The sequence below is a fragment of the Hyaena hyaena genome, unplaced genomic scaffold (assembly GCF_003009895.1).
Source record: "Hyaena hyaena isolate Hyena2069 unplaced genomic scaffold, ASM300989v1 scaffold_38, whole genome shotgun sequence".
NCBI classification, from domain to species: Eukaryota; Metazoa; Chordata; class Mammalia; order Carnivora; family Hyaenidae; genus Hyaena; species Hyaena hyaena.
In genome coordinates this window covers 3607332-3883099 of record NW_024080670.1, presented here as the reverse complement: position 1 = coordinate 3883099, position 275768 = coordinate 3607332, and the positions used below count along the sequence as shown (strand labels likewise).

General features: G+C 52.4%; 11 protein-coding genes, 1 long non-coding RNA gene and 2 other non-coding genes across 35 annotated transcripts; 9 read left to right on the top strand and 5 right to left on the bottom strand.

Annotated features, from left to right (window-relative positions):
* Positions 1-7560: 7560 nt before the first annotated feature.
* On the bottom strand, positions 7561-17755 carry TRUB2 (TruB pseudouridine synthase family member 2). 2 transcript variants are annotated; one of them, XM_039229467.1, is made up of 8 exons: positions 17519-17755; positions 16785-16916; positions 15295-15369; positions 14132-14193; positions 12628-12709; positions 9783-9855; positions 9100-9236; positions 7561-8075 (listed from the first exon to the last, which is right to left on the bottom strand). In XM_039229467.1, the coding sequence occupies exons 1-8, from the start codon at positions 17631-17633 to the stop codon at positions 7771-7773; spliced, it is 981 nt and encodes a 326-aa protein (XP_039085398.1). In that variant the 5' UTR covers positions 17634-17755; the 3' UTR covers positions 7561-7770. The 2 variants fall into 2 exon arrangements, with proteins under 2 accessions (XP_039085398.1, XP_039085400.1); XM_039229469.1 differs by lacking the exon at positions 17519-17755 and adding an exon at positions 17344-17399.
* Positions 17756-17790: 35 nt separating this feature from the next.
* On the top strand, positions 17791-28690 carry COQ4 (coenzyme Q4). 2 transcript variants are annotated; one of them, XM_039229470.1, is made up of 7 exons: positions 17799-18120; positions 18194-18325; positions 19947-20043; positions 20560-20662; positions 25304-25433; positions 26087-26180; positions 26726-28690. In XM_039229470.1, the coding sequence occupies exons 1-7, from the start codon at positions 18051-18053 to the stop codon at positions 26895-26897; spliced, it is 798 nt and encodes a 265-aa protein (XP_039085401.1). In that variant the 5' UTR covers positions 17799-18050; the 3' UTR covers positions 26898-28690. The 2 variants fall into 2 exon arrangements, with proteins under 2 accessions (XP_039085402.1, XP_039085401.1); XM_039229471.1 differs by lacking the exon at positions 26726-28690 and having other exon boundaries at positions 17791-18120; positions 25907-26170.
* Positions 28691-32497: 3807 nt separating this feature from the next.
* Positions 32498-32588, bottom strand: TRNAR-UCU. The gene is given in 2 exon segments: positions 32498-32533; positions 32552-32588. It is a non-coding gene; the product is annotated as a tRNA-Arg (tRNA).
* Positions 32589-33101: 513 nt separating this feature from the next.
* SLC27A4 (solute carrier family 27 member 4) lies at positions 33102-50128 on the top strand. The gene is made up of 13 exons (XM_039229625.1): positions 33102-33244; positions 34547-34713; positions 36250-36644; positions 38313-38471; positions 39546-39615; positions 39717-39808; positions 40623-40732; positions 40944-41153; positions 41497-41623; positions 42254-42388; positions 42566-42730; positions 42824-42970; positions 45985-50128. The coding sequence occupies exons 2-13, from the start codon at positions 34553-34555 to the stop codon at positions 46140-46142; spliced, it is 1929 nt and encodes a 642-aa protein (XP_039085556.1). The 5' UTR covers positions 33102-33244; positions 34547-34552; the 3' UTR covers positions 46143-50128.
* Positions 50129-53100: 2972 nt separating this feature from the next.
* Positions 53101-68842, top strand: URM1 (ubiquitin related modifier 1). Its single transcript, XM_039229674.1, has 5 exons — positions 53101-53160; positions 57337-57407; positions 65605-65686; positions 67009-67057; positions 67384-68842. The coding sequence occupies exons 1-5, from the start codon at positions 53126-53128 to the stop codon at positions 67450-67452; spliced, it is 306 nt and encodes a 101-aa protein (XP_039085605.1). The 5' UTR covers positions 53101-53125; the 3' UTR covers positions 67453-68842.
* Positions 68843-81538: 12696 nt separating this feature from the next.
* Positions 81539-81753, top strand: LOC120230220. Its single transcript, XR_005527947.1, has one exon. It is a non-coding gene; the product is annotated as a small nucleolar RNA U3 (small nucleolar RNA).
* Positions 81754-84290: 2537 nt separating this feature from the next.
* On the top strand, positions 84291-89574 carry LOC120230125 (small nuclear ribonucleoprotein-associated protein B'-like). The gene is made up of 2 exons (XM_039229569.1): positions 84291-84856; positions 89348-89574. The coding sequence occupies exons 1-2, from the start codon at positions 84604-84606 to the stop codon at positions 89572-89574; spliced, it is 480 nt and encodes a 159-aa protein (XP_039085500.1). The 5' UTR covers positions 84291-84603.
* A 469-nt stretch (positions 89575-90043) lies between these two features.
* Positions 90044-100561, top strand: CERCAM (cerebral endothelial cell adhesion molecule). 3 transcript variants are annotated; one of them, XM_039229742.1, is made up of 14 exons: positions 90194-90259; positions 90548-90679; positions 91901-92011; positions 92185-92302; positions 93536-93670; positions 93751-93955; positions 95427-95546; positions 95854-95930; positions 96035-96141; positions 96917-97049; positions 98627-98754; positions 98902-99105; positions 99488-99740; positions 100058-100561. In XM_039229742.1, the coding sequence occupies exons 3-13, from the start codon at positions 91938-91940 to the stop codon at positions 99738-99740; spliced, it is 1554 nt and encodes a 517-aa protein (XP_039085673.1). In that variant the 5' UTR covers positions 90194-90259; positions 90548-90679; positions 91901-91937; the 3' UTR covers positions 100058-100561. The 3 variants fall into 3 exon arrangements, with proteins under 3 accessions (XP_039085672.1, XP_039085673.1, XP_039085674.1); XM_039229743.1 differs by having other exon boundaries at positions 90243-90259; positions 90648-90679; XM_039229741.1 differs by lacking the exon at positions 90548-90679 and having other exon boundaries at positions 90044-90259.
* A 9519-nt stretch (positions 100562-110080) lies between these two features.
* On the top strand, positions 110081-147765 carry ODF2 (outer dense fiber of sperm tails 2). 12 transcript variants are annotated; one of them, XM_039229448.1, is made up of 22 exons: positions 111381-111460; positions 112543-112777; positions 114373-114463; positions 115359-115475; positions 115758-115883; positions 121857-122027; positions 122936-123096; positions 123863-123992; positions 124568-124699; positions 130632-130703; positions 132723-132794; positions 132916-133032; positions 133655-133840; positions 134253-134362; positions 135879-136014; positions 140638-140748; positions 140857-140961; positions 142236-142394; positions 143720-143820; positions 145570-145732; positions 146158-146283; positions 146763-147765. In XM_039229448.1, the coding sequence occupies exons 2-22, from the start codon at positions 112746-112748 to the stop codon at positions 146949-146951; spliced, it is 2607 nt and encodes an 868-aa protein (XP_039085379.1). In that variant the 5' UTR covers positions 111381-111460; positions 112543-112745; the 3' UTR covers positions 146952-147765. The 12 variants fall into 12 exon arrangements, with proteins under 12 accessions (XP_039085380.1, XP_039085386.1, XP_039085376.1 ...); XM_039229447.1 differs by lacking the exon at positions 111381-111460 and adding an exon at positions 112232-112332; XM_039229449.1 differs by lacking the exons at positions 111381-111460; positions 112543-112777 and adding an exon at positions 110081-110777.
* Positions 147766-150187, bottom strand: LOC120230073. Of its 2 annotated transcripts, none has more exons than XR_005527922.1 (3): positions 149923-150187; positions 148750-148868; positions 147766-147903 (listed from the first exon to the last, which is right to left on the bottom strand). It is a non-coding gene; the product is annotated as an uncharacterized LOC120230073 (long non-coding RNA). The 2 variants fall into 2 exon arrangements; XR_005527921.1 differs by having other exon boundaries at positions 150065-150187.
* A 91-nt stretch (positions 150188-150278) lies between these two features.
* GLE1 (GLE1 RNA export mediator) lies at positions 150279-178711 on the top strand. The gene is made up of 16 exons (XM_039229637.1): positions 150279-150440; positions 153361-153582; positions 156219-156329; positions 161085-161233; positions 161474-161534; positions 161746-162000; positions 165607-165835; positions 166403-166515; positions 166677-166746; positions 171025-171167; positions 171266-171456; positions 172894-173023; positions 174839-174943; positions 176111-176193; positions 177298-177361; positions 177500-178711. Exons 1-16 carry the CDS (start codon positions 150342-150344, stop codon positions 177566-177568), a joined length of 2094 nt encoding a protein of 697 aa, XP_039085568.1. The 5' UTR covers positions 150279-150341; the 3' UTR covers positions 177569-178711.
* Positions 157298-157573, bottom strand: LOC120230162 (60S ribosomal protein L37a-like). Its single transcript, XM_039229638.1, has one exon. It carries the CDS (start codon positions 157571-157573, stop codon positions 157298-157300), a length of 276 nt encoding a protein of 91 aa, XP_039085569.1.
* Positions 178712-186705: 7994 nt separating the features above from the next.
* Positions 186706-249710, top strand: SPTAN1 (spectrin alpha, non-erythrocytic 1). Of its 5 annotated transcripts, XM_039229472.1 has the most exons (57): positions 186706-186808; positions 198391-198630; positions 199833-199958; positions 203856-203996; positions 204350-204496; positions 205890-206023; positions 206167-206311; positions 206389-206543; positions 207183-207318; positions 208995-209096; positions 209963-210100; positions 210513-210623; positions 211312-211389; positions 211515-211670; positions 211898-212102; positions 212809-212990; positions 213562-213805; positions 213992-214114; positions 214675-214892; positions 215690-215782; positions 216125-216259; positions 217540-217688; positions 218766-218825; positions 219928-220126; positions 221997-222101; positions 222488-222511; positions 223063-223098; positions 225021-225068; positions 225811-225902; positions 226191-226335; positions 226443-226624; positions 228669-228768; positions 228914-229111; positions 229209-229355; positions 230351-230454; positions 230537-230699; positions 231081-231095; positions 232908-233039; positions 233241-233378; positions 234878-234982; positions 236823-237031; positions 237726-237846; positions 238072-238193; positions 238557-238689; positions 240229-240327; positions 242195-242354; positions 242961-243037; positions 243549-243758; positions 243995-244291; positions 244699-244811; positions 245186-245203; positions 247665-247719; positions 248077-248273; positions 248439-248492; positions 248577-248723; positions 248799-248946; positions 249247-249710. In XM_039229472.1, the coding sequence occupies exons 2-57, from the start codon at positions 198394-198396 to the stop codon at positions 249370-249372; spliced, it is 7434 nt and encodes a 2477-aa protein (XP_039085403.1). In that variant the 5' UTR covers positions 186706-186808; positions 198391-198393; the 3' UTR covers positions 249373-249710. The 5 variants fall into 5 exon arrangements, with proteins under 5 accessions (XP_039085403.1, XP_039085406.1, XP_039085404.1 ...); XM_039229475.1 differs by lacking the exon at positions 218766-218825; XM_039229473.1 differs by lacking the exon at positions 231081-231095.
* Positions 247868-268150, bottom strand: DYNC2I2 (dynein 2 intermediate chain 2). Of its 2 annotated transcripts, XM_039229477.1 has the most exons (10): positions 267965-268150; positions 257027-257275; positions 252994-253103; positions 252352-252509; positions 251670-251779; positions 251049-251216; positions 250671-250903; positions 250236-250393; positions 249803-250037; positions 247868-247981 (listed from the first exon to the last, which is right to left on the bottom strand). In XM_039229477.1, exons 1-10 carry the CDS (start codon positions 268148-268150, stop codon positions 247954-247956), a joined length of 1635 nt encoding a protein of 544 aa, XP_039085408.1. In that variant the 3' UTR covers positions 247868-247953. The 2 variants fall into 2 exon arrangements, with proteins under 2 accessions (XP_039085408.1, XP_039085409.1); XM_039229478.1 differs by lacking the exon at positions 247868-247981 and having other exon boundaries at positions 249708-250037.
* Between the last annotated feature and the right edge of the window lie 7618 nt (positions 268151-275768).

Genomic DNA, 275768 nt, shown 5'->3' with positions numbered 1-275768 from the left:
ATGATCTCACAGTTCATGGGTTCGAGCCTCACGTCGGGCTCTCTGCTGACAGTGAGCTCACAGCCTGGAGCTTGTCTTTGGATTCTGTGTCTCCCTCTCTCTCTGACCCTCCCCTGTTCACACTGTCACTCTCTCTCTCTCTCTCAAAAATAAAACATTAACAAAAATTTAACAAAAAGCAACTAATCATTTGGGTTACTCGTTTATTCAACACACATACATTAAATGCATATACAGGTAAAAGAAAAACTCCTCCTTCCTCTGCTCATGCAATACATCTGACACCAAATGTGTGGGACTTTCTGGACCAAGCAATTCTCGGTGGCCAAGGACTGATGTCCTACAGTTTAACTCAATTCTGATACTCACTGCCTGGAGTTAATACCAAACCCACGAGTTCGGGGCTCAGTCCCACAAGACTGTCCCCAGTCCCGCCGCCCCCACTTGAGCACTAACCACGAGTCACAGGTTGTCAACGGGACTGCAGATCAACTGGCTATCCATTGGGAGTTCCCATGACCCCTTCATCAAGTTTGAACATTTGCCTGAACAGCTCATAGAACTCGGAGAAACATTTACCTACATTGACCAATTTATTGCAAAGGATACGAGACTGCAACAGCCAAATGGAAGAGCCGCACAGGGCGAGGGATGCGGGAAGGGGGCGGAGCTTCCATGCCCTCTCCGGGCGCGCCACCCTCCTGGCACCTAGCCGTGCTCCCCAACACAGAAGCTCTGGGAACCACATCATTTAGGGGTTTTCTGGAGGGAGCTCCCATTCACTAGGCAGCGGTGGTTGAAATGGGGCTTATTACGAATGACAAAAGATGTTCCTTTCACTTTTATTACTTGGGAAATTACAAAGGTTTTAGGTGCTCTGGCCAGGGGATGGGGAGGAAGACTCAAATACGTGTTCCTTAGGATATCTCAGTATCACAACAGGTATTCCATTCCTTTAGCACAGTTACAAAGCACCTACTGTATACCAGGCCTGGGACTAGTTGGGAAGCCAGCAATAGCACCGGCAGAGAGGCGGGGTGGCGTAGTGGTTAGGAGTGCCGCTTCTGAACAACACAGATCTGATCCCGGGCTCTGACTCCCTTGCCGGGTGTCCTTGTCCTTGGCCATGTTATTTGCCCTCTTCATGCTTCAGTTTCCTCCTCTGTAAAAGAGGGGTAGCCGTAGTCCCTAATCCCCAGGCCCGTCTGAGATTAAACGAGATCAGGTATGCTGCCGTTCTTAGCCCAGAGCCTGGCACAAAGGAAGCTCTCTAGAAGCATTTGCTCATCTGGCTCATCTGGTCCCTGCGTGACACAGGCACCATTGTCATCCTTTCTGCATGACAGGAGAGGAAACCAGGACTCACCCACGTGAAGCTACTGGCCCATTTCACATAGAGAAGAAAGGCCAGGGCTGGGATCCAAACCCAGCTGGTCAATCCTACAGCACCCCTTGGACCATTTTAGCTCTCAGCGGGAGCGTTTCGTGTTCCTAAATGAAAAAGAGGTGCATCCTGTTGTGATGAAGTCTGGAGCAAGTACCCTGGTACTTGGTCAAACACAAGCCTAGATGTTGCTGCGACGGCATCAGAAAAATGAAATTAGCATTTAAGTCAGTAGATTTACCAGATTACCCTCTGCAGTGTGGGTGGGCCTTATCCAGTCAGTTGAAGGACGTCAAAGGAAAAACCAAAAACACACAAGTGAGGTTCCCCATGGAAGAGGAAATTCTGTTTCCAGACTGGAGACTCAAGCTGGCAACACCAACTCTCCCCTGGGTCTTCAGTCTGTCTCTCTGCCCTGCAGATTTTGGGCTTATTAGGCTCCACGATCACATGAGGAAATTTCTTCTTCTTCTTTTTTTAATTTTTAAACGTTTATTTATTTTTGAAAGTGAGAGAGACAGAGCACGAGCAGGGGAAGGGCAGAGAGAGGGAGACACAGAATCCGTAGCAGGCTCCAGGCTCTGAGCTATCAGTGCAGAGCCCAATGCGGGGCTTGAACCCATGAGCTGTGAGATCCTGACCTGAGCTGAAGTCAGACACTTAACCGACTGAGCCACCCAGGTGCCCCCACATGAGTAAATTTCTTACGACGAATCTCTCTCTATGTATATATACTTCCTACTGGTTCTGTTTCCCCGAAGAATCTTGACAAACACATATCCTGTCCCAGGAGCCCATGGTGTGGCTCTGGTGAATGAAGTACACAAAGTCCTCATCTCCACGGACTCCTCAGAGAGATACTTTTCTGTTTTCTCCTCTAAGACCAACGACCCAAACTTTGTAAATTCTATTGTTTTTGTTCTGTTTTGTTTTACTTCTGAGAGAGAGAGACACACAGTGTGAGCAGGGGAGGGTCAGAGAGAGAGGGAGATACAGAATCTGAAACAGGCTCCGGGCTCTGAGCTAGCTGTCAGCACAGAGCCCCATGCGGGGCCTGAACCCACGAAGATCATGACCTGAGCCGAAGCTGGGCGCTTAACCGACTGAGTCACCCAGGTGCCCCAAAACTTTGTAAATTCTAGAATGAGATCCAGATATTTCTTTTTTAAAATTTTTATTATTTTTTTAATGTTTATTTTTTGAAAGAGCACAAGCAGGGGAGGGGCAGAGAGAAAGGGAGACACAGAATCCAAAGCAGTCTCCAGGCTCCGAGCTTTCAACACAGAGCCTGACGCGGGGCTTGAATTCACAGACTGTGAGATTATGACCTGAGCCGAAGTCAGACACTTAACCGAATGAGCCCCCCAGGCGCCTCCAGATATACTTCGTATATACAGTGCAATCAAGTAAAAAGTTTAAATTCTTATTTGGCCAAGGGAAGGGGAGATGGTTGGTCAAAGCCCTGGAGAGAGGCCCTGGAAGGGACAGCTAGACTCCCTGACCCTGACTTGCCACCCTCTAGATCCGCCGGGGCCCTAAGCACTCCTGGCCACCCCCGGCTGGCACGGAAGGCTGTGCTCCCTAGTACCCTGACCAAAGTGCTCCTAAGGGAGCACTGACCATCCACGGCATGTTACCTGCCCCAGTCAATCTGCAGCAGATATGAAGGGGAGTACAGGGCCTGCCCTGACCTTGGGGGAGTTTTCTGGTCACATGACAATCGTGCTCTGAGCAGCACTGGGCCAGCCCAGGTGAATGTCTAACCATGTGTTGTGGGTCGAATTGTGTCCCTGCAAATCCACACGTTAAAGTCCGAATCCCCGAGTACCTCAGGATGTGACCATTTCTGAAAACAGGGTCATTGCAGACGTCATTGGTTAAGAGGAAGCCATACTGGGTACTGCAGGGACCTAATGTGACCAGTGTCCTTAGGAAAGCGGGAAATTTGGACACAAGGTATGCTCGCAGGGAGGCGGCCATGTGAACTTGAAAGCAGAGATTTGAGTGATGCTTCTACTGGCCAAGGAATGCCATAGATTGCCAGCAAACCACTGGAAGCCAGGAGAGAAGCTTGGAAGATTCTCCCTTACATCCCGCAGAAAGAGCCAGCCCTGCGGACATCTTGATCTTGGACCCCTAGCCTTCTACGTTCAGCCTACTGTGAGACACTGACTTTCCATCGTTGAAGCAACTTGGCTTATGGTACTTTACTAGAGCAGCCCTGGTAAGGTAGGTAAACCCTACCACTCCTGGCTGTTTGCTACTGTCTCTCTCTCTCTCTTTTTTTTTTAAGTTCACTTATTTGAGAGAGAGAGAGGGGTGGGGAGGGGAAGAGCGAGAGAATCCCAAGCAGGCTCCCCAGTGGCAGTGAGGAGCCCGAACTTGCAAATCATGAGATCATGACCTGAGCCAAAATCAAGAGTTGGACTGCACCCCATGTTGGGTACTCTCTTATTCCTTTTATTTTTTGATGTTTATTTTTGAAAGAGAGAGAGAGAGAGCATGAGCAGGAGAGGGGGAAAGAGAGAGACACAGAATCTGAAGCAGACTCCAGGCTCAGTGCTGTCAGCACAGAGCCCGATGGAGGGCTTGAACCCAGGAATTGTGAGATCATGACCTGAGCCAAAATCAAAGTTGCATACGTAACCGACTGAGCCCCATGTTGCCTACTCTCTTTTTTTTTTTTTTTTAATTTTTTATTTATTTTTAGGAGAGAGAGAGATAGACAGCGTGAACAGGGGAGGGTCAGAGAGAGAGGGAGACAATCTGAAGCAGACTCCAGGCTCAGTGCTGTCAGCACAGAGCCCGATGGAGGGCTTGAACCCAGGAATTGTGAGATCATGACCTGAGCCAAAATCAAAGTTGCATACGTAACCGACTGAGCCCCATGTTGCCTACTCTCTTTTTTTTTTTAATTTTTTATTTATTTTTAGGAGAGAGAGAGATAGACAGCGTGAACAGGGGAGGGTCAGAGAGAGAGGGAGACACAGACTCCGAAACAGGCTCCAGGCTCTGAGCTGGCAGCCAGCACAGAGCCCGATGCGGGGCTCGAACCCACGATCCGCGAGATCATGACCTAAGCGAAAGTTGGACGCCCAACCGACTAAGCCACCCAGGCGCCCCCCCTACTCTCTTCTTAAATGGTCCTCAAATAGCCATCGGTGTGCCTCCTGGTGACCCGAAGAGAACGGTGCTGCCTTGCTGGCTCCTTGGGCAGGGGGCAGGGGGGGCTGTTTTTACAGCTCTGGTATGAGATTCTTTAGGCACTTGCTGAAATGCAGATTTCCTGGCCCCGCTCCAGATCCACTGAGTTTGAATCCAAGGGTTGGGGCTAGAATCTGGATTCTCAAAGATTCTCCCCAGCTGAACTTTGCCAGCAGACTTTTTTTTTTTTTATAACAGTTGTTTACAGAAAAATTGAGATGACGGTAGAGAATTCCCACGTACTCAGCACGGAGTTGGCAATATTATTGTGCTAGTAACACTTTCGTTAGTATATTTGTTACAATTAAAGAACCAATACTGACATGTTACTATTAGATAATGTCCAGAAATTATTTAGATTTCCTTTATTTTTTAAAAATTTTTATAGTTTGTTTATTTTTGAGACAGAGACAGAGTATGAGTTGGGGAGGGGCAGAGAGAGAGGGAGAAAGAATGAAACAGACTCCAGGCTCCGAGCTGTCCGTACAGAACCTGATGTGGGGCTCGAACCCACAAACCGAAAGATCATGACCTGAGCCGAAGTCGGATGCTTAACCGAATGAGCCACCCAGGCGCCCCAGATTTCCTTTATCTTTACCTAAAGTAAAGGATCTTTTTCTGTCCCCGGAGCTCACACTACATCTGACTGTCATGTCTCCTTGGCTCCTCTTGGCTGTGGTGGTTTCCCAGACTTCACTACTTTTGATGACCTTGATAGGTTGGTTTTCTTTAATGTTTACTTATTTTTGAGACAGCACACGTGGGGGGAGGGCAGAGAGACTGGAGGGGGACAGAGGATCCGAAGCAGGCTCTGTGCCGTCAGAGTGGAGCCCGTGCAGGCTCAAACCCGTGCGCCATGAGATAGTGACCTGAAGTCGGCCACCCAACTGAGCCACCCAAGTGCTCTGATGACCTTGATAATTTCAAGGAGTACTAGTCACATATTTCATAGGACGCCTCACTACCAGAATCTGTGCCATGTCCTCAGAAGACTGGAGCCATGGGTTATTGGGATGAAGACTACAGAGGTGAAGAGCCATTTTCATCACCTCCTATCAAGAGGACATAGTGGAAACGGCAACAGCTTTATGACTGTGGCTGTTGACCTTGATCACCTGGCCGACACATTTGTCCAGCTCCCAGCTGATTATTGTGCCAGATAAACAAGAGGTGATGGAGGGAAGGCCTCTGACTCTGTGACAGCTGTTAGGTCACTGTTCTGACGAAAGCAGCCACACAGGTGGATGGCTGGGCGGCTCACTCGCACAGCGCAGGTCTTACCCGTGACATCACCATGATGTCATTTGTCACAACCCCGCAAGGCAGGCGAAATCATTATTCTCATGTTACGAGCAAAGGAGCTGAGCTCTTGAGGCTCCACAGCCAGCAGCCTACAGAGCCCCGCCTGTTCTGAGCCCCGCGCGGCCCCCACGGGAAGGTGAGGGCGCCAAGGTGGCTGGCGTCCCCTCTCCCCAGGTGACAGCAGGGACAGGAGACATGCAGTGTTTCCCCTCGGGGTCCAGACCAGAACAATAGCCAGAGGCCAACTTGCTCCTTCTACCCCAAATGTGAGTGGGAAATATCCACATGGATAGAGGTTAAAAGACAGCCAGACCAAAAAACAGAACAAACAAAAAACAAAAAACAAAAAAACCCTGTCCACATGGGATCGTGTCCAAAGCCTAGAGAAAAATCAAATTGGCAGGAAAAAGTGGCTACAAAAATCAGTTTTTGATAATTTTCCTGAGGGTATTAGAATAGAGTCTTTTTAGATTTGATTTAAGTTTATTTTTTGGGGTGCCTGCGTGGCTCAGCAGGTTAGGCATCTCTTTATCTCAGCTCAGATCATGATCTCATAGTTCATAAGAACGAGCCCCACATTGGGCTCTGTGCTGAAAGTGTGGAACTTGCTTGAGATTCTTACTCCCTCTCTTCCTCTCTCTCTCCCTCAAAATAAATAAGCTTTTTTGAGGGAGAGAGCACAGGAGCGTGAGTAAGTATGCACACATGCGTGCGTGTGGGGGGAGGGGCAGAGAGAGAATCCCAAGCAGCTCTACGCTGTCAGCACGAGCCCAGCGCGGCGCTAGAACTCACAAACCGTGAGATCATGACCTGAGCAGAGATCAAGAGCTGGACGAGCCACCCAGGCGCCCCAATTTTATTTTTTAAATTTATCTCTATATTGTGGGGCTCGAACTCACAACACTGAGATCAAGAGTTGCCTGTTCTACTGATTGAGCCCAGCGCCCCTAGAATAGAGAACCCTGCATACACCTTGTCCACTTACCCGGATGATGGTGACACTTGCTATTTGCTACTATTTACAACGCAGCTGTGACCGTCTATGTACCTACAATGTTCCCCAACCTGTGTAGGAAGGCAGGTTCCTGAAATTACCCACAGAGTCCCAGGGCAGGGGTGTTCTTAGTGCTGACACATAACTAGCAAGTTACTACTACAAGGTTACACAGTTGTGCATTCCTACCGAGAGCACAGATGGCCCATTTTCTCACCTCACCAATACTGGATATTCTCTTTTTCTGGTTTTGAGAGGCAAGGAAACGTCATATCTTTTTCATCTGTAGGTCTTTCATTATTGGTTTCCTGGCCACTTGGACTTCTTTACACACTTACACACACACACACATACACACTTCATGCCATTTGCCCAATTTTCTTGTCATCTTTTTTCTTTCTTATAAGAGCTCTTTATATATTATTGATATTCATTCTTAAACATATTGCAAGTATTTTTATCAGTCTGTCATTTCTTGGGGCGCCTGGATGGCTCAGTCGGTTAAGCGTCCAACTTCAGCTCAGGTCATGATCTCGCAGTTCCTGGGTTCGGGCTCTGTGCGGACAGCTCAGAGCCTGGAGCCCGTTTCAGATGCTGTGTCTCCCTCTCCCTCTGACCCTCCCCTGCTCACGCTGTCTTTCTTTCTCTCAGAAATAAATAAAACATTAAATTAAAAAACGGTCTGTCATTTGTTTATCACCTTTTCCTCTGTAAAGAAGTTTTTCCTTTTCAAGTGTTTCAAGGCTGTGGGTCTTTTTTCTTACAGCTTTGGAGTTTCATGTCACATGTTGAAAAGCTTCCGCCGACTCTTGCGTTCCGCACAGTTATCAGCTGCAGCTCAGCAACGATGCTTATCCTCTCCATCCCCCACCAGTGGCCTGGCCCTTCAGTGCCCAGCATCGTTCTCCAGCCCTGAGGCAGAGCTCGGTCCCCCAGGACCGGCTAGGGTTGGGGAGCACCCCGGCCTCAAGCTCTTCTCCAGCTCCACTGCCACCCGGGGAGCGGCGGCCTGGATGGCGTCCTGGATGCTGTGTAGGTCCCACCGGGTCCTCAGGAGGGCGTCGTCCAGGGTGAAGAAGCCGTCACGCGTGCGCCGCACTTGGGAGCAGACGGCCGTGGTCTTCAGCTCCAGGCCGATCTCGTGCACCAGCTTCCGCAGCTGCTTCTGCGTCTCGTGCATGCACCGCACCTCTGACAGGGGCACACAGACAACAGAGCCCGCGGTTGGGAGCGCAGCCTCTGGTGCCTGCGGCTCTGGATGCACACCCTGTGATACCTCCTGGCTGGGCGACGACCCTAGCGAAATATCTCCTCTCTCCAGGGCTCTGCCATTCCAAGTGTAGCCCAAGGGCCAGCCCCGAAAACTTGTTAGAGATGCAGAATCTTAGGCCCCACCCAAATCTGCAGAGTCAGAAAATCTGCCTTTAAAGAAGACTCCCCCCCACCCCAGAGCTCTCTCTCACTCAAAATGAATAAATAAATCTTAAAAAAGGGGTGGAGGGGCACCTGAGTGGTTCAGTCAATCGAGCCTTGGACCCCTGATTTCTTGATTTCAATTCAGGTCAGGTCATGATCTCACCAGTGAGATGGAGCCATGTGGAGTTGAGCGTGGAGCCTGCTTGAGATTCTCTCTCCCCGCTCTCTATTCCTCCCTGGCTCATGCTCTCTCTCTCAAAAAAAAAAAAAAAAAAAAAAAAAAGACATCCCCCCCCTCCCCAGTGATTTGGGGGCAGGTTAATGTTCCAGAAACGCTGCCCTAAGACTCGGTATGCTCGTCTATGAAATGGGTGGTTGTGAGGAGTCTAAGAGACCATCTACCTAAGGCGCTTAGCCTTAGGACTCCTGGGGGAGTCCTGGTCCGCAGGAAAGGAAAGGAGCCCTGGCTAGTAAGAGAGAGGAGGGAGGGGCTGAGCCGGGAGGCCTGGGGAGCGGAGGGTGCTGTCTCACGGCCCACTGCAACCTGAAACACTGCACCGATCTGGGAACGAGCTGCTAAGTCTAACTTGCTTGTTAAAGTCTGGCTCTAAAGAGCGACCCGGCAGCAGATAGGACAGCATTTGATCTGTGTGCTGTGTGACTGGCCAAGTCCAGCCCAGCGCGGAGAAGGAAGCTGGGCCCTGGCGCCTTAGCCAGCAGAGACCGGGGCTGCCGCGTGCTGGCCCCTGCAAACCCAGGAGCCCCATCTCACTGCTCCAACTTCTGGGGGCAAACCTACCTAAGAGGAATTCCGGAGGCGCAAAATGGAGGCATCGGATGCCAATTATCAGCATCGGGGACTTGTTCATGGGCCGGATCAAGCCTCTCACGGCCATGTCATAGGCCTCTTGGGTCTGTAGGTCAAGGTTGGAGTACCTGGGGATAAGGATGGGACCAGTGTGGGGTGGGGAGCTGGGCAGACTGTTCGCCTCTGGCCCTGCCCCGTCTCGTGAAAGAGCTTTCCTGAAGCTCTTCAGTCGCTTTCCATCTTCCCTGCCCTTCTAGCCACCTTCTTGTGTGTCCCCTCCAATCTCTAAATACAGGCTCCGCCCTCCTCTACACAGACCCTCCCCCAACAGCTTCCAGTCATGCACACGCTGCTGCCTGCTCCCACCCCCTGGTTCTATGTCATATGATGGGGGCTCCTGGTTTTCCTCTCCACCAAATCATATACTCCCACTTAGGCCAGCCAGGGTCTCTTGGTGCCCCCTGGTCTCCCCACGGGCTGGCCTGGCACAAAGAAACACTCCTGCGTGCCGTGGAAGGAAGGGCTGCTTCAAGTCTGCTTTCGGGCTCCAAAAAGATCCATGGAATCTGCCCCAGGGTGGGCGGAGCCTACAGGGAGCCCAGTGGGCACTCCTTGCTCTTCTAGCACCTCCTCCAGGGCCCTTTTCAGGAAAGTGGGGGTTGGGCCCCACTTACATCACCAGGGCCTTCTGATGGGAGCCTTGGATCAGGGCCAGGATTCGGTCCAGCTTCTCTCTGGTCACATGGTCTGGAAAAGTCAGGGGCTGGTCAGCACACAGGTGCCTGCTGAGGATGGGTAAACTCCCTTCCCCCAAACCGGCCCCGTCCTTGGAACCTGGAGGGGGTCCCAGAGCACCCTCTGGTCCCAGGGTTCCCACGTAGAGGGTTGAGAGTCCTTCGAGAACCTTGTGAAAGCCCAGAACCCTCTTCTCACAAAGTTGTACCTGAACTCAGCATTGTGAGGACATTTTCAAGGGGCTCATAGACTCCAAAGTAAAAACAGTTTCTTCTGGGTGCACCTGGGTGGTTCGGTCAGCTAAGCATCCGACTTCAGCTCAGGTCATGATTCATGGTTCAAGAGTTCGAGCCCCGCATTAGGCTCTGTGCTGACAGCTCAGAGCCTGGAGCCTGCCTCAGATTCTGTGTCTCCCTCTTTCTCTTCCCCTCCCCTGCTCGTGTTCACACACTCTCTCTCTCTCTGCCCCTTCCTTGCTTGTGCTCTCTCACTCTCTCTCTCTCTGTGTCTCTCAAAAATAAACATTAAAAAAAAGTTTTTCTGGAAATGAGGCTCAAAGCTATAATGTGATTTATCCAATATTCTAAGCCAGGTCCCCTGAGCCCCAATCTAGGGCTTCTTACGCCAGGGACCCTGGGAGGGAGAAAGCCATCTGTCTAAATGCAGAAACAGATGGCAGAAAGAGGGAGGGGCTCTGCCTGCTGGGCCCACCGAGTGACAAGGGCAGGCAGGTGCTAAGTCCAGGGACGCTCATGAACTGCTAGAGGGCTGATCCTGGTACCCAACTGGATAGGTGCCAACTTCTGACTCCAAAGGCCACAGCTCTGGGCACAGGTGTGGTGACCAGAGGCCTGCCAGCTTGGAAGGGACTAGGCCTCTTATCCCTTCTGTCCGGCTTTATTCACATTGTTGTCTCACCTGAAATGCACCCACCACTGCTTCCTCTCCCTTCATTTACAGCCTAGCTCAAATGCAGCCTCCTCCAAGAAGGCCTCCTGGAGCCTGTCACTTCTTTCTCCTGGCTCCTGCCACTCTGTACTTGGGTCCCTTTACCAGCATTTAATTTGCTTTGTTTTTAACTTTTTTTTTTTTTTCATTTTGATAAAGAGAGAGAGAGAGGGGGGAGTGGGAGAGATGGTGGAAGGGGGGAGACGGGGAGTGGGGGGAGAAAGAAAGAGAGAGAATCTTTAGGAGGTTCCACACTCAGCACAGAGCCTGACACAGGGCTCAATCCCATGATACGGGGATCATGACCTGAGCTGAAATCAAGAGTGGGACACTTGAAAAACAAAAAAAAGAAAGAATGAAAAAGAAAAAAAGGGCGCCTGGGTGGCTCAGATGGATAAGAATCCAACATTGGCTCAGGTCATGATCTCGCAGTCTGTGAGTTCAAGTCCCATGTTCGGCTCTGTGCTGACAGCTGAGCCTGGAGCCTGCTTCGGATTCTGTCTTCCTCTCTCTGCCCCTCCCTTGCTCGTGCGCTCTTTTTCTCAAAAATGAATAAATGTTATAAAAATTTTTTAATCTTCTTTAAGAAATTTACATTAATTTTTTTAAGTTTATTTTTTTGAGAAAGAGAGAGAAAGCACATGCATGAAAACACAGGATCAGAGTGTCCCAGACAGAGCCTGACGGAAGGCTCAATCTCATGAACCATGAGATCATGACCAGAGTGGGACACTTCGCCAACTGAGCCATCCAGGTGCCCTTCTTCTTTAAGAATTTCAGATTAGAGGGCACCTGGGCAGCTCAGGTCATGATCTCATGGTTCACAAGTTAGAGCCCTGCATCAGGCTCTCTGTCAGCACAGAACCTTCTTTGGATCGTCTGTCCCTCCCTCCCCCTCACTCCACTTATGTGCACGCTCTCTCTCTCTCTCAAAAATAAATAAACGTTAAAAAAAAATTTTAGATTAGCACTAACAAACATCTTCCCTCTCTTCCAAATTCTGCCTTCCTACCTCCTCGAGTGTCAAGTTGGTAGTTATCTTTAGATGTGTTTTGTACGCTGACACACACTCACATGTACAAATGTACAGTGTTACTCTGCCACGTTTCTAATCCTCTCCAGGCAATGTGGTGGTGTGTGCTTGCTCTCCCTGCTAGACTGTGAGTTCACTGAGATGAAGACCTCATCTGATTCATCATACATCCCCTCTCCAACCTCACTGCCTGGCACCTGGCTGGGGCTCAAATCTGTTAAATAAGACAATGAAATAGATCTTATGGAAAGTGTCAGAACATAGGGAGGGTAAGAAGGAAAGAAAGAGCTGTCCAGCCATCCATCTATCCATCCCCCATCCAACCAGCCATCCCCCCACCTACTTTTCATCCATGCATCCAACCAACAAGCACCTCCCATGTCCCAGGCTCTGCGCTGTGTAACCCCAGGAGTGGAATGACACAGTCCCTATTCTCACAGGTGACAGTGTAGTGGGAAGAGAGATATTAAATAATTACTAATCATTAGTCGATTATTGTTCTGAGAGTCCACCTAGTTCATCTGGGGGTTAGAGGAACTTCCCCTGGGGAGGTGACATCTATGCCAGGTGGGGAGGTGACATCTAGGCCCCGTGGGGAGGCTAAGGGGGAGCACAGGGCATTTGCTCCTAGCAGACAGAATGATGTGGCCAAAGCCCTGCAACAGCCAGCCTGAACTTAGTGTGTTGGGGTCACCAAAGGAGGCTGCGTGGCCTGCATAGGGGGGTGTGGAATCAAGGGAAAGGAAACACAGAGGCAGCTGCAGCCGCTCCCCCCTCTGCCCCGGGCTCCTGCGGGCTCTCACCATACGTGGACTTCTCCACCAGCCGCCCGTCCTCACAGAAGTCATCTGTGGCTTTGCCCAGGAGGCCGCGCACCGTGTAATCCTGCAGGGATGGGGAGGGGAAGATACGGTCAGTGTCCCTGCTCTCCCTCAGCACTGAGGGAGGCAGTGAGCCCTGCCGCTTAAACCCCCAACCTGCTAGACAGGTCGCAGGTGGGGGGTCCTCAGGTCTCCCCTCTGGGAGCACAGGCACTGAGAAACCCCCCCCCCAGCCACTCCACTGCCCCTCTCGGAAAAGGCACCAGACTATTCTATGACAGCAAGCACCTGCCTGCAAAGGACAGTGACAGCTCTACTGTGACCACCCCGGGCCTGCATGTCTCTCCTCTTCAGCCAAACCTGACAACTTATCCTCTGGGCCCCTCCTAGTGCACCCAGCTGACTTCTCCCCACCCCTCCAAATATGGTCTTTGCAGCTAACTGCCTCTGTGGCAAAGAAATGATGGCAACAGTGACAATAATTTATTGAGCATTTGCCAGTGACTGCTAAGTACGCTGCGTGTAGTTACTAATTTAATCTTCAGAGTAACCTTACAGAGGAGGCACTATTCTCTCGTTAGAATTGAGGAAGTGGGGGCACACAGATATTATGTAATCCACCCAGGGACCCGGAGGTGGCAGAGCTGTTTTGTTTTTCTTAATTTTAATTTTTGTTTATTTACTTATTTTAATATTTTTTATTTATTTTTGAGATAGAGAGAGTGTGAGTAGGGGAGGGACAGAGAGAGAGTGAGAGAGAGAATCCCAAGCAGACTCTGCATTATCAGCTTTACAGCACAAAGCCGGACACGGGCTCCAACTCACAAACCATGAGATCATGACCTGGGCTGAAATCAAGAGTTGGCCACTTAACTGACTAAGCCACCCAGGTGCCCTGAAGCTAGTCTTAAACTGAAGCCAGGCTCCAAAAACTGTGCTCTTACCCACTAAAACTGTAGGCTAACATGGCACCTCTGTCCCCACTCATGGTGCCAGACTCCATGGCCCCAGCCCAGATACAAACTCCCTGATGCCCGGACAGTGACAGTGACTCTTCTCAGTCTTGAAGACGGAATGGAGTGGTGTCATATTGGGCTCTGGTGTCGGGCAGATCCAGGTTCAAATCCCAGCTGTTCCTTATGGGCTGCGTGACCCCTGGGCAAGTGACACCCGCTCTCAGTGCCTTAGTTCTCTCATCTGTTAAGGTGGGCTAACACTAGATCCCCTTTTTTGGGGACGCAGTGAGGCATCTGCAAGGGAGTCCATGGGAGTCCACATGTAGTGCCTGGCACGGAGCAGCCCGCGCGTGGTAATGCCTGCAGTCGTTACTGTTATCCTTAGTCTCCCCCAGCACACGGCCATAAAACAAAGCTTGCTGATGTCTGGGACCTTTCCCCACAGAATCCTCTCGGCTTCAGATTCCCACCAATAACCCCCAGGGAAAGGATCAGAGGTTTCAAAGGAGCTGTCCCCGGCACCCCCATACCTTGGTGAGGTGACCATTGTACATGTCGGTGAGGAGACTGCGTCCGTGTCCCACGGCAAGCACTGAAAGACAGCCAGGCTGACCTCACACCTGCCTCCCCCTCCCCTGGGACCCCCAACCCCCACAGCCACCACCAGAATACTCCCACCTCCCATGCTACTAAAGCCAGCAGAGGGGCAAGGACAGCACACGTGAGCTCCTCTGCGTAGACAGGAAAATACCGATTTCAGGGCCCACTCTGACTGCTGGAGGGGAGCAGCTTAGGATCCTTAGCAAGCTCACCAACGGGATTCTGATCTGTTCCAAAGTAAGAGGCCACTGGCCCAGCCATGCAGACCTGCACTCGAATCTGGGATGGCTCTAAGCATGTCCTTTAACCGACCCGGGCCTCAAGCTCCCCATCAGCCAACTGGGGAGAAAAATGCCATCCGATCCCCGCAGCTGTTATGAAGACTGAGGCAACGCACAGGAAGAAATAAGCACAAAGGAAGGGCCCAAAAGAGGGGCACTGTGGCCACTCCCTGCCTTTTCCTGGCTGTTTCTCCCTCCGGCTGAAGGAGAGAATGACCCTTCATTCACTCCTGGAGAGAGAGCATGAGATCATGTCTGCCTGCTGTGCCCCAGGAAGTTAGATAAGGGGACTGTGACCACTGTGCATGGAGGATGTGGCCACCGCCTGACCCTGGGGGACACAGATGGCTCATGACTCAGGGCTTTGTGTGTCCAGCTCCAGCGACATTCAGACCCTGGCCAGTGGGGCCAGTCACGCGCCTGGCCCACACACAAGTGATGACCATTTTCCCTCCCTGGACCCGGGGCATTTAAAAGCTACATGACCCAGACTGAGTCACCTAAGCTCCTAGAGCCTTGTTTTTGTCATAAATTATAAATTATCTACCTAATAAGGTTGTAGTCTCAAATACATATGCACAAAGGGCTTTGTACCCCATGTTACATACAGGAATCACTTGATAAAGGTGGGCGATCTGTGACCTCTCCCCGTTCCCCCTTCTAGCAGCTGATCAGAGGTGGGGCAGGAATCAGGGGAGGGGGGCAGTGGTGGGAAATGGCTGTCAGGCTGGAAGTAAACTGGGTTCCTGGTAGCTCCCCAGTGCTCCCCTAAGCCTTTATTATTGCATCCCCAGGATCACCACACCACCTACCTAGCACCCCAGACGCCTGGGCATCTAGCCGGTGTCCGACGCCAATCTTCAAGCTGGTGAATGCTGGCCCGCAAACTGGAAAAAAACAAACAAGGTCCTTTTCCTCAATGAATCCAGCTTCTGGGATGACTGTGGCCTGCATGGTGACTTCATTCCTGGAATGTAGCCTCATGGAGCCCAAACCAGGGTGGGCTCTCGGGCTTCCCCACCATGGCCTCTGGGGCCTAGAACCATTTCCTCAGTTCCCTGGGCCCAGAAAAAGGCTTGTTACTCTGCTTATCATCATTCCCCCAGTGAGAGGCTTTGAGTAGACTGCGCATAACCCTGGGACTCAAGTTTCCTTATCAGCTGCTGCAAAAGGAGGCTCCTGACCACTCCAGCAAGAAAATGGACGTGGTAAGTTCCTGAAGTCAGGGTCTGGGTTCCTAATTCTACCCCCAGGGTCCAGAACTCACTAGATGCTCAGGAAACACCTAGTGAAAGAATGAACGACTCATCAAAAACATATACATTAAAACATGTGGTTTTTTGTATCTCAACAACGCCGTTAAAGAAAAAAATATATTGTACGCAGGAAATGAGCAAGAAGCATATACACTTCTACAAATCAAGAGGTATCTAAGGGAAGGATATGGGATGGTTAAGCGCCTACTGAATCTAGGCTATGTTACTTAATGTCAGCATTGACCCTCAGGTTCCTCATTTCAGAAATGAGAAGGGGACCCACCTCACAGGATTGTGGTGAAGATTCTATGAGACGGTATTGGGTAAAAGCTTAACACGGTATCTAGTACAGAGGGGATTCTCAGTACATTGTACTTGCTATTGTTAAACTCTCGAGTCACTAAATGTCACTGTCAAGGGGATCTTAGCGGCTTCTGGACAAGCCCCTCAGTCTTCCTAATCTTGTCTAGTGACATGCAGCTCATAATAAACCCAGTTCCATTCTTGGGCAGCTCTGTTAACTAAAAAAAGTCACTCTTTCCCAAGAGTCCAAAACTGCCTCCTTAGGACTTCTATCTGAGGGTCTCAATTCCCAGCTGGAGTCCCAGAATAGTTAAAAGGGGTCAGCAAACCACAGTCCACAGGCCATATCCTCAAACTTGTTTTTTCAACAGCCCATGAGTTAAATTTCTTTTTTTCCATGGCTCAAAAAAATCAACAGAATAATATTTTGTGACATAGGAAAATTATAGGAAACTCAAACATCACTTTTCATAAGTAAAGTGGCATTGGACAGCCAGGCTCATTGCTTTGCATACTGCCTACAGGCTCTTTTGCACTACAATGGCAGAGGTGAGCCTGCAAAGCCTAAGATATTTACCATCTGGCCCTTTCCAGAAAAACTGGTGAATCCCTGGTCAAGTACACCATCCCCACTGTGGCCCTTCAAGGATCTGGGACAGAAATCTGGGCACTGACTGGGACATGGACTCTGGCGGAGGTTTCCTAGAAAGTGACACCCAGGCCCTGGCCTGAAGGCACCTTACCCAGCGGATGGTTGGCGAGAGCGGGCACACTGGTGGCTGTGAGGGTAAGCGCTTTCTCTTCACTGCCTTCCACGGGGCCCAGGAGGAAACGAACACGCTGTTCGGGGGCAGGAGCCTGCCCAGCATTGAGACCTAAGTACACAAAGGTAAAGAGTATCAGGTCAATTTTCTCTGAACACGTGGGTAAAGTGGGACGAGGAGATGCAGAAGAGAAAGCCCATGATGTAGCAAGCAGCAGCAGTTAAGAAACAGACGAGCTCTGGGGCCCCTGGGTGGCCCAGTCGGTTAAGTGTCTGACTTCGGCTCAGGTCATGATATCATGGTTTGTGAGTTCGAGCCCCGGGACGGGCTCTGTGCTGACCGCGCAGGGCCTGGAGCCTGCTTCGGATTCTGTGTCTCCCTCTCTCTCTGCTCCTGCCCCACTTGTGCTCTGTCTCTATCTCTCAAAAATAAATGTAAAGAAAAAAATTAAAAAGAAAAGAAACAAACGAGTTCAAATTCTGATACTACTACGTATCGACTACTACTTATGACAACTGACATTACTGAATCTGTTTACCCATCTGAACGCGGGGGAAAACGAGGAGTAACGGAGTGTACAGAACAGACGGTTTGGAAAGCGATCGGCCCGGGGAACTGAGTCACGTGACTTTATTTTGCCGGAAGGATGAGAAGCGGAGATGAATTCCCGGGAGAACGGGAGCGGGGTTGTGGGTTCGGTTCGAGGCACTCACCCTTCAGAAGCTGCAGCTCCACGGTGTCCCGCAGGTGCTTCCATGTCAGCCCCGGGGGCTTGTAGACGGCGAAGAGCCCGTGCAGCCGCGCCAGCGCCAGGCGGCGGGACCCCATGCCCCACAGCCCGCGGCACCGGCTAGTGGAAGCGCGGCCCCTCAACGGAAGTGCAGTCCTGTCCCACTCCCAAATATGGTCCTGACCCTGGCCGCCGCCATGTTTCGCAGCCGGAAGTGGTTCGTTTCTTATTGGCCTCGGGGGAAACGCGATGTGGGGAGGGAAGTAGGGTCCGGCGCTAACTCCAGGCAAGCGGGACTGGCTTGGGAAAGCTTTCTGGTAGCGGGGAGAAACGGGGAGAGTTTTGTTCCGGTAAAAATAGGTAGTGGACAGGCCGCCTGGGTCTTCTGATACTTAGCGACAGGGCCCTTTCCTGGCCGTGCTACGAGTCTTCTCTTCCAGAGGCCTTTCAGGAGCGCTCCGCGGCGGGAGAGGTTTCCGGCTTCCGCCGGGCCCTGCTCACGGGTGCCCGCTGCCATGGCGACGCTGCTGCGAGCTGCCCTGCGCCCTCTCCGCCCGCCCCTCGGCCGCCGGGGGCCGGCTGCAGGCAAGTGGCGGAGGCGAGGGGGAGGCCTGGGGCGCCGGGCTTCTCTGACCTCGGCGCTTTTTTTGACCCGTAGACGTGCCGCTCCGAGGCGCGCGCCATGGCGCGGGCCTGCTCTACCCGGAGCACATCCCCACCTCCCCCCTGCAGAAGATGCTGCTGGCCGCGGGCTCCGCCGGAATGGCCCTCTACAACCCGTACCGCCACGGTAAGGCTGCCCGCGCGCGCCCTTGGCTGGAGAGCCTGGGCAGGTGCCCACCTCTCTCTACCCGTCGCCTAGGGGTAACTGGAGAATAAACTAGGCCGGGGTACCCCAGCCTGGCTGCACCCCATCATCACCCGCAAGGTTTACGAAAATGCAGATGCCAGGGTCCCACCCTGATCTCAGTCAGGATCGGCCAACCCTGGGGAAGAGAAGGGAGGGGAAGGGAAGGGAAGGGAGGGGAGGGAAGGGCCTTCGTGTTTAAATAAACTAAGTCCCAGAAGATTCTGTTATCCGGCCACATTGAGAACCTCTCCACTAAATAGATGATCTGTGTGTTATAATAACACGCATCAAATTAGAACATCCCACTACAAATTAAACTTTATGAGGTCAGAGACCATGACTGCCCTACTGCACTGTATCAGCAGATTTTTTAAGTAATCGCTACACCCAACGTGGGACTCGAACGCTAGACCCAGAGATCAAGAATCATACCTCAATGGACTGAGCCAGCCAGGCACCCCTCAGCAGTATTTTATTTTATTTTTTTTATATTTTTATTTATTTCTAGGAGAGAGAGAGAGAGATAGGGTAAGAGGGGAGGGTCAGAGAGAGGGAGACACAGACTGCGAAATAAGCTCCAGGCTCTGAGCTGGCAGTCAGCACAGAGCCCGACGCGGGGCTCGAACCCACTACCGCGAGATCATGACCTAAGCGAAAGTCGGACGCTTAACCGACTAAGCCACCCAGGCGCCCCCTTCAGCAGTATTTTAGATTGTGCCTTGGCATAACAAATGCCCAGTGTTTGCTGGATGTAAACATCTTAGGGTTCTACAGTACTTTTCTCATCCCTCTCAGGATTCTAAGTATTCTGGAAAGTACTATTACTCCTACTAATACAAATGATAATGCTAACTGCTCATGGAATGTTTATTCTGGTTGCTCACTGGGGCGCCCGGGTGGCTCAGTGGGCTGGGCATCTGACTTTGGCTCAGGTCATGATCTCGCAATTTGTGGGTTCAAGCCCCACCTCGGGCTGTGTGCTGACAGCTCAGAGCCTGGAGCCTGCTTCCGATTCTGCATCTCCCTCCCCTGCTCCTGCTCTGTCTCTCAAAAATAAATAAACGTTCTTCTGGTTGCTCACTGCAGTAAGTGTTCTATGTACACGGTGTTGTTGATTTTTCACATTAACCCTGTAAGAGGTATTCTCCACATTTTATAAATTAGGACCCTGAGGGTTGGAAGCAGTTAGCACAAGTTAACCTAAATAGTGAGATTGCAACTGAACCCAGACCTAGCACTCTGATGTCAAAGCTTGCACCTATCAATGGACTCATGATATTCTGTTGTAATAATGGGTGTAAAAGTGATTTGTAAATTCTTTAGAGCACTGTGCTAACCAGAGCCACCTCACCCCATTAGATTAATGACAATGATAGTAACTGTAGATACATGTATTTTGCGCTTACAGTCTGCAAGGTGTTTTGCTAAATGTTTAACATGAATCCTCATACCTAAGAGGCAGATTGTATTTCAGTTTATCATGTAGGAGACAGGCTCGGACCAGGTCTGGTAACTTACCTAAGATCATGTCCTCCATTTGTCCCCATTTCTTTCCTTTTAGACATGGTCGCAGTTCTAGGGGAGACCACAGGACTCCTTGCCCTGAAGGTGCTCAGGGACCAGATGAAGAGGGATCCAGAGGGTGCCCAGATCCTACAGTAGGTCCCAACTCTGCCTGGGGGTTCTCTGGGGATCCTGATCTCTCTGGGGCCACATTGTGTTCCTCTGGGGAGCTCTTCTTGATGCCCTGGCCATGGATGGCTGCACAGGTTGGGCACTACCCAACTCTATGGGCGCCATTCACATAACACACTGTGATGACCTGTGGGTAGTGCAGTGTAGTGGCCTCCGCCCAGTTCCAGCCACAGCCCATTGCCTTCCCTAAGCTCCCATAACAGGCTAGCTCTAACCCCCCACCCCTGCAATACCCGTTGTGAGCACCCTGATCACATCTGAGACCTGCCCCCTAGACTGTGCCCCTATGGGCAGGAATGTGGCCATAGCTTGTCATAGTCTCCTCGGCACTTGCCATTGTCCTGGCCAGACACAGGGGCTGCAGTAGGATTTGTGGCCCCATCTCCCCCTTCACTTCTCACGCTCTTGCTCTCGCTGGACCTCTCACCTCCCTTTACTACTGCCCTTCTAATACCTAACCCCTGCCTTCTGCCTTGCAGGGAGCGTCCGCGGATCTTATTGTCCACCCTTGACCTGGACAAGCTCCGTAGTCTGCCTGAGGGCTCCCTTGGCCAAGAGTATCTCCGTTTCCTGGATGTGAATGTGAGTTTCCAGCTTCTGTGCATTTGGCAATCACCAGGAAGGGCAGAGAAGGGCACGGGAGTGATGTCCTGAGGATGGAGGAGTCCTGAATGGCCGCCATGGGCAGGTGTGCTTTTTGTCCCTTGTGCCAAGGCTTTGTCATTTTCTATGGGACAGCCAAATGGGCCCAGAACTCCAAGGGAGAATACTGGCCAGTGTTTAGTAGCGTCTTACTAGGATAAAACAAAACAGAGCTCTCTTACTGAATGTCAGGTGCCAGGCTCATACCTGGCTTTGCCGAGCCCTCCCGGGTGTGTCTTTTTTTTTTTTTAATATTTTTTATTTATTTCTAGGAGAGAGAGAGAGAGTGAGAGAGACAGTGTGAGCAGGGGAGGGTCAGAGAGAGAGGGAGTCACAGACTGAAACAGGCTCCAGGCTCCGAGCTGGCAGTCAGCACAGAGCCCAACGCGGGACTCCAACCCACGAACCGTGAGATCATGACCTAAGCGAAAGTCGGACGCTTAACCGACTAAGCCACCCAGGCGCCCCCCTCCCAGGTGTGTCTTGTCAGGTATGTCCTATTATTACCCCCTTTAGGAGATGAAGAAACTGAGGCTCAGAGCACGGAAGCAACTTGATTCCATACAGCCAGTATAAGTGGAGGCAGCATTCATGCTTAGATCAGACCCCTTCCTCCCTTCCTCCCTTCCTCCCTTCCTCCCTTCCTCCCTCCCTTCCTTCCTTCCTTCCTTCCTTGATCTTAAGTAAATCTCTTCACCCACTGTGGGGCTTGAACTCCCCACCCCTAGATCAAAAGTCGCATGCTGTACCAACTGAGCCAGCCAGGCACTCCCAGATCATGCTCTCAACTGCTGTACTATGTCCCCCCAGTGATAGAGCGGGTGCTTTCCCTAGGGTATGACAAGTTGTGACACTCTCTGCCCCAGGCAGGGAGGACAGGAGCCAGTGGGGAGAGTCCCGGCTACTGAGGAACCCGTTCATTTGTTCAGCATCTTCTCTGTGCCATCCATGGTTCTAGGTGCTGAGGGTATGCTGATGAACTAAACAGACAAATTCCTGCTCTTGGACTTTGCTAATAGTCTGGTTTCGGGAAGAACACAATAAAGCAAGAGAAGAAAAAATTTCATGTAAAAAATTCAGGTCAAATATTTATTGACTACTTAGAACGTCCAACACTGTTCTCAGTAATTGAGATACAGAGACTGAAACTGGCAAAGAGCCTCCACTCTCGCAGCTGGTGCTATGAGAACAACGGCCAGCACGGAGGACGCGGAGGTGGGGTTGGACGCCCCCATGAGGAGACTCAGAAGAGGAGGAGGAGCAGGGGGCCTGGTGAGCGCAAGGCCCTGTGTATCTAAGGACAGGAAAACTGACCAAGGTGGCCACACAGAGGAGTAGGCGGGGCACCCAGTGGGTGGCAGGTCAGGCTGTGCCAGCCATGGGAAGAAGTCCGTATTTTATAATGGCAACAATGGGAAGACATGGAGGGTTTCAAGTAGGGTAGTAACATGACCCTATTTATTTTTTTTTCCATGTTTATTTTGAGAGAGAGCACGAGAGAGAGGGAGGGAGGGAATCCCAACGTGGGGCTCGATCCCACGAGCCGTGAGGTCACAACCTGAGCCAAAACCAAGAGACTGATGCTCAACCAGCTGAGCCACCTAGGCACCCTATGGCCTGAATTATAAAAGGGCCTTAGGATACAGCTGGGCCACCTTCCCTGTGTCAACCCTTCCTTCCCCAAATCCACAAGTTCCATCAAGGCACCCCTGTTGAGTGGCCCTCCAGGTTGCTCTAGACCTAGGCTTCTGAACCTCGGCACTACGGACTTTGGGGGCCAGTTAATTCTTTGTAGTGGCTGCCCTGTGTGTTCAAGGATGTTTAACAGGATCCCTGGCCTCTACGCATAGATGCCAGCAGCACTTCCATTAAGTTATGACAACCACCAATGTCTCCAGACATTGCAAATATCCCCTGTGGACAGTTGAGAACCTATTACTCTAGAAGATTATCATCCCTGAGAAAACCACCTGCTCCCCATGCTCTCCTGACACTTGCCCCTGCCCCACTTTCTACCGTCTCCTCAGATTTCACCAGGAAGCAAGTTGTTTCATCAATGGAAAACCCACCAGGGTGGCCTCCCCCAAGTGCCACCCAGGGAGGGACCGCCTTTCATCTTGTTGCTGTGGAGGGGATGGGACTGCCAGGCCTCCCTGGGCACCCTGCCCAGGCTCAGCCCTAGTTGTGATAACAGCCCTAGAGATTGACACTTCTAGGGCACTGAAACCAGCAGCCCACAGAATGTGAAGGAATACCTTTGTCCCAGCAGAGATTTATATCAAAGTTCAAGGTGAGGCCACCCTCCCTGAGGCTGACAGTGGTAGGGAGTATGGTCATCTTGTGGTATCAAGATTTTGAGCATGGGCTCTGGAGTTAAGAGTAGCCTAAGTTAGGATCTTAACCTCTCTTCCTATTTATGGCCCTGAGCAAATCATTTGACCTCCCTGAACCTCATAGTACTTATCGGAGGTAAGGGAACCTAATGTTTATCTGCCAGGGCACTTAACATGGCGTATAAATAATGGATGTTGAGGCCACTGGCTTTGGAATCGATAAATATAGTTGTCACCATGATCACCTTCAGCTTCACATGGCATGTGGAAGAAATTAGGAGGGGCACCTCGGTGGCTCATTCGATTAAGTATCGGAGTCCAGCTCAGGTCATGATCTTGCAGTTTGTGAGCTTAGCCCCCACATTGGGCTCACTGCTGTCAGCACAGAGCCCGCTTCAGATCCTGTCCCTCTCTCTGTCCCTCCTCCTCTCGCGCTCTCTCAAAAAGAAGTAAAACATTCAAAAGAAAAGAAGGAGGAGAAGAAATTAGGGCCTGGGACCCAGTGAGATCACAGATGCAGACCACGGCACTCAGCCAGCAGCCCAAAGCTATGAAGACATCAAATCCTTTGCCCTCTGAACAGGCTGAGACCGTGCTTTCAGGACAGGAGCACCTCGCTGTTCCCTTTCTGCATGGGTGCTGCTGAGGACTCGAGAGGCGGTGGGTGGATAAGAAGATAACAGCTGTCATCACTACCTGGGGTCAGAAAATTGCTTGGGGCTGGCTTTTTACTCATGGATTCATGAGACTTTATTCGCCCAGGCCCCCATGATACAACAGTGAGCAAACCAGCCGGCGGCCCTGTGCTGTGAAACACAAGCCGATGGGAGGCTTCAAATGTGCTGGCAGGTACTTCAGTAAAAGCAGAAAGAAACAAGTGGAATTAACCTTAATAGCATCTTACTGTATATTTAACCTAAGGGACCTAAAATACTACGTCTTAGATTTTACATTGTTCTTTTCCTACCAAGTCTCCAAAAGTCAGTGTGTATTTTATGCACACCGTGGCACATTTCAAGGCTTGCTGGCCACATGCAGTAAGTGGCTCCTGTACCTGGAGAGTCCAGGGCTAGAAGACAGGCATGCTCACTGTATGTCACAGTACAAGAAGGTACAGGCCGCTGCAAGAGACCATAACATGGACCTGATCGGTCAAAGGTCACAGACAACGTCCCTGCAGCAGGAACACAAGGCAAGTCATAAAGGAGAGACAGAAATAAATTGCCAAGGTGAAGCCGAGGGTTTGGGGGGTGCAGAGCACCCTAGGCTGGGAGCAGCTTATGTGAAGGATCAGGGCCAAGACACTTGGCTGGCTTGGTCAGAGAAGTGCGGGACTCTTGATCTTGGGGTTGTGAGTTCAAGCCCCATGTTGGGGATAGAGATTACTTGAAAAAATAAAACCTTTAAAAAAAAAAAAAGAAAAAAAGGATCTGGGGTCTTAGAAGCTGGTTTTCCTATTTTATTTCTAATTGTGGTTTAGAAACAAGGTAAGATAACATAAGAGTTGCTATCTCAGGGGTGCCTGGCTGGCTCAGTCGGAAGAACATGTGATTCTTGATCTCAGGGTTGTGAGTTCGAGCCCTATGTTGGGGTAGAGTTTACTTAAAAAAAAAAAAAAAAAAAAAGTTGCCATCTTAACCATTTCTATGTGGAGAGTTCGTGTTAAATATATTCCTGTTGTGAAACCAACCTCCAGCGCTTATACATCTTGTAAAACTGAAACTCCATCTCCTTAACAACTACCACTTCCCCCGACCCCCACGGACCTTCTTTGCCATAAATTCCAACAGGCTAGGACATTATTTGTGAGTTGGGGTAGGTCATGGGGTGTCAGTGCCACTATATCCCCTGCCCACAGACTCTCCTGTCGGCAGGTATGGACAGAAACAGTCCTCAGAGGGGGCGCCTGAGGAGCTCAGTCAGTTAAGTGTCCAATTTCGGCTCAGGTTATGATCTCACAGTTTGTGAGTTTGAGCCCCGCGTTGGGCTCTGTGCTGACAGCTTGGAGCCTGGAGTCTGTTTTGGATTCTGTGTCTCCCTCTCTCTCTCTCTCCCTGGCTCACACTGTCTCTCTCTCAAAAATAAACATACGTTAAAAAAATGTTTCTAAAAAGAAAGAAAAGACACAGTCTTCAGAGATTTTGGTGGATATGAATTTGGTGGGAGTGGCTCACAGTCAGCGAGAGGCTGGCCAGTTAGGCCTTGGGGACAGTTGGGAAGAGATCTAGGGGAGGCTCATGGTTGTCAGAGGGTCTCCCCAGACACCCGAGCACCCACCCGGTTCGTGGACGATGAGGAGCTTGCATACGTGATACAGCGGTACCGGGAGGTACACGACGTGCTCCACACCCTGCTGGGGATGCCCACCAACATGCTGGGTGAGTGCTCCCCCCAGCTGCCCTGAGCATGGCCATGGGGGGTGGGGTGCTGGGTGAGTGCTCCCCCTTAGCTGCCCTGAGCATGGCAATTGGGGGTGGGGTGCTGGGTGAGTGCTCCCCCCAGCTGCCCTCATTGTGGCAATGGGGGGTGGGGTGCTGGGTGAGTGCTCCCCCCAGCTGCCCTGAGTGTGGCGATAGGGGGTGGGCTGGGGGGTTCCAGCCAGTCTGGCCACCTGGGTCTGTCACCCACCAGTTAGCCAGCTCAGCCTTGTTTTCCTGCTTTCCAAACATCTTGGCAGCATGTGTGAGCCACTGCCTGTCCAGGCATCCAGGCTCCCTGCTCTAAAACCCTCTGCAACTCCCTAAGACCTGAGAGGACCCCCCATGGACTTTCTCACCCTGCCTTTTGGAGTCCTCTGCACATGGACCCCAAGCTTCCTTTCCAGTCCTTATCTTCTTCTGCTCTTTCCCAGGCCCTTTACTTCGCCCCAAGCCAGGTGCTCCAAGGCCCAGCAGGGACCAGGAGCAGGCACAGCTAAGCCCAGTAGAGATTAAAGAGGAGCAGATGCTTTGCTGTGCCCTGCCATGAGCACCGTGGCCTCTCCTCCTGCGCCCTTCTCACCTCCCACCCCATTCCTTGCCCTGCCGTCCAGGGGAGATCGTGGTGAAGTGGTTTGAGGCTGTCCAGACCGGCCTACCCATGTGCCTCCTGGGTGCTCTCTTTGGACCAATCCGACTCCGCGCCCAGTAAGTTCTCAAGTGACAAGGGGTACAGGGGAGAGCTCAGAGGAGCCAGGGCTCCAGGAAATGGGACAAGCATGCAGCCTTCCTGCACAGCCCCAGGGTTCTCTGGGAAGCCAGGGTAGAAGGAATGGGGGGAGAAGGTGAAACTGACCTGGCGTAGGATCTCCAGGGCAACGAATGAAGTCTGGGTATTTCACAGGACCCTAGGGTCTCTTGGGCCAGGCCTCAGTGTTGGGTCAGAGCAATGGAGTTGTGGGGGTGGTGGGAGGGTGGGCGGGGGGGAAGGGGTGGCAGATCCAATGTTAGTTTCTGGAGTTAGGTGGCCCCTGATTTAAATCTGGGCTTTGGTGTGTTCAAAATGTGTGGCTTTGGGCACAAGATTTTGCCTTCCTGAGTTTCTGTTTCCTCATGTGCTAATGAGGATAATAACTACCTTCTTGTCCAGGTGTTTGTGAGCATTAACTGAGAAAATGCACATCAGCTTCTGGGCACATAGCGTGCCCGGCCCTGGGGACCTTACGTCTTCTCTTGCCTCTGCTGCCCCACAGGAGCCTGCAGGTGCTGGTTTCGGAGCTGATCCCGTGGGCAGTTCAGAGTGGGCGCAGAGCCCCATGTACCCTCAATCTGTACTACGAGCAGCGCTGGGAGCAGCCCCTGAGGGCTCTGCGGGAGGAGCTGGGCATCACAGAGCCCCCCGTGCTCATCAGAGCCCTGGCCTAGGCCCTGAGCTGCTGCCTACCCTCGACCCCCGCTTCCCCTGGGGACAGAAAACTCTTTTGCCATACCTTTGTTCCTTTGAACACTGAGCCTTGGACATCATTTGTCATAATTTGCTGTAACCACTGCTGAGTGGCTTGAGGACCACGCCAGGAGGGACCCAGGAGCTGCCCAAAGAGAACCACGTGTGAGCGAGAATCAGTCATCCAGGCTGGTGTGGGGCAAGGGTCGGTGTCTGAGGTCCACCGCCCCTGTTCTGGACCACTCCCTGCCAACCGGGGGTTTTTGGGGGGCTAGGCTGGGCACCCTCCAGCAGTGAGGGCGACACCCAGTTGCAAAGGCCTGAAAAGGAGCAGGTGAGTCTCTGCTGTCCGAATAAAGTCCGCCATCAGGCCAGCTGTCCGCCTCTTCCTGCCTTTGCCCAGCTCTGCCCATGGCTCTAGCAGCCTTGGGCCTTCGATCACCAAGGGCGGGCATGCCCTCCAGCCTGAATTTCAGCTACTTGTCCTGTTTCCTTTGGCCTGAAGTCAGACAGACTGAGATTCAAATTCCCAATTCCTCCATCATTTTCCAGAGGAGGGACATAACCCCTCTCTCATTTCATCATCAGTCAAAAGGGAATGAAAACTGCACCCACTTCCTAGGATCACCGTGGGGATTTTGCGAGGTGACGCTCAGAAGAAGAACTCCAGAGAAAGGCCCCCAGGGGGGCAGAAGGCAATTAGCCTCACTGTGATCACAGGTGAGGAGGCAGCTCCGAGGCTGCAGGTTCATTTTGGAGTGGCAGGCAGGCATTTTCCTCAGGCCGGGGCCAAGGCGTGGGGACAGGCAGGATGAAAGCATCGCCCAAAGAGTGAGTGACCCTGTCTTGGTATTTAGAATGAGAAACTGTTTTGGGGAGCCAGCTCCCTATTGTGTGGCCCAGAGATGGGCAAGGAATTGCCTGAAATAACTAGAACACAGGCCACCGGTCTTTCTTGGTTGGGTTTCCTATGCCTCAGTTTCCCTATTAGTAATAAGGGCTACAGTTTATTTACAGCCGTACTCTGTGCCTAAGCAATTGAGATGCATTATTGCACTGATGCCTCCCAATAACCCAAAGAGAAAGGCATACTATTGGTTGCGTTTTACTAATGAGGCAGGAGGAGTGGAGCTGGGTCTGGAACCGGGGACCTCTCCAAAACCTCCCCTCAACGGCCACTCCAGCGCCTCAGCCTTCCTTGTGCTGCCCACGTCCCAGTCCAGGGCTCCCACTGACGGAGCTGGGAGGCTGGAGGCCTACTGTGGAACCAGGGCCTTTTCCAAGAGAAAACACTTGTCCTGAACTCTTTGAATTTCTGCAGAAAGAAGAGGGGATTAGGATGAGCTTTCCATATCTAACCCTTCTTTGCAGCATAGGCCATCTTTCCAGACCTGGCATGTTCCCGTGGCTTCCCAGGGTCCTTCCCCCAGATCAGTACAAGTCAGCAGTAGCCAGGTTAGGGGGAGAAGGGGCCAACTCACAGACAGCCTTCTCTGCCCATCTGGGGAGTTCACCTGCTCAAGCCACCTGGTGCTTGAATGACCCTGGGCCTTTACAGCATTCAAGAGATGGGCACTGGGCATCACAATTAGCTGGGAATGAAGTCTGGTCTCCGGATCTTAGGTCGTGTTTTTGCCACCAACTCAAGATTAGAAAAAAGTTATACACTGGCAATAGATACCACTTACTGAGTTCTTACCACAGCCCGTAAGGCTCTGCCAACTTCTACCTAGAAACTTCACTCTTCATCTCAATAAATTATGTTGACCCTCTGTTTTTTTGCTGTTGTTGTTGTTTGTTTTGTTTTAAAGTTTATTTTGAGAGACAGTGGTAGCAGGGGAGGGGTGGGGGTGGGGGACAAAGAATCTGAAGCAGGCTCTGGGGACAGAGCCCCAACGCAGGGCTCCAGCTCATGAACCATGTGATCATGACCTGAGCTGAAGTCGGACACCTAACTGACAGCCACCCAGCTGCCCCTTCTTCCTATCTTTGGGAATAGCATCCTGTCCCCAGGTCATTACATGGCCAACTACTTGTCATTCCCATTTGTGCTCAAATGTCACCTCAGAGAGGCCTTCCCTGACCACGCATTTGAAGAAATTCCCTCCCCCTGCCACACCATGTCACCCTTTCTTCCCGGCACTTACCACTCTGAAAAGATCTCATTTAAAAAAAAAAAAAAATTTTTTTTTTTTTTAAATTTTGAGAGAGCGGGGGAAAGGGGACAGGATCCAAAGCAGGCTCTGCACTGACAGCAGCAAGCCCCATGCGGGGCTCAAACTCACAAACCGTGAGATCACAGCCTGACCCAAAGTTGGATGCTTAACCCACCAAGCCACCCTGGCACCCCGTATTTGTTCATTTATTTACAAGTTCTTTGTCCCATGAGGGCAGGGACCTTGTCTTTACCTTAACTGCTGGGAACAGTGCGTGGCACACGGTCGGGGCTTGCTGCTTCATAGCGGAAAGCACAGACACTAAGCCCTGTGCACAGAACCCCATGTGCAAGATCACATTTGGTCCCCACAACCACCTCCCTTCACAGTGGAAACCTGAGTGTCCTCAAGTCACATCTGGGCTGTGGTGGAACTTGTTCTGCGATGCACAGGTCTTGAGTCCTCTTCTCATAGCTCAGGGAAAGCTCCCCTTCCCTCTGCCTGATAAAAGCCACACGCAGCTGGTCTCCGAGCCATGTTTGGGGGGACAGGCTCCGAGGACAGACCCGGCCCTGCCACGGACCAGCACTGCACCCTTGCAGCAGTCCTGCCACCCCTTTGAGCCTCTGGAAAATGGGGAGAGTACACACCTCTCTCACATGGGGTCGTTACGCATATGTATTGTTAGCACATAGTAAATATTTAGGAAATGGAAGCTGTCATGTGCCAAGAAGGTCCTTCAAGTCCTCTGAAGTCACCACATGCAAACAACAGCACCCAGCTTCTGCCCTTCTTAAGAACCCTCAATGGCTCTTCACTGCCCCCAGGATAAACTCCTCAGCCCAGCACACACAGGCCTTCCAATCACATTTCCCACCACAAGGTCCTCCCCTGTCCAGGTGTCCTGACGCAAAGCCTGCTGGTCTCCAGCTATTTCACAGATACCTTCTGAGTGCTGGCCAAACGCTGGGGGTCCTGTGATGGAAACCGCTGCATGCCGATCCTCTTGGGAGTTGAGTGGTTATAGCAGCTGAGGGCCTTCAACATGCCCCGCCCTGTGCTGAGAGCTTGACATGCGTCATCTCCTTGAGTCCTTACCACCCCACCCCCCAGGAGGCAGGGACTATGATGACTGTATTCCCATTCTATGAATGAGGACACTGAGGGGGCGGCTGGCTGGCTCAGTCAGTAGAGGGTGGGACTCTTGATCTCGGGGTTGTAAGTTTGAGCCCCATGTTGGGCATAGATGAGGACACTGAGAAGAGGAGATTTGCCCAGTGCCTCCAAGGCAGGGCTGGGAGTGTAACCCACATGTATCTGACTGAAAAGCAAAGAAGACAAGTCATAATAATGTGCGGTAGGTGTTGACAGAAGTACGGTGAGCACTTGGTAAGGGGCAACCTATTTAGCGATCTAATCACCTGCCTGTGTATCCAACTAGATCGTAAGCACCTTGAAGGTAGGCTGTCTTGTTCCCTCTGTGTCGCCTTGCATCTCCCCCTGCAGGCCAGGCCCAGCGTCTGGTGGAGTACTGCTTTGGCTTCACCACTGTGACCAGGCTGCGGGGGTGGGGAGAACAGGGGAGCTGGTCACCATCTTCCAAACTCTCATGTTGCCCACATTGTATATGACCTCAGCAGATGGTGTGCACGTGATCATGTTTATACCCACGGATCCTGGTGTGGATCACATTAGAGCCTGCTAATTCACTCTCGCTGTCATACATTCAACAAACATTTATCAGGCTTCTGTTATTTGCTAAGCCCTCTGGATATAATCAGATATAATCTTCACGTCTAGATTTTACATGAGCTTTGTCATCAGTGAGCTTGTAAACTACAATAATAAATACGTCAAACACAAACCGTGAAATAAGCGTGAGTAGTATGTCCTCACTTTTATATATAATAAGTGGACTCGGGCGCCTGGGTGGCTTAGTCGGTTAAGCATCCGACTTCGGGTCAGGTCATGATTTTAACACTTCATGAGTTCCAGCCCCACATCAGGCTCTGTGTTGACAGCTCAGAGCCTAGAGTCTGGTTCAGATTCTGTGTCTCCCTCTCTCTCTGCCCCTCCCCCACTCATGCTCTGTCTCTCAAAACTAAACATTAAAAAAAAGAACTGGAGGGGTGCCTGACTGGCTCAGTTGAGTAAAGCATGTGATGACTCTTGATCTCAGGGTTGTGGGCTTGAGCCCCACAAACGGTATAGAGATTCCTTAAATTTATTTATTTATTTATTTATTTATTTATTTATTTATTTATTATTTTTTAATTATTATTATTTTGGGGGGGGGAGAGAAAGAGAGAGAGAGAGAGAGAGTGAGCAGGGGAGGGACAGAGAGCAAAGGAGCTAGAGAATCCCAAGCAGGCTTTGCACTGTCAGCACAGAGCCTGACATAGGACTCCATCTCATGAACCTTGAGATCATGACCGAGGTCAAAATCAAGAGTGGGACAGTTGGGACACCTGGGTGGCATTTGACTTTAGCTCAGGTCATGATCTCACAACTCGTGAGTTCAGCCGCGTGTCGGGCTCTATGCTTAACAGCTCAGAGCCTGGAGGCCGCTTCGGATTCTGTGTCTCCCTCTCTCTCTGCCCCTCCCCTGCTTGTGATGTCTCTATCTCTCTCTCAAAAAGAAATACACATTAAAAAATTTTTTTTAAAAAGAGTGAGACACTTAACCGACTGAGACACCAGGTGTCCACCCAAAATAAAATCTTTTTTTAAAGTTTATTTTGAGAGAGAGAGTGTGTGTGCAGGGGAGGGGAAGAGAAAATCCCAAGCAGGCCCTTCACTGTCAGCAAGGAGCCTGAAGTAGGGCTTGATCTCAAGAACTGTGAGATCATGACCTGAGTCGAAACCAATAGTTGAACATAAATAGTTCCAAGTACTTATCAGACCAAAATTTCATTTCCTTTTTCATCCCTATGACTAGACCTTGAAAACTGCCTATCCCTACCTTTAAGGACTTCTTACTGGACTGCGGAATTAGTGGATGTATTTAAGGAAAAGAGGTAATTGTGGAGGCCCAACATGTCTGATTATCAAGGAACCAAATTTTCAGAGATCTCTCAGAGCCACACAGGGCCGGGAAGCTGGGCAATGGCCCAGGATTCAGCAGGTGGCACAACGTACCGGGTCATAGGCTTAGAAGTTAGCTGATTTGTTGCAGGGTCCAGGGCGATCAGAGGTCAAAGTTAGGTACAGGTCCTCAGATTCGTGCTCTTTGTACCACCAGGTGTGCCAAACTGCTTACAAGATACCATGGATGGATAGGATTCCTAGGCAGCAATCCTGACTTTATTTATTGCTGTCCCGGAAGCAGAGGGGCCAGCCTCTGGTCTGCAGATGTTCTGAAACTTGTGAAGGTACTGAAGGCCGTAAAATATCCACATGAAAGTGAGGGAGGAGGGATCAAAATTCGACTCTGGTGGGACTCGAACCCACAACCTTTGAATCACCACACCGGGACCGGCTAGAAGTCCAATGCGCTATCCATTGCGCCACAGAGCCGGTTACTAAATCCTCCCCCCGGCTCACCTCTCAGCCTAAGCCACCCTGTTAGCGTTCTTCTAGGTGTGGCTTTGGCCTCTTCCAAACACTACCAGTGCCTGCGCGCGGACTCTGGATTCTCCGCCCACAGCGCGGGCGGGGATGTTCCCCCCACTTCCGAACCCGCCGGGGACTGGGGGCTCAGGACCCACTCCCAGGGGCGAGGCTCCTCCAGTCCCGGGGGTCTCCGCGGCAGGGCCGGGCAGCGCGCTGCGGACTACAATTCCCAGCGTGCCGCGCGGGGTGCCGCCCGAGGCCGTCGCGCGCGCAGGGTGGGCTGGGCCGGGCGGCGTCGGCGCGTTGGAGCCGCGCGTAGCCGCGGTCCCTGCGGCTCTCCGGCGGTGGGGAAGGCGCGGGAGGCGGTGCTGCGGGACGGCGCAGCCGGTTTGGGGTTGCAAGAGGCGGGCGGGGGAGGAGCGCCGCGGGCGGGCGGGGCCGGGCGGCGGGCGGGCGGGGCTGGCCGGGCGGCCGGGCCATGCAGGGCGCAGAGCCGGCAAAGCTCTGCTGAGACTCGGCTCTGCGCGCCCAGGGGCGGCTGATGCCCCGGCGCTCCCCACTCCGCTTGCCGCAGCCAGGCCGCATCTGCACCGGGCGCCGCGCGGCGGGGCCGACGCTGGGTGAGCAAAGGCCAGGCCAGTGGGTCCCCGGGCGGAGAATGTGCCCGGCTGAGTCGTGGGGAGGTGGCGCCGCCGGCTGGGGTGAGGGACGCGCCCTGCTGTTGTGTCTCCTTGCCGGGCGCTCTGCTGCCCTGGCTCCTTCGGGGCGAAGGCGGTTCGCAGTGACCAGGGACGGGGGCGCGAGGTATCTTTGCATCCCCTTCCCTCCCCGTCCCATCCCCCAGCCTTCCGGGACGGGTTCCCGTTCTCTGCCCTGGCCGGCTCTGGCAGGTCTGAGGACCTTAGAGACCTTGGCATTGGATTTATGAGGGCTGATTCGGTCACCTCCCGGCTTTTGGTTTTCGCGTGGAGAAGAGAGAGATGGTTCGTAAGGGCTCCCTTGTGGCCCAGACCGTGTCCTCATCCTAGCTTGGAGACTCTCAGGCTACATCTCAGCCGTGACCTTCAGCCCCCTCCCCTAGAATCGGAGAACCCTAAAAGAAAACAGAGTCCCATCTGCTTCCTCTTGAGCAAGTCCCCAAAGCGCCAGGGGAAGAGTCCTAATCTCAGTCCAGTCAGCTGTTTCCCTTCCCCTATAGCCCATTCCCTACAGATTCATGGGAATGGCTTGCTGAGTGGGTTTCTGGGGGTGTCTTCAGTACCCTCTTGTGCTCACTCAATCACCTTTACCCTCTAGGCGGTCACCTCTCAGGCATCTCCAGGCTCCAACCTGTTTGCTCTGTCGCCCTCTGTGGGCCAGCAGAAACATGGCACCCTGCGAGTCTGTGGCCAGGCCCCTTCCCAGGGAGCTTGCCCCTTTGGGTGTTGTGGCTTGGCCTGATTATCCAGAGACCCAAGGACTCATCTTTGAGTGTTTGGTTGGGGAGTCAAGCCAGAGACACTTAAGCTAATACCCCCTCCAACCCACTTTGGTTTGAGATCCTGGATGTCAGAAAGGTAGACTCTCCTCTTAGGGCTGGAAGGGCTTCCAAGAGCAATTGTAATTTACAATAGCACAGAGGAGGAGACTAAGGCCTAAAATAGGAAAGGAACTTAACCCCAGGTCACTGGAAGAGTCATAAGAGGAGATGGGACTAAGAGGCTAGTCCCATACCCTCTGCTTCTCAGCCATGGAACTACTCATCTCCAGTCCCATGCTTCTAGCCTGCTTCAAGACAGCCGTGGAAAGGGACCCCATCCTCAGCTACCTACTCAGTATGGCGAAGCCTCACTACAGGTTGACCCTTAGGATCGTAGTAGCTGCTTGGGCCAGGAGGTAGGGAACGTAGACATTTGGCTCCACTGACTGATCTGTGCCCACAGGCCACAATGCTGCTCGGGGCGTCTCTGGTGGGGGTGTTGCTATTCTCCAAGCTGGTGCTGAAACTGCCTTGGACCCAAGTGGGATTCTCCCTGCTCTTCCTCTACCTGGGATCTGGAGGCTGGCGCTTTGTGCGAATCTTCATCAAGACCATAAGGCGTGATGTCTTGTGAGTATTTGGTCCAGCCCATCTTGGGGTATCCCATAACACGCTGGGCTTCTAACTCCCCAGATCTCTCCAGACCAGACCAGGGCACCTGGGCCCCAGGAGAGGAGCCTCTGCTCTACCTCCTCCCCCCAACAGTAGTACCTGGTATCTCCATCTTCCAAGATGAAAGTCTTCTTCTGGGGCACCTCCCTAACTTGATGCTGTTTAGCCTAGGGCAGACTTAGGGGCCCAGGACATGCGCTGAACACCAGGTATGTTGAGAAGATGTCTACGAGTCCTGAGGACATGCTTTAATTAAGTGAGATGATAAAGAGGAACCTTGTGGGTGGGGAGGACCCTGTCTTCAGGTTGGCATGAGTCTAAGAGGGCACAGAGTTCAGAGCAGGGCCCTGAATCAGATGCGTGGAAGAACCTGCTCCCCAAAGAAAGTTAGGCATGGTCTACAGGGCTGTCCTGCACGAGAAACACCTGCTGCTCCCTGCTCTGTGCCAGGCATCGGGCTGGCTCGGGGGCCCAGGGAGGGACCACACAGACCTAGTCCCGGGCCTGGCTCAGACTGGTCAGGGAAATAAGAAGGCGATACAGTAAAGCCCTAAACTCTCAGGGTTGTGCGGGCAAAGACCCTGGCCGTCTTGCTCACAGAGGTGTCCCAGTGCTTGGCACTGTGACCCGCAGTCAGAACGGGCAGCTCAGTTGTCCGAATTGATTGCAAAAGGAGGTATTGAGTGGCCACTGCAGGAGGGGTGGTAGTGGAGAGGTGTGGGAGAATGGAGAAGGGAGAGATGGCTTCAGGCGTGGGCCTTGAGGAATCAGAGAAGGCCTGGAGGACAAAGAGCTGTAGTTGAAAGGCACCTCCAGGCGACGGGAGCAGGGGATTTCAGCCGGAGGGCAGAGCAGGCATAGAAGAGTGGAGCTCTAGTGACACAGTCGGTTAGCGGTTAGCACATGGCACTTCTACGACAGAACAGGCATGGAAGTCAGGGAGCTGGGAGGGTTTGGGGGTCCGAGGTGACAAGGGCAGGGCAGGAAAAGGGGATATTGCCAAGTGATTCCGCATCACTCAGTGAAGCTCTGTGACAGGTACTGAGCGGGACCCGGGGTACAAGGCGGTAAGCAGGATGGAGCCCCTGCTGGCCTCACAGGGAGGGAGACCAAACAAATCACACACTTATCCTTTATTTACTGTGACAGTGGTCTGGAGAGGTGCAGTACAGCACTGTGGGAGGTCCCAGATGAGTTGGGACTTTGACTTGGGGAACCAGAGTCTTGGAAGACTCTGGCAGAACACTAGCCGTGGTGTTGCAGAGCCTCGCTTTCCCCCTTGTACTGAGGAGGAAGTAATCACCCCGGGTCCCTGGTGTTTTCTCGAGGCATCAGTGGGCTGGTGCCTCAATGGTGCCCAGCACACAGGTGCTGGGAAAGGGGAGTGATCGGGCTCAGGAGCCTCAGGCCTAGGAGACAGCAGCCTGGGCCAGGGTGTCAGGAACCCTGCGCCCAACCCCCGCAGTCACGGCTCCCTTGCTTGCTCCCACCTAGCGGCGGCATGGTGCTCCTGAAGGTGAAGGCAAAAGTCCGGCGGTACCTGCGGGAGCGGCGGACAGTGCCTGTTCTGTTTGCCTCCACGGTACAGCGCCACCCTGACAAGACAGCCTTGATCTTTGAGGGCACAGACACCCACTGGAGCTTCCGCCAGCTGGACGACTACTCAAGCAGCGTGGCCAACTTCCTACAGGCTCAGGGCCTGGCCTCAGGCGACGTGGCTGCCCTCTTCATGGAGAACCGTAATGAGTTTGTGGGCCTGTGGCTGGGCATGGCCAAGCTGGGTGTGGAGGCAGCCCTCATCAACACCAACCTGCGGCGGGACGCCCTGCGCCACTGTCTGACCACTTCCCAGGCCAGGGTCCTCATCTTTGGCAGTGAGATGGCCCCAGGTGAGCCCCTGGGGTGGGAGATTAGGCAGGCAGTTCCCCGGGCTCTTGCACAGACCACAGCCCCCTTCTGGGCCTGAGGGAGGCTTTGTGGCTCAGAGAGAGGCTAAGGGCACAAGCCCTGGTGTCCGATGGCCTGGCCTCTGCCACAGGTAAGCTGGAGATCCCAAGTAGGAGACTAGAAATGTCTGTGTTTCCGTTTTCTCACTGTCCTACCTGCCACATACTGTTTTCAAGACGATATTTCGCCTGAAGCACTAACAAAGTGGCTGATGCTAGGTGAGCCCTCAGGTATGATGGTAGCCATTCTTATGAATAATTAGGCCTCATTTGCCTCATCTGTAAAATGGAAACTTTTTTCTACTTTGTGCTGTCCAGCGGAGATTGTGTTTTATTTGCTGCCGCACTGAGCACTGACCAAAGCTGAGCTTGGTGCTTTAGGGGCGCCTGGGTGGCTCAGTCTATTGAGCGTCCCACTTCAGCTCAGGTCATGATCTCACAGTTCATGAGTTTGAGCCCCATATCGGGCTCTGTGCTGACAAATCAGAGTGTGGAGCCTGTTTTAGATTCTGTGTCTTCCTTTCTCCCTCTCCCTACTTGTGCTCTGTCTCTCTCTGTATCTCTCAAATATAAATAAACGTTAAAATTTTTTTAAATTTAAATATTTGTTCATTTATGAGAGACAGAGTGTGAGCAGAGAGAGAGGGAAACAGAATTCGAAGCAGGGTCCAGGCACTGAGCTGTCAGCACAGAGCCTGACGCAGGGCTTGAACCCATGAACTGCAAGATCATGACCTGAGCCGAAGTCGGACACTTAACCAACTGAGCCACCCAGACGCCACATAAATACACGTTAAACAATTTTTTTAATAAGCACTTCTAATCTTCACAAAGTCTGGTGAGGTAGAAACAAACGGCCATCTCGGCCTTACAGATGAGGAGACAGAGGTTCAGAGTGATGTGTAGACCTCCTCTAAGGTCACACAGAGGCAAGATTTTATCTTGGGCTTGACCACAGCGTCCCTTGTCCTACATTGCTGTCGTGTGGGATGATGGCCAGGGAAAGTGACTGAAATGCAGAAAGGGAGAGAGGAAGGATGCAGCAGGGAGAGGGGAAGGGGCTGGACAAATCTAAAGGGAGGCTGTGGAAAGTGGGGCTGAGGGGGCTGGGACTGGCCTGCACCTGGTGCCATGAGTACCTGGACCGCAGTAGTGCCCGGGGGAGCCTGAGAGAAGGTTCCCACCCTCTGAGCCCCCGTGCTTCCCTTCTAGCCGGCCCCCCACGGATGAGCGTGGCACAGTGCGTAAAGGCATAGGCCTTGGTGTGTGGTAGAGCAGGTCATTCTAGCCATGAGCAGGTCATTCTAGCCATGAGCAGGCCCTGCCATTCTTGGAGCCTGGTCTCCTCGTCTACATAGTGGGCTGCCGTTGGTACCGGGGCTCTGTGAGCAGGAGAGCACACGGAAGGGGCCCGCTATGTTCTTCCCCAGCAGCTAGGGAGCTGTCGCTCTCGTCAGTGTCTTCCTCATGACGAGGCTCTGGTGCTTCACCCATCCCGTTCCCCACACACAGCTGGTCTTCCCTGATGACACGCCAGCCTTGACACAAGCAGAGGTCCTGAGGACGTGGGGTTCCTGGCCTGCCCGCTGATCAGCCTTGTCTTCTCCGCAGCCATCTATGAAATCCATGCCAGCCTGGACCCCTCGCTCAGCCTCTTCTGCTCTGGCCCCTGGGAGCCCAGCACAGTGCCCGCCGGCACAGAGCACCTGGACCCCCTGTTGGAAGATGCCCCCAAGCACCTGCCCAGTCGCCCTGACAAGGGCTTCACAGGTGAGTCCCCTCCCCCACAGAGGGGTTCTCAGAGGGCCCAGGACAGAGTGCTGACATCAGGGCCGGGGCCTGGGCTCTCCTGCAAACTTGCTGTGTGACCCAGAGTCATATCACAGTGACTCTTTCTATCTGGGAAGATGGGCACAGTGACCATGGGGTCACTCTGAAGGTTGGACATGCTGATGATGCCAGGCACGGTGCCAAGGACTCAGGAGCTCACAACCCGATTCTTGGACTTGTTGAACAAGCCTTCATTGGTGCCCAAAACATGCAGGATCACATGGAGCCCAGGGAACTGCTGGGTCTGAGTCTGGCTGGGGTTGGGCCAGGGGCAGACGCTCTCAGTATTCACCTAGCCCCTGTTTGGTGCCGGCCCCTGTCGGCCTGCGATCGCTCCCTGCACTAGGCTGTCCTGCCGTCCCAGCCCCTCCTCCAGGCAGCCTTCTGGCCCTGCAGCCTCTCCTCTGTGCTCCCCGCAGCTTGCTGCACCACCCAGCGGGCAAGAGCTGGTGCCGAGTACTGGCCGCAGCCCCACCGCTGCCCTTGTGGCCGTGAGCTGCCCTCAGGGCCTCAGTCTCCACAGCTGTGAAATTGGGGGTGGTGATGGGACCTCTTTGACAGAGTGGCTTTGAGATTGAAAAAGAGAACTTTTTAAAAGCTAGGGTGTTACAGGAAGTGCCCAGTAACCGGTCATTGTTGTCACTGTGGTCATTTTATCTCTGTCATGTGTGGATTCTGTCTCCCACTGCTCTTGTAAGCTCCTTGAGGACAGGGTCAGCCTGGTGTCCCCCATGGCGTCCAGCCAAGGGCTAACATCAGCCGGGATCCAAGGGCGTGAGATGGTGGACACATAATGTGCAGCTGTCCCACAGCGTTCCTGACCTAGAACCTCCAGCCTGGTGGGGCTGAGCCTCTGCAGGAACTAATGTGCCAGCCCCTGACCTGGGTTCAGGGTGGGATAAAGAAGTGGTCTGTGGTACGGAAGCTCCCTGGGCTCCGTCCTTCCCGCAGGTAATGCCTCCCCGGCCCTGTGCTGTCCCTCCTCACAGCTGCTTGCGTGTCTGTTCTCTTTAGATAAGCTCTTCTACATCTACACGTCAGGCACCACAGGGCTGCCCAAAGCCGCCATCGTGGTGCATAGCAGGTAAGTGGCCGGTGCCGGGGCCAGGACTGTGGGATGGTGGGCCCCGGGGCCTCTCCTTCTCCTTCCCAGGGCCCGCTGAGCGCTCCGTCTGGGCCCTCCAGGTATTACCGCATGGCCGCCCTGGTCTACTATGGATTCCGAATGCGACCCGACGACATCGTCTACGACTGCCTGCCCCTCTACCACTCAGCAGGTTGTACGGGGCCCTTCCACTCGGCCTCTGGCACCCCAGGCCTCAAGAGCCTTTGCCCCCTTAGCAGGCAGCATCATGTGGTAGTAACACATGAGCTTCAGAGTCAAATCTGGGTTGGAATTCAGATGTGGCCATGGACGGGACCTCTGAATGAAGACAGCCACGTGCGCCTCACAGCATGTGCGTCCGCGTGCCGCAGGGCACCTGGGCTAATCTGACCAGTTCATTTTCATGGGTGCACACAGCCTTGCGGCTTGGTCTTAGGAGCTTAAGGGAAGGCAGGGATGGAATAAATATAGTTCCTGCCCTCAAGGTGCTTAGAGTCAGGTGTGTATTTAAAGCAGGATGAAAGATGGGAACTCAACCTGACTTTAATACGAGAAATGACATGGTGAGTGCGGAGACAGGCAGGGAGCAGGAGCTCGGCTCAAGAAAAGAGCCCAGTGATGGCCAGGAAGGCTTCCTGGAGGAGGTGCATTCAAGTCAGGCAGACGTGAGGTGCAGAAGCCAGGCGGGCTAGCTTCTCCCCCCTCTGGCTGAATGGCAGCATTACAGGTACAGGAGCAGGAGCTTGGGGCCAGCTCCAGAGGCCCCAGGGGACAGTCTAAGGCGTACGCACTTGATCCCACACTGGGGAGGTACTGGGAAGCCATGGAAGACTAGGGGAGAGGTATGATTAATTAGTGCTGGAGGAACAGGACAGGAAAGAGGGACTGGAGGAAGGACCTTTGAGGAGACGGGCTGGACGAGAGGAGGCTCTGGAGGGAGGGGTCTCCTGGCCCCTGACCTCCATGGCCCATCCCTTCGCCTTCAGGAAACATTGTGGGAATCGGGCAGTGCCTGCTCCATGGTGTGACGGTGGTGATCCGGAAGAAGTTCTCAGCCTCCCGGTTCTGGGACGATTGCATTAAGTACAACTGCACAGTGAGTGAGAAGGGCAGGTGGTGAGCCGTCCCTGTCCCCTTGTGACCCACCAGCCCCATTCAGGGACGTCAGTCTCACAGCTAAGGCCAGTTGTTCACAATGGGGCAACATTCCCATTGTTCGGATGGGGAGACTGAGGCCCAGGGCCCGTGGGGTTGGGAGGTGAAGTGAGAGCAGCCACAGGCCAGCCTCACGCCAGTTCCGCCCACAGATTGTGCAGTACATTGGCGAGCTGTGCCGGTACCTCCTGAATCAGCCACCCCGGGAGGCGGAGCACCAGCACCAGGTGCGCATGGCCCTCGGCAACGGCCTCCGCCAGTCCATCTGGACCGACTTCTCTAGCCGCTTCCACATCCCCCAGGTGGCCGAGTTCTACGGGGCCACCGAGTGTAACTGCAGTTTGGGCAACTTCGACAGCCAGGTGGGCAGCGGGGCAGTGGAGGGAAGGCGGGGCCCAGCACAGACTGTGGGTGCCGCCAGAGTCTCCACTCTCTGGTTAGGGCAGGCAGGGTCCAGCGTGGAGTGTGGGCGCTGGAGCCTCCGCTGTCTGATTAGGGTGGGCAGGGTCCAGCGCGGAGCGCAGTTGCCGGAGCCCCCGCTGTCTGGTTAGGGCGGGCGGGGTCCGGCGTGGAGTGTGGGCGCCGGAGCCTCTGCTGTCTGGTTACGGCAAGGCAGTCACGGGAGTGTGGGGGCCAGGCCCCCCAATACTGCCTAGTCTCAGGCCTGTGGCAGGAGAGCCCAGGCCCAAGTCTTGGCCTTTGCAGGTGGGGGCCTGTGGCTTCAACAGCCGCATCCTGTCTTTTGTGTACCCCATCCGGCTGGTACGAGTCAAGGAGGACACCATGGAGCTGATTCGGGGGCCCGATGGCCTCTGCCTTCCCTGCCAGCCAGGTCTGCCCCGGGGTTGGAAGTGTGGGTGGGGCAGGGGAGGTTGGCGGGGGAGATGGGACTGGGCTGGGCCAGCGGGGAGCCCTTGTTCTGACCAGTGGCTGTCACTCAGCTCTTCCCTTATGGCCACGAGTCATCTTCCCTCGTCCATCTGTCCCTCCATCCCTTATCCCCTCCACCCATCAGTCAGTTGACTCCCTGTTGTGTGGAGGACCCCGGGATTGATCCTGGCTCAGCCCCGTAGCTCTGTGTCCGAGTCCCCTCACCTGCCCGTGAGGCTGATGGCAGCGCTGCCTCCTGGGGCTGCGCCAGGGCCACCTGTGGTAAAGAACGGAGGGCTCTCTGAACAGGGCCGGGGGCCCAAGGGGTGCTGGCTCCGGTCAGGCTGTCCACATGGTGCTTGTCCACCCTTTTGTGTCGCTCATCCTGCCACCTCACAGGCGCTGCTCAGACATTGCTGAGCACCCACGTGGGGCAGACCCGCCAGGAAGCGCTCCCTGCCCGCAGGGCTCCCGCGCCGAGCAGGGCAGCGTTTCTGTGGGGAAGCAGTGTGAACGGAAGTCAGATCTAGGGCTCGTTTGGGGGTGAGGAACTGGGGGAGGAGGCCTAGCCCTGCCCCTGCCCTGCCCCCAGGTGAGCCAGGCCAGCTAGTGGGCCGCATCATCCAGCGGGACCCCCTGCGGCGCTTCGACGGCTACCTCAACCAGGGTGCCAACAACAAGATCGCCAAGGACGTCTTCCAAAAGGGGGACCAGGCCTACCTCACCGGTGGGTGGGCACCAGCCCCTTTGGGGGGGGGCGGGGTGGAGAGAAATGAAGGGACCCTCCCCACCTGCAGAGAACACCTCCCCCCGGACGCCCCAGTCCCAGCCCTCCCAGTCCAGCAGGTCCTGGGGTCCGGTGAGGCCGGCCGGCCCCAGCCCTGCCTCACGCGGCGCCCCCTAGGTGACGTGCTGGTGATGGACGAGCTGGGCTACCTGTACTTCCGAGACCGCACGGGAGACACGTTCCGCTGGAAGGGCGAGAACGTGTCCACCACCGAGGTGGAGGGCACGCTCAGCCGCCTCCTGGACATGGCCGACGTGGCAGTGTACGGTGTCGAGGTGCCAGGTATCTGTGCGGTGGTGGGAGCTGCCATGTGTGGGTGGGAGGCACCCCTAGGGGGCACGGCCAGCCCCTCACGGTCCGTGCTGCCGCCCCCAGGAACCGAGGGCCGGGCTGGAATGGCTGCCGTGGCCCACCCTGCTGGCAGCTGTGACCTGGAGCACTTTGCACAGCTCCTGGAGAAGGAGCTGCCCCTGTACGCCCGCCCCATCTTCCTGCGCTTCCTGCCTGAGCTGCACAAAACGGGTATGTCCCCTCCCCCGCTCCAGCTGATGCGTCCCAGGCCTGTGCCTGAACCTTCTTGGTTCCTTTTGGAAAGACCTGGGTAGCTGTCATTTGACCTTTACCCACAGCATTGCTGTGTCATTGGTAAACAGACCTCCCTCTGTGCAAGTGAGGACTGAGCCTTCAGAGAGAGGAGGTTCATACGTCCGTTAGCGGAACAAACATTTACCAAGTACCTATTGTGTGCCTGTCAGGCTCTGTGCTAGGCCTCGGGGATATAGGTAACAAATTCTGATGGGACCTTTGCCTTCTTTTTTTTTTTTTTTTTAATTTTTTTTTTATGTTTTATTTATTTCTAGGAGAGAGAGAGACAGCGTGAGCAGGGGAGGGTCAGAGAGAGAGGGAGTCACAGACCGAAAGAGGCTCCAGGCTCTGAGCTGGCAGTCAGCACAGAGCCCGACGCGGGGCTCAAACCCACAACCGCGAGATCACGACCCAAGCGAAAGTCGGACGCCCAACCGACTAAGCCACCCAGGCGCCCCGGGACCTTTGCCTTCTTGAAGCCTCTTCACCAGTAGGGGAGGCAGCACAGGACAAGGGATTCCCAATGTAAAGAATAGACTACATGGGGCATCTGGGTGGCTCAGTCTTAAGCTTCTGACTTTGGCTCAAGTCATGATCTCACAGTTTGTGGGTTCGAACCCCACGTCGGGCTCTGTGCTGACAGCTCAGAGTCTGGAGCCTGCTTTGGATCCTGTGTCTCCCTCTCTCTTTGCCCCTCCCCCGCTTGCATTCTGTCTCCCTCTTTCTCAAAAATAAACTAACATAAAAAAAAAGAAAAAAAGAATACAGGTCAAACTGACAGAAAAACAAATTAATGAGGGTGGGGTGCCTGGGAGGCTCCCCTGAGGAAGTGACGTTTGAGCTGAGGCCTGTATGAAAGGGCAGGGTTTGTGGGGTGGGAGGCCTACTGGTCAAGTCCTGAGAAAGGAGGCCACTTGGGCATGAGCAGAAGGAATGGAGGCCCCTAAACCTGGAGCCGGGGGAGGGGTGCGGGCAGCAGTGTCAGGTAGGGCAGAGAGAGAGGTCAGTGGGGACCAGAAGACTCTGTGGGCTGGGGAGGGGCCTGGACTATGTCCAGGCACTAGGGAGCCACAGAAGTGTTTGAGTAGAGCAGTGACCTGCATCAGGTGCATGTTCCACAGTCTTCGGGATGCCACGAGGAACGCAGGAGAGGGCTGGAGTGGGGAGATGAGTGAGGTGCTATCGCTGTTGTCCAGGTGAGAGGTGAGTGGTGGGCCCACAGTCACATAGCAGGGCAGTGCCAGCCTTCTCTCTGTTGGACCAGTGATGGGTCCCCTGATGGGCAGGGAGTCTGGGGTTCTGGCCCAGGCCTGCCCCCTGCTCACCTTAGTACTTGTTTCCTGTCCGGACTCTCCCCCTGCCCAGCCTCTCACTGGCTGCTCAGCCTCAGGCCACCTCCCATACGCGCATCAGGTCACCCCTGCCTTGCTGGAAGGCCCTCCCTGACCGGTGTGGCTCCTTCCAGGTAGGCCCCTGGGAGCACCCGAAGCAGTGGGTGACTGAGGCTGAGAGCTCCTGACGTTTGGGTGGCAGCTGACTTCTCTCTGCAGGAGAGGCAGGGAAGCTGTCAGACCTCAGGTTCCAGAGGCTTTGCTACAGGACAAACACCCCAAAACTTTGTGGGGCTTAAAACAGCCATGTTTTTGCTCTCAGTGGCAGGTCAGCAATTTGGGGTCAAGTTCAGCTGAGCGGTTCTTCTGCTGGCCCCGCCTGGGGTGGAAAAGCTGCCATCACTTGTGACTCAGCTGGTGCTGGAGGGGCTAGGACGGTGTCCTGGCTCACCTGTCTGGCCCCTGGCCAGTTGGTTCAGCAATGCCAGCCCACAGAACTGTGTGTGAGGATGATGATGTTCTGTATGTGTGCTGACCAGCACCGCAGCCACTGGCCCTGCATAGCTACCGGCACTTTTTAAAATGGGGCCGGTATGACGGAGGAACTGACTTTCACATTTTGTTTATCAAACGTGCATGATCTCCTATGGCCAGTGGCTATTCTATTGGATAGTGCCAGTCCGGGGACTTTCCTGGGATGCTTCCCCTCTGTTCTGCATGGCTTCTTGGCCTTCAGAGGCCACACAGGTGTCTGGCACTGCCAGGAGGGAGGGAGTGGAAGCTGCAAAGCTCCTTGAGGCCTAGACTCTCAGGACTCCAACGTTCTGTTGGTCAGAGCAAGTCACAAGGCCAGTTTGATTCAGGTGGGGGGTGAGAATGACTCCAGCTCTTGCTGGGAGACGTGGCCAAGCCACAAAGTGGCAGCGGAGTGTGCGTCCAGGGAGGGAAGAAATCTAGCCGGTCAGGCAATTTGTCATACCTGGGTTCACATCCCAGCTCCAGTGCCAATCAGCTGTGTGATGTTGGCCCGGGGGCTTGCCTCACTGCGCCAGTCTCCCTGTCCTGCAGGGTGGGTGCCACTGACCGAGAGACAGGGAATTCATGTGACACAGTGCTGAGAAAGCATTGCTGCCTGTTGAAACGATTTCAGAGATATTAAAAGCTGAAAATAACCTTCACTGTAGAATCCATAGAAGACAGTTGAGCACCTTCCTCCGGGGGTGATGTACAGATTAAATTAGATCACGCCCTTCCCTGGGACGTGCTCAAAGCCCAGAAGGCCTGAGCTCTGGTCCTCACTCTGCTGTCACTCAGTGTGTGTGGCCTTAGATGTATAGTTTCCTTTCTTTGGTTGTCAGTTTGCCCATCTGCAAAAAGAAGGCGGGTAACGCGGCCCCCACCCCCCACCTTTTGCCAGGGCAGCTCTGAGAAGCAATATATAATGTAATTAACTGGAGCCACCTTTGCAGACTGTAAAGGGCCATGCCCTCCTGTGCTCTAGGCCGCTTTCACATGTTCTCTCCTGCCCTCCTTCTCTGCTCCTCTTCAGCTTTGGGGGGCAGGTTCCCGGGGCTCAGGCCCTGCCCTGCCCGCTCTGATCCATCTTCGTTGCTCCCTCAGGGACCTTCAAGTTGCAGAAGACAGAGCTGCGGAAGGAAGGCTTTGACCCATCAGTTGTGAGAGACCCACTGTTCTACCTGGATGGCCGGAAGGGCCGCTACGTCCCGCTGGACCAAGAGTCCTACACCCGCATCCAGGCAGGCGAGGAGAAGCTGTGATTTGCCCCTGAGTCCCTCTAAGGGCCAGCGGGTGCTAGATCCAGAGCCCCAGCTCCCACCCCAGAGGGGGGTCGTGGGCGATGCCAGACCAAAGCAAGCAGGGCCCAGCACCTCCACCCAAGGTGCTGACCCCCTCCCCCTCAAAACTGCCAAGTGACTCGCTGCCACCTCCCCCTGGCCCCCAGGAGGGCTTTCTGTGAAAGCCTCATGTCCACGTTATGTCTTCGAGGCCAGGCGGGGCCTCTGGGCCCCAGGCTGAGATGGACTGGGCCCCTCAGGAGGATGTCTTGGGTCAGGGCAGGGGCAGGTGGAGGGCCACCAAGCACTCCCCAGAAAGCAGGGAGCTTGTAAATGGGACCAGGGCAGAAGCCTCCAGACTCAGGAAGCCAGCAGAGTGGGCAGGGGCTGTGGTGGCTGTTGGTCAGGTGGCCAAAGGGGACCCTGGCCCTGGAGCTGTTCCGGTGTCACTCAGCACTGCCTGCACCTCAGGGAGGATAGAGGGACCACCCCGACCCGCAGCAGGCAGCCTGGACTGAGCCCCCTCCCCCCATCCTCCTCTCCCTGGTGGCTGCCTGGCTGGCCCTCAGGTGGGACCTTTCTATCTGTAGGTCTGTCTATGTCACTTTCTCCATCTCAGTTCTGGGCTGGCTATAAAAGGAGGAGGGGTGGGGTGGGGGGGTCGCTCAGTGGCCAATAAACTGCCTTGACTTCCCCTAGCCTGTGTGCATGCCGCCTGAGCTCACCACCCCCCCACCCTGCTCAGGCCCCACCTCCTGCCCATGGCCCACTCACTTACTCCGACTTGGGGGTATAGAGGGTAAGATGTCTTCAGTGAGTCGGTAAGGTATTTAATAGTGTGAGCTTTAAAGTCCAGACGAGCTGTGTCACTTCTGAGTTTGTGGCCTAGGGCAAGTGACTCAGTCTCATCTGTGAAAGGGGAGTAATCAGGAGGATTCGGAGAACAAAGGTACCCATTTTGAGGAAAAGGCTGTTCAGAGCCTTTGAAGGAGAAAACCCTAACCCAGGGCAGGACTCCATCTCTGGACTCTAGCCAGTGCTGTTCCCCTTGCCTGGGGTGCCTTTCTCCAGGGGGTCGGTGGCTGCACAAGCCAGAGCGGGGCTGCCTGACCAGCTTGGGCAGAGCCCAGGAGGGCTTCCTGGAGCGGTGTTAGCAGAGCTGCAGCGTCAGCCATGCTGGTGGAGAGCCGGCTGTCTCCTAGGCCCCATCGCTGGAGTCACACCCAGGCTGGAAACGAGTGGCCCATTGGGAAAGAGGTCCAACCCATCCCACGGCAGTGGGCAGTGTGTGCCCCTGGGGCTTTATCTTCACTGTTTGACCCCCACCACTGTCTGTCATTTGCTGAGGTTACAACAGCAGTGGAGACGGGACGCTGGAACGCAAACCCAAGCCCCTCTTGCTTCCTGCTGCCCCACCCGCCTCCCCGTGCAGAAGGCAATGGGGAAAACCAAAGGAACTTCCATTCCTCCCATGCCTGTGGAGCCAACTGTGGGCCCGCCCTAGGCTTGCAGCTGACAGCCAGGGTGGAGGCGGGCCAGGATGAGGTCCGGGGTGCCTCCTAGGGAGTGACCTTGAAAGAGGAATCTGATGCTGCTCAGGGGAAAGTAGGGGGCAGAGCTGGAGTTAGGGCCCTTGGAGAATGGTGCTGAGGGGGCTTAGGGAGCGGGTGGTAGGCATGGCTGCAGTGTCCTGTTGTGGCCAGCAGAGGGCATGCAGAGCTCAGAGCTAAGTCCTTCTTGGCCCTTAGCCTACAAAAGGGGAAAGGAGGGGCTGGGAGTCCCCACCTCATCACCAGGCAGGTACCCAGCCCAGAGCACACTCCGTGACTGGTCTTTGAGGGCCCAGGGTCAGACTGCCATGGCTGGTCCTGGCTGACAGCTTTGTGTCTAACCCTTAGCAGTGAGTGCTTTCCAATGGGATAGCACTGCCACCAACCCAGCCAGGAGCCCCTATTCCTTCCTGGAGATTGAATGCAGTCACCAAATGGCAGTATGGAATGGTGGTTAACAGCTCCAGCTCGAACAGGCAGGTGCTCAAGTCCATTTTGCAGGCTAAGCCTCTGATTCTTCTGCAAATAGAGATTTAGGGTAGTTGTGAAAATGCATTGTGCCTGGAGGTCTCTTATCTCCGGGTCTGGTGCCGATATCTGCTCGGTACATAGCAGTTACAGGGTAAAAAAGGAAAAAAGATGTAAGTCAGGTGTCAAGACCCCAGACTAGGCCTGAGTTTACGACTTCCACACTGCTCCCCCCACCCTCTCCCCCGGGGAAGGGCCTAGGGAGCTCTCCCATCTGCCTCTGGTCATCTTTGACCATGGTCACGGGAGTCCCCATGCATGCAGTAGCTTCTCGATATGTGCTTGTGAATTTAACGATAGCTACTGTTTATTGGGCATTTCCTGATGTTTATATGCTGTTTCACGGTTTACAAAGTACTGTGTTAAGTTCATCTGTGGAGCAGGTTCTAAAGGCCTCCTCAGGGCAGGGGGCAGAAGCAGTGAACGGTGAGCAAGACAAACCTGGGTGCCCACTGTTGGAGAGAGGGAGCTGGCGAGGTAGACGGTGGGTAGTTAGCTGCACCGAACCCAGCATGCTGGCCAGGTAGGCAATCACGTTTCATGGTCAGAGAGGCTTTGCAAGGAAGAGTTCTCCAAGACGTGGAGGAAGAAGAGTATCCCAGACAGAAGTAGCAGCAAAATGTAGAGGCCTGCAGGGCGGATCTCGGAAAGTGGGGAGGCTGCAGGGGAGTGTGGGTCCGCCGTGGAGTAGGGTTGAAGCAAAGTATGAAAAATGAGTCCTTTGTGAGCACTCTTACTTGCACACTTCCAGATGGTGGGGGCTCTGCCAGTAGGTCCCTTATCCCTCCTTGGGTCACACCCACTTCCCTCGACTTGCTAATGGCCACCACGTATGGATCCCGTCCCTTGCCAGGCACTTTGCAACGCGCTTTGTGTGCATCGGTTTGTTAAACCGGTAAGGAAAAGCAGCTACTATTTTTATCCCCATTCCGCAGATGAGGAATATGAGGCTCAGGGAGGCAAAGTCTCGCCAAAGCCCAGTGAGCCTGTGAATGGCAGCGCTGGGAGGCCAAGCCCCTTCCTGGAGCCTCAGTGTTCCCATCTGCGACAATGCGGGGCGGGGGGGAGGCTGGAAGGAGCCGGCCCCAAGCATCCCCGGAGGTCCTACCGCCCTCAGGACAGGCAAGTGGCCGACTAGGCCAGTGCTTGGAGTATCACTTTCAATTCCTGGGAAGGAGGTTAAATACCTCCGAGGGGCCCATTGAGGCGGTGGCGGCAAGGCAGGGGGTGACCAAGTGACTTTCAAAGGGGCCTGAATGCGTGGCCGACCCCTCCCCCCAAGGAGGGGGCCCTGCTTCCTCCCAGCCTAATGATATTCAGGGCTCAGCCCTCGTCTTTGGCGGCAGTTTAACCCGAGCCGGGGCGGATTTCTTTCTCACTGATCTCAGCTTGACACCCAATTAGCACAAGAATGGGAGGAGGAAGCCTGCGAGAGGCGCCTCCCAGCCTCCCGGGGCGCAAGAGGGGAGCCGGCTGGAGACAAAGGGCAGCAGGCAGGGGGGCACCCGCGCCCTCGCCTCCCCCGCAGACCCCTCCTTTGTCTCCCTAGGAGCTTCTGAGGAGACGGAGGCCGAGCCCGGGCTGGCCGGCCTGCTGGAGGAGACAGGGGATGGGGCCCAGGCCCCTCTTCTGCGTGGATCCCAGGGAAGGGCATGTGGGTGAGCCTGACCCAATGGGAGGCAGTGAGGCTCAGTGATGCTGAAGGCGCTACGACCTGGGGTTGAGGCCTGACACTTAGGAGCCCTGGGCAAACCACTGGTTCTGAGCCTCAGTTTTTCTCATTTGAGAAATGGGGATAATGGTAGTCTCGGAGCAGTAAATCAGGTAGTGTGCATGTAAAGCACCTGGCAGGTGCAAAGTGGGTATTCAATAAATACTTTTTTTAAAATACATTTTTAAAGTTTATTTATTTAGAGAGAGAGAGACAGAGAGAGATCCCAATCAGACTCTGTCCTGTCAACACAGTGCCCAAGTTGGGGCTTTAACTCACAAACCATGAGATCATGATCTGAACCAAAATCAAGAGTCAAGTCGCTCAACCAACTGAGCCACCCAGTCGCCCCACAATAAATGCTCTTTGAATGAATATGTTAAACTAATATTGTTACGAATTAAGAGATTGAGTGGGGTAGGCTTGGGATCAGGAGAAGGAAGGACTTTCTGAGACCCAGGCACTCACAGAACGGGCTGACTTACCCAGAAGTGAGCTCCCAAGCTCTGGGACTATGTAAGAAGCTAGAAGCACCCCTGTTTGTTGAGATTTGGGAAGATGCCTCCTCTGGCCTTCCTAGGTGCCATCTCCCTCCCACCATTCCTTTGAATTTGGGCTTGTGTGACTTCTAGGAAGCCTTCTGATCCCAGGGCTGGATTAGGGGGTGCCAGTTCCCACAGGTCCCCATCTTCCCCCATTTGTAACACTGATCACACCGTGTGGTCCATTTTTACATCTGTCTCTTTCAACAGCCCCGGGAGGGCAGGGACTCGTTGGTTTTGTTCACTGTCGTGTTTCCAGCACCAGCACTGGGCCTGGCACTTAAAAGGTGCTCAGTGAATGTTTGTCAGATGGATGAAGCCCTTCAAATGCTCCCTAGCTCTCATATTCCAGCCCCAAGAAGTGGCAGTTCCAGGGGGTGGGTAGTGAGAGGATACTCAATTCTTAGAGGTGAGCTGAGTTCAGAGGCTCCAGGGCTCTGAACACCTTCTAGGAAGGCCCTTATCTTGTTGGCAAAGAAAGCCACTAAATGACTTTGAGCAGGGGAGCGAAAGGTGTTCACTTACTCACTCAACAAGCACTTACCAAACCCCTACAATTACAAAGCTCCTTACTGCAAACTAAGGATCAAAGATGAACTCAGGCAAGATTTCTGCCCTCGCAGAGTTGGGTCTAGTGAAAAGAATCTTAGAATATTTTTCCTGAAAGGAACTTAGATCATTTGGTCCCCAACCTTCTTCACAGACTGGGGAAAGTGAGTGCCAGAGAGGGAAAGTGATCAACCCACACAGCAGGTGAATATGGGGCCTTTCCATTTACCACGGGATTCCTTTGTGCTGAGGACCAGGCTGTTCTGACTTGTCTTCGCTTTGCCAGTGCCCTGGAACAGTGTCTAATACATTGGAATGGCTCTGGGCTATCCATGGAGTCAAACTACACAGAAGGCAAGGCCACAGTAAGGGAGGTGGGAGGCAGGCAGGCAAAGAAGCAGGTTCAGGTGAGGCAGGCAGGCAAAGAAGCAGGTTCAGGTGCCGGAGGGGTGGGGTGGGGGGGGTGGAAGATTTGGGGGTTGTAAAATCAGCTTTACAAGGAGAGGAATCCAAATTGATGATTTTTGGCTTTTTTAAGATTTTAAGTAATCTCTACACCCAACATGGGGCTTGAGCTCACAACCCCGAGATCAAGAGTCCCTTGCTCTACCGACTGAGCCAGCCAGGCACCCCTCAAATTGGTGACTATCTGGATATGGGACAGAATTAAGAACAATGTCTGAAGTTTCCTGCTTGAGTGTTTCAGTGTGTGGCAGTGGTATCCTTGAGATGGGAAACACAGGGCAGGGCCTGTCAGGGGGTGTTACTATCCCCATTTTACAGCTGGGGAAACAGAGGCACAAAGATGATATGGGACTTATGCACAGAAAGAGCTAGGAAGTGTTAGGAACTGGATACAAAGCTGGCAGTTGAACTCCTAGCTCTTAACCATTACATCATTCCACCACTGACCTTCAGGCTACCCCACCATACGCTACCAATGCTAAATTCGATTTGGAAGTGTGGCGGTTTAGACACCCCAGGACATCTACTTTACTCCATTTCTCCCCTGGCCTTTTGCAACAGGCTCTAGTGGTCTCCCATCTTCTTCCCTGTTCAAACCACTCACACTCCAGGAAGTAAGGATATTTTACAACACAGTTTTAATGCCGCCCCCTCCTCAAACCTTTCAAAAGCCTCGCACTGCACTTAAAAGAGAGACTGAAATTCTTACCTGGCTCCCAAGATGTGATTTGGCCCCTACCCCCTTTCTAGACTCGTCTCTTACCAGGCCCTCTGCTCCCCAACTTCCACCTTCCTCTCTTGGTGCTTCAGCATGGTCTCCCACTCAGAGCCTTTGTATCTTCTGTTCTCCTCATTGGAATGCTTCCAGAGGTTTCTCTCCACCCTCACATCCACCTACTTTACTCAGCTTTATTGCTCAGCTCATGTCCAGTCGGTTTTCTTTTTGAAGTTCCTATAACTTCAGATCACTTCTTTCGGTTAGAGACTTTGTATTTATTAGTATGATTGATCTGCTTCTCTGATTAGTTTCTCCCACTACTCTGTGAGTGCCCTAAAAGCAGGAACTCTGCCCATCCCGTTCACCACTGCACCTATAGCACTGACCGAGATGCCTGGTACACGAAGGACAGGCAGTAAATGTCTGCTGAATGAGTAAAGCCCAAATCGATAACCAACGGGGTGTCTGCATAGCTACTCGATAGCTCGGGAGAGATTTCTGGGCTGGAAATAAAGATTTGTAGTCACTTATAATTCGAGTCAAGACGAATGGACGGGCTCACCCAAGCGGTGTGCGAGCTTAAGAGAGACTTGTACCTTTTGCAAGATAGAACAGTAACGTGGCTCACAGGTACTGCGCAAAGATGCCCGGGCTCCTCGCCTAGCCGTGGCTCGCACAAGCAGCTCCCCACTCAGCTTCCGGAACCCGGTCCGTGAAAGACCGAGGAGACCCAAGTCAAGGGCGCCTAACAGAGCCGCGACCTCCCGCTCAGCTCCCGGCCCTCCTCCAATAGCTGCGGAGGATGACTCTCTGGGCACCGCCTCTTCCGCCCGTGGCGACCGGAAGTGGGGCGGGAGCGCCGGAAGCTGAAGAGAATTTCCTGTGAGCTCGGCTTCCTCAACATGGCAGCGCCCTTGTCAGTGGAGGTGGAGTTCGGGTGAGTCACAGAGCTGGGGCACTGTGGGGATGGATTGAAGTCGTCGGGCCCGGAACTCCCCTCCCTCTGCTTTGGGCCCTGTCGCGACCGAATCGCTGAGGCTCCTGGCGCCTTCCCAGAGCTACGCCACCTGCCTCCAAGAATCTGAGAGGCTCGGTCTCCCTTGGCGACGAGACCGTATGTCCGGGAATAGAGGCGCAAGCCCGGGCGTGGAGGTGTCCCCTGGGCACTCCTCAGTGCCTCGGGCCCTGCCGGACTCGAAAGGCATGACGTTAGCAGGGGGCCTTCTTACCTTCTTTGCTAATCTCGTTTTGGACCACGCCCGTGTGTCTGGCGTCTGAGCTCCTAGAACCGAAAAGGACTACCTTTCACCCCCCCCCCCTCCCAGATTTCATCCTTCGGGCAGCAGTTTCCGCTTACACGGTTCCTGGAGCCTTATTTCTCATGGGATGTGTGGCCAAGACGGCCCTCCTTCTCTTTCCCAAGATATGGGGGTGGTAAACAGACCTGAACCCCTGTCAGGTCCCTCAGTAAAGTGGCTGATTGCTTTCTGCAGATCTTGAGCCAGGCGAAGATACGGGGATAAATAAATAGCACAGTGGAGGAGAGTAAGTGGACAGCGCAGTTATACACAAGACGCGAGGAGCAGGATTGGGACACACACACCAATAGCTGAAGAACCACAGATCAGGGAGGAAGTCTCCTCAAGCCGCTATCTTCCATCCCCTACAAACAAGTTTGTCGTGTGATTTCAGAGCCGAGAGAAACTGCAGAGCTTGGAGAGAAGGCAAAGGAACTGAGACCCAAGAGATGGGTGGTATAAGTTTGAGTTACATGGAAAAAGTTGGGACTAGATGTGTGTGCGCGCGTGTGCACACGCGGGCGGGTATGTGTGAAGATAAACAAGCCAAGGCTTATGTGAAAGGAAAGATCTGAAATGGTAATCTAAAACCTCTACTCACAAATGCCTTTCCTTCCACTGGATGCCCCCAGTTTCTTTCATGTTTTCCCTTCACTGGATAGTCCATTCAGTAGTCATTATTGAGTGCCTATCATGTGCCAGGCAGTGAGCCAGGCACTGGGGATACAAAGATAAATAGAACTCTGTCCATGCCCTCCAGTGCTCAGTGTTTCTGTCCCTCAGAAGGGGGTAGTCTCATGAATGTTAACTGCATTTTAATTGACAATATTGTCTGGCCCCATGGGTCCAATTAGAACTAGGCTGGTGTGGCCTCCTGTTTTGCTTCACCGACCCTTGGCTCGGCTCTGCCTCCTACCCTGGCTCTCCCGTAGCTTGGAGGTTCTAAGAGTTTCCCTGCTGCTTTGACAGGCCCCAGCAGAGCTGAAAAGGGAGAAGCTGCAGACTACCGGTGGTAAGGTTTATCTGCAGACAGCTCACCTCTCATTCTTACCGAGTCAGACATGGTATTTGTTCATCAGAAATGTCTTCTGTCTGCCAGGCACTGTGCTGGCAGCAGCGGGGAAGTCGTGTACGGAAGGTACGGTCCTTGCCTCCGAGAACTTACACTCTAGCCTAATTATCCCTCTTCTAGCCTAAACGTCCCTAGACTCAGCCTCCCTTACCCGCAAGCGCAAGAGTGAGCCCCACAACATTTCTCCCCCGATCGACCCATCTTCTGATACCTCCGCTCACCACCACAGTGTCCCCTGAGAATTGTAGCTTCTCAGTAAGCAAGAATATCTAAGATGTATTTTAAACCCAGATCCCGTCTCTCTTTGTGTCAGTGCATGTTTTTGTCCCCGGCTTTTCCTTCATTTTCTCCATTTCTCCGCGGACTGCCTTCACCCTTCGCTGTGAACCCGAGCAGATTTGCAGAGAAACCCTGCCCACCATCCTATCCCTTTCGTTCCTGAGTGCCACTGCGATCCTTGAAGTGTGTGGTTAGCCCCTGACCAGATGTGGTCCTATCGGTCCAGCCAGCTTTGGGAGACTCTCCAGAAGGACCTCTCGTACCTTTCGTCTTGCCAGGAGCCAGGTCTGCCATCCTTTGTCTCGCTACCTGAACTGTCCTTAGCGGAGCATTTTCTCAGGTCACACAAAATCCAAAGTATGCGGTAGAGACGTGCTTCATGTCCCTGAGGTCCAGATGTGAGGTTCCCTCTCCTTTTCCTCTTTTCCTTCCCCCTGAGACAGGTAGGTGTTGGCAAAGAGAGGCAGTGCCATTGAGGCCAGAGAAGAAGGAGAAATGGGCATTTTCATCCACTCAGCAAATGCTTCTTGAGTGCCTGCTGTGTGCCAGGCCCTGTTTTAGGCAGAGCTTGCATTCCAGCAAGCAGAGGGAAAGAAACAAAACTAAAAATATATGAGATGAGCAGAGAGAGAAGCTAGAAAAAGTGAGGGCAGTCTGAGGAGCGTATATACCAGCCACTGGTACCAAGAAACACTCCGGTCACAAATCGGGGAGTGAAGGGAAGATGAAGTGTGTTCAGATGTAATTCCTTAACCGAGTCTGAACAGCAAACCCTGGGGGACATAAGAAGGTCTGGCTTTGGTTCTCTTCTGGGGTCAAAACAGGCCTCTTGCCCACTTCCCGAAATGTCTGCAGAGGCCGGGCGTTCACCTCACACCCCTCCAGATGTGCTGGCAGCACAAATGCCAGCCCCTCCCTTGGGGGCCAGTGAACCCAGTGGTGACAGGTCACCCTGAGCCAGGCTGCTTCTCCCTTTATCCGCTTGCAAAGGGAAAAAACAGCCTTGGCCTCTGAGCCTGGCACCACCAGGTTTGGCCACTCTTGGTTGTTTGCCTGGGTCCCAGTGCCCCCAGTTCCCACCCCTCTTCTCTGACCCCCAATTCCTGAGCCCCTTGCCTGTCACCCTCCCCCACCCCAGCTGCTGCATGTGCCAGCCCCCACCCAGAAGAGAACGAGGCTCTTGGAAGGGGATAAATGGAGGCTCTGTGCAGGCTTGCAGCTGAAATGGCCCTGCGCGCGGCCACAGATGGGCCTCCTCTCCCCCTCCACATTTCTGCATCAACAAAGCGTGACCTTGTTTGGATGACAGTCGCCCCATGTTTCCCCCATGACAATGCTTGCCTTGCCTTTGCCTCCCAGTGGACCGTCTCAGGACATCTCTGTTCTCTGAAATTGGGAAAGGGTGGGGTAGTGGGAAGTGTCACATCCATCAAAAGTCTGTTAAGGCTTCTCAGTTATGATCCACGTGAAGTCTGAGATGGGAATCAGGAGACCCAGAGGAAGCAGCACCGTGAGGCACTGAAAGAGCCCTGGTGTCCGCATCATAAGCCCTGGCTTCTGGACTTGGCTCCGAGCGTCTCTGCTGTCCCAGCCTTCCCTTGGCCAGGGGCTGGCATATAGAAGTGAGCCAAGATCTGCCCTCAGGGGGCTTCCTGACCTTTGGGGAGTCTTGTTTTCTTCCTGCCAAGGCTGCTGGAGCGGAGCAAAAACCAGTTGGAATTCAAATCCCACTTCGACCACTGCCCCTGTGACCTTGGACAAGTCACTTAACCTCTCCCGGCCTCAGTCCGCTTCTTCATCGGATACAACTAGCAATGTCTTCCTCCCTTCCTCCTTACCTGGGTTGCCCTGAGGATGAAATGAGATGGAGAATATTCTTGTAAATGGCAAAGTTATTGCTAAGCCCAGTGAAGTCTCAATTTCCAGCGCTATGGTGAGCTCACCAGGCCCAGCGGTGAGGGGCACAAGCAGGGGCACTTCAGACCCTCCCCTGGCCCAAGGAAACCCCTCAGCACACAGTCCCCACCAGGCCTGATGCTGGCTTCTCGGCGCTTCTGTAGATGGAAGGATTGAGGCTTGAGAAAGATTGAGAACGTGAAGTCATGTGCCCAAGGTCTGGGCATCAGGCAGAGGTGGAGCATGGCCTCCATCTGGGGACAACAGCTCCAAAGCTTGTTCTCTGCTCCTGTATGCTAAGCTGCCTCTTGAGAAAGCAGAGGAGTAAAAGCGAGAGTCTGCAAATTCGGGTACTTGATTATTGGTAGAGGAGTAAAAGCGAGAGTCTGCAAATTCGGGTACTTGATTATTGGTAGAAATTATCTGCATCCCACTTCACCACGTTAGGAAGTCACATTTGAGACTCCGTCACAGACTTGCACTTCTAATGCCAGCCCCTCGGTGTTCAGTCTCCACTAGGTATTTGTAGGGGCTCACCTGGCTCTCTCTTTCTGACCCCCCTTTGCAGAGGTGGCGCGGAGCTCCTGTTCGATGGCATAAAGAAGCATCAGGTCACTTTGCCTGGACAGGAGGAACCCTGTGAGTATGAGCTTTCCGAGCCCCTCTCTGGGGGCCATTGAGCAGGAGTCTACAGGGGTCACTCAGCCCTGTTCAAGGGGGAATGGTTAGGGTGGGAGGGAGGAGAGGGAGGAGGAGGCATCACCAGAGTACCCTTCCCCGATCCTCTGGGATGAGCCAGCTTTGTAGGGGGGAGGGAGCGTAGCTTAGTCCTTACAGGTGCAGGTTCTAGATTCAGACAGACTCAAGTTTGAATCTCCTTAGAGCCTTAGGCCAGGGACCTCACCTCTCTGAGCTTTAGTGTTCTTACGTGTGAGGTAGGGACGGAAATCCCTATGTGCTGAAAGCTGTAGCGGGCATCACTGTTGTTACCGGATGGCAGCAGAGAGGTGTCCTCCTCAAGGGGGTCGCCTTCCTCAAGAATAGAGTGGTGTGGACGGGCTCATGTGGTGAGAGGACTTAGAGGAGAAGCAAGTATCCAGCCATAAAGGAGGTGGGATGGGGGAGGTTGACTAAGGGGGAGACAGTGGGTTGTTTTGGGGGGGGGTGTTTCATTGTCCATTTAAGTACTTGTTCCTCTTCCTTTAACAAATGTACGCTGAGCATCTCCTGTGTGGAGGACTATGTGCCAGGCACTGGGGAGACCCATGAAGAAGAGCCGGTCCCTGCCTTCACACGGGGTGGCGGGGGGGGTGAAGAGGTAACTTACGGGAGTCCAGCTGGGTAAATACCGGCGTCGCTTAGAGGCAGGGGCCCGGGTATCGCAACGCCAAAGGGGCTCGGCAGCCCTAGCAGTGGATCCTCGCCAGAGCAGAGCGCGCAGGAACGGGGAGCCATCTCCACCTATGGCTGAGATGGTTCTGGTGGGGAGGGGAAATCGGTCCTATGAGGAGGCAGGGGGATGAGGGTCACGTAAGCGGGCAGTCGAGAAATGGTCATGAGGTTTGACAGGGTTCCTCTGGAACTGGGCACACGCATCTGCCAGGAATCAGACAATTCCCCAAATTCACTGTCTGCCAAGCCTGTCTCTGACCTCTGACCCTCCCGTGGGCTGGAGAGCAGTGGCACAGGGTGGATCTGTGTGCCATGTTCAGAGGCCGGGGGACACTCACCAAAGTACAGGACACTGCCGTCCTTGAGCTGGGAGCGGGCACGAGGCCGGGGTTAAATGTCAGGATTGGGGGACCGTGTGCATCCCTGGTGGGGGAGGGCCAGGGAGGATAAAGGTGACTGTTTCTTAGTTTGACAGATGGCCACACAGCCTTGGGAGGGAACAAGGGGCTCTCGGAAGAAGCCTCTCAATGACTCTGCCTCAAAGACCTGGCCAGGAAGGTAGTGAAGTCTCATGAGTTAGGATTCGTTTCCCCTGCACTTGCGTGGCAGGCCTAGTGATTCCAGTCCCCTTCATTCCCCCACTGGCTGAGTGTTTGCCGTGCGCCAGAGATGGAAGGAAGCGCGCCGCGGTTGGTTGGCATATCTGGTTTTGAGGGCCTCCTTTGTATCAGGCACTGTGCAAGCTGCTGGGTGTTTGGTGCAGAACAGGTGCAATGTTCGCCCTCAGTGGAGTGCAGTGGAGGTGGAGGCAGGGAACAGACCGGGAAGCACCTGCTGTAAACCATCCAGGTGGCGGGCATTGGCGTGAGCAGGACACGCAGGCGCTTGGAACACACGCGGGTGGTAAGGGCGGGCCTCTGAAGAGGTGACCTTGAGGCGAAGACCTGAAGGGTAGAAAGAAGCCGGCCTCATAAGTTGGCAGGGAGAGCAGAGGTGCAGGGGACCATTCCCAGCAGAGGGGTAGCTCTTGTGAGGGCCTCCTGGTAAAAGCCCCCCAGGGTGGTCCAGGAACTGAAGAAAGGCCAGTGTGATGAGGGGCACAGGCTGAGTTTGGTGTGGCAGACCCCACCCCTGTTGGTTGTGCAAATAACTGTCATAGATTCCTGGGCGGTAGCTGCTGTTACCATTCCCGTTTTTAAAGGCTGGAAACCCAAAGTCAGAGACATCAGGGGTCCTGGTCTACACCGCACAGTTATTTAAGAGGCAGAGCTGGGATTTAGAACCAGATTTCAGGGTCTCCAAAGTCCTTGCGCGGTGCCACTAACTCCCTGAGTCATGTGACATCTCCCACCTGCAGTGTATTTTCTGGTTTTGACACTTTCTGTCTGTTCATTCGTTCATCCGTGCCTTCAGCAGCTTCTTCTGATTTGTGTAACGACCACAGCAGATACCATATTTTAAGAAAACCAGATCTCAGAGACAGAAAGAGAGTGACCTGTCCAGAGTTCCAGAAATAGGGAGGCTGGGCTCAGACCCAGATGTTTGATCTCTCCTCCTCCGTTTACTGCTTTTGGGGCAGAGGGGGCCTGTTCTCCCCTCCCTGGGATGGCAGAAAAGGAAGCAGGGGACAGAAGCTGACATGGGCCCTTTACTCAGTCTTTGAGCCCTTGGCAGTGGAACTCCACCCTGGTTCCCATTTTTGCCCTGCTGCGCCCAGAGGCGTAGGTCACACCGCAGCCGCGGAGCTGGCCGGCAGCTGCCAGGCATTACGCTGGCACACAGGAGCCCAGCGGGTGCCGCCAGCAGAGTCTCGCTCTTCCCCCAAGCCCGTGCCCAGCACTGTCGACTGGCAGCCTTCCCAGCCCGGGGGCTGCAACTTGGCCAAGCAGGTCTTGGAGGCTCCAGCAGAGAAAATAGCAACCATAAGATTATGGATTGTGACAAGTCTCACAGACAAGGCGACTCCGGAGCCCTGGGTCCTGGGCCAGGGGAGAGCTTCCAGCCCAGCCAACTTGGGGAAAGAGGATGGGCAAGGCCACAGGGGGTGAGCCTGCAGGAGGAGCCCTGGCATTCGGCGTTTGCAGATCACTTAGTTCCGCGGGCCTCTTTTTTCCCCATCTGTGAAACGGGAGGTTGGGTTAGATTTAGTCTTTATGGAGCTGCCTATCCATTGGACATCCACAGTTTGGGGAAGTTGCTTCCAGATCTGAGCACACAGTTCTGGGAATCAGGACGTGTTGGTGAGAAGTTAGGCGCATAGAGAGGTCATCCTAACAGCTGTCTCGCTGGAGCAGTCCTTCTTGATTGGTGGAGGTTGGTAGCGCCGTCAGTGTTGGTTGGGCATTGTGGCCGCTGGAGGCTGGCTTTTATACATCAAGGGTCCCTTTGGTGCAAGGCCCCCAGCCCGTGGTTGGTCAGTGGCCTGGAACAAACCCAAAACGTCAGGGGAGACACGCATTCCTCGTGTGGGTCTTACCTGCCCTGGCCCTCAGGAGGCATACTAGGCCTCACCTTTCCCTGCCCTTCTTCCTGTGCCCTGCCTTTGTATTACAGGGTGGCCCGGCCAGGGAGCTGGAGGGAGCTCCCGGGCGCTTTAAACTGCTTAGCATGCATTTCACAGCCTCTCTGGGGCCAGCTGTTCCTTTCTCTGCTCTGGGGCCTGTTTGCTGATCCCCTCCCCACCGCCCTCCTCTCCCTCAACCCCTCCCAGTCCCTGTGCAAAATTGCTTTTGAAAAGATCCACTTTCTGCTTAATTAAACAATGAGGAGTGTCCCCTGCACATCTGTAAACCTCCTTCTGAGGCCAGTTTAGCCCACAAACTGCTCCATTCTTACCCCCATTCACTTGTAAATAGACCCTCTGATGTTCCCTCTACCCTCTCTTCTCCTTTACTCCCCCCATCCCTGCTCTTTCTTCTTCCTTTTCAACTAAGGCCTGGGGTGGGCTCCCAGAAGAGCCTGGAGCCTGGTGGACTTGGTGGGAACTGGAGCGGTTTAACCTTATGGAGGAAAAGACTTAGGGGGTCTGGCTCTCCCAGAGCTGAGTGGTGTGCAGAAGAGGGGCCACTTTTGTTGGTGTGGTCCCTGTGGACCAACCAGGCTCATTGGGTGGGAGTGTCAGGAAGATAGATTTCTGGTTGGGGGCAAGGTTCTCCCTGGAGGTGATCAGAGAGAGGCTGGATGCACGGGTCTGTTGCAGGCGGGTTCATTAGCAGACAAGACCTTGGAGTTGTTCTCTTTCAGCCCAGGAAGCTAGGATGGACCCCAGTGGGCGGGCCCTGCCACAGTGGCTGGTCAGTGTCCCCAGACAAGGACAAGTCTACTGGGGTGAGCGATCCTGCTGGAAGTTTTCGTAGGTGCTGTCTAAGAGGGGCGTGCGTGGCGCCCCTTTGCCAGCAGCCTGCAGGAAAGGGGTCTGGCAGCCAAGGAGATAAGGAGCCGCGAGTCACTGTGCCCAAAGGACATTGTCCTGTGCGGTTGACACTCCACAGGGCCTGCTGTGGCTCTCTTTATGCCTGAACCCTCACGGCAACGCTTTGGGGTTTGGACTGCTGTCCCCATGTGTCAGAGGCTGACACTGAAACCGGTGCCTTCCCAGGGCATGTAGCAGCAGCTCAGGGCCCCCAGCTCCAGAACCCGCACTCGTAACCACTCTGCCGCAGAGCCGCAGCCCCCAGTACTGCTGTTCTCCAGATGGGCGGCCAGGCTCCCTCACGCCTTGTGTCAGGTGCCCATCCGGCACCGGCACTCTGGCCTCCCCAGCCTCAGAATGGGATTCCTTCCACCTGGGCTGTTCTGGGAGCATCTTAGGGGCCTGAACATCTAAAATGGAGGGAAGGGAACACCTGGCTGGCTCAGTCAGCAGAGCATGTGACTCTTGATCTTGGGGGTTGTGAGTTCAAGCCCCATGGTGTGTACAGAATTTACTTAAAAAACTGATTTTTATTATGTGGAAACTAATTTGACAATAAACTATTTGTAAAAAAAAAAAACAAAAACTGATTTTTAAAAATAATAAAGTGGAGGGAAGGCCAGTGTCTGGGGTCCCCTCACTACTCCCTACGCTCCCCCACCATTCCCCCATTTCCTCTCCAGCTTCTGATGGCCGTGGATCCCACAGAAAAGCCCAGCCAGTCCTGGCATCATCTGTACTCCACCCCCGGCCACATCTCCAGGTCGCCAGGGGCCCAGAGCATGTAGAAGCTCAGGACACTGGGAGAGAGCAGAGGGTATGGGTTTTCTTCTGGATCACAGAACAGTTACAGCACTGACGTGCCAGGAACTTTCTATGGATCGTCTCATTCCGTCCTCATGACCACTGTGTGAGGCGCTCTTACCTTCCCATTTCCCAAAGGAAGCTGCGGCTTAGAGAATCCTACAGCCAAGGTCATAGGACCAGGGAATAATGGGCCTAACCTCAGAACTAGGACTGTGTGTTCTCAACCTCTTCTCCCTCCATAGTCACCCACACGTTCAGCAAATATCTCAGGTGGGATCTGTGTGTGAGATTCCGTGCTTTACGCTGTGGCCACGCCAGGTCCTCAGAACACACTCTAGTTCCAAGTGGTTATGCCGTGAATTTGAGCTGAATTTTGATAATGTGCGTAGCCAAAGAAATAGGGAGCACCAGCCCAGGCAGTGTGGGCTCTGTACCCACAGGGCACATTGGGGTACAACGAGGAAGAAGAGGCCTCTTCTGGAGAAGACCTGTCCCAAGGTCCCTGCGTGGTCTGGCCCCTGGCTGCTGCTTTGGCCTCATCTGGTGATCTCCTTGCCTTCTCTGTTCTATTACTTTGAACTTGCCAATGTCATCCTGCCTTAGGTCTTCATGTATATTCTTTTTCCAGCCTCGGATCCTTCTCTATCCTGCCCTCCTCATTCTTCAGGCCTCAGCATCAACATGAACGTCCTGAGAAAAGTTTTCCTGCACTTACACAAAAGAGATAGCATTTATCACAACTAATGAATAAGTCTTCCCCGCTGGCCTGTTAGCTCCATGAGGATAGGCTCTGTGTCCTTGCTCACCACCGCCTTCCTAGCACCTGGCACATAGTAGTTGCTCAATAAATATTTGTCTTACGAATCCCAGGAGGGAAAACCACCCTCAGTGGGAGCGGGAAGGCAGGAGGACATAGAGGAGGAAGGTGGACGGGAGATTCCCCAGAGCCACCAGTCCCTGACTCTGCTTAACCCTTCCTCCTCCCCTGGGCGCCTTTGGAAGCCGACCATCTGGCTTGGAGATTATTTGCATATTGTCTGGGCCTCAGCAAGCCTAGCAAGATGTCCCTGGGGGTGTGTTTCAGGCCAGGCCGAGTGGCCCTTGCAGGCCTCCTTGTGCCGTGAGTTCCACCTCTCCCCACCCCCAAATCCAGGCATGGGGGAACAATACGGCAGCCTCACCATGGAAACAGGCTATCAAGAATGTGGGCAGGCCTGGGGGGGGGGGTGCACAGAAGAGGGAGGGAGTGACCTCAGCAACAAGGAGCATCATGATAAATGAGCCCGTACCGACAGCGGACTCACCCCCCAGTCCACCCCTCTGGGACTCCATGATGGTGCCATCACTTAGATGACCCCGACATGACCACTAGTCCTCTCCCCCCCCCCCCCCCCCCCCCCCCCCCCCCCCCCCCCCCCCCCCCCCCCCCCCCCGACCAGCCTATCCAGGGCGGAGCAGAAGCCCCTCTCCTATTGGAGGGAACCCGGGCCGTTACCCAACGGGGTCCTGGTTCTGTACCAGCCAGCCCGGGCCGCGGAGGTGCAGCTGGTGGCCCTCAGGCCAGGCACTGCCCAGTGCCTCTCAGCTCCTCCACGCACACAGGCACAGCCCCGCCTGCCATGGCCGGCTGATGGATGTGTCAGACCCCGGCGGCTGTATCGAGCGGCAGCAAGATGTATGGGCTGGCGGCCCACCAGACAGTGCCAAGATGGAGGCCAAGGGGAAACCTCTGAAACCAGGCCTCAGGGAGAAACCCAGCCAAGAGTCCAAACGGACCGCAGCTAGTTGGAGGCTACGCTCCCCATCCCCTATCTGTTCCAGGGACCAGGGGGACTCGAATCTGCTTTGTTTAAAGGCAGGACTTGAAATTGAAAGGGCGGCAGCCTCAGACATTGGACACTTTGCCCATGGCCCTGTGCTCTGCTGGCGTACGATCCAGGGAAGTTGGCATGGAGCAGAGTGAGTGGGTCCATCCAGGGTGTCGCCTGCCTGCCTCTGAGAAGGGTGGCATGCAGGTCCGGAAGAATGCCTTAAAGCGCTGTCCAAGGCTGATGCCATGGTCGGGACACGCTGCTGGGCCTAGATGGGGCAGAACTGAGCTTCTCCTTGTCCAAGTAGACTTTCCCTCACCTGTGCGCCGGGGCTGTCATTCTAGGCAGAGAAACCAAGGCACTGCCTGCCTAGGCCCTTCTCCAGCTTTACCCCTGAGCTTTGTCTCAGGCATGGGTCCAGGACAGCAGACCCTTCTGAGAGTCTAAGTCAGGGATAGGGGTGGCTAGCTCCAGGCCCCGCCGATTTCCCAGAGACTAGTTGTCTCCCCAGGACTTTCAGTCATCAAATGGCCTCCGGGAGAGAAGGAACTCCTGCAGCCTTAGGAGACTGTCTACTGGAGGCGTGGATAGTTGGGAGCCATAGGCTTTGAGGACTTTATAGAGCCAGATTTCCATGTGCCATGGCCTGGGACCCTGATTCTAGGAAAGGAGAGGTGACCCCGGGGACAGGTGGCTCTGAGCCTCCACATGATGTGCAAAGAGCTTGGTGGCTGTCCCAGAACTACAGAGTGGCACCACCCAGTGTCCAGCTGGGCAGGAGAGGCCCTTTCAATCCTGAATCTCTTTCCTCTTCAGCATGGTCGTCCCTGGCCTGGGGGGCTCCGTGAAGGTGGGGGTAGTGGGACAGTGATTTGTCAGCGTCTCTGGCGGGTGAAGGATCCTTCTCTCCCTCTGCCAGAGGAAATTAACTGATGTTATCGGCTCAGCAATTGTTTTTCTTCCCTCACAAAGGGAAATATATGCAGACCCCTCCACGAGCAAAGCTGCATCCCCCCCTTTGGGAACTGGCTGGAGAAAGAAGGGTGGAGGGGGCCCTTCGAGGCCCTCTCAGAAGCCTATCTGTGGCAGCTTGGGACCACTTCCCGGCACTTGTGGTGGGGGTCTGTCTCCCAGCCCTTGCACACGCGACAGTCCCTCCGGCTGTCTGTCTTGAGGCCCCATCACCCCTTTAAGCGTTGAGCAGAGCCACTTTCTCTGAAGACCTCTCCGGCAGGGCACCAACCTCCTAACCCATTTCCTCACCTTGAGAATCCACAGGTTCTGGGGCCATGAAAGCCTGGTCTAAAAGAGGCCCCCAGAATCTCATGTCCACTTCTTTCTGATCCAGGCAAGGCTCTGGGGGCCAGAAATTACTGGGGTTTGGCAATAGTTTGTTCTGTGCCTTCCTTTCCAGGGGACATCCGGAGCCTCCTTGTCTGGATCAAGAAGAACTTACTAAAAGAGCGGCCAGAGTTGTTCATCCAGGGAGACAGCGTGTGAGTCCCTTCCTCCTCCTTCCCCAAGGAGGGCAGGCGGCGGTGCTGGGGGGGAGCAGAGGTTTGAGCCCCTGTTCTTGGGTTCAGCTGCAGCCTTCTCGGGGTCCTCCTCCCTTTATCCTCCCTCCATCTCTGGGCCTCAGCTCTTCTCTCTGTACAGAAAGTACTGAGAAAAAGATGCTGCCCAAAGTCCCTTTCTTCCCCTGACAATTTGGGACTGTCGCCCCGTAGAACTTTCTGTGATGATGCAAACGCTGTGTATCTGTGCCATCCAGTAGAGTAGCTGCTAAGCACATGAGTCTTTTGAGCCCTGGGAATGTGAATAGTGGCTCGTAGACAGGTGCATCGGAGCGCACAGGTCTGGAATTCCAGGGAGTCACTGTGCGCGTGTGTACACACATGTGGATGCACACGCGTGCACACGCACACAAGCATGCACGCACATTTGTGCTCACTAGGGACACCCCTACCCTAGCCCAAAGCTTCTATTCCTGTCCCAGGCCTAGCCAGGCCTCCTGGGAAAGGAGCCACGTGCCAGGAAGTCACTGTGCTTCTATAAGAAGGCCAGCCTAGGGTGTAAAAGAGGTGGGCAAGGCGCTTGTGGGACTCGGTCCTCTCCGTGAAGCGGAGGTCACCAGCAGGCCCTGGGGGGGTAAGGCTGCCATTCAGCCCCTGGCTCTCGTCACCGTCACCGTCCAGCAGTCATGGAAGCTGCCCCCAAGGACAGTCGCACTCCTTGGGCTGCTGCCTGCAGGGGCCGGACTGGTACCTGTGCAGACGTCAGCCTGCCCTGCTTTACACCAGACAGGGCCGCCCGTGGGCTTGTGGCTGCTGGAGGCCGCTGGCAGCCCCGCCTGAGTCCGAGGAGCCGAGATAGTCTCCTCTCCGGGACGGGCATGCGGGAGGCCGGGGAGATGAGGTGAGACCCCTGGAAAAATACGCTGCTACCAGTGTCACCACGATAGGCACACCTCGTCCCGTCTCCTCTGGCACAGACCCAGGAGGACGGCTGTGTGATTCATGCCATTTTCACATGAGGACACTGATGCCCAGAGACACAGATGAGTTGCCTGCGGTCTGGGAGGTGGTGCTGGAATTTGCACCTGTGTCTTCCACGTCATCCCAAAGGCTGTGACTGTCTGGCCTGGTTTCCCGTGGGCTCACAGTGTCCCCTCCTCCTCCTGGCTGATCCTTGATCAGAACCTCAGGAGAAAACTCTCCCACCGCACCGTCCTCCAGCCCAGGTGTCTCAGCCTCCTTACCCCTGCTGCCAACTGCCTCCTGCCCTTCACCGCCTGCTCCTCACCCCCTCTCTCCCACAGGCGGCCAGGAATTCTGGTGCTGGTTAACGATGCCGACTGGGAACTGCTGGTCAGTACCTTGGGGGGTATCCCTCCCCTCCCCGCATCCCTAGCCTCGGGCCCAGAGCAGGTGGCTGCCTAGTCCTCTGTCCCGCTTGGCCTCCAAACTGAGGCCACTCAAGTCTCCCGCCCCAGGAAGGAAGGAACGGGTAGCTGGGGGAAATGGTGTGCTATCCTCCGTCCCGGAGATGTGCAAATTAACATACAGGGCGCCTGTTTTTCTGGTGGATTTTATCCTTCTCTCCCAAAGCAGCCAGGCCCCTCCCTCCCTCCTGACAGCTGAGGAGAAGCTGGAAAAAGGCCCCTGACCATCTCCTCCTTTCTCTCCTGGACCAGGGCGAGCTGGACTACCAGCTGCAGGACCAGGACAGCATCCTCTTCATATCCACGCTGCACGGCGGCTGAGGGCCCCGCACTGTGCCCGGGCTCCCTTGGGGTGGGGAGCAAAGAACAGTCAGGCATCCCCTGGGGCCCTGCTTCCTGTCCCCCTGTCCCCCTTGGCCGCTTTCTTCCCTGCTCTGTCCCCCGAGCTCCCTCCAGGCAGGGAAAAGAGGCCAGGTGCTAAAAATGAGCCTTTCTCAGGCACGTGAGTGGGGGTGGGCAGGCTCAGCCCTGCCTCCCTCCCCAGCAGCCGAGGTGGGGGAGGGTGCCCCTCTGGTTTGTCACAACAGGAGGGGGCTGCGCGGCCAGGTGACCCTGCTGCCTCCCACTTCTTGTGTCTCAGTCGAAACACTGAGTGGCCACTGACGTGCTCTAACTCCCGGGCTGTAGCATCTTCGTGGAGAAGATGAACGGACCCAAAGAGCTTACAGGAGGCCCCTCCCTTCTCGAAGATGGGAGGAGTCTCCGCCTCAGTTTCCCCATCTAGACAGCAGAGGGCCCTGGCTGTCCCCCACTGATATCATTATGGAACCCCAGCTGGGGTCCCCTATTCAGTGCTGACTCTCCCCTCCCAGCAGCTGCTCTTCCAACCACACCCCTCCTCCTGCTCCCCCAGCCCCAGCCCTTGACCCTGGCTGGCCTTCCCCCGCACACACAGGCCACCAGATGGGCTCCTGAGACCCTCCCCCAGCAAAAGGCTGCCTGCAGCTCATTCTGGAGAGAGAGAGTAGGCAAAAGCTTGGACTGGCAGACAGAGGCCTGAGCAGTCAGAGTGCCTCAGTTTCCTCCTCAATAGCAATTGAGTATTTATAGTGTCTGAAAGCAGACTTGATACTTGATGGCACAAATGTAGACTTCATCTCTTTTCCCACCTCCTGCAGGAAGCAGGATGGGGGCAGGCAGCACCTGGTAGGCAGGATGGGTTGCCCCTCCTCCCTCCATCCCTTCTGGAAGTCTTGGGGCCTCAGTGCCTGCAACAGCTGGCCTTGGGCAAATAAAAGACTAGGTTGTTTACTAGCTTTGCCTGGAGCTTCATCCTTAGAAACCAGTGGCACCCCACATCCCCCCCGGCCGTGGTCCCTGGTCCAGTCTGTGCCCCAGCCGAGGGCTTTCAGAGCTGCCCTTCACCCAAACAGAGGGCAGGGGTAGAAACCCAGACTACACAGACCGTCTGGGAGGGGGTGATCCGACAGGGCCGTCTGGAGAGGGGGACGGCAGAGCCAGTCTGTGCTGACCAATCTGGGTCCCAGGACACTTCTCTACTTTGTCTGTCTGAGGCTAGGCTTTGTCCCACCAGCTGCAGCCAGCGGCCCCAAACCCAGAATGGGGGTGGCATATGAGACTGCTGAATGTCCCTTCCCATGACCTGGAGGAAAAGCTTGGCTGGAGGGAAACCTCAAAAAAAAAAAAAAAATTAGGGCATTAACATCCTCCCACCCAAAACACTGCTTTCCATTAAATGTCGATGATTTAAGGTGGAATTTCTCTCGTTCTTTGGAGATGAAAGTGCCAAGTGGTTGTCTCAGCTGCATTGGGGATAGAGGGGATGTGTGTGCACATCATTCCCAAGGTCTAGGGGACACACAACCCCTGGCTTCTGGGCTTCTTTCCAGTGCTCTGGGGGTAGAGACCTGGGTATGTGTAGGTGAGGCCAGCCATGTTGGAGTTATGAGTAGGAGCTGCTCTGAGTGCGAATTAAGGCCAATCTTGGGGTCCAAGTGCTGTTTAGAAAGGCCGTATGACCAACCTGCACGAGGTGCCGAGGTCAGGGTCTCCATGTTGAGGAACAGAGCAAGGGATTTGAAATGGCCCCCTACAGTCTCAATGATTCCTGTAACCTGGAGGCCCCTCCCGGCCTCTGGCCCCACTGGAATGGCCCATTGTCCCACCTGGGATTCCAAGTCCTGGAGACTGGACTGTAGTGTTCCTTTCCTGCCTGCCCCGGGAAGAGGGAGTATATTCAGGGTATCCCTTCTGCCAGGGCACCCCAGTTAATGCTGAGGAGTAGGGCGGGAGGATGCGCTGAGAAAACCAGGTTCCTTGTGGGGAGGGATGACAGCGCCACCGCCGAAACTGGCCCAAAAGCTCCCCCAGCATTTCGGGTCATTTTCAGTCCCCATTGGGGCAGGGGTCAGAACAGGTGACCTGGGCTCAGCCCCAGCAACACCCAAGTGCTCCCCCCTCCCCACAACTCCTGACCCCCACTTGTGAGGAAATAAATAAGTAAACCCCACTATCTCTGAAGATTTGTCTTTAATGAAAAGGATTCGTTTGTCCAAGTTCTGTTTCCAAAGCCGAGGCGATTGCCCGGCTGGAGCGCATCATTCCCGACTGCTTCTCCGACTCCTGACTCCTGCCGCGGCTAGAGGAGGCTCAGCCCATCGGTCCATCTGGAGGGGCTGGCGGGAGGGGTCGGTTTATTTGGGATTTAGGGGTCGGTTTAGGCGTTTTTGTTTGGGGGGTATTGGTGGGGGCTAGGTTAAAACCAATTCAAAACGAATTAGCGAGAGCGTTCCGCCGGCATCTTCTTTCGCCCCCGACTTGCTGCGGCTCGGGCTGAGGGCGGACTCCCTGGACCACATCCGTGCCCCGCCGCGGCGTGCCAGCTTCGTTCCCGGCCGAAATTTGAAAAAGGGGGAAACGACGCGATCGACTGGAGGCCCCCGTCAGCCAGGACTCTGGTCACCCGCAGAGGAGGAGGAGAAGGACGACGACGACGACGAGGATGAGGATGGCGGCGCTGGTGGCAGGGACCGGCGTCCCTCCTTTGCGCGCCCGGCCGGGGCCGCGATCCTCGCGCTGGGGCCAGCCAGCCGCCTCCCCGAGGGGTCTCGCCCGCGCCGAGCTCCGTCCCTGCGGCTCCTGCCCCTGTTGCGCCCGGAGCTCAGCCACAGATGTCCAGCCACAATTCTCGGTTGGGCGCAGACTCGTACAAGAATTGCGTTTGGACAATCAGTGGCGAAGCCCCCGAGTTCGGGGCCCTGGTCTCCTGCGTGCGGGGTTCCTCTTGGCTCCTTAAAAGCGCCGGACCAGATCTCCGGAGCTGCGCGTCCCACCACCTCGCAGACGCTCAGCGGGAACGGCCCATCCCGCGGTAAGGTGGACGAGCAAGCACGCGGATCCCGACCCTGCGTGGGGATCCCCATCGCCCCTGGCGTGTGTCTCCTTCGATCGCGGCCCGGGGTCCCTAGAGTAGCCCGCGTAGGGTCTCAGCGCCGCCCTGAGTCGGGGGGGAATCTCCTCTGTCAGGCCCGGGGAACCCCAACTCCCCTCTCCCCGCCCCCCAGCCTGGGCTCCCCCGGCTCGCCGGGAATCCAGAAAGCAGGGGCCCGAGGCCGGGTCGCGTTTCCAAGCCCGGGGTGCGGGCTGCTGGACTCGTGGGGTCCCCGCCCCCGCCCAGCCCCGCGCACGCACCGGCTCGGGCGCTCTCCGCTTCCCTGTGGCTGAGTCGCGGCCGGGGCGCCGGCGCTGGCGGTGGCGGCGGTGGCCGGGGCGGCGGGGAGCGCTGGAATGCGCCGCCGGGTCACCTGCAGGGCCCGGGGAGCCGGACTGGGAGCCGGCGGGCTGGCGAGGCGCAGGGCTGAACCCGAGCGGGCGCCTCTGGCGGCTCGGGGCCGGGGCGGGCTTTTAGTGGGCCGCTCCAACAATACGGGCCTGGCGCGGAGAAAGGGGCTCGGCTGCAATTGGTACTGGATTTGAATAACGCCACGGGGCCATCAATGGTCATTGTGTCGGCGGGTAATGAATCTCCGCTGTCTCTCGGGCTGGCCAGGCAGCTGCAACCTGCGCTCAGGCAGCTCTTAAAGACATAGCGTGCCCCTCCCCGGGGGCGCCCCCCTCCTCTGCACCGGCCGGACCCCTCGCCCTCCCGCCCCCACTCTGTGTCCTCGACTCCCAGTGCCCCGCCTGCTCCCTCGGCTGAACCCTTTGCCCATCGCCTCCTCCCTCGTCCTGGGCCAGGCACCCGCATCTCGGGGCTGCACTCCCATGGACCTGACTCAGACACCCTGGCCTTGGCCGAGCTCCCCAGGAGTGCCTAGGGGACCCCAGAGGCTTTTCAGGCCCAACCCTGGCTCCCTCCTGGCAGCTAAACCTGAGGCCTCTGGAGCCCTCCTTAAGCCGCTGCCCCAGGGACTTCTAGCTGGAGGGTGAGGGGGAACAGTCTGGAGGTCAGAGGGTCACCCCCTTAAAAGGCTCTGCTGAAGGATAAGGGAGGAGGGCATGCAGTCCCAGCCCCCAGGCTGAAGATGCCACCTCCAGAGACCACACCCCCACCAGGGATCTGCCCTCTCCCCAGACCAAGGACAAGGGCTTGATTCCCAGGATACCTCCTGCAGACCTGGATACCTCAGCTCTGGCAGGGGGGGCGGGGGGGAGCAGGGGGAGGGCGAGAGGGGCGTGGATACTATTAATGCTTGTCTTGTCATGTCCCGTCACTGGAGAGCCCACCGGTTCAGGAGGGCTAGGACTCTGTCTAGGTCTGATGTGCCCCCCACCCCCAGCCCAGCCAGGTCTGGTGCAGAGAAGGTTCTTAGTCGGCTGGGGAAATACGTACCAGTTTCTCACCCGAAGAGCTCAGCCTGTCTTTCCCAGAGAATCTCACATCCTGGTGGGGAGTGTGTGGCCATTCCACCCACACATCCTGCCCTCCTCTATCCACCCCAGCATTACGTTCCCCAGACACCCAGAGGACCCCTGTCTACGCCCCCAAATCGTCTCCTTTCCCCCAGTCTGTGGGCCACTTCGCCCCATGCCCCCACTGGATGGTGATTTTCAGTTTGTCTGTTCTCACTGGGACAAGGAGTGGGTCCTACTAATCTTCATGCCTCTGGAGCCTCGTACAGTGCCCCCCCCCATCATTGGATGTCCATTAATATCCATCAGTCGGTTAAACATGAATCGCATAAACTTCCTGGAGTTTCTTACAAAAGTTGAAAAAAAAATATGGCTTCGGGGAGTAGCACTTGAAGTCAGGGTTTCATAGAGAGGGAGCACTGCTGCCCAGCTCCCGGCAATGAGATCTGCTAATAACAATAATAATGGCCACAACAAATGCTTTTCGTGCCACACACTAAACACCTTTAACGTAGTAGTAGCCTGTGGACTCCTCACAACAACCTGGAAAGTAGGTACTGCTAGCAGCCCCACTTCACAGATGGAGAAACTGAGAGTGGCGGCGGCAAAGTCCCTAGCACCTCGCTGGCAGGTGACGGAGCCACAGCAGGAACCCAGGGCTGCGGAGCTCGGTGCAGAGCCGCTTCCAGCCTTGACTCTGCAGAGATCCCGAGGGGACTGACGGACATGCACACGCAAAGTGCCGAGACCCAGGAGACCACCTGTGTCTTATAAATCCAGTTCGGGCCCCGGCCCAGCCTGGCAGAACATAACCTTGACGGAGCTGGCCAGAGAGGTCTCTGCTCCAGCGGAGAGCTCCCAGGCCTGGTCGGAAAGCCACAGTGGACAATCTAATCAGCATTTTCCACCTCCGGGTATGTCAGAGCTATTTAAAGCCTTCCGTCCTGGGCAGAGAAGGGGCAGTTGGCGTCATCCTCAGGGAAACTGAGGAGTCAAGAAGGGTCTTATCGCCAGCCATTGAAAAGATATTTCTGGAATGCCTACTGTGTGCTGGTCGGGGATTCAGCAGCGGCTGGCAGTGTCCCCAAAGGCAGACCAGCAGGGGAGGAGACCCTAGGCCCCGGGGAGTGGGGAGTTCGATGAAGGCGACAGGCCGCTGAGGCGAGCACTGTTCCAGGCAGAGGGAAGGGCATGGCCAAGGCTAACAAGCGAGAAAGAACTGGGAGAGTGGGAAGGGGAGAAGGCCAGCGTGGCTGGAGCGCGGAGAGAAAGAGGAAGTGCCCCATAAAGCGGGGTTGACCCTGCGGGCCCTGTAGGACATTGGGAGGATTTGTGATTTTATCCTAAACACAGTGGGGATCCTGGAAGGTCTGACAAGTTCAGATTTACATTTTTAAAGGTTTGCTGGGGCTGTTGTGTAGAGAATGGGGGTGGGGCGGGCGATGGGGCAAGCAGATTGGCTGGAGACCCATTGAGCTACTACTGCCGGTTAGCAGGTGGCAGCTGGTGGTGGCCTGGGATTAGGGATGGCAGAGCTGGGTCCCAAACCGTGTTCTTGACAGGCAGGTGACCTCAGGCAGGTCACCTGGCGATGAATACCATTTAGTGAGTATCTGAAGTGTGCTCTGTGCCTGAGGCTGGTGGGAGGGCAAAGAGAAGGATGAACCATCTGCCCGTTGCCTCTTGAGAAGTATCCATCCAGAGGCATCAACACTTGATCTCGGCTCAATTCATTATCTTATGGTTCTTGAGATCGAGCCCCACATGGAACTCCATGCAATCAGCACAGAGCCTACTTGGGACTCTCTCTGTCTCTGCCTCTCCCCTACTTGCACTTGCTCGCTCTTGCTCTCTCTTTCTCTAAAAAAAAAAAAAAAAAAAAAAAAGTATCCAGCCGGTGGAAAGGGGACAGACACACAAATAGCCAGCCACCCCCCACCCCCCGTGAAAGGAGCAGGGCCACAGGAAAACTCTTTAACTGAAGTATTAGCAAAGTCCTTGGAGATTGTAGAAGACGAAGGATTCATTCCAACAGGGAGAATGTGAGATCTGCAAGAGGCAGCATTATCTTGGGCAAGTGAATTACAATAGACTGAACTCGAGTTATCGCCTTTGTGAAATGGGGCCATTATGCCTGTCCAGCCTCTCTAGAGAGGGCTGTCGTGTTGGGAGGATCCAAACACCCCTTACATTTTCCTGCAGTGAGATTTTATCACTGCCAGGGCACCTGGGTGGCTCAGTGAGTTGAGCTTCTGACTCTTGATTTCGGCTCACGTCATGATCTCAAGGTTTGTGAGACTGAGCTCCCGCATCTGCTTGGGATTCTCCCTCTTCCTGCTCCTCCCTGGCTTGTGTGCACACACATTTTCTCTCTCTCAAAATAAATAAACTTCTCTCTCTCTTCCTGCTCCTCCCTGGCTCGCGTGCACACACATATTCTCTCTCTCAAAATAAATAAACTTCTCTCTCTTTTCCTGCTCCTCCCTGGCTCGCGTGCACACACATATTCTCTCTCTCAAAATAAATAAACTTTTTTTAAAAAAACCCACATTTTATCATTCCCTTCTAACACACACACGCACATGCACTCGCGTTCACACACACACACACACACACACACACACACACACACAGATATATGTTGGGCTTATACATGCATTCAACTGCTCCTAACCTCCGCTCTGCCTTCTCCCTTACTAAGAGGAGCACTTAGAAGGAGGTGACAAAGTTGTCCACACTGCCAAGTATGCATGGCCTATGTCCCAGGACTATCATTTCACCGAACACTGTGCCCAGCACAAAGGACATGCTCAGTAAATGTCTATTGAATGAATGACGGAATGAATGCTTTATTGGAGTAATGATTAAATGAATAGGTGGACTGACAGAGGGATAAAAAAAAAAAAAACAGATGTAGGGACACTTGGCTGAGAGATGGAATGAGTAGATTGCCTGAGTGTACGAATGTAGCCAATCGGCTGAGGATCTAGATGCAGAGCAGGAGACGCTGCTGTGGGTGGGCTCACTGAAGGAGGGCCACCAGAGGATGCGTGCTGCAGCGTGGACTGTGCGTTTCAGGAGCAGGGCCAGGCCCTGGAGCGTGGCAGACACGCGCCTAAGGGGGCAGCTGTGGCGACAGGGCAGTCAGGCGGCACCTCTGTGCAGAGTATTTCCAACCCTGGAGTCCTGTCCCCAAAGGCTGCTATCTACCCTGGTTTCAGGGTGGGCCCGGGATCGAGGAAGGAGCCCTGCCACTGCTCAGCGTGCCTCCCCAGGCCAGGCCCTGCGTGTACAGAGAGTTCTGGAAGAGCAGCCAGTGTTCCGGCACGGTGCTAGCCAAGCGGCCTGCCTGCATAAATGAACTGACAACCTGACGTTTACCCGTCCTCAGAAGATAACAAAGCCAGGCCACCGTCCCCACCCAGAGGGGACCCTGAGAACCTCTCTGCTTTGCATGGCGTGTTTCGGTTTATAGAAGATGATGCTCCTGGCTGGCTAGTCGGTAGATCATCCAACTCTTGATCTCAGGGTCATGAGTTCAAGCCCCACATTGGGCGTAGAGCTTACTTTAAAAGAGAGAGAGAGAGGCAGAGAGAGAGAGAGAGATGTCCTCTCCAGGAGATGACAGGGCAGAGAAGTGTTCCAAATGAAAGCCACTTGTCTCCATCACACATACCGCTCTGAAATCCTCTTCCTTGACCGGCTGTCTTATTTGTCCACTAGGATGTGAGCCCTATCCAGGGATCATGTCCTGTTCATTGCTATATCCCCGTCACCTAGAACAATGCCAGAGTCTTAGAAGGTGCTAGATTTTATTAAATGCCTGGGTAAAGGGATAAACAGGTGGGTACATGGATTGTTGTAATCCAGTTAATAGCCATCATATATATAGATATGATATATATATGTATACATATATATGTAGATACGTATTTTTTAAAGTTTATTTATTTATCCTGAGAGAGAGAAACGGAGAATCCCAAGCAGCTCAGTGCTGTCAATACAGAGCCCAACGTGGGGCTCGATCTCACAGACTACGAGATCATGACCTGAGCCAAAACCAAGAGTTGGATGCTTAACCAAATGAGCTACCCAGGTGCCTCCTTTTTAAATTTCTTTTTTAAGTTTATTTATTTATTTTGAGAGAGAGACAGAGAAAACACAAGTGCAAGCGGGGGAGGGGCAGAGAGAGAGGGGGAGAGAATCCCAAGCAGGCTCAGCACTGTCAGTATGGAGCCCAATGTGGGCCTTGAATGGTAAGATCATGACCTGAGCTGAAATCCAGAGTCGGATGCTTAACCCGACCGATTGAGCCACCCAGGCATCCCAAGAGCCATCATATATTAAGCACTGGTGCTGGCCTAAACACTTTTCATTATCACTACAGCTTTGAGAAGAATGCCATCACTTGGCCCCCATTTTACAAATCAGGAACCTGAGGCCCAGAGACAGGAAGCTACTTCCCCCAGGTACAGAGCTACTGAGTGACAGAGCCAGGATTTAGACCCAAGTCTGTAATCGCAAAGCCCACGTTGTTAACCATGCCACCATGATACCTGATACTCTGTTACCCCAGTACCCGGTGAGGATGGAGCCACTTGGAAGTTAAGAGTTAAGACTGAGACATATTATCTGATTCCATTTAAATTTTTGTTAATGTTTATTTATTTTAGAGAGAGAGAGAGACAGAGAGCGAGCAAGGGAGGGACAGAGAGACAGGGAGACAGAATCCGAAACAGGCTCCAGGCTCTGAGCTGTCAGCACAGAGCCCCGCTGTGGGGCTCAAACCCACGAACTGCGAGATCATGACCTGAGCTGAGGTCGGACACTTAACCGACTGAGCCACTCAGGCGCCCCTGATTTCATTTACAGAAAAATCCAGAGTAGGCAAATCTATAGAGACAGAAAGCAGACTAGTGGATGCCTAGGACTGGCAGGAGGGGAATTGAGAGAGAATGGGGAGAGAAGGCTAATGGCCACAGGGGTTCTTTTGGGGTGATGAAATGTTCAAAATGGATTGTAGTGATGACCACGCTGTGAGCACACTAAAATCCATTAAATTGTATATTTCATTTTTAAATTTTTTTAAAGTTTACTTTGAGAGAGCGAGAGAAAGGGAGAGAACCAGTGGGGGAGGGGCAAAGAGAGAAGAGAACAGAGGATCCGAAGCAGGCTCTGGGCTGACAGCTGAGAGCCCAATATGGGGCTCAAACAAACCGAGCCATGAGATCATGACCTGAGCCAATGTCGGATGCTTAACTGACTGAGCCTCACAGGCGCCCCTTCACTGTCCATTGTAAATGGGCGATTGCATGGTGTGTGAATTACATCTCAGAAAAGCTGCAGAGGAGAGAGGGATGGGGGAAGGGCAAAATGGGTGAAGGGACGTGGAAGGTACGGGCTTCCAGTTATGAATGAGTAAGTCACAGGAATCCGAGGCACAACATAGGGAATATAGCTGATGACAGTGTAATAGCGCAGTTGTATGGTGACAGAGGGTGGCCGTGCTTGTGGTGGTGCAGTAACTATAGAGATCTTGAATCCCTGTGTTGTACACCTGAAACTAATGTCACAATGTGTAACTGCACTCGGATAAAAAAAACTTTTTTCAGCAAAAAGACTTGCAGGAGGCGCCTGGCTGTCTCAGTCGGTAGAACATGCAACTCTTCGTCTTGGGGTCATGAGTTCAAGCCCCATGCTGGGGCTTAGAAAAATAAAATAAAGGGGCTCCTGGGTGACTCAGCCGGTTAAGCATCTGACTCTTGATTTCAGCTAAGGTCATGATCTCAGGGTTCATGAGTCAGAGCCCTGCATCAGGATCTGGGCTGACAGTGTGGAGCTTGTCTGGGATTCTCTCTCTCTCTCTCTCTCTCTTTCATTGCCCCTCCCCCACTTGCACTCTCTCTCTCAAAATAAATACACATAAGCTTTTTAAAAATGTGTAATTTAGGGGCACCCGGGTGGCTGAGTCGGTTGAGCATCAAGGTCAGATGCTCAGGTCATGATCTCGCAGTTCGTGGGTTCAAGCCCCATGTCAGGCTCTGAGCTGTCAGCAGAGACAGCAGGAGCCTGCTTTGGATTCTGTGTCTCCCTCTCTCTCTGCCCCTGTCCCGCTCATGCTCTGTCTCTGTCTCTCAAAAATAAATAAAATGTTTAAAAAATTTTTTTAAATGTGTAACTAAAAAAATAATAATAAATTAGTTAAAAAAGAGTTGGGGCTGAAGTTCTCACCTGCCATTTACCTAAAAGTGCTTGGCAAGTCACTACCTGTCTCTGAGTGTCAGTTTCCTAACCAGTAAAAATGGGAAAAATAAATGTCTCTTTGTGTTGATGTGAGCATTAAATGAGATAGTAATACATGTTGGTATCCCCATTTTATCGAGGAGGAAACTCAGGCCCAGAGAAGGAAAGTGATTTGGCCTCAATGTAGAGCTGGTGGGTGACAGGTGAGGGCTCGCCTGGGCCCCTTGGCATGATTCTTTTACCATTTATGTGGACAGGATCCGCCTCTCTGCACCCACCCACCCCCATCACTGCCACCACCCCCTTCCACCCTCCACTTTCTCTGGGGCTCTGAGTCTCCCCACTGCCCAAGCCCAGAGCGCACCAAGGTAGTGAGGTCCCCCCAGAGCACAGGACGCCCTCTCCCCAGCCCCCACCCTGCTCCCCTCCTGGGGCCATGATGCTGTCTTGCTTTTGCTTGTAATAAAGAAAATATCTCAGCTACCCTTCCACAGTTGCTTGGCAACCCCAAAGGGGGGTGGGGGGAGCCAAGGGGAGGAGGGAAGGGGGAGGACTCTGGAGCCAATCTGGAGACAAAGAGTAGGATTTCGGTGACATGGAGCCCGTTTTAGTGCTAACCTGGCCGGCCGGGAGGTGGGCGGGGGTGGGGGCTTCCTCCCACCCCAGCGGCTCACACCAATAAATATGCATTAGGGAAGTGGGCAGAGTTTTTCCCACAGACCTGAAAGGCCACAGCTGACCTTTCTACCCTCTTTATGTACCAACGTGACAGTCAGAGAGAGCAAAGAGCAAGACCCCCTGAGATGCCTCCCCCGTGGCCTTCTGACTTGGGGAAACTTTTCACCCTCCTCCTTCCCCTGGCCCCAGACCAGGTCACAGCCTGGCAAGGGTTTCAGGTGGGAGTCTGGAGCTCCCAGCCTCAGGGTCGGCCTCAGGGCTTAAGGGTCTTGGTGGCACGGAGCTGGGCCTGAGGCTCTGGCTCAGCCTGTAAAGGCTCTTCCTGCCTCCTGGGCCAGTCCCCCTTAGCTCCCAGGATTGTGCCGCTCCCGCCCCACCTCTGCCTGAGGCCTCCTCCATTGGGAGCCCTGTTCTTCTACCAGTCCCTTCCATAGTGCTCTGTTCCTCTTCTCCTTTGGGGTGGGCCCTCTCTTCCCCATCTTCCCTACTTCTGCAGTGCCCCCCTTCGAAAACTAGGAAGCTGTCGTTTCCCTGAAGTGAAGACGGTATTTGGGGGGTGCAAAGGAAGGAGGGTGGGGGTGGTAATCTCTCTCCCTGGTGTCCAGGCTTGCTGGCTGCTGGCCTTGGGTGGAGAAAGTCTGCTCTGAATGGAGTCAGTGTAGAGACAGGAAAAGCAAACACCTCAGCCTGGGCCCTGCTGGCCTGTTTGGGGGGGGGGGAGGGTTGGGGATAGGATGGGGCAGGGGCCTGGGTTCATCTCAGCCTCTCCGGATCAGCCCTCCCCTGCTCCTGAGAGCCCATGGCTTCCTGGACCCCTGGCGCACAGCATCCAGAAAGGAAGTGGGTTAGGGGGCTGTGGACAAGCCCTCTACGAGACACCTTCATCTGAATCTTTCCCTGCCCCACTGCCCAGCCCCCAGCCAGTGCCCTTCCTGTCCGGCAGAAGCCAGGAAAATCTGTGCTGGGGCAGGGCGGGCTGGCACCTGAAGGCCTGCTTGACCAGCCCTTCGCAGCAGCAGGAACTGGGTGGGGAAGGCACCTTGTGCCAGAGACGGCCCCAGCAGCGCCATCTGCCTCCGGGGCCGAGGGGACCCCAAGATGCTCTGCCCAGGTGAGTTCTCCTCTGGCTCCATAGCCAGAACGGGAGTGAGGGGGAGGCTGGGACCATCCCCCACCCCCCCGGGGAATCTGTGACATTTTCCGCTAGGCTGTCTCACCCTCTGTGTGTGATGCGTGTGTCACTGGTACTTGGGTGAGGGGAGCTGCGGGGAAGGATGGTCGAAGAGGCTGGAGGCGAAATCTGAAGATGAGGAGAGAGAGGAGGGGCTGGAGACGGGGGAGGAGGGCTCTGGCCTCCAAGCCAGCCTTTTGATTAGACTTACGGAATCACAGAGGCTCCAGTGATGGTCTCCTTTGAATACTTTGGATTCTAAAAGACTCTGGAACGAGCTCAGAGAGGGGCAGCAACTCAGCCTGGGTGACACAGGTTGGCAGAGCTGGAACTCAAGCCTACCAGGCTCCCTTACCACACCGAGGACAGTGCTGGTGGTACCCCAGATGCCGCGCTTGGCCACCTCTCCTTTGTTTTCCAAGTACAGTTTGGTCCCTCTGGATTTCAGGGGTGGAGAGGGGCAGACTGTGGACAGCACCTGCCAGGGCCTCCTTCCCTTCCTGTCCTCTCCCAGGCTGGGCACCGTGCCCAGGGCTGGGCCACCCCTGCCACAGTCTCCTCTGACCGCCCCTGGGATGCCATGGTTGATCTCTTTGCCTTAGGGATCCGGAGAACAGGTCCCCTTTGCTCGAAGTGTCTAACCACAGTCCCTCGTGCTGTAATCAAAATCCAACCACTCCCTGGAAAGCAAGGTCAACGGCTGACTGACTGCCACAGGGCCCTAGCAGTGCCCACCTTGAGGTGCCCTGGCTATGGGACTTGGCTGCCGGGATCTTGCCGGATAGACACGGGCAGCCCTCACTGAGTCAGGCGCTGTTCTAAGGCCTTCTATGTACCTCACTGAATGGTCACCACTCTCCTACAAGGTGAGTTCGCTTTTACAGGTTGGAAAACTGAGGACAGAATGTTGAAGTCACCTGTCCATGAACACGCTACCAGGAAACATCAGAGTGGGGATTCGAACCCATAACCTGGCTTTGGAGCCAGGGGCCCTTAAATGTTCTATCCTGCTCCTAATTCCTAGGAGGTCTCCACTAGAGGTCATTTCGTCCAGTCCCCTGCATCTGGGTGTCTGCCCAGGCCATCCTCTGTTCACAGACAAGAATCAATCTCGTTTTTTAAAAGCACCTGCTCCAAGGGTGGGGTTCCCCCTGGGGGCAATCAGACATTTATTTATTCATAGCCTTCTGGCCGGGGAGGAGAGGCCCTCCCACCCAGAACTCCCCGGGGACCAGCTGCCTCATTGCCTCTCTTCTTCCCACTGCAGTGTAATCAGAAGAGAGCCAGCCCTGCCCGGGGTCTCAGCTCCACAGACTCCAAGCTGGGTGGCCCTGGACAAGTGCCTCGGCCTCTCTGAGCATCAGCTCTCCGCCGTAAGCCAGAGTTAATGATGCACCTGTTTTGTGAGGTTGCTGAGGATCAAGCGCTCAAAGAGGATTAGAAATGCTGTTTTCAGGGGTCATTTCTATCCTCTGCCCCTGACAATTGCAGTTTCTCTGAATGTCTAGAACCCCAGAACACAAGACAGGCAGGAGGCAGCCTTCCCTCCTCAATGGGAAACCAGCCTTTGGTGTTGCTTCCGCATCTGCCACTTGCCATTGATAATTGTCTTTCTCTTCCTTTGGGAGAGCAGGAGAGAGGGGATGGCACTGAGTGGTCTCTGTCATTAAAAAAAAATAATAATAAAAGATGAGATCCCGGAGAGGGGTTAGCGATCACAGCGCCTGGCGCCGACTGCGAAATGCCCAGAATGAAGGGGTGAACACTTCATTCTCGCCACTGTCATCATGGAAATCCATCTGCTCCCAGATCAGAGCCTCATGCTTCGGGCCTTAGAGTTTAGCCTCCTCGTTACAGAGGGGGAAACTGAGGCGCAGAGCGGGGAAGGACTTGCTGAGGGTAACCTGGCAAATTGGTGGCAGAGCAAGAAGCAGCTCGCAGGCCCCTCGATCCACAGTGGAATCCCCATCACTTCTCCTTCGCTCCCTCCCCAGCTCAAGCCCTCCTCCGGGGAGCCCGGGGGTCCAGCGCCCTGGCACCCAGTCCGGCCCAGGCAGAGCCCCGCAGAGAAGTAGCAGTGCTTAGAGGAGTAGGCACAGAAGCCCGGCGCGTTCTCAGCCCTGGCTCTTTGTCTGCTGCTTTGTGATGGTAAGTGCTCCCCCTAAATCAGTTCTGTGACACTGTTATTGTTGCCCAGGGCGCAAAGAGTCTAAACTTTTCCCCTGAGGTCAAGAATGTGGCCGGTCCCCAAGCCGCCAGGAGCAGGGGCCTGGGTGGCTGGGGGTGGGGCTGGGGCCTCACCCCGAGCTGGGGCGAGATGTGGAGGGGAGGGGGTCAGTAGGAACAAAACGCTTTGAAATGCCTCCTCTCCATCACTGCCAACATTGTCCGCTGCCCGCGGGGGGCCTGGCACCGCCTCGCCGGGGCTCCGGCCCCCAGCCCTGGCCAGGCCCGGCCCGGCATCTGAAAATGGACAGAAGGTTATTGTCCCTCCTCGCGGTCCTTTGTCTGCCCCAGTTCCAGATGTCTAGGCTGGGACCAGGGAGCTGACCCATGGTGGGCAGGGGGAGAGGACAAAGGGAGCGAGCACGGGTCACTGCATCCTGAGGGGTCGTTCCCAGACCCTGAGATCCCACCCAGCCGTGGCCCAGTCACCTTCTGGGCCGTCTCAGCTCCGGGATTGTCCCCGTCCCCTTGTCCCTTCTCCCCCTCCCACCAGACCAGGTTCGGGCCACAGGAGGGAAGGCCACGGGGGTGCAGGAGTTAAGAGCGGGAGGCCCACAGCTCGACCCCAGTAATTGGGATCTTGGGCAAGTTGCGTCTCTCTGGCAGACCTGGGTTCAGAGCCTTCTTATGTGCCAGCTCCCTGCTGGGTGCGGGGGTGCACGGTGCTAGGTGGGCCACTCAGATCCTTCCAGATCCTTCCAGATCGTGTTAGTAGTCACAACAGTAAGGGGTGATATTTCCCACCCCTCTCCGTGTTGGGTGCTGGGCTAACCACCTCACCTACATTATCACCGTCCTTTGCACAACAAAATCAAAGACTCAGAGTATTGTTCTTACATCCATTTTGCAGCTTTGGACAGTTGATATTGAGATGTAAAGTCACTTGCCCAAAGCCAGGCTGCCAGGAACAGCAAAGCCGGGATTCTAGCCCAGGCTGACCCGCAGCCACCCAGAGGAATGATCTGCTAATGAATACTTGGAAGGTATTGAGCACAGAGCCTGGCATGGCTCCGGGAGCCGGCGTTGACGCCACCCGTTAGTGACCCCATTTCACAGATGGCGCTACCTGTTAATGATCCCATTTCACAGATGGCTCTACCAGATACTCAGACCACCAGGAAAAGAAAGTGGGGGTGGGGGTGGGGGCGGGCAAGGCGCTCAGGGAAACTTCAACAGCAACAGCGCCAGGGCTGGGGAGAGAGGGGAGGCAGCCCAGTTTCAAACTTCAATTCCGCTTGGGCGTGGGCAAGCAACTTAGACTTGCCATGCCTCAGTTTCCTCATCTGTAAACTGAAAACATTCCTGACTTCACAGGACTGTGGTGAGAATTAAATTTGATAGGGGCGCCTGGGTGGCTTAGTCGGTTAAGCGACCGACTTTCGCTTAGGTCATGATCTTGCGGTTCGTGGGTTCGAGCCCCGCATCGGGCTCTGTGCTGACTGCCAGCTCAGAGCCTGGAGCCTGTTTTAGAGTCTGTCTCCCTCTCTCGCTGACCCTCCCCTGCTCACGCTGTCTCTCTCTCTCTCTTAGAAATAAATAAAACATTAAACAAAAAAATTTTTTTAAAGAAAATTAAATTAGATAATGCATTTAAAGCACTTAACATAGGGCCTGGCACATAGCAGTTAACGATAGCTATTATTATTATTACTACTACTATTATTGTTGTGAATGGGGCTAACCTTTGTCCCTTTGAAACTTCCCCTTACCTGAGGTCACCTGAGGACAAGGCTCCGTTGAGGGGAGGGGATGTCAGGTTAGCAGCTGTTGAGGGGTGGGGAAAGCAACGCTTGGTCTTCTGGGGGGTCTCTGGAAGTCTGGCACAGGCTACTCCCACGGGGTGGGGGCTGGGGTCGCGGACGCAGAAAGGAGCTGGCTGGGCCCAGAGGAGTTAACAGCTCCCAGGCCCTGGCCCAGCGGGGCTGCCACGCTGCAGCCCCAGCCACAGCAATGATTTTCGCGGAGGAGCCAGGGCTCCTTCCTGATGGGCAAAACAGCTGGCTGCCCGGGGAAAACAGCTGGCCTCGCCCCAGCTTCCTGAGGACGGAGGCAGAGCCTCAGAGGAGGATAGCTCCCCATCTGGGGTCCTGGGAGAGGAGGGCATGGCCAAGAGGGAGAGGGTGGTTCTCCGGAGTGGGTGTGGGCGTTGGGTGGGACCCCTGGAGAGGAGAGGGTGTGGGCAGACTCCTGGAGCAGAGGCCAAGGTATGCTAGGTCTATGTAGAATGGGCAGAGTGACTCCAGCTGGGCAAGGGGGTCTCGGGCTCCCCTCAAAGAGGAAAGATGAGGGCCAGGGGAGCCAATGGGGGTCGAGCCTGCACTCAGCTCAGCCCTGGGTCTTCTTGGAATGGGGCTTGGAACCGGAGCCAGGAAGGAGCACAGGTGGGTCTCCTGGACTCCTATCTACCGAGCTGCACCCAGGACCAGAAGCAGGGCAGGAGCCCCTCCTCTGGCCAGGATGCTGGGCTCCCTTGGCCGCAAAGCAGGACAGGGGCCCAGAGAGCCCCCAACCCAGGAGACGTGAAGCTGGCAGCTGGTAAGAGCTCCATCCAAGCAGCCTCTCTGCCATGGGCCCCTGTTCCCAGCTTGCTTGGCTGCCAGGCTATGATGATGCCCAACTTTGGGGCTCTGTCTGGGATCTGGGGTTCCTCCTGGCTGCCCCCACCCAATGGCAGGGAAGAAGCACCTGAGACCTCACATGAGGTTGGGCAGGGTAGGCAGAGGGTTAACGTGGGTATAACCAGAGTCCACTGGATCAGAGCCACCTGCCTGGGCTTCTGACCCCCAAGGCCACAGGCCAGACACCCCTAGTTTCTTTCTGACCAAGGGGGCTTCTCTAACCCACCTTCCTAACCTGCGGGAAGAGGGGGCTGGCCCCTGCCTTGGGTGTGCCAGCCCCTCTCCCAGATGAAGGCCATCCTGCAAGGCCTTTGCCAGCGGATAGGCCTTGAAGCAGAGGCTCCCAGCAGGGAAGAAGGCGCAGGGGAGGGGGGCAATTCTTCTGAGGTCTCTAGCTCCCAAAGCCAGACTGAAGCCTAAGGCGCTGGCGCCACCACCCGGCTATGCCCGGAACCACAGTGTCTGAGGGATGGGCGTGAAGACTGGGAGTCCAGGTGGGGTCGGCATAGCCCAGAGCCCAGTTAGGTGTCGGCCCCAGGGTGGTCTGAACCGATTCAGCCAGAAGGGCCCAAACCGTCCTTTTTCCCCAGGCATATAGTCTACACGGCCCCGGGAATGAGGCCATAGGCCCCATAGAAGCGCAGCTTCAAAGTTGAGCCTGCATGGAGACTGCCTGGCAGTCTTGTGGGTTTAACCTCCGCTCGCACAGTTTCTGACTCAACAGGTGTGGGGAGGGGCCGGAATTTGCATTTCTAACAATTTCCAAGTGAGGGTGATGCCGGCTGGTCCAGGGACTATGCTCCGACAACCACTGCTTCAGCATTTCCGTGACTCTGGCCCACTATTACCTCTATGGAGTATGTCCTATTATTATATTTGGGGGCAAAAAAAATTAGTGGAGGTGGAAGTACAGGTGCATGATCAGCCCATCTCAGTCGGTGACCCATCATTTTGCTACTGAGAGCCCACCCTGGGTCCGGCCAGCCCTGCTCTAGGGCTGGGGATAAAATGGTAAAGGAGGTAGAAGGGTCCCTGCCTCAGAACTCACAGCCAGGAGGGCCTGGCATGTGACCTTCCCACCTGGGAGTCTAAAAGGCAGCTCAAAATAAGGTCCAGACAGACCTCGAGTCACACTCCACCAGCTTCATCTCGGGTCTTCCCCGTTCAGTAACTAGCCTGCCAGCCAGTCTGGCTGCAACCCTCAGGTCACCCAGATCCCTCGCTCTGTCTCCCACATGTAATCCCACAAGGCTGGGGGCTCGGCCACCACACTGTGTCTGCACTCTGCCCACTGTCTTCTCTCCCTGAATGCCAGCTCCTGCTTCCATCCTCGCCCCCGTGGCCCACCCTCCGCGTGGCAGCCAGAGGATCTTTGGTTACTTCTCGGCTTACCCTCTCCAGTGTCTTCCTTTTTTTTTTTTTTTTTTTTTTTTTTTTTTTTTTTTTTTTTTTTTTTTTTTTTTTTTTTTTTTTTTTTAATTTTTAATGTTTATTTATTTTTGAGAGAGAGCGTGCGTGTGAGCAGGGGAGCGTCAGAGAGAGAGAGGGAGACACAGAATCCGAAGCAGGCTCCAGGCTCTGAGCTGGCTGTCAGCACAGAGCCATACGCGGGGCTCGAACCCGCGAACCGTGAGATCATGACCTGAGCTGAAGTCGGATGCTTAACCGACTGAGCCATCCAGGCGCCCCATCCCTCTGGTTTTATTTTGTTCATAGCATTACTGTCCTTTGAAAATACCTATTAGTTTATTAGTTTGTTTCCTGTCTGTGCCCTCAACCAGGATGTGAGCGCCCTAGAAGCAGAGATTGTCTTATGTGCCCCAAAACCTATACTTCTACCTGCACATAGTATGCGCTCCATAAATACTTGCTGAATGAATGGGATTACTTAGGATGCCATGTCGGGGTAAGTGCCCCAGACATGACACGGGGAACGCTTTCCAGAGGAAGTTAGTTTAGGCTGAGACGGGAGGGCCCATAGGAGTATAGGCAGGGGTGGGGGGAGGGTGCGGCGGGGGAAGGATGTGGGACAGTCCTAAAGCCTGGAGTATTCAGGAAAGCTGTAGATAGTCCAAATTGGCTGGAGCAGGCGATTAGGGGAGAGGAGAGGTCAGAGGAGTTAGAGACGTGCCACACAGGCCATGCAGGGTCTCACTGCTCCGTGAGGGGTTTGAGCCCTATACTGTGGGCAATGCGCAGTCCCTGAAGCGTGTTAACCCCGGAAATTTAGAAAGAGTGGCTGAGGGCGGAATGGTTTCTAGGCAGACAGTGTAGGGGGGCAGGTCCCTGGGAGATGCTGTGGGCCAGGTGAGCAGGACTGGTGCCCAGCGCGCAGGGCGGGGGGGGGGGTTGGGCCGGGGAGCAGCGGTGCGGAAGAAAAGAGGTGGCCAAGTGCCGGGGACGTTGAGGTGGTGGTCCTGCCAGGATGAGGTGATGGAGGAGGTTGAAAGAGGGACACCTCTGTCATCAGTGACACCCAGCTCTCCAGCTTGAGGGGACCAGGTGGCAGAGGAGGTACCATTCTCTAGATTGAGGAGGTCGCTGGAGGGGGAGCAGGTTGGGGGGAAAGGGTGGGGTTCTGTTGTGAGTGGATGGAATCTTGGGGCACCTGCCTGGCTCAGTAGGCAGAGCATGTGACTCTTGATCTCAGGGTCGTAAGGTTGAGCCCCACCCCTGGGTGTAGAGTTTAACTTAAAACACACACACACACACACACACACATGGAATCTGGGTCCAAATGGGTAGTGGAGACACAGGTCGGTTTTCCAGAAAGACAGAGTGGCCTGCATGGTCAGCTGCTAAAGAGAACCCTCTTCTTGGTTGAGGAGATAATATCCTTTGTGGGGAGTGGCCGGCAGGACTCTGGTCTTGGCAGGAGCAGTTTGGCTGAACGGAGATGAGGAAGGAAGCCTTGGAGCAAAGCACAGATCCTAGTTCAAGAGGTTTAGAGGGAGAGAGAGAGGGAGAGAGAGAGAGAGAGAAGGCTGCAGCTGGGGGCCGGCAAACAGCTTGGAGTGTTCCTATTTTAAACTGGGGGAGATTCAAGTCAGAGGAAGCACCCGGAAGAGAGGGGGGGCTGATGATTCCAGGAAGCACAAGGGCATTTGGAGCTTAGGGGCCGTTCCATCCTGCGGAGGGGGCGTCCCTCCCGCGGTGCCAGGCGGTGAGAGCTGAGGCAGGCTTGGGGGCAGGGGACAGTTTGGAGGCTGGAAATGAGAGCTCCCAGGGGAGGGCTTCTCTTTTTCTCCAAAAAGTAGCCGGGAGAGCCTCGCTGGAGCAGAGGCTGTGAAGTGCCACTGAGGAGAGGGGACAGGGGCACAGGGGAAACGGACCGTTGGGCCTGGTCACAGTGCAGAGGGGAGTGGAGGTCCTGTCTGCAGTAGCCCCAACATGCCAAAAAGCAAGATGGTTGGAGGGGTTTTTCCCAGGCAGGGGTGAGGGGAAACCCACAAGCAAGCGAGGCTGTGACAGCTGGATCACTGGATGGACTGCGGAGAGAGGAAGGGGACAATGGGAGGGGTCAGTGCATTCAGAGGGGGAGGAGGAGGAGGAGTTGAGGCCAGAGAGGAATTTGGAAACCCCTGTGACCAATAGGATGGGCAGAGGCTCTGGGAGGGCTCCAGGATGGGAGAGGTGGGGCACGCTGCTTCTCTTGAGAAAGCGAACCCCCATTCTGGCGCTGGGAGTGCCTTCTGGCCAGAGGCTACCATGCGAGGGAAGGGACTCTTCCACGGGGCCTCAGACCTTTCATTACAGGGCCACTAGCCCCCTAGAAGATTTGACTGGGGGTCTGGTGGAAGCTTCGGATCGGGGCTGCAGACCTGGCCTCCTGGGTTCATGCCCCCACAGACTGCCCCATCTTCAGGCAAGTCCATCCCTTGCTGATCCCCCCCCCTCCCCCAGCAGAGAGTGCGTAGGGGCTTAGCCCTCTTCCCTGACCCTGGGAGGAGGCCGAAGTGAGACCCAAAGGGGCCATAGGAAAGTAGGCCTTCACGGTGAGTGGGAGGTGAATGGAAGGGGAGCTTGGCTGCTTCTCCAGTCCTGTCTTTCAGCCCCGGCAGCTCTTCCTGCGGCCAGGCTCCATGCCGAGAGAAGCCTGGAGTGTGTTCAGTGCCTCAAGGAATCCTTGCAAACCCACCCAGAGGAGGTCCAGAGGCTCAGGGAAAGTGATACTGAGCTGGAACCCACCGCTGGTGCCTTTGGGCCCCTCCCTTTCCTGCCCTCTCCTAAGAGAAGCTGGAGCCCCCTTCCCATCTCAGCGGGGGCCTCAGGAACCCCCCTCCCCCGGCTCTGCCCCAGGGGAGGCTATATATACCTCCTGCTTTGTACCTGGCTGGGTTACGGTGCGGGCTCTGTGGTGCCCCCTAGGTCTACACTCAGCCTGAGAGTGGGCTTTGCTCTCTTCAAGGGCCGGAGCAGCGCCGGCGCTGGCGGCGGAGGCGAGGACGACGCCGCGTGCAAGACGCCGCGCTCAGGACGCAGCTGGATGGCGCGCCCGGGTCCCGGGGACCCCAGCCCCCCGCCCCGCCCCCCAAGCCGGAGTCGCCGCGCAGGTCTGAGAAGTTCCGCGTGGGCCCGCCAGAGGGCGTCCGGGGGTGGGGCGGAGGAGGGGCGGGAACCGGGGAGCCCGGCTAGGGCCACTGCCGGTCGGTCCCGCCCCGCGGGGCTGCGACTAGGTTTCCGAGGGTCGCATGGGTGGCCAGGGAATCCGGACTCAGGGGCGTCGGACGCTCAGTGGAGCCGGGATTCCGGGGGCTGAACGCTCCGGGCTTCGGAGTGGAGCGTTCTCGGGCACCGGGGCGGCTCGGATGCCGTCCCCCGGGACCCTCCCCTCTGCTCCCTTCCCCCCGCCGGCGCCCAGCCGGGAGGGCGCTGCTCCTGGGTCGCGCGTGGGGCGGGTCTCCGGGCCCTGGCCCTTCGCTGCCCCTGGCGGAGGAGAGGACACTTGAGAATCGGCGCGTAGCGGGTGGGAGGGGGAGCCCACTCTTTGGGGGTACGCCCCCCTTCTCCGGCCGCCTCGGCCCCGCCCCGCCCCCACGCCCCGCCCCGGCCCGGCCGCCCCGCCCACTCCCCTCGGCCGGGCCAGAGCCCCCGCGGCCGCCGCCGCCGCCAGAGCGCCCGCCATGCGCGCCGCCCCCGCCGCCCCGCTGCTCCAGCTGCTGCTCCTGCTGGGGCCGAGGCCGCCGGCTGCGGGAGTCGCGGAGCCTCCACTGCCCGCCGTGGTCCTCACCATCCTGGCCCGCAATGCCGAGCACTCACTGCCCCACTACCTGGGCGCGCTGGAGCGGCTGGACTACCCGCGGGCCAGACTGGCCCTCTGGTGAGAGAGACCGGCGGGCATTGGCACCCTCTGGGCGTGAACCCCCGGGTCCCACGGACAGCTTCCACCCCAGATGGGCCCGTCTGCTCCGTCCAGACACCACCCAGACAGGCCCCTCCCCTGGCCGACAGGCCCTCCGCAGTCCTGAGCCCCGGGACGGAACCCCCTATCCCCTTGGCCCTGCGGAGTGACCTCTAAGGACTTAGGGTGACCCCGGAACACTCACCCCGGCCCCTACTCCTCCAGTGGGGACCTCCTCTGGGTTTAAGTTGGGTTCTCTCGCCCTAGCTTCAGAGCCCAAACTCCAGCCCCCTGAGCCCTGTGATTGGCTTGACCTGGAGTGGAGCAGACAGGAACAGCTGGCCTTCCCTGGGTCCCCACGTGGCAGAGATCAGCGGGACCGGGGATCCTGGGGAGCAGGTGAGGGGGCTGGCAGTCTGGCTCCCCGCTGCTCTGCAGAGGGGTCAGACCTGATCCTTCCCTGGGCTGGCTCCAGCCTCTCCGTGGAGGGCGTGGGTCTTGCCATCCGAGGGCAGAGCCCCTTCTCTAGAATCTCTCCCCCAGGCGTCCCCACAGGGTACTGGGATCAGAGGCCACAGTCTGTGGAAGCCAGAACAGGGAGGAGTCGCCAGCTGAGGTTGGGGATAAACTGAGAGAAATGACAAACTGCCCCCCAGGACACACCAAAGTTGGGCTTGGGGTGGAGCCGTGGCCTGGGGAGGCCGCCCACAATTACCACAGTTTGGGAGTTAGTCAGTTCCCACCCCGCCAAGACATGACACGAAGCTAGTCCTCACTTCTGGGGATCTGGCTTAAAGGGGCAGGATCACCTAAAACCTTGGCTCGTGGCTTAGCCGTCGGTGCCCTCCTCTGTCTCCAGACTCTCTCCCGCAGAGGTTATGCTCCGTGGTGACGGAGCTCGGTCCCGTCAGCCCTTCTCAGGGGTGTTTGAGTAGCGCTTGGTCCTCGTTACAGCTTTCGGGCAGGGGAGAGAGCAGCCCTTCTGTCCCGCCCTGAGAGGGGAAGGGACTGACCTGCGGTCTCCCGGCACGGAAGGAAGGTATCAGGGACATGTGGCCGGTGTGTTCCTCAAAACTGAGGTACTTTGCCTTTCAAATGCATTTGTGTCCTGTTGTCGCAGCCTGTGAGCCAGGCAGGACAGCTTATAGTTGTTACAGACGGGGAAAGTGAAGCCCAGGGACGGATGGGACTTGCCTGAGGCCACACAGTGGGTCACAGGCCTGTGACTGGGACCTGGCTGCTTGCCTTACTCTAAAAAATTTTTTTTAATGTTTTATTTATTTCTGAGAGAGAGAGAGAGAGAGAGACAGTGTGAGCAGGGGAGGGGCAGAGAGAGAGGGAGACACAGAATCTGAAGTAGGCTCCAGGCTCCGAGCTGTCAGCACAGAGCCCGACGCTGGGCTCGAACCCATGAACCGTGAGATCGTGACCTGAGCTGAAGTCAGAGGCTTATCCGACTGAGCCACCCAGGCGCCCCTTGCCTTGCTCTGTAGCACACCTCCTTCCCCCGTAGCACCCAAGAGTCTAGCCTCACAGATGTCGGTGCTCCAGGGGTCAAGGTTGCCTTGGGGTTTGGCTCTTCTGTGGCTGTGCCCCCTCACCCTGCTTCTGTGTCCCCAGGTGTGCCACAGACCACAACACGGACAACACCACAGGGATGCTGCAGGAGTGGCTGGCCGCCGTGGGTGACGACTATGCGGCCGTGGTCTGGAGGCCTGAGGGGGAGCCCAGGTGGTGATCTGGGGGGAAAGGTGCTTGGGAAGATGGGCAATGGCTGTAACCTAGAGAGGAAAAGGGACGGCCCCAAGGACAGCCTCCAGGCCAGGGCTCTGTCCACTGCTCTGCAGAGAGGAGGGCCACACGCACCTGCCCCATGGGACCATCTCATCTCTTTACCCTCTCAGGTCCTACCCAGATGAAGAGGGTCCCAAGCACTGGACCAAAGAAAGGCACCAGTTTCTGATGGAGTTGAAACAGGAAGCCCTGACCTTTGCCAGGGACTGGGGGGCTGACTACATCCTGGTAAGAAAGCCTGGCCAGGATGGAGTTTCCCGCAGGCGGTGGTATCTGCCCCTGATAGAAATCTTGCTGTGACATGACAGCATGTAGGCCAGATCCTTTAGCTAGCAACCTGGCTCAGAACCCAGACCAGATATTGAGCTTGGATCCCCGTGTTTGAGTTCACACTAGCTACTAAGTCTGGATCCCTGAGACAGATTGCAGGGTATATACTGAGCCTAGATCCCTAGGCCAGAGCCCAGAGTATAAACTGAGCCTGGTTCCCTGGACTAGAACTCAGAGTAGGTCTTTGGTTCTATTCCCTAAGTCAGACCTAAAATAAAGTTCTCATTGGGGGTGTGGGGAGCTCAGTCGGTTAAGCTTCCATCTTCGGCTCAGGTCATGATCTCACTGCTCATGTGTTCTAGCCCCACATCAGGTTCTGTGCTGACAGCTCAGAGCCTGGAGCCTGCTTCAGATTCTATGTTTCCCTCTCTCTCTGTCCCCCCACCCCCACTCGTGCTCTTTCTCACTCAAAAATATAATTTTAAAAATTTATTAGGGGCACCTGGGTGGCTCAGTCAGTTGAGCGTCCGACTTCAGCTCAGGTCATGATCTCATGGTTCGTGGGTTCGAGCCCCACGTTGGGCTCTGTGCTGACAGCTAGCTAGGAGCCTGGAGCCTGCTTCGGATTCTGTGTCTCCCTCTCTCTCTGACCCTCCCCTGCTCACACACTCTCTCTCTCTCAGAAAAAAAAAAATTAAAAATTAAAAATGTATTGATTTATTTTGGAGAGAGAGATAGTGTGAGTGGGTGAGGGGCAGATAGAGAGGGAGAGCAAGAATCCCAAGCAGGCTCCATGCCGCCAGCACAGAGCCTGATGTGAGGCTTGAACCCATAAAACCGTGAGATCGTGACCTGAGCCAAAACAAAGAGTCCGATGCGTAACCGACTGGGCCACCCGGGAGCCCCCATCTCTCTCAAAAATATAAATAAACATTAAAAATGTTAAAATAAGGTTCTTAGATCAGCAACTCAGGTTTAATCTCTGGGCCCAATCCATGAGCCAGTGCTCCAGACTAGATCCTTGGTCCAGACACAGACCTACTGGTTTATAGGTTAGAACTTTCTAACGGAACCCACTGGACCCCAGGAGACACGCGGGGTCGTTGGCAATCTAGAGACTGCCCCTCTCAGTGAATCCCTGGGGGTACAGCCTAGATAAGGCTGGGACCTGAGACGGCCGCCTCCCCAAAGTTCGCAGATACAGACAACATTCTGACCAACAACCAGACGCTGAGACTTCTGATAGAGCAGGGGCTGCCCGTGGTGGCCCCAATGCTGGACTCGCAGACCTACTACTCCAATTTCTGGTGTGGGATCACCCCCCAGGTAAGGCTGGGGATGAAGGCCTTGGGGTCTGTGGGCCACAGCGGGGCTCCATCACAGCTCAGAGCAACCCCTTTCCCCAGGGCTACTACCGCCGAACAGCCGACTACTTCCCCACCAAGAACCGCCAGCGCCGGGGCTGCTTCCGTGTCCCCATGGTCCATTCCACCTTCCTGGTGTCCTTGCAGGCCGAGGGGGCGGCCCAACTCGCCTTCTACCCCCCTCACCCCAACTATACCTGGCCCTTCGACGATATCATCGTCTTCGCCCATGCCTGCCAGGAAGCTGGTGAGGACCCGTTCTCCGTGAGCATTCCTGGAAGCCTCTAGGCCTTTGCACACGCTGTTCCCTCTGCTTTGCACACCCTCCTCCAGTCTCCAGTTCGTCCTGTTAAACTCTTGTTTGTCCAGGTCGTAGCCTTTCTTGAGCCTGTTGTCCCAGTAGGCTAGATGTCCTTCTTCTGGCTTCCCAACGTGCCACTTTCACGTATTCTTTCATTAGGCAGATGTTTGTGGAGCACCCACCATGTGCCAGGCACTGGGGAGACAGTGGTGAGTAAACTCAGGCAGTCTCTGCCCTCTTGGAACCTCCGGTCCAGTCGGCCCAAGGATCTCACAGACTAATGTTCAATCACAGCCATGACAGAAGGAATGTGTCCTGATTCTAGGTGCTCAGGAAGCTTAGACCAGAATAGATCTGGTCAGGGAAGGCTTCCTGGAAAGTATGAACTTTGAGGCTGAGATCTAAGGTATGGGAAAGCATCAACAAGAGCAAGAAAGAGCATTTCAGGCAATGGGACCAGCAAGTGCAAAGGCCCTGTGGTAGCAGGGAACGTAAGAAGGCAGGTGACAGGAGCCGAATAAGTGAGGGAGACACAGTACGGGTGGAGGCACTAAAGGTAGGCAGGGGCCAGCCTATATGGACCTGACCTGCAAGCCTCTGGTCTTTAACCTGAAAACACTGGGCAGCCATCAGAGGATCAAGTGATTGATTTCACACACTGAAAAGAACACTCTGGTGTTGGCGTTATTTTTAAGTTGGAAATTACTGGAGAGTGTTTGGGCGGAGCTGGGCTAAATCCAGTCCTGAGGAAGAGTCAGAAAGGAGGGTGAGACAGAGACACCAGCGTTGGAAAGAGAATCTTGAGAAGAGACTAATTCAGGGAGAATGAGAAGTGGCCATCTAATCCAGAAATGCCGCGTGTGAGCAAGGGGTGTGCAAAGAGTTTCCAGAGGGGAAAGTGTGGTAGCTGGCTTTTTCGTGCAAGAGGTGTTGGCGGAGTCTGCTGCAGACAGGCCAGCCAAGAGATCTTACCAAGTGCAAAAGGTGAGCGAAAGAAAAACAGAGCCATGGAGAATCGATGGGAAGAAGCCGAAGTGTTCAGTTTTCAAGGCCACCACTGCTTCGAGGGACAACCGCTTGAAAGAATTTTGTGAATCGGGTTTCGTCGGTATCATCCAGGCACCCAGCTACTGAGTCCCTGCTCTGGACCAGGCTCTGTGCTCCCTGCTGGGCATGGGATTGCTTCTCCCTCCCCGTGATGCTCACCACCAACGCCCAGCACCCGGCCGGTGCCCTAGACACATCTGTGGAATGAACAAACCATCTCAGCAGAAAGGCCCCTTAGATACTGTTTGAGTAAAGCCCTTTCTCCCTCCAGCCCCATGGTTGGGACACTGAGTCCCCGAGGGGACACGTGCTTTGGGGTCTGAGGGCCCTGCCCCCCCCACTCCAGCACCCACTCGGCCTCTCTCCACAGGAGTCGCGGTCCATGTGTGCAACGAGCACCGTTACGGGTACATGAACGTGCCCGTGAAATCCCACCAGGGGCTAGAGGACGAGAGAGTCAACTTCATCCACCTGATCTCGGAGGCGCTAGGTGAGGGCCGGGAGGCGGGGCCCTAGCCTGCTGCCGCTGCTCCCCGCTGCCCCCTGCGCCCCTTCTCCCAGGCCCTGAGCCTGGCCGGGCAGTGGGCTCGGGGTCGCAGCCTTACCTCTAACTCATTCCTTGTCTCTGGGCAAGTCCTTTCCCCCGCTGGGCCTCAGCGTCCCCATCTCTACAATGTGATCCCCCAGGGCTCTTTTTGCTGGGTGTTCTGCCGAGGGGGCAAAAATGAGGTGGGGGCGGGGCTGAGACTCCAGGGTCCCTGCTGGCTCTTCACGACTGGGGGTGCTTTCCTCTGCAGTGGACGGGCCCCCTATGTGGGCCTCCGCTCACGTGTCCCGGCCACCAAAGAGACCCAGCAAGATGGGGTTTGGTGAGGTAGGTTCCCTCAGCCCACAGGATGGGGGTGAGGAGGCGGGTGGGCCCGCCCCTCCCTCTGCACCCACGCCCGACCCTGCACCCACCTTCCCTGCCTCCTCCAGGTGTTTGTCATCAGCCTGGCCCGCCGGCCCGACCGCCGTGAACGCATGCTCAGCTCGCTCTGGGAGATGGAAATATCTGGGCGGGTGGTGGATGCTGTGGACGGCCGGTGAGGCTCCCTGGGGTGGGGCCCTGGGCGGCGGAGGGCGGGGGTGGTCCTTCGGAGCTCCCTAGGAATGGCAAGAGCAGACAAATGGATGGAGGGAGTTTGCTGTTCCAGGAGGTACTCAAACAGGGCCTGAGTAATTGCGTCTTGGAGAATCCAAATAGGACAGGATGACTTCCTTCAGCCTACGGAGGCAGGAGAGTGAGTGGTTAAGGCCCAGAATCTGGAGCCCCCGGGCTTGCGCTCCAGCTCTGCCGCGTGCCAGCTGGGCGATCTCTGGCTCATGACCGCCACCCCTCAGCCCTGCCGTGTGAATGGCAGACAATTGTGTCTCCCTCTTAGGATTTACAAGGGCTCAGCGAGGATTTAGCGCAGGGCCTGACACATAGTAAGTACTCCAGATATTATCATCAGGCTTATTTTTTTCCAAGGGTCCATGATGGGTGGGGGTGGGAGCGGGCCTGTCATGTTGCCCTGGGAAACCAGAGGTCACGTGGCTGCACTCGCCCACTGCTGTTTGCCACTCATGCCCCCCGCCCTTCAGACGCTGGGATGTCCCATCTTTTCCCTGGGCTTCTGCCCAAGAGGCCGATACTGTGTTCCCCCCATTGATTCTGGGGAACATCCGCTGATAGCTTCAGGCCCCATGAAGCGGTCACAAGGCTGACACCTCCTTCAAACTAAACTCCAGTGTGACTGCCCCCCACAGGCACAGGCCAGCGCCCCTGGATGGGTCCCTGGCAGGCACCCCTCACCCCATGACCCTCATTTCCCTCAGGACACTCAACGGCAGTATCATGAGGAGCCTCGGCGTGGACCTGCTCCCCAGCTACCAGGACCCCTACTCGGGTCGCACGCTGACCAAGGGCGAGGTGGGCTGCTTCCTCAGCCACTACTCCATCTGGGAGGAGGTGAGGAACCCCCTTTGGCCCACACCCCCACAGGCAGAGCGGGGCCACCCTATTCACTGCTCTGTGCTCAGCCTTCAAGGGACCTATGGGTGAATGAATATATTAAAAAAGACCTGGCCAGCAGCTTTTTTGTTTTTATATATATATTTTTTTAATTAATTTATTTTTAATTTTTTAGTGTTTTTTATTTATTTCTGAGAGAGAGAGAGAGACAGTGTGAGTGGGGGAGGGTCAGAGAGAGAGGGAGACACAGACTCTGAAACAGGCTCCAGGCTCTGAGCTGTCAGCACAGAGCCTGACGTGGGGCTCGAACCCATGAACTGTGAGATCATGACCTGAGCCGAAGTCAGACGCTTAACTGACAGAGCCACCCAGGCACCCCAAGACCTGGCCTGTAGCTTTAAACTGTGTTCATCCCTGTGCCTTATTCATTCTGTAGCCTCTGTTGAGCACGTACTCTGTGCTAGGAGATCTTCTGCTCTGAGAATATAGAGACAAACCAATAAAAGGCCCTTCTGGTTCTCTCGGGGCTCCGGGACCAGAGGAGGGCACAGAAACCAAGCTTGCCATGGAGGGTAGATGTACAGGCTTGTCCTAGAGTGTGGACTGGCCTGGATTCCTGGCCTGGTGGGTCAAGTGGCATTGAAGGGCAGTGAGAAGAGCGTTCTGGGCAGAAGTAAACAGTAGAGCAAAGGCCCTGAGGCAGGAAGAACTGTATGTTCAGAAGTGGGAAGAAGAAAGGCCTGGGACTTGGCCAGGAGGCCTCGGCTTAGGGCTGCGGGTATGGGTGCGGGTGAGAGGTTGCTGCCTGGTCCCTGAGGAGGGACGAGGGGCCTGGCCCTGCAAGGGGCAGGCGCGCCCTCCAGGCACCACCCAGGCCGGCTTCTTGTTTTTATTTTCTACCGCAGCCAAAATATATGCATGTGAGCTCATAGTTCTCTTTGTTTCCTACTGTCTCTGAACAGACTGAAGGATGAATTCCATTTCACCGTTTACTGTGCCGATTTCATTTTTTTTTCATGTTTCCAGAAAGAAAAAGTACTTTTTCTTAGGGATCGTGGGGTCTAGGGTCTTCCTTTGGGGAAGTTCAGAAGGCCCAGTGAGGAGCTGAGCCTGGAGTCCAATAGATGCAGGTTCAGGTCCCGGTTCTGCTGTAGGCTGTGTGCTTGGACAAGTGCTCATACCTTCCCGTGTCTCCGTCTCCTTATTACAGTACAGGGACATCGTGCGTCCTGCCTCTTGAGGGTCCCCGGATGAGCAGTAGTTCGTGGCCCCCGGGCTATGGCAGCGCTCTGTGAATACAGCAGAGGTTACCATGGCCATCACGATTCTACTTGGCGAGCTAGACCTGGGGGGGAGGGGGCCTGGAGGGCCTTGAATGCCAGAGCCAGATGTTGGGATTTCAGTCCCCAGGCGGTGGGAGCCCCAGCGGGCTTTGGAGCAGCTGAGTGACCTGGCCAGGGCTGAGCCTTTGGCATATAACCGAGGCCAGAAAGAGTCTGTCACAGGCAGGGAAGGGGACAGCCTGAATCTAAAGAGCCATCCCCTGTGTTGTGTCCCCTTCCCCCGCACCACAGGTGGTTGCCAGGGGCCTGGCCCAGGTCCTAGTGTTTGAGGACGATGTGCGCTTTGAGAGCAACTTCAGGGGGCGACTGGAGCGGCTGATGGAGGAGGTGGAGGCAGAGGAACTGCCGTGGGACCTGATGTAGGCAGCCTGCGCCTCCAGGGGCCGGGAAGAGGGGCGGCCTCGGGGGCTCTGCGAGAGCCTGGCCTGTGGGGTGCGATTGGGGAAGGGGTCCTCTGACACCCTAGGACCCACAGTGACTCCCGGGACCCTCGATGTCACCCATAGCTACCTGGGCCGGAAGCAGGTGAACCCGGAGGAAGAGGCAGCCGTGGAGGGGGTGCCGCACCTGGTGGTGGCCGGCTACTCCTACTGGACGCTGGCGTATGTCTTGAGCCTGGCGGGTGCTCGCAAGCTGCTGGCCTCCCAGCCCCTGCGCCGAATGCTGCCCGTGGACGAGTTCCTACCCATCATGTTTGACCAGCACCCCAAGTGAGTCGGGGGGGGGGGGCAGGCAGGGCAGGGTCCTCTCCTCCCGGGAGCCCCCGTCTGCAAGTCTTAAGTCCCCCTGCTGGGCAGCTGGGGAGACGGGGGCTGGTGAGGCTGAGTCACTTCTTCGAGGCCACCATGGAGTAGCCCAGCCTCGCTCTGGAGTCAGACCAACCTAGGTGTAAACTCTGTGCTGCCCATGTGGTTTATAGTCAAGCCACTTCCCTGCGCCGAGCCTCGGTTTCCCCCGTCTGGGAAATGGAGATGATAGAAACCCTGCTTCTCTGAGTTGGTCGTGAGGTCTTGAGGGGGGAGGGCAGTGAGGTGCTTCGGGCAGGTGAGGTGCCCGGCGCCAGGCCTCCTGAGCCTTCCCCCCGCCCCACAGTGAGCAGTACAAGGCGCACTTCTGGCCGCGGGACCTGCGCGCCTTCTCTGCGCGGCCCCTGCTCGCTGCCCCCACCCACTACGCAGGGGACGCGGAGTGGCTCAGCGACACGGAGACATCCTCGCCCTGGGACGACGACAGCGGCCGCATCGTCAGCTGGAGTGGCTCTCACAAGACCCTGCGTGGCCCCCGCGTGGACCTGGCCGGCAGCAGCGGGCACAGCCTCCACCCCCGCCCCCGGGATGAGCTCTAGGTGAGGGCGGGGCTGGGAAGCGCCTCCTGCGGGCGGCGGCGGGGGCGGGGCGCGCGCCTCCGAGTTCTCTCCCCTCCTGGGCTGAGTGTGTCTGGGTCTCTGTTTCCCCTTCTCAGCCTGCCTCCCCCCTCCCTCACAAGGGCTCTGCCCCCGCCTCTGTGTGTCTGTGGCTCCCTGCTTTTCTCTGTCCACCTCCAGCTTTCTCTCTCGGCCTATCTGTCTCTCAGACCTCCTCTGTGTCTTTTCCTGCCTCTGCCTCTGGATATGCCACTCCAGTTCCCTCTCTTTCTCTCTCCTCGCCTCTTCTGTCCCACCAGGTCCAGGCCATGACTCCGGAGGAGCTCAGGAGGAGGCCGACCTGGAGATCGCTGGCAGGGGCCGCCACCAGGACCCACAGACCCCACAGAGACCCGACTGTCACCTGAGGCGTGGCCGCTCTGCCCTCTGGCCCCACCTTACATGGGGAGAAACCACTCAGATGGGACCCCCTTCCCTGAAGGTCACATGGCCAAAGGGCAGGGCTCCCAGGCCCTGTCACCCTCCTGACTCAGGGCCCTGGGGGGAGGGAAGAAGGGGGGCTCACCAGCCTTCAGTTCCAAGCTGGGCAGACACCAGGAGCCCTGCCCTCCCTGCAGACCCGCTGCTGGGGCCCCTCTGCCATCTTCTACCTCCACCTCAGCCCCTTTCCCGCTCTCGACACCTGGGTCTCACCTGCCTGGGCCCGCCCTCTCCCCTAGCCAGTGGGAAGTACATAGTAGCTTCCCTCAGCACATAGTAGGCCCTCAATAAAAGCCAGCTGATATTTGCACTTTATATATTTATCTCCTGGATGAGCCTCTTTGTGTGTCACAGAGGTCTGGGAGGGAAGGGTTCCCAGTTTGTGGATAAGCAGTTGGAGAAACAGAGAGGGGATGGCAGCCTGGAGGAGGCGTCAGGCTGACCGGGCACGGCCATCTCCTTGCTAGGTGATCTTGCGTGGATACCATCCCTCTCTGGGTCTCAGTCGCCTGGTGGTGAAATGGACATGGAAGAGAAGGGTCATGGCTGGGTGGGTACAGAATGGCCTGGTCTGGCCCACAGTGAATGCTCACCCACTGGGACCATCATGTGCATCACTAGCCTCACCCTGATGGTCAGGGGGCACCCAGACCTGGTCCCCTTGAATCTTCACTTGTGCAACCCCGACCGGCCCACCTACAGGTGGAGATCCGGGACTCCCCTCTGGCCCTAACCAGTGTGGCCGCCAGAGGGCGAAAGTAAGCAAGAACATGGACCCTGTGGGCCAGGGTCGCCCTCTGCTGGTGCGGGGCCAGCAATGGGGAAAGGAGCCTGGGGCACTTGGAATCACCCCCTTGTGCTGCTGGGCTGCCCACAGCAGCTCCGCCTCTTCTGCCCTTCTGCTTGGGGACCGCTGGCCTTCCTCCCTCTCCACCCGCCCTCCATAGGGTCAGCCTTCTGGACCCAGCAACTGTCCCCAGCAACTGTCCCCAGCTGGAGGGGGTCGAGCAGTGGCTCCTTGCCTTGGCCATGGCTGCCTTGGCCTCCACCAGTACAAGACTGTGGCACTGGCATGCCTAGGCCTCCTTCTTCAGGGGAGCCTCTCTCCCCTGGCAGCTCCTTGACTTGGTTGTGGAAGCACCAGCGTCCTGGCAGAGTCGGACAGGCACCCCCTGAGCCCAGGCTATTCCTTGGTCCTCCCCTGGGGATGAGGTCCAGCTGGCCTGGCTCTGGTCCCAGGACCTGGCATGTCTGTGAGAAGGACTTTGGATTAAAGCTATAGGATTGGTGCTTTGTTTGTTCCAAGAGTGAAAGGCATTGATTTCAGATGGCTATGACCTTGAGCAAGTCACTTTTCCCCTCCAGGCTTCAGGTGTCCCCTTCGCTCATTAAAACAATTATTTGTAGAGCCCCTCTTATGGGCCAGGTTTAGGCATTAGGGATACATCAGTGAATAAAAGTAACCAAAAAATCTCGGACCTGGTGCAGCTGACATTCTAGGAGGGAGGTAGACAAAACTAAACGAGTAAATATTAGAGAGTGGCAGGTGCTATAGAGCAAAACGAGAAAGGAGACATCAAGTATGGTCTGAGAACACACACACACACACACACACACACACACACACACACACACACACACACCCCTTGCCCCTCCCTCGCTGGTTACCTGGGAAGCTTGTTAAGATGCAGATTACTGACTTCTCCCCCTCCCTGTTTCCCCCACCGGTTCCGTCTGATTCTGTTGGCTGTGGGTGAGGCTTGACTTTCTGAACAAAACCATCCCAGGTGATTCTGAGCAGCTGACAGCTCTGGGAACTCCCGCTAAATTGACACACAGTAAAATTGATGCTGATGAGGGGCGCCTGCGTGATTCAGTCGGTTAAGCGTCTGACTTCAGCTCCGGTCATGATCTCAAGGGCTTGTGGGCTTAAGCCCTGCGTTGGACTCCCCACTGGCAGCGCTTAGCCTTCTTGGGATTTTCTCCGTCTCTCTCCCCCTCCTGTCCCCTCTCTCAAAAATAAATAAATAGGGGCACCTGGGTGGCTCAGTTGGTTAAGTGTCCAACTTTGGCTCAGGTCATGATCTCATGGTTCGTGGGTTCGAGCCCCGCGTCGGGCTCTGTGCTGACAGCCAGCTCAGAGCCTGGTGCCTGCTTCAGATTCTGTGTCTCCCTCTCTCTCTGCCCCTCCCCCACTCATACTCTGTCTCTGTCTCTCAAAAATGAATGAATGTTAAAAAACATTTTTTAAATTTTTTTTTTTTAATTTATTTCTAGGAGATAGAGAGAGACAGCGTGAGCAGGGGAGGGTCAGAGAGAGAGGGAGTCACAGACTGAAACAGGCTCCAGGCTCTGAGCTGGCAGTCAGCACAGAGCCCGACGCGGGGCTCGAACCCACGAACCGTGAGATCATGACCTAAGCGAAAGTCGGACGCTTAACCGACTAAGCCACCCAGGCGCCCCTAAAAAACATTTTTTAATAAATAAACTTTAAAAAAGTTGACTTTGATCTTTTACAAATGTAAGCAGTCCTGTCACCACCATGACAATGGAGATGTGGAATATATACATCTCCCCACTAATTCCCCCGTCTGGTCAGTACCCTCCTCCCTACTCCAGCCCCTGGAAACCACGGGTTTGATTCCTATCTCTATGTTTGTGCCTTTTCATCGTTTGGGTGGAATCATACATTATGCGGCCTCGTGTGTCTGCTTTTAACCAGTATAAACATTTTATTTGGAAGTTTCATATGAAACTGAGCTTTAATGCCTTCGCTAATAAGTTACATTATGGTCTTTCTTTCTTTCTTTCTTTCTTTCTTTCTTTCTTTCTTTCTTTCTTTCTTCCAACGTCTATTTATTTTTGAGAGAGAGGGTGCAAGCTGGGCAGGAGCCAGGAGCGAGCAGAGGATCCAAAGCAGGCTCCTCACTGTCAGCGCAGAGCCCAACTTGGGGCTTGAACCCACGAACCAAGAGACCATGACCTGAGTGGAAGTCAGACGCTTAACCGGCTGAGCCACCCAGGGGCTCCTACATAATGGTTCCTAATTCCAACATATTATGAAGCATGTGTTATGAAATTCTCATCAAGGCTTCCAAATACCTCCCAATACCCTTTGCATTACTCAGATGCTGTATGAATATTTTGGTTTTCTCTGTGCGCCCCACTGTGAAATGTTGGGAAGTTTTGCCCTGAGGCATACCTGCTGCTTGGAGGAGGCAGGAGAGAGGGAGAAAGCAGGAATGAGGGCCAGGGGGCAGGAACCGGTTCTGCTCCCTCCTGGTGGACTGCTTCTAAACTGCTCTGCCCCACCCCCCAAGGTTGGTACAATTGTTTGCAAACCAAGAGACAAGAGGCTTTCCTGTGAGTAAATGGCAGTTAGCCTTGGAGCATTGGCTGTTTGCCAACTGTTTTGCCTGTTCAAGATTAATCTCTCCTTTCTGGTTTCTCAGCTGAATTGTAGGTGTTGGGGAAGAGCCCTCCCTGATGGTGGCAGTCTCTGCAAACCTCAGTGTGCTCCCGCTGGCCATGGCATGGGCCCCTGCGGTGGGGGGTGGGGGTGGGGTGGGGTGGCTAGAAAATTGGGTTGAGTTATGCCTGCCCTTTCTAGCCCTATGACTTTGGACAAATGTAATGAGCTTTCTCTGGCCTCAGTTTTCAGCTCTGTAAAATGGGGTGAACACTGGTGTCGAGCTCACCGGATGTCGTGAGGCTTGATTAGCTCACGCAGGTGAGGGCCCTCCCTCCCTGGCACAGAGGGAATGGTGCGCTGATGGTTGCTGGCTTCACGGTAACCGTCCAGGCGGGATGGGCTTAGGAGGTCTGCCTGGGTCAGAAGAGAGTCAGAGCGGGGGAGGGGGGGTGTCTCTGGAAACAGATCATCTAACTTCCAGTTTCACCTTTGCCACTTGAGCCAGGTCCCTCTCCTCACTTTAAAAGCCTTCAGTTTCCTCCTCTGTAAAATGAAGAGGCATGACTAGATTTGCCCTCCAAGCTTGATGGTCTGAAAAGTGGTTCTCAAACTTTAAAGTAAACCTGAGTCACCCGCAGAACTTGTTAAAACACAGGTTGCTGAGCCGCATCCCGAGAATTTCTGATTCCCTATGTCCAGGGTGGGGTCCAAGATTTGCGTCTCTACCAAGTTCCGTGGTGGTGTTGACGCTGTTGGCGTGGGGACCACACTTCGAGAACCACTCGTTTAGGCAGCTGCAGAATCAATACGCTCAGTGAGGCCAGAGGCCCTCCAACCTCCCAGGGGCAGGGCCAGTGAGGTCCAGGCCAAAGGGTCTAAGAGGAGTCAAGCCTTGATAAGGCCTAGGAGAATTTTCTCTTCTGGCTCCACCCATAACTTGAAAGGAAAATCCAGGCCCACTGGGGAGAACAGATTCCTTCTCCCCAGGGCAGGGCTATGGCAGTTGCATCAGGGCCCTGGAGGAGACTCTCCTGGATGGAAAGAACTGATAATTAGGCCCTTGGGAGAATGGAGAGACAGGAGCCTAAGCCAGGGGTGGCGGGGCGGGGGGGGGGGGTTACACTCAGGGGCGCTCCTCCGCTGTGAGCTGCTGCCAGGGCTGGGGCTCAGTGCTGGGGCTGACACCTAGCTCCCTGACCTGTGGTTGTTTCTAACTAACAACAACAACAACAACAACAACAAAAAAGCCCACATTCGTTGTTGAAATTTGAAAAATAGAACAAGGAAAATCAATTGGGAGTGTTAACATTTTGAGATAGTGTCTACTGGTTTAAAACCAAAAAAGATAGGGGCGCCTGGGTGGCTCAGTCGGTTGGGTGTCTGACTTTGGCTCAGGTCATGATCTCATTGTTGGTGAGTTAGAGCCCCGCATCTGGCTCTGCGCTGACAGGTGGAAGCTTGGAGGCTGCTTCGGATTCTGTGTCTTCGTCTCTCTCTGCCCCTCCCCGGCTCATGAGCTATCTCTCTCTGTCTCAAAAATAAATAAACATTAAAAAAAAAAAAAAGATGTTTTAAGTAGCCACTCAGTGCAGAGACTGATGCAGGACTCGAACCCACGAATCATGAAATCATGACCTGAGCAGCGACCAAGAGTAGGTCTCTTAACCAACTGAGCCACCCAGGTGCCCCTGCTCTCCCTATTTTTATTTATTTATTTATTTTTTTGAGGAACCTCCATACTGTTTTCCACAGTGCCTGCACCAATTTACATTTCCATCAACAGTGCGAGAGGGTCCCTTTTTCTCCACTTCATCAACACTTGGGTATTTTTTTTTATACTATTCATTCTGACAGGTGTAGGATGATATCTCATTGCAGGTTTTTTTTTTCTGTGTTTTTCTTTACATTTATTTTGAGAGAGAAAGAGACAGAGAGAGAGAGAGAGAGAGAGAGAGAGAGAGAGAATCCCATGCAGGCTCTGTGGTGTTAGTGTGGAGCTCTACACAGGAGTTTGATCTCATGAATTAAACTGTGAGACCATGACCTGAGCCAAAATCAAGAATCCGATACTGAACCAACTAAGCCACCCAGGTGCCCCTCTCACTGTGGTTTGTATTTGCATTTTCCCACGAGGAGTGATATTGAACATCTTTTCATGTGTGATGGCTATGTATATGCCTTCTTTGGGAAAAATGTCTGTTAAGGTCCTCTGCCCATTTTTTCAGTGGATTATTTGGGGGCTTTTGGTGTGGAGTTGTATAGGTTCTTTATCTATTTTGGATATTAACCTCTCACCGGATATATCATTCACAAATATCTTCTCCCGTTCGGAGTTTGTCTTTTTGTTTCGTGGATGGTTTCTTTTACTGTGAAAGCTTTTTATTTTGGGGTAGTTCCAAGAGTCTTATTTTTGCTTTTGTTTCCCTAGCCTGAGAAAAAATGTTACTAAAGCTGATGTCAAAGAAATGACTGCCCGCATTTTCTTCTGACTACTGTCTGTTTGTAAATGCGGTGTACCACACATCTTTGCACTACCTTCCAGGGAGAAATACTACGCACAGAGTGTGCACTAGGCAAATGCATACTGCCTGCTACTAATTGGCTCCCCCCCAAAACCCCACAAAACTTCCTGGTCCATGTGGGGCCCTCTTTTTGCCTGAGCTATAGACAAGCCTCAGGGGACACCTCTTTCTCTTTTCCCTGAGTCTCTCACCCCTTTGGAAAGGTAAGGAAGGGTCAGTCCATAGAGGATCACACAGAGGAAAAGAAGGGCTGAAAGAGAATTCTCTTTAAGGTCTAAATCCTTGCATACTTTTTTTTTTTTTTTTCCTGAGAGACAGTGTGAGCAGGGGAGGGTCAGAGAGAGAGGGAGACACGGAGTCTGAAGCAGGCTCCAGGCTCCAAGCTCTCAGCACAGAGCCCGATGCGGGGCTTGAACCCACGAACCGCAAGATCATGACCTGAGTCGAAGTCCAGTGCTTAACCAACTGAGCCACCCAGGCGTTCCACATACCTTCTTGATTATTATGATATAGTACATTCCTAGGGCAGCCTGGCTGGCTCAGTATGTAAAACATGTGACTTTTAACCTAGGGGTTGTGAGCCTCACAATAGGTATGGAGATTACTTAAAAATAAAATCTTTAAATAAAAAAATAGAAGGGCGCCTGGGTGGCTCAGTCGGTTGAGCGTCTGTCTTTGGCTCAGGTCATGATCTCGCTCACGGGTTTGAGCCCTGTGTCAGGCTCTGTGCTGACAGCTAGCTCAGAGCCTGGAGCCTGCTTCAGATTCTGTGTCTCCCTCTCTCTCTGTCCCTTCTCTGCTCATGCTCCATCTCTCTCTCTCTCTCAAAATATTAAAAATTTTTAAAAAATGTTTTAATATAAATAAATACATATACATGTATGTCAAAGAGGATGTTAGTGTTTAAGGCTTTTAAAATATAATGGCTAGGTGTTCTGTCAAAGATTACATCAATTTTAATCATACTTGCAAAGTATGAGATGCTTGCTTTCCAACGTCCTCATCAGTGCTGAGTATTGCCCTTTATCTTATGTTTTATTTAAATAATCTTTATTTCTTAAAAAAATTTTTTTTCATTTATTTATTTTTGAGAGAGCGAGACCAGGAGGGGTGGGGGGCAGAGAGAGAGGGAAACACAGAATCCAAAGCAGGCTCCAGGCTCTGAGCTATCAGCACAGAGCCTGACGTGCGGCTCGAACCCACAAACCGTGAGATCGTGACCTGAGCCAAAGTCGGACGCTCAACCGACTGAGCCACCCAGGTGCCCCTAAATAATTTCTTTCTTTCTTTCTCTCTTTCTCTCTTTCTTTCTCTCTCTCTCTTTCTCTCTCTCTCTTTCTTTCTTTCTTTCTTTCTTTCAATTTACATCCAAGTTAGTTAGCATCTAGTGCAATAATGATTCCAGTAGAATCCAGTGTTTCATCCCCTATGTATAACACCCAGTGCTCATCAAGTGCCCTCCTAATGCCATTTACCCATTTAACCCACTCCCCCACCCACAGCCCTTCCAGCAACCCTCAGTCTGTTCTCTGTATTTAAGATATGTTTTGTTCCTCTCCCTGTTTTTACATCATTTTTAGTTCCCTTCCCTTATGTTCATTTGTTTTGCATCTTAAATTCCTCAGATGAGTGAAGTCATATGATAATTTCGTTTAGCATAATACCGTCCACATAGTTCCATCCACGTAGCTGCAAATGGCAAAATTTCATTCTTTTTGATAGCCGAGTAATACTCCATTATATATATATCCCACATCTTCTTTATCCATCCATCGATGGACATGTGAGCTCTTTCCATACTTTGGCTATTGCTGATAGCGCTTTTATTTATTTTTGTTTTGTTTTTTTGTTTTTTAAATTTATTTGTGAGAGCGAGAAAGAGACAGCGTGAGCAGGGGAGGGTCAGAGAGAGAGGGAGACACAGAATCCGAAGCAGGCTCCAGGCTCTGAGCTGGCTGTCAGCACAGAGCCCAACGCGGGGCTCGAACCCATGAACCATGAGATCATGCCCTGAGCCGAAGTCGGCGCTTAACCAACTGAGCCACCCAGGTGCCCCGCTGATAGCGCTTTTATAAACATTGGGGTGCATATGCTCCTTCGAAACAGCACACCTGTATCCCTTGGATAAATACCTAGTAGCACAATTGGGGATTTAGGGTAGTTCTATTTTTAACTTTTCAAGGAACCTCCATATTGTCTTCCAGAGTGGCTGCACCAGGTTGCCTCCCGCCAGCAGTGCAAAAGAGATCCTCTTTCTCTGCATCATCGGCAACATCTGTTGTTGCCTGGGTTAATTTTAGCCATTATGCCTGGTGTGAGGTGGTATCTCATTGTGGTTTTGATTTGTATTTCCCTGATGATGAGTGATGCTGAGCATTTTTTCATGTGTCTGTTGGCCATCTGGGTGGATGTCTTCTTTTGAAAAGCATCTATTCATGTCTTTTGCCCATTTCTTCACTGCATTATTTGTTTTTTGAGTTAAATTTATTTTTTCAGAGAGGGAGTGTGAGTGGGGGAGGGGCTGTGGGGGGGCAGAAGATCCAAAGCGGGCTCTGCACGGAGAGCAGCATGCCCCATGAGAGATCACCTGAGCCGAAGTCAGACGCTCAATGGACTGAGGCACCCAGGAGCCCCTGGGTATTGCCCTTTAATTTTTAAAAATGTTTTTATTTATTTCTGAGAGACAGAGAGACAGCGTGAGCAGGGAAGGGTCAGAGAGAGAGGGAGACACAGAGTCTGAAGCAGGCTCCAGGCTCCAAGCTGTCAGCACAGAGCCCGACGCGGGGCTTGAACCCACAAACCGCAAGATCATGACCTGAGTTGAAGTCCAACGCTCAACTGACTGAGCCACCCAGGTGCCCCTGGGTATTGCCGTTTAAAAAAAAGCAGTCAGGGCGGGGGGTGCCTGTGTGGCTCAGTTAAGCAACCGGCTCAGGTCATGATCTCGTGGTTTGTAAATTAGAAGCCTGGGTTGGGTGCAGTGCAGAGCCTGCTTGAGATTCTCTCTCTCCCTTTCTCGCTGCCCCTCCCCTGCTCCTTCTCTCTCTCTCCTCTCTCAATAAACAAACAAACTTAAAAAAAAATAAAAATAAAAAAAAGGTGGTCAATACTGGCCAGGCTCAAAGTGGCTTGTACTCAGAAAACATGGTTCAGGGCACCTGTGTAGCTCATCGGTTAAGCGTTGGACTTCGGCTCAGGTCATGATCTCCTGGCTCTTGGGTTTGTGCCCCATGTCTGGCTCCATGCTGACAGCTCAGAGCCTGGAGCTTGCTTTAGATTCTGTGTGTGTGTGTCTCTCTCTCTGCCCCTGCCCCACTCATGCTCTGTCTCTGTCTCTCAAAAATGAATAAACATTAAAAAAAATTAAATATGCTCCTTTTCTTCTCCATCCCACATCTTCCACACACTACAGGTGGTTCTGTACCTGTCTTTGGTCTCTCTTCTGCCACCCCCCCCCAACCTTCTGAGAAGCTTTTCCTCTTCCTCCTTCCTGTTACTCAGTGCTATGTGTGTGTGCACGCGCAAGCGCGCTTGCACGTGCGGTGACCTCTTGATTCTGTCCATTCTCAGATTTTCCATCACAAAAGCCCCAAAGAACTACACTGGTTGGGAAGGGCCCTCTTCAGATGGTGAAGAGGAAGAAAATCATGGCAAAATCCTTCAGTGAGTGGAGAGCGGAAAGCTTTAACCATGTCAGCTGGTCATGTCTGAGAGGTTGGCTGTGTGCTCCTTGAAGACTCGGTAGGGTGTGTTGGTTTAGGTAGGGGCGTTGAACTGGACTTAGCACACAGCAAGGACCTAATAAATATTGGTTCAGCGAATGTGGGAGCACTGAGAAATGATCAACAATTCTGTGCTGGGGGTAGCAAGAGACATTTTACTAAGATCTTTGATCTAGGCCCGGCAGCAAGAAGTTTACCTTGAGCAGCAAGAAGGACATCACTTCCTCTGAAGGGAAGAACTAAAAGATGGTGAGGACGTGGTGGGGAGGGGGTAAAATGGGGGCAGGTAGGGAGAAGGTAATTCTACTTGATGGCTTTATTTTTCTCCATGAAAAAGGAGACTTGGGAGTATGAGATGGGAGAGGCAAAGGTTTGGAAAAGCCACTTGGGAAGAGGAAAGGGATCTAGAGACAAATGGAAGAATTCTGGGCGGGGATGAGGGCTCAGCTGAAGGTGGAGGCCATGTGTAAGTTTCAGCCTTGCAGAACCTCAGGTGGTTGAATGATAGGTTATAGGGGACCCATCATTTATTCAACAGGTAGAAGATGAATGGACGTGGAGGGCTCCCTAACACCGGGGAGCGAATATGGTGGCCATTAGCCGATGAAAGCGAAGCCAGGAAAGCCGGTACAATGTGGAGAGCAGGGAGCTATTTCCGATTTCACGTGGGCCAGTTGCGTGACCCCGAGGGTGCATGGCTGAGGTGCAAGGGAAAGTCATGGACATGAGGATGTCAAGTGACCGAGGCCAGGTTGGCGTGAGGATGTTAAAGTCTCCCACAATCCAGGGCGGCACGGCGAGCCACGTGACAGCCCCCCTTGATTGGTCCACAGTGAAGCATAGTCGAGAAGATGGCGGCCCAGCGAGAACCTCATCGTGATAGGTGTGTACACACAGCAGCACCCAGGGTGCAGGAGGGCGGTGAGGAGCGAGGGGAACGCGGCCTGTTCCTCTGGTCTGGACAAGGGAAGAGGGGGAGCTGTGGGAAGGGGCGAGAGTCAGAATATGGGTCTTGTGCACCAACAGTGGAGTCCTGACGGGCGGGGCTGGATTTCAGAGGCTGCGCGTGGCTCCGGCCGCTAACTTGTTCTGTGTCCCCCAGTTGAAGCCCAGTTTCCTAACACGTTTCAAAGGGCCCGGAGTAGAGTTTTAGCGCTCCTTCCAGTTGGGGACCTCGAGCTTGGACCGCGACCGGGTAAAAATGGCGGAGGGTCAGCCAGGCCTTGAACGGCGGGGCAAGCCGGGGCAAGGCCCTCTAGTGGCGTCTCGCGTCTCCACGGCGACGGGGCGCATGGCCCGGACGTGGGCGGGGCTTCGTGTGGGGCGGGGCATCTCTGTGACGCCAGGGGCTGGGCCTAAATGGCGAAACCCGAGAGGCTCCCGGGGGGGTTTGAACTGGCCAATGGGCGAGCTGCCGACCGGGTGTCGGAAAAGGAGGCGGAAGCGGGGAGGAGTCGCCGCGGGAGCTGGACTGCATCCGCCGCGGCGTCTCCATGGCACGGCCCTGGCCTCCGACTTCAACGACTTCATAAGGAGGCGTTTCTGGGCGCAGCCGTGTCGCTCCTGGTGAGATGCCGCCGGCAGGCGGGACCCCGGGCGCTTCGGGGCGCCCCGCCGCCGGGCTGGGTCCCCGAGGGAGGGATGGTCCCTGCCGCTCTCCCTCCCCTTCGGCCGCCCCTGCTTCCAGCCCTCTGGCAGGCTCGTCCCGCTCCAGTCAGAATGTGGCCCCTGCCCCGCCCCCCCCTCCCCTGGCGCGGGCCCTCTTCTCCTCGCGCTAACGGGCGGGCCGGCAGCCTCCCACCTGGCCTGGCCTCCGGCAGGACTCTACTGCCACCTCTGCCTTCCCCGGCAGGGCCTCGCCCTTCTCTCTATGGGCAGAAACTGGTCCCCTCCTGCCCGCCGTCGGAGACTGGCCCCCCGCCCCCTGCCCGCCGGTGGGCGTCGCCCCGGCCGCCTCTCCTTCCCGGCCGGCTTCGGTTCGTCAGTTATTTGTCCGCGCTTCGTAGGCAGCGCTGTTCCCGGAGGGCCGTCCCCCGGCCGCCCGACCCTGCGGGAGCGGGACCACCAGTCCAGGGGGCCTCACCGGGGGTCCCGTCCCGCCCCCGGCACCACCCGGCGTCTGACCGGCTCTAACTCGGATACTAAGTCCCAGCGGCCGCTGGCTGTTGCGCCCGGGAGGATTTTGCTTTCGCCGTCGGGGGTACCCGCTTGCGGCGCGAACGCCCCTTTCCCGTGCGGCTGCCGCCCCTCCCGCCTTCAAATACTATTGGTTCTCTCTGGGTTTCTATTCTGTCGGGAACGCCCCCTTCTCCTAGGAGACAGTTGCTCTGGCCCCGCCCGGAATATTCCTCCAGCTCCCTTCGTGGGTTCCGGCCCTTTGGGGCCCTCTTGGGGACCTAGCCGGTCCCTCGCTCCACGCACGCCAGCCAACACCTCAGGTTTTCCCTCTACTGGGCACCCACTTCTCCTGGGTGGGGCCTGGGCGTGGTGGTCCTTGCCCTCGAAGTCCCGCCCCCTGTCCCTCCCTGGGGAGGGGAACTCCCCCCGCCCCGCCCCCCCCGCCCCCTGCGCCCTCTACCCACCTGCCAGCCGTCCATCCACTGCCCCGCAGGTCGCTCAGCCTCTCCTATCTCCCCCCACTTTGGCAGGACAGTTGCTGTGCGACTTGGACAGTAGAGGAGCGCCTCCCAAGTTTTCATCCAACTGCCACCCCCAAAGCTTCCACCCTCCTCCCCTCAGAGAGGACGTTTGATGCCGGGCCCCTGAGATTCTCATTGACAAGCCCCTCTGGGTCCCCCTGAGCAGAGCCTGCTGACCCAATTGCCCACCTTTGCGGCTTTGATGCCTAGCCATGTCTGCCTCATCCTCAGGCGGCTCCCCCAGGTACTGCCAACACGGGGGGCGCCTCGGCGGAAGGGCAGGGAAAGGTGGTCAGGGGCCCGCAGGCCAGGCTCACCGGAGGCTTCTCTTTTCAGCCTCCCTGTTCTGCGTGTTGAAAGTCTGGTTCATGACCTTGAGAAATCATTTCTAAAGGGGAGGAGGGGAAAAGTACACGCAGGCCATCCCAGCTCTGGCTCCCCTTGCCCTCCCTCCCCAGGTGCCCTATTTCCCCGGTGGCAAACAGGGTCACCATTGTTGTCTTCATGGAGCACTAGGCGTGCCTGTTCCTTTTGAAAGGAGGCTGCATGCAAATAAATCACAATGATGTGGGAGGTGGCAGTTAGCAAGGTGCCGCTGCAGTCCAGGTGATTAGATGTCAAGCCTGATGAGGGAGAGAGATTTCCTAAATCTCTTGGCTTTTGAGTGAGGAGGGGGGAAAAACAAACAAACCCGTCTATTCACTCAGATTTGGTATTCCTTGCCCAAATGATGATGAGGACGCAATAAATATTTTTTTCTTTTTCATCAAGGTGTAATATACGTACAGCAAGATGCATGCTAAAGTGCTCCAGAATTTTTTATGTTGCATCTTTAGGTTACATTATTTTCCCAGAAGTATTTGTGGGGAGGGTGAAGCCGTATTTTGGGGCTGCCAGGAGGTAGTAGTGGGTTGGATCAACTGAATTTTCCAAGTCCCCTTCTGTCGGGGCATTCTTGGATGCTCCGCTACCAAATATTGGAGATTAAACTTGTGTTGTATTTGCAAATCTGGTGATGGGGTTGTTTACATATAAGCATGATGAATTGCATGTATATTATTAAAAAAAAATCTCCAAAACAAAACTAACCCTGCTCCTCAAGACTTTAAAGGGTAGAAAGAGGTATATTTGGGGAAAGAGTAACTTTTCATCATCTTGTTTGTGTTAATTTCATGAAATTTGAGTTATAGGGACTTTGTTCCTGAGCCTACTGTTTTGTTGTTGTGGTGGTGGTGGTGGTTTTAGAGAGAGAGGGAGCTCTCAAGCAGGGTAGAGGGGTATAGGGAGAGAGAGAGAGAAAGAATCTTAAGCAGGCTTCACGTTTAGCTTGGAGCCTGAAGCGGGTTCCATCTCAGGACCCTGGGATCTTGACCTGAGCTGGAATAAAGAGTTGGCTGGCTGGCGGACTGAGCCTCCCATACACTCCCCTGCTGCTCTTTTTATGACGGTCATTCGCGGAGCATTTCTCCAGGGCCACCTCTGCTCTGGGCATAGCCCTGGGCGCTTTCACCCTTGGCCAGACCAGTACCTTGCCTGTGGCTCCCGCGCTGCCTGCTCTTTGCCACTTGACAGCCAGCATGACAGCTGGGCTTTTCAGCCAAAGGTCACAATACGTGTGATGCGATGGCAAGTTACCAGGTCAGCCCTGTGAATGCCCATCACTCCCTGTTTCCATCCCACTGCTGGGCACACCATGCGTGCTCGGTGCTCATGAAAAGGGGGCCAAGTGATTCCAGACTGGTTCTCCGAGCCCTAAGCTTGTGTGTGATTTCGGGAGATCTAAGAACTAGAAGAGCCATATTTTTCCGCTTACAGTCTGGTTCTTGTGCCTGGGTGCAGGTTTCCATCGTGTGGGAAGAACGGAGTTACAAGTCTCACGCAGAAAAAGGTTTTGAGGACACCCTGTGGCGCACCCAGTGTAACTGTGACGGTAGGTGACGTGCCCACGGAGCAGCCCTCGGATCTGCGGCCCCGCCTCCAACGCTTCTGCGCCCCTTTTCCAGGACCTGCCTTTCCCTGCTGGCGCCGCTGTGGCCCATCGCTCTGCTAGGTGCTCTGGCGCCTGGCCTGCTCGCTGATGGGGATGGTTTTTGTTCTTCGGCTGCTGGGTGTGAGGAGGTTGCCTTAACCCGACCCTTCCGAGGTCCAAAAAGTCTCGAGAACAACTTTTCCAAAAAAAAAAAAAAAAAGAGTAGAAGGAACGAGAAAAGCAGGGGGAAGGGCTAGTTGCTGGGGGTGGGGGGCGGGCGGGGGCTGTGCAGCTGGGGGGGGGGTCTGCCCTGCTCCTCTTTTCCTCGGAGTCTATGCAACCTTCTCAGCTCAGCACTTCCTCTCGCTTTCTGTGGCCGTCCTCTCTCTCCTGCCTACTGCCTGATTCGCTCTGTGCTCGCTCCATTCCGCGTGGCCCCCCGCGCTCATCTGCACGCCCAGTTCAGATTAGGGCGCAGGAGGAGGTCCCTGCTGTCCCACTGGGCTCCGCTAAGTCCCAGGGAACGTGTGCATTCCAGCAGGCTTAGATGGAGATGCAGCCCTGGGGAGCCCGGGGCTGGCTTTGGGCTCTTCTGTGGGACGGGCGGGCCTTACAGACCCGTCTCTTGAGCAGACCTAGGTCTCCGCAGCGGTCTGCGGCTGGCATCTCTGCAGGAGCCTGCAGGAATAGCATTGCTGCCTTGGGTCCCGCCCGCATGCTAGTAGTTGGTAGCTGTCCCGCTCGCTTGGTGGCTAGGCTTTCCCAGTGGCCCCCAGAGGCCGTGAGCTCTGTTTTTTATGCCAGTTTACTCGTCCACAGATCAACCTTTTTTGTGTTGTCCTCCCCCGCCTGCCAGAAGCGAACCATGAAGGACCGCTCTTCAACTCCCCCCTTACATGTCCACGTGGATGAGAACACTCCTGTCCACGTCCACATAAAAAAACTCCCGAAACCGCCAGCAGCCAGCAGCCAGGTAGGAGCGTGCCGGGCGGGCGAGGCCAAGGCCGCGGATCTGGGGGAGTCACCTCCCGGCCCGGCCTCCTCGTGCTTCGAACTCCAAAGGTTCCCGAGGCAAATGCACTTGCTCTCAGAGGTCAGCTGCCTGGTTAGAAGGTAGGCAGCCCTGTCATCCAGAAGCGGCAGCTGTGGCCTTAGTCAGAAGAGGCTCCCCTGTGGAGCTGGAAGTGGATGCCACCAGTGTGACGCCACGGCCAGCTGTGTGGGGAAGTGACCCTGGGTTTGTCCCTTTCCACAGAAATCTCATAAGCGCGGAATGAAAGGGGACACCGTGAATGTGCGGCGGAGTGTCCGGGTGAAAACCAAGGTACCTTGGATGCCCCCTGGAAAATCATCCGCCCGGCATGTGGGATGCAAGTGGGAGGTAGGCTCATTCTCGTTCAGGCTTTCCTTCTCGGACTGGTCAGGTTCTAGCAGGCCTCAAACTCGGTAGGATTCAGGGTTGGCGGTAGCTCTTAGAGAGGGCCCAGTTGGCCCAGAGAGGCCCCGAGCGCCTTCCGCACCCCTGCAAGCACGGGACGTTCTCGGGTCCTTACAAGCCTGCGGTGTGGTAGGTCGTGTTCTCCCAATGTACAGATGAGGAAACTGAGGTTCAGAGAGACGAAGCCCCAGAGAAAGCGGCAGAGCCGGAGCTGGGGCCCAGGGGTGTCTCATGCTAGATGGTGTGCCCTTGGCCTCTCTGGTTTGCACGTGTGGAGCCACACGTCTTTTCCCGTGTGACTGCGATAGTATCTGAGGCGTAATTTAGAGAGACCTGTGCCAGAAACGTGCCCGTCTAAGAAAGCAGCGCCTCTTCTGAGGCGGTCCCCACAAGAGCTCATGCGTGTACTCCACGGGTGTCCTCCAGCCCGCTTCTGGAGCCATCTCCTGGTTAACCGGTGCCTTCCGTATTAGTTGTGAAGGTGCCAAGAGAATTACAGTCCTTTTTGTAGCCATGCCGCAACATGTTTTGCATGTCCGTCCGTCCATCCACCCATCCATCCATCCATCTGCACAGTGATTCTCGCGGCCTAACTTTTATTGAGACTTGGGCCAGACGCTGTCGGGCACTGTGGGGACAGCCTCCGGCTGGCAGGCTCAACCTCCTTAGGCTTACATTCTAGTCAGTTGCGACAAGAAACCTCAGTGACGAGGAGACAAGACCTTTTGGCTGCATTTTACGCAAAGATCTCATTATTGGGGCAAAAGTAAAAAGGACCTGAGGCTGCTTCCAGATGATGGCTGACCCATTTGGAAACAGTCTTTTGCTGATAGTTTATTACTTTTTTTTGATAGTTTATTACTTTTAAAATTAGAAATAAAAAGTAAAAGGAATTACTCTGAAGTCCTACTTCATGGGGTTGACTGCCTGATTTATCAGTTTTCCCGAAGAGACAAAGGGAGAATGGGGTATTCTAGGGAATAAATGAAAAGTGTTCTGACTTGACTTGTGTGTGTGTGTGTGTGCGCACGCGTGTGCGCATAAGAAAGATTGGAATTAGTGGTGCCTGGGTGGCTCATTTGGTTAAGCGTCCAACTCTTGGTTTCTGTGAGCCCCACACATTGGGCTTTGTGCTGACAGCACCGAGGCTGCTTTGGATTCTGTCTCCTTCTCTCTCTGCCCCTCCCCCACTAGCGCTCGTGCACTCTCTCTATCTCAAAAATAAACATCAAAAAAAAAAAATACATGAATACACTTAAAAACTTTAAATGCCTTTATTTTATTTTATTTTTAAATGTTTGTTTATTTTGAGAGAGAGAGCACATGAGCAGGGAGGGGCAGAGAGAGAGGGAGACAGAATCTGAAGCAGGCTCCAGGCTCTGAGCTGTCAGCACAGAGCCTGATGCAGTGCTCAGACCCGTGAGCGAGATTGTGACCTGAGCCAAAGTCGGATGCTCGACCGACTGAGCCACCCAGCCACCCTAAAAACTTTAAATGCCTTTAAAAAAGAAAAGGGAAAGAAAGTTTGGGATTAAAATGCGGTCTTCCATTTTTTTGCTACATGTACCTGACTAATCAGTTAGTTGTAAATGAAAAACAACTGTTTTGAAAACAAACATGAGCTCTCATTTTTGTTGAATGGCGTATACTGTAGTTGAAAAACTTACTGACCTCTCTCCTGTTGGCAAGTGTAGGAGAAATCAGCAAACTTTTTTTATACTGTTTGGAGAGGATTGGTGAAATCATTTAACAGTTCTGGAGCATTTATGAAAACATTGATGCTATAGTTTTGTAAAATTAAAATTTTTTTAAATTTCTTTTTATTTTTAAGTAATCTCTACGCTTAGTGTGGGGCTTGAACTCACAAACTCAAGATCAAGAGTTGCATAGTCCAAACACCCTAGGGATGCTATAGTTTTATACCTAGGAATTGATGCTATAGTTTTTTTTTGTTTGTTTTTGTTTTTTAAGTTTATTTCTTTTGAGAGAGAGTGAGAGAGAAAAAGAGAGAGCAAGCAGGGGAGGGGCAGAGAGAGACAATCCCAAGCAGGCTCCCTGTCAGCATGGAAGCCCAATGCAGGGCTTGATCTCCTGAACCTCAAGATCATGACCTGAGCTGGAATCAAGAGTTGGCCGCTTAACTGACTGAGCCAGTGCACATGAGTACAGGGATCATGTATAAAGATGTTTGTAAGAGAGAAAAATTGGAAGCTACCTAAATGTCTGTCAGGAGGGTATTGGTTAAATTATGATATATGCATGCAGTGGAATAGCATAGAACTGTTACCGTGATGGAGGTAGATATTTATATGTGATCATGAAGCATGGAGCCGCACAGCAAGTAGGGTTTGGCCCTATTTGTACAAACAAGGGCATCTGTGGGGCACCTGGCTGACTCAGTAGTCAGAGCATGACTTTTTTTTTTTTTAATGTTTATATATTTTTGAGAGAGCGAGAGACAGGGTGTGCGGGGGAGGAGCAGAGAGAGGGTGGGAGACACAGAATCTGAAGCAGGCTCCAGGCTCTGAGCTGTCAGCACAGAGTCTGACGTGTGACTCAAAATCACACACTATGAGATCATGACTTGAGCCGAGGTCGCTTAACCAACTGAGCCACCCAGGCACCCCTCTTTTTTTTTTTTTTTTAAAGTTGAATTATTTTGAAAGAGAGAGAGATAGACAGAATACCTGCTGTCCACATGGAGCCCAATGCAGGGCTCCATCTTACGAACCTCAAGATCATGACCTGAGCCGAGATCAAGAGTCAGACCCTTAACCTACTGAGCCACCCAGGCGCCCCAGAGCATGTGACCATGTGACTCTTGATCTTGGAGTCATGAGTTTGAGCCCCATGTTGGGCGTAGAGCTTCCTTTAAACGAATGAGAAAAAAAAAAAGGACATCTGTATTGGTGTGTATATATGTGTGTTTGTATATGCATAATATTTTCTGGAAAGATATATAAAAAGTAGTAAGCAGTTGGAGGGCCCTTAATGGTTTATTTTTTATTGTCTGCTTGAAACTCAATATAACAAGCATACTATATTTTATAATTAAAAGTGGTTTTTAAAAAACGGAGAAGACTTGGTAGTTTTTGAAATATACATTAAAGATCTGCCACTATGGAAATTGACTTCCCTACTGACCTAGGTTGCTAGAAGCTACGGCCCCCTCTGGAGAGCTCAATGACTGCTTTCAGTCCTGGGGCCATGGACTCCTAGAAATAGAGCTCAGAGAGGTGACTTGTCTCTCAAATAATAGCTGTATTTGATGATGTCCCCTCAAGCCAGTGCCTTTCTCCTTCCCAGTGGTGCTCAGTTTCTGGGAAGACCCAACCTGACCTTTCCATTATGGGCAAGGGAGAAAGATTCTATGATGAGGAAACGCGGGGTGAGCTGGACATGGACCCCAGAACACATGCTGTGTACCTGTGGGGATTCTTGTTTGATTTTTTTTTTTAATGTTTATCTATTTTGAGAGACAAGAAAGAGAGAGAGAGAGAGCAGGGAGAGGGACAGAGGGAGATTGAAGAGAGAGAGAATCCCAAGCAGGATTCGTACTATCAGTGCAGAGCCCAATGTGGGGCTCTATCTCACTAACTGTCCAATGTGGGGCTCTATCTCACGAACAGTGAGATCATGACCTGAGCTGAAATGAAGAGTCCGTCACTTAACCCACTGAGCCACCCAGGCGCCCCTCTTGTTTGATTTAAAATTTTTTAAAAAATTTTTATTTAAAAAGTTTTTCTTTAATGTTTTATTTATTTCTGAGAGAGAGAGACAGCGTGAGCAGGGGAGGGTCAGAGAGAGAGGGAGACAGAGAATCTGAAGACAGGCTCCAGGCTCTGAGCTGTCAGCACAGAGCCTGACACGGGGTTCAAACCCGTGGACCATTAGATCATGACCTGAGCCAAAGTCGGACACTCAACCGACTTATCCACCCAGGTGCCCTGACTGCCCTGGGACTCCTGGGTGGAAAGAAGCTTTCTGATCTTTTCTTAGAAAGAGACTCCTTGTTTTGTTTTTTGTAACGGTATCGTATTTTACTTATTGTATTCTTTTTGGACACATTTTGACTATATTTGCAATTGTACCTTATTGTTTTTTAAAGCAGTATTCATTGTGGGTATATTTGTACCATGATGTATTTAACCAATACTGTCTTGTCATACATTTATCTTTATCTTTGCTATCCTTGCCTTGATATTAAATATTGATTCATATTCTTAGATATTCTTTTATTTTTTTTAACATTTATTTTTGAGAGAGAGAGAGGAGAGAGAGAGACAGTATGTGAGCAGGGGAGGGGCAGTGAGGGAGGGAGACACAGAATCTGAAGCAGGCGCCAGGTTCTGAACGGTCAGCACAGAGCCTGATGCAGGGCTCGAACCCGTGAACCATGAGGTCATGACCTGAGCTGAAGTCAGACGTTTAACCGATTTAGCCCCAGATTCTTACATATTCTTAATAAGTCCCTAGAAATAAGTGACTGGGACAGAGGACACATGCATTTTAAAAATTGTACCCTGTAAGTCCTACTTGTTTGGCATGAGAGTTATACTTTTTTAATTTTTAAATGTTTATTTTATTTTTGAAAGAGTGAGAGAGAGTGTGTGCATGGGGGGAGGGGATGGCAAGAGAGAGGGAGAGAAAGAATCCCAAGCAGGCTCTGCGCTGACATGGGGCTCAGTCTCATGAACCACAAGATCATGACCCGAGCCAAAATCCAGAGTCAGACACTTAACCAACTGAGTGCCCCGGCGCCCCGAGTTATAGTCGTATTGAATACTTTTATTCCTGAGAGTCACCCTCTTCCCTTGGAATCTGGTACAGAGGTTGGCCACTTGGGCTTAAAAGGAACAGAACTGTACAAATAATGAGAAATAGCAAGTGCTTAATGCACCAGAATAAACCTAGAGACTGAGAGAGTCAAGTTCAACATATCAAAAACCCATGGAAACCCTGGTTCCCAGATCATAATAGCTTTCTTTCTGGAGTCTTACATGCAAAGGCTCATACAGCTTTACGTAATCATTTTGGAGGGGGTACATGCATTTTGTTTAAAAAATATGTTTTGATGCTGATGTATTTAAATATTTCCAGACATCATACCATTCTACCCCTAAAGCATTCAGCATGCATTTCTAATAATATGTTTCTATGTAACCGAAATAACAACAATTAGTCCTAAAAGCTGTATTTCTTCTTTTCATATATCTGGTCCACACTCACATTTAACCACTTGTCCCCAAAGTACCTTTTATAATAAGCAGATGTGGGTTACTTGCAACGGCCCACTGTTATGCATTCGTATTCATTTAAATTTTTTTTTTTAATGTTTTATTTATTTCTAGGAGAGAGAGAGAGAGACAGCGTGAGCAGGGGAGGGTCAGAGAGAGAGGGAGTCACAGACTGAAACAGGCTCCAGGCTCTGAGCTGGCAGTTAGCACAGAGCCCGACGCGGGGCTCGAACCCACGAACCGCGAGATCATGACCTAAGCGAAAGTCGGACGCTTAACCGACTAAGCCACCCAGGCGCCCCACATTCGTATTCATTTAAAAGGCTTTTGACTTAGTTCACTTCTGCCCTCAGTAAATGAAATCATTCACCGCCCCCAACTTCTGCCAGCTTTGAGTATTGTGACTATTTATGTCAGCTTGTTCTGTCCTTTATTTTAAACTTGACATCGTAACACAGGCTTATTTTTTGGGTCGAATAATCTTTAGAAACGTCACGTAAACGGGTAGGTGACGTTCCATTAAGAAGAAGCCGCGGTTGTTCTCTCCTTCCCGGGGTCCCCGTGGTCGGCCCTCGGCGTTTTAGCCCTTCCTGCTTCCGCAGGACAAGCAGGTGGTGCTCGAACTGACGGTTGTGGCTTTGCCTTATGAGTTCACGTGTCTCTCCCTCCTCTGCATCAGAATCCTCCTCATTGCCTGGAGATCACGCCACCATCTTCAGAAAAGCTGGTCTCGGTGATGCGGTTAAGTGACCTCTCTACAGAAGATGACGACTCGGGTCACTGTAAAATGAACCGTTATGATAAGAAGATTGACAGTCTAATGAACGCGGTTGGTTGTCTCAAGTCTGAGGTGAGGAAGGTAGGGAGTGGAAGAGCTATTGGCCTGAGGACGTGAGGTACCCCGCAGGCCGGGTCCTGGTGGCCCACATCTTTCCTCGGTCCCCTCCCGGCAGGCTGCCCAGGGCTTTAGATGCCCCTGAGGAGGCAGCCGGGGCAACCTGGGATCCCTCTCCACTTACCCCAGGCCTGGCCCTGACCCCGCCTGGTGCTTCGTATGGCTGCCCTGGTTGGATCTGTCACCGCAGTAAATGAAGCTGGTGGTGGTATTTGTCCCTGTTTTGGAGACGAAGTGACGGGGACACCGGGACCTGTTTCCCAGTTGACACAAAAGTTTTAAAAAAGAACAAAGCCCCAAAAGAGGTGAAGGAAGTTTGTCCTCAGTTGGTGGGCCATGCCCTTAATTGGGAACAACCTGGAAGTCCACGGCCCTGGCCCGGGAGGGTGGCGGGAGCTGGCGTGAAAGTCTGGGTCTTGAGTGCTGACGTGGCCCGTGTCTTGCTGACATGGCCTGCCTTTAATCCGCCACCCTGTCCCTGGGGCCCGTAGGCCCTCCTGGAGAAGCTGGGGCTGGCTGCCCGGCAACAGCCCTGTCCCCACAGCGGGCAGTGCGCGGGCCTTCTTGTGACACCTCTCCTGCGGTGTGCCCACCGAACCACGGTTTGTATCCCGGCCCTGTCCCCAGCCAGCCAGGCACTTGGGCCCTCTGCACCCGGTTTTCTCAGTCCCGAGGAAACGAGATGAACAGCGTCCGCCCAGAGTCTGTGTGATGATTAACTGAGATTGCAGCCAACAGGACCTAAGCACGTCTGTGCCTGTCAATCGGAGGCGCCCTTATCTGGCCCAAAGCGATGGGCCTGGCGACGAGCCTCGGAGGAACCGTCCCCTCAGTGGCCCCTGCCTGCGTGCCCCCCTGCACAGGTCAAGATGCAGAAAGGTGAGCGCCAGATGGCCAAAAGATTCCTAGAGGAGCGGAAGGAGGAGCTGGAGGAGGTGGCCCATGAGCTGGCCGAGACCGAGCACGAGAACACCGTGCTGAGGCACAACATCGAGCGCATCAAGGAGGAGAAGGACTTCACCGTGTAAGGCGGCCCGGCCCCAGAGCGCGTTCCCCCCGCCGCCGCCCCCCCCCCGGGTCCCAGCACCCCCGGGCTTATGGCCGTCTGCCAGTCACATGGCCAGCTACCAGAAGGTGCCCGTGATTCACGCTGGGAGGGAAGACGAGAACCCCTCACAGAGTGCAGTGGGGGCAGGGAAGCCTTTCTGGAAAAAGCGACGTTTAAGGAGCGTCCTGCGGGGTGGTTAGGGGAGGCGGCCAGTAGGTGCTGGGAACAAAGGATGCTGGATCTGGTGTGAAAGCCCCCAGGGAGGCGTTTGCAACCCAGAAATGGAATGCAGGCCTGAAGGAGCAGGGGAGAGGGCAGGGGGCGCCATGGAGGTTGGCGGAGGCCGCTCTTAGCGGTCGTTTGGAGGAGTGTGCCCTGAGCAGCCACGGAAGGGTGTTCAAAGCAGGGAGTGGTGTGCGGCCAGGCTTGGCTCCGCTGTGAAGAGTGGATGGGGAGGCTCAGAAGCGGATCTGAAGGTGGCGGTTTGAAGGCTGTGGCAAGGGCCAGGGCCAGAGGTGACGCTAATGACTAAGAAGCCAGCAGGGCCGCGGTTGCCATCACATCACCTGAGGTGGAGGCCCTGCTGTGGCGCCCAGGTGGCCGCCCGGGAGCCATCCCTCCCCCTCCCCCACTGTCCCCTGACCGGAGATGAGGCTCGCAGGGCATTGTGAGGCGAGCCTCAGAGCTCTGGGTGGGCCGTGGCCTGGGAGGGCTCATAGAGCCCTATTCTCTCTGGCCCCAGGCTTCAGAAGAAACACCTCCAGCAGGAGAAAGAGTGCCTCATGTCCAAGCTGGTAGAGGCTGAAATGGATGGGGCTGCTGCCGCCAAGCAAGTCATGGCCTTGAAGGACACCATCGGGAAGCTGAAGACAGTAGGTGGTGGGACTGGGCCCAGAGAGGGGCAAGCTGCAAGCTGGGGAGGGGTCTTTACGCAGTCATCAGGCCCACTTTGTGACATCCCTGGGCCAGGGGAGAGCACGCTTGACGCCTCAGCCCCCACCCCCACTCTCACTTCTGGGGCCTGATCCTCGAGGATGACCTCTGGTGGCCAGGGTTTCTGAGTTGACCTCATCATGGGTCTCCTGGGATCACAGTGAGTCAAGGCCTAAGTCTGATTCCTGCAAGTTTCAGCCACAGTTTGATTCCTGCGAGTATCGGCCACCAGGTGTCGTCCTCCTCTTCCTCCACTTCTTCCAGGAAGCCTGCCTTAACTGCACTTGCCCACGCTGGGCGCCCCAGCCCTTGTCCCTCGGTCGCTCTCAGCTCCTGCCCCATCCTTCCAGGTCCACCTCCTCTGGGAAGCCTGCCCTTGACCACTCTGGCCCCGTACACAGCCCTGGGCTGCTTACCTGGGCTTCCTGGCTCCAGCGCCTCTTTAAAGGGGCCTGGCTCTACCACGTGCCCCCTCCTCCCCCTGTACCGTGTAACACTGCTTGCTGTCTTCCAGGAGAAACAAATGACCTGCACGGACATTAACACCCTGACGAGGCAGAAGGAACTTCTCCTGCAGAAGCTAAGCACATTTGAGGAGACCAACCGCACCCTCCGAGACCTGCTGAGGGAACAGCACTGCAAAGAGGTGAGCTGGGACTCGGCCACGTCCCGCGGCACCAAGGGCCCATCTGCTGCGAGCCTCCATGGCCCCCTCCGCCGTTCCTCATCGGGGAATAGAATGAACTAGCAGTGCCGGGCCCGAGGGGGCCGTGGGAGGATCTGACAGGATGTTCACGGGATGCGCTGGGCACCCCTGGTAGACGGGCGCTGCCTTAGTTGTCGAAGCTGGACCTGGTGGCGCAGGAAGGGACCCGAGGAGCCCGGGATGAGCTCGGCCCCTGGGTGAAGGGAGGATGGCTAATGGCTGGCACCAACCGTTGGGCTGCGCTTTTCTTAAAAGGTGGTCTCTGGAAGATATTCTGTATTAGCAGATGATTCTGGAAAGACTGACGGCCCAAACAGCCATCTTCCTGTTTGGTTCACATCAGAGACCATAGTGTCTTTTGTTTTGTTTTGTTTTATGTTATGTTTGCATTGTGAACTTCTTGTTTTTATTTAAAAGAATTAGTATTCGGGGCGCCTGGATGGCTCAGTCGGTTAAGTGTCCGACTTCGGCTCGGGTCGTGATCTCACGGTTCGTGGGTTCGAGCCCCACATCAGGCTCTGTGCTGACAGCCAGCTCAGAGTCTGGAGCCTGTTTCAGAATCTGTGTCTCCCTCTTTCTCTGACTCTCCCCTGCTAATGCTCTGTCTCTCTCAAAAATAAATAAATGTTAAAAAAAAAAAAAGAATTAGTATTTAATTCATTATTTAGTTTTTAAATTTTTATTTAATTAAAAAAAATTTTTAATGTTTCATTTATTTCTGAGAGAGAGAGAGAGAGAGGCAGCATGAGCAGGGGAGGGGCAGAGAGAGAGGGAGACACAGAATCTGAAGCAGGCTCTAGGCTCTGAGCTGTCAGCACAGGGCCTGACGTGGGGCTTGCACTCACAAAGCATGAGATCATGACCTGAGCTGAAGTTGGACGCTTAGCCGACTGAGCCACCCAGGCGCCCCTAAATTTTTTAATTAAAAAAGTTTTTAATGTTTTTTTTTTAATATTTTTTATTTATTTCTAGGAGAGAGAGAGAGACAGCGTGAGCAGGGGAAGGTCAGAGAGAGAGGGAGTCACAGACTCTGAAACAGGCTCCAGCCTCCGAGCTGGCAGTCAGCACAGAGCCCGACGCGGGGCTCGAACCCACGAACCGCGAGATCATGACCTAAGCGAAAGTCGGACACTTAACCGACTAAGCCACCCAGGCGCCCCAAATTTTTTAATGTTTATTTTATTTTTGAGAGAGAGACGGCGTGAAAGTGGGGGAGGGGCAGGGAGCGAGAGACAGAGCAGAGACAGAGACAGAAAGAGACTGACCCAGAATCTGAAACAGGCTCCACGCTCTGAGCTGTCAGCACAGAGCCTGATGTGGGGCTTGAACTCATGAACTACAAGATTATGACTTGATCTGAAGTTAGATCATGAGTTGATGCTTAACTGACTGAGGCACCCAGGTGGCCCTATTTATTTGTTTTGAAGGTAGGCTCCACACTCAATGTGTGGCTTGATCTCACAACCCGAAGATCAAGAGTATAGTGCTCTACTGATTGAGCCAGCCAGGTGCCCCACCCCCCAGCTAGTATGTAAAATAAGGAATAGAAGTGGTATGTTTATAGACCAGCCTTCCAAACAAAATCTTGTCCATGTAGTTAAATGTCTCCTTTGGTGATAAGCTTATCAGAGGGATCCTTTAGCTCCAATCAGATAGTTTGCATCACTTACGTATGCATCACTTAGTATACTATTGTTTAGCCTGTTTTCAAACCTTATGGAAATGATAGCGTTCCACATGTATTCTTTTGAGTTTGTTTTTTCACTCAAATTAAAAAAAAATTTTTTTAATGTTTACTTACATATTTATGAGGGAGAGAGAGAGAGACAGCGCGTGCCTGTGTGCAAGAGAATGGGGGAGAGGCAGAGAGAGAGGGAGAGAGAATCCTAAGCAGGTTCTGTACTGTCAGCACAGAGCCTAAATCGGGGCTCCATCTCACAAACTGTGAGATCATGACCTGAGCCGAAATCAAGAGTCAGACGTTTAACCTACTGACCTATTCAGGCTCCCCGTTACTCAATAGTTTTATAAGATCCATCCAATTTTCTCCTGAGACCTAAGGTAGTTAACTTTCACTGCTATATTCCATTTTATGACTAATCCACAACTTATCCTTTCTTCTGTTGATGGACACTATTTTCAGTTGTTTCCTATTAAACAAGCCCTCAGGGCGCCTGGGTGGCTCAGTCGGTTAAGCCTCAGATTTCGGCTCAGGTCATGATCTCACAGTCTGTGGGTTCGATACTGGTGTCGGGCTCTGTGCTGACAGCTCAGAGCCTGCAGCCTGCTTCAGATTCAGTGTCTCCCTTTCTGCACCTCCCCCGTTCGCTCTCTGTCTCTCAAAATAAAATAAAGACATAAAAAAAATAATTTATTTTGGGCATTCATGTACACTATCCTGGTGTATTTGAGAGTTTCTAGACTATATTTCTATCAATTTATTAGTCATAGCTAAATTATTCTCTTAAAATGGTTAATACCTATTTAACGTCTGGCTCAGTATACTTGGCTGGGGAATTCTTTCTTAACTGCTATTTTTTTTTTTTAAGTTTATTTTGAGAGAGAGAGAGAAAGAGAGAGGGGGAGGGAGGGACAGAGGGAGGGAGAGACAGAATCCCAAGCAGGCTCTGTGCTGTCAGCGCAGAGTCTGACACGGGGCTTAAACTCACAAACCGTGAGATCATGACCTGAGCTGAGGTCAAGAGTTGGAGGCTTAACCAAAAGAGCCACCTGGGTGGGCACTTTTTAACCTCTCTGGGCCTCAGTTTTCCCACCTGTGAAGTGGGACTAGCATCTTCCATGTGGTATCATGTGAGGACATAGATGAGGGACTGGCATGTTGCCTGGCGCATGATAGCTGTGTGGTAAGTGTTAGGTGCTGCTGCTGTTTGTCCTGGGACTGGGGCCCCCAGAAAACCCTCTTTCTTCCCAGTATTTCTCCTTTGGGACTCCTTAGCTTCTACTGTCCTGGAATTCTAGAATCTCCCATTGGAGATGAAGGGTCAGCTAACCTGGGCTCCCACCCACGGCAGCTACTCTCCTTTGAGTCCCAGGCTCTCCTCTCCCCCTGCCCACGTGGCTCTTGGGCCGGCCCTCCCACCTCGGTGCTTCCTATGCTCCGTGGATGAGAGTTTCCTCTGGCCGTGGGGCCAGTTGGCTTAGGGCCCAGCTCTGCCGTTTGCAGCTGCGTGATCTCGTGCCGCTCACCTCACTTCTCCCAGCTCGGTCTCCTCCTCTCGAAAATGGGGGCGGTCATAGGTCGCGGCTCCTTCGAATGCGGGATTCGGTGAGATTGCGTTTTCGCTTGGGTAGCGCCCCCCGGAGGCTCGGAGGACACGGCGTAAAGGGCAGTGCGAGCAGCTCCACGCCTTAGCTTCCATCCCGTGTTCTTTGCCTCCTCCCGTTGCCCGAGAAACCGTGACGCCGGCCTCTCCGCTCCCAGGCCTGCCGTGGCTTGTGACTGGGACCTGTGAGCCGGAGAGGAGAAGGGAAGGCGAGCCGAGCCCGCTTCTAGGGAAGAATTGAGCCGGTTCACAGCCACGGCCTGTTTGGGAAGATGGGCAAGGGCGTGAGCGTGCAGGTGGGGAGGAGGGAGCTCAGGGGCTGATAAACATATGAGTAACGGGGAAATGCAAGCTAAAGCAGCAGCTGGAAAGACTGGCCGCTGCCCAGAGCCCTCCTCCTGCCCGTGGCCATGCAAACCCGCGCAGGCATTTTGTAGGTCATTTCAGCTGCCGCAGATCACAGACCTTCAGGCTCAGGCACTTTGTACACGCCTGGCCCAGCACAGCACTTCGGTACAGTGCTGGCATTTCTGTGACCTGGGAACACCTTCCTTGCCCAGAGGCCGTGCAAGGGCAAAGGTTAAAAATACAATGGTCTGTTAGAGAAAGAAGGCCGATTAGATGCTGCTGAGGGGATGGGGGTGGGCGGGGAACGAGACTGTTTTAACAGGTCTTTCCGTTGGGATGATGGAAATGTTCCGGAACTAGGGAGTTGTGGTAGTTGCACAATATTTGAAGGTACTATATACGCCACTGGATTCTACACTTAACAGTGGTTAAGGGGCGCCTGGGTGGCTTAGTCAGGCATCTGACTTTGGCTCAGGGCACGATCACACGGTTTGTGAGTTCAAGCCCCACATTGGGCTCTGTGCTGACAGCTCGGAGCCTGGAGCCTGCCTGCTTCAGATTCTATGTCTCCGTCTCTCTCTGCTCCTCTCCTGCTCACACTCTGTCTCTTTTCTCTCTCTCTCTCTCTCAAAAATAAATAAATGTTAAAAAAAAAATGAAAAGGGTGCCTGGGTGGCTCAGTCGATTAAGTGTCTGACTTTGGCTCAGGTCATGATCTCACAGTTTGTGAGTTCAAGCCCTGCTTCGGGCTCTGTGCTGACAGCTCAGAGCCTGGCGCCTGCTTCGGATTCTGTGTCTCCCTCTCTCTCAGCCCTTCCCCCACTCATGCTCTGTCTCTGTCTCAAAAATAAATAAACATTTTTAAAAAATGGTTAAAATGGCACGGTTTATGTTAGCAATGTGTTACCACAGTTTAAGAAATTAATAATGGAGTGTGCCACAAACCATTGAATTGTGCATTTTATTTTACTTATTTATTTTTAAATGTTTGGTTTATTTACTTTTGAGAGAGAGAGAGAGAGAGCAAGCAAGCGCGCTCAGGTAGGAGAGGGACAGAGGGAGAGAGAGACCCAGAATCCAAAACAGGCTCCAGGCCCTGAGCTGTCAGCACAGAGCCCGACGTGGGGCTTGAACCCACAAACCACGAGATCATGACCTAAGTCGGAAGTTTAACTGATTGAGCCACCAGATGCAACTGAATTGTGCAGTTTATTTTATTTTATTTTTTTTAATGTTTTTTATTTATTTCTAGGAGAGAGAGAGAGACAGCGTGAGCAGGGAAGGGTCAGAGAGAGAGGGAGTCACAGACTGAAACAGGCTCCAGGCCCTGAGCTGGCAGTCAGCACAGAGCCTGACGCGGGGCTCGAACCCACGAACCGCGAGATCATGACCTAAGCGAAAGTCGGACGCTTAACCGACTAAGCCACCCAGGCACCCCTGAATTGTGCATTTTAAATGGGTGGCTTGAATGGTATCTGAATTTTTATCTCAAAAAAGCTGTTGGGTTTTTTCTTTTTTTAAAGATTTTTTTTTTTTTATTTTTAAGTAATCTCTACACCCAACATGGGGCTCAAATTCACAACCCTGAGATCGAGAGTCGCACACTCCACCCACTGAGCCAGCCAGGTGCTCCTCAAGCTCTTTATAAAAAATCAAGTTGTTGGGGCGCCTGGGTGGCTTAGTCGGTTAAGCGTCCGACTTTCGCTTAGGTCATGATCTCGCGGTTCGTGGGTTCGAGCCCCACGTCGGGCTCTGTGCTGACTGCCAGCTCAGAGCCTGGAGCCAATTTCAGAGTCTGTTTCTCTCTCTCTCTCTGACCCTCCCCTGCTCACGCTGTCTCTCTCTCCTAGAAATAAATACAAAATATTAAAAAAAAAATCAAGTTGTAGCATAAAAATACAATATGCTATCATTTTGGTCAAATCACTTATAAACCCCATCGCATCCCTACCCCCCTAAAGATAATATTTCTCTAGATGTAGTGATATATAAGTGCATAGAGAAAAGATTGGCAGGACACTCATCAAACTAATAATAACAATGGGGTGGGGTTTGGAGGTGGATGAGGGGGACTTTAGCTTTACTCGTATTCACGGATTATTTTATAATGAGATTACAATCTATTTATGGCTCCTATAATTGGAAAGTAGTAGTTTTGGCAAAAAGGAAAGAATTCATAGGATGTAGACATCTGGGTTCATTGCTTAACGACCTGGTTCTCCCTGTGTTTTCCCTTAAAGGATTCCGAAAGGCTCATGGAGCAACAAGGAGCCCTACTTAAAAGGCTGGCGGAGGCAGACTCAGAAAAAGCGGTAACACAGCGCCCCCTGGCGGCTCTGGTGGGGTTTAGGCGACGGTGCGCAGAGGGGCTGGAGCGACCCCAGCAGCCCGTCTCCAACATTTCTTTGGGTCTTAGTTTCCTGATCTATAAAATGGGCTAATGTCCCCTTACCCTGCCTGCCCCATGGGGCTTGTCTAGTTGATCAGTCGGGAGCTCGAACCACCAAGCTGAACACCCAACCTGAGGGATGTGGCTCCTGCTGTTGGATTTTCTGACTATCAGTCTTGTTACTTAAATTTCCTGATTTGCATTAAAATCCATCAAAAGGTAGACTTTTTGACTCAACAGTTTCAGTTCTGGGAATCTCTCCCAAGGCAGCACGCTCCAAAGTCTGGTCCCTGGAACCCTAAGTTCCTCGACGATGTTAATGGGCGCCAGGAACAAAGCAGGGGAGTGATCTGCGGCCAGATGAGCTGGGAGACTACTGGCTGGCCTGCACAAAAAATGCACCATGTTAACTCCCCAGAGCTTCTGGAGTAGTTGAGCCATTAGCGCCCACACGAGTCTCCCAAGGGAGAGGGAAGATGGAGACCACCTTACCCCCGGCGTGGCGCTTGGCCCTCGCTGCCTCTCTGAATGTGACCTGGGGGATTCAGCATGAAGAGGGTAACGCCTGAATCTGCATATCCAGCTTGAGAGCCTGGGAATCAAATGATGATCCATCCGTAAATTGAAACTTTTAAGTTGCTGTTTCAAAAGATGTAGAAGATTTAATACCTTTATGGTAAAGGTGGGACTGTGGGTTCTGGAACAAAATAAGCAGAAGACTTCTTTTTTTTTTTTTTTTTATGTTTTTATTTATTTCTGAGAGAGAGAGACAGCGTGAGCAGGGGAGGGGCAGAGAGAGAGGGAGACACAGAATCCGAAACAGGCTCCAGGCTCTGAGCTAGCTGGCAGCACAGAACCCGACGCGGGGCTCAAACCCACGAACAGTGAGATCGCGACCTGATCTGAAGTTGGACACTTAACCAACTGAGCCACCCAGGCACCCCCACAACTAATATTATTTAATTTAATTTAATTTAATTTAATATTTTTGAGAGAGCGGGAACACGGGGGGACAGAGAGAAAGGGAGAGAAAGAATGCCTGGCATGGAGCCCCATATGGGGCTCAAACTCATGAACTGTAGATCACGATCTGAGCCGAAATCACGAGTCAGACGCTTAACCAACTGAGCCATCCAGGCGCCCCTATCTTTATTTTATCTTGCAAGATCAATGCGTGTGTGTGTGTGTGTGTGTGTGTGTGTGTGTTTTTTTTATGTTTTTATTTATTTCTGAGAGAGAGAGACAGCGTGAGCAGGGGAGGGGCAGAGAGAGAGGGAGACACAGAATCTGAAACAGGCTCCAGGCTCTGAGCTAGCTGTCAGAACAGAGCCTGATGCAGGGCTCAAACCCACGAACCGCGAGATCATGACCTGAGCCGAAGTTGGATGCTTAACTGACTGAGCCCCTCAGGTGCCCCTGCAGAAGACTTCTTAATATCTTTTAACAGTGGTTTTCTTTGCCCGGGGGATTATGGGGATTCTAATTTAGCATTTTTTTGTTTTTCATTGTTTCCCACGACTAATTATTAATATTATTATTAAAATATTTTTTAACATTTTTAATCATTTTTGAGAAACAGAGAGAGACAGAGCACTAGCGGGGTAAGGGCAGAAAGAGAGGGAGACACAGAATCCGAAGCAGGCTCCAGGCTCTGAGCTAGCTGGCAGCACAGAGCCCGACGCGGGGCTCAAACCCACGAACCGTGTGATCGTGACCTGAGCCGAAGTTGGATGCTTAACCGACTGAGCCCCCCAAGCGCCCCCATATTTGTTGTCTTAAATGTTCAGTACAGATATTGGGTGCTTCCTGCCAGGGTCTCTGTGACTTGGGCTGGTGTGTTTGGGATCTTGGGCTTCCAGGCACTCGGAGGAGTGGCTGTCCCCCCCGGGCCCGACTCCCTCACTCTTCCCAGGGAACTCATGATAGTGTGTGTTCTCTCCAGCGCCTGCTGTTACTGCTGCAAGACAAAGACAAGGAGGTAGAAGAGCTTCTCCAAGAAATACAATGTGAGAAGGTACCATCCCTGACAGTTGCTCCTCCGTATGGGCCCGTAGAGTTTAGTGGGGAGACTGTGCTCTGGAATCAGGGACCTGGGTTCAAATGCTGACTCTGCCACTTTCTCCATCTCTCCCAAGGCTCAAGCGAAGACAGCATCTGAACTTTCTAAATCCATGGAGTCTATGCGGGGGCATTTGCAGGCACAGCTCCGGTGCAAAGAGGCAGAGAACAGTCGCCTGTGCATGCAGATCAAGGTACCTGCTGGCCCCACAGGTGGGAAAGGAGGGGCGGGGGCATGGCAGTCTCGGCGTGGCGAGCCCTACTCAGGAAGGCTTTGCCTCAGTGGTGTATGGGGCACTTGCTGCCCAAGCACTCCTGCTTCAGAGAGACTCTGGGACGGTGGCATGCGCAGTGGACCCGGAGGCCTCAGGTGCCCTTTGCAGGAGTGACCGGGTTTGGTGCCATGACCCTGAGCCGGTCACTTAATCTCTTAGGCCCTCGGGTCTTATAACTACCCCTGGGGAAGGAATAGTCTCAATTGCTGCTTGCCCATGTGAGCTCGGGACCGTCTGAGGTCATAGCTCTGCTGAGTGACTGAGAGAATCTTCTGATCACCGCGCTGGGAGCTGAAGGAAGAATTCAGAAGGAAGAATGTTAATGTGCTAACATTAAGAGCCAGTGGGTTCAGTGATTCAGAGAAGCGCCGCGGGGAGCTGGGAACGGGCCCCCCTCCCTGGCCCTAAGGCCCCACCCAGTTGGTGACCCATTTTCTCTCTCCCTCCCTCATCCCCTCTCTTCTCTGCCCTCCCTCTCTGCCTCTCTTGTCTCTGTTCGCCACCCCCCCTCCTCCACCCCTCCCTGACCCTACCTTCCCAGAACCTGGAGCGCAGTGGGAACCAGCACAAGGCAGAAGTGGAAGCCATCATGGAGCAGCTGAAGGAATTAAAGCAAAAGGGAGACCGGGACAAAGAAACCTTAAAGAAGGCCATCCGAGCCCAGAAGGAACGAGCTGAGAAGAGTGAGGAATATGCCGAGCAGCTGCACGTGCAACTTGCTGACAAGGTGGCGGGCCGGGGTGGCCCTGAGGGCGGCCGAGGTGGCAGGTGGGTGGCGGGGGTGCTGAGGGACGGTGACGGCAGAAGGGTGAATGAAATGGGGGCCCAGGGGACAGTAGGTGAGTCAGTGGGTAAAAGGATGACAGCAGGGTGGCTGGAGAAACGACTGATTAGGGGGGACAGTTTAGCCAAGTCAGTATCGTGGGTGGGAATTTCGATGGCTGAGGAAGGACCCGCGAGCAGGGCACATGCGATTGCTAGACCTCGAGGAGCTACCTCTGGGCTCGCATAGTCCCCCTGGGCGCTCTCTGCAAAGGGACTGCAGGGCTGAAGAGTCGTCCAGGGTGAGCCCAGCCCCCAGCTGCCTCGGCTTCGGCGCTGACCCCAGGCTGACGGGCCCTGTTGTCCCACGTCCCCAGGATCTTTATGTCGCTGAAGCTTTATCCACTCTGGAATCATGGAGGAGCCGCTACAATCAAGTTGTGAAAGATAAGGGAGACCTCGAGCTCGAAATTATCGTCCTGAATGAGTACGTGTGTTTAGGCGACAGCGCGTGGGCTGATGGAGGGAAGCGGTGGGCAGGCAGCCTGAGTGGGGGGTGGGGGTAGCGTCTCCAGTCAGGGGCCGCGCTGGGCTGAGGTGTGGCGGCGCCAGCGGGGGCTGTGGAGGCTTCTCTGCTCACAGAGGGCCAGTAAGCCTGTGCCGGTCCCTGGGCCGAGCTGGGTCCCGGTGTGCACAGCATGGGAACCGGGCACACAAACACTGGCACCTTCATTCCTGTTCTGGGGGGGATGGAGCAGCAGTGGACCCACATGTCTTCTCTCTGTTGTCTGCCCAGCACTCGGAAGGTCAGAGGAGGAGGCCAAAATGGCGTAAAGTTGCAGGGCATCGAGCTCACACCTTTCTCACCTCTAGGCACCAGTGACCGTTCAAACATTCTCAGTGTCACCCGTATTCTTGTGTTTGTTCATTTGAAAAATATTTCTTGAGCGTCTACTCACTATCTACAGATAATGAAGGCAGAAGGACACATGATACAGATAAGAGGGATTGGGGAAGAGGTGCCCTGAGAAAGGAAGTCTGAACTGTTTTTTTTTTTATGTTTTTATTTATTTTTGAAAGAGAGAGAGAGAGCGCATGCGCAAGGATGGGAGGGGCAGAGAAAGAGGGAGACACAGAATCCAAAGCAGAATCCGAGCTGTCAGCACAGAGCTTGATGCGGGGCTTGAGCTCAGGAACAGTGAGATCATGACCTGAGCTGCCGTTGGACACTTAACCAACTGAGCCACCCAGGTGTCCCTGAACTGGGTGTTGAAGGCTGAGGAGGAGTTTGCCGGGTAAAACAACGGGATATGTTTGCTCGGGCCCAGTCTGTGCTTCGCAAACATTTGCCGAATGAACTGTAATTGATCGTTACTGAGAGCACACACCGTGTAAAGGTTCTGTATTGGATCTGTGAGGCCTGGGTCCTCCGTTACTGGATTCTAGCCCTGCTGAGTGACGGAGGGGGAGGGAGGGAAGGCAGGGGCAGGTGGCTTCTCTCCCGTCGTGCCGTGTACATTCACTGCAGCCCCCACCTGTGCTGGGTGAGTGTTCACACCTCTGAACAAGGAAGAGTAATGTCTGGGAGTGTCCTTGACCACCCAGCCTCGGAGTTCTGTCCTAACTTCAAGACCTACTGGACTAAGAGATCCAGGGGATGCCATGGAGAGCGGGGAAGAGAGACCCCATCTCTGGGTCTTGTCTTCTGGGAATGTCTTGGCCTCACGGGAGGATCAGAACGCAGAAGGCCTTTGGAGGGGGTGGGATGGGAGACCCTTCTGAAGGCTGTTAGAAGAGGAGGGGTGCGTGGGAAGGCCACAGCGGCGGCGCCGGGGCAGAGCAGGGGAGCTGCTTTCTGGGGTGGAGCCTGGGGAGCGGCCAGGGCACCGAGAGATGGGACAGGCTGGGGAGGAACAGTGGGCCCCCCTCCACACCAAGCCCTGGGCTCCTCAGAACCCTTGCACTTGCTTCCCTTTGTCTGCTTTCACTCTGCGACCTCCCAGCCGGGTGACAGATCTCGTAAACCAGCAACAAACGTTGGAAGAGAAGATGCGGGAAGACCGGGACAGCCTGGTGGAGAGATTGCACCGGCAGACTGCCGAGTATTCCGCGTTCAAGCTAGAGAACGAGAGGCTGAAGGTCTGTGAGGAGAGCAGGCCGGCACCATGGGTGGGGGGCAGCGGGGTCGATGGTGGGGCGCTCCCGACGGGGCCCCGAAGATGACTCCGGGAGGGGTGTTTTCAGGGGGTCTGGAGGCCGGAGCGTGATTAGAAGGGCGTGCGTCAGAGTCAGGCCAGGATTCAGGTCCTGACCGTCTCTTGCTAGTGCAGCCCCTGGGTTAGACGGTTCGTCCTTGGTCACTGAGGTGACCTTAGCGGGAGGAAAGGATGGCCTGGTGAGAACGTGGCAACGCATGTGAGACGCTTAACACGCCCACTCAGCCATCGGAGGTGGGCACGGACTCCGGGGGCGCTGCTGGTCCCTTCATGTGCCTCCATTCTCCCTTTAACCTCCTGATAATAGGGTGGTTGTCTCTGCTTTATAGAATAAGGAAGCAGGCTTAGAGAGCGGTCAGGTGCGTTGCCAAGATTGTGCCCTTGGAAGTGTTGGAGTTAGGGTTTGAAGCGGATTCTTTGGCTGAGCTTCGGCTCTTAACCACTTGCTGTGCACCCAGCATGGCAGGGACGAGACGCACCTGAACCAAAGTTCATGTTTCAGACCCAGGTTGTATCTCATTAATTGATCTGGGCAATGACATCTGGGTTTGTTTGTTTATTTTCTAAAGTATTTTATTTTGGGTGCACCTGGGTGGCTTAGTCGGTTAAGCGTCCGACTTTCGCTTAGGTCACGATCTCGCGGTTCGTGGGTTCGAGCCCCGCGTTGGGCTCTGTGCTGACTGCCAGCTCAGAGCCTGGAGCCTATTTCGGAGTCTGTATCTCCCTCTCTCTCTGACCCTCCCCTGCTCACGCTCTCTCTCTCTCTCTCTCTCTCTCTCTCCTAGAAATAAACAAAAATATTAAAAAAAAATAAAGTATTTTATTTTTATGTAATTTCTTTCAATTTTTAAAAATTTTATTTATTTAGAGAGAGACAAAGACAGAGTGATCGGGGAAGGGTCAGAGAGAGAGGAAGAGGAGAGAGAATCCCAGGCAAGCTCTGTACCTTCAGCGCAGAGCCCGATATGGGGCTCGAACTCCCAAAACCTGAGATCATAACCTGAGCCCAAACTGAGAGTCAGATACTTAACTGACCAAGCCACCCAGGCGCCGTGTATTTTTATGTAATTTCTACACCCAACCTGGGGCTCAAACTCACAACCCCGAGATCAAGAGTTACATACTTTACCGATTGAGCCAGCCAGTTACCCCTAGATTAATTTTTTTTCTTTTTACTGGTTTATTTGTTAAGATTGATTTTAGGGAAATATGACATATGGCAAGGTACACACATTCTAGAATTTTCATTAAGAACATTTTTGTGCATCACCCCCCTTGATCCAAACCTTACTAGCACCCCAGGGACGTCACCCGCTTATAAGCCTCCCTGCAAAGGTGACTGTTATCCTGATTTTCACCACAGATTATCTAGCTTGGTTTTGAATTTTGTGCCTGGCTTTCATACAGCATTATGGTTGCAAACAGTCCGTGCCATGTGGCAGGTCTCGTTCTTGATGCCATCCGGTCTGCTGTCGGCCACACCACGCTATATTTATCCATTCTACTGTCAGTGGGTGTCTTTGTGTACCTTTGGGTGCACCTATTTGGTGTATTTTATTATTTTTTTTTAATATTCATTTTTTAAAAAATGTTTTATTTATTTCTAGGAGAGAGAGAGAGAGAGACAGCATGAGCAGGGGAGGGTCAGAGAGAGAGGGAGTCACAGACTCTGAAACAGGCTCCAGGCTCTGAGTTGGCAGTCAGCACAGAGCCCGACACGGGGCTCGAACCCACGAACCGCGAGATCATGACCTAAGCGAAAGTCGGACGCTTAACCGACTAAGCCACCCAGGTGCCCCAATGTTTATTCATTTTTGAGAGAGACAGAGCACGAGCAGGGGAGGGGCAGAGAGAGAGACACACACACAGAATCCGAAGCAGACTCCAGGCTCTGAGCTGTCACCTCCAAGCCTGATGTGGGGCTCGAACCACAATGGGGAGATCATGACCTGACCCAGGCGCCCCTGGTGTATTTTTATAAATTCTGTACCTTGAGGTAGAATTGCCAGGTCATCAGATGGGGAGCATAGATTCAGCTTTGGTAGCTGTCACCACAGAATAAGGTAGTTGTACGAATTTACCCTCCCGTCAGGGATGTGTGAAAGGTACGAGTCGCTCCTTGACTCCTCGGGGACACTTGGCACTGACAGCCTTTCCCCCTGGAGCCACTCTGGGGGAGAGGCGGCCCCGCATTTGCTGTGGTGCGGTTGCTGGGGAACGAAAGGCAGCCTCCGAGCCTACCAAGTGGTTAGGGATCGGTTCCAGCATGTGGGTCTGTGGAGCATGACACAGTGCGGCCATTCAAAATAATGTTTGTAGGAGTCCGTTGTCTTAGACATTATGATTACAGAGTTCACAGTGAGCGTTTAACACAGCACACACACATGTAATGCGGAAGTTGGGTTCTTTATTCACTGTTGATAGGTATTTTTCCCGTTTTTTCCCCCAATACTAAGACATTCAAACCTATATCACACCCATTCTTCTGCAGCTTGCTTTTCTCATTCAGCCATAATACTTACTTCATGGATATCTTTTTAGGTCAGGTTTGGGTTTTTGTTTTTTTTGTTTTTTTTTTTACGTTTATCTGTTTCAGTGACTGCATATTGTTATTGTATGGAGATACCACTTTTTCTTTTGTTCCGTCTACTAAGGTGAACACTTAGGTTGTAGGAGGACACTTGTTGACTTGAGAAGTAGGTCTAACATCACTGTTACTTGAAAAAGCATGTTGCAAAGCAATAAGTACAATATCATCTCATTCTTGCTGGACGAAAAAGGTATCTAACTCAGCTACTGACAGAAGGCCAGAAACCAAGGCAATCCTCGGTGCAATCATCATGCATCATGAGTAGTTTTCCCTGGTCTTGTCTCCATTGTCAATAACAGTTATGTATTGCTTTTGTAATAAGAACATGAAAATACAGAGGTTGTTTACTTGCATCTACACTTGACCCTTGAACTGTGTGGTTCTGCTTATATGCGGATTTTTGTGGATAAAGATAGCTTAGTACTATAAATGTATTTTCTTTTCCTTATGATTTTTCCCAACATTTTCTTTGCTCTAGCTCACTTTATGGTAAGAGTACAGTATCTAATACATGTAGCGATCGAAATAGGTATTGATCGACTTTTTATTATTGGTAAGTCTTCCGGTCAATAGTAGGTTACTAGAAATAGTTAAGTTTGGGGGGAAGTAAAACTTTTTTTTTTTTTTACAAATAGTTTATTGTCAAGTTGGTTTCCATATAACACCCAGTGCTCATCCCCACAAGTGCCCTCCTCCATGCCCATCTCCCCCTTCACCCCCACCCATTAGTCCTCAGTTTGTTCTCAGCATTCAAGAGTCTCTCATGGTTTGCCTCTCTCCCTCTCCCCCACTATTTCCCCCCTTCTCCCCCATGGTCCTCCGTTAAGTTCCTCCTAATCCTCCTATACGTGCAAACATATGGTATTTGTGTTCTCTGCCTGACTTATTTCACTCAGCATAACACTCTCAAGGTCCATCCATGTTGCTACACATGGCCAGATTTCATTCTTTCTCATTGCCATGGAGTATTCCATCATATAGATAAACCACATCTTCTTGATCCATTTGTCCATTGATGGACACTTAGGCTCTTTTCATGTTTTGGCTATTGTTGAGAGTGCTGCCATGAACATTGGGGTACATGTGCTTCTATGCATCAGCACTCCTATATCCCTTGGGTAAATTCCTAGTAGTGCTATTGCTGGGTCATAGGGGAGTTCTATTGTTAATTTTTTGAGGAACCTCCACGCTGTTTTCCAGAGGGGCTGTACCAGTTTACATTCCCATCAATAGTGTAGGAGGGTGGGGGGGCGAGTCAAAATTTATACATACATATATATTTTTTAATTTTTAAAAAAAATTTTAAAAAATGTTTTATTTATTTCTTAGAGAGAGAGAGAGAGCGTGAGAAGGGGAGAGGGTCAGAGAGAGAGGTAGACACAGAGTGAAGCAGGCTCCAGGCTCTGAGCTGTCAGCACAGAGCCCGACGCAGGGCTCAAACCCACAAACCATGAGATCATGACCTGAGCCGAAGTCAGACATTTAACCAACTGAGCCACGCAGGCGCCCCTATTTTAATTTTTTTATAGTTTATTTATTTTTTGAGACAGAGAGCATGAGCAGGGCAGGGGCAGAGAGGGAGGGAGACACAGAATCTGAAACAGGCTTCAGGCTCTGAGCTGGCAGCACAGAACCCGATGCGGGGCTCAAACCCACGAACCATGAGTTCGTGACCTGAGCCCAAGTTGGACGCTTAACCGACTGAGCCACCCAGGCGCCCCATAAAGTTATATGTATATTTTTGATTGTGTGGGAGGTTGGTGCCCCTTGGCCTCCCATTGTTTCAAGGGTCAAGTTCTTTATTTTACTTGAGTTGCCCAGGCGCCTAGACTTGGGGGGGTGGTGAGGAGGCGGGGCTTCCCCTGGTTGGCCACTTGCAGTGGGGAGGGGTGAGGGTGGGATGGCTATCCGCTCCGGGAACCTTCCTGTGGGTTACTCACTAGCCACCCCTTCTAGGCTAGTTTCGCCCCGATGGAAGACAAGCTCAATCAGGCGCACCTCGAGGTGCAGCAGCTGAAGGCGTCGGTTAAAAACTACGAAGGGATGATTGACAACTATAAGAGTCAGGTAGGCGGCCTGTCACCAGGTGGACCAGGAGGCCTCTCCCAGGAAGGGAGGTTGGGTGGGAAGGGTGTTTTTCGCTGAAACTCCGCCCAATGCTTTGGCGGCCCCTAGGTGATGAAGACCAGACTGGAGGCTGATGAAGTGGCTGCCCAGCTGGAACGCTGTGACAAAGAGAACAAGATCCTTAAAGATGAGATGAACAAAGAGATCGAAGCGGTACTGCTCCACTTCCTTGCTCTCTTCCCCTACCCGGTCCAGTCCCCCTGGGCCTGTGAGCCTCTTTGATTTGGACCAGGAAATTAACGAGTTTCCCGGTTGCTGGGCTGGTCCACACTACCGTGTATGTGCCTTCTTGCGCGCATGCTCGCTCGCTCTCTCTCTTTCTCTCTCTCTCTCTCGCTGCTGCTTTATCCCTTCTCCTCCTGGTTTTCTTATTTCCTTAAATTAATCTCCCTTGCTTAGAGCAAATCCAAGCAGATTCAGATGCTAAGATCTGCGAGGTCTCGGCCGTGCTGGTTTCGTTTCTGCACCAACTCAAAGATGTGCCTTCCCTCCCTCCTAAAGAGCCTTATTCTTGCAGAGGCAGCTTGGGTGTCTAGAGACAAAGGGATCATCATATTAACTTTATTAACTCATATTAACTTTAGAGATGGGCTGCATCCAGGCCCAGCCACTAACCTGTTGTATAGCCTTGGGCGCATCCCTGCCCCATTTGGTCGTCAGCCTCCTTGCTATTACAGGGATGGACTCAGTCAGAGTTTGGACCTTCTCCTCTGACCTGTAGCGTTGGGATTGCCTTCCTAGGGGCTTTGGAGTTAGACTGGACCTTAATCCTGGCTCTACCAGTTTCTTTCCTTCTTTCTTCCTTCCTTCCTTTCTTTCTATTTATTTGGGGGGAGGGACAGAAAGCGAGGGAGAGAGAGACCGAGTCCCAAGCAAGCTCTGCACTGTCAGTGCGCACTGTTAGCCCATAGCCCGATGTGGGGCTCAAACTCACAAAGTATGAGACCATGACCTGACGGAAAATCAAGGCGCTTAACCAACCAATTGAGCCACCCAGGCAGCCCTGTCTCTATCAGTTTCTACCTGAGCAGTCTCAGGGAAATGACTTTGCTCCTTTGATCCTTAGAGGCCTTCCACTGGGACAATAGCATCTACCTGATAGGTGGTTGTATGAATTCACTGAGTAATTCAGAGAGCCCTCAGCATAGTAACTAGGTCCTGGTATTTGCTCTGTGATTGCCATTGTTATTCAGTGATGAAAGGAGTGGCTGGCTCAGGGGGCACATCAGGGTCCAACTCAGAAACCAGCCAGAATGCTGCCAGTGGCCTGTGGGGAGGGCAGGCCACATTCCTGCTTGTGATTCTCACAGGATCCTCCTCTGGGGACCCGCAGGTGGCCCTGCCCTAATTCCAAAGGACTCTGCCTATCCCACCAGCAGCGGGGGTGGGGGCCCTTCCCAACGGTGGGCTTTTCTCTCCCACTGCAGGCCCGTAGGCAGTTTCAGTCCCAGCTGGCTGACCTGCAGCAGCTGCCTGACATCCTCAAGATCACAGAGGCTAAGCTGGCCGAGTGCCAAGACCAGCTGCAGGGCTATGAGAGGAAGAACATCGACCTCACAGCCATCATATCAGACCTGCGCAGCCGGGTAAGGGACTGGCAGAAAGGGTCCCACGAACTGGCCCGAGCAGGGGCCCGCTTACCGAGATGAGCTGCACGCCCCCCCCAAGGGAGGACCGCTTCCTTTTTCTTGGCTGCCGCTTTCTGAAAGGAGTGAGCTATCATCAGTGCTGTGAAATAAAAGTCTGGTGTGCCAAATGCCTTGTGTTTGCACAAAGTGATTGTAGTCATAGGAGCCGTCACTCTCCTGTGCTGCCCCGCCCCCTGGTGCTCCGAGTCTCCGCCTGCCTCTGCTGTTCCGAGCTCTGCTGCAGTGCTGGGCCGCACCCCCAGGGGGAGACACCGAGCCAGGGGGTGTTCTTTTCTCCCAACTTTCTCTTGCTCCAGCTGCCTTTCCCTCCTCTTACCAGATCCATTGCCTGAGGTTCTGTCCAGAAAGAGGGCTCCTTTCCTCCCAGAAGCAGTCTGCCTCTGGGTTACTCGAATCCTGCCTGTGGTCTAAGAAATCACATGCCTCTTGTTTGCAGCGGGACCTTGGGCGGGGCCCTTCCACTCTCTGAACCTCTTTCCTTCTAATAATAAAAGTAGCTATCATTTTTCGAGCACAGACTTTGTGCTCCCTTATTCTCCCCCGAAATTCTCCCAGGAATGTCGTGAGGTTTAGATATTCTTTTTCTCTGCTTTCTAGAAAGCAGCCCAAGGCATAGAGGCATAAATTTCCTGAGGTCCCAGAGCCGAGAGCTGGTGAACAGGGTTTGGAACTCAGCCAGTTACACTTGGTTCCCAAGCCCGTGTTCTCAGTCCTCTTAAATTGCCCACCTGCTCTTAGACCTGAGTGTTCTTGGGGCCTTGTGAGCCTGATAGCCTGAAGCTTCTGCATACGGCAGCCAATCCTCTGGATAACTTCTCAAACTTGCCAGCCTGAAAGACTTGATAGGCTTCCTGTTGCCTTGCCCATATCCATCCCCATTTAAAGGGAGAATGAAGGCAGCAGTGCCGACAGTGTAGTTGGTAAAGCTCCGTGGCATGTCGTGTGGGCCAGTTTAGCCCACCATCTGCTTCTGCCTTCTCATGTCTGCCCTGGATCCCACTGAGTGGCCTCTCCTGATCAAGAAAGTATCGCCGTGGTTCTTCGGGATCAAAGCTGGCTTCTCTACGTGCGGGAAGGCCTTCACGGGAGTTGGGCCTAACCTGTCCCTACTCTCCTCTCTCGTCCAGGTTGTGCGTTGAGACTTGGATGCCTGCTGAGGGCAGCGCGCCTCCCTCCTGGGTGTGGATGACAGGTCCTAGGGGGAAGGGAGGGCCGCGCCGGGAAGTTCCTTCATAAACCAGTCTGTGTTCCTGTCATTTTAGATCGAACATCAGGGGGACAAGCTGGAGATGGCAAGAGAGAAACATCAGGCTTCCCAGAAGGAAAATAAACAGCTGAGTCTGAAGGTGGATGAACTGGAGAGGTTAGAGGCACTTGGTCCCATCTCTGTCCTCTTCCTAGGACCTGAGACTTTCAGCCACTTAGCTGCTTTGGGCTTGGTGTGCAGAAGTGTTTGAGGGACTCAAGGCCCTAGAAGGTACTGGGCAGACCTCAGAGGAAAAGCTGCTTGCACTGCAGTGGTAAGCATTGTGGGAGAGAGGAAGATGGTCTTTTGACTGGGGGATGCTCTGGAACAGTGTGATCAAGTCCAGACCACCCACAGGCTCCACCTACCAAAACTGCACGCTTAACCGGAGCAAACCACCAGGACCAATATGAGGCGGTGAGGGGGCATTCTGCTCCTCATTTCTGATCAGCCTTCCCCAAGACCTTTCTTTTTTCTTTTTTAAAAATTTTTAATGTTTATTTATTTTTAGAGAGAAAGAAATAGCATGTGTGGGGGAGGGGCAGAGAGAGAGGGAGACACAGGACCCCAAGCAGGCTCCAGGCTCCGAAGTTGTCAGCACAGAGAGCCCTACACGGGGCTCGAACTCACAAACTGAGATCAAGACCCGAACTGAAGTTGGTCGCTCAACCAACTGAGCCCCCCACGTGCCCCGTCCCCAAGACCTTTCTGATCTGATTCTTCTCTTTTACCTATGGACTCTTGGAGGCAGTCAGGTGAAGAGTATAGCTTTTGGAGTCAGAAGCCTTGGCCTTGGGTCCCGGCTTGGCCACTATCCTGCACTGTGATCTTGAGCAAGTCATTGAACTCTTTTGAACCTCTGTTTGCTCACCTTGAGAAAGGGATCAAGGTAGGGATAAAATCTAGCTCACGAGGTTATTGTAAGTCTTCCAGGAGATAATCCTCAAAGGCCTGAGTGTATTATCTGGCATCGAAAGACGCACCATATAGTTAGTGTATATTAGTTGCTATTATCCTAATTTTGAATGTGAGGAAACCGAGCATGGAGAGAGGCTGAGTGACTCGCCCAAGGTGACACAGCTGGTATCTGGCATCTGGCAAAGCTGCGGCATAGCCCCCCCCCCCCTTTACCCCCGATTGTCTTCCTCGAGCTCTTAGCATCTGTAAAATGAGGGCTGGAGCCTTAGTTCTGAGATGAAAGGCCTTTGGCCCTGGGACGCTCTGACTGCCCACGTGGCTCATGCAGTGGGAACTTGGGCTGGACTCCGGGCTCTACCTCTGCTCTGGTCCGCTGGCCTCCAATGTGCAGCTAGACTCAGTAGGACTTACAGCACTTTCAACTGGAAGGTAGAACATTCTGGAATTGCAGTTGGGACCACATGTGCACATCAGGAGTCACTGCAACCCCACAGTGGGTCACACAAGCGGTAGAGGGGGTACCCGCTGAAGTCCTTTTGCTGAGGGGGCAGCAGTGAGCACAAATTGAGGGCTGGGGTTATGGTGACAGACCTGCTGGCTGGGCTGACCTTGGGCCAATGACTTCAGCTCTTGGTGCCTCAGTTTCTTCATCTGTAAAGTGGGAATAGTGGTGGCGCCCACCTTCCTTGGCTGCAAGGTGCTGTGTGATGTGTGCTAACAGGCACACTCCGTCTATGCTTGCCCGCCCACTCTCCACACTGTCCTGAGCTGCCCGGGCTGCTCAGCTCACCTTGCCGATCAACAAATTTCTTTGGTTTATTTCTGTGGTTCCTTGGAGCCTCTTGGTATGATGAGAACCCTGGTCCAGGGGTGGCTGGCAGCCTCCTGGCGGGGTGGAGCAGGACAGATCGGAGTATGGGCAGGATCTGATTAAGTGCTTTCACCTAGGAAACTGGAGGCGACCAGCGCCCAGAATATCGAGTTCCTACAGGTGATTGCCAAGAGGGAGGAAGCAATCCACCAGGCCCAGCTGCGGCTAGAGGAGAAAACGCGGGAATGTGGGTCCTTGGCCAGGCAGTTGGAGAGCGCCATTGAAGATGCTAGGAGGCAGGTCAGTCTTGATTCCATTACTAGCTAGCTCTGTGACCTTGGGCCAAATCACCTGACCTCTCTGAGCCTATTTCCCCATCTAAAAAAAATGGGGACACAGTCATGGCACCTGCCTCACGAATTTGTCGTAAGGATCAAAGGAGCAATTACTGTAAAGGCTTTGGCACTTGATTCATGACCGCTCATTCAATTGCTGCCTGTGTGGGACTCAGCCAGGTTGACCACCACTTAGGTGATGACTCGGGGTGTGGGGGGGAAAGGCAGGTTCAGTGGGCTGCGGAAGTCCCTGTGCTCAGCTCCTGCCACAAGGCACCAGAGAAGCCTCCGCAGTGATGTGTGAACCAGAGCGGCAGTGGCCCAGCCTTCTCGATGCCAGGAGCCCCCCATGTCATGTAAGCCAGCCCCACCTCCGTGCCTTCTGGGCAGGTGGAACAGACCAAGGAGCATGCAGTCTCCAAGGAGCGAGCGGCCCAGAACAAAATCCTGGACCTTGAGACGCAGCTGAGCAGGACCAAAACTGAGCTCAGCCAGCTGCGGAGGAGCCGAGACGATGTGAGTCGGGTGGGGGGGGGGGGGGGGGGGGGGGGGGGGGGGGGGGGGGGGAGGGGGGAGTGGGGGGGGTGCAGAGAGAAGGGAGCAGATAGAGATTTTAGCTTCCTGGGGCTGGCGGGGCAAGGCATTTCATGGTGGTTTTTAGGACTATGACATGGTTTGATTTCTCTCAAATCACTTTCCAACCCCTTAAGGCTATCCCAGGCAGATTCCCTCCCTCCTTTTTTTTAATGAGCAGCTTTGTTAAGATACCATTTACATACCATAAAATTCACTCCTTTCGACTACACAATTCAGTGTGTTTTAGTGTATTCACAGAAGTGTGCAATTACCACCACACCCTAAGTTTAGAACATTCTCAGAAAGAAACCCCATGCCCATTGTCCTGCCCCCAGCCCCTGGCAACCCCTGGTCAAGTCTCTAGGGAGCTCTCCTGGACGTGTCGTGAACTTGACTCCCATCCTTGGACCTCCTCTTAGGCTGACCGTCGCTACCAGAGCCGGCTGCAGGACCTCAGAGATCGCCTGGAGCAGTCGGAGAGCACCAATCGCAGCATGCAGAACTACGTCCAGTTCCTCAAGTCGTCCTATGCCAACGTGTTTGGGGACAGTCCCTACACTACCTTCCTCACCAGCTCTCCCATCCGCTCCCGATCTCCTCCTACCTAAGGCCGCCGGTCTTGGGCCACGAGCCCGGATTGCTGCCACGGGAACCGCAGAGTGGCCAAGCCATAGCTGGAAGGCCTGTTGCTTTCCTCTCGCTTCCACTGACGAAGCGCGTTCAGGATCTTGTCTTAGCTACTGGTTCCAGAAAAGTCCCTGAAGCACTGGGGGGTGAAGACAGGAACCACTTAGTTTTCTCTCCTCTCTGATAGAGTCTCCTGATGGAAATGTTGAATTAGCTTGACAGGCCTTAAATCTACTGATCCTAGGGCACCAGATTTTAATTCACCATGACTTTGCTCCTTCCTTTCCTGAGCAAATGTCCAGACTGGACTTTTTCTTCCGGTCCCCTCACAGCCCTCCTCTTCTGAGGACTCTCTCTCTTGGGCTTGCCTGAGGCGAACGAGCAGGAGCTTAGCCAGAGGTCCTCACCACGCCTCCTGGGCTGTGAGCACACTCGCTATTTAAAGGGCACAGTGTTTTCCCCAAGGCCCTCCTCGCATGCCTGGTGGAAACCTCACGCCCAAGTTTCCTTGGGGCCACTCGCCCCTGAGCACTTCACAACAGACACCGCAGGGCTTGTGTCCAGTGGCCTTTTAAAAGTAGAATCCCCATCCCATTGGTTTGCGTTTCTGTTTGCCAGACTTGTATCTATGGAATGCATTTATTCTGGAAATAATGTGTGTTGTGTTTTACAGAAAGCTTTTCTAGTCAATATTTAAGGCTCCACGATTTCCTTTACCCACCCCATCCCTTTTCTAAAAATGAACTAAGGGCGATGCTGCAGGAGAGCCAGTAAATAAATACTTGGTACATGAGACAGGAGGCAAGGCTTCTCATTTCATTTTGGCCCAGGTCGGTTCTTTCTTCCCTGTGCACCTTCTTCACATCATAATCCTGCGAGATGAGTGGAGGAAACACACTTTGTGTCTGTGGGGGGTGGGGGGTGGGGGGCGCACTTCAGGAATGGATAGGATAGATGAAGATAAGAGAGGTATATATTACTATTTTAAAAATGATAGTTGGGTTCCTTTTTTTAAAGATCTTTAAATTTAAAGATTTTATTTTTAAGTAATCTCTACACCCGACGTGGGGCTCAAACTTACAACCCCAAGATCAAGAGCTGCATGCTCCTAACTACTGAACCATACAGGCGCCCGTGTTAGTTGGTTTCTGAATGGTAAGATTATGGGCTATTTTTGTGCTCTTCGCATTTTCCTATATTTAAAAGAAAGAACAGGGGCGCCTGGGTGGCTTAGTCGGTTAAGCGTCCGACTTTCGCTTGGATCATGATCTTGCGGTTCGTGGGTTCGAGCCCCGCGTCGGGCTCTGTGCTGACTGCCAGCTCAGAGCCTGGAGCCTGTTTAGTCTGTGACTCCCTCTCTCTCTGACCCTCCCCTGCTCACGCTGTCTCTCTCTCTCCTAGAAATAAATAAAACATTAAAAAAAAAAAAAAAACAACACATTCTTCAGAGAGGTGAACAAATGGGGTACTGTGCTGAACCCTAACCTTTCTGTTTCAGCTCGTATTTGCCTTCTGGGTGATGCAGTCTTGTTCTCTCCGTCTACTCTAAGTCAAGGACGAAACTCCAGAGAATTCCCCTATGTCCTCAAAAGCAATGGACCTCACACAGGCGTCTAGCGTCAGGAAACCTCCTTCCTCCCTTAAATTCTGGGAACATTTGTAGTTTCCAGCTTTTAATTTTGCCGAGGGAGAGATCACTGCAATAACAAGCATCAGCTACCACTGCCACAAAACCAAGGCTGTTTTCACAGCTTTCATGATAAATGGACTTGAACTTACAATGTATGAAAGACCTTCTCGGTGCAGCTGGGTGGCTCAGTCAAAGGTCTGACTTGGGCTCAGGTCATGATCTTCCGAGTTGTAGGTTCGAGCCCCACATGGGGCTGGCTGCTGTCAGCCTGTCAGGGCAGAGCCTAGTTCAGATCCTCTGTCCCCCTCACTCTGCCCCTTCCCCCTCACTCTGCCCCTTCCCCACTTGCACTACCCCCCCGCCCAAAAAAAAAAAGAAAGTCCTTCCCAGGAAAGGGCAGGTGGCAAACTTACACCAGTGTGGCACATATCTGTATAACTCATTTGTATTTTTGCCAAACTAATGAAAACTTCCTTCGTGCAGGGCACTGCTATTTACATCGCTGGTGGGAAACACCTCTGTTGGAGTCTATGCTGGACTCTCAACAATGCTGTATTTTTCTTTGTAAGGTTATTTTTTTTTTTTTAGAGGTCTGGGGGAGAGGGGCAGAGGGAGGGGGAGAGAGAATCCCAAGCAGGCTCCACACCATGGAGCCCAACACAAGACTCAATCCCACAACCCTGGGATCATGACCTGAGCTGAAATCAAAAACCAGATACTCAACCAACCGAGCCACACAGGCACCCCCGTGTAAAGTATTTTATTACAAACAGTCCCGAGAGTTTGTAAAAAAAATAAAAATAAAAAATTACTTAAAACTCCAGAGTGTTCTATCTCAGATCCCATAAAATTCATCCTTTTAAAGTGTATAATTCAGTCCCTTTCAGTATACTCACAAAATTGTGCAGCCATAAACTTTATCCAGTTCCAGAACATTTTCATCAACCCAAAATGAAGCCCATGGACGTTAGTAGCCACTCCCCCACTCCCCCTCCCCACAGCCCCTGACGGCCACTAACCACCAGGAGACTACAGTCTCTAAAGATATGTTATTCTGGACATTTAACAAAAATGAAACCCTACAATATTGTGGCCAGCGCTTTCAGGGTAATATTTTCCGAGATATATCCATGTAGTAGCATGCATCTGTATTCTATTTTATGGCCAAATAATATTCCCTTGTATGAACACACCCTATCTTATTTACTCAATTAGTTGGTGGACATCTGTGTTTCTACTTTTTAGCTATTATGAGTAATGCTGCTAGAACATTCTAGTTTTCTCGCGGATGCATATTTCATTACTCTTAGGTATATACATACTTAGAAGTAGAATTGCTGGGTCAGTGGTAATGCTAGCCTTTCGAAGAACTGCCAGACTACCCGGGAGCTGCCCCATTTTAGAGGCCCCCCTCCCCATCCCCCAGCAGTGGTCCAATTTCTCCACATCCTCGTCAACACATACTGGGCTTTCTGAAATCCGGGTACTCCAGCCTTCAAAGGTTCCGGTTCTCGGATCCCAGCAAGAGAGCTTCAGGGACCAAATCCTGACGGCGCAAGCGCGCTGACGAGCAGGCCCGGGGCCGGAGGCGGGGCCATGCAGCGGTTAGGGGCGGGGGTTGCCCTGCGTGACTGCGTGCGCGCCCCGGAACCGGAAGCCAGGGCCCGCTTCCGGGCGGCTGATTCGAGGACTTGTTTTGTCACAAGCCGAGCCTCTCTGAAGAGCGCTCTTAGAGCGGGCCATGCCGTCCGAGGGTCGCTGCTGGGAGACCCTGCAGGCGCTGCGCAGTTCCGAGAAAGGTCGCCTCTGCTACCACCGCGACTGGCTGCTGCGGGGCGAGGTGAGGGGGGGGCCCGGAGTTGGGCGGTGCCCTTCCGGCTGCTCGTCAAGGTACCTGCTGTTGCCTAGCCTCCGGCTCGGCGTGCGCGGTGAACTCGTGCGTTCTTTCCAACAGCGCGCATTAGTTTCTTGATTCTTGTGTGTGCATCACCCCGTCCCAGAGTTACTGCCCTCTCCTGCCTATTCTGGCCTTTCAGGGAGCTCCCATAGTCTTAAAGGTGCTCTACTCTCTAAAGGCTTCGTCGCTGCCCCCACCGCCAGCCGTGTTGTCTAAGCAACCCATTCAGTGTCAGTTGACTTACTGCACGTCTCTTGTGCTGCGAGGTCCAGATTTAGTGGTGAACGATGAATATGGCCCAGCCTGTTGAAAAGACCAAAATCTTAGATGACGTTGGGTGGACTTGGAAAGTTGGATGGGGGCGTGGTCACTATTGAGGTTTTGCAAAGCCGTATACTAGACCACAGGAAGGCGGGGGTGTAGACAGGTTAAGGCCGAGACAGTACCATGCTGGTAATTAACTACAGGTAGTATGCTGTCCTGTCTCTTTAGACTTACATGGGAAACCGTTCTAAAAGCATTTCCCTGTCTTTTCTGTTTCTGACAGTTTTAGGGAATACACACCTTACATTCTGTAGGATGAACCCTAGCATGGGTCTGTCTGACGTAGACTCACCTTATGCATTTTTGGCAGGGATCCCATAGAAGTGATGCTGTGTTCTCAGTCATATACCTCAACCTCCCCCAACACTGGCGATGCTAACCTTGATCACTTGGTCGCATTGTCATCTGCCAGATAGCTGCACTTAATATTCACTATTTTTCCTTTAGAGGCCGATTAGTATCTTGTGGGGAGGTAATCCAGGATCACATCAATATCCTTTTCCTTGTCAAACCTCCACCGTTGGCATTCATTATTTCTGCCCGAATCAGTCTCCCTTGTGAGGGACCCGAATGGCATTTCCTTAATGTCAGCCGTTCCTTCTGTGTTTGCGAGTTGGCATTGTCCTGTAAGGAAGAGCTTTCTTTTCTCCCCTGTTCAATTATTGGTATCATTATTTACTCATGGGTTACTGTTTTGTGAGTTGTAATCTATTACTTGTAACCTTGCGTGTGAATATTTGCATTCTGTGGGAAGTGTGTCTTCAGGGTAAGCTCTGAGAATTGAGATTGTTGGGTCAAGGATAAACAGATGTCTCCCCACCCCCCCAACAGATGTATCAGATTGCCTCCAGGCAGCAATGCCTGATCTCGCCTTTTTGCCCACTGCTTTATCAACAGAATGTATTATTATACTTTTAATTTTTGCTTTTCAAATAGGTGAGAATGAGATCTCAGGATGGTTTTGCAATGCCTTTCTCTTTTTATTGAGATTGAACTTTTTTTTTTCATATATTTGAGAGCCAATTTTATAGCATTTTATTTTATTTTTTTTAAGTAGGCTTCCAATGTGGGGCTCGAACTCATGACCCTAATGTCAAGAGTTGCACACTCTACCAGCTGAGCCAGCCAGGTGCCCCTCGAGCCAATCTTATATCTATGTGAATTGACAGCTTATGTCTTTTGCTATTTGTAGTTTTCTTTTTTTTTTCCTTTTTTTAATTTAAAAAAATTTCTAATGTTTATTTTTGAGAGAGAGAAAGCACGTGTGCAAGTGGGGGAGTGGCAGAGATAGAGGGAGACACAGAATCCGAAGGAGACTCCAGGCTCCCAGCTGTGAGCACAGAGCCCAATATGGGGCTTGAACTCACAAACCTCGAGATCATGACCTGAGCTGAAGTCAGACGATTAACCCACTGAGCCACCCAGGTGCCCCGCTACTTGTGTTTTTCTTTTGGAGTGTTTTTCCCCCCAGATTTTACAAGTTCTTTATGTATCAAGGATAACAATAGCCCTTTATCTGTGACTTATATTGCATATATTTTTTTCTAGTTTGTCAGTTGAAATTTTTTCTGTTTATGGTGGTTTTTTTTCTTTTGATTTTTTATTTTAAGTAGCCTCCACGCCCAACGTGGGGCTTGAACTCATGACTCTGAGATCAGGAGTCGCATGCTCTATGGACTGAGCCAGCCAGGCACCCCTGTTTATGGTTTTTTGGGTATGGTAGTTTTATTTTTTTACATTTGAATCTTTAGCCCTGGAATATATTTTGGTGTAAGGAATGAGAAAAAAAGGCATGGTCTCAACGTTAATTATGTTTGAAAATAAATTTCATTACTTCATAAAGTGTGCATATAACCTGTTTGCTTCTGTGCCCGTACTCTTCTCCATAGGTTGAATGTCTGTTTATTGCACGTTTATTGGATGTGTGCCTGCGATCTAGATCAGTATTTCTCAGCTGCGGCATTACTGGTATTTGGGGCTGGGCTGGACTTCTGTGTCATGAGGGGCTGCTGGTGCTTTCCTGCGTTGTAGGATGTTTAATAGCATTCCTGGCTTCCACCCACTAGATGCCAATAGCACCCTCCCAGTTGGGACAACAGAAAGTGTTTCCAGGGGCACCTGGGTGGCTCAGTCGGTTAAGCAGCTTTCTCCAGCTCAGGTCATGATCTCACAGTGTGTGAGTTTGAGCTCTGTGTTGGGCTCTTTGCTAAGAGTTCAGAGCCTGGAGCCTGCTTCAGATTCTGTGTCTCCTTCTCTCTCTGCCCCTTCCCCACTCGCTCTCTGTCTCTCTCTTTCTTGCTTAAAAATAAATAACAAAAAAATTTTTTTTTAAAGGATAGGAATCAGGGTCAGTACCAAGAAACTACTTTCTCTTCATCTCTAATTGTTAATACAGTTAGTTTAGGTCTTTGATTGTATGTATGTATTTATTTAGGCCTTAGATTTTCAGTGAGGCAGGTAGTGGCTTATAAGGACAAAATTATTTTTGATTGCTTAGATCAGTTAACATGCAAGTGGGGCTTCACCCTCTTCTCTCTAGGATGTTTTAGAAGAATGTATGTCTGTTCCCAAGCTGTCTACGTACTCCGGATGGGTGGTAGACCATGTCTTACCTCACATGCAAGAGAATCCATCATCCTCTGAGACTTCAGAATCCTCTAGATCCGCTTCAGACCTTGGACAACCTTCATGTGTTCCCAAATCTCCCGTCAGAACCCCCGCCTTCTCACCAGCTTCTTCAGCAACACCAGAGGGAGCCGAGGTAAGGTTTTCGATTAGCTTCAGCATGGAGGCCCCGGTGGCTGAGAAGTTGAAGTGGTTAAGGGGCCCCTGACTGGCTCATGTGGGAGGGCATGTGATTCTTGCTCTCTGAGTTGTGAGTTCAGGCCCCATATCAGGCTTAGAGATTACTCAAAAATAAAAATCTTGGGGCATCTGGGTGGCTCAGTTGGTTAATCATCTAACTCTTGATTTCAGCTCAGATCATGATCTTGGGATTGTGAGGTTGAGCCCTACGTTCAATGCTGCACTGATGGCATAGACCCTGCTTGTGATTCTTTCTCTCCCTCTCTCTGCCCCTCCCCTGCACACACTCTCTCTCAAAATAAATTTAAAAAATAAAAAACATAAATAAAAATCTTAAAAATAAAAAACAAGTTTAAGTGTGGAACATTGTCATACAACAGTGACCTGACCCTGGGGAAAATAATGGTGGCTCCTTCTTGTAGCTGTTTTAATGATGCCCTTTACTACAGCACAGTGTTCCCTTTATGAAGAGCAGAGAGGGGTTCCCCTCTATTCTTAGTAACAATAATAGTAATGAATTTCATGAGCAGTTGGACTGTTTGTTTTTTTTTTTAGGAACATCGCATGCATTTAACTAATAAGGTCTCCCTTTCTGTGTTGGCTGTTGGAGGCTTACAGCAAAGTTTATACTTGCTTTCTAGATGTATGTATCTTATCGTTGGTTCTGTAATTTATTAAAAAAAAAAAAAAGGCAAAAGCTTTTCTTGACTCTTATTTTGTCCCAGCCTTTGCTTGTTTCTCTTCCTTAAAAACAGTTAAGTTGTTACTGGTGCTGTTCTGTTCCTTCTTTCTCTTTTTTGGGACATGGTGAGTAATACTTCCAGAAGTAGTTAGTCTGTATACGAATATAAAGGAACCTACTGTATGATTCCATCCCTTTAACATTCTTGAAAAAAGAGCATTTATAGAGAGCACATTAGGGGTGTGAGGGCAGGTGTGGCATAGGAAGCCTGTGGTGGGGCAGGTCTGTACCGTGATTATGACGGCAGTTAGGCAGATCTACGTGTGAGATAAACTTGCACGGAACGATATGCATACACAAAACAATTCCTGCACAGCCGGCGAGATCTGAAGAAGCTCTGCGGCCTGTACCACCATCAGTTTACTGTTTTTGCTATTTTACTGTACTTGATGGCTCTTACTATTGGGGGCGATTGAGTGAAGAGTGCATCAGCCTCTCTACCTGTTTTCGCAACTTCTGTAGAATTAGAATGATTTTAATTATTTTTTATAGAGGTAAAAACCAATTTTTTAAAAATTTCTGTAAGTGCTTCCCAGTTCCGGTTCTGCAAACACTGTGACATGCGCACAGGCATCTTTCCCTCCGGAGGGCTCAGTCTCTTCATCTGTAAATCTGGTACTGGTCCAGATTGCTAATGTCCTCTCCAGGTAGAGAATTCCAACATTCTTGAGGTTTGGGTTTTTTGTTGTTGTTTGTTTTTTGTTTAATTTTTTAAATGTTTGTTTATTTTTGAGAGAGAGAGCGCGCGCGCACCCGCGCACATGAGTGGGGGAGGGGCAGAGAGACTAGGAGACACAGAATCCAGAGCAGGCTCCAGGCTCTGAGCTGTCAGCGCAGAGCCCAGTGTGGGGCTCGAACTCACAAACCATGAGATCGTGGCCTGAGCTGAGGTCGGATGCTTAACCGTCTGACTGACCCAGGCACCCCTCATACTTGAGGTTTAAATAAACTTTTAGATGGCTTTATATAATGAATTATTGTGTCATTTAGGAATTTTGGTTTTTAACAGAAACCCAGTTTAAACTAGCTTAAGCCCAACAAGAGGAAAAGGAATTAACTAATTAGCTCACATAACCAGGAAGTCTGTAAATGCATTTAGAATCGGTTAGATCCAGGCAGTATACTTTCTGCTTCTTTCTGCTTTACATTCTTTGTGACTTGATCCAGTGACCCAAACACAGGGCTCTGTCTGTATTCTCTCAATTCTGCTTAACTCTTCTTTCTTGGTTCCATTCTTCATATAGACTTTGTATGGCAAGATGGCCATTAGTAACCGTAGACACACATTTTCTTAGTTTAGCATCCTGAGAAGTAGAAGTCCTTCCCAGATAACTCCATCCGAAAAGTCTAGAATTGGGAATCTGGCCTAGCTTGGGACATAAACCTCATTCCTGAAGTAGACATTAGGTCACAGAGGCATAGAGTACTTTGATCAGTAGGCCGGTCACATGATTACCCCTGAGGAAGGAAGGTGGAAGAATTGGGGATATGGGTTGGGATGGCTCCATTCAAACCGCCTCAGCACAAATTGACTCCTTGTGGAGTCAATGGGGAAAAATTTGCTGGGCAGAACAAAACAAGGAAGCCAAAAAACCGACTAAAACAAACTAGGCAAAGAAATAAGTCATTTATTGGTTTGTATATTACATAACTTAAGTTATTCCCTTTACAAAGGAAAACGATGAGAACAAGATCAATATCACGAAAAGCACGCTGGTTCTAACCTACTTTGTTCTGTTGTTGTTCTTATGGGTTGCTGTTTATAGGTAGGGATGTGGTTTTCATCTAGAAGGGATAGCATTGACTTTACCATCCTAAGTGCTTAATTTTTCTGTTTTCTGTCTGTCCAGGCCAAACACGAGTCCCAGCACGCAGAACCTATGGCTCTTCAGTCCTCGCGGGGGGTCAGAGTGGAAGGCTGCATCCGGATGTATGAGCTGGTGCACAGAATGAGAGGAACAGTAAGTGACGCATGGAGTAGGGCAGGCTTGGCCGAAGGCAGCCGCATTTAAATGCAGTTCTTTAGGCATTATGGATGACCGCCTTGTGCCAATCATTGTGCCCCACGGACTAGTAGCTCCTGATTCACTTGGGAAGAGAGTGTAACGTGGCATTTAAGAGTGAGCTCTCTGGAGCACGTGGGTGGCTTAGTTAAGCATCCAATGTCAGCTCAGGTGAGGATCTCACAGTTTGTGGGTTTGAGCCCCACGTTGGGCTCTGAGCTGTCAGCACAGAGCCTGGAGTCTGCTTCAGATTCTGTGTCTCCCTCTCTCTCTCTCTTTGCCCCTTCCCTCTGCATTCTGTCTTTGTCTCTCAAAAATGAATAAACATTAAAAAAAAAAAAGAAAGAAAAAAAAAAAGAAAGTGAATGAGCTCTCTGAAGGAAGATGGGGTTCACATCCTAGCTCTTCCATTTTGCAAATGACTTTGAGACAATTCCTTAGGCTCTCCTGGCTTCCATTTACTTCTCCAGAATTTGAAGATGATCTGGGGTGGTCAGATAAGGTTATACTGAGAAGATGGATCTTAACAGCCTCTTGAAGAAAGACTAACTGTTTTAATAATTTATTTGACTTTATTATTTTTTTTTTCATGCTTTTCCAATAAAAATTAGAAGGATTTTAGGGGCGCCTAGGTGGCTCAGTTGGTTAAGCGTCTAACTCTTAATTTCAGTTTGGGTCATGATCTCACGTTCATGAGTTCAAGCCCGGCACTGAACTCTGTCTCTTTCTCCCTCTCCCCTACGCTCTTGCTTTTAAAAAAAAAAAAAAAAAAAAAAGATTTTAATTCCCAGGTCTTTTGAGAAAGCAAAATTAATGCAACACAAATCAGAATGTCTAATTAATAAATTTAGCGACAAACCAAAGTAATTTTGTTACGAAAATGAACCCCTTTATTATAGGCTAGCAGTGTTTCAGTGGTGGAGCTTCTACTGGTCTTTCACCTCCTTCAGTCTGATGGCAGACTCTACTGTGATGGCAGAAGTGGCCGTGTGGCTCCAGGCATCCTTGGCTGCCGTTCTCACGCAGGCACCGCGATGCCAGATCCCCGCAGCTTGTCTTCTCATCTTGGTTTTGCCACAGGAGGAGCACGTGGACTTGGCCTGCTGGCCTGTCTCAGTCTTCTTCACCATTTTCCTGAGAGAGGCACAGTAATGGGTCCCGTGTTTACGGAGGATTCCAACCATCTTGGTGCCTTTAGCCATGTTGCCTACGCCTGCTCCCAGGGAACTGACTTTATGATTTTGTAATTAGAAAACCAGTGCGTGGTTTTGTAAAAATTTCCACAGATCGTGTGAGTTCATAAAGTGAATGTCTCCTTCTAGCATCTACCCTCATTCAGTCATTCGTTGAGTCAACAAATAGTTACTGAGCACTTATGTGCTTATTGAGCACTTAGATGCTATTCTGGGTCTAGATAAAACAGGGAGCGATGTGGACACGAATTCGGGCCTTCCCAGAGCTTGTGTACCGGTGAGGAGCCTTCGACGTAAACGAGAGAAATAAGTAAGATGTAGGGAGAAGACTGCTGTCCCCGTGAGGGAAAGGGGATGGTTGCTTCCCCCTGGGTGCTGCTGTGCGGACGGGGAGGACCGCTCAGGTCCTGGTCCGAGGAGGCCTTTTCAGCTGAAGACGACAATGTCCTTCATCTTCGGGAAGCTTTTCCCCTTTGATTAATTTCTCTTCCTCTCCGTTGCCTTTTTTCTCTCAATTTGCGAACTTTTATTGGCTATTGGATCTTCCAGGTTAATTTCCTATTTCTCTTATCCTTTCTCTCATTTTTGTTTTGTCTTTTTCTGTTTTCCAAAAGGTTTAATTTTTATCCTTCCTTTGTTCATTGAAAAATATGTATATACCTATTTTTTTTAATTATGTGTTTAATTTTCACGGGCTTTTCCTTCTTCTCCACTTGTCCTTTTTTCAGAGCATTTCATTCTCATTTCATATCGTATTGTTCCTTTTTCAGAGCATTTCATTTTCATTTCATATCGTACTGAAGTTCTTTTTCAGATTTAATTGTGTTCTTTGAAATAATCTGTTTTCTCTAGATTCATTATTCTAGGGTATAGAATTTTCTCAAATATCTAATGACCGTTATTTACCAGTGGTTGGACCAGGGCTTCCAGGTGTCTTGTCAGGAACAGCATTATTATGATTTTGGACTTCTGAAGTGTCAGAATTCCTAGGGTATATGTTCTGGTATACCAGCCTCCACACTAGCTGACCCAGTTATCTCTGGGTAACTTACTCATTTTCTCATAGGAAAGAGCGCTGTTTTTTGGCTGGGAGTGTGCATGAGCTGCTGTAGTAAATTGCCCTTAGACTGTGGCTCGCAGCACTACTGACCTCTCATCACTGTCCTTCATGCTTCTGGAGGTCGACCCGTTCAACTAGGTGGTTCTCACTTGGGGTCTCTGATTGCAGTGACTGGGCCTGGAGTTCTTTCGGAGGCTCCCTCACTGACCCGTGTCGCCGTTGAAGTTGGTCATTAGCAGGAGCATCTGTCCTCTCCGTGTGGCTGGGCTTCCTCGTAGCATGGAGGCCGGGTTCCAATAGCGAGCATCGCAAGACCTACTGGCCGAGCTGCACGGCCTGTCCCAGTGCAGTCTCAGAAATCGTGTAATGTTACTACCCTTCCCCACATACTCTTAGTCAAGGCGGTCATGAGGGCTGGCTCCGGTCGAAGTGGAGGAGATGGGAGGGTGTCAGAGAATGTGCAGCAGTCTCTTTCACGTGCTCTCTCTCTCTCTTTTTTAAGTTTATTTATTTAGTTAGAGAGAAAGAGAGCATGCAAGCAGGGGGAAGGGAGAGAGAGAGAAAATCCCAAACAGACTCTACCCTGTCAGCATGGAGCCTGATGTGGGGCTCAAACGTACTGTCAGATCATGACCTGAGCTGAGATCAAGAGTCAGATGCTTAATTGATTGAGCCACCCAGGTGCCCATGTGCAGATCTCTTTTTTAACCATTACACAGTACACAACAGTAAAAACAAATCAAGTACAGAATGGACAAAAGACAGAGATACTTTATACCAAAGGTACAAAGAAGCACATGAAAAGAGGTTTTCAGTTTATCTTGTAGGAGAGTGCCACTTGGGGAGGGACAGAGAGAGAAGGGGACAGAGGATCCGAAGTGGGCTATGTGCTGACAGCAGACAGCTCGATGCACAACTCATGAACCAGGAGATCATGACCTGAGCCAAAGTCAGACACTTAATTGACTGAGCCACCCAGGCACCCCAAAAACATGTTTTTAAAAAATCATTACAGGGGTGCCTGGGTGGCTCAGTCAGTTAGGCGTCTGACTTTGGCTCATGATTTCACGGTTCGTGGGTTCGAGCCCTGCGTCGGGCTCTGTGCTGACAGCTAGCTCAGAGCCTGGAGCCTGCTTTGGATTGTGTGTCTTCCTCTCTTTCTGACCTTCCCCTGCTCATACTGTCTCTCAGAAATAAATAAAACATTAAAAAAAATTTTTTTTTAAATCATTACAACATCCAAGCCTGGCTACTGACTCTTCTCATGATTTGGGGGGTGGTGGAGAATTGATTGTTTTGTCCACAAACATTCAGCTGATCTTTCTGTTTTCAGCCCCATGAACCCCACCTGATTCAGACCTGGCATTGCCCAGTCCTCTTTGAGGTTCTGGTAGCTTGGTTCTCTCTCTCAGAGATGTAGTCCACTTGTGAGTGCGTGTGTGCATGCGCTCTCACGTTTGCCCAGCTCTGCTGTCAGTCCACACTCCTTCACAGAAACTTTGTCTTCCAGAAGCATGGCCCAGATTTTTCCCTGCTGACAATCCCATGTGCTCTCTGCTCTTGGGTCCTTTTTCCCGTCCCAACTCCTATAACTCCACAACGTCCAACTTCAACAGAGTCTCAGAGGAGAGGTTATAGATGCTGTGTTCACTTTGCCTTCTTCCACTGGAAGCTTTAAAATAGAATAATATAACATCTTAACAATATATTTTGCCATGTCTTCCTGCCAGTATATGTAGCATCTCGTCCTCTGTAGAGGCTGCGGAGTGGTCTCTTAGTCTTACCTACCGTGATAGGTGCAGTCAATCCCCACTTAATGTAAATTGTTGTAAATTTACTGCCATCATCAGCAGGGCTGCAGTGAGCATCCTCGTTCATACATCTTTGCACACGCATGCGAATATTTCCTCGGGACAAATTCCTAAAATTAAACCAGTGTCAAAGGATATATATACCCTTTAAATTTTGGTAGTTAAAATGTCACATCTCCCTTAAAAACCAGATGAAAATACTCCCGAGAATAATAAATGAATACCTCGTACCCTTAGGAATCTAGGAAGGAGACTTTCCTAAGTGGAGGTGGGGGAGAAAATGTAGGCAGAAATGATAAGGTGAGAAAAGGAGTAGTTAGGACTGTGCATACCGTGTTTATGGAGAATTTCTGTTGATTACTCTGAAATCAGAGTACACAGGAAGGAGGCTCTTGGACATTACGTTGGCAAATACCTGTCCTGTCCCAGCTAATACTGGAGTGATGAATCACAGGGGGCAAATTGGAAGAGCTTTCCAAAACAGCTGAGTTTAAACATCCACTCAGAGGGCAGGGGCGACTTGAGCATAGTTTCTGAGAACTAGATAGCTGGTTCCATGCCCGGGAGTGTCTCTGATGGAATCAGGACAGACGGGAGGCTGTCCGTCGGTGCCGATGGAGCTGCAGAGAGCGGGGCTGATTCTTTCCAGGAGGGCCTGAGGCAGTGGCAAGAGGAACAGGAGAGGAAGGTGCGAGCCCTCTCTGAGATGGCCTCTGAACAACTGAAGCGCTTTGATGAACGGAAGGAACTGAAACATCATAAAGAATTCCAGGACTTACGGGAAGTGATGGAGAAGAGGTGAGCGGGAATGTCGGGCTGCTCAGCTGGCCCTCTTTCCCAGCATGAAACCCCAAGGGAAGCAGTTGGACTTCTTCCTAAATAACGAAATAAAATAGCCAGTGAAGCTCATAGTCTAGAACAATGACCAGCCTTGGAGAGGTGACCAGTGTATCACAAGGAGAGAGGGAGGCTTTTGGGAGAGGTGACGTAAGACCGATTCACAAAGCCTCCCTGACCATTCTGCCGTTTTTCCTGCAGCTCCAGAGAAGCCCTGGGCCACCAAGAGAAGCTGAAAGCTGAGCATCGGCACAGAGCCAAGGTCAGAGCCTTGGAGAATTCCTGTGGATGTGTCCACATCTGGCTCTTACCTGGGTCCTCCCTTCCTGTGACTCACCTTGGGCTGTCCTTTAACTGCTGGGGGTGGGGGGCTGTCAGTAAAATATGTAGCCCACTTAGGGTTTGGGGGATGTAGAATCAGAAGGCCCAGGGCACCTCGGAGAGAGGTAGCCGGACCCCCCCCCCCCCAGTAGATTCTCAACCTGAAGCTGCGGGAGGCCGAGCAGCAGCGCCTGAAGCAGGCGGAGCAGGAGCGGCTGCGGAGGGAAGAGGGCCAGCTCCGCCTGCGGGGCCTCTACGGGCTGCAGGAGGAGGTGCTGCACCTCAACCAGCAGCTGGACGCCTCTGAGCAGCACAAGGACGCGCTCAAGGAGGACCTGTCCGCCTTCCGGACCCGCGGCAACCAGCTGTGCGGCCTCGTCTCGGGGATCATTCGGGCCACTTCCGAGGTGAGCAAGCTTCCAGGAACCTGGTCTTCTGGCTTGGAAATGGAGAACCTTAAATGCAAGTTTTCTGACTTAAAAGTAGTGCCTGAAAAAAAAATGCTTATTGTAGAAAATAGCAAGATCATTTGTTAGAGATGATACTCACTGTTGGCATTTTCTCTGTCTTCCCCGACAAAGAGTGTGCGTGTGGGGGGGTTTCCCCACCCCAGACTGGACTCTTACACATCCAGAGACTTTTATCTTTGGTTAAACAAATAATTGTTTATTCTGATTGCAAAATACTTTAGTTCATTCGGTAATATTCTGTTGAACACCTGGTGTGCTATGGTAAAAAATTAAAACCTTACAGCAATGTATAATATAGCTCTTTTCCAGTTAACGTTGTATTTTGAACATATAATTACTGTAATCACTAAAAATATTCTGATGTTTTTTGTTTTTTAAAAAAAAATTTTTAATTTTTTTTTTTATTTATTTCTAGGAGAGAGAAAGAGAGACAGCGTGAGCAGGGGAGGGTCAGAGAGAGAGGGAGTCACAGACTCTGAAACAGGCTCCAGGCTCTGAGCTGGCTGTCAGCACAGAGCCTGACGCGGGGGTTGAACCCACGAACCACGAGATCATGACCTAAGCGAAAGTTGGACGCTTAACCGACTAAGCCACCCAGGCGCCCCTGTTTTTTGTTTTTTTAAAGAATTTTTTAAAAATGTTTATTTACTTTTGAGCGAGAAAGAGGAGGAGGAGCAGAGAGAGAAGGAGACACAGAATCTGAAGCAGGCTCCAGGCTCCGAGCTGTCAGCACAGAGCCCGACCTGGGGCTTGAACCCACAAACCATGAAATCATGACCTGACCCAAAGTCAGACCCTTAACTGACTGAGCTGCCCAGGTGCCTGATGTTTTAATTAAAGCAGTGTTACCGCGACACATGGCAGATATTCAGTATCTGATGAACACGTGGAATTGGATACTTCCCACGTATAATAAAACCAAAAATGGTTAAAAAGACATGCCTAATGTTGAACATTTAGGTTTCTGTGTTTTCACTACCATACCATAGCACTTTAGTAATATTCTATGTACATCTTATTTGTATTTCTTTCAGATAAATTTTTAGAAAAGGAATTACTTTGGCAAATAATTTTAAGGGTCTTGATTCTTACCCAAAAGTTGTACCAATTCATAGTTCTATGAATTTTATGTTCTTACCCTTAGTTCTTGTTTCTTCTCAAGTTTTTGCTTTAAAAAAATCAGGAGAGGGTCTCAGCTGGCTAAGTGTCCGACTCTTGATTTTGGCTCAGGTCATGATCTCACAGTTCATGTTGGGTGTAGAGATTACTTAAAAGCTTTAGCAATAAATGAAGGGGCGCCTGGCTGGCTCACTCAGTGGAGCATCTAACTCTTGATCCCGGGGTTGTGGGTTTGAGCCCCACATTGAGCATGGAGCCTGCTGACCTACCTACCTGCATACGTAGATGTATACGTTAATTAATTAATAATTTAATAAATGGGGAGGCCTCGTTGATTTAACAGACAAAACTACAAAAGACGTTTGTAGGACGATATACAAAATGATGCAGCACTTCTCTATTCGTCTTACAAGTCTGGTAATCCTATTCTAACGAAATAGCACACTGAAAGACATGGGGACGTCACTCTGGTTTATATGCATTCTCATTTATGAGCAGAAGTTCTAAAGAAAAGATAAGTAAGGACGCCTGGATGGCTTATTGGTAATAGTGTCCGACTTCAGCTCAGATCATGATCTCGCAGTTCATGGGTTCAAGCCCTGCGTTGGGCTCTGTGCTGACTAACTCAGAGCCTGGGGCCTGCTTCGGATTCTCTCTCTCTCTCTCTCTCTCTCTCTCTCTCTCTCTCTCTCTCTCTCTCTGTCTCTGCCCCTCCTCCGCTTATGCTCTGTCTCTCTCTCTCTCTCTCTCTCAAAAATAAATAATAAACATTAAAAACTTTTTTTAAATTTTTTAATAAATAAATAAAAGGTAAGTAAATCGAATTCATCAGTGACTCAAAAGAATAATGCACTATAACCAAAGAGGTATTATTATAAGGATAATGAAAAGCTGGCTCAATTGTTATGAAATCTTTTCATGAAATTAATTTCACTAATAGGTTAATGGAGCAAAGTCATATGTTTATCTTATTAGATGTTGTAAAAGTATATGCTGAAATTCTATATACTTTCCTATTAAAAAAATAGCAAATTAAAAATTAAAATGTATTCCTGGGCTCAGTTGGTTGAGCGTCTGACTCTTGGTTTTGGCTTAGGTCATGATCTCATAATTTCATGAGTTCGAGCCCCGTGTCACACTCTGCGCTAGCAGCACAGAGCCTATTTAGAATTCTCCCCCCACTGCCCCTTCCCTACATGTGCTGTCTCTCTCAAAATAAATAAATAAACTTTAAAAAAATATGTTCCTCATGAACATGATAGATTATGTATCCATTTAAGACTACATTTTAGGGGTGCCTGGGTGGCTCAGCCAGTTGAATGTCTGTTGATACTGGCTCAGGTCATGATCTTGGGCTCCTTGCTAAGTGTGGAGTCTGCTTGAGATTCTCTCTCTCTCTCTCTCTCTCTCTCTCTCTCTCTCTCTCTCTGCTCTCTGTCCCTCTTCCCTGCTCACGCAGTGCTCCCCACTCCAACAACATTTTAAAAAAAATGGAAAACTGGGGGCGCCTGGGTGGCTTAGTCGGTTAAGTGTCCGACTTTCGCTTAGGTCATGATCTCGCAGTTCGTGGGTTTGAGCCCCGCGTCGGGCTCTGCTAACTGCCAGCTCAGAGCCTGGAGCCTGTTTCAGTCTGTGACTCCCTCTCTCTCTGACCCTCCCCTGCTCACACTGTCTCTCTCTCTCTCTCTCCTAGAAATAAATTAAAAAAAAAGGAAAACTGGACTACATTTTAGATATGCCATTAAAATTGGGAAAGAAATAAAAATATGCCATGTTGGTACAATAGTAACAGTCTTGACTGTTAACGGAAGTTTTAAGCAATACAAATAATATAATAAAACAAAGGAGAAATACTTAACTGAGAAAATGTAATTTGATAACAATATGATTGTCTACCTAGAAGGCCTAGAGTAAAAAGTTCAGAACTATTAAATTTTTTTTTTAATGTGTATTTATTTTTGAAACTCAGAGTGTGAGGGAGGGAGGGTCAGAGAGAGAGGGAGACACAGGATCTGAAGCAGGCTTCAGGCTCTGAGCTGTCAGCATAGAGCCCGACCTGGGGCTTAAACTCATGAATCACGAGAACGTGACCTGAGCCGAAGTCAAACGCTTAACCAACTGGGACACCCAGGAACTCCAACATGGTATCTATCTAGACCATTGTCACAGCCTTTAAAGAATTATCCCAGCCATTGTTGGTGAGAACATGGAAAAATCCATACGCAGGTGTCAGACGTCTGTGGACGTGACGGTTAATCAGCATTACCTTTATGAGAACAGGAAAGCAGTAGGTTTTGGCATGGTGAACGTGGGTGCTCCATTGGTGCACCAGTTCCGATTTAGAGATGTATTGTGTGAACTGTGATTCGGCTTCGCGGGTATCTAGGGGATAGATGCTAAGCTCTGCCTCTGTCACCCTGACAGAACGGCTTCCCCACAGCAGAGGACCAGGCTGTGGCTGAGAGAGCCCTGCAGGAAATGCGTGACCTCCTTACAAGCTTGCAGCAGGAGATCGCCAGGGCCTGTGAGGACAAGCGGAGGCAGGAGGAGGAGGCCCAGGTAAAGCGGCAAGAGTCACACATGCAGCAGGGGCCAGAGGTCCCCGGAGAGACCCCAGCTCCCAGCCAGGGCACAGGAGGGAAACAGAATGAAGGTGGGTGTTGGTGTGGATACAGTCCTTTAGCCCAGAGTGTTAAAGGGGACAAGGACGTGTTTGAATATCGTGTTAAGCTTCAAGACAATTTACCGGAACTGTTGCATAATGCAAAACTCTGTACTTTCACTGAAGGGCATTCACTTTGGTTGATGCAGAGCTTGACTTCAGACTCTAGCACCTGCCATGAAGACTTGACATTCTGTGTAATTGTAGTAGATATATTATCCTAGGTTTTGCTGCTCTGCTTTATTAAAATAAATCTTACACAATATTTGCTCATTTAATACATAAGAACCCGTCGAGCATAACGGTTGAGAATGCTGGCTTTAGAGCCAGATCTGTGGGAATGTGGTTTTTCTACTTCGTGCCACTGTGACTTTGGCAAATTAACCTTTCTCTGCCTATTTCCTTATCTAGAAAGCGAAGATGATAATGATATCTATTTCATAGGGTTCTTGTGACAATGAAAGCCGTTACTACCTGTATCAGCTGATTAGAACAGTGCCTGGCTCACGTGAAGTGTTCAGTGAGTGCTGTCACGGGAGCCTCTCTTTCCTTCCTCAGACCTCCAGGTAAAGGTACAAGACAGTACAATGCGCTGGTACCAGCAGCTGCAAGATATTTCCAGTCAGTGTGTGTTGGCCTTTGAGGAGCTGACCAACAGCAAAGACAGTCAGGTACGGGGGGCTGTGAGTCGCAAAATCTCTGGGCCCGGGAGCGCTCTGAATGGCCCCGTGTCCCAGAGGAATGTTGCTAGTGCATCACCTTTCCTAATCCTGCCCGCATCTACGCAGCTCTTCCAAACACCATTTGCCCCCTCGCTGTTCTCTCCTGGCAGGCCAAAAAGATAAAGATGGACCTCCAGAAGGCTGCCACCATCCCAGTGAGCCAGATCTCTACCATTGCAGGTTGGTCAGAGCAGTTCAGAACATGGCCCTTCGCTTCCTTTTGTTATTTTCTTTTTTTTTTTAATGTTTTATTTATTTCTGAGAGAGAGAGACAGCGTGAACAGGGGAGGGTCAGAGAGAGAGGGAGAGACAGAATCTGAAATAGGCTCCAGGCTCTGAGCTGTCAGCACAGAGCCTGATGCGGGGCTCGAACCCACGAACTGTGAGATCATGACCTGAGCTGAAGTCGGACACTTAACTGACTGAGCCACCCAGGTACCCCCGCTTTTGTTATTTTCTAAGACTCCAAATCTACTCTTCTGTAAGGTTCCTGTAGACAGAGTCTGTTCAAACAAATGATGTTGGATCAGGCACGTATAAATTATGTCTTCCTCTCCTTTGTTTACTCTTCAACACGTGGAAGACAGTCATTACGTGTTTGTTGACTTGTTTTATAAATAAGCTGTATATGTTACCAGTAAATTATTGAGGAAGGCTCTTACGTGAAGTTGAAAGTTACTGCTGAAGGAGCTCCTGGGTGACTCAGTCATTTGGCTTCTGGCTCTTGATTTCAGCTCACATCATGATCTCACAGTTTGGGAGTTGATCCCCACATCGGGCTGTCTGCTGTCAGCATAGAGCCTGCTTCAGATCCTTTTCTCCTCTCTGACCCTCCCCTGCTTGCACTCTCACTCTGTCAAGTAAAATAAACGTTAAAAAATATATCAAGAATCTGTATTTAGAAAAAAAAATAGAAAGTTACTGCTGAAAACATCACTCAGGGAACATAGGATGTGACATGCATTTTTTCCTTTTGTTCTACAATGTAAGCCATTAGCTTGTCTAAGCTTGAGACTGGTCTTAATCCTTTTGTTTTGTCTTTATTTTTGAGAGAGAGGAGAGAGAGAGAGAGGCAGGGCATGAGCAGGGAATGGGCAGAGAGAGGGGGGGACGCAGAATCCAAAGCAGCCTCCAGGCTCTGAGCTGTCAGCACAGAGCCTGACAGGATTCAAACTCACAAGCTGTGAGATCATGACCTGAGCCAAAGTCAGATGCTTAACTGACTGAGCCACCCAGGTGCCCCTAAACCTGCCTTAATACTTTGGAACATCTTCCTTTTCTCTCCAGAGACTGAGCTTTAGAGAGTGAGAACCAGACAGGGAAAGTCCCTTTTTTCTCTTCATTCTGAAACAGAGGTTCATTTTTGTAGACCTCGAGATGTGGAAGCCTCCAAGTTACAGGCCGTGCTTCCCGGTGCCTGGGGGGTGTGAACAGCTGAAAGGCTGCTCTGACTTAGCCTGGGTCCTGCTTGCCCTGGTTCACTTGTGGCCTGGAAAGCGTAGAGAAGTTGTAGTTCCTGCCCACGAGAGGCCCTGTGACAGAACTTACGGATCACCCTGCTGTTTGCAGTTTTCTATGGATCAGGGCAGGTATAAATAAATAACCACATATCACCTTCTTGGCTTTAAAGTGCCATTTCCTAGGGGCGCCTGTGGGGCTCAGTCGGTTAAGCGTCCAACTTCGGCTCAGGTCATGATCTCACAGTTTGTGGGTTCGAGCCCTGCATTGGGCTCTGTGTTGACAGCTCAGAGCCTGGAGCCTGCTTCAGATTCCGTGTCTCCCTCTCTCTCTGACCCTCCCCTGCTCATGCGCTCTCGCTCTCTCTCTCGCTCGCTCGCTCGCTCTCTCTCAGAAATGAAACATTAAAAAAAATAAAGTGCCATTTCCTTTGCTGACAACAGGGGTGAGGTTGACCTGACAGCCACCCCTTCACTGCTCTCCTTAGGCTTGTCCCCAGTCCTACCCCCTCAGCCGACCACAGATAGCGTTGCTTCCTCCTTTAGCAGGAAAATCCACCGGGTGGGATCCTCGGGTGCCAGCCTTTTCCATGCGCACATGCATATACACGTGCCACTTTGTCCGCGTCTGTGTGTGGAGGGAGGTTGGGTGCTTCCCTTTCTGCCTCCGCCTTTGTTCCCACCCTTCCACCCCCTTCAAGACCTGCCTTATCGCTCATCACCTAATCTCCTGTTTTTTGCCAAATTATTCCTTTTTACAGGCTCATTTTCCTTTAAATATGCTTAAGTTACTCATATGCTAAAGTATGTTTCCTTTGGTTCAAGATCTATGTCTTTTCTAGCCTCCTCACGTTTCTGTTTGGTACAGGTGATGATTCCCTTCTTTACAAACTCTGTTCCTTTGGCTTCTGTGGCAACATGAATTCCCAGGTTCTCCTGCCACCTCTTTCTCCTTTGTGGGTTCCTCAGTCTCCTGTCCCCACCCTAATCCCTAACTGGGGGTGCTTCCCGGGAGTCCGATTTCACCCTGGGTTCCCAGTCTACTTACCCTCGGGGCTGCAGATGTGGCCTCCATGCAAGGGGCTCCCCGGTGTCTCTCACGTGCGCTCTTTCCACAGAGCTTCAGAGTCCCCCGCTCTTGCTCCTGGGGGCCATCTGCCCGTGTTTGTCTCCTACCCCACGTTCAGGGTGTGCAGACATCAACTCCCCGTCTTCCTTTATGCCCGCTCTCCCCCTGTTTGCTCTCAGGAACCAGTAGCCCCGCTGACAGCTCCGGCACCGTGGCTGGAACCCGGGGAGTCTCCCTGTGGCTGCTCCCTCTGTTCCATTCTCCGCATATGATTAAGCCTCTAGTTGGGCTGCTCTTCACTTTTCTGCATATTTCTTGACTGTGTTCCCTTTGTCTGCACCATCACTGTGAGTCTTTGAAGAGCCAGATGTAGACTTGCTCTAGATTTCGTGCTCAGTACATGCTGAATGATTGGAAAAGAAATGATCTCATTCCTGCCTCTTTCTTTGTTTTGTTTTTTTTTTAATTTTTTTTTTATTTATTTCTAGGAGAGAGAGAGAGACAGCGTGAGCAGGGGAGGGTCAGAGAGAGAGGGAGTCACAGACTGAAACAGGCTCCAGGCTCTGAGCTGGCAGTCAGCACAGAGCCCGATGCGGGGCTTGAACCCACGAACCGCGAGATCATGACCTGAGCGAAAGTCGGACGCCCAACCGACTAAGCCACCCAGGCGCCCCGATTCCTTCCTCTTTAAAGGCAGTGGTTAGATCTGGAGCAGAATTTAATCTCTTTGGTGCTGGTGTGGCATATGGGACGTAGGAGGCCATGCCAGGCCTAGGGTTGGGGGTGGAGAGACATGAAGGAAGGAAGTGTTAGGGAATTTGGCCAGTGGGGTCCTTTGAAACCATCTGTAAAGTAGTACTGAAGTATGACTTAGCGGAAGTGGGTGCTACTATTTTGACAGCTCAGTAAGTTTTGAGTAATGGAGACCAATTCAGATTTGCATAGGCCAAAAAAAGAAAAAAGTTTTAATCTGAAGATAAAGGGGTGTTTCTCAGAATCTACTGGCAGGAATGGGAAGTTAGAAACCTTCAGACTCTTTTCTTTCATCTTTCTCCTGTATCTCTCATCTTCTTAGGTGGACCACTGTTCTTTGGTCCACTTGGCGGTTTAGTTCCCCGGTGTTCATGAGCGTGTGTGTTGCGGGACAAGCCACCTCTAGGATGTGACTCTGTGAGCTGGCCGATTGGTTCAGCTGGTCTACCCCTAATCAAACTGTAGCCAGTGTGGGCATGGGGCTCACAATGTCTGGAATACAAATATAGCCATCAGGAGCCTGCTTCTGTGCATCTCAGGATGGAGGGCAGGTCCCAGAGTGGGGAGTCATCACTGAGAGCTGGGAAGATCCTTTATTTTTTATTTTTAAAATTTTTTTATGTCTTTATTTTGTTTTGAGAGAGAGAGACAGGAGTGAGCAGGGGAGGATCAGAGAGGGAAAAACAGAATCCAAAGCAGGCTCCAGGCTCCAAGCTGTCAGCACAGAGCCCGACATGGGGCTCAAACCCACAGACTGTGAGATCATGACCTGAGCCAAAGTCAGGTGCTTAACTGACTGAGCCCCTCAGGCGCCCCTGGGAAGATCCTTTAGAACGGTTTTCCTAAAGGTGCAGATGACGACTTGAGGGACGCCAGCGATAGCCCACAGGGCCTGTAGCCACTCAACAGCTCTTTCCATCCTGTTTGTCTCTGCTATGTTGATTTCAGAATTTGTTCGTCTCCAACTAAGGAATTCCTTTGAAATAGTACCAGGTCTTCTGTACTCCCGCATCCCAGACAACATTCATCTGCTTGTCAGCTCTTTTTCTGCAATAGTATTTTGACTTTAGACTCTGACCTTGTGTGAGGCCACACGGCTGGGTTTTTGTGGAGCCTTGCTTATTGCAATGATGAGAAGCAGAGTGCATCTTCTAACTGACCAAATCTCCTCTTACCCAGGCTCCAAGTTGAAGGAGATCTTTGACAAGATCCACAGCCTGCTCTCCGGAAAACCCGTTCAGTCTGGCGGGCGCTCCGTGTCCGTCACACTCAACCCACAGGGCCTGGATTTTGTCCAGTATAAGCTGGCAGAGAAGTTTGTGGTGAGAAGCCTTGTGACCAGAGGTAGGGGGAGAGGCTGGTGTGCCGCCTTTAGGTGCCTCTCCAGAGTAACCCAGTGGTCCTGTCTCTGCTCCCACAGAAACAAGGAGAGGAGGAGGTGGCCTCTCACCACGAAGCGGCGTTCCCCATTGCAGTTGTGGCATCCGGGATCTGGGAGCTCCACCCCAGAGTGGGTGACCTCATTCTTGCTCATCTCCACAGGAAGTGCCCCTACTCTGTTCCCTTCTACCCAGCTTTCAAGGAGGGAATGGCTTTGGAAGACTACCAGAGGTGAGGTGGTTTTTCACCCTCCCTATAGGCTGAATAAAGTACAGAGAGAACAGGGGTTCACTCTCCCTCCCTCCCTTCACAGCTCCTCATACATACCTCAAACATTCTGTCAGGGAATCCAGTGTCTCATGTAGACCGGCTGCTTTGGGAATTTGTGGATTCAGCTGCAGTAATCAGTATAGTTTAGGGAAAAGAATATTGGATCTAGAATTGAGGGGTGGTGGGGGGATTGTCTTAGAATTTTGCCCTGCTTAGTCATTTAATAGATTTGCAAAATGGGTTTATCATGTCACCTCTTTGATCATCACATTCCTTATTTGCAAATGAGGGTAGTGACATCCGTTAATCCTGTGAGTTTGGGGCTCCTGGCCGGCTCTTTCAGTAGAGCACGCAAGTCTTGATCTCGGGGTTGTGAGCTCGAGCCCCACGTTGGTGCAGAGATTGCTTAAAAATAAAACATTAAAAAAAATTCTGAGTTTACTTTGCAAGGCTTATGGGATGCACAGATGTGATCGTGGATGTGTGTGCTTTGTAAACAAAGTATTCTATAGAGGTAATGATGTCTAATTATGTAGGAAGGATAATGCTAAAAATGGGCACCTGGCTGGTTCAGTGGGTAGAGCACACAACTCTTGATCTCGGGGTTGTGATTTCCATCCCCACACTGGGCCTAGAGCTTACTTAAAAAAAATAGTAATAAGGGGCACCTAGGTGGCTCAGTTGGTTAAGTGTCCAACTTTTTTTTTTTTGAGAGAGAGAGTGTGAGCAGGGAAAGGGCAGAGAGAGAGAGAAACAGAATCCGAAGCAGGCTTCAGTCTCTGAGCTGTCAGCACAGAGCCCGATGTGGGGCTTGAACCCATGAGTTGTGAGATCGTGACCTGAGCCGAAGTCGAATGCTTAACTCACTGAGCCACCCAGGCGCCCCAAGTGTCTGACTCAATTTTGGCTCAGGTCAGAGCGCCTGGGTCACTCAGTCGGTTAAGCGTCCTACTACAGCTCAGGTCATGATCTCACGGTTTGTGAGTTCAAGCCCCGCATCAGGTTCTGTGCTGACAACTCAGAGCCTGGAGCCTGCTTCAGATTCTATCTCTTTCTCTCTCTGTCCCTCCCCCACTTGTGGTCTGTCTCTCTCTCTCTCTCAAAAAAAATAAACATTAAAAGTAAATTTTTAAAAAAATTTTCGGCTCAGGTCATGATCTTATAGTTTGTGGGGTTGATTCCCATGTCAGGCTTTGCTCTGACAGCATGTAGGCTGGTTGGGATTCTCTCTCCCCCTCTCTCTGTGCCTACCCCCTTAAAATAAATAAATACTTAAAATAGCAATAATAATAATAGTGCTCAATGTAGTAGTACTAGATTGTTCCTTTTAGCCATAAAAAATAAGTGATTTGTCACCCTCACTTGGCCTTGTACCCTGAATTTTCTCTTCCCACGCAGGATGCTCGGCTACCAAGTGAAGGACTCCAAAGTGGAGCAGCAGGACAACTTTCTGAAGCGCATGTCTGGGATGATCCGCCTCTACGCCGCCATCATCCAGCTCCGGTGGCCGCATGGAGGCCGGCAGCAGGTAGTAGAAAAGAGACTTGCTCTCAGGAGAGAGGTCAGATTGTGTTCGTGTGTTCTGTCCACGGGGACTATTGCCCTTCTTGCCGAGCAGGCAGTCTAGCTACAGGGTGATGTATTGCCGCCCCTCCGTAGGTATGTTCTGGAGAAGTGGATGTTGATTATTAGGAAACTTTTGGACTTTTAGAACCTTTTGTTCAATGATTGGCTCGGCTGCGGCTTTAAAGAACTGAGTTTATAAGAGGGTCTGTGAGAGGAGAGTCTGTTGTAAACCAGTCATTAAATGTAAACCAGTTAGGAGATTCTGTTAGAGTGAGCCTAAATGACACAGTGTTGGGGCACAGGTGTGGCTCGGTTGGTTGAATGTCTGACTCTTGATTTCAGCTCAGGTTATGATCCCAGTGTTGTAAAATCAAGCCCCATGTTTAGCTTCACACTCAGTGCGGAGCCTGCTTAAGATTCTCTCTCTCCCCCTCTGCCCCTCTCTCCCACCTGTGCTGTCTCTCAAAATAAAAATGACACAGTGTCATTTTACTATTTATTTATTTCTAAGTAATCTCTAGACCCAACATAGGGCTTGAACTCACAACCCAGAGATCAGGAGTCACTCACTCTGAGGTGTCTGGGTGGTTCAGTCAGTTAAACCTTCAACTTCAGCTCAGGTCGTGGTTTCATGGTTCATCAGTTTGACCCTGCATCGGGCTCTGTGCTGATAGCTTGGAGCCTGCTTCAGATTATGTGTCTCCCTCTCTCTCTGCCCCCACCTTCTCCCCCCACTCAGGCTCCGTTTCTCTCTCAAAAATTAATAAACGTTTTTGGTTTGTTGTTTTTTTTTTTTTTTTTTAGTTTTTATTTATTTTAAGTAATCTTTAAAAAAAAATTTTATTTTAGCGTTTTTTATTTATTTCTGAGAGAGATAGAGAGACAGAGCCTGAGCAGGGGAGGGTCAGAGAGAGAGGAAGACACAGAATCTGAAGCAGGCGTCAGGCTCTGAGCTTGCTGTCAGCACAGAGCCCAATGCGGGGCTCGAACCCACGAACCGTGAGATCATGGCCTGAGCGGAAGTCGGACGCTTAACCGACTGAGCCACCCAGGTGCCCCTATTTTAAGTAATCTTTACATCCAGCGTGGGGCTCAGACTCAACAACCCTGAAATCAAGAGTCACATGCTCTACCAACTGAGCCAGCTAGGCCCCCCCAAAATAAATAAACATTAAAAAAAAAAAATCACTCGCTCTACCAACTGAGCCAGCCAGACACCCCATTACTGTCATTTTAGACCTGGTTGGTGCCTCACATCACAGATGAGCAGATGGAGTCCCAGCGAGCTATAGTGACACAGAGTCGGTGACAAAGCCATGGCTGGGGTACAGGGCTTTGACTTACCAGCCTGGTCCTTTTCTCAAAGGTTACAGATTAGAGATGGAGAAGTTAATGTACTTAGAGACCTAAAGAGAAGGGAACGCATGTTGATTGAATCCAAGTTTTTATCATGTGCCTGCTATGTCCCACGTTCTGTGCTAAAGGTCCCAAGAATAATAAAATGCTTGTACGGTTAACTGTTGGCCAGTGGAATTCCTGAAACCAGAGGTGCCAGATGTAGAGTAAAGGGGTCCCCTAGAGAATGTGTGGGTTCCAGTGTGTTGGGACATTTGAAAATAGAATTTGTTCGGCTTGTGCTATGTCTGCCCTGCGGCATGTGCTGGACTGAGATGATGTGGGAGTTTGCGTCACTTAGAAATGGCTGGATGATAACCTTGGGAGCTCAGGTCTCCGGATACAATGAGAGTAAATCATGACCAAGTGTCTTCCCTTCCAGGTTCACCCTCACGGCTTAAATCATGGCTGGCGCTGGTTGGCACAAATCTTAAATATGGAGCCCCTGTCAGATGTGACAGCCACCCTCCTCTTTGACTTCTTGGAGGCAAGTAATGCAGTTGTCACACAAGAGGGGGACAGTGGTTGAAGCAGCCTTGCGCCACTGCGTGGCGTGAATCGGGAAGCCATGTAGAAACAGGCTATTGGTGACCAGCACTGGGATCCAGTCTTACACATTTTTCCCGAGTGCTAAAGACAAACCTGGCTTTTGGGTTTTCTTCCCACTGTGCTTGCCTTCTCTGTGTGGTTGTGTTCCTGCTGTAAAGGAAAAACTGTACATCCCAGCACCAGCAAAAAGGGATGCTTGCTTTAGGGATAGAGAAGTGACTCTCAAAACCAAGGGTAGGATGTACAGTTGACTCTCGTGTGGGCCCGGAACTAGGAACCAGAATGTTCCCAGGTACCAGGAGTCCCTCTGGGGCCACATGGTCTTCTAGTGCTCTTCCTGTAGGCTGCCTCGTTCTTGTTCCTTAGGCCCGTTTTCTCTACATCTCTGTGCAGTGGAGAAGATGGCCATCCTGGGCTGTAGTTCTCTGCCTCAGTGCTGTCACAGTATAGTGGCACTGGCGTCCCACCTTTGCGATCCCTCATTCCCAGGAGAGCAAACATGATCAGCCAGCTTGGGCCATGTATCTCCCTCATCCACAAGGTTCTGTGCAGTCCAGTCGGCCTAGGAGGGACCACCGCTGTAGAGTGAGGGTAAGGGTTTCTGTGGACAGGGACGTTTCTTACAGCACATAGGGCTTAGGGCACATACCATAACGGATGTGGGCCATCGGGCCTGTAGTGCCAAATGCCTCCAGTCTCCCTGGAGCTTCGGAAGTCACAGGACATGAGCAGAGACACGAATAAATTCGAGCACGTGGTGGTGCCCTGCATACTAAGGTTGGGAGGAATGCCAAACCTTTGGAAAGGTTCCCACTCAATAGAATTGAAGAAGAAGAATTAAGTTAGACTTACGTTGTCTGATTTACAAAAAAACCTGGTTTCTTGGCAGTCTGATTTCATGGAGGTAGTGTCTCATATGGAGAAATGCTTCAGAAGAAGGTTGGGTCTTTCTTTTTGTTCCCTTGCTCAGCTAGCTAAGTGGCATCGTGACTGAAATTCTTGGTAGGAGGGAAAGGCAAAGGGCTGCTGTGCTTTATGGGGTCTTTGGGTGTCTTGCCTGTGAATTTGTGTTCTCTGCTCTGACGGTGCCTGTCTGTCCCTGGAGGTGTGTGGGAATGCCCTCATGAAGCAGTACCAGGTACAGTTCTGGAAGATGATCCTTCTCATCAAAGAGGACTACTTCCCCAGGTATGTGACCCGTTGAACAGACACCATGGATTCAGTGAGTAAAACACATGGCGTCAGATGCCCTTGAATACCGTGACATGCTGGGTTTGACTCAGTTAAAAGTAGTTGTGTTGAGGGGCGTCTGGGTGGCTCAGTCGGTTGAGCGTCCGACTTCGGCTCAGGTCATAATCTCACGGTTCGTGGGTTCGAGCCCCACGTCGGGCTCTGTGCTGACAGCTCAGAGCCTGGAGCCTGTTTCGGACTCTGTGTCTCCCTCTCTCTCTGACCCTCTCCTGCTCATTCTCTCTCTCTCTCTCTCTCTCTCTCTCTCTCAGAAATAAATAAAACATTTTAAAAAATTTAAAAAAAAAAGTAGTTGTGTTGGGGCACCCAGGTGGCTCAGTCAGTTGAGCATCAGACTTCGGCTCAAGTCATGATCTCACAGCTCAGCTCATGATCTCACAGCTCAGCTCATGAGTTTATGAGTCCCTCATCGGGTTTTGTGCTGACAGCTCAGAGACTGGGGCCTGCTTTGGATTCTGTGTCTCCCTCTCTGCCCTTTCCCTTCTCGCACTCTGTCATTCAAATAAGTGCTTTTGAACTCTAGTGAGAGTCTTATAGACATTATTGGCTAAATGAAAAAATGAATTAGGAAGATCCTGGATTCAGACACCTGACGTGTCTATAACCCTGTCTGCCAACTCCCCCCAGCTAAGCCGGATGGTGATTACATGCAGTCGTAAATTAAACCCAAAGAGTCAAGCTCCCTTAATAAATCAGGTGGAGAAACTGATCTGTCAGCCAGTTTGCTTGACTCTGTCATGGAGTCCGCCCCTGGGTGCCCCTCTTCCTCTCAACACTGGCATTTCGGGTGGGGAGAGGCCTTGGCAGCGCCCATCCTGCCTGCTCACAGAGTGTCCCCTCCTTTATCCCCTCTTGCAAAGAAGGCCAAGACCATTTGGAAGAATGACCGCATCCTTGGTCCAAAAGACCTCTGCGCAAGTCACTCGATCTCCCCCTTCTCCCCCTTCTCCCCCTTCCCGTAGGTCGGCAGTGCCCCTAACTCCTCTCTAAAAGAGACGGGGGAATCACAGCTCTGACTTGCATATTGTCCTCTTTCTGCAGGATCGAAGCCATCACAAGCTCAGGACAGATGGGTTCCTTCATACGCCTCAAGCAGTTCTTAGAGGTAAGATGTCCTTAGACATGTCTCGAGCTGTCGTTGACCTTGGAGGCATCTGTGTCTGACAGAGGTGCTTCCAGCTGGTAAATGTTGGGAGGTGCGTTACCAGAAAATCATTGTTTTCTCCCATCTTTCCCTGGCCAGAAATGTTTGCAGCGCAAGGAGATTCCTGTCCCCAAGGGCTTTCTGACCTCCTCCTTCTGGCGCTCCTGAAGGCCCCCAAGTGGCCACCATCTCCGTTCTGTTGCAGAGAGACTGTAATAAAGCACCTGAAAGCAGCTGTATTTGGGAGAAGTCATGTCAGATTTAGAAATCTACCAGCCTGTGCTTTTATATATTTATATCCGTGACTAGGAAAGGGGACTGTTCAGGGGTCCCAGAATCTAGTATATGTGCTGCCAAGGTGAGCACCAGGGGTCCCAGAATCTAGAAGGTCTCTTATAGGCTGGATGGTCCTTAAGGGATCCGCACGGCAGAGTAAGTGGAATCAGCTTTTCTCATGTCTACAGATGTGATGAGAAGAGGTGTTTCGTTCTTGGTCTCATTCTTCATTTCCTTTGTCTCTTTCAGTACCTTAACCGTTTCCCTCTGAGCTGAAGTGAGCCCCTCACTCCCACTCCCCTGCCCTGCCGCCCCGGCCCAGAGTATGGGTTAATAGTTGAGGCCCAAATCCTTACATGCAAGTCTGGGCTATGGTGGTTTTGCTTTTTCAGCTTATGGACTAATTATAAATTCAGAGGAAATGCCAGATGCAGATGGGATTAAGCCCCCAATTGTATCAGAAATAGCTTAGCATCCGGGATTAGGACTGTTAATATATGTGATATTGAACAGGGAGTACTGTTTGCCCTTTTAATTTGGTGTTTGTCCCTGAAGGACTAGGAATGCATGAACCAGAGTAGGTGCGGTGGGGCGGAGGGGGGGGGGGGTGTTTGTTTGTTTCTGAATTTGAATTAAGTTGGGCTGAGATGGGCTCGCAACATTATACAAGAGCTGAGCCTCTACAGGCAGTGATTCAGAGGTTAAATGAAGGTGTTCGGGAGGAATTGAGAACTGCTTTATAATTGTTTACATGCCCTGAATGAAGAATGATGACAGATTTGCCTGACTAAAGCCACAACAGAAACTCAGAGCCCAGCTGTTCAGATAAGAATTGAGGTTTGCTTTACGAAGGACTCACCATCTTGCAGTGCAGAGGCAGGGATCTACCCCTCTGTACCACATGCTGTGTGCGGGGATGTGTTTTGGCGGGTGGGGGTATTCCCCGGTACTCCTGAGTGGCCTGAAGCAACACATTCTATGAATTGTTGACTATGGTGCCAAAGAGTAAGTAATAAAGCTTGATTTTAAAACACCCATTGCTGGTGTCTGGTTGGTTGATGTGACCCATTTCCTCTTCTTTGAGCTGTGTACGTTGTGGCTGTGTGTATGGTCATACACAGGCCTACCTATAGAATGGCACACGTTTCTCCCTCTTTCGTCTTCTTGACCTTCACCGTGGGAACATTTTTGGGTCTCCTGTCATTCCTTTTCTGGAATTATGTACCAATAACTGACGTCGTTTTATCTAGCAGAAATGGAAAAGTATTGAAGTCTTTTCGTGTGGATACAACAGAATGAATTCTGGGGAAGGTGTCAGGGGACTTGGTGCAATTCCCTTTTAGGTTTTGTGGCCTTGGGTGGGTCATTCATCTCCTCTGAACCTCAGGTTCTCCCCCCACCCCCCACCCTTCGAAAACACAATGTGTGGTTTAGTCATGAGATGGGCAGCTCTCAGGGCTCTGTAGCTTCCCAGCCAGTGCGTCAGGGCGTGGATCTTAGCCCCACCCCCAAGGCCCCCAAGGACATTGCTGTTCTCACGTCCCCTCTTACCTGCGCTTTACAGATGGCCTTATCTTCTGTGTATCACGACAGGAGACAGGTCAGGGAGCACTGACCTAGTGTTGTGTGGCCAGGGCCTGGTCCTATAGTCAGGATCAACATAGGGAGGCTTTGTGCACTTTTTAAAAAGGCATCCCTTCCTTTAAGATGCTACTGCCATCTGCTGGAATAGAACCGTGAATCCGTGGTAGCCCAGGGTGCAGGGGTTCCAGAGAGTCTGCAGCTCACATTCTGCATGGCTTTAAGTGGAGCCTAAGGGAACCCCGTGATCCTCTCTGCCACAGCATTTTTGCTGTGGGTGATATATGTTGCAGTCCTAGGTACGATCTTATATGGGAAAGTTTCTCCAAAAGCAAAAAGTGAAAAATCACTGGACAAAATGAGGGCTGTCCCACTTCGAAAAAAAAATTTGTTTTAGTATTTTATTTATTTCTGAGACAGAGACAGCATGAGCAGGGGAGGGTCAGAGAGAGAGGGAGACACAGAATCCAAAACAGGCTCCAGGCTTTGAGCTAGCTGCCAGCACAGAGCCCAAAATGGGGCTTGAACCCACGAACCATGAGATCATGACCTGAGCTGAACTCGACCGCCTAACCAACTGAACTGAACCACCCAGGTGCCCTAAAAAAAATTTTTTTTAATGTTTGTTTATTTTTGAGAGAAAGTGCCAGTCGGGGAGGGGCAGAGAGAGCGAGGGAGACCAAGAATCCATCCGAAGCAGGCTCCAGGCTCCCAGCTGTCAGCACAGAGCTGGACACGGGGCCCAAACCCATGAACTATGAGATCCTGACCTGAGCTGAAGGGACATTTAACCAACTGAGCCACCCAGATGCCCCTGTTCCACTTTGAATCTACCAGTCCACAGAAAACACCTCTCCTAATATTTGAATGCTCTCTCTCCAGACATGTTTAACAGTCTTGCACATGTCACTCGATGCTTGGAATTCCTGATCGGTTCTCGATGGTAAACCAAGAAAGGAGAGCATTGGGGAAGCCAGGTTTTTGATACTCACTGATAGTGTTGCCTTCAGAGATACTGATTGCCAGCTGATAGATGCAACCCCTGGTGGCCAGTAGCATCAGATTCCTTTGAGTGGAATACTAAGGCCTGCATCCAGTTTTTAAATTCAAGTACTCACTTGCCTGCTCGCTTACTTTGAAGCCTGACCTCATTTCTCAGGCTGACTGCCCATGTTTTTGTTGTATCATTGTCCTATATCTTTTTAAAACAAATTTGACGATGAGTTGAAATTCCAACAGGAGAGAACCCCTGCATATCCCTTGAATAAAAGAATGGAATTGTTCTGGAGAGTTCCTTCCCCTACTCCAGGCTCTGAGCTGTCAACACAGAGCCCGACACAGGGCTTGAACTCGTGAATTGGCCAGATCATGACCTGAGCCAAGTCAGACGCTTAACCGACTGAGCTACCCAGGCACCCCTAAACTCCGTTTTTTGTTTTTTTATTTTAAAAATATTTTTTTAATGTTTTATTTATTTCTGAGAGAGAGAGAGAGAGAGGCAGCGTGAGCAGAGGAGGGTCGGAGAGAGAGAGAGATAAAGAATCTGAAGCAGGCTCCAGGCTTTGAGCTGTCAGCACAGAGCCTGATGCGGGGCTCGAACCCATGAACTGTGAGATCATGACCTGAGCCAAAGTCGGACACTTAACCGACTGAGCCACCCAGGCACCCCTAGACTCCATTTAAAAAAAAAAAATTACATTTATACAGAAGATGTATTGAAGAAACATTTTTCTTTTAGCTTCTTCAGGATGCTTGCACTAAATACAGTACATGACTGAGTTGGAACGTGTAACAAAAAAAAAATCTTTGTGTGTTTGTCTTATAAAGGACATTGGGACAATTGGCCAAACTTAAATAAGGTCTTACATTTTGAAATGTTTATTTTTTAAGAGAGAGAGAGAGAGAGAAAGAAGGATCAGGGGAGGGGCAGAGGATCCAAAGCAGTGTCCGTGCTGACAGCAGACAGCCCGATGCTGGGCTCAAACTCATGAACCGTGAGATCATGACCTGAGCTGAAGTTGGACACTTAACTAACTGAGCCACCCAGGTGCCCAAAACTTGAATAAGGTCTATGAGTTAGGTAAAAATGTTATGTCAAGATCAATTTCCTGATTTTGATCACTGTGCTGTGGTCATGAAAATGAATATCCTTGGGGCACCTGGGTGGCTTAGTCTGTGTCCGGCTTCAGCTCAGGTTGTGATCTCCGGGTTCGTTAGTTCAAGCCCCACATGACTCTCTGCTGTCAGTGCAGAGCCCGCTTTGGATCCTCCCCCCTCCTCTCTCTGCCCCTCCCCCACTCTGTCTCTCTGTCTCTCAAAAATAAACATTTTAAAAACATAAATATCCTGGGGCGCCTGGGTGGCTCAGTCAGTTAAGCATCCGACTTCAACTCAGGTCATGATCTCACGGTTCGTGAGTTTGAGCCCCATGTCAGGCTCTGTGCCGACAGCTAGCTCGGAGCCTGGAGCCAGCTTCAGATTCTGTATCTCCCTCTCTCTCTGACCCTCCCCTGCTCACGCTCTCTTCTCTCTCTCTCTCTCTCAGAAATAAATAAAAAAAATTAAAAGTTTTCTAAAAAAAAAAAACCATGGGGTGCCTGGGTGGCTCAGTCGGTTAAGCGTCCGACTTCAGCCCAGGTCATGATCTCACAGTTCGTGCGTTCGAGCCCCGCGTCGGGCTCTGTGCTGACAGCTAGCTCAGAGCCTGGAGCCTGCTTCAGATCCTGTGTCTCCCTCTCTCTCTGACCCTCCCCTGCTCATGCTGTCTCTCTCTCAGAAATAAATAAAACCTTTAAAAAAAAAACACATAAATATCCCTGTTCTTAAGAAATACTCAAGAAGTATTTGGGAGTAAGTAAATATGTCTGCAACTTATTCTCAAATGATTCAGAGAGACAATATGTATCTACCAAGTAGGTAAGTATATCCATACATAGAATAATAAAGCAAATGTTTTCAAATGTTAACAAATGGAGGAATCTATGTGAAAGGTATATGGGATTTCTTTTTATTCATGTAACTTTTCTGTAAACTTGGAATTATTTCAAAAGTAAAAGATAATCAGGGCTCCTGGGTGGCTCAGTCAGTTAAGGATCCAACTCTTGATTTCAGCTCAGGTCATGATCTCATGGTCCTGAGTTCTAGCCCTGAGTCAATCTGTGCATCCAGGAGCCAGCTTGGGATTCTTGCTCCCTTTCACTCTGCCCCTCCCCGACTCATGCTCAATAGCACATGCACTCTCTCTCTCTCAAAATAAATAAAATTTAAATTTTTTGAAAAGATAAAAGATGATCCTTTCCCCTACTCCCCTCCAAACTCCAAACAAACAAAAATCTTGGGTACAGTTTTGATGAAGTGACAAAGTCAAGCTCTAGAACAAACAATCCTGAGAACAAGGCTGTGGTGGTGAAGATTACCTCGAAGCCATCAGCTTATGAACAGGATGGAAAGTTGAACAGATTTTGCAAAATGGTTCCTACTTAAAGTGAAATAGGTGACTTGGTAAAATTTTTTAATTTATATTTAAGAAAGAGAGAGAGAGAGCTTGAGTGAGGGAGGGGCAGGGAGATGGAGACAGAATCTGAAGCAGGCTCCAGGCTCCAAACGGCCAGCACAGCTGGCTTGAACCCACAAGTAGCAGGATCATGACCTGAGCTGAAGTCAGACGCTCAACCAGTTGAGCCATCTAGGTGCCCCTCTTTTTTTGTTTAGGTTTATTTTAAGTAGTCTCTGCACCCAGTGTGGTGCTTGAACTCAAAACCCTGAGAGCAAGAGTCGCACACTCTGAGCCAGCCAGGAATCCCTGCTTTGTTTATTAATTATGGTAAAATATACAGTGCTCAAAAATTACCATTTCAGCCATTTCTTTTTTTTATTTAAAAATTTTTAATGTTTTTATTTCTGAGAGAGAGAGAGAGAGGGAGACACAGAATCTGAGGCAGGCTCCAGGCTCTGAGCTGTCAGCACAGAGCCCGACACGGGGCTTGAACCCACGGAATGTGAGATCATGACCTGAGCTGAAGTTGGACGCTTAACCCACTGAGCCACCCAGGTGCCCCAGCACATTGTTGTATGACTGTCACAGTGGTTCACGTCCAGAACTTTTTCTTCTTGCAAAACTGAAACCCTGTACCCATTAAACACTCATTCCCCCATCCTCTCCCCCCTGCCCCTGGGAACCCCTGCTCCACTTTCTGTCTCTATAAATTTGACTATTCTAGGGGCCTCAACTAAGTGGAATGGTGCAGAATTCATCCTTTTGTGTCTGGTTTATTTCACTTAGCATAATGTCCTCAGGGTTCATCCACTCACTGTGTTCGTTGCCAGCTCTGACGCGGCAAAATGTCACCTGGGAAGTACAGACCTGTTGCCACTGTAATTCTCAGAATTCCTTTATGGGGAGGAAAAATAGTGGAAGTGCTTGGCGCTTGCTGACTGCCTTGCAGGTGGAGGGGGAGGGAAGCTGGGAGGGAGAGATGGAGACCGGGAGAGGGCGATTCTCCAGGGAGACTGGGCGAGTAATTTTCCATGGCTGGAACAAGGAAAAACATCATCACATTTTGTGTATTTCCAATCAGTTGACCTCTTGAACTTGAAAAGGTATTTGGACTACCTGGATGTCTAAGCGTAGGGTGCATATCAAACTTTCAGAAAACTGGAGGAATAGAAAAAGGAGCTCCGGAATCCAGTCCCCACCCTCTGCTGATCAGGAGGTCACTGAGAACATGGAGCTGATTGCCATACTGTCCGGTGTTTTTGCTTTGTTTTTGTTTTCCCTGAATGAGTTTCTCTCCAAAAACAAAGAGGGCCATTATCTGCTGTGTCATCTCCCTCTCCCTACACCTAATAGAGTGTTTAGGCATCCGGTGAAATTGGTGGGAGGTGAGGTAGGCAGACAACAGAACACATGAAGAATGGCTTTTGCAGTGTCTCATTTCCAGTGCCAAGTGCAGATCGGGGTGGGTAAGTGAGTGGGATGCGTAGAGGGCCAGAGATCATGGGTTTTGGCCATGTCTCAGATCAGACAAAGGATCAACGAGTAAGATTTTAGTTTCTGTGCCAATACCAAAGCTCTCAAATCTGTTTTGCAACTGGTAAAAGCAGCAAAACCCCCATTTCACCAGGAGGCTGGAGTGATTTAAAAGAAAAAGCCTCCCTTTTTATAGCCCCTGCCCACGGCCTTGAGATCCATTCCTTGCTGGAGCGGGTCTTAGACATTTTGGAGAGCTATGATTGTGTAAGCCATTTTGTACCCAGAGCTGAATATGTGATTAAACATTTTGCTGCTACCCCTGGAGAAGAGGCTGTCGACGCCATCAACTGTTCCAGAAACGCACACCCCGGGGAGGAGTTACCCAGTCCTGTTTTCTCTATATAGAAGATTGCAGGAAATGCCTCTTAGCTCCTATGTTTTTCCTCCAGATTCTGCAAAGTTGCTCCTGGGGTGTGGCCACTCCTTTTCTTTTCTCTCTACTCCGATGGGATGAGAGAACAGGAGAATTTTTCCTATCATCGCCACAGCCAGGGTGGCTTAGAAACCAGACTCTGGATCCCAGGCACAGGGGAAGAAAGACCAAACTGCAGAGGACCAGGAAGCGGAGGGCTGGGCCTGGGCCCGGGCCCAAGTTCTGGTGCAATGCCCAGTGCTTTTGTATTTCCTTGAAGAGGAGGGCTGCTTGGTAACCAGGAGGCTGAGGCCTTGAACTGGAGGGCTCCTGGTCTGCCTGACTGCACAGGAATGATCTGGGTGTTACTCCCAAAGGCTGCAGGAGTGGGGGTGGGGAAAGGGCTTGCCATAGAGGGCTTTGGGCTACACTACAGACAGAGTTGAGCCAGGCCCTTGAACAGCTAAGGCTGTAAGGAGCAGAAATGCCAGAAATCCTCTTGGTTTTCTTTTTATAGCAGCTCGGCATCCACCATCGCAGTGCCCCCCTTTCCTAGGAAAAAGGCAACAGAGCATACTGTTTAAGAGAAGGTTCTGGGGTGCCTGGGTGGCTCAGTCAGTTAAGCGTCTGACTTCGGCTCAGATCATGATCTCACAGTTCATGAGTTCGACACCCCCTTCCCATTGGGCTCTGTGCAGACAGGTCACAGCCTGGAGCCTGCTTCAGATTGTGTCTCCTTCTCTCTCTGTCCCCCCCCCCCCCAGTGCTCTGTCTCTCTATATCTCAGAAATGAACAAACATTAAAAAATTTAAAAAAGAGAAGGTTCTGACTGTGTGGATCCAAATCCTAGCTTTTCTTCTTCTTAGATGCCTAACCTAGGGCAAGAGACCTTCCCTTCTGTGCCAGAGTGCTCACTCATGAAATGGAGACATGATACCTACCTCATAAAGTTATTGCACAGATTAAAGAAAAAAAAAGTAACATGAAATGCTTAGCATAGCTCCTGGTATATAAGGAAAGTTCAACTAATTGTGGCCGGAAGAACTTTAATGTCTTACTTACAAAATAGGACGAACCAGGCACCTGGTTGGCCCAGTTGGTTAAGTGTCAGACTTCAGCACAGGTCATGATCTCCTGGTTTGTGGGCTCCTGCCCCGCATCAGGGTCTGTGCTGACAGCTCAGAGCCTGGAGCCTGCTTCAAATTCTGTGTGTGTGTGTGTGTGTGTGTGTGTCTCTGCCCTTCCCCCACTTGCACTCTGTCTCCTTTTTTTCTCAAAATAAACATTAAAAATGTTTTTAAAAATGATGTCTCCAAATTCCAAATGACACGCTTCATCTGCAAATTAGTCTTTATTTTTTAGGATTCGATTTGGCCTTTTCTTACCACCTCCTCAAACCTGGAGCCTCAAATTATCCTCGGTTTCTAGACCCCAGCCCCAGAATAGGCTGACTTGGGTCTCAGCCTCAGTCTTCTAGGGAAAGAGGCAAGAGAAAGGAAGTCCTGTGGCTGACCTCGCCCTTTGGGACTGGGCGTTTTTCGGACCCGGGCGCGCAGCATCCCTGGCCAGCCTGCAGCGAGCGCTTCTGCCCCGCCCTTCGCTGCAGTCCTGGAAGGGCTCCCATGGGCGGAGGGGCGGGGTGGGGCGCCGAAGATTCTCTGCAGGGCGGGGAGGGGCAGGATTGGAGGATCCGAGGTGCGGGGAGGGCGGGGCGGATGCAGCATCTCGGCCCGCCGGGGCGGAGGCAGTGACTCCACTGCACCACTGGCCCCCACCCCTGGCGCGCGCCCTCCCTTCCCATCCTCCGGCCGCGGTCCCCCGACTCGGCTCTTCCCCCGCAGCGGCGCTTCGGCTCTTTCCGGGAGCGCTCGGCCCTTTCCGCCGCGCGATCGGGAAGCGAGCCGGCGGGAGCTCCGCCCCCATAGCTCGGATGGCGCTCGCCCCCGCCCCTCGCGCCGCGCCCCGGCGCTTCCCCCGCGCTCCCGCCCGCCCGTCGCCGGAACGCGCGTGGCCGCCTATAAAAGAAGCGAGGCGCGCGCGTCGCCGCCACTACCCGCTGCGGAGCGAACGGCGAGGCGGGAGGCCGCGGAGGCGCGTCGGTCCCTCAGCAACCCCCCCAACCCCCCCCAGCCCGGAGCACCTACTGCCCTCACCCCCCTGGAGCCGGTGAGAGGGGGAGCAGGGGAGCTCGGGGAGGGAGCGGGGCCTGAGGGCCGCAGACCCCTGGGTGGGGAGCCGGGCAGCCCCTGGGGTGGTGGGGCGGGGCCAGCTCGCGGACAGGTGAGCCCGGCCGGCCTCGCAGCTCCCTCCGGCGGGCGGGGACCGGTCTGGCCGGCCACGACCCGCCTGTGGCGCGTGGGCTGCGGAGGAGCCGCCCGGCCGAGCCTGGGCGCCGGCCGCTGGAATGTCATTGACTGGGCTGAGGGGGGGCGAGGCCACCGGGTTCGTCCCGCTCCCCCACCCCCAAGCCTGGTGGCGGCTCCGCCCTGCCCCATCCGGCTGCGGCAGGTGGGGCGGGGGCTCCTGGCAGGATGGTCCCCATCCCCCTCCCTGCAGAGCGCTTCCCCCAGCGCCCCCAGTTCCTTTCGTGGGTGGGGAGCGACTTCAGCTCCTTTTCCTGAGTCCCCACGGCAGTGCCGACCCAACCCTTGACGGAAGAGCCAAGAGCATAGAGGAAAGGGCTGTTTGACCTCAATTTCATCCTGTATGGCCATTCTTGGCCTTCTCTCTAGACGCAGAAAGGTCTGAGACTGCCCATCTCCTGTTCCTTCAATAAACATTTCTCCCCCACCCAGTTGTGATTTGCTTGTAAAAGGTAGATTCGGCGCTTTCTTTGTGTGAGACTCAAATCCAATAACTTAATAGCTTTCGAGTTCTTTCTCCCTGCCCCACCCGACGCCAGGTCTTTGGATTTGAGGACCTTATATTATTTGTCAAAATTCCGCAGCCACGCCAGTATTGAATGATAGAGCAGCCTTTTGTTTGAAAGCTAGCCCTGCGAATTGGATAAGATGCTTCCTAAAGAAAATTGCCTTTCAGAGCTCTTTGATGTATTGGGATAAAATATTTTAAATAAGGTGCTTGTTCAGGTTAAGGGTTGCATATGTTTTAAATTAAAAACCTCAAGAGCCCAGAAAGCTGGATCGAGATGATTTAATTGCCACAACACCTTGTCAGACCTCTTTTATATAATAGATTCTAAAATACGTAGGCTCTTTGTTCTGCCTTCATCTTGGTATTTTAGAAAAACTTAACCATCATGGCTGGTAGGGAAGAGTAGAAAAGAGACTATCTGAAGTATTTTAATAACGTGTTGAGAAATTGCGGAGTCATAGCAATTGGACCTAAGTAAAACAGACTGGATCAAAGATGGAAGCGGGAGGGGGGGTGACTTGCAGCCAGAAACAGAAAATCTTAGGAAGAGCAGTGGGAAAACTCAGGTGCGTGAAGCTATGGAGTCAGGGTTCCAACTCCTTAAACTAGTCATTTTCCCTTTTGTTGCCGCTAAGGTCTTAGGTTTTCAAAGGTCAAATTGAAGTCAAAGTTTAAAAATGTGCCGTTGGGAAAAAAAAATGTGCTGCAGTAAGGGCCTCTGCAGGAAATTAACAATAAGCCTTTTTTAGTAACTGGGCCAATAATTACTCAAAGGGACCCTCAAAGTGTGTTAGCTGTTACCTAGGGACCTCCATGGAAGGATGAGCCTCGGAAGGAGGATTTGCCCTGTACTGGACAGGTGTGAGGCAGTTCTTAGAGTAATCCACCAGCCGAGTAACATTCTCGAATATGCTTTTGGTCTTGGCAGCGTGTTTCGTAGTGATCTAACAATTGGAGAAATCTGATCTGTCCCAGGCTCTACTATGAGCTTGTCAAATAATCTGATGAACAGGGTTAGGTCGGGGGAGCTGGTTTTTAAGTCTGTCTTTTGGTTCCCTGGGTTAGAATTTGCTCTGCTCTGCCTCACCTGCCTTCATCTCAAAGGGAGGGGCCAACCAACAGACCCTGGGCGGTGGGTGTCAGGAGCGGTCCACAGTCCTGGCATTGCTGAACCTGCACGAAGGATAGTAGGCACAAAGCCGGCCTGGTAATCCATCCTCCGTGGGCTATGCAAGGACTCTGCTAACTATGCGGTCCGGGCTGCTGCAGCTGTGGTCAGAGTAGGTCGAAGAATGCAAGGGCCCTGATGGCAAGTGCTGACTCTGGGAATGCAGAGGAGGAGCTCAGAGCCCTTGATCGCCGGGGGCTGAGGAGGCAGGCTGGCAGAGCTGTGCTGGTTACCTCCCTCCTACCTTTTTTGCATATCCCTCTCCTATGGGTCTTGAACAGGAAGTAAGTGTCTTGGGAATATACCAGTAAACTAGGGCCAAGTCAGATCTCTGTAGGTGGAGTTCTTTCTCGTCTCTGAGGTCCTGCAATCATGCTATTTTATTACTGAAATGGGATTTAGGAATCCGCCAGTCCTGGGAGTGTCAATTTATTGGACTGTGGGATCTGGGGAGGCCTAGCTACTGTGTCAGAAAGCATAGTCAGTATTATTACTTTATTTGGAAAGTGGGGAAACTGAGACCCAGAAGGGGTGTGGCTTGGCCAAGGCAGCACATCCTGATAAACAGGGACCGCTGAGACCCCATTTTAGATCCCCGGTGGGATTCGGAAGCTCTCCAGAACGAGAAAGGCGCTGGGAAAACAGTGGGAATTTGGGGTGTACTTGTCTTCGTATATTCCTAATGGTCTGTTTTCTCCATTTTTGAAATTACTTTGTTCGGTTTGCCCTTAGAAGCTTGTTATCTTGCTCTTCCCCCTCCCTCTTCAGACTCCACATTCCTCCATCATGTTGTCATCGTTTCGTAAGCGCAGAGTCCAGGTACTTGACCAGCATGCAGCAAACGTGTTGCTTTTTCGGTTTTGCCTGGCTTGCAGTGGAGACACATTTGTGTCGAAAGAAAGTGAATGATCCAAAGAGAGGGGAAAAAAACCCTGCCTGCATGACCTTTCTGTTAAGCGAATTGGTTAGGGCTTGGGTTTTTTTCCTTCTTTTTTTTTTTCTTTTTTCTTTTCAGAAGTCTTAGCCAGTTGATTCTGAAATTTCCAAAGCCTTCTGTTTTTGACCTTCCTCTCTTTCAGGCATGAACATATTAATTTCTTCTCACCCGAGTGGTGTTTGCATGTAGCGTTTGCTGATTTTTTTTTTTCTTATTGGTGGTTACTTGGTTCTTAAGAACCAAGGGACTAAACAGATTGTCTTAGATATTTGGGGTAAAAAATAATCTGAAAACGTGTAGTGAAAGTAGTATCTTTAAATTGGACAAGTATCGTAAACTTGGGTTTGTTTCCTGTTCCCATTGACTTATTTTTTTTCTGTCGCAGGCCTTGTAATGAAATGGAACTTGCATTTTCTTGGCCGAAAAAAAAACAAAACCAAGCCATCTAAAAAGCTCACTATATGTGTCTTATTTGTGTATAGTCTTTGAGTGTTTGCTAAATTGGACCTTTTTCAAAAAGAAAAATGCTTTAAACTCCTGTCTTGATAACCCCAAAGGAGAAATCAAAACTTGGCAAATTTCTAGTGATTATGGGTGATAAATCCAAGGCAAGCCCTTTTATAAATCAGACCGGTGAATTGCTGAAACGAGGTTTATAAAAATGGGCCATGTTGCAACCTTTCCCTGTTTCCAATGTCTGTAATAATATTTTGCATTTAAATACCTCTCATCTGAATTTTACAGGTTAAGAGGTAAGTAACAGCGAGATAGTATTGGGGAAGGATTCAGAAGTAAGTTTTCTTAACGTCGCTCTGCATTTCTGGATTTTGATGCAGTGCCGTGTGAATCTTTTGCCTTCTGAAAGCTAAGTCCCTGCTCACCTCTGCAGAAACGTGCTAATGAGTTGAAATGAATTAATCAGTCTGAAGGGTGACATGCCGGTCCGCAATCCTGACTTGAATGTGGCTTAAGCAGAAATATTTGTTGTTTTTATTCATGGTTAAAACTCTTAATTTGTGTATCATTTCTCTCTCTGCTTACTATCAGACCTGCCTAAAATCTGCAGCTCAGCTGGTTTTGAGTTCATTTGCTGGATCTGAAAATCACTGGATACAAAACGTTAATGGGTGCTAGACAGGTCTCCGGGTCTCCGGTGGGCTGCTCTCCGGAGAAGTCCTTCCACACCTGTGGCTGTGACTCTCCTGCTTTGCCCACGTTAACATTTGGTAACAGGGTGGCTTTCCAAGCCGTGGAAGACACCTGCAGACACCTGCATTGTCGGTTCTGCACCTTTGAGCTCTGACTAAGCAACAAAAGTCATTCTGATGAATGGTTTTTCTGACCTTCCGCTTTGGGCGGTGTTTATGAATTTTCCCACAGAGCCAAATGACCTGTTCATCCCCCAAGTGCCTTTCCTTGCAAAACAGTGTATCTGGTGAAATTGGAGTTTATCGTGGAGTTTTCCAAATGCCTCCTACATCCAGCTCGTTGGGTGGCAGTCCCGGGGCTTCGTCTTAAATGGTGACTCATCTTCACGATGAGTTTATTCTCTTGTGGGGGATCCACAGAGAAATCATCAGTTCTTCCCCTCTCCCAAGAGCCGTGTGACGGCGACCCTAAACTATTTGCTGCAGGTGCAAGGTTCGCAGAGCCGGAAGCCCTTGCCCTTTGGCCTGAGAACATTTCTGTCTGCAGTGATTCTCCCCTCCTGCCTTCCGCATCCTCCAGAGGCAGATCCCCTCGTACAGTGGGGCGTACAGCTTCTGTAGATGAGGTCAAGGCATTTACAAATTCCCTCAATACCAAGAACTGCCTCAGACAGCTGTCTCTTGGCATTTGCAAGAAGACAGGGTTGTTAATTAGTGTCTCTTTTGTGGGAATCCATTTTCAGTTGATGATACATGTAAATTTGTGTCAGATAGGAGGCGTCACTCTCAGGCGTGTTCTATCTTTGGATTAAACTAGAACTTTCTACCCAAGATTCATATCTTTAGACACCCCCCCCGCCCCCTTTTTTTCTTCCCAGAGATCTGGCAGTATTGTAAGAATGCTGACAAGTTCTTTTTATTTATTACAATAGAGGACATAGTTGTAATTCCTGTTTTGTCCCCTGAGATCAATTCAGGTCTCTTGCTGAATGATGCAGCTAACATTCTGACTGCTGCATTGCAGCATTTAAAAATAGCCCGCATCTTCAGGCTTCTCAGAATATTTACAAAAATACGACCTTTTTCTTTGGTTATCTTCAGTGGGAAGCTGTCCTTGAGCATACAGAGAGTACATTTAGCACTTCATTTCCCCTCCTTGATGCTCCATGGACAGAGACCTGATTGGCAAAATCAGAGTTAATAGGCTGCTTTGAGATAAACAGTCCAGTGCAGTCTTAGGGAGTTGGTTCTTTTGTGGGTTTTTAGGCAGTGAATGGAATAGATAGATAGGTTAGTGTGGTTACAGATTGTTTTTCTAAGGGCACATTTCCCAAAGTCTTCCTTTCCAGCTCTCAAAAGGCGTTAATCCCATTATGGCCGAGAACGGCCTGGAACGTTCTCTGTGGAGTCTGCCTTATCAGTCAGCGGCATATTTCAGGGCAGGGCTGGGGTTCCTGCAGCACTGCCTCAGTCCTGGAGGGAATGTTGTGCGCACGGCCAGGGCCCCAAGGAATTCGATTAACCGTCTCACATAGTTTTGGGCAAGAGGTTGTCATATCTACCAGTGGCAGTAGTTCTTGGTAATGGGAACGTTTTCCCCGTGTTCAGTATAATCAATGGAGATGACCCTTTTAGGAGCAAAGAAACTGGACCTTCTGTAGATAAACGAGAGACCACTCCCTCTCGGGCTAAGGGGTGGGGAACTCTCATTAACTCATGGTCTCAGGCTCCCGTAACGATGCAAATGAGGATCCTGACCGCTGCCCACAGCATTGGGAGAGCCTTGATGACCTTCAGATGCCCAGCTCCCCAGGGACAGCCAGTGGTGGCTTGGCAGAGCTCCCACCTACTGACGTCAGCTGATCTGCAGGAAAGAAAAGTCCATTATTGCCTGACCAAAGCACTTGGTATAGAATTGACTTGTTCTACTTCACTGGGGTGACAAAGAGGGCCATTTAGGTTGGTTAATTTCAGCAGGGCCTCCCTGGACTGTCTCCTGGATTGGTAGGGTCAAATCAGCGAGCCAGACCAAGCAGGGCAACCTGCCTAGGTGGAACCCTTGCAGCGTTGGGTTGGGGATTCTTTTCTTCATCATAAAGGGCTCCTCCCCAGTGTGACTTCTTAGAAATTTCCACAGCAGCTAAAGGATTTTAGAAATGCCGTGAATGCTGTGTGTGAAGGGGCAGGATGCACATGCCATAGGCAGTAATCCGAAGACTTAGGCATCTTGCAGGAACTCATGTACCATGGTGGTTTTATAGTAACTGCACCTTCCTTGGCAGATTTCTTTGCAAGAAAATTCTGTGAGCGAGCAAATTAGACACAAATTCCTGCTGTTTATCCATCTTAAACTGTCCCGAGGAGTAAAAACAAAGGAAATCTATAACTTCTTAATCCTAATTGTTTGCTGAGTTAAGAAGATTAAGTCTCACATAAACAACACCAATTTTTTTTAAAGTTTTTAAAATAGAGAATTGAGGTTTTTATTTATTTTTTAACTGTTTATTTTTGAGAAAAAGAAAGAGGGTGTGAGTGGGGAAGGGGCAGAGAGCAAGGAAGACAGAACATCCCAGGTGGGCTCTACCCTGACACCAGGGAGCCTGATTCGGGACTTGAACCCACGCACCATGAATTCATGACCTGAGTCGAAGTCAGTCGCTCAACTGACTGAGCCACCCAGGCGCGCCCCGAGTTTTTATTTAAGTAATCTCTACAGCCAATGTGGGTCTCAAACTCAAGACCCCGAGATCAGGAGCCCCATGCTCTCTCAACTGAGCCAGGCACCCAGTTTTTATTTTTCGAATAATTTATTCTCCGCTCCCTTTCTTCCCTCCAAAGTGGTGATAGAAAAGATAAGAGAGAGTGAAAGGAATTAATAACCAAACAGCCATGAATAAAGATTATGCCGGCTCTAGCCATGCGCCGAGTGTCTGGTGCTGCATAGGAGTCTGGGAACCGGAGGACCCATCCCAGCCGGAATGGGCTTTGTGACTTGATTATTAGATGACCTGTATCTCCTGCCTACTTGATAATGAAGTGACCTTGGGGCGCCTGGGTGGCTCAGTTGGTTAAGCATCCGACTTTAGCTCAGGTCATGATCTCATGGTGCGTGGGTTCAAGTCCCGAATCAAACTCAGGTTCAAGCCCCACATTGAGCTCTTTGCTGACAGCTCAGAGCCTGGAGCCTGCTGTGGATTCTGTGTCTCCCTCTCTCTCTGACGCTCCCCTGCTCACGCTGCCCCCCCCTCTCTCTCTCAGAAATAAATAAAACATTTAAAAAAAAAATTTTTTTTTTTTTAAATAATGAAGTGACCGCAGTTTCCCTGTTTCTAAGTTCAGAATGTTATTGGCTCTAATGTGTGCCCAGTTTTGTGGTCAAAGTGAGAGGAAGATAAGGTCTTTTTTTTTTCTTCCTCAGTATGTGTATTTGAGGGAGAGAGTGCAGGTGCACGTGGGGCGTGGGGGGGGATTCCAAGCAGGCTGCGCTGACAGGGCAGAGCCTGACACGGAGCTCCATCTCGAGAACTGTGAGAGCGTGACCTGAGCCTAGAGCAAGAGCCACCCAGGTGCCCCGATAAGGTCTTTTTTATGTAGTCCCTTAGGAACTCTAAATTTCCTACAGAACTTACAAAAATGGCAGGGGGAAAGCCATATGAGGCGGAATGTGAGGGTGCTCTGGGAGGAGCATGGAGGCAGTGAGGACTTCTGATTGAGGACTTCAGAGAAGACAGGGTCATTGCTTTAGACTTGGGAGAGCTTTGTATGGTATTAAATGGCAGAGCTGGGAGTGGGAGAGGACGTTCCTGCCAAAGGCGACCTTCTGAGCTGTCACTTGGGGTTGGTCAGGCAGTTTGATAGGAGATGAGGCTGGAGCCGGCAGTGCAGGTAAGTGAGTTTTAGTAAAGGTAGCTGAGGACGGTAGTGAATCTTGTCAAGATCCCTGCCAGAAATACGCCTTCTCCCCAGAGACTGAGATTCTTTTTTTTTTAATATTTTATTTAGTTTTGGGGAGAGCACAGTTGGGGGGAGGGGTAAAGAGAGTGGGACAGAGATCTGAAGCAAGCTCTGCGCTCACAGCAGAGAGCCTGACATGGGGCTTGAACTCATGAACCGTGAGCTCATGACATGAGCCAAAGTTGGACGCTAACCCACAGACCCACCCAGAAGCCCCTAAAGAGGCTGAGATTCTTAAGGCAGCAGTGTGAACCTGAACTGCCTTGCCATAATGAAGTATTGTCACAAACTCCACTAAGAGCAGCTGTGTAATTTTTTACTGCTACCCTCAGGTTTTGGTTTTAAGGATTGAAAATACTTTTCTCAGACACAGTTATCTCGATAATAGAATTGCCGCCTTTTTTTTTAAAATACTATTTATTTCAAGAGAGAGTGCGGGAGAGGGGCAGAGAGAGAGGGAGAGAATCCCAAGTGGGCTCCACGTTGTCCTTGCAGAGCCTGATGCGGGGTTCGATCTCACGAACCGTGAAATCATCACCTAAGCTGAAATCAAGAGTCGGACACTCAACCAACTGAGCCACCCAGGTGCTCCCCCAGCCATTTTTTAATGTTTATTTTGAGGGCGAGAGAGTGCGGGGGAGGGGCAGTGAGGGAGAGAGAACAGAACCGCCTTCTCGAGCTCTGTTTCAGCAAGGGCTCACCCTGCCAGAGTGAAGACACCAGCTCCTTCCTCACAGTGGCCTGCCATGTGCCATGTGCTCAGTCCAGGATTAGAAACGCCCGTTTGTTCAGTAGGTTGACACCTACTTGTGGGCCTTCATTCTTCCTTCGCAGTTGTCACAGTCCTGCTTTTATCTGGGTGGAATTCCTGCTTGACAATATGGAAAATGTCACTCGGGTGGGTCACTGAATACGGATGAACTCCGAGCCCCTGCGCAGCAGACACAGCGCTCAGCATCTACTCGGTCATTTGTCGGCAAACATTTCTTGACGACCTGTGTGCGCCCGAAGTCGGAGATCCGGAGACGAGGTTGCTCAGTCTCCTTGTACCGCGGGAAGCATACGCAAGTGCTTTGGAAATCTGCAGAAAGTGTGATTACATCTGAGAAGAGGGAAGGGGGGGAGCATTGAGTACAGTTTGGTGAGGAGGCAAGATCGTACAGCTTACTCATTTCAGCTGGGTGTTGAGATATAAATAGGAGTTATCTGGGCAGAGCAGACACAGAACATTCTATACAAAGGCAGCTTGGGAATAGCTAAGAGCCTTTTAGAGAGAATCCTGTATTTGGAGGAGAAAGAATACTTCAGTATGCCCAGGGGGCAGGGGACATGGGTGAGAGATGGTATCAACCAGTTAGGTGTTTTGGGGGCCAGATCAGAAGGTCCTGCTAAAGAAGTGGATTTTTTCCTCTCTCAGAAGGGAGCCATAAAAGGTTTTAGAGCATGGGAGTGACGTGGCACAGAATAAGTTTCCCTTTTTAGTAAAATAAGACTTTGAAGGGAAACCAAAATACAGCCAAAATAACTGGTCGGTACGTGGAGACTAATTTGGAAGGGACGGTGACAACTAGAGTCCCCTCCTGTTCTCTCCATTAGGAAGATGGTGTCTTCATAGAAAGGTAGTCCTCCGAGTTGACCAGGTGCAGACGGTGCTTTCTCGCCGCTCTTGAAGCTGTTTTAATTCCTGAGTTGGAAACTTTGACCTCACCTGCGTCTCCCCAGTGCCGTTTCACCTCCCTGGATGGCGGGGCCGCTGTCACCTGTCCTGTTAGCCCGGCCAGGTGAACAGGAAGGGCTCTCAGGTGTCTCCCAGGCGACAGACACAGTTTTTATCCCGTGTCTAAATTATGGGACAATAGCCGGAGATGCTAGAAAGTTTATCTGGTCTGCTTTTTTACCAAACGAACCTTCTGGTAGAATGTAATTTTACTTTTAGAAGGGTCCTGAGAATGCCTCATTTTTACCTGCCACTTTTAGTCATTGTAGGAAACTGAGGCATAGGAAAGTGACTCCTGCAAGGTCACGTGGCACTGACACATTTAGAAGCTCTGGGTCTGTACTTCTTTCCCTCTGTGGTCCGTCGGTTGGAGGAGATCAGGCTTACTCCCTGATGAGCGTGGGTAGCATAGTCTGGGTTTTGCCCATAAATAGATCAGATTTTCTTTGACATGAAAATTTGGTGAAAGTGTCCAGAAATCTGGGGATTTACAGTTGGGGCCGATTGAGAGCTGCGGGGAGCGCTGCCTCCATCAGCCTGCAGTTGTGGGGAACTCGAAGCGGATGCTGAACTTGCGCAGTGTCCTGGCCACAGTAGGAGGGGGGTGTAGAGCTCGGTACGCCTTTGCACCTTCTTGTTCTAAATTCCTCTGTTTTTTAGTATTACATCAGATTCAGATCGAGACACACGACTACCTGTTTAATAATTGCTACTAATTTTTTTTATGTAGACAAAGCACCCATTACTTTAAACTGTATTGAACACAAGCATTGTGACCAAAGTCTACATTTGTTTTAAATTGTAGTGTAGTTAACGTACCATTTATATTAGTTTCAGGTGTACCACTCCCCACCCCTGTTGTTTTTAAGATGCACCGCGAGTTTGTTTTGTGTACATTCACAGGTAACGCAACCTCTTCCCTGCTCAGGCACTCCGGCAGCCCGAGGAAGAGCTGTAGTACCTGAGAAATCAGGGGCTCTGACTAGGTAAATTCTATTGGTTATTGACATTAAGGATTCAGTTACTTTGTAACCATCCCCTTTTCTTCATTGAATGATAGGCTGGGACCTGGAGAGAGAGAGAAAAGCTGATTTAAGTAATAGTAAAGTCCTTCCATCTGGTCTCTGCATTCCATCCAGTGGAGATGAGAAGGACTTTACTATTACTTAAATCAGCTTTTCTCTTTTGAATGGCTTTTTCAGTAATTCTTTTTTTTTTTTTTACATTTGTTTATGTATTTTGAGAGAGAGAGAGAGGGAGAGAACGAGCAGCGGAGGGGCAAAGAGAGAGAGAGAATCCCAAGTAGCCTCTGCACGTTTAGAGCCCAAGAGGGGGCTCGAACCCACAAACAGTGAGATCAGTGACCTGAGCTGAAATCAAGAGTCGGATGCTTAACTGAGCCACCCAGGTGCCCCAATAATTCCGTTTTTTTAAGGTTTATTTAATTATTTTGAGAGAGAGAGGGAGAAGGCCCTAAGGAAGCCCCGCACTGCCAGTGCAGAGCCCAGTGTGGGGCCCGAACTCACAAACCGTGAGATCATGACCTAAGCTGAAATCAAGAGTCAGATGCTGAACCGAGGTGTCCCTCGGTTCAGATGCCACCCAGGTGTCCCTCAGTATATCCTTTGTGTATCGATTTGGTATTTCCTTTGGATTCTCAAAGCCTTCGTAGAATTGCTGGTAAACTCTTAGTTCTCACGCTTGAATCTTTTTGCTGGGTTTCACTGTGGTGTTGGTTGGGGGGGGACCCATGTAGGCAGGTGTTGCAGGCGAGTAGATGACCAAGTTTTACAAAGGAATAGAATCTGGGCTCACTGTTCGATCCTGAGGACGGACGACTTTCTTTCATTTGGCTGCCTGGGCTGTCTGAGAATTCTTGCCTTCGGAGAGGCTGAGTCCATTAAATCCCCTCTGGTCTTGTGCTTATTTCGGGGCATTCTGTCTTTTCAGAAAATGGACCCAAGTGGGGTCAAAGTGCTGGAAACAGCAGAGGACATCCAGGAGCGGCGGCAGCAGGTCCTAGACAGATACCACCGCTTCAAGGAACTCTCAACCCTTAGACGCCAGAAGCTCGAAGATTCCTATCGATTCCAGTTTTTCCAGAGAGATGCTGAGGAGCTGGAGAAATGGATTCAGGAGAAACTTCAGATTGCGTCCGATGAGAATTATAAAGACCCAACCAACCTGCAGGTGCGTCCCCTCTCCCTGAGGTTCCTTCCAGAATTCAAGAGCTCCAGTGTTTTTGCCCCCAGATCACACAAAGTCATTGAATTATGACCTTGGGAGATTGGACAGCAAGAAGGATGTAGATCAGACACAAGTCAGGACTGACTCGCTGTTCTGAAAACCCCTTGGGGTAGCTGTTAATCCGTACGCGCTCAGGGCGCGTGTGGAAGCTGGAAGGGAGTTCTCTTTTCTGGATGCCTCGAGCTGATGGTTCACAGACCACTGCCTTGCAGCCGTCGGTGACCCTTCACCATTTTTCGGGGAGAGTCTGGGTTGACCTCTTGGAATGTGTGTTTTCAAGAAAGGCACACTAGCAGTGCAGCTGGTGGCAATTCATAGTTAGGTGTCTCTTTAAGCACCTCACTGGTAAGTCTTAATCAGAAACAAACCTTTGAAATCATTGGGTTGGAACTTAAATTTTATGTTATAAATCATGCCTCAGTGAAGTTTTTTTGTTTTTTTTTTTAAGGACAAAGCCTTTCTTCTCTTTGATTTTAGTGATTTTATTTATTTGTTATCAAGTGGAGAGCATGGTTCCCTTACTTTACTAGAGTCGTGTAAGAAAAGCATCCTATCATGAGTGAAGGCAGATGGATTATTATTCAAGGGCAGATTGTATGTGCTAAGAAAATTGTCGATACGGCTCTGTATTTCTAAATTTAATTTTTTTTTGTTTATGAGAGAGAGAGAGACGGAGCATAAGTGAGGGAGAGGCATAGAGAGAGGGGGCGGGGAGACACAGGCCCCAGGCCCCGAGCTGTCAGCACAGAGCCTGATGCAGGCCTTGAACCCACAAACCATGAGATCATGACCTGAGCCGAAGTTGGATGCTCAGTCAGATACTGAGCCACCCAGGCACCCTGGCTGTGTATTTCTAGAGGGGATTGGATGTCCACACAAAGACTAATTTCCTGGTAGACCATAAAATTAGACACTGCAAAGTTGGTGGTTTTTAGTGGCCAGACTCCCAGAAAGCCAGGATAGATAAGGTCAGAAGACTTGAGTAATGGAGCAGGTGAGGGGATGGGGGGGAATGCTGAGGGTCTGTAATTAGAGAAAGTAGGATTCAGGAGGGAGAGCAATCAGGGGGCCGGGGATGGTGGTGGGGGGCAGATGGTGAGTGCTGTGTGGTAGCAGCTGCGGCTCACTTCATGGTCCCCCAACAGGGCAAGCTGCAGAAGCACCAGGCCTTCGAAGCTGAAGTGCAGGCCAACTCAGGAGCCATTGTTAAGCTGGATGAGACTGGAAACCTGATGATCTCAGAAGGGCATTTTGCATCTGAAACCATAAGGGTGAGTGGGAGTAGTGCCTGGTACCGTGGCCATCTGGTGCTGGTAAGGTTGGCTGTCTGGTTGGTGGAAGAATGGATGAAATGCCAATTAGGGTTTCTAAAAAAGACTTTTCTAGCTTTTTAAAAGAATTTGTGAAGTCTCTGAAAGGAGTTACCCAAGTCTTGCCTTTGTAATACGATGATTCAGTATGAATACAAACAAGTATGTGTCTTCTCAGTGGGGAATTAATACTCTTTTGTAGAACAAATTAGAATGCAATTATACTTTCAAGAAGATTACATAAATTGAACTTGAATTTACAGGTGGTAAATAGACGGGAAATTGGTGAATTTGTGGATCAGGACACAAAGATCAATAGGATTAATCACAGACATCATAAAGTTCTCTGTTGGCAAAACTCAACGTCTGGATCTTGGTTTGCTGAGACCCAGTGAGCAAGCGAGTTCAAGGTCCGGCAAGCAGAGGCTTGTGGCACCTGTTGGTGGCCACGGTGATAGAGCCATCTTTGAAGGAGGTGTCCTCACGTTCTTTGATTTGACTCGTTTGGTGCCTGTTCACTGGAGCTGGGGCAACAGTTGATCTTTCCCTGCACTCCCATTTTCAGCATTAAAGGGAAAGCAGACCTCTTGAGGATAAAGTGTGCGCGCTTAGTTCCTCATAACCAGATGCTCTTATCTGCTCCCGACTTACGTCATACCTGTCTGTGTGTCTTGTTCTTTGTCATCCTGAGTCATGTTCCACTGAGGGACTGGCCTTTTCAGTCCTTACCAGTCAAGGCAGTTGTGAAGATTTCGATGAAAGCTACATTCATAAGCCGCATCCAGAAATGTCACGTCCTTTGCTGTTTTCCTGACCCCCTTGTAGAGCTTCCGTTCCCTTAGCATCTGGTCTAGTGGTTCTGCAACAATAAATACTTGTTGTCTCTCGTTTGCACGAATGAACTCTGCAGCCTCATATTGAAGACTTGCAGTTAGCTTATTATTGATAATTAACCATTACTAGTAATGACTGTAAGTAGGAAATAAGAGTAAATTCTAAATGCCATATGACCAACTGTTTAATCACATTCAGCCCATTCAGGTAATGTAGTCTGTGTTTCTGCAGTTAAGAACAAGTGTCTTTCTGCTCATTTTCCCACTGTTTTGTACACGGTCCTACAGTAAACGAAGCAGCATGCCTTACTAATTCCTGGATAGAGGCTTTTCCCGGAGTGCATGGCTTTTTTCTGTAGCGGTATAACCAGGCTACAGATAGGGAATAGGAGAAGTAGATCAAGTGTTCGACTTTCTAGTAGTTAATCTGGAGAGGAGGCCACCCAATGCTCACTTCACTCTGCTCTGTTAGTAAATAGCCTCCTCCCTGTTTGGAGGTCTTATTAAAGCAACATTTAAAAGTACTATTAGCTGCTGTTTGTCGCATAACTGTTAATGCACACTTTGACATGGGACTTGACACATGTATCTCTGATCTTGACACTCCCTAGGCAGCCCTTATCCCCACAGAATGGAAGGGAAGAAACTGAAGCTCAGAGGATAACTTCTCCAAACCCCACAGCTAAGAGGCGACAGAATTGGGGTTCCAATCTATGCCTTTCTTTGCTGACAACTATTTGCCTTATTTCTCCAAGCTGTATTTCATTCCTGTCCGCTTTCTCTGCCAGCTGCTTCTCAAAGATCTGCTGTTTGCTCGTGCCCCCATTGAGAAAGCCACCTGAGTCAGAACCAGGGTTTCATCTCCACCCTGTCAGCTTTCATTGTGTTTCCCGAGTGCACCTGCCTGCCCGCCCCTCCTGCTCTCCAGCCGCAGTGCGCTTGGGCAGCTGGGCTCCAGCCTGCGGTGTGTACGAGGTCAGAGGCACCTGGAGCAGGAGGGCCGTTCCAGCCCTGGAGTGGGCCCTGCCCTAGTTCTTTAACTGAGCGCGTGAATATGAAATCTGTGGGAGACTGACCATTGACTTAGGGGGTGAGGTTTTTTGAGGAGCCTTCGGTGGTCTTGTTTTTAATTTGAGCACAGGGCTTTCATTTAATCTTTACTGTCTCGTTCCCAGTTCCCACGGTGATCCCGGCTTGGTGCTTCATCTGGCTACATAAGTCAGTAATCACGTTTGGCAGGCAGGCTGACGTGGGGGCGGGGGGTGGATTGTGAGGATTGTTCTATGTCCTGGATAACCTGTCTGTCCTATGTCCTGGATAACCTGTCTGTCGCCGGTTTAGACTTTCACACCGTACCGGACGGCGTGGCGCCCCATAGTCACCGCCACCCACATCGGGTCCCACATCCGAGTAGGTGGAGTGTTGAGTTGCTGCTGCTTGCCTGTTCCTTCCCCTCTGCCCTGGAATGCCTTTCACTTCCGTCTCGTTGGCGGGGCTCCTTTGTAACCTTCGGTGGTGGAAGTGAATTGTGTGAGCGTTTCTTTCCCCTGCTGTTTTCTCTTTTCACATGAAACCCACAGCCGTGTTTCTAAGACAGTCCACCCATGTTGGCTGCCCCTTGGCTTTCAAGTTTTAGCTGGCTGGGATGGGCATCTCAACAATGGGTGGATCGCAGACTTCCATGCCGTGAGTGTCCAGACCTTGTGGTTTGTTTTCTGCGTGTCTGCCAGTGTTAACACGGGAACTCCCAGTATCTTGGGGTAGGCCTAGTCAATACGTTGAGATTGGATTCGATACCGGAAAGCATCACTGAAGCTTGAACTGATGATCAATCCCCCCTGCCCCCGGAGTTCTTGACAGGTCCTGTTTAGGACTGTGTGTGAGAACCCAAAGATGCTGGGCAGTGAATATGTTTGGGCCTGTGGCTGCCACCTGGGTGAGGTTTGAAATGAACCTAACCTGAGTCGTACCACAAACTATCTTTTCATAGAAGTGCCAAAACCTTTTCTGCCAAGAATCCTTTTCAATTGCTGATTATGTTTCAGGACCCCTCCCCCACCTTTTTTTTTTTTTTGAGAGATAGCAAGTGCATGCATGTGCACAGAGGGGGCGGGGCAGAGAAAGAATCCCAAGCAGGCTCTGCTCTGTCAGTGCAGAGCCCGATGCGGGGCTCGAAACCACAAACTATGATATTGTGACCTGAGCCAAGATCAAGAGTCGGACGCTTAACCAACTAAACCGCCCAGGCACCCCCTCCCCATCTTTTCTAATTTATGTGAAGGTGTTCCTATTTATTTGTGCCTCATCATTGTTTCTTTGCATTCATGATGCCCATATAGGACCTTTTGTTTCATTTTTTCCCCTCTACCTCCACAGATTCATAGTAACCCTTAAGCGATTTCTGCTGTTCCCATGTTAATTCCTCATCTCTTCTTCCCCAGTTTTCCGACCCAGGAATCTCACTTAATGATTTGATTGTTAATCAAATAGTAACTAATTGTTATTTATGCATTTGTATAGCTTATATAATAGTTGATGATAATGATTAACAATTCCCTGAAGTAAACTAGAATAAATCCACCTGTGATAGGTCAGCTATTTTGTTAAGACCTACCGAACCACTGTAAAGTGGATGCTGTTTCCTATTCTCACACTTAGGTTTCCTCTTCGTTTGGGGGTTATATTTGGGTGGGGGGAGGTTATCTTTAAAAAGACGTGTTCCGGGGCGCCTGGGTGGCTTAGTCGGTTAAGCGTCCGACTTTCACTTAGGTCATGATCTCGCGGTTCGTGGGTTCGAGCCCCGCGTCGGGCTCTGTGCTGACTGCCAGCTCAGAGCCTGGAGCCTGTTTCAGTCTGTGACTCCCTCTCTCTCTGACCCTCCCCTGCTCGCGCTGTCTCTCTCTCTCTCTCTCCTAGAAATAAATAAAAAAAAATTTTAAAAAAAGACGTGTTCCAGCCTCTGGTTTGTGGGGTTTCTAACGTGCGGGACGGTCGTGATCTCCGGGGCTGATCTTTTTACCCGCAGACTCGTTTGATGGAGCTGCACCGCCAGTGGGAACTGCTCTTGGAGAAGATGCGGGAGAAGGGGGTGAAACTGCTGCAGGCGCAGAAGCTGGTGCAGTATTTGCGGGAGTGCGAGGATGTGATGGATTGGATCAATGACAAGGTACGTTTCCGGGAGGAGGGTTTGCTGAGTCATTAGCGAGAGCACGGGAAGAGCATCTGCGTGCCCAGCCGAGGGCCAGTGTGAGCAGCAGAAGGCGCTTGGTCGTGTGGGTGCTGCAGCCCCGGCTGCTCAGCAGCGCGCCCTTCTGTAACTCTGAAACCTGGAGTCAGCCGATGTGCCCTGAGCTCAACCTTTTAACTAAGAGAGGAGCTCAGATCACAGAGGACACGGAACACTGCAGCCACGAAAGCTAACATGGCCCATCCTGGTGGGCCTTGCTCGTGACAAGTGTTTGGGAGCCATGGTCACCGAGTGTTGGTTGGTGACTGAGACTCTCTTGGGTTCCTGGGCAGGAAGCAATTGTGACTTCCGAGGAGCTAGGCCAGGACCTGGAGCACGTGGAGGTTTTACAGAAGAAATTTGAAGAGTTTCAAACAGATATGGCTGCCCACGAAGAAAGAGTTAATGAAGTGAACCAGTTTGCTGCCAAACTCATTCAGGTAGGTGGCAGAACGCTACGTTCCTCTTCCCACATCATGATATGAGCTTTCTGGTGTTTCCAGAAGAAACTTTTGGTGATCAGTTCCCTGAGTCCTGTGTGAGCGCAGATTGGGAAGCATGTCTCGGAGTTTTGTTTTGATAAGGGAGCAGTGCTGATTACTCCTGAGTTAGAAACTGCATTCTGACTTGCGGCCATGGGCAGGAAGGGCCACGTTCGTTTGATCTGTGTCCTCCACCCACTTTTGGGTAGGGCTCAGTGGTGCTTTTACGGGGCTGCTGAGGCTGGATTCCGGGACTCTCAGGTGAGGGTGTGGTGGTGAGTCCTTCTTAGAGTTGGCAGGCATCCACTGACGCCTGCCTGCTCTTCCCTTTCCTTTTTGATTTGAAGCTTCCCAGGGCTCTCTTGGGAGCCTGGGGAACCTTGTAATGAATAGGCTTTCTGCTGGCTGTTCTGAGCCATCGAGAGGTGACAGTGCAGCCTTTCCCCTTTGCCTCTGTGCGCATTCCTATGAGCTGCTGCTCTCTAGCTCCGGCTTCTACTATAGGGATCAGAGTGCACACATAGTATTTACGGCTTGATGTACATCCCTCTGACTTACATTGCTGCATTAACCAATAAAAGTGGAAATCTCTCCTTGGCAGTCTCTCCAGAGACTTCAAGTATTAGGAACTGGACTTTCCGCTTTCAGGGAAATTTGATTTGGGGGCATATCAATCTTAAATTTATGGATCCGCTTCAGGGCTGGTACTTGTTGCCTTTCTGGCCAGTGATGAAAGAAGAGCCAGCATTCCTCAGAAATGCCTCATCCTTCCACAGCGAGAGATGTGCTCTGCCCTCCCTCCTCCCCCAGAATCTTGGGGCCTCCCAGGGTCATGCTGACAAGAGCAGTCAGGCCAAGCCTAAGATCTCGCAGATGGATCCCAGAATGCTTCATTTATTACTTCACATTTTTGTCAAAACAAAAACCAAAATGTGGTTTGTGGGGAAGAGTACTTTTAAAGACGTAGCTCCAATCTGAAGCCAGGAACACACCGCGAAGACCGTGTGTACGGGCAGGAATGCTCAATAGGCTCACGAGTGTCCGAGGCGACAGATTTTCCAGCACCCGGGGCAGATGTAGTGCACAGAGTTGCAGCTGAAGTGTGTGTTAACATGAAGGTTTTGGTGCTGGTGCCCGGAACCACTTTATGGACTGACCACACTACTCCAGGGGGAGTAATGGCTCTCCCCTTTTTATGCAAGAGGAAACGGAAGCTAGTTTTGAACAAGCTTTACTCCATTTCACGTGTAAAACCAGTGTTGGTTCAGGAGGATGAAGGTTTGCTGAAGCAGGCACTAGTCAGGAGCCCGGGGCTCAGGACCCAGGCCGGTCTGTGCTCTCCCTCGTGTAGGAGCAGCACCCCGAGGAGGAGGCCATCAAGACCAAGCAGGATGAAGTCAACGCGGCCTGGCAGCGGCTGAAGGGACTGGCCCTTCAGAGACAGGGGAAGCTCTTTGGGGCAGCTGAGGTTCAGCGCTTTAACAGGTAACGAGCCACGGAGGGCTGCTGGGTGTGGGGGTCCTGGTGGATATGTGGCATGTGCCACGTGGGTGCTGGAGCTGCCCGGGGTGGCGCTTCCAGCCCTAGACAGTCCCCATGAGTGGTTGCACTGGTGTCTCCTTCCACAGGGATGTGGACGAGACCATCAGCTGGATCAAGGAAAAGGAGCAGTTAATGGCCTCTGACGATTTTGGCCGAGACCTGGCAAGCGTTCAGGCTCTGCTGCGGAAGCACGAGGGTCTGGAGAGAGACCTTGCTGCTTTGGAGGACAAGGTAGGTTTTGAAAGCAGCCCGTTCCATAGAGAAGTTAGCAAGGGGCCGGAGCACAGTCTGATGGGGGCTGTTTCCAGGTCAAAGCCCTGTGTGCTGAGGCCGACCGCCTGCAGCAGTCCCACCCTCTGAGCGCCGCGCAGATTCACGTGAAGCGAGAGGAGCTCATTGCCAACTGGGAGCAGATCCGGACCCTGGCGGCTGAGAGACATGCCCGCCTCAATGACTCCTACAGGTAGGAAAAAGCTCCCCGTGGCTCAGCGAGCCATGCGGTTGGAACTCTCTTAGAGAAGAGGGCAGGTGCGGTTAGGGTCACTTCTGTCTGCTAAGAGCGAGCTGCTGTACGGCTGCCAGGCTCCTGTACGGAGAAAATGCCAGTGACTTTCCTACCTGTATTATGATTGGAGACTTGTAACTCTGTAGTGTGTGTGTGTCTGTGTGCACACGCATACACACACACGTAGTATTTACAACTTTATGAATACTCTTCCCAGCTTCTATCGCTGCATTACAACCGATAGAAGTGGAAATCTCTCCTTAGGAATTGGAGCGCCAGTGAAATATACCTTTGAGTAAATCAAGGATTGGGAAGTGAAAGAATGCTAAATACCAGAGCTCAAACTTGGGAATGCCAAGGAGGATGGAAGTAAGGGACCAGAATGGGGAATTACAGTGATGGACAGAACCCAGGTTTTAAAGGATTGTTTTCAGCCTTCTCTCACTTTCCTGTATAGTCCTCAATATCGCAGGAGAGTTTGCATGCTTTGTTAGACCTCTGAGGACATAGAGTCCGAGGCTTTAGGGAGGCATTTTCCATCCTGGGCTCTCCACTGGGAACACGGAACATCTAATGGCCCCTCTTGGTTTTCCTTAGGCTTCAGCGCTTCCTTGCTGACTTCCGCGACCTCACCAGCTGGGTGACTGAGATGAAAGCCCTCATCAATGCAGATGAGCTCGCCAATGACGTGGCCGGGGCTGAAGCCCTGCTGGACAGACATCAAGAGCACAAGGTAGCGTCTCCAACATCTTCCAGAAGGGAAGACAAAACGGTAGCTTGTCCTATATCAGTAGATCACTCTCACTTAGAGGGGCTGAAACTTTGTTCACAGCTGGCTCCCACCATAGGATTATTGTTAATTTTGCCTTTGGAAACTGGCTCTGCCTGCTTCTCACACATGGTGAAGCGGGTTAAATGTCGGGAGATTAACAATGGTCCGTAAAAGTAAAGAGCTGCACCCTGGCAAGGGAGAGTGCTGCTAGTTTGCACAACAGTCAAAGACAGTCTTAAACTGTGTCTCCGTTTAAATGCTGAGTTTCATACTTGGTGTAAGTTTCTTACTCTGGTTTTTCCCCAAGTATATTTCACAGAAAACTAGTTTCATGAGATTTTAATAGGCTTTTCCTTAAAAGGAAAGGTTTCTGGAGCACCTGGGAGGCTCAGTCGGTTAAATGTCTTGACTCTCGGTTTCGGCTCAGGTCATGATCTTGAGGTTTGTGAGATGAAGCCCTGTGTCGGGCTCAGTGCTGACAGCATGGAGCCTCCTTGGGATTCTCCCTCTCCCTCTCTGTCTTAAAACAAATAAACATTAAAAAGAAAAAAAGAAAATAGGGCACCTGGGTGGCTTAGTTGGTCGGGCATCCGACTTCGGCTCCAACTTTGAACCGATCTCATGGTTCGTGGGTTCGAGCCCTGAGTCAGGCTCTGTTCTGACAGCTCAGAGCCTGGAGCCTGTCTTCACATTCTGTGTCTCCCTCTCTCTCTGACCTTCCCCTGCTCACTTGGTCTCTGTCTCTAAAGAATAAATTAAAAACATTTTAAAAAATTTAAAATAAAAAAGGTTTCTATGGCTAAGTAATTTAGGAAAACACTGTGAAACAGGATTTTTGAAAGGCTAGTATAACTCTAGCCTTCTGAGAGCTTTTTAATTTGGTAGATGTAAAAAACAAAAAATCGGTATAGAAACATCAAATATGTCCCTCTGTACTAGCAACAGTTACAAACATGATTTTCTCAAAATGTTGCTTATATCAGAAAGTATGAAGTACTTGAGAATTCATGGAGCAAAAGTGGTCTGAGACATTTGTGGAGAAAGCTGTTCGGTTTCTTTGAAAGACTAAAGGAGGAAAGTCTATGGTGGAATGCCATACCTCGTACATGGATGGAATCACCTTGTGTAAAGGTGGAAAAATTCTCCCCAAGATCTGTACGTTCCATGCAGTTCCACATAGGCCAGCAGGTCTTTGTTTCTGGAATAAGACAAGCTGATTCCAAAATTGACATGGAAGAAAAATAATTCAAAAACAGCTGAGAGCATTTTGAGGAACAGAGTGGGACCAGGGGAGGCACTCGCCCTGCCGGGTGCTGTAAAATTGTAAACCCGCACATCCATCACAGCGAGGGCAGAGAGATCCGGTGGAGCAGAAGATAGGGCCAGACCCTTAATTGTGTGGGAACATGACAGGCTTGAACAGAGGTAGCCTGAAAAGCCAGTGGCAAAGAGGCTTCTGAGTAAATGGTGCCCTCGTGGTTGGTAACCCAGACCAGTGTTAGGGAGCCTAGCCTCATCGTTGACCTTGCTCCGTGGTGGAGATGGGGTATTCTGATTTGTAAGGATTGTTTAAAATCCAAGCACTCTGTTTTCTTTTATAAGTTGCCAGGCATAAATTGTGCCTTTTTGCCCTATAGGGTGAAATTGATGCTCATGAGGACAGCTTTAAATCTGCAGATGAGTCTGGACAGGCCCTGCTCGCTGCTGGGCATTATGCCTCTGATGAAGTGAGGGAGAAGGTAAGAGAGGAGCGGTTCTTTGGGAGTCTCTAAAAATTGGTGTCTGTCCAGGAGTCTCCAGGCTGCGTTCACGGTGGTTCGTGAGAAAGCTTACGTGGAGCCTGTGCCAGAAAGTTCAAGGGCAATTTCTTGAGAGGCTGGGAAAGAAGACATATACGTAGTACTGGTGATTGATCAGAGAAAGTCCCGTTTATGAGGGATGTTTGTGTCACGTTTCCTACCTAAAGGGGACCTGGCAGGGAGCTGAGCCCTGTGTTAGTCAGTTGGAGCTAAGAGGATACAGATGTTTTTCAAATTCTATGTAGGAGCGAATGTGAGTTCCAAGTCTCACCACATCTAAGCATGAAGACGCCTGAGGAGCCTCAGATAATGATGTTTTAATATTGTGTAGACTAAGAAGAGACCTTTCAGAGATATACTTCGTTAACTTTGGAGCCTAAAAGTTAGCTCCAGGGCGTTCCTGAATTGATCACGTTTTATGGAAGACACACCGAGTTGACCTTTCTCAGCTGAGCCCTTACTCCGTTTGTACTGCCTGCCTTTAGACAGATGCCCTTTCTCCTCTGCCTAACGTTTACCTACCATTCTGACCTTGAGTCATCCGTGAAAACGTGGCAGTGTATGTATTCTCGATCAACTCGACCTCCTCCTACGTAGCCTAACCGTACAAGCGGCTGAGGGTTTGTGTGGTTTCCCGTGGCTCGGCTGACACACGCGAATGCAGTTCGTCCCCTTTTGCAAACCCGAGGCAAGTCCCGAAGATTAGCATGAGGCTTAGAGATTCCAGGGCAGCCTGTCTGTGGGCCCGGTGCCGGGACGGCAGGACCCACCCGGCCTCGCGGCCTCCCTGGCCCCTCTCCCCGCAGCTGAGCGTCCTGGCGGAGGAGCGGGCCGCCCTGCTGGAGCTGTGGGAGCTGCGGCGGCAGCAGTACGAGCAGTGCATGGACCTGCAGCTCTTCTACCGCGACACGGAGCAGGTGGACAACTGGATGAGCAAGCAGGAGGTACCGCGTCTCTCCCGGCGGCCGCGCGCTTCCCTGGGGGGCTGGCTCGTGCCCGTGTTGCCTTTGCGGGTCAGGTGACAGGGCCTGCCGATGGTCCGCTGCTGGGGGGGACTGGCCCTTGGGACCGGCCCCGGGTTTGGACAGGAGTCTGCTGCTGTGGGATCGTCTTTCGCTGAAGAAGAGATTTTGTTTTTGTTTTTGGTGTGGGACTCAGCACTTCACGTTATTGTGGAATTCATTTTAAGCGAATCGAAAAGGATGTCACGCTTTCCGAAAGAGATCTAAGAAGTTTAATGGGTGTAGAATCTCCTTGCTTCCTTTTCGTATTTTGGCCAGCATACCCTTCGCTTCCCGGCCTTAGTTGATGAAAGGGCAGGGTGTCGCTCTGAGCGCTTCTGTTGTCTTTCGCAAGGCATTCCTGTTGAATGAAGACCTGGGAGACTCCTTGGACAGTGTGGAGGCGCTCCTCAAGAAGCACGAGGACTTCGAGAAATCCCTCAGCGCCCAGGAGGAAAAGATTACAGTAAGACTCCTTCTCATTCCTTCCCGTGGTCCGTAGAGTCAGCCCGGCTTCCATTCTTCTCCAGGGTTTCCATGCAGATGCGATAGAGGCTCTGTGTGAAGGGCGCTCCTGCGGGGGCTTCAGATCTCACAGCAGCGGCTCACCATCTGGTGGGAGGCCTGCCTCAGCCCATGGGCTGAGGTTTTTCCCTGCTGCGTAAACCTCCATGTTGAGATTTACCTTTCACTAGAAGTACTTGGAGTTCAGGGTGCCCAGCTGGCTCAGTCAGCGGAGTGTGCATCTCTTCATCTCAGGGTTGTGAGTTCAAACCCCACATGGGGCGTAGAGATTACATAAAAATACAATCTTTAAAAAAATAAGTAAGTGGTTGGAGCTCACCTAAGAGGTATTTTTCCTCTGAAAACAGGCTACTAACCTGTTGTGACCCCCGTCTGATCACATCACATGTGTCCTGACATCAGCTGCAGTGAACATCTCCCGAACTTAAGAGAGCTGGCGTAATGTTGTGTGTGACTAATAACGTCAAGCAGAAACCCGGAAGTTGAGGGGTAGATGTTGTCACGGCAAACCTTAGACCTGTGTTACGGTTGAGAGCATTTTGTGACCTGTTCAGTAGTGACTTCGCTCCTGAGACCGAGCTGTGCAGTCGCATGCTTGCCGGTCAAGAGCCCTTACTCTTTCCTCGCAGGCACTGGATGAATTTGCAACCAAGCTGATTCAGAACAACCACTACGCGATGGAGGACGTGGCCACGCGCCGAGATGCGGTACATTCCGTTCTGCCCGTGCCTTCCTCGCTGTCCCCGCCCTCCTGTCCGTGTGACCCCCCGGAGCTGGAAGAAGTCTCTGGGGAGCAGGAGCAGGAGATTCACGAGGCCCCTTTGTCTTCCAGCTGCTGAGCCGCCGCAACGCCCTGCACGAGAGAGCCATGTGTCGCCGGGCCCAGCTGGCGGACTCCTTCCACTTGCAGCAGTTTTTCCGCGACTCTGATGAGCTCAAGAGCTGGGTCAATGAGAAGATGAAAACCGCCACAGATGAAGCTTATAAAGTAAGTTCTGCCAGCGTTGCTGTGTAGCATTTGGCTAGGAAGCTAATCGCAGCTCTCACAGATAAGTTATAGCTAAAGAAAGAAATAGGGAATTCCAAAACTCACACGATTTAATGTAAGCTTACTGTTCTCTGCCCCCTGCCAATAAAGAGAAGTACGAAGGTAATACAGAGTAGTTTGACATACTTGAGTTCAAGGTGCAACCCCCTTCTTCCTTTTATTGGCAGGACCCATCCAACCTACAAGGAAAAGTACAGAAGCACCAGGCTTTTGAGGCTGAACTCTCCGCCAACCAGAGCCGCATTGATGCCCTGGAGAAAGCGGGTCAAAAGCTGATTGACGTCAACCACTATGCCAAGGATGAAGTAGCAGCTCGTATGAATGAGGTCATCAGTTTGTGGAAGAAATTGCTGGAAGCTACTGAACTGAAAGGTAAGAGGACTCTCCCCAGATAGTGTGAGGGATGCCAGGGAGTTAGGTGTCCCTTCCTGGGGAAGGGTTGTAGGGACACACGCCACGCAGGTTGGATGACCCAGGCAGCCTCGGGCTGCGGGCTCCTCTCCTGCGCAGGCGTTCCGTGCCTTGCGCTCCTGATGCTCTGTTAACGTGGTGAGTGTGGCTGACGTGCTGGGTAGTGGGGGCGCCTGAGAGAGAAGGGAGTGATGTGGTCACTCGCCCTTGACTGAACCGGTCCTCGTCGCCAAACATCAGAGTTCAGCTGAGAACCAAGGGCTTTCAGTAATTCTCAAGTGCTCTCTCTCATGGGGGTTAGAAGGCTTTGGAAGGACGTCCAGGGGCACCTGGGCGGCCCACTCAGTTAAGCGTTTCAGCTCAGGTAGTGATCTCACGGATCTTGGGATTCTCTCTCCCACCCCACGCCCCCGTTTCTCTCTGCACTTCTCCAGTGCACGCGCGAGCACAGCGCATTCTTCTCTTTCTCTCAAAGTAAATAAACATTTAAAATTTATAAATAAAGGACATCCAAGTCCGCATTTTGTTTTTCTCCTGTGGGGGAGGGGGTGAAGCAGTGACCGGAGCCCTGACCCTTAGTTCTTCGCTGAGCACCGTTGCTGATGAGCAGCACCGGCAGGGGGACGGTAGTGGACAGGTGGGAAGTCACATTTGCTCCTGTGATCAGGGATAAAGCTTCGTGAGGCCAACCAGCAGCAACAGTTCAACCGCAACGTCGAGGACATTGAGCTGTGGCTGTACGAGGTAGAAGGTCATCTGGCTTCAGACGACTATGGCAAAGACCTTACCAACGTCCAGAACCTCCAGAAGAAGCATGCCCTGCTGGAGGCCGACGTGGCCGCTCACCAGGTAGTGTGACCTGGGGCTGTTGTTTGGGCCTGTCGTGGAGAAGGGCAGTCGATTTCCAGGCCGTTCTTTTTCTGAGGGATAAAAGGTGTTGATTTTCTTAGGCGACCCTGTGTGTTCCCAAGTCAAACTCCTCCCTCAGAGCTTCCTGGGAGCCCAAGATGAGGGAGAGAGAAGGCAGAAGAATTACTCTCCAGGCTGGGCAGACAACTGTGGTGGTTTTTCTTCATACATGACCGAACCACAGTTGAAGTTAAGAGTCAGACCAGTGTGGGGCACCTGGGTGGCTTAGTAGGTTAAGCATCCGACTTTCGCTTAGGTCATGATCTCGTGGTTCGTGGGTTCGAGCCCCACATCGGGCTCTGTGCTGACTGCCAGCTCGGATCCTGGAGCCTATTTCAGAGTCTGTGTCTCCCTCTCTCTCTCTGACCCTCCCCTGCTCACTCTCTCTCTCTCTCTCTCTCTCTCTCCTAGAAATAAAAAAAAATATTAAAAAAAAAAAAAAGAGTCAGACCAGAGCATAGTCGCTGGTGCTGGTCCAAGCTTTCACGGCCCTGTCCCTTTCTGTTCCCAGGATCGAATTGATGGCATCACCATTCAGGCCCGCCAATTCCAGGACGCTGGCCATTTTGATGCTGAAAATATCAAAAAGAAGCAGGAAGCCCTCGTGGCTCGCTACGAGGCCCTCAAAGAACCCATGGTTGCCCGAAAGCAGAAGCTGGCGGATTCTCTCCGTTTGCAGCAACTCTTCCGTGATGTTGAGGACGAGGAGACATGGATTCGGGAGAAAGAACCCATTGCCGCGTCCACCAACAGAGGTCAGTCTGTCTCCATCAGATAAGGTACAAGTTTGAGAAAGGGCTCTACCCTTACAGCATAAAGGAGGTGCATGTCAAAACAAGGAAGGTCAAGTTTGACTTGGAACCCCAGTGGAATCTTAAGAGCGACAGGGCTAACTTTTCTCTTGGTGGCTTAGATGACCAGGAAGCGGTCTCTGCTTTCAGGCAAAGATTTGATTGGAGTCCAAAATCTGCTGAAGAAACACCAAGCCCTCCAAGCAGAAATTGCTGGGCATGAACCCCGCATTAAGGCAGTTACACAGAAGGGGAACGCCATGGTGGAGGAAGGTGAGTGGGTAGCACCCAGGAAGTGGCTTTGCTTTTGGTCTTCTTTTGTTCCGTGGTTGAGTGCGTGGACTTGAGCCAGACTGGGCTGTGGGATTGAGTACCATCCTCAGTCTCTCCTCACTGTACGACCTTGACTAGACCTTGCCCTCTCGGCCTAAAGGTCTTTCCTGTGAGATGCGGGTCTTGACACCTGCTCCTGACATAGTTGTGAGGAGCGAGTGAGATCACATAGGACAGAACGCTGAACAGCCTGACATGTGTCTCAGTGACTGAGGACAGTAGGGGACACTGTTACTATGTCCTTATGGTCAGATCACTGGCACCAGCTTGGGATCCCCGCTTTGTAGCGTCCAGGTAGAGATCGTGGCTTGAGGATGCAAAAGTTGAACAAATTACTTAGAAGGGTGGGACCCAACTCTCTCCTAAAACTGGGGGTTATGAAGGGACCTGGCTTATCACAGTGGTGCAGCAGGGGTGCCGTGGGCACACGGAGGACCTTTTTCTCCAACGACATGTCCGTGTCCTTTGCATGGGCTTCCTTTCTTCTGCCTGCCTTCCAGGCCATTTTGCTGCAGAAGATGTGAAGGCCAAGCTCAATGAACTGAATCAGAAGTGGGAGTCACTCAAGTCCAAGGCCTCCCAGCGGCGGCAGGACCTGGAAGACTCCCTACAGGCCCAGCAGTACTTTGCCGACGCCAACGAGGCTGAGTCCTGGATGCGAGAGAAGGAGCCCATCGTGGGCAGCACTGACTACGGGAAGGACGAGGACTCAGCTGAGGTGACCACGTGTGGGGGCACGTGCTGGGACTCGGGCTGGCACCGTGGGGAAGGTGCAGTGTCTGCGCTGTTGGCTTTTCAGTGTGTTTTAGAGTATTTTGTCCTTTCCATTATGGAAATTTGCCAAAAGGAGAGAGAAGCCCTCCCGTCCCTACCTCCCACCTCAAGCATTTTGCCGTTCTTGTGTGTCTGACTCTGCATGTGCGTGTGCACACATACATACACAAGCGTATTTTTTTGCCAGTAACGGGTGTTTTGAGTGAAACTCTTAGGTTTATTCATAAAGGTCTAGGTGTAGCCCCTGCACCTGCCTCTTTTGCCAGTCTTCACAAAACCCAGAAGAGTAGAGTGGTGACGTGCGCTATATAGGATTCTCCAGGAAGATGGGGGTGGGGAGAGCTGAAGAGCCTTGGGCAGGGTGGTGGTGGCGGATGCTCAGCTGTCACGTGTGGCGAGGGAGAGGAGCATCCTCAAGGCAGGCTCGATTTGTTGGTAATGTTTATTTGTTAAGGTGAGGAGGGGGTCACCAGGTGTGCCCCACTGTGCTTTATCGCCCTTGTATTTTTCCAGCACCGCACGGTCACACGGGGGCGAGAGAAAAGATAATACCACAAGTCCCAATTTCTATTTCCTCCAAATACGATGTTTTGTAGAAATGGGGAAAGTATGGAGCAAGAGGTGGTCAGATCGCCATGTAACTGAACCAGCTATCCGGGCAGGATGGTGGGTCGGTGAGGCAGCATGGACAGGGTGCCCTGGTCCCTTGCACATGGTCACAGTGTGTGATTCTGGTTTCAGGCTCTACTGAAGAAACACGAAGCTTTGATGTCGGATCTCAGCGCCTATGGCAGCAGCATTCAGGCTCTGCGGGACCAGGCTCAGTCATGCCGGGTGAGCCAGGCTTTTGTGTCTGCAGCATAGAGGTTGCCTGGGGGCAGGGGGTAGGGGGCTGCATGGGAAATTGAAGGGCCTGGGTACTTCTGGCAGGTGTGCCAGTCGTAAGCCACATTCTTGTGACCTCACTGCTAAGTCCTGTGACACAGAGATGTGTAAACAGTTTAAAATGAGTAAAGATTCCCAACAGCTTAAGTTCTGGGGTCAGGTGATACTGGTAGCTTCAGAGAAGAACTCTCAAATATGTATGTGGTCCATAGGAGCTGGAGTGTGTCATGTGCTTAGGTGACACGCCACAGACATCCTTTAACTGTGTGTGCCCTTCCTTTGGATTTTTAGCAACAAGTGGCCCCCATGGATGACGAGACTGGGAAGGAGCTGGTCTTGGCTCTCTACGACTACCAGGAGAAGAGCCCTCGGGAGGTCACCATGAAGAAAGGAGACATCCTCACCTTACTCAACAGCACCAACAAGGCAAGGCCCCGGAAGTGGTTGTTTCCTTCCGGGAGCACCACCAGTTTTGCTCAGCTGGGGGCCTGTGAGTCATGGTGTCTAAGCTAAGGCTGGGTTAGAATTTGAGGAGAGACCAGAGTCTCCCAGTCAGTCTCCCCCTTGATATGGGTTCACTTCGTGTACGATCAGGAAGGTGATCTATCCATCTTCCCGAGTGCCCAAAGGCAGCTGTCGAGGATGGCTTCTTTTTGAGATTGAACACCTCGAGGTAGAATCCCTTCTCTTCAGAGCCAGGTCTTCTCAGGACCTTTTCAGAACTGTTGGCTCTTGGGGCACCTGGGTGGCTCAGTCGGTTGAGCGTCCGACTTTGGCTCAGGTCATGATCTCACGGTTTGTGGGTTCAAGCCCCGTGTTGGGCTCTGTGCTGACAGCTCAGAGCCTGGAGCCTGTTTCAGATTCTGTGTCTCCCTCTCTCTCTGCCCCTCCCCTGCTCACGCTGCCTCTCTCTCTCTCTCTCAGAAATAAATAAAACATTAAAAAAAAAACCCAAAAAACAAAACTGCTGGCTCTTAACCTGGACTACGTGGCTCTAGCAGATGGTTGCAGACCGCTGTGACCTCACCCCCTAGGCTCTGTCTTCTCAAAGTCCAGTGCTTTCTGGTTCATCAGCCTTCTTCCCTTGACCTGTGGCTTTGAAGTGAAGCGCATGGCACTCCACGTGTTCTCTGATAAATCCCACAAGGTCGTAGTTAAGGCTAGAGAAGGGTCCACAGCCATTGTTAAGGAGCCCACGCCTGACCCCCAGTTTACCCTAATCATGAGAGTTTGAGGGGAAAAAACCCCAAACCAGTGATTTATATTTTTCTGTTTAACTCCAAACCTCCCTTCTGGTCGGACGCCGGTTTACCCAGCAGCAGCATGCAGTGGACCTTGCTACGCTGGGGGACACTGTGTGTGTGTGTGCTGGCTCTGCAGTAGCTGTTAGGGCCAGTGGTGGTGGTTCTAACTTAACGTTACGTAGCCACGAGTGGCTGGTGGCTGTAGGACTGATGTCGTTCTGCCGTGTCTAACAGAGAAGGATGTCCTTCGTGGTGGGTGTCGTTGTGGCTTCCCTCGTGCCCCACGCCATGCTCAGCAGGTCACAAAGGACTACGGTTCAGTTCTTGTGCAGAGCGACTTTGACACGGTCACAGGGTCCCCCTTCACGCGCTCAGAGCTCTCTTGTTCGTGCGCGTGCACGGGCCTCCTTGGCTTCTCTTTTTCTCAGGAATTTGCTTTCAGTTGTCCGTTTGTTTCCTTAGGACTGGTGGAAAGTGGAGGTGAATGACCGCCAGGGCTTCGTGCCGGCCGCCTACGTGAAGAAGCTGGACCCGGCGCAGTCCGCCTCCCGCGAGAACCTCCTGGAGGAGCAGGGCAGCATAGCCGTGCGCCAGGAGCAGATCGACCACCAGTAAGGACCACGCTGGCGACCACAGAGGTCCCGGTGTCACTCGGGGCTTACTTCACACCCCACACAGGCCGGGCTTTAGGCGGTGTCCAGAAGCTCTGGAGTGACTGCCCTGGTGCCCGCGTGTGCCCGGGACACCCCGTGCCCACTTTCCCCAGGTCACTTGTAGCGTCCCTGTCCCGTTTGGACCTAAAACTTTTGACCGATACCTTTATTTTCCTTTGTTTTCTTTCTTTCCTGGCTTTTGTAAGATTCTTTTCCTAACAGCGTTTTTCTAAACATTACTCTTGTAACCTTTGTCCTCGAGTCGGGGCGATGCTCTGGAATTGGCTTTCAGAGGTTCTGCACCCCTATAGCTCTGCCCCTTTTCAAAGGCTGTTGAGAGAGTGGCTCTCTCCCGTGCTTTGTGCTCAGAGATGGAGGTTATCTTTTATGAAGTGTCCCTGTCCTCCGTTCCCTGTCTTCTAGCTAAGCCCCCATATTGACCTGTGTCCCTCTTGTAGGGCACGTCTTGCTCAGCTAATGACCTCAACGTTTCAGACACTTGAAAAATATCCAGAAGAGATGTTCTCGCTGGAGTTTAGAACAATAGAATTTTTGTGACCCTGGAAATCCCTGAAAAGATCAGTTATTTGTCCGCTTCCAGACCTTTTCTGTTACCGTGGAGACAGGAGAACAGTTTGGGCCTGGATTGTAACTGTGGGAGCAAAGCAGCCGGCCCGATATGTGACTGGAGGAGCCTGCGAAGCTCTCTGTCCGGGTCTTTCTCACGCTAGTGCTGTTTCCCCCTGGCCTTGCTCTGTGGCTTTACTGGTGCTGCCAGGACGGGAAAGTTGTCTGCTTTAAACATGGCAGACTTTTCGGGAAAATGAAGGTGAACTAACCCCTCTAATGTACTTTGCCGGCTTTTTCTTTACTGATGTCCTTCGTGGCCTGGCTGGCTTCCGAGAGCTTTTGATGGACGCCTCAGTTGCCCCTACTTTAAGCGTCCCGCATCCTGGCGCCAGTCGGAGCTGCCGCTCTCCTTCCCTGTGGATTAATCCCACTAATTCGTGCGTGCTTTTGCTGTGCCCCGTGCAGGACGCGCATAACTAAGGAGGCCGGCAGCGTGTCTCTGCGCATGAAGCAGGTGCAGGAACTGTGAGTAGGCGGGCGGCCTCGCCGAGCGCCCTTGCCCGTTTCCCCTCGGCCGCTTCTCCTCGAGGCACTCGTTCATCCAGAAAGACGAGGTGGGGGGGCTGTGTGGCCTTGCAGCAGCTTCGCTTGCAGGGGAGAGGTCTTGGTGGCCCTGTGCCCGTCGGTGGCCGCTCGCCTCCCCGGGCCGCTTCCGTGTATGGCCGTGTGCTCAGAGTGGTGTTGGTCCCCCCTCGCTGGCTTCGGTGGCGGAGCAGCAGCTGTCAGCAGCAAGCCCGAAGGCCGGTTGCGGGGCGTCCCCTGGTGGGGAGGGCACGAATTCCTCCCTTTGAGGTGCTCTCGTTCTTGGTAGCTCGTTGCTTTTTTCTCCCACCGTGAGCCGCGTAGGTTTGATGGTGATGGTAGCTCTTCTTTAAGCTTTAACTTAGTTCTGCGAAGTCTGTCATTTGCACGTCTCCGAAGGTAGTAAGCAGTTCAGCCTTTCGTGTTTTTGCTCGCAAGGCTTTGAGCCTTCTTCGATTCTTAGAAGTCCTCACCTGTCAGTGTGGTACAGATACCCTGTACTTGACCTAATTTTCCTTCCGAAGTGGCCAAAACTTTTCAAGAAATAGAGCTACCGCTCTAGAAATGGCCCACCGCTCAGAGAGGCTAAGGTCTCGCGTGTGGCTGTTTTGAAGTTCGGTGTCCCTTCCCCCGCCGCCTGGGGCTGCTCAGAGTTGGAGCGGAGCGGGGGCCCCGCATTCATGGTGCTCAGCACACTCATCTCGTCTCTCAGCTCTGCTCGCATGACCCCGTGTTGCCGTGCTAGACGCTTGGTTCTAGTCATTCGTGGTCGTGACGTTGGCCCGGGGATGAGTGTGCCGGGCTGTTCGAGCCGCCGCGCGGTGAACAGCGTGGCGAGCGCTCATCCCTGAGACTGTAGCGCGGGGCCTCGGGGGCTTCACCCTCCCCTGTGTCCTGACGCCTTGTCACCTGGGCACCGTCATTATAAACTCATGGCCTCAGACCCTCATCTCGGAGACGTCCAGTGATGTGGCCTCTGGTTAGCCTCCGGGGGAAGCTGACTGGCCGCCTTGCCCCCTCTTGTCCCCCTCCCCGACGACCTCAGGTACCACTCTCTGCTGGAGCTGGGAGAGAAGCGCAAGGGCATGCTGGAGAAGAGCTGCAAGCGCTTCATGCTGTTCCGCGAGGCCAACGAGCTGCAGCAGTGGATCAACGAGAAGGAGGCGGCGCTGACCAGCGAGGAGGTGGGCGCCGACTTGGAGCAGGTCGAAGTGCTGCAGAAGAAGTTCGACGATTTCCAGAAGGTACGGGAGGGGCTGCAGCTGAGCCGGAAGGTCGTCCGGAGACTCGGCTCTCTGCACCTGTGACTGCAGTTTCCTGAACGAGCCTGGCGCAGGTTGACCCCCCGGGCTGTGTGGGGCCCTCTCTGAATGACGCGAAGCCTTCACAGTTTCAGGGGGCCACGTGCAGTTTTCTCTTTTGGCTTTAAGAATTTTTTTTGGATGTAAAATACCAAAACACGTAGAAGTATTTTTTTAATTGGGGTAAAATTCAAATAACATGCAGGTGACCATTTTAAAGAGTACCGTTCCAAAGCACGTAGCACACCGTGGTGCTGTGTGACTGTCACTTTCTCAACTCCAGAAGGACACTGCTCACCCACCCCAGTGGCCTTGCCCATGACCCCAGCCTGTGGCAGCAAGCAGTCTGCTTTTTGTCCCTGGATTTACATACTCTGGACACTTCGTATAAATGGAATCCTATGTTATGTTGACTTGTGCCGACTGACTGCTCTCACTGTGTATAATGTTTTTCCAGATTAATATTTTTTTAATGTTTATTTTTTGAGAGAGAGAGCGTGAGTGGGGGAGGGGCAGAGAGAGAGGGAGACACAGAATCTGAAACCGGCTTCAGGCTCTGAGCTGTCAGCACAGAACCCAACGCGGGGCTCAAACCCACAATCTGTGAGATCATGACCTGAGCTGAAGTCAGACACTTAACCAACTGAGCCACCCAGATGCCCCCCAGACTCATTTTTGTAGCGTGTATCAGGACTCCAGGGCTTTCTAGGGCTTTCCATTGTTGTGTGTAAACTGCATTTTGTGTATCCATTCCTCAGTTTAATAGTCGTAGAACCAGATCATGTGGGTAAGGGGCTTTTTCTCCCACAGAGGCTGGCATCAGAATTTCATCACATTAAAAAAATTTTTTTTAACGTTTCTAAATGTTTTTGAGAGACGTAGAGTGAGCAGGGAAGGCACAGAGAGAGAGTAGGAGACCCAGAATCTGAAGCAGGCTCTGGTCTGTGAGCTGTCAGCACAGAGCCCAATGTGGGGCTTGAACCCATGGATGGGAGATTGTGATCTGAGCTGAAGTCAAATGCTTGGCTGATTGAGCCACCCAGGTGTCCCATCACATTTTAAAAAACACATCCCCTCAGGGCACCTGGGTAGTTCAGTTGGTTAAGTGTCTGATTCTTGATTTTGACTCAGATCATGATTTCACGCTTCATGAGATTTGAGACCTGAGTTGGGCTGTGAACTGACATCATGGAGCTTGCTTGGGATTCTCTTTCTTTCTCCCTCTGCCCCTCCCCTGCTTACACACCCACACCCACCCACCCACCCACCCAAATAAATAAAAACACATCCTCTCCTCCAAAGAAAGGTAAAAACGGGATACCTGGGTGGCTCAGTCGGTTAAGCATCCATCTATTGGTTTCAGCTCAGGCCATGATCTTATGATTTCCTGGGTTCGAGTCCTGCATAGGGGCTCATCAGCACAGAGCCTGTTTGGGATTCTGTCTTTCTCCCCCCACCACCCCCCCATCCCTCTGTCCCTCCCCTGACTCGCACTGTCTCTCAAAATAAATAAACTTTAAAAAAAAAAAAAGTAAAAGCAGATTTCCATTCAGACAGAATAATGGTTTATGACCTACATTTAATTTAGCAAATTTGAGACTGACTGTTCCCAGTGCCTTATTATTTTCTTGCTTCCTTGATAGTGACAGAATTTCCGGATTTGGGTGACTGCCCAAGTAATAGAAGCACTAGCTCATAGGATACCTGTTGACCAGAAATTTGTAGGGTCGAACCATAGCTTATGAACATCTTTCACCCGCCTTCTCTTTTGAATTACTTGCTGAGTCTTAGTTATCATGCTTTGGCTTTAAAGGACCTGAAGGCCAATGAGTCACGGCTGAAGGACATTAACAAGGTGGCTGAAGACCTGGAGTCAGAAGGTCTGATGGCAGAGGAGGTGCAGGCCGCACAGCAGCAGGTAAGTGTCTGGGTGTGGCGCAGGGGAGGGAGTTGGGGGCAGCTCGTTACCAGCAGGAAGCTGGTCCCTTCCTAGCAATGTCCTACAGCACAGAGGTGGGGCCAGGGTGTGGTCGGGTCCCCTCTGTCCCCCTAAACCAACTTGTTTGCCTTCATACAGTGGGGAAAAGTAGCTCCTGTCTTCCCCGAACACCCATTTAACATTGTGAAGGTCATTTACTGCTCACGTAGCCCTTAATGGTAAAGTTGCCCATTTCCTAAGAAAAAGGTTTTACATACAAACACGGTCTGTTAGACTCTTAAGAAGTTCCTCTGGACATCTCGTGTCTTTTTTATAATTCTCTCCCCGCGTCCGGATGTGACAATCATTTCCTTCTCTCCTTGTAGGAGGTGTATGGCATGATGCCCAGGGTGAGTCCTTGCGGAGCGTGATCGTGATGGGGACGAGGTCCTGGGAAGCATATAGTCCTGAGCCGTGTTAGGGATATCTGTCCCTGAACCTCAGAGATGCCTTCTGTGTGTAAAACTGTGGGAAGGGAATGGAAGTTGGTTTTTATTTCTTTCTTCAAAAGAGATAAAAATGATTTATTTATTTAAAACTGACTCCTCAGTTTTCTAAAACTTTTTCCACAACAATTGTTCGGGTTGGTTTATTATCTTTTTTCAGGAACTCCTATGAGTAGGACACACAGGGAAGTTGGTGGATTTCTTATTAAGTTTCCTCATTCTCTTCATTTCTGTCCACTCCATAAACACCTAGAATTTTCCTCTCTTCTTTGTTGGCTTCGTTTCCCTCAAGTGGCCTTGTGGCGTGCTATGAGCCACAATAAGTTACGGATCCCGGAGGGGATGTCGGCCTGGGTGATGGCTCTGGGGACCCCCGCCTCTGGCGGCACAGGGTGGGGCACGTCATTTCCTGCTGCGCTGTACGGCTGCCTAACTCTGCTTCCTCCTCTGAATAGGATGAAACAGATTCTAAGACTGCATCCCCGTGGAAGGTGAGAACTCTTTGCAAATGATCGTTTCCTAAGGTTTTCAGGAACAGAGATGCTTTATGTGTTTTTCCGGTGGGTCTGTTTCTGAGTATTTAGGGAGTCTTTGATCATTTCTGGACTTGCTTGGGGTGGTTTCTTTTTGACCCTGGCACTATATTCTTTGACTCTGTCAGGTCTTGAATGTGATCCTTGGGGCGCCTGGGTGGCTCAGTCGGCTAAGCATCTGACTTCGGCTCAAGTCATGATCTCGTGTCTCATGAGTTCGAGCCCCACATCAGTCTCTGCTGACAATGCAGAGCTGTGCAGAGCATGGGGCCTGCTTCAGACTCTGTCTCCCTCTCTCTCTCTCTGCCCCTCCCCCATTCGTGTGTGTGTGTGTGTGTGTGTGTGTGTGTGTGTGTGTTCTTGTGTTCTCTCTATCTCTCTCAAAAATAAACTTTTTTTTTTTTTTTTAATTTAAAAATGTGACCCTTAACGTAGAGGGAGCAAGGTGTTACATGGAAAAGCTCAGTATGATGGCATTTATGACCCACGTCGCTGCCAGAATAAACTTTGTAGATGTGGCCCTGTATAGTCAGGTGTGGCCCCGCCCACAGGATTGCAGTCCTGAAGGCCAGAGCAAGAACAAGGACATTACGTCTGTCTGCCTGGCCACTTGCCCCAGTGGTCTGTGGAATGCTTCTTGGAAGATACTAGATGTCGCAGAGAATTGTGAAAGGACAAACAAAAAGATATGCCAACCACAGCAACCACTGTTCCCCCCAGACGCAGGGAGGGTGCTTGACCAGGGTCTCTTGCTTCTGGCCTCCTCACGCCTCCTGGCCCTGATCGTTCTGCTCGTCAAAAAGGCTCCACATTGCGGGGAGCAGGCCTTTTACCCTTGATTCAGCGTTCTCCCCTTTTCTCAACCTTAATTGTTCTTCTGTAGCAACATATGATCATTGGTGATGTGAACGGGCAACACCCTTACCTGTCTAGCCTCTTGGCAGTTTTTCTGGTAAAGGGTATTTTTTACAGAAGCAGGTTTCAGATGCCCTTATAAATACCGAGGCCACCAAAATTACAAAAATAACCAGAAAATCCTTCCATTTCTGAAAAGGATTGGAGATACCGTGTTTTCTGACCCCTGTACACGCCCACACTGGTTGGAAGTGTCACTTGGGTGTGTCCTAGGAACACCCAAGGAGCCTGACGAGCCTGCCTCTCTGTCTGGTCTGGCCCGTCCTCCTCCCAGCATATTTGAATATTACAGGCATTGTAACGGGGCGTTTCTTTCAGACTAAAGTAGGTGGGCTCGGAGGTCCCAACGGGCATCTGATTCCCTTGATGAGAAGAAAGTTAATTCAGTGTTTTGTTCTGTTTGAGTTTGGTAAGGTTGTTGCCCTTTGTTCAGAGGGGACACTGTTGAAAAGAACAGCAGCCCAGAATCCAAGAAGAGCTATGAAGTTCTTGGTATATTTATTCAGTCTCCGCTGCCAGCGTTTGTTAAATTGGGTGTTTTCCGGACTGTTCTGTAGCATGAACCGGAAGGAGACATGAATACTTAGGTTTTGAGCTCTTTTTTCTGTCCAGCCAGCTGGTGTTTGGTTTTTATTTTTGACTAATCTCTACTCCCAACGTGGGGCTTGAACTCACAGTCCTGAGTCTCAGGCTCCACTGATGAAGCCTGCCCACGCCCTGCCCCATGCCAGCCTGCTGTTTTAATGGCGGCCGGCAGCACTCTGTCTTGACTCTTCAGCAAGTGACTTTAATCACATCGTGCACTTGGGTGCTTCGTGCCTTTCCACTGGCTGCTCGGAATTTTGACAGTATCCCTTTAAGATAATTTTTGTGGACAATTGGGACCTAATGGCGCTTCTCAAAATAGTCTCTTAATTGGCGGACACTTGATTAGTGTTGCTCTTCTGCTTCCCTCCCCTCCATAGTCTGCTCGCCTGATGGTTCACACCGTGGCCACCTTTAATTCCATCAAGGTAAGAGAGCACAGCCAGCCTCCTCGGCTCCCGCTTCCCTTCGCTGTTTTCCTTCTCCTGACTACTGCTGTTGCACTCGTCACCCCTCTGGGACCCAGTGTGTCCTGGACAAATGTCCACTCTTCATGCAGCAAGGCAGCGTGGTCGGCTTTCCCGGTCAAGAACTTGCTAGGTTTTAGTGGGAAAATTGGCCTTTCCTTCAGTGGTGGTAGGGGGGCCAGGGGCTGCATAAAGGACAGTGTCTGGAAGGCGGAGATGCCTCCCTTGCTTCCTCACAGGAGACATTTGGCCCCTTTCTGGTCCCCATGGTGTTTGGTACCTTCCAGCGCCAGGCCTCGCACACTCCTGCACCGCTCGGCCTGCTGTGGCCTGGGCTGCAGCAGGCCTCGGTGCCTGGGGTTAGTGGGCTTCGTTGCTCATGAAGCAGTTGCTCCGTGGCAGGCACTGGGCCAGGAGACGTGAGGGAGGGTGAGTGGCCGCATCTCTGCAGCCTCAGCGGGGATTCCAGGCCAGGTGCTCACAGCGTTCTCGCTGTCCGACGCGGCTGACGTTGCTGAGGTCCTTCCCTTCCGGGCTGTGCTCTCGTGTCTGGACTTAGCCGGGAAGGTCAGAGGCGGGAGGCGGTCTGGGCGCCAGCCTTTCCTTGCACGCTGGGCCCCGGCGCTTAGTTGTCTGCCCCGGGGCTGAGCCTGGCTCGGGCCCGTGGGGGAGGGGCGGCCCGGCTGACCGTGTCTTCCTGCAGGAGCTGAACGAGCGGTGGCGGTCCCTGCAGCAGCTGGCCGAGGAGCGCAGCCAGCTGCTGGGCAGCGCCCACGAGGTGCAGCGGTTCCACAGGTACGGGCGGCGCGGGGCCGGGGGCGTGCTGACCTCGGCAGGCCTGAGCTCGCTGACTTGGATCTGGTTGACGTCTGGGCTCTGGCGTCTGGGACACGGGTCATGGGGTAGCGTGCTCGGCAGACAGTGAGTGAGCGAATGAGCGTGTGTTCTTCTGCTCTGTTAGAGGTTTTCGTGGCAGCCGCTGACCGGTGTACAGGTGCCACAGCTGAATCCGTTTCTTGTCTCGCCCCGTACTCAGGGCAGCCACGCTCAGCGGTCGTTAACCTCCTGTGTGTCTCCCCTCAGAGATGCCGACGAAACCAAAGAGTGGATTGAAGAGAAGAATCAGGCTCTCAACACCGACAATTACGGCCACGACCTGGCCAGCGTCCAGGCCCTGCAGCGTAAGCACGAGGGCTTTGAGCGGGATCTGGCGGCCCTTGGCGACAAGGTGAGCGGTGGCGGTGCCCTCTGACGTCCTGGCTCCAGGCGGAGCGCAGCTGCTGCCGGGCGGAGCACGGCTCCCTCACTCTCCGACCCGCCGCCCTGTTCCCACAGGTCAACTCCCTGGGGGAGACAGCTGAGCGCCTGATCCAGTCCCACCCCGAGTCGGCCGAGGACCTGCAGGAAAAGTGCACCGAGCTGGACCAGGCGTGGGGCAGCCTGGGAAAGCGCGCGGACCAGCGCAAGGCCAAGCTGGGCGACTCCCATGACCTGCAGCGCTTCCTCAGTGACTTCCGGTACGGAGCGGAGAAGCCTACGCGCCGTCTCCCCCCATTTCCCACCAGACGCTCTTCTCTTTCTTCCTTAGAGGAGTCTTTCATGTGCCAGAGACGTGCCTGAGTGTCATCCACTCGTTTCATTCAGAGAAATTTCAAGGCTGGAGAGAAACAGAAGGAAGCAGTGAACACAGGGGACACCGTCACCTGTAGTCACCAGTGAAGTGCTTAGGACATTGGCTTAACCTCTAAACGCCTCCTTCTGTCTTGCTGACCTACCTGAAAGTCGGTTGCAGATTTGTGGCCCTTTACCTTTAAGTACTTGGTCACGTGTCTCCTGCAAACCAAGGTTTCCTACTCACCAAATACCCGAGTGTTACAGGTCCCCTACCCCCGCCCCCACCCCACGGCCTCACCCGGCCTGGCGGTGGTGTATCCAGCCCATGTCCAGTTTCTCAAGTGTGTGTTCGGTAGCCAGGGCTTACTTTTTGGTCCAGGATCCAGTTGAGAATTACTGTTGCCCCGATTGTGTGGTCTCCTTAATCTAGAACAGTATTCCTCTGCGCGGTCTTTCATGACCCTGACGGTGCTGAAGAGTCCAAACCACTTGTCTAGTGGAATGTCCTGGGACCTGGGACCTCAGTCTTTTTCAAGGCTACCTAGCGCTCCCCTGTGGGTGATCTGTGACTTGGTCCTTGGGACCCATTCAGGACAGGCACTTCTTTGTGGCATGCTTTGTGCCAACCGGGGTCTTGCACGTGTGTGTGTGTGTGTGTGTGTGTACATGTGTGTTTTATCGAGGCATTTCCTCTGTAGGGATAGGAGTGGACCAGCAGGTCTCTAGCAGGAGGTCCCAGTTAGGTTTTTTTTTGTTTTTTTATTTTTATTTTCCCGTTTTGAGGTAAAAGTCACATAACATAACAGTTACTTTTTTAATGCTTATTTTTAAAAGAGAAGGGGAGGGGCGCCTGGGTGGCTCAAGTGGTTAAGTGTCTGACTTCGGCTCAGGTCATGATCTCACGGTTCGTGGGTTTGAGCCCCGCGTCGGGCTCTGTGCTGACAGCTCAGAGCCTGGAGCTTGTTTCAGTCTGTGACTCCCTCTCTCTCTGACCCTCCCCTGCTCATGCTGTCTCTCTCTCTCTCTCAGAAATAAATAAAACATAAAAAAAAAATTAAAAGGTGATGGGAGACCATGTGCTGGTGGGGGAGGGATAGAGAGGGGGGTACAGAGGATCCAAAGAAGGTTCCAGGCTCTGAGCTGATAGCAGTAAGCCCAATGCGGGGCTGGAATCCATGAACCATGAGACCCTGACCTGAGCCCCTCAGGCACCCCCATATAGTTAGGTATTCTGAAGTGTATATAGTTCATTGGCAATTAGTGTGTTTGCTGCATTTTACGACGACGACCTCTCTGTACTTCTGAAACTTTTCGCTGCCCCAGAAGAACACCCGGAACCCCTTGAGGAATGGCTGCCCATCCCCCTCTCCTCGTCGAGTCTGCCTTCCATCTCTGTGGTTTTGCCTCTTGTGGGTGTATTTTATGGAAGGAAACATAGGACCTGTGACCTTACACGTTGATTTTTTGCGCCCTCATGTGCGGACATCAGTGAGGAGCTGGGTTCAGCACATGCGTAGGCCCAGGAGGGCCATGGGCTCGAAAAAAAGTGACTTCATCTGAAGCTGTGGGAAACGGAACCCTAGCTGTTGTCTCTTAGAGCCAGTTCCTCTGAGAAACGGAAGACTTGGGTTACAAACTTGGTTCATTGTCTTCTGAGAGATGCTTGAGTTTTTTGTTTTTTTTTTTTCTTTTTCAGTTTTTCTTAACATCTCAGTAAGTTGAACAAAAGGCTGTGAAATATTTTGCCCAGAGATGTAAATCAACTAGTTAACCATTCAGTAGATTGAGTAGTTAGTAGATAATGAGTTAACTGTGAACAATCATGCAGTAGGTTAACTAGTTAACCCCGAATAACATTCTGAGACCAGGATGGTGTAGTTCTTTTTCCTGGGCAGAAGCCTACTTGCCAGGTAACACAAGAGCTGCTTCTCTGGGTCTGCTTGCCAGGGACCTCATGTCTTGGATCAATGGAATACGAGGGTTGGTGTCCTCCGACGAGCTGGCCAAGGATGTCACTGGGGCTGAAGCCTTGCTGGAGCGACACCAGGTAGGGGGACCTGCCGGCCGAGCAGCAGAGAGGAGGTGGCACTGCGGGGCTCTGCCACCCGCTCTACCTTCTGCCGCGAGCCGGCGGCTGACATGACAGTGGGTGTCTAGAGTCCGTTATCTAACCCCTTCCCTCCTCTTGGCAGGAGCACCGAACGGAAATTGATGCCAGGGCTGGCACTTTCCAGGCATTTGAGCAGTTTGGGCAGCAGCTGTTGGCCCACGGGCACTATGCCAGCCCGGAGGTCAAGGAGAAGCTAGATATTCTCGATCGGGAGCGTGCGGGTCTGGAGAAGGCCTGGGCCCAGCGCAGGATGATGTTGGATCAGTGCCTTGAACTGCAGGTACGCGCGAGGGCCGTCGCTTCCTGCCCGCCGCGGGCTTTCTGGCCGGAGTCTCGCTGCCAGAGGCCCCATCTTCCCCCCGCCTCCCCTCCTGTAGCTGTTTCACCGGGACTGCGAGCAAGCGGAGAACTGGATGGCCGCCCGCGAGGCCTTCTTGAATACCGAGGACAAGGGGGACTCGCTGGACAGCGTGGAGGCTCTGATCAAGAAACACGAGGACTTTGACAAAGCAATTAACGTCCAGGTGAGCCCTTTGTGCCTTCAGGTCTGAATGTGGGTTTTTCCAGACGGACGTCTCCCTTTGTTGGCTTACTCTCCTTTCTGTGATAATGACTAGAATAAAAACTAGTCACTGACCTGCGTGAGTCAGAGTTTGGGATGCTCCCTTAAATTGAAGGACTTGATACTGAGTATTGAGCATACAAAGGAAAAACAGTGCCCTTTACACCTGCAGCAGATACCTGTACGGTCCAGGGAAAATGACACATAGAAAATGGTGTTTAAAGCTTCTGTATAGGGGCACCTGGGTGGCTCAGTCGGTTGAGCATCCAACTTCGGCTCAGGTCAAGATTTCATGGTTCGTGGGTTCGAGCCCCACGTTGGGCTCTGTGCTCACAGCTCAGAGCCTGGAGCCTGCTTCGGATTCTGTGTCTCCCTCTCTCTCTCTCTGATCCTCCCCTGCTCGTGCTCGCTCGCTCTCTTCTCTCACTCTCTCTCTGAGAAATTAAAAAAAAAAAAAAAAAGCTTCTGTATATAAAATCTGGTATTTCTGAGGTTTTACCGGGGAAGCCACAGAGAAGAAATTTTTCTTCTTTAAGAAATTTCTTAAAGAAATTTATTTAAGAAATTAAAGCAGAGAAAAACGTGTGGGTAAGGAAACAGTGTGTGAACAGAAACACCTCAGGAAGATGGGAACCTTTTTGATTTATAAAATCATCTTGTTGAAATCTGACGCCCTTTTCCCATGAGCTTGATTGTGTGTGTGACAGTGCCTGGTGTCATAGCTCCCGTCCCCAGTGTGACCTGGAGTCTTCTTGAGTTAAACTCTACTCTCGTAGTGGTCGAAATCAAGCTTTCTTGTAGCCTTTTACTCTCCTTCTAAAGTGTCAGTGTATTCTGATCCTGCCACCAGCTAGTTCCCAGTCACCCAAGAATAACCGTTCTCTTTATAAGACCTGCGGGCCGGGCCATGCTGGGCCGTCCCACCCACCTTGACCTCCCGCCTTTGTTCGCCGCCAGGAAGAGAAGATCGCCGCCCTCCAGTCCTTTGCTGACCAGCTCATCGCCGCCGGCCACTATGCCAAGGGTGACATCGCCAGTCGACGCAACGAGGTTTTGGACAGGTGGGTGTTGCGTGGTGCTGACCGGCCTCCCGGCCTGTCCTGTTCTGAGGGACACTCACCTTTGGGCTCGGTTTCACTTCAGGTGGCGACGCCTAAAAGCCCAAATGATTGAGAAGAGATCAAAGCTTGGAGAATCGCAGACGCTCCAGCAGTTCAGCCGGGACGTGGATGAGATCGAGGCTTGGATCAGCGAGAAACTGCAGACGGCGAGTGATGAGTCCTACAAGGACCCCACCAACATCCAGGTGAGCAGATGCCAGTGGCCGCTCATCCCCGAGGGGGCGCCCGGGGCGGCGAGCGGGGCAGGCTGTTAGGGGTGGCGTCTAGAGGAGGAGGCTGTGCCTGAAGACCGGCTGCTTGCGTCTGGGCTGGAGCCGGGGAAGACTCCTCTGCGAAGCCGAACCAGCGGAGGAGGGTCACCGGGCGGTCAGGCTCGAGACCGGGCTCGCCTCCTCTGGCCCCGCAGGAGCCGCGTCCGCCCTGCAAAGTCTGCGCGGTCCCCTCTGTTTGCCCCGAGCGGCGGCCCTTCCCAGGGGGAGTAGGACAGCAAAACGAACTGCTGTTTAAGGGCTGAGATGCGCGCTCACCTCAGTGCACTCAACTCTTGTCTTAATCTATTTTTGTAGCTTTCCAAGCTGCTGGTAAGTTTTTAATTTTTTAAACGACTTTTAGTGAAACGCGCTCCAGTGTTTGTCCTTCTGCATAGATCCTTGTTGTGGCCACATGCAGTCAGCTTGTGTCTCCTCACCCGTGCTTCTCATTTCTAATGATCCATCACACCATCAGGCGTCCCTGTGGGAAGTGGCTTTCTCTGTCCTAATGAGCCTGCCACCCTGCGCCTCCTCCCCTCTCCCCATGTGTCACTGAGGCAAGTTCTGTGCAATGTTTGATTTGGGGGCAGTAGTTAACTGCTGTCTTTCCGGGGGCACTTCTTTAAAAAAAAAAAAAATTAGATAATCAGCTTTGTGTAGACTCGTGCTCAACGGCTCGTGGAAGCGAAGGGCAGGCAGTGTAGCGCGGTGCGTTTTCTGACGCACCCAGACTGCCATCCGGTGGGGCCGGTCCCTGGAGAGGGACCGTTAAAGAACCACATAGAAGCAGATGGTCTGCTTCCAAATCTAACTGGGACCGGGGCTGAGGGGTTAAGGAAGAAGGCGGGACATGATCACTCAGGGGGTTAGGGAAGAGGATTTTCAGTCAAAATGTAGCTCAGATATCGCTTTAAACAAATGGAAACAAGGAAGAAACAGAACAGGTGGGGTTTGAGGAGTGAAGAGAGTGAGAAATAGAAGCAGGGGCTTGGACGGGGGTCAGGTGGGATTGGACCCTTCCGGGTCTCAGCCGGGGCTCAGGCACCGGCGTGCGTGAAGGTGCCACCTCGACGTGAGTGCCACGTTGCCCCCCCGAGCAGCTCCATGCTTGACAGTTTCCTGCCCCTGAAATGAAACATTCAATGCAGAATCCTTCCCCAACCGTGCTAGTTTTTTTGTCTTTTAGGTATTTTTTCCCCCCAAATAATACTCTTCCTGGACCCTCCCTTCTCACCCAGAATTGTGCCACAGCTGTGTCCTTGCGCTGTTCCTTGTGGTGTTTCCTAAACCTTGTTTCTTTGTGGATTTTTTTTTTTAATTTATGTATTTACTTTGAGGCGTGGGGTCGGGGGAGTGGCAGAGCGAGAGGAGAAACAGAATCCTGACACAGGGCTCCATCTCACAAGCCGTGAGATCGTGACCTGAGCCGAGACCTAGAGTCAGACGCTTAACCGACTGAGCCGCCCAGGTGCCCTTCTTTGTGCCTTCTTGATCATGCCTTCCAGCCCCAGCACCAGGAGCCAGTGGCTCCCCCACCCTCTCCTTGCCTGGCAGAAGGAAGTTGCTAGCTACTGTCAAGCTTGGGTATTGACCGTATTCACGAGTTTTGATTAACGTCAGCATGAGAAGGCAGCAAAGCCAAGGCCAAGCAGCTGTAGATTCTCCTCTGTCAGTGGAGGGTCGGCCTGACAGTGTAGTGATCTCGGCCCTACAGGAGGAGTGGGCCACACGGGTGTTATCTGTTAGATGCTCTGTCCGCTAAGGAGAAAGCCGTGGAGGGAAATTGATCTCCCAGTAAATTAAAAACTGCAGTCGGCTGTTGCTGTTTCATATAGAATGTTCGAAGGGATATAATCTAGGACTTCCCTCCAGATAGCCAGTCTGGCTGGTTTAAAAACGGACTCAGTTCATCTACTCCTGAGTGGGTTCGTTTCCTCTCCTGGCGCAGACCTGCCGAACTCCCAACACTGATCCCTGAGATACGTCGTAAGTTCGGTATCCGCCGTCACTAGAAACATTGCCACTTGCCCCCAGTTCTTTCAGTTTCCTACCACTTTCCCTTCCTCCTGACAGTCCCTCATCCCTGAAAAGATGCGACCTCGCAGGAGCTGGTTTTGAAAGGTGTTCTTTCTGGTGTTTCAGAGCAAGCACCAGAAGCACCAGGCCTTCGAGGCGGAGCTACACGCCAACGCCGACCGGATCCGCGGCGTCATCGACACGGGCAACTCCCTCATCGAGCGCGGGGCCTGTGCCGGCAGCGAGGATGCTGTCAAGGTACAGTCAGCATGACGATGACTTTGAAATACAGTCCTAAGAGCATAAGCCGAGCTGTGCGTGATACAGATGGGGGACGTTGGGAGGATGGCACTCGTGAGGTCTTCTGTTCCCTCTCACCGCGTGTCACTCGGTGGGAGGAGGGGCGGCTGCTCCCTGTTGATCAGCGACCCCCATGGCTCCTTCCTTTCCCTTCTCCAGGCCCGGCTGGCGGCCTTAGCTGACCAGTGGCAGTTCCTGGTGCAGAAGTCAGCCGAAAAGAGCCAGAAACTGAAAGAAGCCAACAAGCAGCAGAACTTCAACACTGGAATCAAGGACTTTGACTTCTGGCTCTCCGAGGTAATGGCGGGTGTCCCTTCCCACCCCTGAAGCGTTTCTGGGCGTTTGGGATAACAGGCCGGCCGGTGAGCCCCAGGCCTCCCCCGGTGCCCCTTTTCATAGAAATCTTCATTATCAGAGAAGAGTTGTGTATTTTAGCGATTTATTAGCAAAGGGAATGAATGTGTCAACAAGAGCTTCATTTTGGCAGGAGCCAGGCTATAGTTCCCTCCTCTCCAGAGGGGGTGCAGATAGATAGCGATGATGTGGACTGTTTGGCAGCCCTGGTGAGTCTGTGCCCAGAAGGAAACCAAAGTAGCAGTTGAGTGAGGAGGCCAGAGTGGGTAGAAAATTTGGGGAGTAGAGAAAGCATAAAGAAATAGAAATTTTTAGGGGCGCCTGGGTGGCTTAGTCGGTTAAGCGTCCGACTTTCCGACTTTCGCTTAGGTCATGATCTCGCGGTTCGTGGGTTCGAGCCCCGCTTCGGGCTCTGTGCTGACTGCCAGCTCAGAGCCTGGAGCCTGTTTCATTCTGTGACTCCCTCTCTCTCTGACCCTCCCCTGCTCACGCTCTCTCTCCTAGAAATAAATAAAAAACATTTAAAAAAAAAAAAAAGAAATAGAAATTTTTAGAGACCACTTTTTTTTTTTAATTTAAAAAAAGTTTTTTTTAATGTTTTATTTATTTTTGAGAGAGAGAGTGAGACCGCGTGAGCAGGGGTGGGACAGAGAGAGAGAGAGAGACACACACACAGAATCCGAAGACTGGCTCCAGGCTCTGAGCTAGCTCTCGGCACAGAGCCCAACGTGGGACTCGAACCCACGAACCGTGAGATCGTAACCTGAGCCGAAGTCGGATGCTTAACCGACTTAGCCACCCAGGCTCCCCTTTAGAGACCACTTTTAACGTCTGTCTCTCATCTACGTGGATTTCCTTGAACATTAGCGTAGCTGTATTTTTATATATAGTTGAGCTCCTGACGGAACTTTTCATTAGTACGTGTTGGGAGTGCAGCCCTAGGTCACTGTAAAGCCTTCTGAAATGTTGGAATAACTGCCTGGGTCCATCACAGATGGGCCGTAGCTTAATCGTTCCCACACTGTTCCCGGCTCTTCGGTGGGACATCTGTGCTGAACACCTTTGCATATCTTTGTATAATCTTTGCATAATCTTTGTCCCTGCTGCCAGTTCTTCCCCTGGGGGAGGTTCCTCGAAGTGGGATTGCTGCGCACTTGGCCCCTGTGTCTCCATGAAGGCTCCATGACCCTACAGCTGTAGTGTTTCCAGTCCTGGGCTCTCGAGTCTGCATTTGATTGACAGGGAGGGAGAAGGACTCAGGCTGCACCGGCTGGTACAGACCGAGTCGCTGTAGCAACAGTACCCAGTGATTGACACGCCTGCAGCTGGCCAAAGGCCTGGCCAGACAGCGGCGTCCTGGGTCTTCCCGAGCACTCAGCGTGCATCCTGCAGTGCCGGGCACCGCACGGCAGCCTCTTCCCGCTTTTGTGTTTCGCCACCAGGTGGAGGCCCTTCTGGCATCTGAGGATTACGGCAAAGACCTGGCTTCTGTGAACAACTTGCTGAAGAAGCACCAGCTGCTAGAGGCGGACATATCTGCCCATGAGGTGATGAGAGGGGGTGGCCGGCACCTTTGGGGAAGCAGTGTGATGTCTGGCGGGTCAAGCCTCGATCTCAAACGTTGTGGCCTCTGGCCCGTTTTATGCACAGCACTGTGACTGAAGTCCCCCTGGGGGAGCTTACGTGGGTTTTTTCTGTCCATATTTACTGTAATTCGTTACATTTTAAAAGTTAAATTAAAAAAAAGTCTCCAGGGATTTTTGTCATTCTCAAAATGACAAAGTCCTAGAAGTGGAGAACAGAACAGCGGTCTCCAGGAGTTAGGCACAGGGCTGGGGTGCAGCGAACGAGGAAGGACAGAGATAGTCCTTTGTGCTCACAGAGCAAGGTCTCTCGCTTTAGTTACACGAATCTGCACGTGGGGACAGAGTGTGTGGAAGTACTTGCGCCCCCAGAGACACACACGGATGCTTATGAAGTTGGTGAAATGTGACTAAGGTCCGTGCACTGCACGGGTGTCCCGCCCGGTCCTGCTGGCGTCGCGGCAGCTGCCACTGTGGGGAGAGGCCAGCTGCAGGGCGCACAGAGGTTGTACTGCTTTTACAGCTTCTCGTGAGCCAGTAACCATTTCAAAATGACAAGAGTAAAACTGAGAACGTGTTTATTTACCTAAAGTAACAACACGCTCATGAAAAATTAACACGAGTAACATTCTCTCTGGATGGTCATTCTGTATTTCCAAAACCAAAGAAGGAGCAAAGAGGGGCAGCGGCCTTAATTTTGCACGTTTCTTGAGTATCTGGCGTAATGGAATACAGCTGGATTCTCGTAGCTGCTTCTGAATTCTGTTTGTGGGAGTGCTGGATACGGTGCAAACCTGGCCTCCCCCCGGGAGTTAGGGAAGGGAGCAGTATTTTAATTCAGGTGATGACAGATAGGCTGACCCCAAACTCCGTACGTGGTAGTTGCATAAAGCTTAGTTGCAAAGTAGACTCTGAAACTCTATTGATCAGTGTTTCATACCATTTAATGTTAAAATCCATGGGTCCATCTTGGACTTTGCAAGTTGTTGTTTTTTAACCCATGTGTGATGTTACAAAATCATTTGGAAAACGTTCTGAGTTAATGTAAGACTTCTAAACGTTGGCACATCTTGTTATATGATCTCACATGTGCATTCTGACATCAAAGCCAGTCTCAACGGGAAAATCTTCACAGGTTGAGCCACTGTCAAGCGGTACAAGGTGAACGTACATCTGCTGGAATTCTCGTTTTCATGTGAAAGTTCAGATTTTCTTTGTCGCAGCAAACTCGGTCTTCCTAAAAGTGACAGTGTTCTCTTTATTTGTTCTCAACACGTATTTGTCAGATATCGATGTCTGGATGATCGTGATTTGCTGGTCATTGTTCTTTCGCGTGAAAATGATGGCCCATGAGACAGCGGCTAGTTGGGCTCATGGCACGTGCTCCTTCGCAGGACGGTCCTCGAGCCGGAGTACGTGGTGGAAGTATTTTGTCACACAGGATGTTAAAAGTGGCCTGGACTCTAAGATGGATATTTAATAGCACTAACAGCTTCTGCTTTTACAAGGATGCCCCTTAGGGAAAGAGCGTGCCCAGGAAGGACGGGATTCCTGCTGGCTTGGTGTTGAGCCAAGGCGTCGGCACCCCACCCACCCCCCGCTGTTGTATCGTGGTGCAAACCCTCCCCATGGCGAAAGGGGCGCATGATGTCTGTGTGTGGTTAAGAAAGTAGTTTTGAAGCCTTAGAACCGCAGGGCCCCATGTGCTGCACTTTGGGGATCGTCTGCACCACATGGCCTGTTGGTGAGGAGGATCACGGGAGTCCCAGGCTTCTCATCCCTCCGGCCGTGTGCCCTGCCCCAGGATCGCCTGAAGGACCTGAACAGCCAGGCGGACAGCCTGATGACCAGCAGCGCCTTCGACACCTCCCAGGTGAAGGAAAAGAGGGACACCATCAACGGTCGTTTCCAGAAGATCAAGAACATGGCAGCCTCCCGGCGAGCAAAGCTGAACGAATCCCATCGCCTGCACCAGTTCTTCCGGGACATGGATGATGAGGAGTCCTGGATCAAGTACGTGTCTTTGGGGCTTCCTTCTGGGCCCTCCGGGACGCCCGCTGAGCCGCGGGTGGCGGGCTCTGGGAGCCACGGGCGGAGCAGGCGTCCGGAGCTCCTGGCCGTAAGGTCTTGCCCTCTCCAGAGAAGTGTGGCAGAACGTGCTGGGTCCCTCCTGGTGCGCCGGTGTGCTGTGACAGGGTCACCGATGGCCTCTGGGTGGGGGCAGCACCTCACGGCTGCGCCAGGATCCCTGGGGAGCTTGACCGCTGCCCCTCTGGAGACGACAGCCTAATCTCCCAGCAGGACCAGTCCACGGAGGCAGGAGGTTGTCTGTCACTCCTCCCCCGTCACAGAGTTGCTGTGGCTCTATGTAAACACACCACTATTTATGAACAAAATCCTGTTTCCTATTCCTCACTTCCTTAAAAAATTATATCTGTATGTTTGTATATTTCTATGTGTGATGTGTACACACTTGGTCAAGTAGGGTTGATAGGGAGACAGCCCGCTAGGCTCCCCCAGGTACATACGTGGGCGTGTGTCGTTTGGGAAGTAGAGGCTTTCGTCTCTCGCACCCTGGCAAGGATTTTTGTGGAGAGATTGGTAGGCGTAGGCAGAGGACATTGTGGCGCCTGTAGGCTTCACAGCTCGTGAGGCACCCGTCCGGCTGAAGACACGCGGGTGCAGAGTGCCTGTCGGTGTCGTCCAGGGAGAAGAAGCTGCTGGTGAGCTCCGAGGACTACGGCCGAGACCTCACGGGCGTGCAGAACCTGCGGAAGAAGCACAAGCGGCTGGAGGCGGAGCTGGCGGCGCATGAGCCCGCGATTCAGGTGAGCGGCCGCTTCCGGCCAGGACACTGGGGGGGCAGGGATGGATGGGCCCCAGAGACACACAGAGAGATCTTTTGTTCTTGTCCGTTTCCCTGAGGCCTACGGTGCTTATGAGCCCTCGTTCCAAACCCTGAAGGAAAAAGTTGGGATGTGATGCTGAGGTCTCTTCCTGGATGCACCTAGAAGCAGGTGATAGCTGTTGGTGTGACCCTTCTTGCCTGTCAGGGTGTCCTGGACACTGGGAAGAAGCTGTCCGATGACAACACCATTGGGAAGGAGGAGATTCAGCAGCGTCTGGCCCAGTTCGTGGAGCACTGGAAGGAGCTGAAGCAGCTGGCGGCAGCCAGGTCAGCGGCCAGAGGAAGGCGCGCGTGTCCCGCATCTGGGTGCAGCCTGCGAGGCCGGACTCGGTGCTTCCGGGCCCTCCTGCCACCGCCTGGACCCTTTTCTTGCCTGTGCAAGTACCACGGCTGGCTTGCTCAGAGCCACTTCTGACAGCCCGTGTTCAGCTGGTCCCGTGATGTGGGTCTGAACCCGGCATTTGGTTCCCAAATTTCACATTTGAACGATGCTGTCTCTGCTGCATATTACACAGAGGGCTTGACGGAACCATTTACGTCCCCCCGTGAATATTTGTGAGCAGAAATTAGCTGTCGGAGTTAAAGTGAGACCGTATCAATGGCTGATTGTTTTCTATCTCCTGTAATTAGGGGCCAGCGGCTGGAAGAGTCCTTGGAGTATCAGCAGTTTGTAGCCAATGTGGAGGAGGAAGAAGCCTGGATCAATGAGAAAATGACGCTGGTAGCCAGTGAGGACTACGGAGACACGCTCGCTGCCATCCAGGTCAGAGAGGTTGGCGCGGCTGCCTGCCGGTTGGGTCAGTGGCTGCGTTCACGCCAGGAGGGCTCTCGGCCAGCAGCCGCCATGGTCTCCGGTTGGTTTCAGTCCTCCAGACTACATGCCAGAGACCCTCTCCCTCTGGACAGATTCGCCCTTGGCAGCCCGAGCCCCATGGTCGGTCAGGCGGCCCCGTTTCCATGGGTGACCCAGGGGCCCCTGGGGCCCTTGGCTTGGGACGTGCAGCAGCAGGAAGCTGTGGGCCTGTAGTTCTGGAGGCTGGAAGGCTGACATCAGGGTACAGACAAGACCTCGTTCTCTTGAGAATTTTGGGGGAGGCTCATCCCTGCCTCTTCTAGCTTCTCCCTGGCGTTCTGTGGCTTGTGGCAGTCTCTGTTTTACGTGGCCCTGCCTTCTGCCTTTCTCTCTGGCTCTGTGTCCAAATTTCCCTTTCAAAGGACACAAATCCTGCCGGATTAGGTCCCACCCCAGTGACCTCAGGTGACCTTGGTTATACCTGCGTCTGCAGACACCTCAGTTCCACATTCATAGGTGCTGCGCAGCAGTTAGGATGTCCTTGTTTTCAGGGGACACGCTTCAGCCCGCTCCCTGAGCACACAGGCAGCTGAGGCCCTGTCACAGCCTTACAGACAGCAGCATCTTGTTCCCCGTGGTAGCATCGCTTTCAAGTGGCACCCCTCGCAGCACCAAGATGGGGTCTGTGGGCCAAGGAGCCCCGACAGCGTCCCTGGTGGCTGGCACACCTCCGTTCCCCTCCTCACCTCCCTCCGGCTTCCTTGCTCAGCTGCCATAGACAGCATTGAAAGTGGCAGGGGTGGAAGCTTCAAGGCTTAGCCTCAGGCGTCACACGACACCATCCACGCTCTGCGTGGTCACAAGCAGGCCTGGGCTACGGGCTGGATGAACAGCCTCCCCTCTTGCTGGGAGGAGCCACACATGGTCGAAACTTCCCGTATCTGGGCCACCAGCTATGGAGACAGAGTTTGCCTTCCCAAGAGTCTGGGTAGCCCCTGAGCCACGTTCTGCTTGCTTGCTCCCACGTTGGCAGGAGGGGTTTCCCGTCTTCTGCACGGTCCTGGCCGCTACGAGCCTGCGCAGAGGCCCCGTCTCCGCTCCTTCACTTGTACTCAGAGGGGAGACTTAGAAGGTCGCTCGATTAGGACATGAACTCTAGGGAAACTGTTTGGTTGGGTGTGTCTTAAGCTTGCGTGGTGTCGCGTGTTTTCTGTGTGGCCTTGTGAGGGGGAGAGGGACACTGTAGCGGTGGATTAACAGGAGTTGCCCCTTCAGAAAGGCCTTCCCTGACGTCCGTTCTCTAGCCCAGCCCGCTGCTGGGTACTTGCTGCGTCCTGCTTTTTACCACCTTTATGATGACCTGCTAGCCTCGGTCCCTGTGGTCTCAGCCTCGAGCTAGACTGGGACGCGTGTGAGGTCAGGCGACTTACAGCTCCGTGCCCCGTCCCCGCTGTCCGGCACTGGCACACGCCAGGCTCTCAGCAGCTGGCCTTTGTGCTTCCACCACAGGGTTTACTGAAGAAACATGAAGCTTTCGAGACAGATTTCACTGTGCACAAGGACCGTGTGAATGACGTCTGCAGTAACGGACAAGACCTCATTAAGAAGGTGAGCCTGGGCTTACCTCCCACACCAGGAACGCAGGCCCACACAAAGTCCGTCTGCCTGTCTGTCTGCCCCCAAGAACGGTTTGCATGGAGACTGGTAGCAGTTCCATTCCCGTATTTTATAAAGAGAGAGGTTATACGATTGGCCGGATGTTTTCCCCCTTCCTGACCCAGTTGGTACAGTTACGCTACAGCACTTCCATTTCCTGCCTTAATTAAGCAGAGACGCATCCCCGCTGCTCCCTCTCCTCGTCACTCGGGGGGTACAAGCTGTTTACAGAAGTAGTAGTAAACACGAGGAAAATAAAGCCACCAGAAGATTCGATCACTGGCAAGGTCTTCACGCCTCACCTTCCTGACTGCCCCACACATAGAGCCCTCCAGATAGGGTAGGTCCAGTTCCATCGATTTACATCGCTCTGTGAAGCCCGGCTGCTGTCCAGGATGTTTTAGAAACAAATGTGTTAAAATCATGAGGTTTATTTCCGTCCAGCAGCCCCTGAGGGAGGGCAGACGGGAGGGTCTTGGGCTTTCTCGCTGACAGTGAAGTCAGGTCACTCCACGTTGGCGCTCCAGACTAAGCGTGGTGCCGCCTTTGGTCACGACGGAGTCATGCGATCACATAGGTGCGGTGACAGATGTTCAGTACCACGAGACAAGCACCTTCTAACAACTGTAACTTCCTGTTGCTAACGTAACAAGTAGATAAGATTTCTCGTCACAGGATTTGCTCCTACAAGCCTGGCCTTAAGATAGAGCCCTGGTCCGTAGGAGGTAGTGAATGTTCAAGTCCATGTCGCTGCAGCGCTTTTCTCCTTTGTGCTGTGGCCAACAGACAGGAAGCCAGTTTCAGATACGTACCATGTATGGATAGAGATGCGGCCTGTGGACGATCGCTGTGCGCACACATTCCTGCAGCGTGTCCGCTGTTCCCGCGGCCTGGGCAGTGACTGGGTTGCAAATATTCTGCAGCCTTCCAGCAAACAGTCCGGTGCTTTGCTGTCAGCAACAATCTTTGTTTCCTCCCCGAGTTTCTCTCTACACTTTATGCTGACTTGTGTATGGTTTCAAATAGTTTATCCAAGACTGAATCTGAGTGGGGCTCAGGAATTGTCAGTGTCCGCTTTTTCTGAACCATTGGTTTTTTAATTTGTTTTTTTGTTTTTTTAATATTTGTTTATTGTCGAGAGAGAGACTGAGTACAGGCAGAAGAGGGGCAGAGAGAGGGAGACACAGAATCCCAAGCAGCCTCCAGGCTCTGAGCTGTCCACACAGAGTCCAGTGCGGGGCACAAACTCATGAACTGCGAGATCATGACCTGAGTCCAAGTTGAACGCTTAACCGACTGAGCCCCCCAGATGCCCCTCTGAACCGTTGTTTTTGTCGCATGTGTATAGTCACCATTATTTGGATGCGTAGTAGTTCATAACCGTGTGGGCCTTTTCTGGTTTTGTTGTGGAGAATGCTGACGAGGGGCCCTGGGGGCTCAGTCGGTGGAGTGTTCAACCCTTGGTCTCAGTTTAGGTCTTGATCCCTCAGTTTAGGGTCGTGAGTTCAGACTTGGCACTGGGTGGGTAGGAAGCTGTACGAAAAAAAAAAAAAAACCCACACTAACGAACACATCATTAAGACATTCCAGCATGTTCCTTCCTCAGTGTTTCTTAAGAACTCATTCCTGTGAGTGGAACTGCCAGCATTCACCCTCTCAAGGCTTGTACTCCGTGTTGCCCGTAGAGAAGCCTTCCCACTCTCCCCGCAGCAGGAGGGCAGTGGGGCACACGGCCGCCCAGCGGGCAAGGAGGGCACGGGCCGGGGAGCTGCGGCCGGAGGTGAGGCTGACCGGAGTGTGCCTTCTCTTCGTGGCCTAGAACAATCACCATGAGGAGAACATCTCTTCAAAGATGAAGGGCTTGAATGGGAAGGTGTCCGACTTGGAGAAGGCTGCCGCCCAGAGGAAGGCAAAGCTTGATGAGAACTCGGCCTTCCTTCAGTTCAACTGGAAGGCCGACGTGGTGGAGTCGTGGATCGGTGAGTGAGCTGAGCGCCGGCCCGGCCGCAGGTGTCCTTTCCTCCTCGGCCAGGAAGAGCGGTGCAGGCCCGGAGCGCCTCTGCTGCCTAAGCAGTTGGTTTTCTTCTGCAGAGAAGAAAAGGACCTACTGCAGGTGTATCTGAGATCCCCCCACCAGGACACAGCCACGTCCTGAGGCCGAGAGCGGGCGCCTCCGCGGTGCTCGGCACCGGGCCCACACAAGGGTTAATAAAACAAAAACCCTTAACGTGGGAAGGAGCTGTAGGCATCGCAGCGCAGCCAAAACGGCACGGTAGCGGGCGCGCAACTGCACTGTCCCCTAGCCTCCCCGGGCCCGGGGGGCAGTCCGCTCCTGGGCCTGGGGGGACCAGACTCTGACTTCAGGACCCTTGGGCCCATGGTGGTTGCTGTCACTTAAGCGACAGTTGAACCACAATCCAGGATGGGCTGGAAGGACCTCGTCCTGGCCTGGCAGCAGGGAGGAGAGAGCCGGCTGGCACGGGGCCGGGATTGAGGCATCCACAGGGTGATCGCGTGCCTCAGTCTTCTCAGCTCGCCTCACTGTAGCAAGAAGGCTGGCCTAGAACCCAGACTTGGTTTCCCAGGTGAGAAGGAGAACAGCCTGAAGACGGACGATTACGGCCGCGACCTGTCTTCCGTGCAGACTCTCCTTACCAAGCAGGTGAGTGGTGGCCCCTCGGTTGCCTGACTGAAGCGTGTGCAGGTAGCGCCTCCTCACAGACTGGTTCGCAGAGACCGCCCCAGGGCCTCAGCAGTGCGCAGGGTGCGGCTCTGGGCCTCGGGGCTTCCAGACCAGGCATCGTGCTCCAGCCCCACCGCAGGGCGGGCTCTGGACCTGACGCCCCAGAGGCGTCTGACTGAGGTTCCAGAAAGCCAGGGTTGATGGGGAAAGTCTTCCCAGAGGGGAGCATCTCAGCGAGGTCCCCAAGGGTAAACTGTAGGCACTCGTTCCGGGGAGAGAGAGAGCATGGCACAACAGGGGAGCCCCCCGCCTCAATCCGCCCCTGGGGCGGGAAGCTGTCAGGAGAAGGTGGGGACTCTGGGCTGACCGTCCGGCTTGAGCAGCTGGCCAGACAGACTCTGGTGCCCTCGAGCTGAGGCCCCCGGAAAGGGCGGGGTCCAGCGTCCCTGCCAGACCTGCGGGTTGGCTTACCGTGAGCTCCTCGTTCCAGGAAACCTTTGACGCCGGCCTGCAGGCCTTCCAGCAGGAGGGCATCGCCAACATCACCGCCCTCAAGGATCAGCTGCTGGCCGCCCAGCACATTCAGTCCAAGGCCATCGAGGCCCGGCACGCCTCCCTCATGAAGAGGTGGAGCCAGCTTCTGGCCAACTCGGCCACCCGGAAGAAGAAGCTCCTAGAGGCCCAGAGTCACTTCCGCAAGGTAAGCGGCGGGGTCCCGGGGCAAACCCACCGCGGCACAGACCTGCTGCCTCGGGGCGGAGCGGGGCAGCTCGCCCCCTGCTGCCTTTGCCTCTTGGGCTGCCGCCCGTTCACGTGCCAGGAGGGAAGAAAGTCGGAGGCCTTTTGTGGAGTGGGGGCACCGGCTCCGGGACCCCCCAGAAGCACCCCTGTCTTTCCCGGCCTGCGGCCCTGCTGACCCGGCTGCTTCGCTTTCAGGTGGAGGACCTCTTCCTGACCTTCGCCAAAAAGGCTTCTGCCTTCAACAGCTGGTTCGAAAACGCCGAGGAGGATCTGACCGACCCGGTGCGCTGCAACTCCCTGGAGGAGATCAGGGCCTTGCGCGAGGCCCACGACGCCTTCCGCTCGTCCCTCAGCTCCGCGCAGGCCGACTTCAGCCAGCTGGCCGAGCTGGACCGCCAGATCAAGAGCTTCCGCGTGGCCTCCAACCCCTACACCTGGTTCACCATGGAGGCCCTGGAGGAGACGTGGAGGAACCTGCAGAAGATCATCAAGGTGCTGCCACCACCCTCCAGGGCTGTCGCCGAAGCGCAGGGGGCTGGGGGGAGGGGTTTCACTTCCAGAAGCCTCCGCGGCTGCCTGCCAGCAGCCCACACGAAACCATCTGTCAGTCCCTTCCCTCGCCTCTTGCTGGAGGTCGTCAGGGGGCCGGTGAGGAAGAGCCAGGGACCCGAGTGTTCTGAGCTCCCTGCCAGCTCCCCTCTTCGGGTCGAGGTCCTCACACCGCACTCCCTGCCTCCCTGAGCGACGGTCTCTGGTCCTGTTCGGCTTCAGAAAACTGAAATTCCGAGGCCGCTGGTCCCTCCCGAGAGCAGACCATCCCCACCTCCCCCACCCCTCCCCAGAGCCAGTCCCAGAAAGGCCGGCACCCCTGACACGGCATCCCCTCCGTTTGGGCCCAGGAGCGGGAGCTGGAGCTGCAGAAGGAGCAGCGCCGGCAGGAGGAGAACGACAAGCTGCGGCAGGAGTTCGCCCAGCACGCCAACGCCTTCCACCAGTGGATCCAGGAGACCAGGTGCCGCCGCCGCCGCCGCCACCCCCGCCCCGGGGTGGAGGGGCGCTCGGGCAATAAGGAAGGAAGGGTTAGGGGCACGCCCTGGTCTGGCTCCAGCTGGAGGGGTGCGCAGAGTTCCTAAGGGTCAAGTCGCTGGTGGTCCTGGGTTGGGTGGGACCATGCATGGCGGGCGGGCCGTCCTAAGCCCTAAGCAGCGCAGCAGGGACACCCGGTACAAGGTCGCATGCAGTGTAGGTATTGACGTTCTTGCTTTTGTTTTTCTTTTCTTTCCTGTGTCTCTCTCTGTCCCCCCGGCCCCCCCACCCCCCCACCTCCCGACTGCTGATGTCTGGATGCCATCTTGTCTTGCGGCTGCTTGGATCCCGTCTGCACAGAACGTATCTCCTCGATGGGTTAATATTGTCTTCTTATTTCTCCGGGCTCGTGGTGTGGTGGTCTCGTGTGCTTGTCCCCTGCCCTCTGTCCCCCCGTTGGCCTGGCTTGCAGAGGATCCCAGGATGGGCCTTCCTGCCTCAGGCGGCCTGCACTTCCCACTTCCCCTGTCCCGCCCTCACCCCACCTCTGTCCCCGTCCGCCTACAGGGATTGCGTGCCTTGCCCCACAGCCCGTTGTCCCTGACAGCCTGTGGTCTGGGGAGGGGAGCCACTCCCACCTTCCTGTTGAGATTCCAGGGGTCCTCTCGGAGGGAATGTGACCAAGCCAGAGGGCCAGAGCTGGAGTCCAGAGCCTCTGAGAATCCCTGTGCCTGTTCAGCCAATGGGATTTTACTGGACTTCTCTTCTGCCTCTTTTCCCCTTGTGTCCAGTGGGACCAGATTTAGCTCCTAGGAGGTCACGGTCATGAAGTAGGAGCTTCAGCTGGTACAGTGAGTTCCCAGCTGTGCACGGACCCCTCCCCCAGTGCCCCATACCCCAGCTTTCCCAGGGGAAGGGGCACAGCATCGGTTGCCCTAATAGAAGGCAGAAGTGCCGGGGGTTTCCAGAGGGGGAGAGACAGGGCTTGGGAGGGGCCTCTCCTCGAGGCTGGGGCCTCTGCCTGGGTCCATCACCTGTGCGTTCTCGAATCCCCAGGCCCCTCTAAAGCCAAGGTTTAGGGGACCTCAGTGGCTTAGACTAGCATTCCAGGGGCTCTACAGACAGGTAATTGGGGTGTCTGAGTATGGCCGTGGGAGAAACAGGCCCACACTCAACCACCCACGCTGGAGGCAGAGGGGGTCAGGATTTAGGGGTTACACTTTCTAGCTTGAGTTGATGAGCCACCTGCCATCCACTCCCCTCCCCAGCCCCGTGGCTGTGTCTACCAATCCAGTCTTGTCTCCGTGGGTGCCGTGCTGCCCTTGCCACGTGGCTCCTCCCCAGCCCTGTCCCGTCTCGCTTGGTCCCATTGTGAGCTGCCCCGAGGTCGCCCGTCCTCCCCGGCGGCTCAGCCCCACCAGGTCCCTGCCTGGGCGCCAGGTTGCCCCGCCTGTGCACTGCCAGCTTGGGCCTCGTGGCGCGTGTCTGTCTCGGTCTGCTCTTGCCTGCCCGCGCCTTCGGTGTATTCATTTGGTTTCTTTTCTTTGACTAGCATAGCGTATCGTCGGGTCATTCGTGTCTATCAGTATGAAGTTGGGGATGATCTGTCTGGAAGGTTTTTCTCCTCTTATTTCTCTTCTTACCTCACTGTGGTTTTACCAATGCACTCTTGACTTCCCCAGGCGGCTCCGCTTTCTGACTAACCCACCGCCCTCGGCCGCTTGGGAAGGAGGGGTCTGCCCTCCTCCCACTGCACCGGCACCCAGCCTCCTGCCCCCGGGTCCTGGGGGTGTTGCTTTTCTCTGGGGGACATGGAGTGACTGTGAGTCTGACCTGCTGGGGTAGGAGGAAGCCTGGTGCCTTACCTTGCTCGAACACTATGAACTTGGGGAAATTTCAGAGCTAAGCCTGGCTCGCTGGGTGTTGAAAGGGTAGGTTGGGGCATATGTGGGTCCAGGGGAGGCTGGGCTAACATCCCACTAAGGACATGCGCACAGTGTGACTCGTCCCTGCACGTAACCCCAACTCGTGGTCTCCGTTCTCTGATGGCCGCCTGTGACCTCACACTGTAACATCAGGAAGATGGAGGCTCCCTGCTGTTCAGAACTTGGTCCTGTGTCGTGGACCCTGAATCTGAGGCTTAATCACAGCCACCTCTCCCCTCGGGATAGAATTAGAATCGCTGTCAGACCCCAACTCCGGTGATGATGTCTTAGCACCCTGGCTTCATGTCTGAGGGGTCCTCTGACCACATCTTCTCCACTGTCACCCCCTGGGATGTGGCCCCTCCTCAGGGACCTGCAGGAGACTCCAGGGATCTCTAGGGGCGGCTCTCCGTTTGTCAGCCCCTCCTCCCGAAGGTCTCTTGGGTGGCAGGCTCCAGGGTCGCTCAGAGTGGCCTTCTCCCCAGTGACTGCAGAGGTGGCATGCTGTCAGGCCCGCAGCCCCTCCCTCGGTCATCCCACGAGGGAACTTCGACTCGGTTCTTAGGGCGTCCCTTGAGGGCCTAGCTTGGGTCCAGTGCCCTGTCCCAGCCTGGTTGGGCCCTGGCCTGGGAGCAGGCTGGGTGGGGCTCGGCCCTGGCCCACCAGGTGGCCCTGGGCAGGTGACTCACCACCTTGGGGCACCAGCTTGCAGTCTCTGAACCCGGAGGAATACTGCCCGCCCTCCCCGGCTCCCAGGGCCGCTGGGGAAAGGATTGCCAATAGCGGGTTTCGCTTTCTTAATAAAAGACATTCCACACACACAAAAAATCAAGATGGCGGGTACAGTTAGCTGGGGATAGTTAATTTCAAGCTCCCATTCAGGTCCTCCTGCTTCACTGTGCTGCTGTGTTTAGGTCCTGCATGGTGGAAGAGTCGGGGACCCTGGAATCCCAGCTGGAAGCTACCAAAGTAAGTGCCCCTCTGGCCCCTGGCTTCCAAGTCAGGCGTGACGTTAGGCTGGTTCAGCACCCGTTTTCTCTTAGCAGAAAGCAGGCCAGGACCCCGTCGTTCACCTTCGACTCCAAGGCCCCCTGGAGTCTTGAAAGAGAGTCCTTTGGTTCTTACCATATAGTTTTCCTGGCCGGTCTACCCAGGGCTTGTGACGGATACTGAAGGCCTTCCCTTGGTGGAGGCTGTTGGATTTCACGTCACCGTTCCCGTCCACGTGGCCCTGCGGGTGTCAGGCCAGGAGGGCTGCTGAGCAGGCTCTGGGGCCTGGAGGCCAAGCTGAGAGCCTGTCCCCTGCCTCTTTGCCTCCCCCCTCAGCGCAAGCACCAGGAGATTCGAGCCATGAGAAGTCAGCTCAAGAAGATTGAGGACCTGGGGGCAGCCATGGAGGAGGCCCTGATCCTGGACAACAAGTACACCGAGCACAGCACCGTGGGCCTGGCCCAGCAGTGGGACCAGCTCGACCAGCTGGGCATGCGCATGCAGCACAACCTGGAGCAACAGATCCAGGCCAGGTACCTGCGCCAGGCCTGGCAGCAAGGGCGAGGGGGGTCTTGGTCACCTCAACAAAGCCCCCCCCCCCCCAGCACACACCAGCCACTGTACGGGGATGGAGGAGGACGTGCCACCTGCCAAATGGGGTGGAAGTCCCTGTCCCTAACTCCATGATGATCTTCCAGGAACACAACAGGAGTGACTGAGGAGGCCCTCAAAGAATTCAGCATGATGTTTAAGTGAGTATGCCCCCCTCCCCCGGCCGGGCAGGCGGGCTCAGCCCCGGGGCCTGGGTGCTGAGCGGCCCTCCCTCTGTGCTGTAGACACTTCGACAAAGACAAGTCGGGCCGGCTGAACCACCAGGAGTTCAAGTCCTGCCTGCGCTCCCTGGGTTATGACCTGCCCATGGTGGAGGAGGGGGAGCCAGACCCCGAGTTCGAGGCAATCCTAGACACTGTGGATCCAAACAGGTGAGCTGTAGGGACAGTGCTGGCGGCGGCTCTGTTTCCGGCTCCCCCTCGCTCACTGCCCTCGCCCCTCCCCAGGGACGGCCACGTCTCCCTGCAAGAATACATGGCTTTCATGATCAGCCGCGAAACTGAGAACGTCAAATCCAGCGAGGAGATCGAGAGCGCCTTCCGGGCCCTGAGCTCCGAGGGGAAGCCTTACGTAACCAAGGAGGAACTGTACCAGGTCTGGGGCTCTGCTTCCTTACCCTGGGGACAGGGGGTGAGGTTTCTTTTGAAAAGTAAAGCCTGAAGTTGCCTCAGGGTCACGGGCAGGAGGAGTCCAACTTAACAGACTTCCCTTTTGAGCCCTCTGTTGGGTGCAGGCAGTTTATCCCCCTTTACGAATGAAACTCACTCCAGGCCTGTCCTAAGCAGCTCTTAGAACTGGCTGCAGGCTCTGGGCAGGGACGCTCCTGCTGTGTCCCCCCCCCCCCCAACCTGGGTCAGCGGGCTGGGCTGACAGGTGTGGGCCCTTCCCCTCCAGAACCTGACTCGGGAACAAGCCGACTACTGCGTCTCCCACATGAAGCCCTACGTGGACAGCAAGGGCCGCGAACTCCCCACCGCCTTCGACTACGTGGAGTTCACCCGCTCGCTCTTCGTGAACTGACCCTGCTCCTGGCCCCGCCCGGCCCGCTCCGCCCGCCCTGCCGTTGCCTTGCTGCATGTCACCTCCTCTCTGTGCTCTTAAAATATTCCAGTGTTCCTTTCCAGTGTGAGCTTAAGTCCGCTTAGCCTGGGAGAAGACTTAGTAGAAAATGGTGCTTCGATAAACCGCTTCTGGTCAAGTCGCACTTGCCCCGCTGCCATGGGGACCCCAATTCCCTCCGTGAAGCCCGCTGCCCCATTCCGACTTGAGCAATCTCGGCAGCGGGCCGTTCCCCTCTTGTTCTCTCCCCTCCCTTTTGTTTTCACGTGAAAGACAAATAAATGACGACTCCCCCAGAAGCTCGTGCCGTCTTCATTCCGTCTCCACTAGAACTCCGCAGCCCGACCCGCGTGGGGCCTGTCCACCCCCCCACCCCCCCAGGTGTCCTCACGTGGCCACTTCTGCCGCCAGCTGCTCCAAGTCCTCGGTCTCCCGGGGTCCTTGTTCGGTGAACTCGGTGCTCAGCTGCCACACCTTTACGGTGCCCTTGGCGTCGCCGGCGGCCAGGAGCTGAGTCTGCTGGGGATTGAACTCAAGACAGTAGACCGGACTTTTATCCTGGGTTTGCCTGATTGAAACTGTGGGTTTCTGGGAGCTTTTCTGCAGATCAAACAGCTGCACATCACCTGCAGGGGGAGAGGTTCGTGGGATAAGAGGCCCAGAACAGTGGCCTGTGCGCCGGGAAGAGAAACTCTACAGGCCACGGCACGAGAGAAGGTTACCCACCTGGCCTGGCCCTCCCTCCCCCTGCCCAGCTCAGAATGCCAGTACGTGTTGGGCCCACGTCACTTAGATGGATCTAAGCCTAGTGTCCTATTTCCTACCTTCCCCAGAAGCAGCCGCAAACACCAAGGGGCGCACTGGGGACCAGCGCACGGCAAACAGGTACTTGTGGGACAGCTGCAGGGAGGCCAGGGGCTGGGCCTGCAACATGGAGTACAGGTGAATGTGGCCGTCGGTCCCCGCGCTCAGGAAGAGATTCCTAGAAGGATGCAGGGCAGAGAGCCAGGCAAGGGCATGAGTGCTTGGGGGTCCTGGTCCACTGGGGCCTTCCTGCCCAACGCCCCCCCCCCGGGCTGTCACGCTCCCAAAAAGCCTCCCTTGGACCCCCAAACTGGGGGTCCCCTTAGGGAGAGAGGCCAATGCCCTGGAGCCAACCACCTGAGCACCGGATACGGGGGCTCAAACGGAGAAGATCTGGGCCCAGGCCAGACCGCAGGCCCCGTAGGCAGTTGTATGGGGTCCCTTCCCCCTCCTACCTGTGGAAGGGGGAGCAGCTCACAGAGTAGATGGGACCGCCATGGGGAGAGAAGGTGAACTGCGCAGGGGCCCGCAAGGGCACAGAGCTAGGTGTCCGCGTGAGCGCAGCCTCTTCCGCCGCCAGGGAACACTTGAGCGGGAAGCCGCCTTCCGTGCCCAGAACAAAGAGGCTGGGGTCAAAGCTGGAGAAAGCCACCGCCGTGACGCCCACCTCGGTCTCCCCCCGGGGAGGCTGTGGAGAAATGAACCGGCAGGGCAGACAGAGCTGAGGAAATCCAGTCACCCCAGTGGGTGCCGCGGGACCTCAGCTGGTAGCACTGCTGCCGCGCCACCTGCCATCGCCCGCCGAGGCTCCCTTGCGGAGGGCTCCCACGTACCTTCTTCAGCTTGGTGTTCCTGGGGAGCTGCTGCACGACCAGGGCGAAGCCCTCTGTGAGCTGCAGCTGGCCCGCCCCGACCCCCTGCCAGAGCAGCGCCTTCCCGTCTGTGGCCACACTCAGCACCTGAAAGCGGTGGCGGTGCCGTGGCTCCGGCAGCCAAACCACCTGGGGCAACGGCACGGGACCAAGGTCAAGAAAGAGCTACTTGCTATCCAGGCCGCCCCCACCTCCCAGCAAGCCCGGGAGTCCCCCTCATCCCCAACCACCCCTCCTCTTGCAGGAAGACCAAAGGGAGAATTCTGGGGGAGGCCGGGAACCGCCTCACACACCTGGGGGCAGACCCGAGGGTGCCGAGGTCCCTCCCCGAGACTCCAGGACAGCTGGGAGCCCCTCATGGCCACTCAGGAGTCGGGGGAGCTGGGACCAGCCCAGGGCCCAGGGGTGGCAGGGGGCCGGGGAGCTGAGAATGCTGAAGGCAGATTGGTGACCTGCCGTGGCTGTGCGAGCAGCCTCCCTCTCCCGGTTCACCTCAAGGAGCGGGCCGGCGACAGCTCGGCTCAGCTCAGTGATGGGGAAGGTGCCCCCTCCCCGTCCCCCACCGCAGCCCAGTGCTCTGACCTGGTACACAGGGTCGGTGTGCGTGTCGTCTGTCAGGCCCGTGCGCCACAGCAGCGGGTCCTCGGGATGGCTCACGTCCCACACCAGCACCTCGCCGCTGTACAGCCCGCCTGCGGGACCAAGCACTCCCGGACAAGAGCTGGCACACACGCGGTGACCTGCGGCCCCGACCGAGTGCCAGCCCCTCCCGCGCAGGGAGCCAGGACATGGAGCTGCTTCCCCAGCGCCGCCCTGGGGAGGAAATGTCCTGCCCCCCCCCCACTCCAGCCTGCTGCGCCCCCACCCACCCTGGGAAGTGGCTGCCACTGCCAGGCTGCTCTCCCACCTGATGCCCTGCCATGCCCTCCAGCACAACCCCTTTCCCAACACGCATGACTTCTGTCACCACTGACAGCTTCCCAAGGGTGTCCATGTTGCCCTGCCTCTCGTCCTGACCAGGCTGCACCCCTGCATGACCCACACCCCATCAAGACTTAGCGAGGACCCACTGCAGCCACCTCCTCCTCCCTCATCTCCCCCTCCAAGCTCCATAGGGCACAGCCCACCCGGCATCCTCACCTGAGCCCAGGGGGTCAGGGCCCCTGCGCCCCAGAAGACCTAACCCCGCCGTGCCTATGGGCAGAGGGCCCAGTGCAGCGCTCACCCATGGGCACCTGCACAGGGCGGGGAGCAGAAGGCTCACCTGCGACGTGGGACGGCTGCGTGGGGTGGAAGGCCAGGCACATGACGGCGCTGGGTGCCTCCACCACTGCCGACGGCTGCCGGGGGCTCAGGCCTCGCCTGTCCAGGTTCCAGGCGCACACGAAGGCCTTCAGTGTGCTCCAGTCCCCGTCGTCCAGCCTGCACGGGGACATGCCTGAGCTGGCTCTGCCCCAAGGCCAGGTTCTCGTCCCCACCCTGCTCCTGGTGCCTGAGCCGCCACCCACCCACGCCCCCCCATCAGCCTGCGTCCCCATCACACCCAGCACTGTGGCCTGACCTTCTCTAGGAAAGGATTCCCGGGAACCAAGAGGGGTCCACACAATAGCAGGGTCGGGGAAGCATGGCCCATCAGGAAACATGGCTCACAGAGAAGAGGGGGCAGGCCCAGGGCTCAGCACCCCTCCCCGTACTGGCAGGTGGGCGCCAGACTGCTGGCTCTAAGCCCCTCCCTCCCCTCCTCTTTCCAGCCAACCTGGTGCCCAGGCAGCCTGGAGAATAAAGAGACTCCCAGAAGGGCCAAGCTCCAGGCCAACCTTCACCACACAGACGAGGAGAAAGGGGCATAGACCAGAGTCCGAGGGCCCCCCCACACTGCCCCACAGCCACCCCTGCTGCCACTCACCGGCCATAGGCACAGGCCACCACAGAGCCGGTGGTGTTCCAGGAGATACTGGTCACATGCAGACCCTGCCCTTGGGCTGGGGGGTAGCCCAGGGTGTGCAGACACGTAACCTGCGGGAGACAGACCATGCCCAGCCCTGAGCCCCAGAGCCACCCAAACGGTGGCCTCGTAGCCACCTAAAAACACTACATACAGGCTCAGACCTCCACAGCCCCACCCAGGTCCACGGCCCAGTCCTGGAGGGAAATGTGGAGGCTTTTTCCCAACACCACCCCTTCTAGGATACTTCCAGAAACCCAGAAGAAAGGATCTTACGAATTGAGACAGATGCCAGGTTCTGGATCCAAGTATGACCCTGTTCTACACACGATTTCAAGAGCTTTGGCTTCTGGAACTGGATGGTGGCGATAGCACAGCAGCGTGACTGTACTCGACGCCACAGGGCTATACACTTGAAGATGGTTACAATTTGGGGGCACCCGGGGGGGCTCAGCTGGTTAAGCGTCTGACTTCGTCTCAAGTCATGATCTTGCAATCCGGAGTTCAAAGCCCCACATCGGGCTCTGTGCTGCCTCCCCAACTCTCACTCTCTTTCTCTTAAAAATAAATATTAAAACAATTTCTTTTAATGGTTACAATTTTATGAGTATTTTACCACATTAAAAAAAATTTTTTTAAGCCTCTGGCATCTTTTCTCTCAGCCCGTAGCAGCCTGACATGCCGAATGAGAAGGCTGGCAGTGCTGGCCACTGTGAGCCATCAGCCCCCTGGGAGGGGATCTGCCGCACAGCTCAAAACGGCTGTGAAAAGCTGCAAACGCCTTGACCTCATAACCCCACATAAAGAAACCATCCAATGGAAAGACTCTAACGTGTAAAAAGCTGTATGGTGGGAGCCACCGCGCGGAAACAGTCTGGTGGGTCCTCAAAAGACAAAGCAAGGAGTCACCACATGGCCCAGCAGTTCTGCCCCTCGTACACACCCAAGAGCTCGGACCACACTCATTTACAGGAGTGCCCGGCTGGCTCCATCTGTGCAGCGGGAGACTCTGCATCTTGGGGTCATGAGTTCGAGCTCCACAGTGGGCACAGAGATTAATTAAAAATAAATTTTTTTTAAAAAGTTATCCAATAGGTCAGTGGTGGAGGAAACTCAAAAAAATGAATCAGTATGGTTACTTAAAAAAAAAAAAAAGACTGGCACAAAGGGTGAACTGACCTGCAGGGAGAACGCACCTGGATAAACCTGGCTCAGAAAATAAAGTATATGGACGAGACATTAGGTGGTGTTTTTTTTTATTTATTTATTTTGAGAGAGAGAGAGAGAGAGAGAGTGTGTGCGCGTGAACAAAATAGGGACAAAGGGAGAGGGAGAGAGAGAATCTCGAGCAGGCCCCACGCCCAGTGCAGAGCCTGATGTGGGGCTCGATCTCATGACCCTGAGATCAATAGTCAGAAACCAACAGTCAAATGCTCAACTCATTAAGCCACCCAGGCTCCAATCAGGAGCTTTAAAGGGACAGGTGTGAAGTTTCCACAGCAATCTGACAGCACAGAACGGCTTCGCTCCGGACCAGAAAAGACTTCAGGACCAGTGGCCGCGGCTCATAGCTGCCACACACGTGTGAAACAAGAGGGAGGAGAGGGCAGAGTCGGGAGGCCTGACTTTCCAATGGGAGCCCCTGGGTGATCTCTTCCTTAGCTCCAATTTCTAAGTTCCCACAAGGCTGTCCCAGTGCTTTTAGAATTCTGACGTTGCGGTTTCTCATTACGAGCAGCATCCCAGCCTCTCCAGAGGTGCTGCAGCAGGGCCAAGGACAGCGATGAAATGTCAAGGCCAACACCTTGACAGCAGACACAGAGACAGAAAAAGCCCATAGCGGCCAAAACCAGAATTCCAGTCTGAGGGAATCAACAAAGAACTGACGCAAAAGAAGACGTGGGAGGGGAGACTCGGGGCAGACGGCTAACGCCCTCCTCGGCCCACACCAGCGCGCCCCTAAGACTCGGAGCCACCGGGCCAGCTCCCCAGGCTGCCAATCAAAGGTTGTGGTGCGGCCTGCTCTCCCGCCTGTCCTCCCACCTCCAGAGCTGAAGCTGGGGCGTCCACCCACAGGGGACTCAGATACAGGACGGCATGGCCGTGCAGCGGGACACGGCGCGGCTGCAGGGACGCCCACGGCACATTGGTAGGAATCGACACGGAAAGCTCTAAGTGACAAAGGTCATACAGAAAATGTACAGCGCTTTCCAGTTGTTTAAAACGTTCTCAGCGACAACACTAGTAACAGTGCTTGTTGTGCATGCAGCAGAGGGAAGCCTCTGGAGGCGGGTGGCTGTGGGAACAGTGGGCCCTCCCGTGGGCTGCGTGGTGCATGTTCTGTGCTTCTATACTGACCGCACTGGTTATAATGAACATACGTTGCTTCTGCAGTCAGAAAACAGATATTTTTGTGGGCGCCTGGGTGGCTCAGTCGGTTAAGCATCTGACTTCGGCTCAGGTCATGATCTCACGATTCGTGGGTTCGAGCCCCGCATCGGGCTCTGTGCTGACAGCTCAGAGCCTGAAGCCTGTTTCAGATTTTGTCTCCATCTCTCTCTGTCCCTCTCCTTCTCATGCTCTCTCTCTCTCGTTCGTTCTCTCAAATATAAATAAACATTAAAAAAATTTTTTTAAAGAAAACATTTTTTAAAGGGAGAGAAAGTAATACACACTTGGACCAAGTTAATCCACAGAAACGTGGGAAAGCACTAATGATAAGGAGCAAAAGCTTAACCTCTCTAAGTGCAACTGTAAAGGCCGGGCACGAGGTAGGGCAAGGAGGAGCTTCCAGGGAGTCAGCGGCCGCCCCCTCGGCTGTGGCCTCGGAGTGATTTGGAGGATTTCCCTCCAACAAACTGATCCTCCCATGCCTTCCAAAGACTTGGTGGGAAGAAGGGGGGGGGGGGCTAGAACAGGGCTATGACCTCTGAACACATAGTTATTCATCTGCTTCTAGAGAAAGAAAGCAATGTATAAAACAAAAGTTGGTCTCAGAACTCCAAGGCTCCCCAGTCAAGGGCACGTAGCAGTCACCTAACCTGAGGAGCAGCCTGTCCACGCCGAGGGATGGGGGGGGCGGGCGGTGCTGAGGCCCAGGATGGAGCAAAAGCCAAGAGCCCTCCAGTCATCTCAAAGCCTAGCCGGTCTGTGCAGCCGGACACCTGAGTGTACGGGGGACTCCGAGCTTAGCCCTGGAGACACTGACGTCCCTAGAGCACGGTAGTGAAACCAGACAGATCTGGGCTCAAATCCCAGCGTGGCCCGTTACAGCTGTGTGACCATGGACAAGTCAGTCAGCCACTCTGGGCCTCGTCTATAAAACAGAGATCCTGGGGCACCTGGCTGGTTCAATTCGTTAAGCATCCGACTTCGGCTCAGGTCATGATCTCATGGTTCGTGGGTTCGAGTCCCGCATCGGGCTCTATGCTGACAGCTCAGAGCCTGGAGCCTGCTTCAGATTCTGTGTCTCCCTGTCTCTCTGCCCCGCCCCTGCTTATGCTGTCTCTCTCTCAGAAATAAATAAAAACATTTAAAAAATAAATAAATAAAAATAAAATGGAGATCTTAAGGGTACTGCCTCATGCAGCTGTGCTGAGGAGTGAAAGAGACGGCACCACGAGCCCTCACCACGTGGTGCAGGGGGAGACAGAGCTGAGCAGGGGAGGGAATCCAGCTCAGAGTCAGCCTCCCCACATGCAAGCCTTGCCTCTGCTGCTGACTAGCTCCATGTGACCACAGGAGGGTCCCTTCAACGTGGCAGTCTCCCACTGCCCAGCTGTAAACGGAGGGAACTACAAACCTACTTCTCAACAGCAGGGAAGGCTTGGTACTTACTCTCCTAAAACTCAGCTCAGCACCTGGCAAAAGGTAAGAGCACCATGAACGCAGTTACTATTACTGCTATTAACAGACTCTGGCGTAAAGGGCTGAAAACGGGGCCGAGGCTCAAGCTGAGGCCGAGGAGGCAGGCGTCCCGGCTGCAGCTCCCTACCGTGGGCTGCTGCTCTGTCCAGTGCACCTCGAAGCCATCAAAAGCGTGGCTCTGCCAGTTCTTATTCAGCTCTCGAATGACCATGGTCTCCACCCTCCGGAGAAAGGCTGCAAGCCCGGGGCTGTCGTGCTGGGCCGCAGAGAGTGCACCGCCCGGCACAGGGGCCTCGGTCTGCACCTCGGCGTCTGCATGCTTCCGGGTCTGGACAGACGCTTCGGTGGTGGCAATGCTCGCTGTCTGGCAACTTTTCTGCAGAAAATCAAACCCAGCGGTCACCGGTCAGCGCCCCCTGCCCAGGCACTCTGTTCCCTCTACCGAACAGCACCCCTCCCATGCCCCGCTTACCCTCGGGCCAAAGGGCCTCTGGTCATCCTGTCCACCCCAGTTTGTCCCTTTGCTCTTGTAACGGGCTCACCTTTCAAAGGAGGCGCCCGATCTGTGCGCAGTGGGTGAAGATGATCCCTCCACCCTCCTATGTGCACCTGGACTCAGCGAGTGGTTCAGGGCCGGCCAACGTTCCCAGTGAGACCCTGAACCAGGACTTTCGGTGACACTAGGACGCTATCTGGAGGGGGCGCTGGAGTGCCCTTCTGAAGGCTGCCAGCAGTGAGAATCCTGTAACAGCACGGCCAGCAGCGGTCATCTTGGCCAGCACACGCGAGCACCGCAGAGCTGGCCGCCAGCGGAATGCCTCCGGCATCTCCCTCCCTTAGCAGCCCCTTCCAAGGTGCCCCCCACGATCGAAGGGAGCAGGTGGGTCTGTGATGAGCTAGTTGGTAGAAGGCAGGCTTCTTCCCAGCTGCCCCTTTTCTCCACCCTGCCCTGTCTCCAGTTCCTTGCGGTCTAGCTGGCCACAGGGACACCAATCAGATCAGGGAAGGAGCTACCAGCCTCCCTTTCTTACAGACAGGACCCATCATTTATCACGAGGGGCCCTCTATTCGCAGACCATCATCCACAGGAGCTCTACTCACACGGCCCCTCACCAGGCACCTGAACGCACAGGCCACTGGCGAGGCCCGGAACCCCTGTGCCCCTCCCCCACCCCGCTCAGGCCGGAGGGCAGGGCTGGGTACCAGGCCAGCGCTAGTGAGCCTGAAGGAGGGGAGCTGGCCCCACACAGAGGCAGCTCTTGCGAGAACATGAAACACCTATCCCCATGCTCCCTTCACGTTCCACTAAATCGTCTTTGCTTATCCACCTCCCATTACACGGTGAGCTCCTCCAGCATCAGAACCCTGTCTGATGTCTATACCCGCAGCACTTTGCTTGCATGTATTTGGCACATGGCACAAGCCCATTTAGATGAGATATATATACATATATTTTTATATTATCTCCACCACACTGTATATGTTATATTGCATATACATATATGGTATATATATGTTACATATATACTATTTACATAGATCTCCGTTACACCACACACACACACACACACACACACACACACACACATTATTTACTGAGCATCCACTTGCCAGCACAGTCTGGGTACGATGGATACAGCAGAAAACAAAACGTGCAGGACCCGCGTGCCCGAGGACCCTCCACGGGGGTGGGGGCACACGAACAAGAAACAACCCGCCAACTCCCTACGGCGCCGAGTGCAGCACGTGTGTGGGAGAGAAGGGAACAGCCAGGGAGGCCTCTGGGGTACTGGCACTTGAGCTGAGGTGTGAAGGGCGAGGGGAGAGCTGCCGGAGAGGGTCCTGGACGGGCAGGGGGAGGCCAGAGCGAAAGCTTACAGCAGAAAAGGTTCCGTGCTCAGAGACTGGACGGCAGGCGGCGTGCCCGGCCACAGTGGGTGAGGAGGGCGGCGCGTGCACAAGGGCAAGGCCGGGAGGTGTCTGAGAGCCACGCCGCGTGGGCCGCGTGGGCCGCAAGCAGGGCCGTGCCTCTCTGGCTGCTCGGGGAGAAGTGAGGAGCAGAGGGCAGGTTTGAGAACCATGGAATGGGATGGCAACTTCTGGGAGAAGAGACACGAAAGCAGCTCTCCTGGGCCTCGTTCAGACTGAGACGCCTCCCTGCCACACACGTGGAGGTGTCAAGGATTCCCAAGAGCCTCGCAGGGCGTGAGGCTCTGGAGAGCGTCTGACAGAGACGGGGCCTGAAACCCCAGCACGGAGTCATCCACCGAGGGAGTGTCCCCACTGAGGAGTCCATGGATGGGCATGAGGCTCAGAAAGTACATGGGCTCAGGGCGCCGGGGAGGCTCAGGTGGCTAAGTGTCCGACTTCAGCTCAGGTCAGGATCTCACAGGTCATGGGTTCGAGCCTCATGTTGGGCTCTGGGCTGAGAGCTCGGAGCCTGGAGCCTCCTTCGGATTCTGTGTCTCCCACTCTCTCTCTGCCCCCTCCCCTGCTCATGCTCTGTCTTGCAAAAATAAACAAAATGTTAAAAAAAAAAAAAAAAAAAAAGAATGAAAGTATACAGGGTGAGCCAAAATTCTAAGAGACTATGGGTGAAACTCAAACTTCCAGAAGCCACAATTATGATAAGAGTGTCAGTCACTAAGTGCTGACTCAGGCACTGTCCCCAAAGTTTTGCCCATATCTTATTCATCCTCACAACCATCCTATGAAGAAAACCCTATTTTTACATTACTAACGTTGACACTGAGGCACAGAGAAGTAATTCACCCAAGGTCACAGAGCAAATAGGTGACCACAATGGGGCTTGAATCCAGGTAGTCTGACCCATGACACTAAACTCTCAGTCATGATGTTGTCACCCAGTCTAACATCCTGGCCACTAATCACGTCAAATGAACTCAGAAAAATGTTTCTAAAAGAATGTTACCCCTTGGGGCGCCTGAGTGGCTTAGTCGGTTAAGTGTCCGACTTTCGCTTAGGTCATGATCTCGCGGTTCGTGGGTTCGAGCCTCGCGTCGGGCTCTGTGCTGACTGCCAGCTCGGAGCCTGGAGCCTGTTTCAGTCTGTGACTCCCTCTCTCTCTGACCCTCCCCTGCTCACGCTGTCTCTCTCTCTCTCTCCTAGAAATAAATAAACATTTAAAAAATAAATAAATGTTACCCCAATGTCTTAATGTAAGACAAAAATGTACACAAGAGATAACAAGCTGTTATCTTTCCATCTACTTCCATTAATATTTCTTAGCCACTTGCTTATTCAGACAAATAACAAATGTCAAAACACCAGGGAAAATTTATGGAGAGGAAAGAAAACCTTAAAGCCAATGACACACTGTACCCACAATGTTTTCTGTGAGTTGGTAGGAAACTATCATTATTCTTTTTTTGCTCTGGGACACCTAAGTAGTTCCCGTGGTTCAAGATGGGAGTTTCTGGCCCGACCCTGATCCACCCTATACATCCCATCCCATCTGCGGATGAAGCCCCAAAGCCTCCAGAGGGAAGGGCTTGCCTACGGCTACCCCGTAGAGACTGATGCCTTCTGTGCCAGGCAGTGTGTGGCTGGGCTGAGGCTCCCGAAACAAGCCCTCTAAGACGTCAGAGGAGAAGTCGGGGCGAATGGGAACCTTGCTTCCTGGGCCTCAGCAAGGTCGAGAGGGAGAGTGTTAGGGATGCTGGGCTCCCACACCTCAGAGGCAGAGGCGCTACAGGGGAAACAGGAGGGACTGGGACCAGACTTCAATCACACTGGGAGGTGTGGCCAAGGGCAACAACAATTCCCAAACCCAGATCACCAAGCTCCAGGCTCTGGAGTCTGAAACCCCAGTGGCCTCCAGCAGAGAGGAAGGCAGTGAGATTCAGGGACCAGAGCCCAGGGTGGGAGCCCAGCTCTCCTCCCCCAAGAGACCCTGCAGACACCAGAATGTCAGGACTCCTGCCCGAGCCACCAAACGTGTCCCAGTGCCAGGACTGTAGCTTCTGCCTGGATGAGAAGTGGACATGAACCTAGGCTGGGCCAGTCAAGCTCTCTCAGGGAAATTCAATTCACCACAAAGACCAAGATTTAACACGTTAGATGGCATGTGCCTGGAACTGAAACCAGGCAACGTGGGCCCTGACAATTAGGGCCACAACCAGGAGACAAGCAGAGACAGGCCCCAGGGCAGGGGATCCAGGGTAGCATCAGAGCTGAGGGCTGGAGGACCCCCAAAGCTTCCTAGAATCCTCAGGACCAGCTGCACCTAGAGGCCGAGACACCCCGGCATCCTGAAGAGAAGGGCCTGACAGGCGCTGGTTTGGGCTAGTTTCTGTCGCTTGCTACCACAGTCCTACACTGACCCTAGGAAGGCTCCCTGACTCCCAGACCAATGCCCCTCAGCGCCTCACTTCTGAAACAATGGGTCTCAACCTGGCATCTAGGACTGGCCGATCAATTTCAGGAACACTGATCATGATAGAGGAAAGAGCCGCACTGGGTCAGGTGATCAGCCACCACCCCCGGCCCCAAGGGGTGTGTTGAGAGAATGAATACTGGGCTCTGCCCTGCATTCAGGCTCAGAGACTGACCAACGTCAGGGTAACTGTGCTCCTGTGTGACTCAGTCATTCAGAAACCGGCCAGCCAGAAAAACCCATTCGGGGGGTATCACTATGAGGCAGGCCAACATCAAAGTCAGGACTAGAACAGTCACTTTCTTATTACATATTTACATTCTAGGGGCACCAGCCTGGCTCAGCCGGTTAACTGTCTGACTTTTGATTTCAGGTTAGGTCATGATCTCATGATGTGTGGGATCAAGCCCCACATCAGGCTCCACTCTGACAGCACAGAGCCTGCTTGGGATTCTCTCTCCTTCTCTCTTTCTGCTCTCAAAATAAACAAACTTAGGTAAGTAAATAAATACACACATACATACGTAAATACTTACATTCTAGGGGTGCCTGGCTGACAGGGCAGAGCCTACTTGGGATTCTCTTTTCTGCTCTCAAAATAAATAAATAAAACATTTAAAAAACAAATACATTCTAGGGGCACCTGGGTGGCTCAGTCGGTTAAGCGTCCGACTTTGGCTCAGGTCATGATCTCACAGTTTGTGGGTTCGACTCCCACGTTGGGATCTGTACTGACAGCTAGTTCAGAGCCTGGAGCCTGTTTCAGATTCTGTGTCTCCCTCTCTCTTTGACCCTCACCTGCTCACACTGTCTCTATCTCAGAAATAAATTTTTTAAAAAATTTTTTAATAAAAAAATAAAAGCAAATACATTCTAGGGGCGCCAAGTTGGCTCAGTCAGTAGAGCATGTGACTCATGATGGTGGGGTCAGGAGTTCAAGCCCTACACTGGGTACAGAGGTTATACAATTTTATACATTCTAGATCTCCTTGACTCTACGATGTATTGGTTATAAAACATTCCAGTTATTTAATAATAGCTCTTTAGGGGAAAACTATATTAAATACACAAATCATTTGTGAGACCACTGATTTTTAAGATGTGTCCTATGAATGAGGAAATACTTCGCCATCCAGAAAGAATGTGTCTTTGAAGCTCTGAGATGATGTGTGGCCGGAGGCCAAGCCCCCATTAATCCCTAGGGTAGTAACCACTTCCAGCAAATACCAGAAGCACATTTCATTTCATCCTCCCAACCAGCCTGAGCCAGCACATCTGACTCCAGAGTGGAAGAGGACCTCAAAGACCATTCTAGACCTGAATTCTCAAGGGGCAGGCCTCTGAATGACCCCGAAGCTTGCTAAAACACAAGCGCCACCTCCGGCAGCGGGGCTGAGTGTGCGCCTTGTTAACAAGCCCCCAGATGATGCTGATGCTGCAGGTGTGGAGGGCTGTTACTCAGCCCCATTTGTAGCTCTCACCCATTTGTATGCTGCCCAGAGCCACCGCCCAGGGTCCATCACCTCTCCCCCCCTTCACAGTGCAGACGGTGCTCACACCCCCCCCCACACACACACTTCTACCCCCGCTACTCTGGGAGCTGGGGCTTCACCTGGGGTGGGGTGAGATATGGTTCATCCCAGAGGCTGAGGGATGCCAGCAAGCCCACCTGAAGGACGCTGCTGGGCAGGTGCGGCGAGCAGGGCCCGCCGCCGTCACTTTGCCACGTCCAGAGGGCCCACCCCCGATCCTCCTTTCCAGGATTTCCCTTGTCCTCAGGTTGCCGTCACCCCTAAGGCCTCCCCTCTACCCCCTCCACCTCCTTCCCCATCGAGTCCTGCACACACACCTGATGAGAATGCAGGGGTGACAGGAGGAGAGAGGCCTGAGTCAGCGGCTCTGTGCACAGGCTGCACACCCCATGTGCAGGCACCACCACAACTTGACCCAGGTGTGAGGCACATTCGCAGCTGACGAGCAGACAAGGTGAGACGTCTTGGACGCAAAGTTGAGCTGAATGGTTTGTTTTTTTTAAATATTTCTTTACTTTTGAGAGAGAGACATACAGTGTTAGTGGCGGGGAAGGCAGTGAGAGAGGGAGACACAGAATCTGAAGCAGGCTCCAGGCTCCGAGCTGTCAGCACAGAGCCCGACGCGGGGGCTCGAACTCACACACCGTGAGGTCATGACCTAAGCCGAAGTTGGACGCTTAACCGACTGAGCCCCCCAGGCGCCCCAGCTGAGTGGGTTTCATGACAGGGTGCGGAGAACTGTCTCACCAGAGGCCTCCGAGAACGTGGAGTGACAGTGCAATCTCCTGTTTGTGGGAACGCGCCTCCTGAGTCCATCAGCGCAACAACTAGCTACTCAAAGGATGACATGGAGCCAAGAGCCAAACAAGAGGGCAATGCCAGACGTTTCCACAGGAGCTGGGAGACGCCATTAGGCTACAGCACCTTGGAGCCGCAATTACTGCAGGCTACCCCGGTGTCATCTTGGTCCTTTAGTGTCTTCTCATGTCGCTCGGGGAAAAAACCTAGTATCGAAAGTGACAAGCCCAAAGGTAGAGAACCACAGAGTTTCTTCTCCTTGAAAATTTATGAGAGGCCAGACCCCAGGTTACAAACAAACATCTTCCAGCAGGGGGTGACATACGCTACAGAAGCCACCAAGGCGATGGAGCAGCAGCCCATCGAGGGAGGAGGAGGAGCGGAGGAGGAGGAGCCCATGGGGAGGCAGCTCAAACACTCAAAGCCTCAAAGCAGGAGGGGAGATATGCAGCCTCTGTGGGATGACAGCACACAAGAAAATTATCCAACCCAGCATTTCCTGGGTGGCTTTGGGAGGTGCAGAGGTACACAGGACCCACGCCCTGCCCTCCGGGAGCTCACAGTCCAAGGCAGACAGGCCTGAAAGTCCAAAACGCATCACGTGGAGAAAAAGTTCCAGAACTAGAGAGTGGTGATAGCTGCACATTGTGAATGTCCTTGACACCACTCAGTTGTACACTTAAAAATAGTAAAATTTGGGGGCATCTGGGTGGCTCAGTCGGTTAAGCGTCCAACTTTGGCTCAGGTCATGATCTCACAGTTTGTGGATTCGAGCCCCACGTCAAGCTCTGTGCTGACAGCCAACCAGCTCTGAGCCTGGAGGCTGCTTCGGATTCTGTATCTCTCTCTCTCTCTCTCTGACCCTCCCCTGCTCGTGCTGTCTCTGACTCTCAAAAATAAATAAAAAACATAAAATACACACACACACAGGGCACCTGGGTGGCTCAATCGGTTAAGCGTCTATCTTCAGCTCAGGTCATGATCTCACACTTTATGAGTTCAAGCCCCACATCAGGCTCTGTGCTGATAGCTCAGAGCCTGGATCCTGCTTCCGATTCTGTGTCTCCCTCTGTGTCCCTCCCCTGCTTTCACGGTCTCTCTCTCTCAAAAAAACAAATATTTTAAAAATTATATTTATGTAAGTACATATAATTCTAAATACATATCATTATCTTATTATTATATACATATATCCATCCACCCTCAGGAAGTATTCTAACAGGGACCCATTTTGCAAAAGAAGAGATCACGTGACTGGCCCAAAGCCCTAAAGAGGTTGTACATCTGGGTCTTGAACCAAAGTCCAGGACCCTATCCCTCTGTGAATAGATTTGAATATGACAAGAAAACCCAAGTCAGGCCAAAGGCCATTAATATTAAAAAAAAAAAAAAGGGGGGGGCGCCTGGGTGGTTCAGTTGGCAGAGCATGAGTCTCCTGATCTCAGGGTCGTAGGTTCAGGCCCCCTATTGGGTGTAGAGATTACTTTAAAAATAAAATCTTAGGGATGCCTGGGTGGTTCAGTCAGTTAAGCAGCCAACTTCAGTTCAGGTCATGTTCTCGTGGTTTGTGAGTTTGAGCCCCACGTTGGGCTCTGTGCTGACAGCTCAGAGCCTGGAGCTTCCTTCAGATTCTGTGTCTCCCCTTCTCTCTGTTCCTCCCATGCTCATGCTCTGTCTGACTCGCCCTGTCTCTCAATAATAAATAAAAATGTTAAAAATTTTTTAAAGAATAAAATAAAATAAAATCGTATTAAAAAAGAAAAAATAATCCATCAATGGAACATGAATGTCCATTACAACACTGCACCACTACATGGACCAAAGACCACTGTCCCAACTTTTCCAAAAAAAAAAAAAACTTAAAAAAAATTAAGAAACTGTATTTAAAAATTAGCTAGAACACTCATCACAGGATTTACTGATAAGAAAAACATTGTAGGGGCACCTGGGTGCCTCAGTCGGTAAAGCATCCGACTTCGGCTCAGGTCATGATCTCACGTCCATGGGTTCGAGCCCCGTGTCGGGCTCTGTGCTGACAGCTCAGAGCCTGGAGCCTGTTTCAGATTCTGTGTCTCCTTCTCTCTCTGACCCTCCCCTGCTCACGCTGCCTCTCTCTCTCTCTCAGAAATAAATAAAACATTTAAAAAAAATTTTTTTTAAAGAAAAAAGAAAAACATTGTAAACTGCCTAACAACTCATCAAAAGAGACTGGTTAAATAAAATGAAGTTATTAAAAAAAATCTTAAACATGGAAGTTTGTTCAGGATGTATTAAGTGAAAAAACTGAGTCTATGAAATGTTGTGCACAGCGTGATTTCATTTTTATTTTAAAAATGGGGCAGGGGCGCCTGGGTGGCTCAGGTGGTTAAGCATCTGACTTCAGCTCAGGTCATGATCTTGCAGTCCACGGCCTCGAGCCCTGCATCGGGCTCTGTGCTGACACCTAGCTCAGAGCCTGGAGCCTGCTTCAGATTCTGTGTCTCCCTCTCTCTGTGCCCTTCCCCTGCTCACGCTCTGTCTCTCTCTCTCAGAAATAAAACATTAAAAAAAATTTTTTTTAATGGAGCAAAACAGGTACAAATCAAATTGCTGGGGAATGGAGTGATTTTTATTTCGACTACATTTTTTTTTTGTCATATCCAGATTTTTTCTCAATTTTGGACACATAACTGTTATAAAGAGAAAAAGCTATTTTGGAAAAAGCCATTTGCCTCCTTCTTCCAACCCTTGCAACATTCTTACAACTTAACAAAAAATCTCCTTCCGTGAGACAGGAGATGCTAGTTCAAGGGAACCACCATCACAGTCGAAAGCTTGCACCTGGGGGCGCCTGGGTGATTCAGTCGGTTAAGTGCTGACAGCCAGCTCAGAGCCTGGAGCCCTTTTCAGATTCTGTACCTCCCTCTCTCTCTGACCCTCCCCTGCTCACGCTGTCTCACACTCTCTCTCAGAAATAAATAAAACATTTAAAAAATTAAAAAATAAAATAAAAAAAAAGCTTGCACCTCAAATCCTAAAATTAGCTCTCGGAACCTCACAGGTTAAAGCTGTCCTCCCAAGAAGACGAACCTGCCTCAATTCCATTCTCTGTAAGACGAAAAAGACTGACTTGGTGGTTTCCAACCTAAAGTCTTCTAAAATCTGAGTCTTCCCAGCAAGCAAGAGCTGTGTGATAAGGATGGAAAGCTACTAAAATAGCCACTTTGCTTTTCACTAGAACCATGTCGATGCAGCTGGTCAAGTGGGGCGTGCTTTACAGGCGGGTCAAATCCAGGCTTGAGACCAGAGGCAAGAGTAAGAGACTTCACTGGAAAGCTCCCTTGCGTCCGGGAGGACCTAAACTCTGCAGATTTGGTCACTTAGGCAAGCTAAGCCTCGGTTTTCTCTTCTGGTAAACGTGCGGCACCCTACAATGCCCCCCCACACCCATTTTCACCCAGGAGCCGCCAACGTCCCTACGATGATCTGAAAGGCACTACCTGACCTGCCTCTGCTTACCCTCTCTGACCTCACCTGGGACCACACCTGGGACCATTTCCCCCTTCTCTCGCTCCTCGCCAGCCTCACCACCTCCTCAAAACACACATGATCTCCTCCAACCCCAGGGCCTTTGCACTTGCAGTCTGCACTGCCTGGCGGTTCTACCTCAGGTACCGGCTTGTCTAACTCTCTCACTCTTCCCGGTCTTTGCTCAAACGTCACCTTCTTAGTGAGGCCCACCCACCCTCTCACTCACTCTCCAAGCCGGTCCTTCTGATCCGTCGCCCTTCTTTTGCTTTTGTCCATGGCACTCCTCGCCCTCTGACACACGACATGATTTACTTATTACATAAAACGGCTACGGTCGGTGCCCTGCAAACAGCCCCATGTCAGCTCCAGGAGGGACCTCATTCACTGACGGGTCCCCCGCGCCAGCACGGGTCTTGGCACAGGCCCTCAAAGTCCGCACAAAGACCCCTCGGGGGAACACCTGGCACCCGGTAGCCCTGCCTCTTCAAAAAGCCTCGTTTTGCGTGCTTTTCATTAAACTACTAGAAAACCGGCGTGTCTCGACCTCAAATGCACTTTGTTCTTCTTTTGAAAGAAAAGTTAGTTTGACGCCTAAAAACTGCGGTTCACGCAAAAGCCTTCAAAACATAGGGTCTAAAGAAGTTTCTAGGAAAAGCCCTTTTGTTGTTGAGTCTGGGGGGAACTGGCACGAGAATGCCGCAGGGTTGGCCTCCGCGGGTTAAAATACGCACATAAAACGGGGGGCCGCCGGAACCTGGCCCGGAGGCCGCGCGCGGACGGACCCTCGCCCTCCCGGCCGCGTCGCCCCGAGTCGGGCCCGCGCCCTCACCGTCTCCCGGCGGATGCCCTGGACGCCCCTCCACTGCGAGGGCACAGACGCCACGCCCAGGGTCTCGTCCTGCAGCGGCCCCGGCCGCCCGGGCCCCCCGGCGCCCGCAGCCCCGCCTGTCGCCAGCGCCTCAGCTCCCGCGCTTCCCGCCCGGCGGAGCTGCCGGGGCAGCGCTCGGGTTGCCATGGAGATGGCGCCGCCCTGTCGCGCCTGCGCACTGCAACGCGACCTTCGCCCCGGCGCCTCCAGAGCGGAAAACTAGCGAGGTGAGGCTGTCGGCACCATTTTTAAGTAGGTCAGACCGCCTCCTCCAAGACCCGAGAGAACAAGATAAATTATTCTTTTTGGCCAGTGTGCGACAAACCTGGCCAGTTTTGGATACTGCGTCCCCAGCAGGGGCACGCTTGAGCATGCGCGGCTACCCCTGGCCGGGAAGGGAACTGCGGAAGTGCGGCACCGCGCCAGGCTCAAAGATGGCGCTGGGCGGCCGGGCGCGGAGGCGAAGACTGGAGGCTGCGACCGGGGCGCGCCGATGAGTTGTGGGGCCTGGCGGTGCCCGGCTGAGAAGTTGGGTGCTCCCGGCAGGTCTCGCTCCAGTTGGCGGCCACTTCGAGGCCTGGTGCTCGCTATCTGATCCTCAATTTCTGCCTCAACAGAATGGTGATTTAAAATATCCATATGCGGATCTGGAGTTTGGTTGGATCATTGGAAGGCCCAAATGAGGTCGAATACAGAAGAATGCTTGTTACATCGAAATTAAAGACCCAAGTAACTACCAGTTATTGTCTGTCGTGCGTCAGGCAGAGCTCAGAGCTTTATATATGTTGAACTTGTTAAATGCTCAAAACAAGTCTATAAAGAAGCAACTGCTTCAGGTCACATGCGGGTGCCAGTGGTTTGAGAAGTAACTGCGCAGCTCATCCAATAAAGCCCATAACAGGTTTGCACAAGACCCCGCGGATTGCTCCTTGGCCACAAGGTCTGCTTCTGGGCTTCTCAGCAGGTATCCTCGGCCAGGTCCTCTGCGCTGCCTTCTTTCCATCCCTGAACTCTCAGGGATGCACCAACTTTGCACCCACCGCACAATTGAGGCCTCATTAGGAAACCTGTTCCAGCCAAGGCCATAAAGACTGATTAGATTATGCAATAGAAATTTCTTCCAGAAAGAAGCAGACAGAACCAGACAAAATTCTCCTTGTGAGACTCTTCACACTAAAGAATTTACGCATGTCACCAAGGATTCCAAAAACCACACTCAAAAAGAGGCTCAAGGCTGTGGGAGTCCATAGGTCTAGATATGAACACTATTTGAATAGTGCCATGTCCTTTTTAGTAAACTTGGTCATTCTCTGGGCCTTGGTTTCCTTGCTGTAAAAGGAGGCTAGTAAAACTGGACCTGCTTTACCTGACCAAGGAAAATATTTCAGGAAGAGAAGAGTGGTCCACAGTATTAAATTCCCTAAATGGGTCAATGAAGATAAGGCCAGAAAATAGATCAATCACTGAAACCGGTGCTCTGGATGGTATCTGAGGAACTTAGAGCAATTTCAGTGGAATATGGGGAACAAAAGGCAGCCTGCAGAGGGTTTAAGAATGAAAGAAGGAAGTAGAGAAAGTAATGGACATTATTGAACAGCTAAACACAGGAAGTGGGTACAAGTATAAATTGGTAAAATCTAATTGGAGGGTAATTTGACCTTAAAGTCTCCTCTTTAAGCTAGAACTCCTACTGGATTTTCTTCCTGTGTCAACAATTACAGATCTGCACTGATGTTGAGCCCCAAGAATATTCAACAACACATCATTTATAATAATATTACCATGATAATAGTAGTAGGATCCTGCAGTCAACCTAAATTTCCAAGCAAAGTCATAGCGTACAACCGGTGTCACAAAATAGCTGAGAAAGAATGTATAGTAGGCCTTTAACTGAGTATTTCTGACACATGGGATAGAATCTCAGGTGGCCATTATCAGTGTCGTTAGAGGTATTTAAATGTGGCAAAATGCCTAGCACGTTAAAGTTTCTATAAAATGCAATTTACAGACAATGCATCCTGCTTCTATAACAATGTATATTTCTAACAAAACCTAGGAATGTGGATCTAAATATTTATAGCAGTTGCTTCTGGGTAATTTAAATTTCATTTTTTTTCTCTTTGGGGCATTCAAGTTTTATGTGGCTTATTTGTGAAAAGGGAGGGAGGGAGGGAGGAAAAGGCTTTGCTTACCTAAGCTGGAGAGAGTATTGTACCTTGGGCAAGCAGCACAGTTGGGGAACTGTAACGAGGGTGAGAAAGTCTCAGCAACACGTGACCGAAAGGAGAAGGCTAAATGGGAGGGCAGAGCTCACTGGATGAGAAGGGGGCAGTGGACAAGGGCAGAGGGCAGTGGACCCTGTGAGGTCTGTCCAGTCCTCATTTCTCTCACCCTGAAGCAGCAGGCACTTTGGCCCATCGTCTCTTACCCTGATAGCAGCTCAAACGCCTCTGCCCAGCCTCTTAACCTCAGTCTTAACCTTCACTCCTTCCTGGAAGTGTTACTTGCAAAAGGGACCAGATCCCAAGCTCCTGTTATTGGCTCTCAGGGGACTAAATTTCTCTCCTCTGGAGCACTCCTCGAACTTCTAATTAAATGACAAGGCACTAATGCCCGTCTTTGTCTTAGTGGGGCTTGGCAAGCCTCACCACCATAGGGACCACAGGTGTCCCCAGAAGCCTAGCACTGTGCCTGGCATACAGCAAAGGCTAACTGAATGCCTAGCCATTGGTAAGTACAGTTTCTAGCCTTATAGGAGGCCAGAGCCCCTTTTAAATCTCAAATAGCCTATCAGGCCATTTCTAGGAAGCTTCTGCTTCCTACCTCTACTCCTTGCTACACAAAAAGTTCAATAAACATACGTTCAGAGAACACTCAAATGCATTCAAAGAGGCCCTTGCAAAGAGTCAAAAAAAGAAGGCATACCCATTTTAAAACTCTGTTGGCAATTATTTTAGGAACATTCCGTTCTATTTAATAAACAACTCAACTTTTGAATGTCCATACCATGCACCAAAGATGAAACTAAGTATAATAACACCTCCTAGCATATGGGGTCCTCGCCATGTATTAAGCACTTTGCATGAATTCTCACAACATCCTGATAGATCAGATATCATTATGTCCCACATGTCACAGAGATACGAAAGAACAAAAGCTCAGAGAACCTCGCGACTTGCCCAAGGTCGTGCATAGCTGGTGAGATGGAGATTGGGTTAACACCAAGAAAACGGCCTGGTTCAAAAGCCCATGCCCCTTCCTTCAAATTTTTTTTTAGTGTTTATTCATTTTTTTGAGAGAGAGAGAGAGAGCGCGCGCAAAGGTCAGAGAGAGAAAACCAGAATTGGAAGCAGGCTCCAGGCTCTGAGCTGTGTCAGCACAGAGCCTGACGTGGAGCTCGAACTCATGAGCCACAAGATCATGACCTGAGCCAAAGTCAGAGCTTAACTGACTGAGCCACCCAGACGCCCCATGCTCCTTCCTTTAAATCATTCTATGCCTTGTCTATCTTGTCTGTAAAATTGGGATGCTAGGATCTATCTCATCGAGGTTGAGATGAGATTGAATGAGTTAACATTTGGAGAGCAAGCATACAAAGCAGTGTGCCTGGCATGTATCAGTACTTCATACTTCTAAATTATTTTTTTAAGTTTATCTATTTAAGTCATCTCTACACCCAACGTGGGGCTTGAACTCACAGCCACGAGATCGAGATCAAGAGTCGCATGCTCCTCTGACTGAGCCAGCCAGGCACCCCACTACTTCTTAATTATTAATTAACATTATTATTACCACCAAGCCATAAGGGGTCAGGGAGGCCGTACAAAGGGAGGCTGGGCCTTAAAAGATGGATGAGATTAGTCCTGAGTAACACTGGCCACTGGGTAGCTGTGTGCACACATGCACACTTGGGTGTGGCCATCCAAATAAATGTCGTCTTCTCCAAGAAGACATTGGTGGCAACCAATTATGCGTCAGGCCCTGCACTGCCTTCACCAAACGTACAGGTTGACGAGAGACTGTGACAATACTCTGTGAGTCGACTCTGGTGCGGCCAGCAAAGGACCCTCGTGAAATTGGGGATCATGAAGGGCCTCTGAGAGGAGCGGGTTTCTAGGCTGAGGCCTGAAGAAAAAGAAGTCATCCAGGCAAGAAGAACTTGAAGGTGGAAATAGAAATAAGAACAGGGAGAGGGTTTTCCAGGTAGTTTCTTTGAAGAAAGTACCCAAGACAAGAGAGCCTGATGCCTTGAAGCGTTAAGTGGCCCCAGACTGGATCACACAGGTATTAAAGGTACAAGGAATTTGGATACCAGGAAACTGCAGATGGGTTTTCAGCAAAAGAATGACTTAACTGGATCTCTGTATTTTAAGGAGACGGCCTGGCTGCAGAATGAAGAATGGATTGTGACAACTAGATTCTATTAGCCCAGGGCAGCCCCACCGAATCATTATGTTTACGGTGAGCTCTGGGATTCCCCTGGTCATTCTTCGGTGCTCTGAAGTTTAAGACCTACTTACTCAAGAGGAATTCTAGAACCATTTACAGTAAAGGTGCTACCAGTGACATAAGAGCCGCTCGGAAGAGGGAAAATCCCACGGAGTTCTGAACAGTAGGCATTACCTCCGAGTCATGCAGGTAGGCTTACCATTCATTCATTCATTCATTCATTCACTTACTTAGCAAATCATTATCCTGCACCTCCGGTGTGTCAGACACTGTGCTTGAGAGCAGACACCACCACCCAACACAACAGTCTTGCTTTCTTGGAATTTACACTTTGTGCATGGACACTGTACCCATAGTGATTACAGGGTGGAAAGTGCTTGAAAGAAGCAGAAGGTCATTACCGTGAGGAGGTGGTCGCCATTAGGGAGATGGAGAGTGGGGTAGGAAAGGAAGTGGTAATAAAAGGCCAAACCCCATTCCTCTCTCGTGTTAGAAGACAAATAACTTTTATTCAGCAAATATTAATCGCATGCCTACTACGCCAAGCTAAGTGCTGAAAAAAAATCAAAGCAGGGGAAGGGAAGAGAAGGGCAGGGGCGCGTCTGGGAACGACCGTTTTATCCAGGGAAGAAAAGGATGGCCTCTGGAGGAGGTGATATTTGAGGGGTAAATTTAATCCCTGCTCACCCAGCCCTCTCTCTGCCCCTAGGCCTTTGCCATAACCCAGCTCGGGCCCCATCCCACCAGCCTCTGGAGAGGCCCCAGCTCAAAGGTGCACTGGAGACAGAGGAGCCTTAATAAACTCATTAAAACAGCTTTGTCAGAGCTGGAGTTGGGGAACAGGAAGGAAGGGAAGGACAATGGGGTAAAGCTCCCACCCCCTCTCCCAAGGGAGGCCCAGGACAATTGATCCTCCCCAGACTCCAAATATACCTAGAGGTTGAGCCCCGGCCACAAGCAGCCACCCACCCTTCCAGGATCAAGCGAGGGGGATTTTTCTTAGGACCTGTTGTTAGGTGAGGCCCCACATGAGGCCAGTTATTAGAACTTCATGGAGTGGAATTTGGCATCTGGCTGTAGGGTTTGAAATCTTGGTTCTTCACTGTGGTTGCTGTGTAATCTCTTGCTTTTCCTGTCTTTCTCTGGGCCCCCGTTTCCTGTGCCTGGAAAACTTGTCTCCTAGCCTGCGAGGGGTTGGCTCTTTTTTATTTTTTAAGGCTGAGATGGAAGACTTGCTTCTTAGACGACCTTCCCTGAAGACTTGATTGGAAAAGGCCTTCACTTCACCCCTGGTTGGGTGCCTTCTTGGTGGCCTTCTTAGCTTGACATTGACCCATTCACTGTTTGTTTCCTGCGTTGCCATGTGTGTCTTCCCGTCCCACCATGTGCTGCAAACATTGTCCCCTTGGCCTCAGGTCCACCCGTGCCGGGCCAGTGCTTACCCACGGTAGGTCATCAATAAATATGTGTCCACAGCACCTGGGTGGCTCAGTCGTTTGAGCATCTGACTTCGGCTCAGGTCATGATCTCAACAGTTCATGGGTTCAAGCCCCGCATCAGGCTCTATGCTGACCGCTCGGGAGCCTACTTCATATTCTGTGTCTCCCTCTCTCTGCCCCTCCCCTGCTCACGCTCTGTCTCTCTCAAGAATAAACAAACATAAAAAAAGAATATGTGCCTACCTTAAATGACCACATATAAAGGGGCATGGTAATGATACTTGCTGTACCTGGTCATTGTGAAAGTTAAGTGCATCGGGCACCTGAGAGGTCTTATTAACAGTAGCTGTAATTAAAATGGCTGTTGTACACATGCTCTTTGGGGTTGGGAGCTGGTGGGTATTCGTGGCTCCAAGATGTAGGTGGTACAGCCCCCATTACACAGATCACAAATAAGCAAACAGCTGATGTTCGGAAAGAAAGATTTGCCACGCAGCTGAGTATACAGATTTGTTTTGCTTTTAGGAAACAAACCAGAACTTACACATGAAGTGCCCTTCAATTAGCTACCTTGTGAGGTTATGATGTATTTATTCTGGGCCACAGTTTAACACTGTATGATAGTTCTTAGAACTTTCTTTTTAGTCTGATAGCCTATTAAAACTATCCTCTGTCCCTCCATGATGGATTATTTTTTAATATTTGTTTGTTGGGGTGGGGGGGGGTGGGCAGAGAGAGAGAGGGACAAAGGATCCAAAGTGGCTCTGTGCTGACAGCCCAATGTGGGGCTCAAACTCAGGAATGGTGAGATCATGAACTGAGTCAGATGCTTAACTGACTGAACCACCCAGGCTTCCCTGGATTTTTTTTAAAGTAATCTCTACAACCAATGTAGGGCTTGAACACAGAACCCCAAAATCAAGAGTTGCAGGCTCTGCCAACTGAGCCAGCCAGACTCCCCAAAGATGGATTTTATTTTTATTTTTTAAATTTTTTTATGTTTATTTATTGTTGAGACAGAGAGAAACAGAGCATGAGTGGGGCAGGGCAGAGAGAGATGGAGACACAGAATCTGAAGCAGGCTCCAGGCTCTGAACTGTCAGCACAGAAACTGATGTGGGGCTCAAACCCACAAACTGTGAGATCATGACCTGAGCTGAAGTCAGACGCTTAACCAACTGAGCCACATAGGCACCCCTGGATTTGATTTTTTGAGTCAAGATTTAGCCACAGACAAAATAAATGATTATGTTGGGACCTATCAGAGTGATCTCTTTTGATCTTTAGAATGAGTTGTGAACATGATTTCTTTCCCGGTTCATTTGGAAGAATAAACCCATAAGAATGCCCAATAGACTTCCTAAAATTGAAGAATAATGAAAGAAGCCAGGCCCCACCACACAGTAAGAAATAGACAAAGGAAAGTTGTATGTAAAAGATGACATGTTGTATGATTCCATTTATACGAAATGTCCCGGAAAGACAGATTTATAGAGACAGAAAGTAGATTACTGGTTGCCTGGGGCTGGGGGGGAGGTTTTGGGGGGGAGGTAATGAAAATATTCAGACTGTGGTGATGGTTGTACAGTTTCGTAAACTTACAAAAACATTGAATTGTATACTTAAAATGAGTGAAATATGTGGCATGTTAATTACACTGAACTAAAGCTGTTAGCGCAGAAAGAAAGAAACAGTCCAAGAAAAGTAATACAAAGAACACGGACTTGATACTGAAATAATCATAGATTATCTATTCAGTGGGATAGGAAGCCCAAAAGCAGATACATGGGAGTATATGCTTAGTGTAAGTCAAAGGTGACAGCGCAGAGTAGGATGGAATACTTAAATTGTTCAATAAATGATGTTACCTTCATAAC

Bases quoted from the DNA above. Each gene is read 5' to 3' on its own strand.
- TRUB2 (XM_039229467.1), bottom strand. From the start codon at position 17,633: ATGGGGTCCCGCCGCCTGGCGCTGGCGCGGCTGCACGGGCTCTTCGCC. The intron at 16,917-17,518 runs GTGAGTGCCTCG...TTGTGTACTTAG, and splicing joins GGAGCTGCAGCTTCTGAAGG to GTCTCAATGCTGGGCAGGCT. The intron at 9,237-9,782 runs GTAAGTGGGGCC...CCTTATCCCCAG, and splicing joins CATCAGAAGGCCCTGGTGAT to GTACTCCAACCTTGACCTAC.
- COQ4 (XM_039229470.1), top strand. From the start codon at position 18,051: ATGGCGACGCTGCTGCGAGCTGCCCTGCGCCCTCTCCGCCCGCCCCTC. The intron at 20,044-20,559 runs GTAGGTCCCAAC...TCTGCCTTGCAG, and splicing joins GAGGGTGCCCAGATCCTACA to GGAGCGTCCGCGGATCTTAT. The intron at 26,181-26,725 runs GTAAGTTCTCAA...GCTGCCCCACAG, and splicing joins CCAATCCGACTCCGCGCCCA to GAGCCTGCAGGTGCTGGTTT.
- SLC27A4 (XM_039229625.1), top strand. From the start codon at position 34,553: ATGCTGCTCGGGGCGTCTCTGGTGGGGGTGTTGCTATTCTCCAAGCTG. The intron at 36,645-38,312 runs GTGAGCCCCTGG...TCTTCTCCGCAG, and splicing joins TGGCAGTGAGATGGCCCCAG to CCATCTATGAAATCCATGCC. The intron at 39,616-39,716 runs GTAAGTGGCCGG...TGGGCCCTCCAG, and splicing joins GCCATCGTGGTGCATAGCAG to GTATTACCGCATGGCCGCCC.
- URM1 (XM_039229674.1), top strand. From the start codon at position 53,126: ATGGCAGCGCCCTTGTCAGTGGAGGTGGAGTTCGG. The intron at 57,408-65,604 runs GTGAGTATGAGC...CTTCCTTTCCAG, and splicing joins GCCTGGACAGGAGGAACCCT to GGGACATCCGGAGCCTCCTT. The intron at 65,687-67,008 runs GTGAGTCCCTTC...TCTCTCCCACAG, and splicing joins TTCATCCAGGGAGACAGCGT to GCGGCCAGGAATTCTGGTGC.
- LOC120230125 (XM_039229569.1), top strand. From the start codon at position 84,604: ATGAGGGCCAGGGGAGCCAATGGGGGTCGAGCCTGCACTCAGCTCAGC. The intron at 84,857-89,347 runs GTAAGAGCTCCA...GCTCTCTTCAAG, and splicing joins AGACGTGAAGCTGGCAGCTG to GGCCGGAGCAGCGCCGGCGC.
- CERCAM (XM_039229741.1), top strand. From the start codon at position 90,063: ATGCGCGCCGCCCCCGCCGCCCCGCTGCTCCAGCTGCTGCTCCTGCTG. The intron at 95,547-95,853 runs GTGAGGGCCGGG...TTTCCTCTGCAG, and splicing joins CCTGATCTCGGAGGCGCTAG to TGGACGGGCCCCCTATGTGG. The intron at 96,142-96,916 runs GTGAGGCTCCCT...CATTTCCCTCAG, and splicing joins GTGGATGCTGTGGACGGCCG to GACACTCAACGGCAGTATCA.
- ODF2 (XM_039229444.1), top strand. From the start codon at position 111,297: ATGGGCGAGCTGCCGACCGGGTGTCGGAAAAGGAGGCGGAAGCGGGGA. The intron at 123,993-124,567 runs GTAGGTGGTGGG...GCTGTCTTCCAG, and splicing joins CCATCGGGAAGCTGAAGACA to GAGAAACAAATGACCTGCAC. The intron at 130,704-132,722 runs GTAACACAGCGC...TGTTCTCTCCAG, and splicing joins AGGCAGACTCAGAAAAAGCG to CGCCTGCTGTTACTGCTGCA.
- GLE1 (XM_039229637.1), top strand. From the start codon at position 150,342: ATGCCGTCCGAGGGTCGCTGCTGGGAGACCCTGCAGGCGCTGCGCAGT. The intron at 161,535-161,745 runs GTCAGAGCCTTG...CCCCCCCAGTAG, and splicing joins AGCATCGGCACAGAGCCAAG to ATTCTCAACCTGAAGCTGCG. The intron at 162,001-165,606 runs GTGAGCAAGCTT...TCACCCTGACAG, and splicing joins TCATTCGGGCCACTTCCGAG to AACGGCTTCCCCACAGCAGA.
- LOC120230162 (XM_039229638.1), bottom strand. From the start codon at position 157,573: ATGGCTAAAGGCACCAAGATGGTTGGAATCCTCCGTAAACACGGGACC.
- SPTAN1 (XM_039229472.1), top strand. From the start codon at position 198,394: ATGGACCCAAGTGGGGTCAAAGTGCTGGAAACAGCAGAGGACATCCAG. The intron at 206,544-207,182 runs GTAGGAAAAAGC...GGTTTTCCTTAG, and splicing joins CGCCTCAATGACTCCTACAG to GCTTCAGCGCTTCCTTGCTG. The intron at 230,455-230,536 runs GTGGGTGTTGCG...GTTTCACTTCAG, and splicing joins CGCAACGAGGTTTTGGACAG to GTGGCGACGCCTAAAAGCCC.
- DYNC2I2 (XM_039229477.1), bottom strand. From the start codon at position 268,150: ATGGCAACCCGAGCGCTGCCCCGGCAGCTCCGCCGGGCGGGAAGCGCG. The intron at 251,780-252,351 runs GTGAGCCTTCTG...TTGGTCCCGCAG, and splicing joins GCAGCCGTCCCACGTCGCAG to GCGGGCTGTACAGCGGCGAG. The intron at 250,394-250,670 runs GTAGGAGGGGGA...GCATCCTTCTAG, and splicing joins AGCTGCTCCCCCTTCCACAG to GAATCTCTTCCTGAGCGCGG.